Raw genomic sequence first — 212,223 nt, 5'->3', positions numbered from 1 at the left:
TCTATTTTTCAACATGCTCTGCGATTTTCCTGGTGTCCCATGTACAGTGAAGAAAATAAGTATTTGAACACCCTGCTATATTGCAAGTTCTCCCACTTAGAAATCATGGAGGGGTCTGAAATTTTCATCGTAGGTGCAGGTCCACTGTGAGAGAGATAAGCAGGAGAGGTCAAACGTTTCCTGTAGTTGTTCACCAGGTTTGGACACACTGCAGGAAGGACTTTTGGGTCATTGTCATGTTGAAAGACCTGGCCACGACCCATTTTCAATGCTCTGACTGAGGGAAAGAGGTTGTTCCCCAAAATCGTACAATACATGACCGCGGCCATCCTCCCCTTAATAGGGCGCAGCCGTCCTGTCCCATGTGCAGAGAAACACCCCCAAAGCATGATGCTACCACTCCCATGCTTCACAGTAGGGATGCTGTTCTTGGGATGGAACTCATCATTCGTCCTCCTCCGAACACAGTTAGTGGAATTATGACCAAAAAGTTACATTTTTGTCTCATCTGACCACAAAACCTTCTCCCATGACTCGTCTGTATCATCCAAATGGTCATTGGCAAACTTAAGATGGGCCTTGACACGTGCTGGTTTACGCACGGGAACCTTCCGTGCCATGCATGACATGCATTACCTACAGTCACCTTGGAAACGATGATCCCAGCTCTTTTCAGCTCATTGGCCAAGTCTCGTCGTGTAGTCCTGGGCTGATTCCTCACCTTTCTAAGGATCGTTGCGACCCCACGAGGCGATATCTTGCACGGGGCTCTACTCCGATTGAGACTGACCGTCATGTTTAGCTTCTTCAAATTTCTAATGATTGCTCCAACAGTGGACAATTTTTCACCAAGCTGCTTGGCAATTTCTCCGTAGCCCTTTCTAGCCGTGGGGAGTTGTACAATTTTGTCTCTGGTGTCTTCAGACAGCTCTTTGGTCTTGGCCATGTTACAAGTTTGAGTCTTACTGATTGTATGGGGTGGACAGGTGTCTTTGAGGGTCAGAATTCGTTCAAATACTTATTTGCAGCTGTATCACACTAATAAATCGTTCCAAAATCATACATTGCGATTTCTAGATTTTTCTTTTTAGATTATCTCTCCCACAGTGGACACGCACCTACGATGAAAATTTCCAACCCCTCCATGATTTGTGGGAGAACTTGCAATATAGCAGGGTGTTCAAATACTTAGTTTCTTCACTGCATGTCTCTTACTTCATGTCAGCTAGGATGGGCTTGAGCTTGACTGCAACTTCACGCGGACGCGCACGATAGAAAATTGATGCTTAGGTGTTTGAAAAGAGTCTAATGTGCTTATGAATCACAGCTTTCTGGCCTCATTTCTTCTTTGCCCACCATCTGTCTGTCTTCTCTCCTTACTTCAACCATATGTTGTGTTTTTTCCTGGAGCTATTCAAGGTCGCCAATACCTCTACCTATAGCAGGGGTGTCCAAACTTTTTCCTTTGAGGGTTGCATGCAGACACATTAAAGGATAAAAGCGGCATTTTGACACTATTATAACATTTCTTTGCATATTGAGGAAAAACTCTATAAAGTGGGGGTGCATGTCCTGACCTGCCCACTTTTTCCAACACTCACACCCAGCAGTGTCAAAGGTTATTTTGTGTTTCTTCCACGGTCCACTAAAAATGACCAGCGGGTGGCAAATGTCCCCCGGGCTGTAGTTTGATTATCCCCACCTGTAGTATTACTAACTATACGTCGGTTCTGACACGACCCAATTGTCCGGCATACGTCACAGTCCACTGGTTCCACACTGCGCGTTATGTGCGGTAGTTTCCCTACACCTGATGCATGCCGGGATGCCTCCCCCGAGCACCTTTTCGGGCATAATGAAGCACAAAGCGGTGGCCGTGTGCTTCATGATCCCTTCTAGTTGACGGTTATTGTCTGTCGATGCGTACACTTGGCAAGGCCGCCCCGCATGTGTGCTGTGAGAGAAGCTCGCTTTTGCAAAGATAGCCAGCTGGCCCCATGCCATTGACGCACATTTACGCTATCTTTCGCATCCCGGACATGAAATGAATGCCCCATCCTCGTCTCGCCGGTGATTTTTTTTTTTTTTTTTTTTTTTTTTAGGCAGGTAGACGACCGCTGGCTGCTTTTCTGGCTTTTATCGCCTGAATTCTGCAGGAGGATCAATTGCAGCCGGGAACATTATTAACACATGCATCACAAAGGAAGCTCAATGGGGGATCGGGAGTGTGTCTGTTGTGAACAGATAAGGGAAACACAATGAGCTCGACTAAAAAATCAACCTGCTTTCATCCTAAATAATTCCTTTCTGTCTAGGATGAAGGCAAGCAGCTTGTGCTGAGCATTTCCATTACAGTGCTACCACCACATGGTGGATAGTGGCAGCTGGCAGAGATTCACACGACAGTGTCGTGCTTTTTTTCCCATCAGGGACCATTTGAATTTTCATAAAGTCCTCCGAAGGACATCCATTTTCTACGGTGTGTGTCTTCATTAGGGTCACGGGTGACCCAAAGCCTTTTCCAGCGGCATTTCCACATATAGAGAAAAGGCCATTTCCACTCACAGTCATAGCGATAGTGATGGAAAATTATGAGTGTTGAATGAATTGAACATGCATATCTTTTGAATGTGGGAGAAAACCGGAGTACTTGGAGGAAAACAAATAAAATGAACGCCAGAGATGAGATACGAATTCTGAAAATTGTGAGGCAGATGGGCTAACCACTAATTGACATTGTTGTTCCGGGTTATTAGATATTTGTGGAAAAAAATTGAGAAAAATATTCATTTTCACCATAATGCTCATTTTTTAGTTGAATATTTTTGGTCTCTGTTTTTATTTTATTTGTTTTTTGAATTGCGACGTGGATCGGATTAAATGGCTGTACATGTCCCATGGGCTGGATGTTTCCCGCCCCTGTGAAACAGTGAATTCAATGATGAAAGCAATTTTTAAAAATATCTTTATTCATAATTTATGTAAATCTTGCAATTTAATTTTAAAAATACAGGGATGCTAAAACCGGTTCATTTTTTTATGGATGTGGAAAAATATGAATTACCTTGTTTTTACTAATGGATTTTAAATATCCCATGGAATTCGTCTTTACCCTTGATTCTTCCAAATAACTAATAATTTCAAACAGGGTACATATATTGAGATTGAACATCTTAACGAGTTTTTTTTTGTTTAATTGTCCTTGCTCATATCGTGTTGCGTGTATAACACTTTCCACTAAGAAGTGGTAGTACCACAAGCGACCTATAAGAGGCAGTGTGTAATACAGGGGATCCCAATCACAGGAAAGTACAACGAAGAAGAAAAAAAAAAAGTTAAATAGCAACTGTGGTGCGGTTCATAATCAACCACCATAAAACCCCAATACAGGTAATAAAATAACGTGATTTCTAGTTTAACCGTATTCATGATTATATTTCAACCTGTTATGTCCAAATGGAAAGAGAGGCCCCCTATAAGCGTTGTTGTTCTCCGTTTTAGTGCCAGTGTTATTATGCATTCATTGATGCAAATCTGTATTAGCACTGGTCAGTAAGATATAATACATGTTGTAGTCTACAGTGGAACATCCAAAGTCAATTCTTCTAAATTCAAGCAACATTTCTGAAAAGGGTCCTCGAAATTCAAAACAAACCTCATTAAGCACCTAGATTGTGTTTTGATAATGTAATGGTACCTACCATAAACATGTAGAATAGGAAATTTTTCGTCGTGCTAAGTACAATTAAACAGTAGTCACGGTCATATTTTAAGCAAATGCTCATGAAAATACGCTTACCATAAGTACACTGCATACCATTTCTTAATTCCTGCAGAACCTCTAAAAACCACTAGGTGACAGTATCATTCCGCAAACAGCTTCGTGTTCCCTCTCCATTGCTTTCTGTCAGTTGTCTGACGGATGAATACTGATAAGTACACAAGATGACCCCAAACTAAACTCTTCAATGTCCTTACTTGACCCCAAGATGCTATTTGATTATGTTAAAGCGTCATTACAGGTATGTAAGCGTATAGAAAATGGATGGAAGTTTTAAGCAATATTTTTTTTTTTTGCTTTGTGGCCTGAACACAAAAGCAGCCGCTAGGTTTTTCAGCAAAAAAAAAAAAAAAAAACAAAAGGGTTCTAAAAAAAAAAGTGACAACAACTTAGAAGTCAACCAGGACCACAGAACTATTTGACTTTGGAGGTTCCACTGATTGCATTGAATCGCGTCATACATTTTGGCTTTCTCATATCTCCATATTGTACAGATGGCCTGTTTAATTCACTGTGACTTGAGCATCATTTTGTAACTCCAAGCGTTCCAAGATACTTGCTATTGACTTTTTGTTGCTGTTTTTGTTGTCGGCGGCTTGAAAGCAGCGGAAAATAGCTGTAGGATAAGACCGTTTTCTAAGTTGCAAGAGCATTGGAACAGACTTTAACGTATAAAGTTCATTTCCACTTCTCTTGACTACTTCGCCACACCAGAGTTTTTCCCGGCGTGTTTCTGGGCGATGCCGTAAGGCACGTGGGCGGCAATGGTGCCCATCTCAGCCGCGCCCTCCACGTGAAACATCTGGTCGTCAAAGTAGATGTGAGGTCTGATCTTCTCCAGCATGGGGCCCTTGGGCGCCCCCGCCAGGAACAAGGCCTCGTCGATTTCCAGGCCCCAAGCCCTGAGGGTCTTCAGGGCCCGGATGCCGGAGCTGGCCGCGCTTCGGGCCGTCACTAAGTAGGTCCGGATCGGGCAGTCCAGCCGCTGGCCTTTAGCATAGAACTTCTTCTGGAGCTTCCCTAAAGCCTCCAGGAAACCTTTTAGTGGACCCTTCCAGAAAGAAAAGAACAGATAATGATTGATTTGACTTATTTCACAGTCACACTATTAATTCTATACAGTTAAGAAAGCAGATACATGATCCAACAGAGTGTCTTCATTTTCCCGCTCATGTTCGAAGAACTTGTCCAGCCCGTGGGCCTTGAAAATGCGCTCGGACTCGTCTGAGAACAGAACTGCATCGCCGTCGAATGCCACCCTCAGCTGGGACTCTGACACCTCCGTCCGCTTCTCTGCCATGAACATGGTTGCCGCGGCGATACCTGATAATGTGAAATGTTGCGACAGTAATTATAAGTGAAGTAATAATTCTTTAATATTCAGACAACAATGAAACCACATGGACAGTGTGGTGTCCTTCAAATCGAGGAAGTACTTTCAAAAGGCCTCTTGGCTAATCAAGACCTTTGAAATAAAATGTCAAGGACACTTTCTTTATGTGGATCATCAGGTCACCTTGACAGGTGTGTGGTCCTGCACAAAATCATTCCTGGAGGGTCCAAACAAAAATATAAAATACAAAAATACTCAACGAGGCGTGCGCTCACCTTCAGCCAGCGCCTCCCTGACCTTGTCTGCGTCGGCCGACAGGTAGAGGTTAGTGTGCCAAGCCTTGAGGTATCCGATCGGACTGCTCCCGCCCGTCATGCAAAACCTCTCTATGAACAGATCTGAGAAAATATGGATTTGAAAGAAAAACCGGTGCTTTTAAAACTGGACTTCGGTTTTGACAAATCTGGAGCTCAGTTACCACATTCCGAGCAGACTTTGGTACACCCTGGACTAATTGCTTATTAATCACAGGAGTCTAGGTCACGAAAAGACAAACGACCATTGAGACCCGTTCATTTTTATGGAAAATTAAGAGGCAGTTAATTAATATTCAAACCCATGACCTTTTGACTATTGGGCCCATGTTACCACCTTAGCATTGTTTGCCTAATATTAAATTATTGCCTTTGTGCAGATGATAGATTACTGTCCAAATATTACCCCAAGGCTCCAAGAGTTTCCGATGAGAAGCTGCATTGCAAACAGTAATGGAATTCTGTCTTAATCACTTTTTAATGACTGCATTATCCGAAGGTGGCCCATCACTGACCCTCTCTGCGGGAGGTTTGTTCAATATCAACATAACTCCGTAACATCACAGATGCCTTGTTTGCCTTCGCTTTTGTCAGGAAGCCCAAAGGCCTTGGAACCGTTCGAGTGTTCACGCAGGGAGCCACCAGCGAGATCTAACGGCGACTCATCTGTCCGACGTGTTTTTGTTTAGGGGCCCCGCGGATTAACCTCGGATCCCGCGGGAAGCAGTATTGAAACCGACCCAGCGTGAGGCCTGGAGGATCTTCTAACAGTTGACGAGGCAAACAGGAAGTGGTCAGTGACGGGGAGGAGGTTTGCGTGGGAATGATCCATGAAAAGTCAGCTGTTTATACAGCGTTTTTTTTATGTCTGCTTGGAGAGGTGACCATGCATGTTGCATGTTTAGTAACCAGCATAAGTAAATGCACAATTGTGTGCAAGTGTCAATTTATTGCATCGCTCTGACATCAACATGTTCCTATACTTGCAATATTATTTTTGTTGCGTGTCGAGCACAATCCGTTCCAGAAGGCCAGTTGGAAACCGAAACGTTAGAAAACCGAAGCACATTTTCCCATTACAATGAATAGAAAATGAAATAATGCGTTCAAGCCTAAAAAAAAAGTTTTTTAAAGCAAATTTTTAGCTTTTCCCTATAATAAACTTAACAGTAGAAATACATGTGTAGTTTAAATACTTTATATAATGAAATCATTGAAGAAATATATTTATTTTTTGCTTGAAATGTATGCTTTAGTAGTAGAGTATGCTAGGCTGGGAGTGCATTGCCATATCTGTAGCAGCGCATATAACAAATCGGCGTGGGTCAGCTTGTCCGGGCGACCGAATAACGATTTTCATTCGAAAACATTGAAATTTTCGTTTGAGCCGATTTGTACCAAAAGAGAGACGTTCGAAAACTGAGGTACCACTGTACTTACTGTGATGGTTGATGGTGTTGATGAGGCGGATCCCCACGTGCGCATGGTTGTACGTCACCAGCACGATGTCGAACAGCTCTTCGCTCTGCGGGTACAACTCGCGCAGACGAGCGTTTACCGCTTCCAGAGCCTGCTGACGACAAGTCGACATGTTGTCATTTTTGACATAGTTCATAAAATATTTCTCACATCCATTATGTTTTTTTTTTTATGTACAAGCCCGCTAAATACCAAACAAACTAAAATGGATTACACTCCTACCAACCACAGCAAGAACATAAAAATGTTAAATGCTAAGGTAAAAAAAGCTCAACTTTGACCCAAATGTTGTGTCTTAAAAAGATTTTTTTGACCTTAACTAAGGGGAAAGCAGGTCCAGGGGCGAAGGGTTCGTTCTCATGTTCGATTTGGTATCGCAGATATTCCTCTACGCCGTGCTGCTCAAACACCTTCTCTTCCCGCTCGGTGCGGAACAGAACCCGCGTAGAAACGGCGATCGTCACTGCGTTCTCGGGCTTGGGCTGCAAACGTAGTGGAGAAAAGCAGAGCGGCAGGAGAATGACGTTTCGAGTCAATGGATGGGATGGGAAGTGAGAGATTATGATGTGAGGGGGGCCTGAACGGAGCATTCACAAACATGCCATGCAAGGTGTACCATTCACAGTACCGTATTTTCCGCAGTATAAGGCGCACCACATTATAATGCGGACCTTCAATGAATGGCCTATTTTAAAACTTTTCGCACCGCACTATAAGGCGCATAGAATTGACGCTACAGTAGAGACTGTGGTTAAATTCCGCATCCATTAAATGGAGCTGCGCTAAAGGCTCCATATCGTTCCATATATAAGGCGCACCGGATTATAAGGTGCACCGTCGGCTTTTGAGAAAATCAAAGGCTTTTAGGTGCGCCTTGTAGTGCGGACAAGACGGTAACTTACGCCATCTTCAAGCTCGAATGGTGGCGACAGATAAACTAACACGGCCTCGCGTTGCCAACAAATGGCCGCGTGTGTCTGTGTGTTAATGCCCTGACGCCGGTGTTCAAAGATGTTGGGCTGCATTCCTAATGGGGCAGTCTGGCATTTGTGCCGGTCGTCCAGTGACTGTGCCGTAGAACCTAGGTTGTGTGAAATTATGCAGTTGCACCGAATTGGTCTTAGAAGTATATTTATAGTATTACTAATATCTTTGCTGAACTATCTATGCCAGCAATGCATAGTGATGGGCAGAAGGCAGAAAGTACAATTTTGCCATTCATAGAAACGGAATAAGAAAGTATATCAGCCTTGTGTTCATATAAATGCCATCATTATTTTAGTATAATGTATTTACATTTTTTTGCATGGGGGGGGTTCATGTGACTTGACTCCTCAGTAAAGAAAAAAAAAACTGCAGTCGGGGGGTTCAAACTGTAACTAACCAACGGCGGAAATTGACTGCACGAATACTCTGCAAAGGGCAAATGCATTAAAAAAAAATAGTCGTGGCATGCTTTGAACGTCACTCTATATCTGTGCATTAAATGTGTTGGCAGGGATGTGTACATGCCCGACATGTACAGAAGTCCATTTTTTTTTTGTTTTTGCTGTCCGTTGCAGCTTGAGTGAGTGTTGATGATAGGCCAGAGGCACAACAGCGTAGCAGACTATTTTTGCTTATTTAACAGCAGCACCTCAGAGGGCCAGTTGAATTCAAGCCGGCACACTAAACAGTTCAGAAGACCAAAAAAAAAAAAAAAAAATGTAGTTGGCGAGGGAAGTTATATAAGGTCGTAAAGCTAATGTTCAATTTATTCCAACTTAAATTCCATTTTGACTTGTTCACCTTTTAAGGAGGGGTTGGAGAAAATATTGACGAGAGTCAAATATCAATATTATGGCTGACTGAGTCTCGGTGTTGTTCATGTACTGCCAACAATGCGTTTCTGAGTGGCCGTAAAACGGGTTTCATATTATATTTATTCTGCACTGCATAGGACTGCTTGTGTAATATTGCACAGTAATGACCACCAACTATTGTGGCATTGTTTATTAGTGCTATTGTGCTTTTTTTTTTAAGTTTGATTTTGTATAATGGATTATTGATAATGAACAATTGCTGCACACTGAACCTCCCTCATTTATTACCCACAATAGGTGCAAATCCGCAATATAAAGTGTACATTAAAAAATGCTTAATTAGAGTTTACCCCGCTGTAGAAAATGGATGGATGGATGGATGGATAGTTTTTACCACTGTGACAGATAGCACTCCACGTGACCCTTGTGAGGATAAGCAGCTAAGAAAATGGATGGATGTTCAACCAAACCATCTCTTTTCATCTGACAAAAGCTGATTTGCTTAATAATGACATAATACGAAATGCCATAAACAAGCAGATGGAAATCAACATAAATGTTACCGGTATTTCTAAACTTTCCCCGAATGTGTGACACTCTAAGATCTGACTCACTCCCTACTGTACTGTTAAAAGAAAATAAAAAAATCACTCGTAAAATATGTGCTCTGAAGAACAGGGGTCAAAGAGAGGTTGACTGGGATTATTGACAAATTTTTAATGCACACACACTCCCATTGGTAAGAATAAGTTTAATATGACACGTGTGATTCGTTAGTTGAGGAGGCGCGTCCGTGGTCATGCATAAAATGGAGTGAGAGACAAATCAGTCTTTCAGTGATCCGTGTGTCGTACTCACAAAGAACACGCCGCCTTCCACCTTGCGGGCTCGTCTCACTGTCACCTTCAGCAAAATGACATTTTTCCCTTTTTTAAATTCATCACACATGAATGCGAATGAAAGCAGGGCAAAGAAGCCATTAGGTTGTTTTTTTCCGAGGCTTTTGATTGGTGACGTGATGATGAACCACATGAACTGGAAATAGAACTCAGACATGCCAAAATGTGTCATTTATGAAATATCATATGTAGTTTTACTGAGCAGAGGCTACTATCCAGCAAAAACAGCAAGACCCATAAAATGTTATGAGAATAATAAAATGCTAATACCTAGTACTGTCTTCAGGAATTTTCATTTCATTAATTTTTTTTTTTTTACTGTAGTTTTGGTCTTACTGACGACATCAGGGGTTGGATACATATTTTTTAATTGGCTCGAACGTTGAAAAAAAATAACAAAAACTTTAAAATTTCCATTCCATTTTCAATGATCATTCCCGCTTTTAAATTGTATCCTTAATTATAATTTACTCATCATTTATTTACCAAAATTCATGTTATACCTTTTGTGAGTTTTAATATTTACAATTGGAAAAAAAACATTGTTTTAATTATATAAGTGAGTACATACATTTAAAAAAGAATGAATATATTTTAATGAATCAATTTTGTTTTATGATGGCAATATATAGCTGAACGACCAGACAACAAACAGATTTCCTTTCTCTCTCTTTTATGCGTCATCTCTCTGAGTACTTTTACTATATTTTAGTTGTATTAAACAGGCGTTAACTTGTTTTGATACTTTTCTACTTTTAAAAGGATATTCAACACATTTCCAGTATTGAATGAAAAATGAGGAACAAATTATTATGATGTTTTTTTGGGGGAGGAGAACATTTAGTGGTACCTTGATTAATGGGTCTCCCACCCTGCATGTTATTTGAGGTACTAGCACTTGCTTGGTTGAGTTTATGATAATTATTTTTATTATAAGCTTTCATTGTTTTTTTTTCCTCATACAATACATTAGTAGTCTTAATGAGAAATCACATAATGAGGAACAAACAAAACTTTGAAGTCAAGGTACTGTATTAGGAATTGGATCAGTTTGGCAACAACACCAGAACACGTTGTTGGTCTTTAGTGTTACTGTTGTATTATCTTTGTTCCCTTTATTTTTCAGTAGATACTGAATGTTCGGCCCTGGTGGAGGTCCACGCTCCCCAGTTTGAATTACATCGTGCACTGCCGCTTTTCTCCGTGACGTCACAGGCAGTCTTCCGCTCGTTCGCTACGTTTGGGATGTGCCTAATCCATCAGAGTCAGTTTACGCTATGAATAACGTGTCACGCTGCCGGAGGCGGGAGGGGAGGCCGGGTGTCTTTTGCTGCGATCTGATACGGGCGGCGTTAACGGCCTGCCCTCTGCCAGCCGGACCACGCGGCGTGCTTCAACCTCCCCCTCGGTATCCGCCTTTATCGTCAACGCCCGTGCCGAGCGATAGCCCCCAAAATCGTGACTCATCTATTTGCATGTGTGAGGACGCTTGGCACCCTTTTGTTGATGCATCAAAACAAGGGAGGAAGTGGGAAGGGGTTTCCAGGTGACAGGCTCGGGGGGACGGAGCGGGTTCACAGCGGGAATAAATAAACCGTGTTTGAGGAGGATATTTATAGGCGGGTAAAAGGCCACGGATGATGTGACGTGTTGCAGCAGACATGATAGCGAGGGGGACGGCGTTGAAGTTTACTTGGAGTTCTTGAATGATGATCTATGTACTGTGGAAGGAGGACTAAATGCAGTAGCCATACAAATATGTTTAATGCTTTACATTAATCCGTTAATCCATCCATCTATAGTTTGATCCTACATGAACCTTGTTGCATATGTTCACTGCGGAAAGCCATTTTGGTATCTTTGACATGCAGCGTAAGTAGGATCTTTGTTCTCACATTAACAAGATAATCCAGTGCAGTCGTAGATTGACTGTTTCTTACTAGTATTTTTCCCTTGTTACGAGAGCCACCTTTAGCCTACTATTACACAATTAAATCTTCAACTACTATGCTGTACTAGTGACGCAACCTGGCCCAACGACTAGGCACTAGTAGCCTCCTGGACATGGGTAGTACAGTGACATTAATACATATACTGTACCTATTACATTTTTTGTAACGACGGTGTGTGCCAGTATTCCCCACGCACCCATCCGCTTTCACTTTTAAATTGTAATATTATCGACTACAGTGCCTATATTGCAGTTCATCTTTCACGCTCCTCCTGAATCACAGATTTTTAAGCAATTGTTTTTGTTTTCTGGGTTTTTACAGTACACCGGAAAGTCCAAATTTAGTCCGTGTAATAACAAGTTGGCCCGCATCCTGCAGGGCAGCACTAAAAGATGCAGGATCATTTTTAGCAAGAAAGAGAGGCAGAATACCTGCCTGTAAATATTATCGTTGTTTAAATATTTATAATTGGGTAATACCTATATCTCTATATGTTAGCATTAACCTCGTGAACTTTAAATTCAATTGTATGTTGTTCGATTGAACTTTTGATATACAATGTTTAATTCAGTTTTATGTGTCGGTTTTACAGAAAACGTCAACCAAGAAGTCATAAAAACCTTGAAGCAAGCACACTTGGGCTTTTTAGAGAAACGTCCAAGTCACAAAGTGAGTACAATACTTTAGAAAGTTACGTGTGTTTTGAGTAATGTGTACATCTGACACGGTAAACAACGATTCACTGTAGTTCAAATGTGCGGTTTAAAAAAAAAAAATTACACTTAAGGCAAGTTACTTGTTTGATGTTTAGACTCTATGATCCTCTCTATGACCTTTTATAAGCTCCATAAGCTGCTCATGTGGCACACATCAACATCAAATCAAAAGGAAAAAGAGCGGAAGAGGAGTATCCATTCGCGGAGACGAAAACAGGCGGATGCGAAAGCTGGTCAGACTTACCTGTTGAGCACTGGCGGTGATGCCCGGGTGCTTTTCTTGGAGTTCCTCCTTCTCCTCCCAGGATTGTCTCTCATCTCCGTTGGAAGAAGAGCAAATCTGGAGCTCCTTCACCTTCACGGTGTCCACGCTCATCTTCACCATAGAGAACGGGAGTGCCCCGAAGGTGCCCTTGAAGTGGCCTTAGCGAGTTGGAAATTGAACTGAAGCTAGCCGGCGTCCTGCCACTGCGGGTAGCATTTAGTACGAGTCTCCTCTAAGGTGCGTTGACAAGTGGCTGGAGTTTGCTGAGCTTGCACCTGCCCGCTGGAAGCTGCCCATGTGGAAAGAGCAAAGATCCTGAGGGAACGAAGAATCCTCTGCTAATCCCTCTTCCACATTTCAACCTAGTGAACACACTCATGTATTAAGTGTATTTGTTGGGAGTCCATCTGCTGCTCTCTCTCTATACCACACTGCTCACTTGGTCCAAACACCAGCCTCTCTCCCTCCCTTTTTTTTTTTTTTTTTTTTTGAACACGGCTCTGGTGGCTCCCTGAGTCGCAGCCAATCGCACACCGCGGCCTTCCCGCTCACCAATCGCCGTATCGCTTCCGTTGTTCCAGGCAAGCGCTGCCCTCGATCTCGTGCGTCACGTCCCTGTGCTTGTGTGGGTTTTACCCAGGTAATCCGGCTTTCTCCCACACTCCCAAAGCATGGAATAAAACTCACTCTGCAGTGAAGAAAATAAGTATTTGAACACCCTGCTATATTGCAAGTTCTCCCATTTAGAAATCATAGAGAGGTCGGAAATTTTTATCGTAGGTGGATGTCCACTGTGAGAGAGACAATCAAAGAAATCACAATGTATGATTTTTTTAATGATTTGTGTGATTGTGTGAAGTATCTGAACACCTGAGAAAAACAATGTTAATATTTGGTACAGTAGCTTTTGTTTGCAATTGCAGAGGTCAAACATTTCCTGTAGTTGTTCACCAGGTTTGCACACACTGCAGGAGGGATTTTGGCCCTCTCCTCCACACAGATCTTCTCTAGATCAGACAGGTTTCTGGGCTGTCACCGAGAAACACAGAGTTTCAGCTCCCTCCAAATATTTTCTATCGTGTTTAGGTCTGGAGACTGGTTAGGCCACGCCAGAACCTTGATATGCTTCTTAAGGAGCCACTCCTTGGTTTTCCCGGCTGTGTGCTTCGGGTCATTGTCATTTGGAAAGACCCAGCCACGACCCATCTTCAATGCTCTGACTGAGGTAAACCGGTTGTTCCCCAAAATCTCACATGGCATCTTCTTAATACAGTGCAGTTGTCCTGTCCCATGTGCAGAAAAACATCCCCAAATCATGATGCTACCACCCTCATGCTTCACAGTAGGGATGGTGTTCTTGGGATGGAACTCATCATTCGTCTTCCTCCAACACAATTCGTGGAATTATGACCAAAAAGTTAAATTTTTGTCTCATCTGACCACAAAACTTTCTCCCATGACTCCTCTTTATCATCCAAATGGTCTTATTCCTACTTACGCTGCATTTGCGCCGGTGACCAGTCTCGGATGTTAATTGCATTTTGGCCACCGTTACCTGTGAAAGGCTCCAGAATCCATATTGGCCTTAACAAGTGCCCTTAAAAAATGGATGATTATATACCGACTACCAAATGTGGCGCTTGGATGGATTAAAAGCTGTGTCTGTGTGTATTCTATATCATGTCTCTATTCTTGTGTTCCACAACACTTGAATTCAAATGGGTTGTGCGTGTGTGGACACTTAAGCGCACGTGTTTCCATGCTAAAGTACCCTAAAGGTATTTGCTAATGGATGACCCTCCGCTTGCCTAACTACGAGGCCATTAGTGTGCATGTTGATTATTTATCCCCGAGTGTCCTGGGCACAATGGATCAACACATGGAAATGCAGCTGCAGCTGTTGTGTGTTGCACACCTGCATTTGGCTGGAGTCCAGTTCAGGGTGTACCCCACCTCTACAATTACCCAGGATCAGAATGTGGGCAAGTGCTCTCACAAATGGATGGATGGATGGATGGATAATTCACATGTACTTTTTCTCATCTTTTCCAACCTAAATTTTTGCAAAGTATTCTTTTTCATCTTACCCCCAAGCCCCATGTTGCGAGTCTGAACAACGCTTCCCTCCCCAATGACCGCTGCGATATCCAGAGCGTCCTCTCTTGGACTTTTTTTTCCGCCCGCTGCTCAGCCCCAGTGCGCAAATGTGATTGTTTTATCCCGAAGCCGGAACGTGATCCAGCGAGGCTGATTATAGATTCGTATCGATCCGTGGAGGGGGGGGAAAAAACCAAAATAGTCTGAAGAGTTTCACAGAGGGTGGGTTTGAATTACAAAGCTTATAGGCATGTAATGGAGTTTTTTATATTATATATTAATTAAAAGTCAAAATATAATACTGTGCAACCCCAAATTCTGGCCCAATTTGTCCTTTGATGCTTGCTGACCCTGAAGTTGTTCTAATTTCAAAACAGTTTTAAAGTAACATTTTAATAGTCCTGACAACATACACGTTTTTTTTTTAAAAAAATGGATAATAAAGCTAAATTTAAAACTACTCCAAGCAAACAGTTATCCTTTTAGCCCCATGCTATTTAAATCTTTAAATTAATTTGTGGCTGAAACAGGTACTTAATTAATCACCTGACTCTCTCTTACATCACAACCTTGCTCCATTTCTGTGGTTATCATCACACTTTTCCTCTTTTGCTTATTATATGTTTATTCTGTAACATTAAATTTTCTCATTACGTTAATGTTGTCGGAAATATTGTAGTTTTATTAAACATTTAATACAGTACATCCATGCAATTTATGTTTTAAAAATCTAAAATCTTAGGTATGATAATTATTGGCCATTTACTTATGGATTAGTACACATTTTATCACAGGCATAATTTTTCATTATGCTCATGCTGACTCGCGGTGATCACCGTTATGCCTATGTGCGCACTGCCTTCCATGGCAAAGCTCGTGCTTATGATATCTGGCTGGCCTCTGCATGGTTGCCGTGGGAACCGCAGGGGTGACGTCACTGCAGCAAGGTGACATCATTGCGAGACGGTGACTCATTACAGAACGCGACTTTGCGCTTGTGCAATAACACAACAGGAGTTGGAGAAAACATCTCTTTTTTTTCTTACATCCACATGTTTTAATCCATGTAACAAAAATAATTACATCACCCTTGCGTTTCTAACCAATACAAATAGGAAAACATCTGACAGACATATAGACATTTACAAATGACTGAAATGTAAATGCAGTCCAAAGCATATTTCTTGAGCATTTCTGGTGATGCGAGTATTGCTTCCCGTCATTTTCGGCTCCAAGCAAAACAAGTCCATCTTTGGCACTTTGCTATTGAATTTTGAAGTAGAGGCTCCACAGAAATTATGAGAAAATCGCATATTATTTTCAGGAGGATATTGAAATGTTTTTCTCCCAAGTCCAAAGTGGTTCTGATAAGGACTGTGGCCCTTTTAATCAGAAAAGGACTCGTTCAGGGGCCACTTTATGAGACTGTTTAACATATCAGCGGAAACAAAAAGGACAGAAAATCAACTATGGATTAGTGCACTTCATTTATGCGGCTTTATTGCAATAGTTCACTCACTAACATAATAGCCAAACTTACGTTAAACGCTTTGTGAGGCCACCCTTTTAGTTAAAGTTGCACATGATTATTCATTCAATTCCAGTATTACAAACATATTGATTTAAATGAATGTAAGAAAATAAAAATTTTATCATCTGGGGCAACCAAAAAAACTTAAGGGTGACTTTTGTAATCGTTTAGCCTGACATGCCGTTTACGTCCACTGGGTGGCGTTCTGGCATACAACTCACATCTCTGCATCCCCTCACTGGCCTGTCCATAATGTCCATCACTTAGGTCTATATGACTATTTACCTCCACAGCGATTGAAGCCACACATGCACGCACACGCACACATTCCAAGTACCAGCACAAAGGGAGGATTAATACTCAGTGTTTTTACACACATACAGTACACATCTGTAAAACTAGACCGATGCGTCTTTTTGGAACACAAATGCTGCAAATACAAAACACGGGTGTGAACAGCTGCAAAAGTCCCCAACACACTCAATCACCGACACACACACACACACACACCCGCGTACACTCATACACTGTAGCTGTGTCATCTTTATGAAAGTAGATCCAAGCTACAAGTACATATACATATTACAGAGGTTTTGCGATCATAAATACCGTTGTGTGATAATGTACATATACATGTTATAATAATTACAGTATCGAACACAGGAGGGCATGGTTATGTAGAATTGAAGATAGGGAGGAGGAGAAGAAATCTAATTCCCGTAGCGTTCAAGAAACATTTAGAAAGCAAGATGTTTGCTGTACTTGCATTGAGGAATATTTTTTTTTCCATTGGGAAAGTTGCTTAAAAGTTGGCTTCCAGTCAGAACCTATGAGCTCGATTTAGCTATTACTGTATCATAATTGGCTAATAAAGGGCTAACATAAGTCATTTTAGCATCTTTGCAAAGAAAGACCAAATCCCAAATCAAGCGCCCTCATCAACATAATAGAACTGCTACATCTTTTCTTTTTTTGCATGCAAACTACATCTTTGAGCTCCTCAAAGCTAATCCGAGATACACTGACAGCGACTTCGAGTGACTTGTTTCCAGTTAGCATTGTAGCACAAAAACACCACGTCGGACTCGTATAACTCCTCGGCATAGTCAAAATGATACACGCAAAATGAGTCATCGTAATAAGCAACGCTACGTCGACCTCACAGTGATTTCAACGTCTTTATGTAGCATTTGTGTGCCAGTTACCTCAGCATCTTAACACAGATAATAGAAAATAAATAAAATCAAACTCCAGACCGGATTACTCTGTTCATCTACATCGTAAAACTGATATATTTTGTTTGTTCACACAAAAAAATTGTCTTTGTGCTGGGTTTAGATAAGCGAATTTAAGTCATTTTTAAATGGTGAATGCAAGTTCCAGTCGACGCTTTCACGTTGGCTAACAGGTGCACCCTCATCACAGGGTTCCCTTTTCAACCTTTTGCTATTTTTCCCACATTGATTTCTCTCTTTTTTTTTCCCCTCTTTCTTTCTAGATCAGAGCCGACCGAGTTCAACAAAGTTCCTCTCCCTGCGCCTGGAATCAAAGAGCTTCCTCTGTGACATTTCAGGGGGGGAAAGACGGAGACAAAACGAGCAATGACAGTATGGCGGCGGGAGGAGAGGTGAGTCTGACGCTGGCTCCGCGTTAAATTAAGGAGGCATTTAGCCCATCGTCAGTCACTCTCATGCCATTTTTGTCACTTCCAATGACAAACTTCAGTACTTAATTTAGGATTGTTGTGGTAACATGATAAAACTAAGAGTGAAAATACTCTTTGACTGTATTTATTACGAGATCGTGTTTCTCTTCTGTCTGAGGGAGGCTTTAGAACAAGTAGTAATACATGATGCTGTTTATAATCGTGTCGTTATTGTAATGAACATTCAATGATGTTTTGCTTTAAGACCAGAAGTCATGTACAGTAATCCAATTAAAAATGCACTTCCAAGTGGGAGGGGATTCACATGATTACACCCAGACACACCAGTCACGCATTAAATGGATACACTCATACTGTACAGATGTTGATGTACTGTCAAATTTCAAATCCTCTATCAGTGTATCTGTATCCCCAAATTACTAATACGTCATTTTGGATTGTTTCCGAAATATTCCGTGATTCGCAGTGAGGAAACTGGCATGATCAATGCGATTCCTTGAAACACTGGGGAAAAAAAAAAATCTCCTCCTCCTCCTCCTCCTCCTCTCAGTCTTAGATTTCCTCACTCCATCTCCTCCACTTGCCTCTCTTTACCCCGACGTCGGCACACAATCACCATCTACTTCTGCATGTCGCACTGCAACAGTAGGACAATGGAGGGGTCTGATTTGGCGGCCTCCTTGAACTCCTCCAGCGAGATCTCGTCATTGTGGTCTTTGTCCATCTTGGAGAAGATCTTGTCGACGCGTTGCTGCGGGGTCAGGCCGTCCTCGTTCATGCGCATCATGATCACTGTGCCCACCATCTTGTAAATGGCCTGCCAAAGCAAAAATATTTATATATTAATGCTGCTAGCAACATTTAAAGTAATTAAGAGTAGACCTCAAGGGCATCAAACATCTTAAATATCTTAATTCAAAATAAATACGAGTGCAGGGATGTGGAAGAAGCTGACTAAATTGCATGTTTATGCCAATAGATTGCAGCACTGTTGGTGGGCATAATGCGCATGAGCTCCCAAGATTGTTTCAGATGTTAAAGTTGAAGACATTGCATAGTTTTCTGCACTTTAGGAAGATTTGATAGTTTTCAACCTGTTCCGCACAATTTAAAGAATAGACGAGATGGAATTGGAAGTGTTAGTGGAAGATGTAAACTAACACTGGCTATTTCAGCACAACAGTTGTTCTGAGCTTTTTAGACTCTCTCACAAGGTTATAATATATAGAATATATTTGATCGCACTCCTTAATTCTTGTTTCTGACATTTCAAAAATCTTTACGTAAGCAGAAAACAGCTGCCATCCCCCACAATAATCGCAGTCATCATTATGTACGGTGGTGCCGGTTTATACCTGCCTTTCAGTATTCTGTATATAAGATGAAAAATCAGCCACCATGATTCTTCTTTCTCGTGTTAAAAAAAAAAATGACATTACATGCGCTCAATTAATGTATTCACCTCCAATCCTCACAGAATTTTGTACATTTAGGTAGAAACATGCAAAATTAATAGAAAAGCTAGTTTACCCGACTGGTCCATGGTGAACCTGATAAGTAGCTCAGCTTCCACATGTATTTCCATATGTAATGAAGTTTGAAATTTGTTTTTGGGTGTGAGAATGTTTGCAATATTAGCAAATTTCTAACCCTAACCCTATATATATATATATATATATATATATATATTTTTTTTTTTTTTTTTTACTTTAACTGCATCTTGCAGTGGTTTCAGCTAAGTAGACAGTCGATAGTTGAATCAATATTTTTCCTCATGCTTCAAGACATTTAGTCAACAGTGGTTTACGTCATTGGTACAAGTAGTCAAATAAAAACAACTCCAGGTGACAGGCAACCTTTTGGTCGCAAATCCTGACAATATGACGTAGTCGTTCTCCTTATGAACCCACCTCGATGATCTCCAGCATCTCCACGCGGGTGATCTTGCCATCGCCATCCAGGTCGTACATGTTGAAGGCCCAATTGAGCTTCTGCTCAAAGCTGCCCCTGGACGTGATGGACAGCGCGCAGATGAACTCCCTGAAGTCGATGGTCCCGTCGCCATTTTTGTCGAAGGTCCTGAAAGCGTGCTGGGCGAACTTGGACGCATCGCCATATGGAAAAAACTATGAATAAATAAACGAGTTAGCAATTGAAGTATCGGTATTTTAAGCCAAAATAATAAAAATACAGTTCAATAAACCTCCGTACATAGTGGTCGATACATTCATTCTCCATTATAGAAGAAATATCTGATATAGAGAGACATTATGATTCTTTTGTATATAGTTTTACTAGTAGGAGAAACATCCCAAAAATTTGTAGCGGGGCTGCAGTAGGTGAACAGCAATGTACTGTAGAGGATAAAACCGTATAAAATTTATTGGATTGTCCTTTGCTCCCATTATTCCAAACAAGTGATTAGTCACAGTAACCAAACAAGCTAATAATGTTCCAGCAGAGTCCTTCATATTTATAGTATGAAAGTACATTTTCACCTTTCGGCAACACTATGCTAATTAGCATGGTATCTTTCTGTAAGCGATTAAATCGAAGTTGGAGGCCAAGCTGACCTTGACGTAGAGCTGCTGAAACTCCTCCAAGTTGAGGATGCCGGAGGGACAGTCCTTGAGGAAGCCTTTGTACCACTGCTTGAGCTCGGCCTCGTTGAATTCCGTGTTCTTGGTCAGGTCGTCCAGGACCTCCGGGGCCAGCTTGCTGTTGTGTTTCCCCATGATGGCTCGCCTCTGTAGGACAAAGAGGTAAAGAGGGAGGGAGCGCGAGATGGGGGTCAGCGCAGGTTAGACGGTACTTGATGATAAACAAGAGCGGTAATACGTGGTCCCCGAGTGCTTGAACTAGCACGGCTCTCTCAGGACGGCGACAAACGAGAGAGTGCACTTGTACGGCCGCACTCCGCTGTGTACTAGCATTATGTTCTCGCTGCATACGAAAGGTGGGAAATGTATTTGCGTGCTATACTTAAGTAGCGATACTTGTGTAAAATATGTCGAGTAAAATTTGAGGTACTGATTCAACTCTTACAAAAGAAAGCAAGGACAGACTTAAATGAACTCGAGTGGCACTTGACAAAGGCCACTGGAAATGGATTTTGAGGATTGTCTTTGAGGCCGACAACAACTTTGAATGGTATTACAAATCTATGACCGTGACATGGTTTCTCCAAATGGTTGATACACCAGTACGTAGCGTTGCATTATTCGAAATGATATCACTATCATTTTTAGCTATAGCTTGTCTAACTCTCCTCGATTCCATCACAAAAAGCTCGCACTTATTTTTGGAGGCATGAACAAATGAGGAGTTAACAGAGGAATTATAAAACTCTTTTATGAGGGTGTGCATCCTCGGGCAACCATATTGTTAGTCACTTTTTCAAATATAAATATCACCCAAACCTGACATTTATAACAGGTGTGTATATGATGATGTACCGTATTTTCCACACTATAAGGTGTACCTAAAAGTCGTTAATTTTCTCAAAAACCGACGGTATGCCTTGTAATCCGGTGCGCCTTATATATGGATCAATATTGGGCCTTTAGTGCAGCTCCATCTAATGGATGCATCACATAACCCCGGCCTCTACTGTCGCGTCTATTCTATGCGCCTTATAATGCGGTGCGCCGTATACAGGTATATGAAAAAGTTTTAAAATTGGCCATTCATTGAGGGTGCGCCTTATAATGCAGTGCGCCTTATAGTGTGGAAAATACCGTAATTAAAATGATACCTGATAGGATTCACCAGTTTTTTTCACCAGTGCTATAGCTAATATCACATATCGACATAAACACATGTTGTCGTCACGTGGATGTAAAAAAAGAAAGCATGAAATTGGACTTGTGGTAACTTTATAGTTTCATCAATGCACATCCGTTAGACCAAAACGTCTGGCTTTAAAATGACCTCCAATCTGCACGCCGATACTTCTCGCGGTAATAAAACTGCCCATTAACCTCCCGTGGACCACTGCAGTCCCTTCATGACGCCATCCATGAGTCACAGCCCGCATCTGACAGCTTTTTCGCACTTCCACACCGACACACAGCGAGCGGCCGCAAATCCTTCCCCTCTAAAACTGCTCATCCAGGGGGCTTTGTGGCGAAAATATGACCAATGAGTCATGTAGAGAGAGAGAGAGAGAGAGAGAGAGAGAGAGAGAGAGAGAGAGAGAGAGAGAGAGAGAGAGAGAGAGAGAGAGAGAGAGATGAGAGAGAGAGAGAGAGAGAGATGAGAGAGAGAGAGAGAGGAGAGAGAGAGAGAGAGAGAGAGAGAGAGAGAGAGAGAGGAGAGAGAGAGAGAGAGAGACACTCAGCCAAGAGTCTCCGCAAAACTGCAGAGTGATTTTCTCAATTTTGCCATAGGAAGAGCAGTGGGAAAGCCACCAGGTTTATGAGGTGGGTATCAATAGAGGACCGTCCACCCGGCCTTTAATGTCAGCGATCGTCACGTTCACGCCGAGATGAAAAGGAATAAAAACCTTCCGCGCAAGCTAACAAATAAGGTTCATCGCTGTGGGTTTGTTTGTTGAATTTTAATACTTCTGGGCCACCCACTGAGACAGATGCGATTCTTCCCTCGGTTAGGAAGCAAACGCCTCTCATAATAGAGTTTCCTCCGCATGACGTCGAGACGCTCCATGAGCTGAGCCAGTCACCCCAAAAAAAAAAAAAATCCCATTTGACGGAATCAAAATAAACACAGCTCATGGCCGAACGGCAAGTTGATGCAAATGATTCCCTGGAAAGTTCTGCCAGAATCGTAAAGAAATAGAAATGCTTTGGGCACTATATATGGCAACCATGTTCTAGTCTTTGGTACTCGTAAGATGATTCACTGCACTAGTAGAATGGTGGAAAAAATGGCCCAAATACTTTTTGGAAAGCAATTGTGCTTCTATTTTACTTCATAACCAGCTAGAAGTCCATTTACTAGTACACTCTTTACCCTCACTAGTAAGAAAATTCAGCACACGAGTGGAACAATTAGGGAACACTAGTAAAATGACTGGGTCATACTAGTAACCTGCCTTCCACTACTGTATGATAGTTCTGCACACTAGTAGGACAACTGTGGCATCCTAGAAACTTAAATGTTAACCAGTGAGCCAGAACTGTGCACTAGTTGACATTTGCATGTCACTAGTACTACTAGGTAAGTGCTAGATGTTAGTTAATAGACTGCAGTTTTGTCTGACTAGTACTCTGTAGATATCCTAACTAGCACCCCACAAAAGACAGTCCCACTTTCCATATGCAGTATATCGTACAGTATGCTTTTCAGTCTACACTTGGTCACCAAGCCGTTTGATCATTACTTCAGTCAAATCCAGACATGAATAACTTTTCTGAGAATCAAGTTCCAAGAAACACTTGTGTAACGTGCTCTGACGTCCAAGGATATATGAATATTAAAATCGGAAAGACGCCACGGCTCGGGCTGCCAACACGTCTGCGTGCCATCAACGGGCATTCGGTTGGTGTGGCAACAAGCTGCCGTTGCGCACGATGACGTCTTTGGCGAGGCTGAAAACTGGATAGCTCTACTTTGTACTCATTATTTTGTTAAAATGGGCTTGTTACTTTTTTCAACCTCCAAGTATTATGATACAATTAAAAAGAAAAAAAAAGATGTAACTAGAGAGAGATTACGATCGTGAAAAAAGTCTGACATTTCATCTTAAGGTCATATCACCCAGCCCTGTGTTGAGCAGAACGACACAGGAAGAATAGATGAATGGACAAAGATGACTCAACGTGTTTTCCCAACTCTTAAGGGAGAAGACGAGTGCAGGGGAGAGACAGCTTGTGGATGACAAAGATAGACGGCAGGCAGGAGACATCCGAGGCTAATTTAGAGCAGCAGGCATTGGACAAGACAGACGTGTATCTTATTGGCTAACTAAGGCGTTTTCGCTCTCTTTGTTGCAGCTGTCAGAATGATAGTAAACACAAATCGGAGCCGCAGCCGTCTGCGAGGGCGAACGTGGGCCGCCTCACGCCGGAGTTGATTGTGGCGAACTCTCGTTAGGCCGATGAGGCAATTGGTGCATTGCTGATTTTTCATTTCAATTGCTTAATGCATCATAAATTGTTTCAGGCTTCCTTTTTAAAATGTAAATATTAAAAAGAGGCAAGTTCCAGGGAGTACAGTGTTTCCATGCACATTCACAATTCGCTACGTATTTTTTTTAACCTATACTTTTTTTTTTTTTTTAACTTGTTTGCTCTTGGGTCTGTATGGATTAATTTATTAGTCTTAGTTTGAGCCAGTTCACAGCTGCTAAACGGCTGATGCATACAAGTATATATATATACCTTTAGGAACGGGCATTTATTTTGACACATTGTGTATTATTTCATAACTTCCGTTTGGTGCACACCTGTAATTACCGGTATATAAATAAATATACTTTCTTTCTTTAATTACAAAAAATGCATTTTGACTCATAACAGCCACGGCAATTTTGTTCCTGCGTTCCGGTTTTGGACGAGAATTTTCCGCGCGGTGCACTGCGACTTATTAGGATACATTTTTCCGTGGGAGAAGACTCAAACGAGGTCAGAAGGCGGCGTGCCTACGCTCTCATTATTATGACAATCAGGCTCTAACTGAAAGCTGCCGGGAAAGAATAAGTGCTGCTGTGACTGAAAATGAGCTGGCTAATGTTGTAATTGAGTTGTAAAGCCGGTGAAACTTGCAGCTTTTACCCCATATACACACACATACGCACTTTTATATATATATATATATATATATATATATATATATATATATATAGTATGTATGAGTGTTGGTCATCATAACCTTTGTACAAGTGGAAAAAGTACAATGGACTGACAGAGGAACAATCAATAGATTACCAGTCAAATACCAGCCCAAGCCATGATCAGCTGCAATAGTGTGTATGCGCGTGTGTGTGTGCATGTGTTTGTGTTTGTGTGATAAATCCTCTCCCTCAGTGAATGGATGGTCTTAGGGGCAGCTCAGCGGTGTGTTGCCGTGACAACGCATTGTTGCCGCCCAAAAGCAATAGAGCAAGAAATGATGGATTAGCCAATCGAGACGGGCCCTTTCCTAACTGGAACTGCTCTAGCTGACTTTATGTCTGTCTGGCTTTTTTCTTTCTTTCTCTCTCTTTTTTTTTTTTTTATCAACAGTCTCAATCGCGGATGCTTCATCTCACACACAATGGCCCCGGTTTGATGGGCATTTGCGAAACAATGCCAACACAAGGCCGCTCAAGTGTCTGCCTGCTTTTTGTAATCAAACCAAGAGACTCCCCTCGTCACTTTGAATCCGAACACGCGTACCTCATGGAAAACGGCGCCACGCACAGTACAGCCGCCCGTATTGTTTCCGCACTGATTAGCGCCGTTTTTATCGACGCAGCCCGACAATCGCCGCACAGTGGCTGCGATCGTGCTGGTGTCGCCCCGCGCTTCGGCACTTGATGGGAAAACAACAACAGGGAATACGCTTGAGTCTAATCAATGCCGTGGCACGTCCATACAAACAAGAGTGGGGAGTTTCTCATGTTGGCCGCCCGCATTGATTGTAAAGTGGATGAGGTCAGTTGCAGCTGTTAATTGTGACATCACAGCTGTAACATTTATGAGCTATAAAAGCCTTAATAAAGCTCTTTAAAATCGATATTTAATCTTTCAGCTGGTCTTAATGCCACAAATGTAATAAACAGCATTCATAGCTACATTGTTACACTCCTACCTAACCTGAGCTCCGATATAAGTTGGAAATGTTAATGTACTACTAGTGAAGTCATAAAGTATATATATATATATATATATATATATATATATATATATATATGAGTAAGTATGAATGTAACAGAGTGTGCCTTCCAAAGCTGCATGACGCTGCTGTATAAACTAATTCACTGCGTGACTTCGACACTCATATGTTCAGCCGGCCACCCCCCTCGATCTTAGCTTTAATATCATCCTGCATCAAAACATTTACCTTCTGTTTCCATTTCAGTGCCAGCCCATGTAGGTGCCCTGAAAGAATGCGCACCCTGTGTCGGATATGTGATCACGCCAGCATGTCTATGGACATGTATCTTGCAAACATCTTAATACTACCGCTATCACATGGCAATTATGGAAACTATCAACGCTATGCTGCAGACAGCACAAAAGTGTGACATCGTCCCAAGCAGTTCAGAATCAGTATTTGCTCGTAAACATGCAAAAAGGTCATCACGCCCATCTCGGCAGGTCTTTTTTAACAGAGCAGGGTTTTCAACTACTAAATGTATGTTTCCTTTTCTCTCCAATTTTCCATCAAAATTCCCGGGAGGCATTCCTTTAGCGCGCCCCAACCACTTGTAGGCGGCCTCGGGAACACAAGAGAACACACACAAACCCACGCTTTATTCCGGCATCTGTCTTCCTGAGTAAAAAAAAAAAAAAGCACGGGACATGAGACAAGCACGTGCACGTACGCACACGCAGAACCAGGTTTTGTACATTAGACTGAAACAAACGTACAAAAAAAAAGAAACAACAGCTGATATGTGGCATGATTGTCGGCGATATTCTGCTCCGAGCAAATACAATCTATCACACGACAGAATATGGTTCAACAGGTCTTCCCAGAGCGGAGGAAATAGCCGCCGTCATGTGGTCGCCGCAGCGTCTTTCCTGTCGTCAGTGACGGGGAATGGCTGGTGTCATTGCTTTAGGAAATTACCTGCAGTCAGCCGCATCCCAATGTATGCGTTACGCTTCGGGATGCTGACGGCGAGTCAAGGGAGGGGACTGGAAATGTCAAAAATGACAACCGGTGGAGGCAAAACCGTAGTATTATCATATCTTCAACGTTATTATATTTGTGCTATATTTCAATTCATAGTGTCATCACAGAAAGCAAAAAAAAAAAAAAGCCCATTTGTTCAAATAGCTGCTCGCTCAACGGAATAAATAAATGTCATACCTCAACCATACATTTCATCACCAATTAAAATACTGACGAAAGTCACTCTGATGTTCTATCTCCGATCGTCATAATAGATGTTTTTACCACAATACGCACTGCGCGCACAGCTTATGTGGCATCTGTACAGCTGATAATTACAGTAGAGTACAAATAAAAGAGGCAATTGTGCCAAATTGTACCTGCAGCAAATATTTGCAGTATGCATATTAGAATGTCGATCAAATCAGTAGGTGGCCCCAAAAAGTTGTTCATTGTATTGCAACTCCAATAAATAGACAGCATACCGCATATCAACCTCATTTGTTCCCTTTCAGAGGGAACAAAATATGAAAAATAACTTTTACACTGACGGACACTCGCAATCCTTTTTTGAAGTTTTTTTTTTCCATGTGCCAAATGCCTGTGTAAGTGTTATGCATTATGTTGCAGATAGGGGGCGGCAGTGAGTTAACGGGAGGAGCTCAATGACAAGTTACGATCAGTAGAAGCCAAACTGAGGATTTGTAATTTTTTTTTTAAATGTTACTTTGACTATGTCCTAATTGTGCCTCCTAGGAATTATTTACTTTATTATTGATACCCCAATTGTCATAGTACACGTCTTTACTGCAAGACGTTTATAGTAGAGTTTATCGAGAAAACGTATTTGTTACATACAACGTCCGCAAATCCGTCACTGACATGGAAGAGCAGCAGCAAAGTTGTCTGCCTGACAAACATTTTGTTAGTCAGACTAAACGCTGGCGCTGACATCATCTAGTTATCTGATGCAGTGTTGTCGTGTGAAAACGCACGCAAGTATGGCAATGTCGCGCCTTTTTTGCCAGATTTTGTGCAAAACACGGAATCTTTTGTTACTTCAGTTGTGACTTGTGATGCTGCAAAATTGAAAAACAACGCAAATGAACCTTCTGTGATGAAAACGCAAAGACAGTAACGTAGTTCAACATTTATATATTTGTCGATTTGCATATCCCCTAAGGGGAAAGTCAATTACTTGCAGATTTTTGCTATTCGCATTCAGGCTCGGTTCCAATATATTATAATACACAATACTGTTTAGTACAGTGAATCCCCATTTATCGTGAGGCATACGTTCTAGACCACCCACGAATGGTCAACATTTGCACTCTCTCGAGACCGTGGAGAAATACTTTGTAAGAAAACATCTGAACTTACTAAAACCCACTTTTTAAAGTAGTTCTTGCAGCTGTTCTCATGGTTTTGCTCAGCTCAGTTCTCCAAATGAGGAGAAAAAGGTTATTTATTTATCACTAAAATTTATTGTAAAACTGAAACATTAAAAAAAGCAAAAGACAATTAGAACTCTGTATTTCAACAGTGATTACAAAGCTTCAAACAACTGCTTCTTTACCATATACAGAGCTGCAACCCATACATCAATACTCGCATGTATTTTCTGTATTCGCCTCGCTTGGTGGGAACTCTGGCGTTTAATTGGGGGCCTTCTCTGCCTTTGTTTTTCTTTTTTCTTTTCTGGTAATAAATACACTGCATCTCTTCCAGTAGAGATCAGTGGCATGGAATTTAGCGTATAATGTTGTGGAACTCCATTGAAGCCATCTGATTCTAAATTTAAAAGCATATTTAATAATAATAAAAAACAGATCCTTTATAAATGAATCTAAACTGCGATAAATCTTGTTTACTGGATCCTACAATTGTAAACACACAATTTTGTTTGTAGAGTGTATAAATCTAACACTGTATCCTGAGTTTGCTAGGCTCCCAAGCCAATAACAAGACTTCCACCGAAAGTATACCGATTTGATTGGCGATGGCGACTATGATGCGCACTCTGTGGCTGATGATGCAGTTAACGCGGACTAATCACCAGATCAATAAGCAGCATACGCACAGACCTAGTTAAGACACGCGCCGATGACGCACCACTGCACAAAGGTCCACCAGTAATGTGCGCGCATCCATACTCGTATACGGCGAAATGCAGTCTGCCGTAAAATATGGAATATTTACACTCACGGTGTTGTTTTCCCGTTCTGTTTATATGTAACAAACAGGTATGCTTGTTTCGTACAGAGCGGATGGAGGGACGATCAATGCAGAGGCAGAAATAGTACGCAACATCGGTTATATTGCACCCCGGTATTCAGTACTGCATGTCTCTTTGCACCACCGAAGTGTCCTTGAGGTATCTCCTGCTTCCATCTGTTCAACGTAGTGAGCGCCTTATTGAGAAATTATTTTGCTGAGCAGACAGAGCGAATGGATCGGTTCCCCCACAGAGCATCACTTTGAATAACAAACAGCACCCATTGACTTGAAACCACCCCCCCCCCACTTCTTGTTAAGAGTAATACGGATAATTGACCAAATGTCTTCTCCTCACCTGCTGTTCGGGGGAAATGAATATGCTCCTCGTAAGTGTGACACGAGTGTGTTCCCCTGCTCTCTCCGCGTAGCCTTTGGGTCCCAAACACTTTCTTCCCGGTGTAAAACTGAGCTTTCGTCTGTTCACACACCTCTCGGAGTGACGAAGGAAGATGAATGAACCGCTGGCGTCTCCCTTGCCAACACATAAGCACCGAGGCCCCCCCTCCCTCGCACCACTATTGGCCGGGGCGCTCCGAGGAGGCAGCGCTCCGTTGGCTGAATTGCTGAAGCGGCCTGTCAGTCACAGGCGGTCCAGAGCAGAGATGAAGGGAAGGGGAGGCTTACACGCTTAAAAAGGGAACCTGTAAATAATAATGAATACTTATTGAACCTGTAGCTAAATGGAAATTAAACTGTGATTAATAATAATAATATAGTTATAGTATTCCTTACTGTATACTTTATACATATATATCGTGGTGGGCGTTGTGAACATCCATAGCTGTTGTGTCCCCTGTATTATAAATGGAAAGCCAATGTGGTTTTTTTTTTCCTTTTTAATGGGGGGAAAAAATTTAATTAATAGCCAGCCTCAAAGGGTCGGATCGATCGCTCAAGGTCAGCCGGGGCTTTCTGGCAGGAGCGACGGCGTCCGTCACCTTTCGGGGAGCGCCGTCGTCCACGCCGAGCGTCATCTTTGCAGTTTGTCCTTGGCGCCAAGGTGAGCAGATAATCAGACGGAATCGCCGGCGTGACGGCCGCGGACGACCAAATCGGCTCCAGTTTGCACTCGTAATGCGCTGGAGTGCAAAGCTGAAAAGAGAGGATGGGGTGTATGGGGGGGTTGAATGATCAGATAATTACAAAGGACCACCAGAGCAGCAAGAGGACCCCACGTAATCATGGGACCAAACTTCCAAGAATATTATATAGGAAGTATTGTGAATAATATAAGAGTCAAGTTTACCTGTATTGCCCTTAATCACAAGAGAGTCTAAAAGGGCTTTACAGACCCATGGTTGACAAAGCTAAATACAAATATTCATAAAATAACAAAAAACAAAAATTTTTTGATCCCAACTTACTGTTTGTACAGTATTTGTTTCATAAAATAATACATTCATGAATTAGAAATAAATTCATACATGTTGGTAAAAAACAGAATATATATAGTTTTTCATTGTACCATCATCCGTGTTCTCATCTGTCCCTTTAAAGAATAAGGAAGCCCTTGAGTGCAAAAGTTTACACACCCCTACCCACTTTAAAAAAAGAATAACCTTAACCAGGGGTCACCAACCTTTGAACCATGCAAAGGGCTATCAGTTATCTACATACTACATAAATAAAAAATATGCTTAGATAACCTATAAGAATGTTATTGTTAATTATAGATATTCTTCTTTGTGAAGACACTGATCACGTTAGCGCAATAATTATGAGCAATGCCTTTACAAGGCAGGAAAAATCAACATATTAATATTCAACACTTTTTTTTAAAAGTCTACAAGTGGTTACATTTTCAAATTCTCCAAAAATCACAATGTCCCGTCACTGAGCAATTTTTAGAACAAGCCCGAGGGCTACTCGTGGTTAGTGATGGTCATCCTATTTTAAAGTATGAATGTATAAACTTTCATATCATGGCGATCACAATCATTCATTCATTTTCGCGTCCCTTCCCACCTTCTAATTGAAATATGTATAATTGAAATGTCATCATGAAAATGTGTCCGTCTAATTGAGCCATGCTTAATTGAAAATGGCATGAATATAGCATGAATCCCTCATGCCTGCCTGTTTTTTTAACCTTCTATCTATGAATATTCATGACGACAAGCGTTTGTGTCTGCGCCCGTGTGTGTTGTGTGTCTCCATCAGCAACACCGGGTTGCCACGGGAGACGAGCCATCCAATCCGCCCTTCCCCACTCTTCTCGCTCATCACGGCTTCACTCCCCATCCTCCCGTTTGGGTCCTACTTGACTTTTCTTCAACTTACATTTGAGCAATTTCACTCCCTTGCGATAATAGTCAGCAAAAATATGATCATCAGAGGTCATCTGGAGTACACCGCACAATTTAAGAGCGGTAAAAACGCACATTCTTGAATTTTATCTCATCATGTGTGATCGCTCACATTGTAAAAATCAGCTCAGAAATGAGCGCTGGTCTCTTTGAGGCAGCAACATTTATTATTAAAGACAACATTAAAGTCCTGCCCAGTCCGTTGCAATTTTGCTCTCTTGCAAATGCCACAAAATAAAGAACTTTTTCGCACAGGTGATTATTATGGAGGGGAATAAAGGGAATACGATCTTAAAGAGTTGAAGGACAGCAGGACCGTCACTGGGTCGGAGGAAAATGGGTGGAAAGTGGAGAAGGGGCATGATGGGAAGAGGTGTCCTTTGTGGAAAACCAAAGGGAAAAAAAAATGTCAATTAGACAGTTTACAGGATCCATCACACTTCATTACATATGCACACACACACAAAGACACTTCAGACGCAGGTCAGGAATCAATTGTTTTATTATTCAGCCACTGGTGCATTGTCATCCAGTCACTAAATGTCCTCACATCCACTGTCGAATAGAACAGATATATAATTGCATTGCATGCCGTTTATTTATATCCATCCATCCATTTTCTTAGCTGCTTATCCTCACGGGGGTCACAGAGCCTATCCCAGTTGTCAACAGGCAGGAGGCGGAGTACACACCGAACTGGTTGCCAGCCAATTGCAGGGCACATCGAGACAAACAGCCGCACTCACAATCACACCTAGGGGCAATTTAGAGTGTCCAATTAATGTTGCATGTTTTTGGTATCTGGGAGGAAACCCACGCAGACACGGGGAGAACATGCAAACTCCACATAGGCAGGTCTGGGATTGAACCCAAGACCTCAGAACTGTGAGGCCAACGCTTTCCAGCTGAGCTGCGATTGTACGATTTTTATAACTGCCCTGCGCTATTATGCTTGCCTTTGCAATGCACTTGCTACATTCCTTCATACATTTTCCTTTCATTTCCATGTTGTACCCTCCATGCATCTGGAACTTGAATCTCTCCTAGATGTACAAACGTCACAGCAACACGGCGCCAAAAGTCCGAACATCTCAGGCCCAAAAAAGTCCAACGAGGCTTTCTTTCTCGCGAGCTAACAAAGTCTTAGCGGTCCGCGGATAAAGTTGGCAGATGTTAATGGGCCTGTCTGTAAGCAGAGCAATGGATGAAGCACCTTGGGCAATGAGCCACTTAATCATGACAGCGGAGGGGGAGCCGGGATGGGCGGGGGGGGGGGGGGGGCTGACAGGGTGGGGAGGCGGGGCCGCGTAGGCAACCATGACGATCACCTCGAATCAGACAATGATTCCGCTCCTGTGACTGTATATAGAAAAAGAGGGAGGAAAGGGGAGCGCAGTCTGACAGATCTTTAATTAGCCACATTAACGGCAAAGAGGTGGATGGAATGAGGGAGGAGAAGAAATGGAGAGATCCTCCACACCTTTGATGCGGTGGCAAGGTTCATCGAGCGCCATGCGAGCACTTATTTTCACACCTTTAAATGTAATTCACTGGCAGCCATGATGAAATCACTGAGCTAATAGTGGAGATGTCACAATATTTTTTGTACACAATGTCCAGGGGCCCTTATTTTCCCCAACTCCTGATAGATTACAACATCAAATTTATCAATTTATATGCCAATGCCAATTCATATTTACTAATTAAAATATATTTAAAAAACATTGCCAGTATATGTTGCTACCTTGACTTTTGTACAAAAACAATACAGAATGGAAATAATATGTAAGTAAATACATTTGTTTTATAAAGTATTAATTATTACATATCAGTAGATACTACTACTACTAGGTAACCAACAGTATACTCCATCCATACAGTTACAAAAAAAAAAAAAAAAAACTTGGACAGCAGTTTACTTCTTCTACTGCACGGTCTCTTTTTAAATAGTGCCCCCTAGGGTTGGGACTGAGGCAGCACCCACATTACTGAACTGCCTTGCTTTACAGCAGGGGTGTCAAACTCATTTTTGTCACGGGCCACACTGTAGATTTCCCTCTGAGAGGCGTGATGGTGAAACCATAGAAATCCTGAATCGCCTCGTCATATTTACACATGAAATTTATGATCTAGTTTTGGAATCAAATCAAGCGTTGATGGGTTTTTCAACCATTCTTGATGTTTAGTAACACAAAAATATTTTTTTCATTTATGATATATGACAATTTAAAATGCTGGGACATATTTTCACAAGAATCACGGATTTTGACACCGATGATTTGCCTTCGCGGGCCACATAGAATCACGTGGCGGGCCAGATCTGGCCCCCGGGCCTTGAGTTTGACACCTGTGTGTTACAGGCTACTTTAAAGTTTTAAGACCGTTAGTGAAACAAGCATGTTACATTTCCAGTAGTGACAGAGTGATGCCCCAAATAGTTTGTGTTGCGTGTATTTAAATTATTTTTATTCATATTTGTGTGTTGTCATATAGTCGAAATACCCTTGAAAACAGAACTCACTCTGTTGTACGAAAGCAAATACACGCACACACACACACACACACACACACACACTCACACACTTTCTTTTCATCTTTTGGCACTATTTGCTTCCTGAAATGCACACACATCAGGCGCTCTGACAGAGTCCAAACACACCGACTTGCACATACTGTACATACCTGTCATAGGAGGACATGACAATGGCTACAACTGAGGCTGACCCTGTTTCCAAGGTGCCCAAATAGAGGGTGAGTTGCCGGGCACTGACGCCCATGTTTCTTTAACAATAACACACTAACAGAGATTGGATACCTACACTAAAATATCATGATTTTTCTTTCAAAACAACAAACTATGCATGAGGTCAAGGTATCATTTTTGTCCACTTGGGAGTCATTATCTTCACATTCCACACTGTAATATCTGTGAGTTTGAGCGTGTGTGGCTTTAAAAAGTGAGTGTGGCCCAGCCTGTTGAGTGACGTGGGAGTCAGCAAATGAGCATGCTGTTTTATTTTTAATTTTTTTGTGTGATTTAACGATAGGCGGATCAGCTGGTAAAGCGTCGGCCTCGCAGTTCTGAGGTCCCGGGTTCAATCCCGGACCTGCCTGTGTGGAGTTTGCATGTCCTCCTCGTGCCTCTGTGGGTTTTCTCCGGCAACTCCGGTTTCCTCCCACATCCCAAAAAAATATGTAACATTCATTAGACACCCTAAATTGCCCAGAGGTGTGATTGTGAGTGCGGCTGTTTGTCTCTATGTGCCCTGCGATTGGCTGGCAACCGGTTCAAGGTGTACCCCGCCTCCTGCCCGGTGACAGCTGGGATAGGCTCCAGCACTCCCCGCGACCCTTGTGAGGATAAGCGGCTAAGAAAATGGATGGACAGACTTAATGATACGAGTTATTCGCTGAATCACTTCAGCCCTAAAATGCTTGGTAGGCCATGTAATTTTATTTGGTCGCATCTTGATTATGCATTCTAAATATGTATCAATGATATTTGCCTCAGTTCTTCTTGCTGCAGGCATCTTTTACCCACGCTGCATTGAAAATTCTTTGCATTTTAAATCCAATATATGCGCATTTAACTAAATGCGGCGTAACACCTGTAACCGTGTTTGTTATGGGAAATAAATGAGCATAATTTGTATGTATATCTTAGTTTGAGAGGTTAAACTAGTGTTCTCCACCCAAACATCTCCAAGGCCTGAAACGCCCTCCCCGCCAAAAGAAATTTCTATTCCCGTCGAAGGAAATATATGAGAGGGGAACTGAAGATGATGTATGCTATCACGGCCCTGAAATAACTGCGGGGCTAAATTTAGACGCAGGTTGCCGCCGGCACAATGGAATAAAATAGAATGTATGAATGAGGGTCTGGCGTTTCTGGATGAATTTACGGTGACAAAGATAACAGATGGCGGGTCGTGTGTATGCGTGCGTGCGTGCGTGTGTATGTGTGTGTGTGGTGAGAGCGAGCGAAAATGAAAGGTAACAGGGATTTTCACTTCAAAGTGGGCAGCGGCACGGCAGATTAAAGCACACCAGGTATCAAAGAGCCTCAGGTGGTCGGGAGCACTCGGGAGCCCCCCCCCCCCCAAATATATATATATATATATCTATATCTATATATATATATATAGATATAGATATATATATATATATATATATGCATGCGTGTGTGTCGCCTCTTTACACCTTCTCCTTTAGATGGCTACATGGGTAGATCTTTTTTCACTGAAGTTGGTCCTCTGCATGAAGAGTGTACTGGAAATGGTACCGATCGGTTATTGTGTGGGGCCTCGGCACAATGTGGGTTTTCTCCAAAACTGAGCTCCGTAAGTAGTGGTGCAGGGGTGCTCAGACTTTTGTTTACCCCAAGATCTACTTTCCAAGCAGCCAGCCTCTCGTGAGCTACCGACGAGGTGGGGGGGATGATGATGATGCTCCCAAACTGTTTTAAGGTTAATGTTATGTTGCCTCCTATATTTAAAATACAGAATTAGCTTTTTGTGCACTGTATTGTCTGTGCTTTCATCCTGGATCAGGCTGTGCCATGGTGGAATTTTAAAATGACACACCATCTCATCCTGCACTTTCTACTTTGGATTCAAACCAGACCTTTCCCACTCGGAAAAGAGAAAATCTCGTCCAGTTTAACCATTTTTTTCTTCGATTATTCACATACTCAGACAGTCATTGCATCTTAAAACAACAGCATTCCTCTTTTTTTTTTTAACTTTCTCCATTAAGATCGAAAATAAACATCAGCAGCATGTCTCGCTCGTCTTTGCTCTACGTTGCCCAGACTGTCTTGCTAACTAATGTAGCGATGGTGGACACCGTCATTATAAAACAAATTGATGAGCTGCGTAAGTACTATAACATTTGTAATTATGAGTCTTTAAGAGTGCGGGGAGCGGGGGGTAAGGTAAACTCAGAAAAAGAGAGTGTGGTGGAGCAGTGGTCGTTGTTAGAGTAAGTTCCGTGTGCTGCCTAAAAGAAACCAGTGGCTTTTTCTTTTCATTTTTTACAGTACGTATGTGAATTGTGCCATTGGATGTAACAACCAGTCTTCCGTCACTCATTGAATCACATTGCAAAATGCCACAAACTGAATAGCTGTATGTTATACTTTCAATTTGCATTGGATTATTTTGTTTTTGCGTGCAATGCAGAATATCTGTGAAGAGACTGCAACAGTGGTACAATTTAAAACAAAAAAAATGGTGTGCCGTCCCGCGATCGACGCATTGAGCAACCCTGATGTAGTGGCACACATTTAAAAAAGTACAGTTCAGATGTCTTCAACTTTTTAGTGCAACGCTTTGCCATTTCATCTTTAAGAACGGTTTGCTTTTAAAGTTTTAATCAGGTACAAATGTCCGTTTTTTTATGCACCACATTATATTGAATCATTTAATTGGATCATTCGCCCCAACAAAGCAATAGTGCGGGTCTTTTCTTGAGTGGTACTCTAAAAGTGGGGAGCTGTAGAAAATAAAAATCAACAACACTGTTTTACAAGGTGAGATTTTGTGTTTTAATGTTACATGTTTTTTGTGAAATTTAACTTTTACACTTAGACGTAAATTGAGTTATGGCAGACATACAGTACAGACTGCGTGTATGGATTCCACGTGCGAATGGGAACCGCGAGGCAGGCACTTGAGACGACAAGCACATTTACATTGTACTTCAACAGCTAAGTGAATAGGGTCAAAGTATTATAAGAAAAGAGGCTGAAAGAGGCAAACACACACACATCCACACACGTCTGAAGTGCTCCCCCCAATGGGGAGCAAAGAGTGACCCATCCGACCCGGTAGAGAGGACCTGCAAGGTTGAAGCTCTCAGCCTCCCATCAACAAACACCCACTCGCCACTTCACGGTGTTGTGTACTGTTGCCGGTGTCCGTTGTGCTCACAATCCCTTCACTTCAGAACAGAAACACCCATAGACCCTGTTCAAAAAAAAAATAATAATAAAAAGAACAACTCTAGAGACTAAGCCACAGTTGTGGTTACCATAGCAACAGAGCCGACGAGCAGCATCCTGGCAGCTGTGATAGTGAGTGTTTTAGTTTTACTCTCTGAAGTACACAAACATCCGTCTGTGGACACATAAATGTACTATGTAGCTTTGATAAATACTGACATCTACAGGACACCCACTGTAACTACGCTTACCTTGACTTCACAATGGTACCTTTGGTTTATTAGCGCCCACGAGTTTTATTTTTAGTACTAACAAGCAGTCACATGGTCGATTTTTTTTTTAGATTTCTAAATTCTGAGCGAACTGCAGATACGCCACCTCTGGAGTGAAGGGGAAAACAAAAGTACTACAATGCCCTCGCACGTGGACAAGGCAAGGAACATAATTGCCGTTGTACAGTAATTTCAGCGGTTTACTGAAAAAAAAAAATGACAACACGTACAAGGAACAAATGATCACGTTGAATTTACCCATCAACCCGGATGATGACACACTCGGCCGCACCCCTGAACGGCACGCATCAGTACACAAATACTAAATGGCACTGTATAATTTTTTACATTTTCATGTTTTCATTAAAAACATTTGTACAGCGCAAATATTATTGACAGGAAGTATGGGATATACATTAATAACTTTATTGAACGGGGAAATGTAATTTGAACGCGGATGCTGAAATTAAAATTGGATTTTTCTACAAATGTGGAAAAACAAAATCAGCACCATGGACAGCGGGAAGCAAAACTGCGGCGAGCTGCTGGTACCACTAGAGGGCGCCAATGCACCAGTTTTTTTTTTTTTTAAATAGACCGTACAGCATGTTTATAAGGAAATTTATTTGCATATTTTGGCAATTTCATAAAACAAAAGGAAAGGATAACTGTTTGGGGAAAAATGATGGAACTTGCATAGATTCACCGAAGACTTCATTAGATTCATTTTCATGAATTTTTTAAAAAACTTTATTTCAGATACTGTATACAGGTGCATTTCAATAAGTTGCCTTTGGTAGTTGAATTTAAAAAGTTAATTTCATAAACAGATTGCAAAAATACTGTGTGCACAATGACTTGTAACCTACTAGTTTCCTTTTTTGAGGTGACAGGTAATTCGTACTGATTTGAATGATATATCTTTGAGTTCTATTCAAAATTCATTGGGATGCACCTGTATAACTATTTTACTTTTTATTTTTCAAAAACATTTTGAGACCGTGTGGTTCTCGTATTGCTCACCCTTAAAAAAAAAAAAAAAAAGAAGCATATCAAAGGCATTTTGTTTTAAAGTGTCAAAAGTTTGCAGTTTCAGTATCGTGCACCAAATACTGTACGTTATTCAATGATAACAAAACATTTTAAATGCTGCATAGAGGTAGTGAAGAAGTGTGTTTTTGTTTGGCATTTAATACATTTTTAGCTACATCCGTGTAGTTGTGTTCTCTTTGGGGTTTTGCGACGTGGAATCTATTGAGAGAGAAGGTCGGCCTCCTTGGAAATGGATTGATCGTCCGCGGCGGCTTGCGACATGAGCTCCGTCACGTTTTCCTCCAGACCGCTGATTCGTGTTCCCATCTCGTCTAGTGCTTTTCGTCAAGGGATCGAAACCTTCTCACTTTCTCAAAAACAAATGGAAAAATAATGCGGGGGTGGGAGGTTAAAAAGGTTGAGTTTTTATTTTGTGACGCCTGAATGAAAATTCCCAAACGCACCACCCAGATGTACAGGATTTTTTTTTAGACATGGGTCCTCAGTTTACCAACGGTTTTGGTGTACGACTTTACGAGGTAATTTGTGAACTATCACAAATACAGTGGAAGCCTCAGCATCGTGAGTTCATTCCTTTTTAACGTCAGAATGACACCAATCAGTTGGGAAATGTGCAATGACAAAATATGTTTTTTTTAAAAAAAAAAGGTTCATTTGAGAATCTTGTCGTGCAAAATTTGGAATTTTGAGAAACTTGGAAAGTGTTAGGAATGGTTCTCAAATATGCTCTTAATGGGCTAGCTACACGTTTAGTGGTAGGAACTGGATCTTGGGACAGTGGTAAACTGGTTAGAATGTTGGGCTCACAGTTCTGAGGACCAGGGTTCGAATCCCTGCTCCACCAGTGTGGCGTTTGTAGGTCCCCTTCGCCCTTAGTTGTGATTGTGAGGGCAATTGTTGTCAGTCTCTATGTGCTTTGTGATTGATGATAACTGGTATAGGCTGCAGCACTCCCGGGACCCTTGTGAGGATAAGCGGGTCAGAAAATGGATGGATGGATTGCTTTCAATTGGATTTTTATTTTGGGAAAACGACGCACGAATCAGTCGTAAAACGCAGACTTCAGCATTGCCCCAAAAGAGCAAACAAAAGCAAACTTCGAAAGGATATTTTTCACTTCCAAATGTTCGGAGATGGCTTGAAAACGTTCCTGTAATCGCCGCATAGTTTCTTCCATCTGAAGAAAAAAATAAAAACAAAAATGAAATCATACTTGTGGCCAGCCCGTCCTCAAAAAAAAAAAAAAAAGATACGACATTATAACTTACCGCTTGTGTCATCTCTTCGGCTGCTTTGCACTCCGTTTTTGACATTGTTCAGCAGGCGTTTCGCTCACCGCTCCGCGTGTTGTATACCTCCACCAAACGCCCTTTTTAATTTCATATAAATAAAGGAGAAAGTGGACCATCACTAGCGTTAGCTGCGAGCCATCGGTAACTTTGATTCAACTTCAGCTCGCGTGTCTAAAGTAGGGCTACTTCCTCTTTACGCAGTTTGTATTTCAAAATAAAAGTTTTCTAGTGAAACACCGGGTGATTACAACGTTAAACGTGTAATAGTTTTCCAAATTCACCTCTCAAGTGTGAACTTTATCCAATATATAAGCATATATACACGTTAAAATAAATCTCCAATGAGCTTCAAATATGTTTCCTGAAAATGTATTTTTTATTGTGAAGGTTGTCCACTCTTATTGGTAACGTAAATGTACTTTTTGAGCGCTTTCCCGCGGTGAGTCATTGTTTTGTTCATATTTACACAAGACAGCAAATTTCTGTTAACTCTCGACTCACTGGAATATCGAAAAATATAATTATGATAATTTGGCAGGGCTACGCAGACGCTTTAAATCTTTAGCGTGTTATATAAGAGATTATGTGCGTTGCCGTGACAGATGATAGCTGTTATATAACGATAATTCATCTTTAGCAGTGAGTTTTTTTTTTAATCTAAATGTAATCCATTCGGGAAACCTATTAAACAGAGGTTTATTTTGTACTATGAAATTTCCAGAACACACTACACAACGCTTAATACGCTGTGACACAAATCTTCATTGCTGTATTAACCTTTTCCAGTTTATTCCAAAAGTCATAGTAATATTGCAAATTTAATCACGGATAACTTTTTACTTTCAATATGTTGATTTGATTTGTACACTTAGAAATGCGTGTTTTTTTTTTTTCAATTTTATTGCGGCAAAGTGATAAAAGTGAAGCAATAACTATCTTAAATTAGTAAAACATCTTTGTTCATAAAAACGACAAATGACATGGCAACGAAATACTGCTTGCTAAAAGCGTTTTCTAGGGTTTTGTTAAAGTGTCAGTAGTCCTTAATAAATTTATGATAATAAATGAAACATGACTAATTGTTGACTTGGACTAAAAGCGTTGAATGGTTACATTTATAAACGCCTATTTCTTTTCGCGCAGCAACACAAAGAGCAGTAATTATCTTGACTGAGTCAAACATCTTCGGTCATGGAAGTGACTTATGCCGTACATTGGAAATCGCGGTCGTAAAGTCAGAATCCAAACGATCCCCGGGGCGTCGGTAGTCTTGTCAAAGTACTTCTCGCTAAAAATTACAATTTAACCAAACATATTTTCAATTCTAAAGACACCCAAACGCGACTTTAGTGATACTGGGACCACTTGACATGTGAGTCAAATGCCGCCTTTGTAAAAGTCTTACGTAGCCGACACTGGGGGCAAAACAGTGGGGTCTAAATAAATGCTAGTTTTTAGCCTCAGCAGCCCCTTTGTCCACTGCACAAATAGAAGCGATACTATTGAAACTACTGCATCGATGTTCTGACCCATTTTTTTTATAACGTAACGTGAGGTCAGTGTGTTGTCTGACGTCCTATGGAAGCTTAGTGATGGCGTGGCATTAAGGCTTCGCGGCAGACGTGTCTGCGTTTCCCGGATAAGCGGCGTCAAGCGAGCGGTTGAGCCTCAGCTCGCCATGGAAGACGAAGCGCTCGAGCAGATAGTCAGCGCCTTCAACTGGCTGGTGTCGTGGGTGGCGGCCGGGGCCATGATGTTCGGCGGGGTGGTTCCCTACATCCCCCAGTACCGGGACATCCGGCGCACGCAGAACGCCGAAGGCTTCTCAACTTACGTGTGCTTGGTCCTGCTGGTGGCCAACATCCTGCGAATCCTCTTCAGGTACAAGGCTAATACTAACAGCACATCACCCAAACTGCAGTCTCAAGACATTTAAGGATGTACCACATATTGTATAAACAATAATACACAATAACAGTGAGAAAATCCTCGTTTGGTTTGTGACTAACTATAATGCTGGTGCCCCACTTCACCAAACTACATTGACAAATAATTTATTTAACGTAATGCTTGGCAACTATAATACTGGACACAAAAACATTCTCGTGGTGATAAGTGCTATAGAAAATTGATGTATGAATGAATTATGCAAGACTAATGATCGTTCACCACAACACCAAACATATGAAAAATAAGTGTGTAATGCATATGAACAATAATAAACACTATAAAGGAGTAGCTAGAAATGGAGTTGACAAATTGATCAGATTGGATATCGACTCCTTTTCAGCTTTCACAAAATCATTCCACCTTGGATATTGAACTCTTTGTCTTTTAAATAAATCATCTTCAGACCCTCTTGATGGCATCTGGTACGCCTTGATACGCGTTCAAGCCCCGTTTGTGAAATGTTCCCGTTTCTCCCCCGTCAGATTCGGCCACTACTTTGAGACGCTGCTGCTGTGGCAGAGCATCATCATGATCGCGACCATGCTGGCCATGCTCAACCTGTGCACCAACGTCCGGGTGAACGCCGAGCTCAACACCAAAAGGCGTGCCTTCCTAGGTCAGAAATTATTATTTTCATTTTAAAATTGAGTGGCAGACTACACCAAATGCTTGCTGTAGTCCGTGTGGGAATAGTTGACATACCTAAAAAAAAAAAAAATTATTTATGTCTATTAAGCAGCAGTAGTCATGCAGAAATGTGCTTGAAGCCAAACCACTGTATTATTTGCTTTGGAGGCTTTTGTTTACATAAGCGGTTTAGTAATCGGGGGTTGAATGCATCATGTGAGTCAAGTCACATGGTGTGCGCGCGCGTGTGCATGTGTGTGTTTGTGTTGGCGTGTCTCATGACAATCAGGATTTGATGCACTCGGGATAAAATAGAGCTACAGCATACTAATAAAAAAATGGAAGCTTTGCTGTATAAAAATCATAATAACTATTATACGTATCGTCTGACAATTATCCATCCATTCATTTTCTTTTCCGGTTATCCTCACAAGGGTCGCAGGAATGCTGGAGCCTATCCCAGCTAACATCGGACGGGAGGCGGGGTACAACCTGACCCGCTTGCCAGCTAACCGCAGTGCACATAGAGACAAACAGTCGCAATGAAAATCACACCTAGGGGCGATTTAAAGTCTGTAATTTACATGTTTTTGGGATGTGTCATTCAGGCCTTAGCCTTATTGAAATAAACAATGTTGTGCTTTCCCGCCATCTAGTGGCTCGTATAGGCATTTCTAAGCTTTTTCGTGGGGGGGGGGCATCAATTCAGGCCGGAAACAATTCATCAAATAATTGAATCATTTGATGAAGGGAAAAATAGGTTGATGGAAATGTCTGTCGAAAAGCTTTGCATTGATCAGTTCTCTCCCGCTGACATGTCAACGGTCCCTCTCGTGTCAGATTCTCTTTTATTTTATTTTTTTTTCCCTCTATAGCAGCAAGTACTTCTTTGCCGCTCTCTAGCCCAACGCCCAAGTGAATAACTTGGTCAGAATTTTTGTTTGTCGGTTGGACACCTCATCCAATCCAAGCTCTTCTTCTTCTTCTTCTTCTTCCTCTTCTTTTCCTCACGTGTGTATTTATTTTCCGTCTGTAGCCTCGGACATTAAGGACGAGGAGTTCCGAATCCCTAAGAGGCTTTTTCTGGGTATGTACTCCGTTTACATATGTCCGCCATCCCATCATCAGCTCATCTGGCCCGCCTTTTCCCACGCTTTGCCATCAGCTCCGGCCATCACTAACGCTGACTAACGGCCACTGACAGCATCTTGCTCACCCACACGTCCTGTGCAGCCGTCACTTCCTTTTCATTGCACGCTGCATGCTGCCTCGCACAAAACCTGCCCCTGAATTTATGCTTCATATTTTTATTGGTTTGAATGATTTTTAATGGCTGGCATGGACTCTCTGGCCTTCAATGTGGTGCATGTTCATATCTAATCTTGTATACTCTAGTCCTCAAGTGTATCTTTATATTTGCGATCGAATGGAACTTAAAAAGTCCCGATGTTATAACAGCAAAAAACTCCATGTAATTTCACGAATGAATGTCAAAATTGCCACAAACGAAAGCCAACTGTCTGATATCAGCAGCCATCATTAAATAACATTTCAATCTTATTCTCATAAAATTACAAATGCATTTTTCAAGGGGGAAAATTAATTTATTCTCTAGAAATGACTACTGTAATTCTCATGTAATTTTTTTTTCAAGACTTGCTTCTTTTTTTCTTCCACATTATTTATGAGGTTGTTATTCTATAAGTTTTGTGTGTGTGTGTAAGATTACTTTTTCCAGGACATTTAATTTTTACTTGGTAATATTTTGATGTGATTCTCATTATTATGTAATTCTTTTCCTTGAATACTCTCTAAAAAGAAGTTTAGCTGAATCCGATTTTTAAATGCTTTTTCTCTATTTCTCTGTAACGGAAGAATGTTGAATTTGATTTCATCCGATTGCAGGAGGTACTTAATATTTTGCCCTGTGAGATGTTTCTTGTGAATGAATGGCTTTCGTTATCGGTACAGACGAAGCTGCAATTTCCCGTGTGACCACGCGATGGCGCTCATTGATCACTCGTTGGATCTCCTAAAACCCAAGCCACTTGGCCTCATGCATATTTGTTGCGTAATATATTCAAATCTTTCTTTGCCATGTCGGTGAAGGAACAGATTTGTCTATCGGACTCTTGTCGCCTGAAGGGATTTAATCAATAGAGACGTGCTCCGCGGATGGGAGTCGAACCCACAATCCCTGCCTTAGGAGGCCAGTGCCTTATCCATTAGTCCACTTGGGCAGTATGTGTGATCACTCCCAGGATACTGGCTCAGGCTTCTTTAACAGAAATGGGAGGAAAAATTCAGATGACGAACGGTGTCAGATGTAATTTTCCCGAGTCAGCGGGACGCATTCTCCGCCCGTGTCGTTGCCCTGATTGCACACCTTCTTTTCTCGTCTTGTAAGCCCTAATCACAGCGCGCTTCATATAATTGTGCTCCCCACGGCACCAGCAGCACGTTGGCATTATAACACCAGGTCCTTCTATCCAAACAGCTTGACATTTGCAAGCAAACAGCGAGGCAGACGTTTAATCACGTTACTTTCTTGCACATCTTAATAAGGATGTGCAGTATCATATTACAACGGCTGGGAGCATTTCAAACTGATTATTTGTCCAACTTTTGACTGTAGATGAGGACTGGGCAGTATGTATGATAGAAGAGTGGTGACGTCATCTGCTTCACAGCTCTGAGTTGGGGGTTCAAATCCTGGCTTTCCTGCATGCGGTTTACATGGTCTCCCTTTGGTTGCATTGTGTGCATGTGGATCCTTCTGCTTGTCCTAATTTACCCAGCGATTGGCTGGAGACCCATAATTAAAAAAAGGCAGATCCTCCATCTTACCATGTAATGTGGGCAAGTTTTGTAGAAAATGAAACAATAGGTGGCTCGACTCTTTTGTCCATACTGCCCTCCACTGTTGACTGTGTCGTTTTCACGTCGGTTTTATGCAGGGCAGGCTGCTGCCAATCATTGTGGCGATTAAAAGGGTTTTGAAGATGTATTTAGTTATTTGATAACCTTGGCAAACATTGAAAAGTCTGATACTAATGATGCAATCATATCAAGAGATTTCCATCCATCCATTTTCTTAGCCACTTATCCTCACAAGGGTGCTGGAGCTGATTCCAGCTGTCATTGGGCAGGAGGCGGGGTACACCCTGAACTGGTCGCCAGCCAATCGTAGGGCACATAGAGACAAACAGTCACAATCACACCAAGGGGCAATTCAGAGTGTCCAATTAATATTGCATGTTTTTGGGATGGGGAAGGAAACAGGAGTGCCCGGAGAAAACCCACGCAGGCACGGTGAGAGCATGCAAACTCCACACAGGCGGGGCCGGGATCGAACCCGGGACCTCAGACCTGTGCGGGCAACGCTTTACCAAGCTGATCCATCGTGCCGCTCAAGAGATTTTAATTAAAAAAAAAAAAGGGGGGGGGGTGTGTGTGTGAATGAATTTCTTCTCGTGTCAACACATTGCTATCACAAAGCCTCTTAACCGTACGTCTTCTCGCACAAACATTAAGAATTTAGGGTAAAATGCCAACTTCTAATATTTTGGCTAAATGAATTATGTAGTTGCATTGTTATTGTTTTGAAAAAAGACAGAAAATACATCTGTTAAACTATTTACGTAACACTTTGGCCATTGCCATCATTGTTACCCTTTTGTAACAGCAACAGAAAATAAAAAGTAACAACACCCCCACCACACCCCTACTCCCAATTTAAAAAAAAAAAAAAAAAAAAAAAACATAAATCCCACTAATAGATAAGTATCGTCGCAATGCAGTAATGGTCCTGTTTCTTTTTTTTTTTTTTTTTTTTTAATGGGTGTTGAAAGCCCATTAGTCACTGTCAATGGGGGGGGGGGGTGAAAGCTTTGTTTGGGGGGGGTATGGGGGGGAGCGCCCTAATCTTTTCTTATTATGGTTCTAAATGTAACAATATTGTCCCTGCTTCTCTCATAGGAGCAAGCATTGTTTAAACTTCAAGTGGAATGTCCCGCTCCGACCTCTTTCTTTTTAATATGTAATCCAGCTCGACATGATGGCAAATCTGAAATCTTTTTGGCCACCGTAGGAAGCGTTTTTTGGCGACTGTAATTTTAATCTGATGCCCCAGCTCTGAGGAAGAGAAGGAGAAAGTTTGTGTGTGTGTGTGTGTTTTTTTTTTGGCTCAACTTTGCTTGCACAACACTTTGTTTTGTTTTGTTTTGTTTTGTTTTGTGCTGGTGTTGCTTAAAGTTTAGTTGGCAGATTTGAATACATTTGGTTTTTCACAGTTGTTATTCACCAGAATTTGGCACCCTCGCCACGTAGTTTCTCAAATGGTGCCTCCCTTATGATTGTGTGCGTAGTTTAGTTTAGATATTAAGTAATTTCCTGCTGAATTTAATTGCTAACCAAAACAGCAGCACTGAAGCAGCTGTTATTCTTAAAATGGCCTTCCCCCATTTATGGTTGAGTAAATAAATGCCCCCTGCCACTATTTGTGCAAAGTGTGATGGAATATTGTAAGTAGGTGACGTTTGTTCTGTGCTTTGGGGTCAGTTTAGCTGTTTTCCACATTGCATATCACATTAGGATCACGACAGCATCAAGTGTTGCAAAGCGAGCTCGGTCTCATCGTCCCGCCGTTGGGTCATTCGGGTTTTTATCAGAGCTGCGCGGCCGGTGCCACTTGGCCCGTGCTCGCACTCTCCTCTGAGGCCGGCTGAGCTGCACAGCTAAACAAACACCAGCAGAGCTTGAAGGATGGGCTGATCCAAAAAGTCACGGAGACCAGTTAGCACCTTGTGTTTGGTTTTCCCAGTGAGTTTGGCACTGGGTACATTTTTGGACCCTCGGGTTCGCTGACTCTGGTTTGATTCAAATCACATTTATGAAATACCTTTTGACTTTTTTCATCTGGGATGAAGTGTTGCATTTTCCTTAAACAGGGCGGCTTACGCCGAGCGTATTCATTTAGAAATGTCATCTAAATGTCACGAGCGCTCTGCATTAATTGCCTGATGAAAGCGTTTTTCATTCAATAATAACCTCAAAATGTCAGAAAACGTTGCTGCCTTTCCCACTTGTGATTTTGGCTGATCAAGAGGTGAAGACAAGACAACAACTTTGACGTCTTTGTCTGTATTTCACTTCAGTGCGTACGCCCAATGGAGAGATTTTTATTATCGCCACAAAGCCACAAAGTTTATGGCTATTTGTTTCTTTCTGGAAAAAAATATTCACACTAACTGTTTTCCACCAAAAAGTGTGGAGGGTTGAGCAAATTAAGAGCCCAAACAAGGCAACTTTTTTTGTTAGCTACGATATATAATAGTACTTAGCAAGTGATTCAGCATTTTTCAAGATAAAAGCTGTTGGTGAGCTGTTTTCTTCCCCCTCATTTTTTCATTTATTTGTTTGTTGGTTGTAAGCGCTCAGCGGTGGCCTTGTGAGGACAGGCGGCGTAGAAAGTGGATGTATGGCTGTTGTTACATGCATTTGAGGTCCGAAGCGGTGCAGTGACCAATCAGATCCGGCAGATGAAGCTTGAAATGTTTAGGATTGTTCTGTTGCGGAATATCACTAAAATCTGATTGTACTTGCAACATTTATTTTTTTTTAATAACTTTCTTGTATTGGAACTCATTAGCATGTGTACCTAATGAATTCTCCAGCGGGTTTTTGTGTTTGAAAAGAACCTCACTTCTGTAATTAGATGAATCCACGTTATTGCTTTTGATCCTTGTACAAAAGAAGAAGAAAAAAATCCCGCAGGAGATATGAGTTTTGTGATAACTGTTCAATCTCTGCCGCAAAACAAATAGTCGACGGATCATTAAAACCGTGAAGTTGGCGTGCTTGCGAAACGCTATTTCCCATCATCATCAGCTTCTCATGCGGCCTCAATATAAGCACTTGATGACTGTTAATCGTTAACGGAAGCCGGCGCTGTGCTCGGAATCGCCATCGCGTCATTTGTTCCGAGTAGGAGCTCTCTCGCGAGTGACACGAAGGCACAACACGGGCGCTTTAAATCATTCATTAGTGTCCACGTTCTCACCCCAGCTAATGCGGCGCGGGCAGACCCCCTCCAACGTTATCATCAACCCCCTCGGCGTCCTCTTCATCGACTTTATTCCTCCTCACAAAGTAACAAAGTGGGAGATGCCAATGTGTGGCAGCCTCAAATACTGTAGTTCTTTTTTTATTTATTTATATCTCTTTAAATACATTGTGTGAAGATTCACAGCTCAAGTGTGGAGCCTTTTTTTGTCTGTGTTAATTCATTTGACTAAAAAAAGAAGCTTATTTTCTCACTAAGACTCACTTGTAAAGGCTTAGAAAAAAACGAATTGGGATCTTTTTCTAGAGCTCGTCCACCTACGTCATCAAATCACGTCACAGGCCGGAAGTGACGGTCAAACAAAGCATTGTTCAATGCTAAGTCGGTTGGAGACGACACGAAAATGCGTCTCCCGGAGTTTTGTCCGACACCGTTAAACATTTAGAAGGTGATAATAAACAAAGGTATGTGGAAAAATGAGAGACACTTTGCATAGTGGACCCATATTTAATGCCGAAGTCGATGTTTTCGCCAATAAGAAATTGGACTGTTAACCCGCTTCCACTTGTCTTGCACTACTGGATCTACGCATGGATCTGGTAAGTCGTCGAGATTTACACGGAAGAGTATGAAAGCGTAGAAAAGCCTGGACGTGTACAAATACTTCGTTGGTGGATCTGCTCTCAATCAAGAATAAATCCCACATAGTGATGGAGCCACTACCAATATTTAAATAAATGACCCCTGGTTTTACACAAAATCACATTCATTATGATTGGGAAAAAGTAAAAGACAGCGAGCCAGCTCTTCGTACACGGAAGCGTGGTGTGGCCACACATTGAACTTCGGTAAACTTCTCTTTTTTTTTTTTTAATATGCATTGTTCTCAAATGAGTCCAATGCGTATTTAAAAAAAAAAAAAAAGAAAATAAACCGCCGGGATAGGCTTCAACCCCCGTAAACGGAAGCGTGTTGCGGCCACAGGTTGACCTACGTAAACCTCTGTGTGACCGACGGTTTATTTTCTTTTTTTAAATATGCATTGGACTCGTTTGAGAACAATACATATTTAAAAAAATAAAATAACATCTCTCTGGGAAAGGTTTACCGAAGTTTAACGTGTGGCCGCAACACGCTTCTGTGTACGTTGGAGACGACTCCGTTGTTTTTTTTTTTGTTTGTTTTTTAAATGCATTGTTCTCAAATGACCCAACTTTGCATTTAAAATACTTCTTGGGAATTTGAGATTGAGAAGAATAGCACCGTGAAAATGGTGACGTCACGTGCACGAGCTCTATATAGCTCAACCTGGAATTGTCCAGATCATTAGTTTTTTTTGTTAGATAATTTGATTTGAATCATTTGCATTCTTCCTAATAATGCATAATTCTAATTTAACTCTTTGAGGGAAAATAGGTTCATAGGTACACTTGCACAATCCAAAAAGACAATTACAAAAAAAGTGCCCTTAAAATCTGAGAAATGATTGTGTTTTTATTCATTTCAATCAATATTTAAGATTGTTCGCAGTGACAACAACCAAAATACAAAAAGCACCCATGTGTGAGGTAGTTCCACCACAATAATAAATAGATTGTTAAATGAATAACTCTATGACGGTGTCAATCAAAAGTGAGCATTAATATCAGAATTTTCAATCATTGCATCTCATCCGATTGTGCAGGTGTGCCTAACGACGTGGCAGCCGCATCGCGTGTCAGACTTTTATCTGTCTTACTTTTAGACTTCGACTGGAGCCACTTCTGGTCGTGGAGCCGCTTTCTGGACTACGTGCAGTGCGTGGCGGCGTTCACGCTGACGGCGGCCTACATCACGTACGTGCTGCTGGACTCGGCCGTGTTCGTGGAGACGCTGGGCTTCCTGGCCGTCTTCAGCGAGGCCATGCTGGGAACGCCGCAGCTCTACTGCAACTACCAGAACAAGTCCACGGAAGGCATGAGGTGAGGGCCCCGGAAATGGACTATCGACTTTTAGCTTTTATTATGTTCACTTGGTTGAGAATGTTTCATAAACACAAGGTGAATTCGTCTTTTCTTTCCGTCCCATTTTTCTGTATGTGCCCCTCAGTAGAAAAAGTTAGGACATCCCTACTTTGTAGCTACTACAGGAAATTAAGACCTCGCCACATAAAATGTTTATTTTTCACAGCCTCGGGGTAACCGAACAGACCTCAATAGAGTTATTTCACTAGAGATTCTGTTTGATCTGTTCATCGAGGCAATAATCTCCTGATTGCTAAAAAAAAATGCTCGTTAGTTTGGCTTTTATTGCTCCACTAAACTGAACATTTCGACCTTTCCGAGCCATAAACACGTCGCCGACGGAAACGTACTCTGTTGTCGTGATGAATGGATATTGGGGTGGGAAAGCAATATGATAGAGAGCGACATTGAAGATGGAGAGGAACGAGAGGGAAGATAAGTCAATGTGGGACGTCTACGAGGCAGATGAAAAGCTTTCGCACAGTGTGTGTGTGTGTGTGTGGTGTGTGTGTGTGTGTGTGTGTGTGTGTGTGTGTGTGTGTGTGTGTGTGTGTGTGTGTGTGTGTGTCCCTCAGCCGCTGCTGGGTCCTCCTCTGCAGTCGTCAGATAAGAGCGCTCCAGCAGGGCTGCCGGGCCACCTAACCCGCCATGACAGCTCCCACGCTGGGCTGCTCCCTACACACACACACACAATACTCTCAATAGTCGCTGCTTCTCCCTTTTATTTTATTTTGTATCACACAAACTTCCTCGCCGCTCAACAACTGTTCTCAGTCCTTATTGTCAGCCAAGCGAGAGATGAACCACTCAGGTCTTAAATTGTATCTCAGAGATCATTTATAATAATATCTATAGTGTCGTTTTTGAATGTGATGAGGGAAGACTCGCAGATTGCTGGAGTTAAAGAGTGTAAGATTCGGAGGACAAGATGGAAGAGGATGATTTGAATCTGGTTAAGCTGAAAAGGGAGCGAAGAAGTCATAGTTTAGTTGCGTATTCTTCAGGATATGTTTAAATTAATAAGAACATTCCTAATTGTCATACAATTTTAAAATTCACAACTTTAATCCCTGTAGAATTAAACTGGCCATCTGTTTTCTACAGTGCTTGTTATCATTTGTGTCACGGGTGACTGAAGTGAGAGTCAGCTGGAGGGTACACTCTGGAGTGGTCTTCAATCAATCCCAGGGGACATTTAGAGTCACAACCAGTCTCCCCCCCGGATTGACACCTACGGACAATTGAGGTCTTGACTAAACTTAACATGGATGTTTTGGGGATGTGAGAGGAACCCGTAGTGGCTGGAGAAAACACACGGAGAAATGTACAAACTCAGGAAGGATCAGAGTCCAATTCGAACCCGGAAATGTGACGGAGGCCTGCTAGCCCATAGACCACCGTGTTGGTGTAATGAAATTAAATGAAACTAAATAAATTACTGAGGTTTTGAAGATGCCAAACAAAGGAAGTTTGCAGGGCAATGCTGTTACCTTGTGATTTTTTACAAGACAATTAACATTGTGTATTTAAAGTACAACATGCGAGCAACAGTAGGGTTTCATGCCTAGAAAGAGTACCGCAGATGCATTATTTGCCCTGAGAATGCTTGTGGAAAACTACAGAGAAGGTCAGAAGAAGCTACATTGTGTCTTTGTCGACAAAGAGAAAGCCTATGATAGAGTACCAAGAGAGGAACTGTGGTACTGACTGCATGCGCAAGTCTGGTGTGGCAGAGAAATATGGCGGAAGACATGTATGAGGGCAGCAGAACAGCGGTGAGATGTGACGTAGGTGTCTCAGAAGAATTTGAGGTAGAGGTTGGACTGCATCAGGGATCTGCGCTGAGCCCCTTCCTGTTTGCGGTAGTAATGGATAGGCTGACAGACGAGGTTAGACGGGAATCCCCTTGGACCATGATGTTCGCAGAGGACATTGTGATCTGCAGTGAAAGCAGGGAGCAGGCGGAGGAACTATTAGAAAGAAGGAGACACGCACTTGAAAGGAGAGGAATGAAGATTAGCCGAAGTAAAACAGAATATATGTGCATGAATGTGGTGACCCCTAATGGGACAAGCCGAAAGGAAAAGAAGAAAGAAGTACAACGTGGTCAAAGTCAACAGTTTTCTAATGACAATGTGCTAATTTATTGCTAACATATAATACGAAATGTGATAATGACTGACTAACGGAACTGTGCAAAAAACAAAATCCTGCACTACCTCATCTGATTATGCCTACAACTCCATCCAGTAGACGTCAGTGCTGCCTGTCATGTTGCAACACAACAGGGTGCGACATTGAAGATAAAAAAAATCCGATGTTCCTGTATGCATCCTAAAAACTCTTCAAAATGATCACTGAAAAACTCTCAAATTAGCTCGAAAGACAAATCGTGACTGGTTGGTTGTGCACGTAATTGTAATTTCGCAGTCTGCAGAAAATCTCTCAAAGTGTCATTTTTTTCCTCGTGTAAACATCAGCCATTGTGTTGTTGTTTCCCTTTGTCCTGCGGGCGCGACCTGTTGAGCGTCGACGGCTGTTGCTAGGCTACTCCACCTCGGCTTTTTCAAGGTCCACGTGGCGCTCTTCTGTACCTATCCAGAGTGCTATTTTCACCGCGGAACATATGTTTAGACACGCGGAATGTTCAACAGTGAATGAACGCGTGTATATGCGATTGAGTAAGCAGACAGACAGCGAGATGGAAACCATTGTGCCTTTATTCATAACAGCCTGCTCTATGTGGGAAAGCAGCTAGCGCCGGCTTGCTAATTAATCGGACTTTGTGCTGCGAGCTTGCTAATTGGTTGGATATGTCAGACTACCTCGAGTGAAGGTTTGAATGAATTATCATGACTTGTCTCTCAGTAAACACACATTTTTGAACTGTTAGAGACACGAGAGAAAGCTCTATATATTTTTTTTTTTAAATAATGAAATATGTTGGAGCGCAATGTTGAGGCAATATGTCCTGTGAGGACATCCTCGTATTTGTCTGGGGCTAAGTAGGTTTGCGTGAATACTCATGCACGTGAGTAGGATGTTACGTTCCGTAATGGAGCTTTTTTAATTTTTTTTTTTATTTTACTGCTCCATCTGTTGTAGTTTAAATTGTTCCACCTGTCAGGTTGTATAATTGCGCTGTGCTCATGTGGGCAGCTTTCAGTATATTTAAGTTTATTTAATAACTATATGCCGTGAGTAGGCTCAAGCTTGTTTTTCACAGAGATCCAGAATTATTTCAGTTTCAGAGCCAGACTTTTCTTACTTACTGCTCCTTACTTTGCCAAATTAGGAAAAGTGAGCACTTTAGCCACCTCAGCTTTAAACACAATATGCCGGGAGAAATAGGAAACGTCACACCCAACATTTTGGGGTCATTTACATGTGCCAAAAATGTGAAAAAATGCAATCCTTTACAGGTAGTCTGAAAGGGGATGCAGCCGTGGTCCCAACTTTGTTACAGGGCCGGTGCTACCTCCAATGGCAGAACTTTACCGAGTCGTCATCAGACCAGCATCGCAGAACAAAGGCATAAAAATGCCAGCTTTGACAGACAATCTAAAATTGGCCACGCGGTTGGGTGTCCTGCCATTTTTACGGCGCTGTTAGTTCCTGTGAAGACGTAATTGCCTGGTCGACTTTGTCCTGCTATCCCTCGTCGATGTCGCTCACACACACACACACACACACACACACACACACGTGCGTATCCATTCTGTGCGAGTCAGCAGAAAGACACTGTAAACAGCTTTTTGGTGTCGCATAAAAGACGACATCTAAAAAGTACGTTAATAGTTTTCAGCCTCCTGCTTATGATTATAAGGCTTGCAAAAGGCAGAGCTGCATACTGATGCCAAGTGGCCGGCCATAAAATAACTGCAAGACAAACACGAAACAAGAAGACGGGACATCCAGACGTCCAAGACGCAGCCTTATAAGGTTCGTCTCGTTGAGCCATGTCTTAGCTATGCCGGATAACATCATCGGAGCTTCATTTAGCACATAACTATGGGGTGGGGTGGGGGGGTTGTGTTCGTTTTTTTTTTTTTTTAACTCGAACATAATAGTCTGTGCTGCCAGTTTTATTCCCAATTGTTATAATAATTTCATCACAATTGTAACCTTTATTAATTAATACACAAAAGGATATAAATATTTCAGTTTTTTAAAAAATAACAACTACTGACCCACTTCCAGTTCTCACAGGGTTGAAGTCTTGCATCATATTTTGCATTCCGCCATCTTAATGCTAAGACGCAATGCAAAAACACCATAAACATCCTAAAAAAATGACCAATAATATTTCATTTTACCGAGCCACTTAAAATAGTTGTGAAAGTCTTTGTCTCTTCGTGATGATATTATCATGCAAAGTCGCATACATCAAAACGCGTCACGAAGAACTGATCATGATGGAACAAATTGTTTAGTTCTATTTAATGATCCAATTGCTCTGTTTTGGTGGCACGGTGGTTCAGCTGGAAAGTGTTGGCCTCCCAGCTCTGAGGTCCGGGTTCGATCCAGGACTAACATCTGTGGAGTTTGCATGTTCTCCCCGTGGCTGCGTGGGTTTTCTCCGGCCCCTCCGGTTTCATCCCACACCCCAAAAACATGCAACATTAATTGGACCCTCTACACTGCCCCTAGGTGTGATTGTGAGTGCAGCCGTTTGTCTCGATGTGCCCTGCGATTGGCTGGCGACCAGTTCAGGGTGTACCCTGCCTCTTGCCTGTTGACAGCTGGAATAGGCTCCAGCACTCCTGCGACCCTTGTGAGGATAAGCGGCTAATAAAATAGATGGATGGATAACATTTGTATTGAATGCTATTTTTTTTTTTTTATTATTATTAGACATTTTTGTTGGGATTTTTTGGGGGAGGCCAGAATGGATAAATCTCATTTCATTGATGAAGGACGATTTGAATTTAGTGTTTTGAGTTCAGAACGTTGTCACAGACTGCGTTCAACTCATATCTCAAGACACCATCTAGTGGGAGCTGTTGCGATCATTTATCTCCATGACTTTCTTGGTAATATTTGCTGTCTCACATGGGCCTCCTGAGTTCTTTTTTACCTACTTTGTAACTTTTTCAATTTTTAAAGCCAGTACATAGATCAGGAGACAGAGGAGTACCTAGGCGGTGTTTTTGCGACGTCCGCGGCGCCCTCTTTGTTGGCGTGCTGGGGGAGGACTCGATCATGCACAATTCCCGCCTCTCTAGCGGTTACTTGCAGGACGACGTGCTCATAACCAAGACCACAGTCGACAAGGAGTAGGTGGAGATTGACAAAGAACGTAGCTAACAAGCTTCGACTGTGAGCTGGGGCTTGCCGAGACGAAGGGAGACGAGCGGGTGCATAGACGGCGGAAAGAGGCAGATCGAAGAGAAATGAGAGCTCATATTTAAAATAAAGCAGAGCGTGTGAAACTTGAGGAAGATGCCAGCGTGCGATAAATGGCAAGGCTCACACAAACGGGTCTTCCAAATGAAAAGGGCTCAGGTGAAGCTGGAGGCATGAATAATGCAAAAGGCAGGTTTGGCAGCAAAGCTTGTGGCTGACATGGCAGATGCACACACTTTCAATTTTGGGACGCAGACACAACGAGGCACCCAGATTAGCCGTCATTCATTCTTTACAGGAAGCTAAAAAAAAAAAAAGCCGTATGGAAGGCCGGGTTTGTGCATCCCCAAATACCGCTGCAGGAGTCACTGGCTTTGCATGTTCAGTCAGAGGATCCAGCTGGCAAAGTGAATCCATAAGTCTGGCTAATGGAATTGCGGCGGTTGATCACTTTGACATCAGCGGGGAGGCACGTCGAATGGAATCCTGCTGAGCGGAGAAGCTTTTAGAAAAACAAACTATTAAGGTTCACGCATCGCCATACATACATCTGTTATTATTCTCCCGTGGGGATGTTGATCAAGTGATCCAAGCAGTCATGCGGGAGATGCACGATAGAATGTATTGACCCGTGATGGGCGCGGAGCCCGGCTATTTGTTCGTGGATTTTTCAAAATCCCAGTTGTGAATAATCAACCCATCGCAATCATTTCAGACTTGACTCGGCACGTTAACGGCAGGAATAATAACGTTTTAAAAACCAGCCATTAGTCAGCAAGATTCTGATATTCTTCTTCTGAAACCCGAAACATTGAGAGCTACTTGTTGACACAAAACTCTTTACATTCTTTCAATCTAATCGTGGAATTTATCGGCATTTCCTCTGATCGGATTCGGTTTGGGGGCACGTTTGAATAGTGGTTCGGATGTCTGCCTCCGGCATGGTGGCTCAGCTGGTTCAATCCTCGACCCTCCTGTGTGGAGTTTGCGTGTTCTCCCCATGCCTGCGTGGGTTTCCTCCGGGCACTCCGGTTTCCTCCCACATCCCAAAAACTTGCAACATTAATTAAACACTACAAATTGCCCCTAGGTGTGATTGTGAGTGCTCAATGTGCCCCGTGATTGGCTGGCAACCAGTTCAGGGTGTACCCCGCCTCCTGCACGATGACAGCTAGGATAGGCTCCAGCACTCCCCGTGACCCTAGTGAGGATAAGCGGCCAAGAAAATGGATGGATGGGTGGATGCCTCCCAGTCAAGTGGTTCTGAATTCGGAGTTTGCATGTTCTCACTGTACTCTCGTATCCAAAGTCAGCTTAGCGTATGTGATTTGGTCTATACGTCCTTTGAGATATTAATTTGGGAGGTGTGAGGGTGAGTGAGTTATGGGAAATGTCAGAGGAGGTCAGTCAAGCTCGGGATTCGCTCGAAAAGGCTGATTGATTTTGAATTAACGACGGCGGCGGGTTGTCGCTGAGATGCAGGAGCATGCGATTGGCGATTGTCTCGGCCCGCGTCTCGGACGGTTTTTGAAACGTGTCACTCACCACGTCCCCTCTCGACTTCTCCTCGCAGCATCAAGATGGTGCTGATGTGGACGAGCGGTGACACCTTCAAAACGGGCTACTTCCTGCTCACCCAGGCGCCCGTGCAGTTCTGGACTTGCGGCATGCTGCAGGTCCTGGTGGACTTTGCCATCCTGTTCCAGGTTTACTATTATAGCGTGTACCCACAGAAGCCGTGTCGCACAACGCGTCACACACCGGCAGCGCTAAAGCCCTCTGAGAAGAACTTTCACAGGAAATGGTCTTGGTGTCTTCACCATTGCCTCCAGATGTTGTTACAAGGAAAACCCAAAGTGGTTTGGAATATTTCGGAAGTTGCATAAATTCTGTTACGACCCCAGAAGTCAGATGATTCCTGGATTGATTCCTGGATCGATACATAGCAGCAACATGGGGGAAAAAAATAACAGAACAGTGGCAGCTTTTGGAGGACGTGTATTTATGCCAAGAAAAGGGTCCATTTTCAAAACTGGTCCCACGAGGCATTAGAAGCATCCAATTACACCTCAAAACCTAACCCACACTAACGCAAACCTTTACCCCCTAGCTCCATTTTATTTTTTTATGGGCGGGAGACTAATCCAATCATGTGTTTGTGTGAAAGCAGCACACACGGAAAGTCTTTGTACTCCGTTTAGTGAACTCTGCAAACCAGACTCAAAGTAACGTGGAGAGTGACTGTTGCATGCCCCCCCCTACACACACACACACACACACACACACTGCCTTAAAACGCACCCTCAGACACGGCTCGCTGCTCGCTCAATTCACTTAATATGCGTTACTGAATGTATCAAATGGCATTTGCTCTTTTTGGTTTCACCCAATGTTTTTTCTTTTTCGACACGGTGGAGAAATGCGTGTCCGTTTTACCACTTTCAACCCCCCCATCCTCCCAATGAAGTATTTCCACCGAGAGCAATGGCCGGAGGTGTGAAAGAAGAGCCACAAATGAATCGACTGCCCGGTGAGTTCTGCTCACCGCAGGTGTCAAAGACCTACAAGTCATATAAGTTTATCTTCTCAGCCATCACGCTACCAGACCATTTGATTCCCTCCTCCCCCAAGTTTCATAACTCCCCTGGTCCACATCATTTCATCTGGCTATGTTTCATTTCCTAACATGAAAATTCATTTCTTGTTCTGTGGAAGTGAGTGTGAACAGCCCACGTAAATATTAATAATTTAATTTAATTATTATTATTATTATTTCCCAATCAGCCAGATCCTGCCCGCCCCTCAGCCTCCAACCTCTGTTCACTATTAATCATGTTGGCTCCTCGCTGAACCCGCTCACATCCTCCGCAGAAATGTATTTATCTAGAAAATGTTAGCTTTTTTTTTTTTTTTTTTTTTAATTCATACGGGTGCGAATACCCGACAGGTTCTCATTTTGAACCACAGAGTCGAACTCAGTTTGATTCTGTTTGTTTTCCTCCCCATCGGAATTATGATTATTTTCTATAACCATCTGTTTAAAATAGAGATGGCAAAGTTTTGCATTCACCTTGTTCAATGCTATACCAAAAATATGCTTTTTTTTTTTTTAAACATTCTATGTTACATATATTTTCACAGACGGTCTTTTGTTTACATCTGGAACATTACCAACATTGGAGTGGGAAAAAATGAGCAAATAAAGGAGACGTGAAGATATTTTGTGGAATTGTTTGCATAGCAGGCACAAAATTAGGCACACCAATAATTATGTATTGAATTTTCTTGTATTATGCAGGTGCGCTTTGCCTCTACCTTCGAGCCAATTTTATATATATAAAAAAAAATTGTGATTAGTCATTTATGACTTTCCACCTGTAAAGATGTTACTCTGCTGCATCGTTGGTTATGAATGTATATACATTTATTGAAAGAGTATTTAAGATCCTAACAATTTGGTTTCATCATGTTTTTTTTTCTTTTTGTATGTTACAGTGGAACTATAAAGTCTACACACCCCTGTTCAAATGCCAGGTTTTTGTGATACCACATCAAGATACATCATTTGTAAACCTGTTCAGCTCAATCAAAAAAACTTTTTGAGACAGTGGGTAAAAAAATAAAATACAATTCTGAAATACTCTTATAAAGGCTTAAAGGGATATTATTTCACCTCAAATATGAAAATGAGAGCCAAAACATAGTAGAAGCGAGTGGAAATGGAGATGGAAACTCTTACATAAGTGAATTGTGCTTGAACTGTCAAATGTAAACTGGGTCGGCCGTTCTGAACACAAAGTCAGGAGCAGCAGTAGATGTCCGCCCCGAAAGTTCTCCTAGCAGCTCTTTTAAAAATCGTGCTTGTGTTGCTTCAAACGTGCTTTTCGCAGAGATCACGTTTAACCGGAGGAACGTCACAAAAGACTCTCGGCGGAAGGGGGGGAAGAAGAAGAAGAAAAAAAAAAACCCTTTACAACTCTGAAAGTAAAAGATGCAGGACATGTTTTTTTAATTATAGTGCAAGAAAATGGGCGTGAACAAATAGACTTGGCAAAAGATGGCATAACGGACCACTTTTTACCCTATGTGCCCTTATGTATGCGGCCACTGTAGAGCTCGCGCACGTGATTGTCACGGCGCCATATTGCCGGTCAAAAAGAGCTGCTCGACAGTGTGGGGGACATTGAACTGGAGCAGAATATACACAATGCCCGAGACTTGTTGTGCTGTTGGTTGCTACAACAGACGAGACAAATATTCAAAGAGGTCATTCTATAGAATACCATCTGAAAAGACTGGAACATATCGATGCATTTTGGCTGTTAAACGTGACGGATGGTGCCCAACCAAAATACGCACGACCATTATTCTTCTCAATCTCAAATTACCAAGAAGTATTTATAATGGCAAGTTGGCTCATTTGAGAATAACGTGTTTAAAAAGAAAAAAACAACAGGGAGTCGTCTCCGACGTACACGGAAGCGTGTTGCTGCCATACGTTAAACTTCGGTAAAACTCTCCCCGACAGACTTTTTTTTTTTTTAATGTGTTGTTCTCAAATGAGTCCAATGCGTATTTAAAAAAAGAAAATAAACCCTTGGTTGTCTGTAATTTACAGACGTTTACATAGGTTAATGTGTGGCCGCAGCACACTTCCGTGTACGGAGGAGCTGACTCGCTGTCTTTTTTATTTTCCAATGATAGTTAATGAATGTGAGTTTGTGTAAAACCAGGGGTCATTTATTCAAATATTGGTTTTTGTATTGAAAAAAATTTTGAGTGGCTCCATCACTATGTGGGATTTATTCTTGATTGAGAACAGATCCAGCAACGAAGTATTTGTAGGCGTCCAGACTTTTCTGCGCTTTCAAACTCTTCCGTGTAAATCTCGACGACTTACTCACCAGATATACGTGTAGATCCAGTTTTCCAAGACAAGCGGAAGCGGGTTAACAGTCCAATTTCTTATCCGCAAAAACATCAACTTTGGCATTAAATCTGGGTCCTCTATGCCAAGTGTCTCTCATTTTTCTACGTACCTTCATTTATTATCACTTTCTAAATGTTTAACGGTATCGGACAAAACTCTGGGAGACGTATTTTCGTGTCGTCTCCAAACGACTTAGCATTGAACAATGCTTTGTTTGACCGGCACTTCCGGCCAGTGACGTGATTTGATGACTTAGGCGCACGAACTCTATACTTTCATTTTCCTCATCATCTTCACAGTAGTTCCTCTTTTTTTTTTAGCTCCGTGTGGCTTGCCGGGATGCTCGTCGAAGGTGTGCTGGTGTGATGAGAGCGTCCGTGAGTTACCGGCTAAATGTATTCTGCGTGTCGGCCGTGGAGCCCGAGAAATTTTCACCTCCGAGGAGCCTCTGTCACTGTTTATCAAAGTTGCGGCGCACTGAGCCAACATCACTCGTGGAAACAGTTCCCATTTATTATTAACAGCCAACGTGGAGGGGGGAAAAGAAACACAGGAGCAAACAATTTAGGAATGTTCCGAGCGCAGTGGAAGTACAGGCACGACATGCACGCTCGCAAAGTTCACTCACTTCCTGTGCGGAAATGAATTAACAATTTCCCACTCAAGGAGTTCATCAGAATCTTTATAATTTTTTTTTTTTTTTTTTTTAAAGGAGGCTGGTGTTTCATAACCAAAAATACATTCCAGGTTGTTGCATTCCAACCGTCCATTTTGAAAAGTCAATTGATTATGAAAAAAAAAAAAAAAAACAATCGATACATTTGTTTGTGTGCAATATTTTCATGCATTGTGTCGTAGCCTAATCATGCCTGTGTAGGATTTTCAAAGAGTGCACTTTCACAGTTTAACACTGTCGGGTTTTCTCCTGACAAGGCACTCCAGTCGCGAAAAGTCACAAACCGCACTCGCCCAGACGAGGAAATCCATTATTTCTGACGGCCGGCGTGTCAGCTCTTTCGTTTCTGCTGCCCGAGGGCGGCTGAGGGTGGGGTGAATATCAAAAGGCCTTTTGTACATAATTTTTTTTTTTCTGCGTTATGCCCTTTGCACTTCATCCAAGCTCTACATATGCGACTAAAGGGTTGTCAGCGACTGATACGCACAACGCTGTTGACGTAGATGAAGGAATCGAGCACAAAATAAGAATCCAAAGTCAACATTCATTCTTGAATTCCCTGAAAGGTTTCGTAACGTGCTGTTTTTTTTTGTACACTTTTGATCGAATGAGGAATTTCAAAAGTAAATTCACCCTTCCATACGCAAATATAACTATGTACAACTCTATACTACATAATTACTATGCCATAAAAACATTTTATTAGCGAGTAAGCCAGTAAGAACTATTCTTGTAATTGTTATTGAGAATTACCATAATTTCCTGCTGACCCTGTTAGTGCTGCGCTAGCGCGTCACTGCCATGTCTCAGTGATTTTTACCGGGATGTTTTTTAACCAGCCCTGTTAGCAGGGTGCTAGCGATAGCATCAAACTCTACAAACGGGTGTGGAGTACGCTCGAAGTCGTCAACCTTCGCTTACTTTGATGAAAACGCCACTTGTCACGTGCGCTGTGACAAAAGGAAACTCGTTCGCTTCCCCGCAGCAATTACCGTAATTTCCGGCCTATAAGCCGTGACTTTTTTTCCACACGCTTCCAACCCTGCGGTTTATGTGGTGATGCAGCTAATTTGTGCATTTTTTTTCCTAACGTCCGCAAGGGGGCACTCAACCGGAAAAGGTAAGAGTGAGACCGGTGGAATATATGTGCCGAGGAGGTGACTTACCGGTCCGGCCCTGTTAGCACTGCGCTAGTGTGTTACTGCCGTGTCTCAGGGATTTTTACCGGTATGTTTTTTTTAACCGGACCTGTTAGCGGGGTGCTAGCATTAGCGCTAAACTCTCTGTGTACCGTTTTTCTTTGTAAATATCTCGTGTTTCAATGCGGGCACTAGTGGCTTTTACGCAGCTGCGGCGTATGTATGGACCAAATGTTTTTTCCTTTACAAATGTACTGGGTGAGGCAAATAACCAGGTGCGCTCTGTAGGCCGGGAATTATGATACATAAATAATAAATAAATGGACATTCAGGCTTATTTTTTTCACCAACCAAGGAAAATTTTAACAGTAAGTAAGTTTCTTTCGGCTTGTCCCTTTCGGGGTCGCCCCAGCGTGTCATCTCAGATGAACGCACCATTATCTTCCAAACACAATAAAATACTAAAAATTGGTGGTTAGCACATTTCCAACTCTATAAAGATGATGGTTTTCATCACTTTAAAGATTCTTGTCAATTTACTCATTAAACTTGTTTTAAAAAATGCATTTACTGAAGCTTATTGGTAACACTTGGACTTTAGGGGAAAATAAAATTGCAGACGGTGACTCATTTCTACTTTGTCTAGATGCATTGAACTCATCTTCCCCCCTCACGTTTTCCTCCAGACGAGTGGCGTCAATCCTTTTGTCATTTCCTTGTCAATCTAATTTCCCAACAGACTGTCAAGCATTTATTATTATTATTATTTTTTTTTTTGCTGCACTGTGGCCTATAATTAGCCTGGCACACATCGTGCATACGGAATGAGACGGTGAATGGGAAAGAAACAGCACATCAATAATTCCTGTGAACGCGACTCTCCGTCTCAATCATTCGGCTTCGCAAACAAGACTGTGTAAAATATTTAGTATGAGTACGAAGGGGGGGGGGGGCACGTAACACGTTAAACCAATTCTTTAAATGTGAGAAATGAAGAAAAAGGAAAAAAAAACGGGCATGTGTGTTGTTCTTGACAACCACGCTACGAAACTTCCACTGACAATGACGAGTCTCCTCCCTAAAACTGGATGCCCGCCGCAGTACCGAGAGTCACCCGGGGGAGGCAGCGCGGTGCCACAAGGCATACGGACTTCGTAAAAATTCAGTGACGAAGGCAGGCTAACTGGAAATTGGCTATCGTTCCGTTTCGCGTCATTATTACAAAGTTAGGACAGCAATCCAAAAAGCTGACTTTTGCTGAAAAGAAGGGGGAAAAAATGACACTTCTCATTGAGAAAATTTCGTTTTTCAACAATTTGGTATAACTTTAATTAAACGTGCAAAACCGTTCGAGCGAATTGTTACTTTTTGTTTTTTTAAACTATAGTGTTCCTCTTACAATATTAAATATTCTATTTCGGAATACGTTTACAAAACACTCTGGGCTAATAGAGTCACTGATGGTGTAGTGGTACACACGCCTGACAGTGGTGCAGGCAGCGTGGGTTCGATTCCCACTCAGTGACTGTGTCGATATCTACCTTGCCGCTCACTAGAGACCCGTTCAGGGCGTAGGCTACATGGGATAGGCTCTGGCTCTCCTGTGACCCTTGTGAGGATAAGCAGCTTGGATAATAGATGGCTGGACTTCGGCCTAGTAAAGCCAATGATGGTACTTGGAGAGTGAAGTTTTTTTTTTGGGGGGGGTGTTAATATTTTGAGAACGATTGTTTTTTTTTTATTGGACTTAGTTGACTTTGATCTTGGGGGGTTGCTCAAATCAGTTCCGATTCCCATGTGTGGACCCGTCTCACGAAGTCTTTATGGCAGTTTTTCTTTCCCAAACTCATACAACAGTACTCGATTTCAGGATACTTTTGAATCGATTCACCAGAACTGCAAAGTCAAAACGAAGTTTTACGCGGTCCATGCGGCAAGACCAACTGAGATTCCCGTGACTTGAAGACCAGACCGAAAGGACCCGCTAAGTCTGGATCTGCTCTCTGTGCAGAGCCATGGACTTCCTTCTCTGAGCGGCCGAGATGGCGGCTTCCGCCGCTCCGCGGAAGCTGTCCGTCTCTTGGGAGTCTTCGCTGTTCTGCGATTTGCTGCTGTCCTGCGAGTCGGGCTTCTGCCTGAGCGCTCGGTTCTGCTCCTCCTTCAGTTCCACGTAGGACCTGGAGAAGGTGTGAAAGATGGACGTGACGGGAAAGGCCATGAGCAGGATGCCGCTCAGGATGCTGCTGAGCGCCACCACCTGGCCGGGGATGCTCCTGGGCACCATGTCGCCGTAGCCCACCGTGGTCATGGAGATGACGGCCCACCAGTAGCTGCCGGGGATGCTGGTGAACTCCTGCTTGGCGCCGAACTCGCTCTCGGCCAGGAAGACCAAAGGAGAGAAGAGCGCCATGGCCACGCACAGGAAGAGGAGCAGTAAACCGAACTCCCGGGTGCACCTCTTCACCGTCAGTCCCAGGGTCTGCAGGCCCAGCGAATGGCGAGCCAGCCTCATGACGTAAAAGATCCTCAGCGCCCGCAGGACCCGAAGGACGAGGCCCACCTTCTCCAGGTAGTTGTTCCCGGAGCCCGCCGGCTTGCCCCCCACCGACAGCGAATCCACGATGAGCGTGACGTAGTAGGGCAAGATGGCCACCACGTCGATGACGTTGAGCGGCGTACGCAGGAAGGTGCACTTCTTCTGCGTCTGGATGAAGCGCAGCACAAACTCCAGCGAGAACCACGCCACGCACACCGTCTCCAGCACGAAGATGTTGAAACACCTCTGCGAGCACTCCCCCTGCAGGCCGAGGTGAGAATGTCACCGACGACGAGACATTATTGTTATTTTTGTTTGGGAAATTAAGGTTTGGGAACCGCTGTAATGACCGACATACCCCTAAAGGGGGCGGTGTTGCATTCCTTTGGATCTGACGTCAGCACATCTTATAAGTAGAAGATAAAGTTTAGGTTGAATGCATCAATTATGCGAGAGATTAGGAGACAGAAATGCCAGCGCGCTGGAAGTCGGACAGGTTTAGGCATCACACCCGACCGGATCGTGTCGATATAATCGGAACCGATTATCTGTGGTGCTCGGGATTCAAAAAGTGTGTCACGGTCGTGAGAAAAAGCAGGAACAGCGTATTAAAAAAAAAAAAAAAAGTGATGAAGGTGATGTCGTAAATTGAAAGCGCTTTGAGTTCATTATTCTTTAGTTATTCTTAATGAACAAGGAAAGTGCTGGAATATTCATTGAAGTGTAAAAAACAAGAAAAAGGCAACAACCGGCACCATCAAAGGTGATGTGGGGGAAAAAAATGTCTCTTTTTATCGTGAATCATCCCTGCTCATGAATATTTGAGCGTATAATTACGAGACGTTGTTTAGTAGTTAAGTCAAAGGCGGCCCTGAAGCACCACGCGAACGAGGAGCGGCTTGCGTTTCATATTTACACGTTTAACGAAGTTTTGTCAAGCATTCACTTTGTCGGCTGCGGGAAATAAGAAGCCGTTGACCCGCGTCGTTTATATTGACGCTTTGTGCCGTTAAACTGGACGTTAGCGCATGAACTAATATTTTCTATTACCTTTGCTCAGTCAAAGGAAAAAATTGTGTTAAGCGTTAAATTATCACCGTTATAAAATGTTGTTTTGTTTTTTTTTTCACGTGAAATATAACTGGCAATGGGTGAAGTAGCTTGGTTGACATAACCCACAAGTGGTTTGCACGTCTGCATGGCAGTCGGAGAGGTTCTGGGTTTGAACCGGTGTTGAGTACGATGTGCTTTTCCACCCATCATATGTTAAATTTTAAACACGCAAGTAAATCTTTTATGCATCTCGTTCTGAAACCGTGGAGTCACAAACGAGTGTGGAGTACGCTCGCAGTTGTCATCCTCCGCTTACTCTGGTGAAAACGCCTCTTGTCACGTGCGCTGTGACAAAAGGAAAGTCGTTCGATTCCTCGCAACGATTACCGTACCGTAAATAAGCCATAACTTTTTTTCCCACACGCTTGGAGCCCTGCAGTTCATGTGGTGGTGCGGCTAATTTGTGCATTTTTTTTTTTTTTTTTAACGGCCGCAAGGGGGCACTTGAGCAGAAAAGGTAAGAGTGAGACCAGTGGAATACATGTGCCGAGGAAGTGACTTTTACCGGTACTGTTAGCGCTGCGTTAGCGTGTTTCTGCCGTGTCTCAGTCATTTTTACCAGTATGTTTTTTTTTTTAACCGGCCCAGTTAGCACGGCGCTAGCGTTAGACTCTGTTTGCTGTCTGTCTTTGTGAATATCTCGTGTTTAAATGTAGGTTTCAATGTGGGCACTTGCGGTTTTACGCAGCTGCGGCGTATGTATGTACCAAATGGTATTTCCTTTACAAACGTACTCGGTGAGGCTTACAAGCAGGTGCGCTCTGTAGGCCGGGAATTATGGTCCGTGAAAATAAACAAAGCTCCAGCTTTAAGCTTAAAGTTCCCAGTCGTTATCATGATTCTTATTTGCCGGAGTGACCGAGGTCCACCGAGAGCGTAAAATCAACAATCCCGCCAGGTTCTCGCTCGGCCTGAGACTTTGGCTGCAGATTCTCTCTTATGTTCAAATGCAAAATAAAGATAACTCCATCTGGAGGTGTTCCATCCATGCGGGGTGCATAATAATTATCATTACCAAAATAAAATAAATTGTTCATGTTTAGTGTGCCAAATCCATGTAGTAATGGCTACTATATTAGAGTAATGGAATATTTATCAATGCAAATATTTGGAAGGTGTTCCCATAGTACACAGGTGTCAAACTCAAGGCTTGGGGGCCAGATCTGGCCCGCCACATGATTTTATGCGGCCCGCGAAGCCACATCTAATGTCAATTTCCATGATTCTTGTAAAAATCTGTACCAAAATTTCAAATTGTCACATATCATTAATGATAAAGTTGAGATATTACAAGCATTTTTTGTGTTACCAAACGTGAATAGTTGAAATAAACACATTACGCTTTGATTTCTGATTCCAAAGCTAGTTCATAAATTGACGACAAAAATATGGTGAGATGATGAAATATTTTTGTTCCACAGTCATAACGGCCCTCTGAGGCAAACGGGAACAACAATGTGGCCCACGAGAAAAATGAGTTTGAGTATCTCAGGTGATAAAATACGCTCGGTTTCTCTCTTCGAAAGCCATTTTGCAAATTCACAGCTAATCAAAGCGTCCCCACCGCACGCTAATCTTGATGCAAATCATCACCGAAAGCCCTCCTTTGTTACCACGTTAGCGTCCAAACAAAAAAACAAAACAAACGTGACTCTGTCGACGTGACAATTTGAGCTTTCTGCTCGCCATTTGGTAGCTGGGCAATCACAGCTGAACGCAAGCTTGGAAAAACGTTGCCTCCTCACCTCCCAATTTTCGCATCCTTTTATTCGATTTATTTACTGGCACTTTTTGACTCGCATCAACCAGGCTTCAAATTGAATTTCTGAGTGTGAGTGCTTTCTAATTAAAAAAAAAAAAAAAAAAAAGAGAGAGAGACAAATATAGAGAGAAAGCAAGGAAATTATGGTTGTTTTGTTTTCCACATTTTTTTTCCCTGAATTTGTCCTTTACTTTTCTCTCACCCCCCCCCAAAAAAAATAGTACCTTCCTGTCATGAACAAAACAAACAAATCATTTCTTTTATCCCCGTTTGAAGGTCTCCAGCGCTTCGAGTAGCAATTTGCTTAAGAGCCCAATTTGTTGCTTTTACTACTTTGACTTCAAAGCACATTTTTGACTGATTGGAGCGTCTCAAAAGTGGGGCGGGGAGGCCGACTTCCAGGAAATAGGGAAAAAAAAAAAAAAAAAAAGCTTCATACGTGATTAGTTTATGACACACCTGTGTACCCTCAAAATCCCCGTGAGAATGACCACACAGTATCTTTTTGTGCTTCCTTTGTTCGACCAAATTGAATTGGTCAGCTTCTCATTCATCGTAACCCCACTGAGACCGTTGGGGACGATGTCCGCCGTCCCTTGATCGAAGCGTAGGAAGGTAGAAGGTTAAAAAAAAAAAAAAAAAAAAAATCCAAGATGGCGTTCTTACCAGATGTCAGTTAATTTAAACGAGGCACCAGGTGCTGTTTGGACCAAATTGGATTGAGATTTGAAGGCAATGAGTACCACTAATGGGATCAAAGCAACAACGGTCAGCAAGTTACGTTTAAACCGGATGTCCCTGAACACAACATGTCACATCGCCGAACTTGTCCTGTATTATTCTAACAATGTCCATCCATGCGACATTATGTTGAAATATGTTGACCTTTCATCCCATATTCATCCGCGCAGAGTTGACGGGGAGGCGATAAAAACGCACATGTTGAAAATAAGAGCGGAAAAGAAAATGGACCGGCCATTAGATGAGTCAGACGGGCTAAGTGCTCGGCGTTGTCATCGGCTCCACGCCGGGACCGTCGGGGTCAGGTCACGTGACCGCAGCGGACGAACGCGCGCCGCTTCCTGTGTTGCATTACGAGCTTGCTCGCCCGCACGACATTTCCATTTAACTCGTTTAACCTCGCGTGATTTCATTTCGAAGTCCACGCCCGCCGAGGCCCAGCAACCCGAATTCGGATAAGAACCGAACGCAGGAGCCGAGAATTTTGTCATCGTCCTTTGAACGGAGCTACGCTTACGATACATAAAATACATAAATCTAATCCTCGAAAAGTCTATATAAATATAACTACACAGCAGATACATTTTATTACGGTCTATTTTATGCATATTCATTCAAGATTGGGATGTTTAAATAGTATTTTAGGATGATTGTTTTGAGTTTAATAACTATCATAGCCAAATATGGTCCTTGGTGTCATGAAGGGCTGTGTTTTTTTTTTTAAAAATCATGCTAACATGGTAACAAAAATATATATGTAAAAATACTCTGACCTGCACCAAGGCCAATTCAATCTAAGATGTTTGTGCACAACCTTACGAGCAGACAAATAAAGCGACATTAGACAAAGTTTTACATTTAAGTGAATCAGATAATTTGTCACAAATCCATGACTTTCCCTTCATTATCATAAGTCAGACACACTGACATTGTCCCCTTTTGCAAAAACAAAACCATGTTTTCCATGTGACGGTTTCATTAGAGCAGGGCAGATGCGCGCTAATGTAAAGGCTGCCTATCAAGCCTAATGGATGCTCTGTAATAATGGGACTGTGGGGTGGGGAGGGGGGCGAGGGGGTCCCGACCCCTCGGCGGAGGGAGACGCCGTAATTAGCACAAGCGGTTCCCTGTGCCGGGTCCTAATGCATGCAAAGTGCTTGGCTGTAATCACAAGCAATTGTGCGCATTGTGTTTTCACAAGTGCGCGCTAACATGCTAACTAAGACGGTGCTGCCCGACGCTTCAAGAATAGCATGTGGCTCCGATCGCGCCGTTCCTCGTACCTCTGTCAGAGAACATTTACTTGCGTTTAATTACGTGCGGTAGCTGCGCACGACTGTGGCAAGCACCGGCGACTGCAAGAAAAATGCTCTCGATCACTCGAAGCGCCGGTGCTTACGGTACATGTCACCTCTTTAACGGCTCGTGTGCATTCACACCGTGACAAATGCGACACGTTCTCCAGCTCAATTAGCTTGACTGGGAAAAAATGGCAAACTCACTTGTAAATTCAACATGTCTTAGATGAGTGACTGGTGCTTGGAGATACAAGATATAATTTTCATTTTCCATCTCTCCCGTAATTTCTGGCTTATAAACCGCGACTTTTTTGACACGCTTCCAACCCTGCGGTTTATGCGGTGATGCGGCTAATTTGTGCATTATTTTCTAACGGACGCAAGGGGGCACTCAAGCGGAAAAGTTAAGACTGAGACCGGTGGAATATATGTGCCGAGGAAGTGGCTTTTACCGGCCCTGTCTTAGGGATTTTTACCGGTATGTTTTTGTTTTTTTAACCAGCCCTGTTAGTGCGGCGCTAGTGTTAGCGAGGCACTAGCATTAGCGTTAGTGCGGCACCGCTAGCATTAAAATCTGTGTAATGTCTTTGTAAAAATCTGGTGTTTCAATGTGTGCACTTGCGGGTTTTACACAGCTGCGGCGTATGCATGTACTAAATGGTATTTCCCTTGCAAATGTATTGGGTGAGGCTTATAAACAGGTGCGCTCTGTAAGCCGGGAATTACGGTAGTTCCAAATTAAAATGATACATTTTTGAGAATGTGTCCTATTCATAAAATCACGAATCCAAAAAAGGTGTTAAAGAGGTGACAACGGGCCTTTAAGGAAGCCAGCGCAGATATTTTTTACAGTTCATAGTGGGTGCCAAAGTAGTCCATGTGCAGCCACGGCGCTTAATTAAATTAAAGTAAACGCTGTTTGGGCAGAGTAAAAATAAAAGTGTGATCACATTCTATTGTTGAGGTGTCAGACAGCATCCTAACTATCTCGACTGTGCCAAGTGCGCTTCACGTTGGGAAATACAACAAACTGTGCTGTTTTTTTTTTTTTTTTATAGCTTTAAGCAACACCGACGTTCTCGTCAAATTGATTGGACTCTAGATTGCCCGACCGATGATTTGTGTCTTACTAAGACCGTTTCTTCGTTGTTGTGATTTATTTCAAGTTCTCTCACTCCCACCGTAAATAGCCGTAACCTTTTGCTCTCGAAGGTGCCTTTTTTCGTCGATTGCAGTCGATTAACGTCAGTCGCAAATCAACCCCGAGTAACATCCCCGTTTTAAAGATCGACGTGCGTGTCGACACCCACAAGAGTGAATTATATGGGGGTTTTTTTTTCCCCTCGATGATTTGCCTCATCTAATCTTCACTCAACTCCCTTTTAAGAAGAAAGCCTTCATCTTCGGTGGATGAAGACACATTTGACAGAGAGGTGACGCCGCAGGCCGGTTCTTTAATCACGCTCGGCTTATGCATCATTCAAGAGGGGGAATTAGCGAGACGGAATTGAGTCTCGACGGTCTCCGAAGGGGAACGGGGGCTTTAACGTGCTTGTTAGGGTCGACGGCTCGGTGATGTCAGGGCATCGATTAGTGCTGAGGTGGTCGTGCAAGGTTGAAAAAAGTCTTGACTGCTGACACTCTTAAGAGGTCAACTTTTACAACAGTTGTAACTGCGTTAATGTTTCAACAGGAATACTTTAAAACTGGAGAGCTGAACGATAAATTAATCAATTTTTCACTGTATTTCCCGGCCTACAGAGGGCACCTGGTTATAAGCCACACCCAGTACATTTGTGAAGGAAATACCATTTGGTACATACATAGGCCGCAGCCGTGTAAAAGCCGGAAGTGCCCACATTGAAACATGAGATATTTACAAAGAAAGACGGGACACAGAGTTTAATGCTAGCGCGGTGCTAACACAAGCGTGACGCTAACGCTAGCACGGCGCTGACCGGGCTGGTTAAAAAAAAATGAAAAAATACCGGTAAAAATCACTGAGACACGCGAATAACACTGCAGCAACATGCTACCAAAGTACTAACGCTAGCGCAGCACTAACATGGCCGGTAAAACTCACTTCCTCGGCACATATATTCCGCTCGGTCTTATCTTTTTCTGCTCAAGTGCCCCCTTGCGGCCGTTAAAAAAATTGAAACACACATTGAAACGAGATATTTGCAAAGAAAAACAGTTCACAGAGAGTTTAACGCTAACACTAGCCCCGCGCTAACAGGGCCGGTTAAAAAAAAAAACATACTGGTAAAAATCACTGAGACACGGCAGTAACACGCTAGCACAGCGATAATAGGGCCAGACCAGTAAAAGTCACTTCCTCGTTACATATATTCCACCAGTCTCACTCTTACCTTTTCCACTCGAGTGCCGCCTTGCGGACGTTAGAAAAAATGCACAAATTAGCAGCATCCCCGCATAAACCGCAGGGTTGAAAGCGTGTGAAAAAAGTCGCAGCTTGTAGGCCGGAAATTACGGTATGTTACTACGACTACACTCATTTAAATAAAGCACATAATACTCACACGTACGTAGTTCCTTGGCGCCAACGTGCCACGAGATGGAATGTTAACTTTTTGGTAGACACGGGCAGGACATGGAAGTACAAGTTTGGGGAAAAAAAAAAAAAAAAAACTTCCATGCAGGCAGACTGGTTAAGAAGTACTTTGATCGGCTATTCCTCACTTGGCAAGGTCTTACCTGTATATACATAAATGAACAGACAAGTATCATCTGGTTTATGTAAGTGGCGCCCCAATCACAGTCATGAGATTACAATGTCAGAGAGGAACACGGTCCTCACACTAAAATCGGATGATACGTTCTTCTTCAGCCCCCCCACCCAAAAAATTAATTAAAATCGGTAAATATGTGAATCTAGGAACTCAGCAACATGGCGGTAAAACTATTTTGACTGCCGTTCTATCTTGCATTTTTATCCCATAAACAGCAGCTCTAAAATAATGTTCCAGTGTCAATTGGTTGGATAAGGTTTTGCCGTATAAGCATTGTGTGTATGGATCAGGATTTCGAGGCTACAATTTGCATAATCATCATGTTATATAAGAATATATTGTGTTTTTTTTTTTTTGGGGGGGGAATGCGAGAGAATCCCAAATGGAGGAAACCCTCTCCATCTTCGTGTCACGGAAGCGTCTGAATCGCAGCTGACGTTGGCGGTGCCAGGAGAAAGCGGCGAACATAAGGAGCCCCCACCGTGTCCCTGAGCTTGTGTCAAGATGACTTACACAAACATCGGGTACTGTACGTGGGCTGAAGCATCAACATAATCGGAATTGTACTGCACACATCCCTTAGGCTGCCCTGCTCGAAGAGGGATCCCACTTGTTCCTCTCATGGTGAAATATTACATGCAGGAACACGTTTATTTATGATCCTGGTTTGTTAGCCAAAAGCTAACGAAGCAAGTTTGTGGCTAAGTTCACTTATCGGAACCTCATTTGCGGAGGCAGATCAGGGCATAAAAGGAGGCTTCAAGTTTGGATTTTGACGGCAAACCCACCTCCCCCCCCCCCGGGACAAAGCTGGAGAACTCACCCTCTCCTCCTCCTCCCTGAGGTCCGGCATGGTGCTGACGCAGAGCGTCACGGCGGTGATGGCCACGAAAAGCACGGAGAGGCAGGCGAAGATCTTCCCGGGGATCCCGGAGTGCGGGTTCTCCACCATGTCCCTCAGTCTCCGCATGCATCTGCCTTCCTGGTTGTCGTCCGCAGCGTCGCCCGGCTGCTGGGTCTCCTCGCAGGACTGCAGCGTGCCCAGCTCGGTGTCCTCTTCCTCCAGCCTCCGCATCTCCTTGTACTCTTCCTGGCGCAGGCGCAGCTTCCTCAGGCAGCACCAGTCCAGCTTGTTCTCCTCCACGCCCCAGTAGAGCAGCTCCTCCTGGAAGGAAAGGGCGCACATCTCCCTGAGCAGCCGCAGTTTGCCCGCCGCCAGGAAGGTCACGATGGAGCGGAAGGCCGACGGGCTCCGGTCAAAGAAGAACTCGTTGCGGCTGCCGTCGTAGTCGTCGCACACGTCCATGATCTCGGCCTCGTTGCTGCAGCCGCGCAGCTTCCCCAGCCTGGTCATGGGGAACTCCTCCAAGGTGGACCAGGGGATGCGGTACTTGATGCCGCCCACGTTGATGATGGCCGCCCCGTCGTCGGAGTCCGGCTGCCGGGCCTGGGGCTTGAGGAGGTACTGGGCCCGCTTGTAGAAGATGCCCTTTTTGGAGGAGACCTCCTGGGGGTTCTCCACGCGCTTGAAGTGGAAAGTTGTGAACTGGTGCTCGGTGCTGCCGGCCAGGAAAGCCACCTCCTGGTACATGGCGGCCGCGTTGCTTCACGAGACGGAGGGCGGGTGGGGCGCGGCCCGTCAGCCGTTCACCAACATGCCGCCGCTCTGTCGCGCAAGCAGAAACACGACATGACAGACACAAAAGAGAAACCAGAAATGCCCTCGTCTCGACACTTCACTACCAGGCCCCGACGGAAGTGGACTGTAACATCCAACTAAAACTCAGTTTGTACTTTTATTTATTCATTATTGCGTGGATTCGTTTCACGTGACTTCGACTGGCTGGCGAAAGGTACTGCGTGTACCTCGCCTCTCGCCCAATGACAATGAAATGAAGTGAAAATGGAAGGATGTTTCAAAAGATTTGATAACCCTGAAAAGTAACAAAACAGCCACAATGCCCCATTGCGAGATAGAAAATGGCATCGAAAACAAAGAACTACGCAAGTATCTTTCGTGTGTTTCTGGCTGAAGAATAGGACAAAATGGAAGAAAATGCAATGAAACCGTAAAGGAAACATGCATTAGCTGTATTACACTCGTGCCGCACACAATAATGTAATAGACGTAGCATCGAAAGACCTTGCTTTGTGCTGCGCTAGTATACTGTTGCGTGGCGTGTGCGGCGTGCACGTCCCCCAGCTGCGCACCGTTCTCGGCATGAAAGAAGGACGGTAATGGCTCCAAATGAAGGTAAAAGAGAGAACAAGAGCAGATAACTGCTCTTCCTGGGACGTAAGATGGGGGGGGACATATAAACACTAGATCACTTTTGGGTGGGCTTTTCATCCCATTGAAAGTTGTTTTCTTTTTTTTTTTTTTTTTCCCCCCGCCTTGCGAAGGATGACGCACGCACAACTGCGTGAACAAGCCGAGGAACGCCATCTTCGATCCAAGGCTAGAATCTGAAGCCTCTGTCCTGTTTATATATACATATTTAGATCGACTGTATTTTCCGCACTCTAAGGCGCACCTAAAAGCTTTTAATTTTCACAAAAGCCGACGCTGTGCTTTATAATCCAATACGCCTAAGATATGGATCGATATTGAGCCTTTGGTGCAGCTCCATCTAATGGATGCATAACATAACCCCAGTGTCTACTGTAGTGTTTATTCTATGCACCTTGTACTGCGGTGCGCCTCATATATGAATTTTAAAAAAAAAAATAGGCCATTCATTGAAGGTGCGCCTTATGATGCGGTGCGCCTTATAGTGTGGAAAATACGGTATATAAAATATGGGTCATGCTCTCCAATAGTATTATACATAGGAACACCACGTTAGCTTTTTGGTCATAATGGGCCATTCAAACGAACTTTTAGGAAGTAGGGGTGGGAATAACTCACAATACAATATTTTGATATTAATCGCGATAATATCACATTAAATCAATTACAGTGGTGCCTTAAGGAGAGACGTTAGCTGTTCTCAAAAGCGTTATAACATGGCCACATGGATGCGATTTATGGGGTTAGCATAAAGCTAACTCACTGTAAAATATACAGTGATGTGGTTGTTTTAAATACATCGTGTAATTTTATTTGTTTGATGTTTAGTTTGACGCTAAACTTCAACCGGGAGAGGCAATAAACCCACTTGAGTATTTCTCACCATGCCGACCTTTGTGACCCTTTTTTTTGTAGGGTGGGGGTGGGGGTGGGGCAAATGAGACTCTTGCAGAATTTCGGTTTACCCGGCAAGGCTAATCTACGCTAACAGATATACATACATATAGATATATATATGTTTTGATTTTGATGCACTTCTGGTCTTCGCGTCCTTTAAATCGCGCACGTGCGCCTCGCGTCTTACATTTCAATCTCGTCTAGAGTCACCGCATTCATATTTTACCGTACACTGTACATATTTTAAACAAGACTGCTTCCCAGGTGGACTGGCATAAATCACCGCGCGTAAGTCACCTTCCCCCGACTTCTTTCGCTCCCCCGAAACTTTTTTCAAACGAGACAAACCGCCGAGTTGCGCATACAAATGGGACTCGCCAGATTGCGGTAATGCACGGTATTATCACAAAAATCAAACATATGTCAAATATTTTCTCATCAGTGAAGAAATGGCAATTTGCTACAATGTAAAAGATCAGTTGAGAGTGCGAGCGTGAATTTAACACCACTGAGACCTTGGTCACGTGACAATGGATAGTTAATATGGCCGACTGGACCCAGTTTGGTCATTTTCATTTCGGGGGGGGGGGGGGGGGTGCGCTCAATTTTGTTGCCGACGGTGTAAACATTAACGATTGTGTGTCGACTTATTTTTAGAGGCTCGTGAATATAAATTGTTAAACAGCTTGTCCGCGGACTACTTTATATTGTCGCTAAGTGTCGAGTTCTAATCAAATATTTACAGAAAAAAAAGCATGAGATGCAGGACTGTAGCCTGTCAGCGTGCGGGGGTCTTAAACCCCCCCCAAACCCCCCGTGCTCCCTTGACAACCTTCCAAAGGAGCTTGATTGGGCTCTGTCGCTTTCGGAGACCCACAGCAGCAGCAGGCAAATGAGGCAGAGCCGAAAGTGATTGATGCAAAACGGCCATCAAGTGCTGGCAAAACCACCAGAGAGACGACTGGTGCCGCTTGTTGTATTTGGGCCCGCTCGGAGGCTTCGCTCGCTTCAAAAATGTCAGAAATGATATTACGACTGAACGCTGTGTTGGAGGACTGCGAGGGACTCGTTCCTAAAATTTTGCATAGCGCGAGGCTCGGAATATTACAATCGCACTGAGGCATTAATATGAATGATTTATAATTGATAGAATTTATTGTAGCAATGATAAGGTGATTTTTTTTTTTGATTGTAGCTTTCAATAATCTGGTAAAATAATTTAAGAATATTACAATGAATCTTTATTGTAATTTTATTTTGATAACATTTATTTTATTATGAATTGTACTGGGTTATAATGGTATGAACAGTAAGACGTTTTTGAGTCAGAACACAAATAACACTAATCAGGATGACAATATATTTAAATATCGTTTGACTATTTTTAATAAACAACAGTTCAATAAGTCAGAGGGACTGCGGAAACATCAAATGCGATTATATTTCCATTATTTGATTTTATAACTCGGCAGCACAGTGGTTCAGCTGGTAAAGCATTGGCCTCACAGTTGTGAGGTCCCGGGTACAATACCGGTCCCGCCTGTGTGGAGTTTGCATGTTCTCCCCGTGCCTGTGTGGATTTCCTCCGGTTTCTTCGCATCCCAAAAACATGCGACATTAATCGGACACTCTAAATTGCCCCAAGGTGTGATTGTGAGTGTGGCTGTTTGTCTCTATTTGCAATGCGATTGGCTGGCGACAAGTTGAGGGTGTACCCCGACTCCTGCGCGTTGACAGCTGGGACAGGCTCCGGCACTCTACGCGACCCTCGTGAGGATAAGGGGCAAGGAAAATGGATGGAAGGATTTTCTAACTGATGATAAAGGTTTTAAAGGTACAAAGAAACATTAATAGGAATCGTAAAACTTCCAGGAAATGTTGACTAAAGTTGATTCAAGTGGACAGCCCGACGTCACATGACTTCACCTTTTACCTTTGAACTCCTGGCGTCCTCCCGTCTGAGATCATGCACGCGCGCGCGCATAGCCACTTCCAGCGCAGACTTATGTTATTAAATTCATCGTCCCCCCCCTCGCCCCTTAAAAGTCTCCATTTGTCTTTATTTATGTTGTCAGCGGCGCGACGGTGTGACAAATAACGGCGTCGCGATGAAGTCTCACGGGACAAATTTAACCCCCCCCCCCACCCCCCCCTGAGAGCCATAACAGCCGAAAGTAGCATTCGACGGGCCACCGTTAACCCCCGGAGACCCGCATATACATTCCGGGTATTACACAATTTCAAACACGTCACACTCGGGCAAAGCCACGATCCATTATTTGATTTGCTACCAATAAAACAATAGTAAAAAAAAAAAACAAAAGAAGGGAGAAGAAGAAGACTCACCCAGCTCGCCGAGTCTGCGTCCATCTGCTTCAGCGCGTTCCACGCGTCCGCGCAGCCGTCGAGGCGCAGCATGCCGACAAGTTTCCCACGCACGCGTCGCGGGACGACGCGGGGAGAAGGACGGGAACGAGCGCCGGAGAGTCCACCCGGAGGCGCATTTTACGCGCACGAAGCACACGAGGGGGAGAAAAGCATGGGGGTGGGGTGGCGGGAGGGTGGGGGGTGTACACAAAACCTGCGCGCGCACACACAAAAAGCAAAAGAGTTCTTCAGTTCTTATCTGTCACGTTCCTCTTAGTTTGGTCAAATGTACAAAAAAAACCAAACTGGTGATGCTCCTCTCTTGCACCTGCCTGTGTGCTCCATACAAAGGAGAGTGACAGCAGCTCCTGCTGGGCATTGTTTGCCGTCCACTTCCTCCCCTCGGCGCGCCCTCTTCACTCCAATTAACTGCCGTTTAAAAAGACTCCACTGTGCGTTAAGACGGCCACTGGCTTACTGTGGACGACAATACAGTACACTAAATTACGCCCCGGGGGGGACTTAAATGGGCTCTCACACTGGCATGCATTTCTTGGAGTGTACAAGCGACGCGTTCGAAATGTGGTAATCGAGCGGTGTTCCTCATGGAAGCGTACTCGGTACCCTTTGGTGTTTTTATTTCCTCTTTGACTGCAGTTTTTCTTTTCTTTTAATGAATAGCAGTTCATTTTCACATAGTATATATATATATATATATATATATATATATATATTAGCATTGTTGTTTCTTCCGTCTCCATTTGTTGCTTCTGCTTGTGTTCAAGTACAAGTCGTTTAAAATTTTACAACTGCAACTTTCATTAGCTTCGATGGTTAAATAACACATTGATGACTCCATTCAGCCAAATACCAACAAAATCCGAGCTCGATAAAAGGGACAACCTCCATTCAAATCAAAAATTCATAAATAGTGAAGAAACATTTTCATATAGCTCAAATTGGACTCCCACCCGAAAACGATTTCGTACAGTGCAGAGTTTGCGTTTTCCCCATGTTTACGGTTGAATGCCGGAGCCTGAAACCACAACACCAGGACAAAGCACCTTTCTATGGAAGGTTTCCTAAAATATATATATATATGTAATAAGGAATAATTGTAACCTAAATGTGTAAATCTGTAGCCTAACAGTACGCATGACTTCTTTCGCATTTTGACTGCCGCTTCACAAAACAGTTTAACGATGACGACAACAACTTGAACATCTCCGCCGGCGCTGTGACTTATTCATCTCAAAGTTACTTTATTAGGCGCGCTTCATAAATAAACGAGTACAACTGAGATCCAGCGCAAACGTGGAGCCGGCCTCAAATGCGGTAAAGTGGAATTGGATTTTTTTTTTTTTTATCCCATGTGTCCCCTGGAGGAGCCATGAAGCTGACATTCACTCTGATTGGGTGGACCAAGCCAGCCGCGAGTCCGCCAAGTCCCAAATTCAAGGAGTTCTTGGCAGCTGATGGCAGCCATGTTGCCATGTAAATGCGCATCGTGTTAATTTTTAAGCGCCGCCGCACACGAGAATGACCGCCACGTGAAAACATGGCCGCCAATCCGAATTCAGCAGAACGTCCGGCATGCAGGCTGAGCTGCCGACGCCTCGTTTGTGCTACGTTCGGGGAATTTCCTCGACGATCCTGACATTCCGACCTTGCTGTGGGATTTACAGCATCCTTGTGGAATTAAGCACTGCTGCTGTGTTCATATCGATCTTATGTATTTATTTATTTTTTGTTTATTGTAAACATATAGCTTGTTTCTCAAGGGTACCGCACTTTGACCCATTAATGCAGTAACTCACCACGGGGTTGGATCTCGGCCTAATTGCAGGACGGCACGAGAGATTGACTTGAGATGTTCACGAGCAGCTACAAAACATACAAAATACATGAATTAAAAAAAAAAAAAAAAACAACTGTAAACAATTCTTCAAAGATGCCAAAAGGTACATTTAAAATGCTGTGAAGGGCACACGCGCTCCAAATTTGCAGCCCAATTTTAACGTGAAATCTGCGTCTTGCTGCTCCATTCGAAGGATAATGATGTAATAACGCTCGTTTGATGTTACTTTTGAAAGGATAAACTGCAAATACCGACTGTGGCTTTTCTTATTACAGAGATTCCTAACTGTGAATTTTCTTTTAATACGCCAAGGAAGCTCCATTTGGTGAATCGAGCGGACCCGGCAGCACTCGGCGGTTGAGCCACATCATTTCCCCCGGCCAATCATCTTTCAATTATTGAGAAATAAAAGCTATTACATTTTGAAAGTCACTAACTGCTCTTGCAGTGTACTTTATATTAATTATAGTCTGAGATAATCAGTTTAAAAATATGAAAACGTCACAACAGTGCTCATTCTAACGATTAAATTCCTAGACAATTAGCTAAAAGCATACAAATAAAATTTTCAATTCAATTTCACTCAGGCAAAACTGGACACGGTTAAATCGCTCACTAGCGACGCTAACATGTAGCCACCTAGCATGGCGACGCTAGGCTACGTTGCTAGGTGACGCAGACAGGAAGTCGCTGAAAGACTATCCAACAAGATGGCTGACGACGATCGCCACTAATTGTGCTTATTAGGTGAAAGTTTACAACAATAACAAGAACAAAAATCATTTTCAAATCGGTCAGTCGCGATGCTAACATGTAGTCACCTAGTATGGCGACGTTAGGTCTCCGTGGCTATGTGACGCAGACAGGAAGTCGCCGAAAGACTATCCCACTAGATGGCTGACAACGATGGCCACTAATTGCGCTTATTCGGTCGAGGGTTACAAAAACAACAGAAATCCTTTTCAAATCGGTCAGCAGTGATGCTAACATGTAGCCACCTAGCATCATTCCAAATGTCAAATTGTCGCACAAAATCACTGACAGCAGAGACCTCTCATTCCGCTTATTAGAAACATAGAAGAAGAAAAATGTGCCAAACTGCAAAGCAAAATAAAAGCGTTCTCCGCTGGAATCTTTAGACGACGGCACAGCAAGACAAAGCAACAAATCAAGCGTCGCAGAACCCGGCTGCCTCGCCGCTATTCTATTTGCCAAAGCTGCGTGAGACGGGAAGCTTGTATAATAAATGTTGATCGAACATGAAGCCAAGTTGGGTTGGGGGGGGGGGCAACGTTGTGCCCGCATCTCCAAAGTTGTCGACTTCAGAGATAATGACTCATAATGGCCGAATCACTTTGGAACGAAAGCACTTGAAAAAATGACATCCACTGTGCGCTCCATTTTCCCGTCTTGCCTCAAATGTCAGCAGGCGGCACGGAGCGGCGAGCGGGCACGCAGAGGTGTCGCCCGGGCCTTGATTGACGCGCTCCCGTACGGTACGCGCATTTATTCCGCCGGCGCCCACGTGAAGCAGAAACTGTGAGGGGGGAAAAAAATAAGGTACGGCGCTGTCATCTCAACCGCTGTGTAGAGGCAACATTTCCCCTCCTCGTTTTATCAGTCTCATCAGGTGGCAAAGTGCTTGCTTGGCTTTTACTGCGAGAAATGTGAGCAACAAAGATGACAGGACCCCCCCCCCTCCCCCAAGTCACTTCTCTTTCCTCCCAATACAGCCCCAATTTTCTGCACTCTTCCTCAGAGAGGCAAAGAAGACTTGTTAGATAGTACATTGAGTGCTGAGTGCTGTTCTTAATGTTTTGACCGAGAGGAGCTATGACGCACTGTACCCCCGCCCCCCCCCCCACCCACCCAACAGCGGCCAACTTCCTCACTGGGGCGACTTCAACAAGCGATCAGCCCCGTAATTGGCGATCAAAAAGGCCGGCAAAAGTTGCGCCGGCCGCTAAAGTTCCATTAGAACCGAGCGGGAATCTCCAAGGCAATCAGCGCCGGAGCGCCGGTCCACTTCCTACTGCGGCCAGAAGCCACTTCCTGATTAATTAAAGCATTTTCCAAAAGACACGAGAGCGCGAGGGGAGGCGCCCGCTTTAGCCCGCGGCCTCGGTATCGGCCTTTACGAGGGCTGCAAATCAACAGCGGCGCAGACGTGTAATTTTTACAACGTTAAAAAGCTTTTGTGTTTTTCATTACTGGAGACGATGAAGAATGAACAAGGCCTGCTGGTGCACTTCCAGCTCGCCTAAATGAATACAATCATCTCGGTCCAGCTGCGGGGGGAAATAATATCCTTTTGTGCTAATCTGCTAAACATCAGCTGGCTAATTGAGTTGCGCTCGCATCGCCGATCCGTGAACGCTGCTCGAGCACACAAAGTGCCCGCTTGTGCGCTGTGAACGCACCGCCGCCTTACATCCTACACGTTTTCAGCAAATTTGACGCAAACATGATGCAACACGAGAGCAAAAAAAAAAAAAAAAAAAAAGACACAGCGGGCTGGATTTCCTCATATGCTGCAGCTGGGTGTTTATGTTTATTTACTCAAACGCAGAAAGAAGTCAGTACCAAATTTTAGTAGCAGGCATTTACTTGAAATGAAATATAACTTTGATGTGTAAATAAAATATGCCGTAATTCCCGGCCTACACCTGGTTACAAGCCTCACTCAGTCCATTTGTAAAAGAAATACCTTTTGGTACCGCACCTGTGTAAAAGCCACAAGTGCCCACATTGAAACACGAGATATTTAGAAAGAAAAAAAACAGTACACGGATTTTAATGCTAGGGCTAACACTAGTGCCGCGCTAACAGGGTCGGTAAAAAAAAAAAAAAAACATAAATAAATAAATCACTGAGACACGGGAGTAACACCGCTAGCGCAGCACCGACAGGGCCGGACCGGTAAAAGTCACTCCCTCGGCACATATATTACACCGGTCTCACTCCCATATTGAAACCCACGTTGAAAACACGAGATATTTACAAAGAAAAACGAAACACAGAAAGAGTTAAACGCTAGTGTTAGCACTAGCGCCACGCTAAAGCTAGTGCTAATGCTAACAGGGTTGCTTAAAATAAAACTTACCGGTAAATATCAGTGAGACATGTCTGTAACACAGCAGCAACATACTAGCACAGTGCTAATGCTAGCACAGCACTAACAAGGCCAAAAGTCACTTCCTCGGCACATATAATCCACTGGTCTCATTCTTACCTTTTCCGCTCGAGTGCTTCCTTGCGACCCTTAGAAAAAAAATGCACAAATTAGCTGCATCGCTGCATAAACCGCAGGGTTGAAAGCGTGTGAAAAAAGTTGCGGCTTATGGGCCGGAAATTACAGTAATTACATTTATAATATCATACACTGTGAATGGCAAATAAAATTATGGTAAATGGTAAAAAAAAATTCTAAGTAAAATCTATTGTGAGCAATATTTAATAATACAATGATCCAATTGTCTCGAGGGTTAGCTACTGGACCACGCCCACAATAGCTGAAAACCAACGAAAATAGACAAAAATCCCCAAAAGTAGTGACCACCCATTTACTTTAGTATTGGTTTTTTTTTATAAAGCTTGATGCATAATGCCAAAACAAAATATGCATGCGAGGAGCAAGTCTTATTCGTGAGCCGGTGATAACAGTCCGTGGGGGCAAAATCCTGCGGAAAATTCACGAGACGAAATCAATAAATACATAAAAATCTGCAATACACTACCTGGTGTTGAATTACTCAACGGAGAGGACATCGGTACAGCTTTCGCAAATATCAGCTTTACAGACACCAACTCGGCAAGATGTGTGTGTATGCATCTACGTTGCAATACACACTGATATCAGTCACGGTATTTACCGCCACCTAACGGCGCCACCTGTTGTTTTTTTTTCCTGAGGGCAAAAAATGTTTGTCCACATTTTTTTTTTTAATTTCTACTCATCATAATCTCGCTTCCCGCTTCCTTTAGGATGAAGAAAATCCCTCTTATGTAAACAGCGCACGGAGGCTGCCGCACACAAAAATCCTAACGTGAAAAGACTTTGATGTTCCGAATGAAATAAATGCATTTGTATATATGGCCACGGACGAGGAGAAGAAGGAGGAGGAGCGACGCGAGTCATATTTCAGGACGAGCGGAAATTAACTGTGGGATGATTAATATTCTCAGCGGTTAATGAAGCTAGTAAATGTCACACTTATGGTGATGAACGCAACTTGTGAGCTTTATATAAGATCACACGATATATATAAAATGTTAAAATGACGCGAATCTTGAATTCCCATGGAAATTTACCAGAACTTTGACACCCTTTTGGTACAGTCTCACGGACTCACCCGAGACCGCATCCCTCACCGCGCTTCGAGGACCACGCTATTGACTAAAGGTCCATCCATCCGTGTAAACGTCTATTTGAAATAGCCTTGCGTGCAATGTTCCTTCTAATTTTTGACGTGTCTGAGCAAACACGATAAGGCCGTGAGCGCCCCCTTTTGACCGCTGTGAGCAACATCAGACATAGACACTGTGGTCAGTGTCATCCATTGAAGTTACATCGTTCAGTTCCACCATTTTTTTTCCATTATTCACATACATTTATTATTATTCACATATGTTTGTAATTATGAGTGTACCCCTTTAAGAGCGGAGGGGGGTGGTGTCAGGTAAAGTAGTAGCAGCAGCAGCTCTTTGTGAAAGGCAGTGTGCAAAAACAAAACAAAACAAAACACATCAGGCTGTAGTTCACGGCGCTGGATCGGTTTTCCTCGGCGCTGAGACCGTGCGACAAGTGCGCAAATGCGCAGTTGCGCAGCTTTAGAGGGAACATTGCTTGCGAGTCCCGCTGGGCGATGATAATCAACCCTGGCACCTGACGAGCCATTACGCCGTCTGACGAGATGATAGCGCCACGGAGCAGATGTCGGGCACTTTAGGCCACACCTCGCACACAACAACGTTTCGGTTCGGGCCAGGAAAAGTGCGGAAAACACGGCATTTAAAAGAGGAAACAACATGTTGTCTCTTCCATAAACGGATGACTAGTGCCCATCTAACGACCTCCCGCTTGTCTCGAGCCGAGCGGCGAGATGGAACGCGGCCCGAATGGCTCGCCGGCGGTTTCCATGACAAAGGAGCCGTTAAGTGGCGGACCGGAGTCTTGCGGCGCGGCGCGCCATGATTACGGCGTTGAAGGCCCAGCTGGCACACGTGGTGGGGGGGGGGGGGGGGGGGGGATACCGCCGTCAGTCGGAAAGAAAAGCTACGGCGCCGTTTTTCGTTTCAAACATCTTTATTTCGTCAAAAGTATCTTCTCTGTCGGCGCCGAGTAGGAAAATCTAACATCTAAGTAGAATGATGATTAAAAAGCACAAATACAAAGGACCAGTGGGATTACTGGAGGTGAAATGGTTGAGATTTACCGATCCAGGAGCCGGGAGGTGGTTAATATAAAAAAAAAAAAATAGAGATTAATGTACACATCTTGACCACAATATAATGTTTATAATCTATATCCACAAGAATGATCGGTCATTAATTACAAAGCGGGCCTAAAACACCCCTGAAACTTCAATTTAACCCGCATGGTGGCTCAGGTGACGCACCACTTCCTGTTAGAACCGACAAAAATAATAATTTTCATTTTGGGCCAAGTTCACGTTTTCTTAATAAACACGGCAAACCTCCGATATTCACGCCAGCAAAGAGGAAAAAAAACTGCAAGTAATGGACACCCACCCGAAAAGATAAATTGCCTAGAGATGCCACAAGATGGCGGCAAAGCACTTTTTATATATATAAAACAAGTGAAAAATACCAGTAATATAATGCACATATTAAAAAAAAAAAAAAATGTACAAGCTGCATGAGATGACAACAAATGTGTGTTTCTATGACAACATATGTACAATTGGCTCCGGTGTAAAATAGTCGGAAAAGGCCGTCGCGACAACATGAACGTGATATGGGGTCAAAGTGCACGAGAAGAGCTCAAACATCACATATCTCATCATCATCCTATGTACAAATAAAAGGGATGACCAGTGTTGCCGTGTTGACACAAATAAAATATCAATATCCATAATGTTTAGCTGCACGACGTTTACAAACCTACTGAATTCTTTGGCATAAGCGACCACAACATATCGCCACTTTTTTTCCCCCAACAATATAAAAATCGAAATAGAAAAAAAAAAAAAAAAAAAAAGTATCAAATTTTTTTTCTACATTTTATTTTTCTTCATAATAAAACAATGTCAAATAGTTTGGTACCCAGCAAAGGGGAGAAAAAAAACTATCAGCAATATTAATGCTACAAAAACTTTCTGTACAGGACATTCATTGTTTTGTTTACAGCGTGTGTGTGTGTGTGTGTGTGTGGTGTGTGTGTGTGTGTGTGTGTGTGTGTGTGCGTGTGTCCCACTTCACATAAAGTCATTGAGCTCCGCCTCCAAAGCGGCGGCCATCTCGTCCGCCTCTGAGGAACTTCCCTCCTCCTCGTCCTCCTCCTCCTCGTCCTCTTCGTCGTCGGACTCTTTGGAGGACTCGCCGTCCTTGTCCTCTTCCTTGGCGACCTCGTCGCGCTTTCGTTTCCTGCAGACGAAAAACGACGTTTTAGATGGGCCGCTGGCAATATTCGCCCACGTGCCTCAGTTATGGCAGCGTGAGTAAAAAGAACGATAACCTCTTCCAAATAAATAATAATAATAATAGCATCAGCTATTAATAGCAAATATCCTCCAATATGACTGCAGCATGAATGGAAAAATTGGATATACCTTGCCAATATAAGCCGAACACAAATCCCGCCTTGTGTTTTGCTGAGTTCAGATGCTGTGGAAAATTATAGTACCGGTTTTTAAACAGATTTGAACGTATCAAAACACAATCTCATAAAAACAAACTTTTGAAAGTGTTTATTAGCGCGTGTTCGCACACGCTCACTTGCGCAATTCTCTAAAAAAAGAGGCACAGTATGCTTGCTTCAAGCTGTGTAAGTGTGACGACCAGTTGAAGTTTGTTGTAAAAACAAACACAAAACAGAATTAAATATTGCATATTTAAATGCCAAACTGTTCAACCAAACAAAAAAAATGTCATCAAAAGTGTATTTCATAGCTTTATGTTAAATATATAAGTGAAAGGCCATGGATGACCTTAATGGAAATTAGCAAATGCGCTACAGTAATTCAAAGCGCGATTGAACTTTGTTGATCTCCCGTAATTTCCGACCGATTAGCCGCGACTTTTTCAACCGTGCGGTTTGTGCGGTGATGCGGCCAATTTGTGCATTTCTTTCTAACGGCCGCAAGGGAGCACTTGAGCGGAAAACGTATGAGTGACACCGGTCGAATATATGTGCCGAGGAAGTGACTTTTACCAGTAACCCTGTTAGCGCTGCACTAGCGTGTTACTGCCGTGTCTCAGTGATTTTTTACCAATATGTATTTTTTTTTAACCGGCCCTGTTAGCGTGGCGCTAGTGTTAGCACTAGCATGGCGCTAGCGTTAAACTCTGTGTGGAATATATGTGCTGAGGAATTGACTTTTACTGGTATTACCGGCTAACCCTGTCAGCGCTGCGGTAGCCTGTTGCTGCTGCGTTAATGCCGCGTCTCAGTAATTTTTACCGTTATATATTTTTCTAACTGGCCCTGTTAGCGCCGCGCTAGCATGAGCGCGTTGCTGCTGTGTTACTGCCGCGTCTCAGTGATTTAGGCATGTTGGTTTTTAACCGGCCCTGCTAGCGTTGTCCTACCGTGTTGCTACTGTGTAGCTGCCGCGGCTCGTTTTTTTATTCGTGCTACCGTGTTGTTGCTATGTTAAGCTAAGCTAAGGTATTAAAACTTTGAAAAGTCTTTCTTTGTAAACATCTTGTGTTTCAATGTGGGACTTGCGTCTTTTACACAGGTGCGGCTTATGTATGTACCAAATGGTATTTCCTTTACAAATGTACTGATTGAGGCTTATAATCATGGGCGCTTTGTAGGCTGGAAATTATGGTCATTTGATCTACTCTTATCTGAATTCATTTTCACTCACGTCGGACGGTAAAATGAGGTCCTGAAATGTGGTCAGCAAACGAAGCGGGTGAAAAGCAACGGCGCTGCGACATTTGTTCTCATTAAACATGAAAGCCATTCACAATAAAAGGGAAAAACAAAACAAAAACAACAACAACAACAACAACAAAGACGTAGAAAACAAAAATAATTTGCAGCTCCGAGAACGCGGGGCGGCCCCTCGAGAGTTACTCGGCGCAATTAATCAGCGTTTGTTCTCCGCGTGGACTGTTGTTCACGTAGCAGCCCTAAGAAGACGCTCCTCGGTGCCATGAGCGAGCGAGGAATTACCAATGCCGTGATCAAGGGGATGGCGACGGCGTGACAGCGGAAGGAACAACAACAAAGATGTACGATAACAGCAGCACATGCACGTCAGGTGCAAGTCCAACTGATTCCAAGCAGACAAAAAGAAACACACCCCGAGAGACTTTTTGTGTGCTTTTCTGCCCTGGTTCACAGTTCCAACTAAGTTGACTACGTCTCAGACTCGGGGTTCCAACCCGTCTTATTCCAAACGGACCGTTCTCAGCTTCCCGATGGAAGCGGCAGGACCGAGTGTCCGCGTCTAAGCGGCTCTTGAAGGCCTCGCCGAGGCTGTAAACACATTTGAGGTTCTCGGTGACACACGCACACCCCGCAGAAGGACTGTGCATGATGCTAATGAGGAGCGCACCGGTCGTCTACTTATTGTGGGGGTGGGGCTGACACCGACTCTGCTGAGAAGACCCCCCCCCCCTCATTAGACCACAGCGCTGTCAGACAGCCTCCCACAACAGCGAGACTGCGGTTTTGTGTTCATTAAAGGTTAGATGTCAGCCGACATCAGCCCGGAGGGCCGTCGGCGTGACAGGCCGGGCGGACCCCTGCGGACCCTAACGGTGCGCGCCGAGGGTGGGTGGAGGTCTGGAGCGGCGTCACGACAACAGACTGGCGCCGACGAAGGAACACGAAGCGTTAATATCCAGAGCCACAAGTTCAAGAGCGGGCAGTCAGGGGTTAACCCGAGGGTCCGCCACCGGTGAAAGAAGGGATTAATGATTATTTATTGGGCCCAAGAGCGAAGAAAATGAGGCAAATCCCAGCCGACTGCATTCGGTCATGGGATTTTTCTTATCCTGGCTACTTAATGGACCGTTTTAGTAAAGTATTGCATATCTGAAGAAACACATTTAAATACAAATGCCGTACATAACTTTAATTTTTCTCCCATTTCCGACAATATTGTTCTCAAGTTCGTGTTAATTGGCCATGGCTGGAAGGTGAAGCACAAGGAAAACGTAGAAAAGCGATGCAAACTGTGTAGTCACCGAGCAAGCGCAATAGCCCGCACATCAAAAGTAATTAAATGCATCGGATGGCTTGAGATTGAATACTTTTGTCCAAACACTACAGAAGTGATACGAGATGAGTTTGACAGCATCGGGGAGGAGATGCGCGAAAACCAAAGAACTCAAATTAAGAATTGACTTGACAGCACAAAGTGGCCAACTTTTCAAAAAGGATTTCCGATAGTTGAGCCTGTTTTAAGCAAACTTTTGAACCAAAACGGCTTAATCCACTTTCCAAAAAAAAAAAAAAAAAAAAAGAAAAGGCACAGCAAACTACACCCTCAGAATATTTTAGTAAAATTCCGTTTTTTTTTTTTTTGTTGTTGCTTCAGTTATGCAACCAACCAAGCACTCACCCCTGATCTGATGCCCCTTATTTTATCTTTATTAGCTCAGAAATAATGAGCCTACTAAGGGAAAGTGTCAAGGCGGAGGCTTAAATCCAAATTAATTGAATAAAGAGCTCTTTAGTACATGGGAATGCTGCAGCTATTCAGGAAGGCATTTTTTTTGCTAATTTTATACAAATCCATCCATTTTTTTGCCGCTTATGCTCACGAGGGTCACTGGAATGCTGGAGCCTATCCCAGCTGTCAACAGGCAGGAGGTGAGGTACACCCTGAACTGGTTGCCAGCCAATCGCAGGGCACATCGGACTCACAATCACAATTTAGAGGGTCCAATTAATGTTGCACGTTTTTGGGATGTGGGAGGAAACCGGAGTGCCCGGAGAAAAGCCACGCAGGCACGGTGAGAACATGCAAACTCCACATGGGCGGGGCCGGGATCGAACCCGGGTCCTCAGAACTGTGAGCCCGACCCTTTACCAGCTGAGCAAAATGTATCCTCCAAAAAAAATGTTGCAACTTTTGTAAATGTACTCCTGAGCTGTAGCACGCATTTGGAAGTTGAAGTACAGAAGTACAAGTACAAGAAGTACAAGATGGACTTAATTAAGGAGGAAAATTAGACCATTTATTTAATATGCGCTATGAACCCCTCAACCAGGGTTATCGCTTCAGCTGGAAATTATTAAAAAAAAAAGAAATGAGTTTTTGAACACAGTTCCCAACATGAAATATTAAAAACAAAGACCAATTTTGCCACCCTGTCCTACCCACTGCTCGTCCCCTCCTCGTCAGCCACTTGAGTGGGCGGAGAGCGCCGAGCTAAAAGCGTAGCCTCCGCATCGCGCTAATTGCCCCGCCGCGAAAAGGTGGCCGCTAATGAGGAGCTCCTAACGAGGAGTGTCCATTCCAGGTTGCAGTTCTCCTGACGTCCTGTGAGTAAGACTCGCACGAGTCCCGACGGAGGGCGGCGAGCGCCGGAAGCTTCCGATCAATCGCGTTTTAAGGTGGGATTTGGTTAATTAAAAAAAGCGATGGCATCTCTTTTAGCATCGCTGTTGATTAATAGTCAATATAATGAGTCGCAGTTGGCCAAAGGAGGAGAAGATATACACTTCCAACAAATGTTCAAAGTTGGAGCAACGGACAGTACTCCACAAACTCAAATAATTCAAATACAAAAAATAAATAAATTAAAGCGACAAGCAAAATCTCTACTGCGAGGCTTTACGGGATTGTTTTTTTCAAATGAATGTCACCGCAGGCAAGAAATGAGACGCTGTGATGGTGGGAAGACAAGGAGGAAAGAAAGTTTGGGGATCATCTCACACTTGAAGCCATGCACACCCAAAGTCACAGATACTACAGAAGAATGTGATTCTGCCAGTGCACAAGAATAATACCTCACATGTAATTGAGTTTGAACACACAAAATCAACTTTTCTCTGAAGTCTTGGATAATCCCAGATGACTTTGTGTGCACCCTGGACTGGCTGCTCGCAAGCGACCATTTAGCCTCACATTACCACCTATGGACAATTACCCATTACATCTTTTGCACTTTTCCGTGTAGGAGCCTTGTGCATTTTGGATGTGTAGCCATAAACAAAAGTTCTGAATAGGCCGTCGTTCCCCTGGGAGTCATTTTGAACTATAACCTCACAATAAACATAAAAAAATAAATTGCTTAGGCCAGCAGCTTGGAAGCGCAGACCGGGACAAAGAAGAAGAAGAAAAAAAATGGGTCAGATTCCTTGCGGTGTTGGTACCGCTGTTCACTTATTCCTCTTTTCATGCATCAAAAGCCCGTGTAAGCGTTCCCATTCCTCGCTCGCACGCCTGAGCTACGTCAGGGGGGGTTGGAGGGGCAGGTTTGATTGCGCCGTTTCACACTCCCGCTACTTGAGTAAGAATTGGTTGTCCAAGGCTAAAATCCGGATCACACCCAGCACTTGAATTTATGAAACCGCCACCCAATGCAATGCTTCAGCACAGTTGCCCGATATCATTCATGTATGATTGCGTAACTATTGATACACCAGCATGCGCGAGCGTTTTAAACAAATATCCTCACGATAGAGGCACCCGAAGGCAAATCTTTGCTAAAATTTTTCAGTGTGTTATCAAACAATGACAGAATCTAAAATGTTATTTAACACATGACATCTTTTAAAGTCTCTGGAATGGATTCGTTCGAATCCCATTATTTCTTGTAAGCAAGGTGTCTTTGAAAGGCAAACAAGCTGAAGGTCTGACGTTCAAGTTCCAATTATTTGATTTGACTTCAGAGAAAGGTGACAACACTCCAGATTGCCCCCCCCACTCAGCATTTACCAGTCACAGCTATAACATTCGCTCGGGTGAAACACTGGCCGCACTCACATTAACATTATTCCCATAATCCATCTGACAGGCAACCTTTAAAAGACAAACAAAGTTCAAATTCTCCCTCCGAGCGGCAGCCGGGCCAAATGGAACCTTGCTTTGCACACTTTGTTCCTTGCTCAGTCTTACGTCTGACATATTTGATAATTACGGAGCGCAGTCGAACAGACACAATCGCTGCAGCCGGATGTGTTGATGTAGGTTTTATGTGCTGTTTAGCTTCTCACGCGAGCTGCATGACAGGAGTATTTTTTTATTTTTACGCTTAACATTTAATTTAGTTGCACTGGGAGGGTCTTATAGTAGAGAACATGCATGAATGTTCGGCATTCAAACAGAACAACAAAGGCCTGTCACTCAGCCGACATGAATCTAATGCAATCTTTTGAACAAATACTAAAGGAAGCGGGGCACCAATAGAGGAGACTTAAGAGCGCCCAAAAAAAATCCATAAAACCAATTAGTCACAAAAGGGCCTTCGAGCGTATCCATTTAGAAAAATCTGAGCGCGTCCAACTTTTGGAGGCAATGCCTTCATTTGCCAATCCACAAATGAACGAGACGTCGCAGCGGAAGGTCCAATGTGTTCAAATTCAGGAGGTGACGGAAAAAAAAAAACAAAAGAAAACTATAAAATCACACAAATATCCACTTGAGGAGATCTCAGCTCAGTGAGTGAAAGATTAACACCACAAAGTTGTTTTTTTTCTGGCCTTTTTACATAATCCCCCCCCCCCCCCCCCCAAAAAAAAATGTAATGACGCTCATAGAACCAGCAGAGAGAGGCATTTTCATAAGAACGCGTCATCCAAATCGGGAAAAGAATAAAAGCAGGGCGAAAAATTAAAAAGGGAGAAAATGGGAACGTAAGAGGGTCTAATTTACGTCGCGAGGGGGACATAAGTTTTATTTTCACATCTTTCATGCGCGTCAAAGCAAACAGTGATTAAAAAGGGGTCGCAAATGCCGAGGCGACCGGGAGTGTTTGTGCTCTGCTGCCTTCAGACGAGTCGGATAAGCCACCAAGATTTGAATAATTGAATTTTTCCAGGGAGGCGCAGCATTCTATGCGAAATGGGGTAATCAAGCGTGTTTTAATATGATGATGATGCTTATTTTCGCCCTCTATAAATCGAGACCGTGTATGGAAATATGACAGCGCAGTCGCAGCTATGTTTCTATCGAAACACGCAATGTTATGTAATCCGAGGCAGGGCTGAGCTGTTTCCACAAGGAGAACAATATCTCGGCAGAGTACTTTGATGCGTGTATTTTACTCCTAAATGCAAGCAAACTCAAAACTTGTATGATGGATTTTCCTCAGTCTGCTGGATGAAAATAATACACAGCCCAACCAACTCATTTGAGGTCACCCTAGCGACTGTGCCAGGGCCTGATGAGCTGATCAATGCAGAATACGGTGATTTATTACATTTGCAATATTGATTGAGATGCGGGAAATTCATAGAAGGCGGAAGCATATTATTCTATTCAAGAAAAACAACGATAAGCAATTTCCAATCAAGCTGCTGCTTGGGGTTGCTACTGAAACAGGGCTGGTTTTTTTTTTTCTTTCCAGTTATAGATTTACAATCTTGGGAATCTAATTGTATCCAAATTGCCCATTAAAGTAAATGAGTAACCAACCCCTCCCGGAACATTAATATCCTCAAGAAAAGATGATTTATTCGCCGAGTTAATATCACCCAACAACTGCACCGAAACACCGACTGCAGCGAATCAACTCGGCTGGAGAGGATTCATCATGTAAAATGCGCTGATGGCTGATGATGGAGGAGAGGAGGACACGCGGGGAAGTTGACTGTACAATAAAGTACATCATCATCGCAATAATAATAAAAGAAAGGAACGTGATCGACGTTTTATTTCACGCTCATCTTGCCGAAGACTTGATTCGGTTACAGATGCGGTTTGTAAATCAAAACAAAACCAGATGAATGGCTCCGATTTGTTCTTACGGGTTGTTTGGGTTATTATTCTGCACCTCCGTTTGATCCTTTATGTAATTATCAGCGACAATTTGCAAAGAATTTAAACATGAACATGATTTTTGACAGCTTTGAATAATATTGGACAAGATGCATTTTTTTTAATGTGTACATCATGTTGTTTCCAGTGGACACTAAATACAGGATGAAGTCCTACAGTCCATTCACGGGGGATCCCGTAATTGCTGAGCCTGAACGACGTTTCACAAAACAATGTAACATTCTGAAAATCCTCCGTTTAGGAGCCCAAAGTTTAAGGATATTTGCAGTCTGCCTTCACACAAAGTTTAGTACCGAACACCAAGCCGGAAAATGCTTTCTCAGAACCTTTTAAACTAAATCGATTTTTTTTTTTCCTGGGACCGCTGCAGCGATGACCTGATGAGAAATTGGTACCAGTTTCATCAGCAACCAAGGACTAAATTGCTACCAAGGTGGTATATTAGAACTACAAGGGACCAGTCTGGGAATACAGATGTGAAACGCTTATTTTTCTTTTTTTTTTTTTTTTTAATACGAACAAAACAACTCGGTGCCCTGGGGAGTCGGCAGAATGGATCGGACTTCTCTCGCCATGGGGAGGTCAAGGAACAGCAGCGTGGAGAGGAGAAAAAGCAGTTTGGGATTCAAAAGACCTCACAAAGACGAGCGCTGGCAAAAAAAGAAGTTGCTCACAAGCACATAAAATTCATAACGACAACTTCCCGGGTGGTTTGTTGTGTGAATTCAAACTCTTGGAATATTATGACTATACGTGAATGCATAAAATGTAATTCTGTGGGGGGCTTTAATAATTCATCAAACTCGTGCTGATGCTGAATCAGCAATCACGACAATACTGCTCACAAATGATGCCCAGCAAGGGTGGAATTAATCGCATACTGGGATGTTTTTGTGTACTTTAAAAACAGTGGAACATCCATTAGCAATGTCAAAGTGGACAAGGACTACAGTATGATGCGAAAATTGTCAGTCTTTGGTCCCGCGGAATTACAAAATAAATGACAATGCAAGGAACTGGTACATCAGGGCCCCTCGAGAAGACGGCGTCCCCGTTTAAAACCTCGTCTGAAACAGAAAAGGCAAGAAGACGACAACCGATCATCGCTTACGCAAAGGGTCAATCATCTGTCCAAGGCAGAGAAAAAAAAAAAAAAAGTCAAATTGAGTTCGCATACATCACGTGTGGCCGACTTCGCAGACGCAAATCAGCCATAACGAGGCCTAAATGAGGACTCCACAGAGGAGCGAGGAAAGCGCGGAGAGACCCAACCGTCTCTTTAACCGGAGTAATTCATGCAAAGAAATGCAGTCGGCGGCTGTACGCCAGCCACAGCATTATGTAAAACTGCTCTATCGTATGAGGTACACAAGAAAAGTGCTATAATCTTGCTTTGGGATGAAAAATAACATTTATACTACACTTTCTTGCATAAGTATTCACACCCCTTCCATTTCCCCCATTATTGTGTTACAATTTTTTTCCCTCCCTCAAAATTCAGATTTTCCTCGGCTATCATGTGTACAGGTTCCTCAAGGGACAAACATTATTTTGTTCACACAAACGTGAGGAAAAGCTAATGGGTGAATACCGTAATTTCTCGAGTTTAATGCGTCCTGAATATAAAGCGCACCCCCAAAGTTGACCTAAAAAAAAAAAAAAAAAGGAAAACCCTTCTACCAATGTACAATGCGCATCACCAATTTTATTAATAATGTTGATAACACGTATTACAGTCTTAAATAAATATTTAACACAGTTTGACTTAAAAAAATTTTGCTTTAAATATTTGTGCATAAAACGTTTGTGCATAGTGCAGTTTATCCTCGACATTACACATCCTTGGCCAACATCTGGCTCATCTCCAATCTGAAAAATATCCATCGTAGCCACCTCTGGTGACATTGTTCAGTTCTTGTTTCGGACTGCCGTGCTACTTCCGTGTTGACGCTGTCATCGGCAGGAATGATGACACATTTCTTTTAAAAGCAGCTGCACGACTAGCCCTTGTAGTCGACATTTTTTGTCTTGGTGTAAGTCAATACAAACTCACGGGCAGTCGTTTCTGATCTATGTTGCAGTGGCAACAAACATGCTACGCTAACGATCGTAAAATGCAAGCTCCCTGGGGAGGTCATAGAGTTCAAGTCGGGGGAGCACATTAACATAATAAATATAAATGTGTAACATAGGACATCGAATATCAAATGTAAATGGATATGTATATCTTTTTTTTTTTTTTTTAACCACTCTATGTGTCTGTATACCACTATACAATGTGATTGTATTTTTGTATACCTAAATATAATGCGCTCTAGTAACTTTTTGAAAATATTCTTGGAAAAATTTGCGCATTATTTTCGAGAAACTACGGTACTTGCTAGTCACTAAAGACGTGCCGAGGTGAAGGTAAATAAAAGCCACAGGAGCTGAAAGGATCCTGAATGCATCCTACAAGACATCTTGTGGGTGTTTAAAGCAAACGCACGTCTGATGCGAGGGACTGCATTAGTTCATTTTACACTTCATGTTAAAACATGTATTCATCTATGCATTTGCTTCAGTGCTTATTCCTCCAGCAAAGCCATAGTCAGCCTTGGTTACACCGGAGTGGTATCGTGTAAAAAATACATTAGTCAAGCTCAAAACCAATATTGGTAGAGAGAACATATGTATAATGCAAGCGCTGGCTGTTTATCTTCCTTCAAATTCATCAGAGAGCTCAGCGACAGCTGAGGTAGCCTTAGGTGACCTGGGGGCAAACATCCCCACACACACACAATTCCATCGTTTTTTCCTTATTTATTTCATTTTTTTTTTTTTAAATAAACGAAGATGCCGTGGAAAGATGAAACACATTTCTGAATTTCACACTTGCCCGTCTGACAACCTGAGCGCAGACCCTGACGAACCACTGCCCACCTTCATCGCCTTCGTGCTCGCGAGAGGTTAGGACAGCGCGATCGCTCGGAGTTTCACACCTCGCGCCGGTACTAAGATGCACTCGAGACAGCCGTGGTGACGGGAGCGGGGGCGAGCGGGCATCTGAATGAGTGCGTAGCCACAGAGACAGGAAATTAAACGAGACGGCGCCTGACAACAGTAAGGAGAGGATCCAATTATGTTTGTGGATCCAACAAGGAATTGTTTCAGCGTCACCTCACATTTTCTCTGCCTCATCAGTCGTGCCATTTGGGAATTAAGCACATTTCAGAGGGAAAGAACGACTCCCATGGGTGCAAAAAAACCCACGTCAGGTCAGCCGACGACATGTCATCACTTCCAATAATGTTATTGCGATGAGGCAGCGTAGGGGTGTCAAATTCATTTTTCTTGAGTGCCACATTTCAGTTACAGTTTCCCGTAGAGGCCCGTTATGATGGAAAACCATGTAAATGTTAAGTCACCTCATCATAGTACACGCATCCCATTTATAGCTGTTCGGCATTCATACATTTTTCTATTTGCAGATTTTTGGAGGAACCTATCTTCTGAAGTCACCCACTCGCTGTTTAGTGCTCAGGTCAAAGTCATGTCTGAAATAAAAAATATTGCTTGGTTGCCAGCTGCTCAAATATTGGCGCCAAACAACTATGTTGAAATGAGATGAGGAACTTCATTTTTTTTTTAGAATTAATTAATTTCAAAATTAAGACATTTATTTAGTTTTGTGTTGAAATGTTATCTAATGTTTTATGATGGCAGCAGCAGTTTGGTTTGAATACTGTAATTCCCGGCCGACAGAGCGCACCTGGTGATAAGCCTCACCGAGTACATTTGTAAAGGAAATACCATTTGGTACATACATACGCCGCAGCTGTGTAAAAGCCGCAAGTGCCCACATTGATACCCACATCCAAACATGAGATATTTGCAAAGAAAGATGGTACAGAGAAAGAGTTAATGCTAACTAAATATCACTCAGACACAGCAGAAACAGAGCAGCACCACGCTAGCACACACTAACGCTAGCGCACCGCTAAAAGCTCCGGTAAAAGTCACTTCCTCGGCACATATATTCCACCGGTCTCATTCTTACCTTTTCTGCTCGATGGCCACCTTGCGGCCCTTAGAAAAAAAATGCACAAATTAGCTGCATCACCGCATAAACCGCACGGTTGAAAGCGTGTGAAAAAAGTTGCGGCTTGTAGGCCGGAAATTACAGTAATTCAATTCTCATTCTTTCCTATGGGGAAACCCAGTACCTGAAAATGTATTGTGCTCCATCTTATTTTCCAGTGTAGTCGAGAAACATGTATTTAAAAAAAAAAATTAATGGATTTTTTTTAGAGTAAAGTTATTGGAAGGTGTGGGCTAAGATGGACGCTTTGCATCTAACTGGAGGCGACAGTAATGGAGGAATTCACCCTCAGAATCTATTAGAGAAGATTGGACATCATACCGAGCTCTCGAGCATACTCGCTTGTTTTTATTTGCCTGTCAGCACAGTCAAATTGGTCCGCTTGATCGTGCCGGGCCAACTACTTCAGCTTGTTTTTTTAGAGACAACAATTAGTCCCGGCCCAAACTGGTTGCTTCATTGCCAAGTCCCTCGAGTCACACTTTTTCGCCTAATATGCTTAAAAACAAAAAAAAAAAAAAAAAGAAATGTAATATGCTTCAAAGGTAAGCAGATTGAAACTGCTGCCTGCCAGATGGATTTTAATTCTTTTAAAATGAACTGGCTTGCTTGATAGCTACACGAGGGGAATCGAGGAATTTATGCTGAAAATAAATCACTGGTCGGAATCATCTCAGAGGTCATTTGCTGATGGACTATCTCATTAAGATCATTATAAAAAAAAAACTACTTAAAACGGAAGGTGAGGATTGTGTACAATAATTGTCACTGAAAACGGACAGCAAAAGTGGGCAAAGTGCAGAGACTGACAGCTAAATTATTGCAATCATCAAGAGCGGGCAGACAGTCTGGTAAAAACATGCATTACTCCTGTATCTTAGCAACAGATGCATGTCTGTATTGGTGCACAGAACCGAAGTAGATAGACAGAACCACTCCGCACAATGTTAAGGAGTACCATCTAAATTAATGGCTGACAATGAAAGAAGATTTTATGGTCTACTAGAAAAAGGAATGCCTGTAAATATCACACGATGTCATAAGAATAGAAAAGCAAACAACACAAGATTCAGGAGGATTATTATGCATATGTAAATTTGAAAATGTTAAAAATAAAAACAGTTGGAAGTTGCATATTGTTTGATCTATGAACACATTGAGAATGAAATGTATTCGCCGGATGACAGTCGAGATGCGCAAGGGTGAATAAATGAGATCAGAAAGACACTGCATTCCTGCAGACTGAAAATGAACCTAAACGTCCTTCAGCAATAAAAGACTTGTTTGCTCAGAGCTTTGGATGTGTCACCATGGCAGCGGACCACTCGGTCGGGTTCCAGCCTCGGCTCGCTGATGAAGTGGCGGGCTCATCTATGTGTGCGAGTGTGCTTTAAGAGTAGTCACGGCAGATTGTAGAACCAAGGATGTACACAAACCCTCAGAACACTTTTTTTTTTTTTTTTAAAGCAGCAGGTCCACCTGTGGACAAACTACGGTGTCTTCAGCACAAATGTAAAAATTGGTTATGTGACTGATGAATAATATTTGCGAGCAGTGGAAGGAACTGATTAGAAGCAATATGATCCTTCTGTGACGTCGTATCATCATAATAGCGTTACAGTGAATACTTGACACCTCATGCTCGAAATTATTTTTGACACAAAGTAGGATTCGTGCCAGCGAGTGACGTTCTCACAAATGCAAATTGGACATAAAAAGTAGAAGAAAGAAAGCTGAAAAATGCTTTTGACAACGCCAGGCTATCTGTTTTGAATTTTAACATAACCAAGCACAAGTGCGCGTGTTTGACGCTCAGCATCAGTGTGTGAAAGTGACTGTTGGCAAAAAAAAAAAAAAATGAAAAATATCTATAGGATTGACTTAAAACAGTGGGATTGTGGGTCTCACCTGGACACATCAGCAAGCAGACAGGCCTTGCCAGATGTCGACTGGACCGGGTCCTCCGCTCTTAGCATTTGAGGACCCAGCGCCCCTCCCGTCAGTGGTCCAGCTCCTTGTTGGTTCTGCGGCTCTTCTTTCCGCTGCTGTTCCTCCTCGTCCTCCGCCTCCTCGTGGCTAGCTTTCTCCTTCCCTCGCCCTTCGCTCTCATTGTCGCTCTCCTCTCCGAGGATGTCGTCCACCTGTCGAACGAGACGACGGTGTGCCAGTGCTCCGACATTATGGCCAGAAACATTCATGTTTTTATTTGTAGCACAAATACCTCTACTCTATTTGAAGCTTCTAATGGGATACATTGGTCACTTATTACTAAAGTGAAATGTTTAAGTGCTACAGGGTGAGCCGCCATGCAATCAATTCCCACTCAGCCCATCAAAATGTGATTGGCTGGCGATAACTTTCATCCAAAATCAGCCGGGAAAAGCTCCAGCTACTTCCTGTGAGTCTGAACATCATTTAAGGAATGGATGGCTTGGAATTAAGTGTTGCAGACACGTGGCGGTGTAAAAACAAGCCGTTACACAGTGGAGGATTAGGTTTAGCTCATTTCGCTTCAAAATGTAATATTGTATTATTTTTATGGTGAGAAAGTCATTTCAAATTCCCATTAGGAAGTGGGCAAATCTGCTGCTACATAATTCCAAATGGCTTATCATGAAAGAGAAAAGCATTTCTCCACTCATACAAATGTCATTCTGGACCTTTATGAGACTTTAAGGTGCTCCAGTCAAACACCAGATTTAAAAAAATATATAAAATACAGAATCGTGACTCTGCCACTATGGTTTGTATTTTGTTCCAAGCTTCACGAAGGAAAGTATGAACACACACACACACAAAAAAAAAGCCAGAACCGTGGCATTCAACTGGCTTGACATCTCATCCCGGTCGAAGCACACCACTGTCCTGACGTGTGATTCATAACCGTTCAGCTCTCCGATAGTGCAGCAAAGCCGCATATTAGAGCAGTCGATGTAGGATGCAGTCATGTGCTCCGGATCACCACTTTTTTTTTTTTTTTTTTTAAACCTGCCACGGCTCATTTGACCTTCGCTGGAAATGGAAGTGCTAACAATTGCGAGATATAGCGCAGCGAAGTTCCAACAACATCCATTTCCTGGATGTAATCAAAAAGGCCAATCAAAGTGCACAGAAGGCTTTTCAAAGCAACCGCTCCCCTCCCCCTAAAGCCAGTTCAGAGTGAGGGGGTCCCTGGCTGTAAATCTACTGCAGTCAAAGTGTGATTCCAAGGCAGTAGATTTATTTTGTTGAATTGGTTGGAAGGTGAAAATGCTCTGATTTCCTACCGTGCTCTCGCTCGCTCTCACAGGAAATTGAAAAGGGGCCTGCCCGAGATTAATCCGGAGTAATGTGAAATCTACTTGGGGGGTTTCTTGAGGCAACTTTTCCAGTCAGTCAGTTTCCTTGGTGTGAGTTAATTTTACTTTATTGTCGGGAAAGGATTTTAGAGGGGGCATACAATGGAGAATTGGCTTTTTATGGTTTGTATACAACAAGTTGTGTGTCTAAATTGGCTCCACACCAATCAAGTGTGAAATTTGTTATGAAACAGTGGACAGTGGATACCACCAGTGGCAACCCAATGGAATCTTCACGGGAGCTCGCTTAATGCCCTGAGTGTACACTTAACAGCCACATCCGCATCCTGCATCCCTTTAATACATTATTGTTTTCATTGCTTCCACACAAACAAAATCATTGCTTTCAGAAAATGTTTACTTTGAGACCCATTTTCAAATGTTCAGTTTTCAGGCTCTGAAAGTCTTTTGCCATTCAAAGCCATTTCCAGTTAGATGAATGCAAGAAGCTCAAGAAGGTTTCCAGAAAGCAGACCGATCGCGGCGCATTCGTCTTTGCCAATTTTGCTACGCCAGGTGGCTACGGAACAAAACAAGCCCGTCTTTACACACGCCCGCTGAGGGGGGATTATCTGGGCTTTATTCCCGTCTGAAATACTGATTTAATTTGCGAAGAGGTACGAAGAGGTTGTAATGGGTCAGCCAGTGAGCTGTAAAATTGCAAGGAGTCGTTTAATCCTGCAGAGGAAGCTTTTTTTGCATTTACACAGGAAGGCTCATCTGACGCCCAGAGGGATGTCGGATGAACCAAATGTACAAGTGGAGAGGCAGAGAGGGAAACACACCTTAGTTGTTCATTAGCTCGGGGTGAACTCAAGGTCGTGATTCTACCTTGTGTAGGGCTCGGCGAGATGTTAACACAACAACTGCCTGTAACTACATCAAGGACGACCCGAGAAGGGAAATATTTGAGAGCAGTGATGTTTGAGCACAAGAACTCCGCAGAGACTGAGAATGTTACTTCTCGTTTCCATTGTCTAAGAATCACTGCACCGCAATATGCAGAGTCAAAGGTAATAAAAAGTATTGAGACTATTTGATCAATCAGAGATCGGCTAGACTCTTTTATTCCTCCGGAATCAAGACATTTTGGACTTGCTTCTTTAAAGTATTAAAGATCCAGCAAAACCAACAGGTCCCCAGCTATAAAAGAAAGGCACGTCATATTTCCAGAATATTGTAGACATTACAGTAATTGCTTTGTTGGGCAAAAGCTAGACGTCACATCTGCGTCAATGGCACGTAACCACTGGCGACATTTACCAGACGCCGGTTTGGACTTTAGCGTCAATTAAATATTTTCAGGATTCTTTTTCCTTGTGCCCTCAAGTTGGAAAACGTTTATGAATGTCACAGACTGCCCTTTAAGATGTGATCACATTTGAAATGCAGTGCTTCTGCAAAAGGGCCTTTCATCTGGGTCACTCTTGAAAATGTTCCGACCAGATGTTCAACAACGATTAGTCCAGTGAGGAAGAGCGCGACAGATATCGGATGGATGGCTCGATTATTCGAAATATGCATCTGTACAAACCCCAATTTGGTGATTCTAACAATGTCGGATTTGAAATTATAGTAAAACACATTTACATTCAATCTTTAACTGTTGCAAAAAAAAAATTAAAAAATTGTGCTATTTTTTACCATTCATGTGGAATGCATTTTATGTGAAGCATTATTTTTCACAGTGTTATTGTCCACGTTCAGGTACAGTGGCTTATAATAATACTAGATGTACTTTTTAACGATAAAATGTCTGCCTCGTTTTAGATCAGGGGTGTCAAACTCATTTTTCTCACGGGCCACATTGTAGTTCGGGTTTCCCTCAGAGGGCCATTATGACTGCGGAAGAAAAGTATTTACTCATCTTATCATATTTACATCATCAATTTATGAAGTAGTTTTGGAATCAGAAATCAAGGGTAATGTGTTTATCATCTATTCACATTTGGTAACACAAAAATCCTTGGAATATCTCAACTTCATCATTTATGATATATGACAATTTGAAATTTTGGTCCAAATTTTACAAGAATCATGGAAATTGACACTCTAGACTTGGCTTGGCGGGCCAAATAAAATCACGTGGCGGGCCGGATCTGGTCCCCGGGCCTGGGGTTGGACATCGGTGTTTTAGATGAACCACCCTAATAGACGTCTTAAAATATGCACTACAATAAAAAAGCATCTCCTCGCCACTGGATGAGCAAATATATGATAAAGTGTCTAAGACTTTAATGTGTCATTAAATAACTGTAGAGGAGACAAATAATATCATGAACACTTCTCGATGAACTACACTGGTTTTATGGTTATGTAAAAAGTCACATTTAGACGGTCACGACGTGGCGTTTCAGTAACAATGCACCGTGTGAACACTGAACACCTCATTAACCAGCTCGATCTCCGACTTGTGCTACATTTAAATTAGGATGGCGTTTAATTATGGTGCAGATTAATTATGTCCATCGCACTGTGGCAATGTACACAATGGTGCTAATTAATAACGGCTGAGACAAAAAAAAAAGAAAAAAAAGAAAGGACAGCTCTTTGGGGCTCAAAGATAAATAAAAATGAAAGGGCATGTACTTCCAGCTGCTGTGGCAACGATCTGAGCTCGCAATTTTCGTGTACACGGAGCGACAATTATTGGACAGATTATCCAGCAGATATCTCAGTGGAAAGACATAATGGAACAACATTAGTGACATCATTTTCACAGTCGGGCCGAGTCTCGCCATAGCAACATCCTCAGAGGCTATAATAGTTAGACTTTCATTACAGGATGGGGGGGGACAGCAACACAAACACACTTTGAGTCTCACTGGCATTCATCTTAATATCAGATGCAATAAAGACAGGTTTCCAGATTAATAATCAGAGAAAAACAATTCAAACAGCGTCTTGTCATTTTTAAAGCGAGGGCGCGATTTCGATATGATACTTTCAACCTTATTGCCTGCAGGAAAGTCAACGTAAACGGTGACATAAAGTGGCAGTTGTAATGTTATTTTACCCAAGCCTGCAAAACGTTTGAGATTTATGGATATACATATACAGAAAAATCCATTTTGTTTTCATTTGCTTGATGCAAAATTATGTTAAGTGCACTCTTGCCAATGACAATATTTTTTGGTCATATAAAAAAGTAGAGAAATAGTGGAAACAAATTTATATTTAATTACAAAACTACCTTTAATAAAGTGTCACTATGAATGTCAGATTTGAAAAAGGATCCAAAACATATTGAATTTGGCTACAGTCACACACTTTATGCATTTCAGGAGCATGCGTGTTGAAATACTTACAAGTCACAGAAAACGAAAAGATGAATCAAAAAAATGAGATGTGTGGAAAAGGCACGGCACAGCAGTTTCCAAACTGAATTCCCGAGTAACTTTAAATGAGTTATTAACTGCACCGGCTGTTTGGTATTCACTCAAAGCATGACCAATTACAATGACGTCCAAATCCTTGGGGGCGCATCAAATTGAACCAAGTCTCATTCCTGTGTCGGAAGTGCAACCTCTCACTGAGCTCAAGCCTCAAGGATAAACATACTTTGGATAGAAAATGTCTACGTTGCACACCCCAAATAACATGTTTTTGTGATATAGAATGATTTGCACAGATATTTAGAAACAGTGTCTTTTGTTTTTTTGGACTGTTTCTCCAGTAAAACCCATTATCATGTTGTTAGATAAGATCAACACGAGTAAATCAGTACTGTTTCGTGACCGGACTGGACGCGACCTTTACCTCTTTATCCATGCTCTCGAGGTCCTCCTTGCAAAGCGTGTACAACGGCATCGTTTCGGACATGCTCAGCTGACGCTTCCGGCGCGACGGCTCGAGCGACTCGTTGTCCTGGCTGGGCCCTGCTGTCGCATCTTGCTGATTATTTGGCACTCCCCTGAAAAATAATGAAGTTAGTACAGTACACAGTATACAGTAAATACTGGATGAAAGTAAAAGTCACTTCCTCGGTACGTGTATTCCACCGGTCTCACTCTTACCTTTTCCGCTAGAGTGCCCCCTTGCGGCTGTTAGAAAAAAATGCACAAACTATCCGCATCACTGCATAACCCGCAGGATTGAAAGCGTGTGAAAAAAGTTGCATCTTATAGGACAAAAATTACTGTACTTAATTACTTTTTTTTCCCCCTAATGATAGCCCATTATCATGTAATGTCACAGAAATGTACCACTTCAGAATATGTTACACAAGTATCCGCCACAGTAAAGCCTCATGCATTTACAAGATGCAATATTGACGTACCTTTAACTACGGTAGTGTTTACATTGTATAAATCCAACAAATAATCATTAAAGTGTGAGTTTTTACTGTTCTACTCAGCAGCTAAGGAAAGCTCAAGTGGGAGTCGTCTGGAAAGTACAGTATCTGCACAGTAAGCTACTTGAAGGAGAAGAGGATGGAAATAAATGGGGCCCACTGGACAAAACCATATACAGTATTTAAGAAGTGTGATGGAGTCTTTTGTCTATACAAATAAAGACAAACACCGACAGTATGACCGTGGTTTCGAACACCCACGAGGTACCTTTTACTAAAGCCATTATTTTTGCGCGCATACAGATTAGTGGTAGGACATCCACTAACCATATCCATTGTTGCCAATCCGGAGAAAATCTTGGAATGTTACTGCGTCAGTACATTATGAAATTGTCTCAGCTCAGTACCTGAGACACGACTGCTCTTGTTGATCAGACGCCTGGAGGTAAGGGACTGCCTGAGGGGCCTTGCGAATCAGCTTCCCGGTGACAGGGTCGTAGGTTCGAACCTCAGGTGCCGCCGGTGGAGCTCTGTGCTGGATCGGGGGCGGGTTTCGGAAAATAGACTTCTGCCGGGAGCCCTGCTTGTCAAGGAAAGCCGCCGGGCTGTTGCTCCTACGAAAGGGAAATAATAATTATCAGCCAAAATGCTTTTAAGCGGTGTAAGAATTGTACTGCATTACCAATCATCAGGCCAAACGACAGCAGTTCATTCTTTCTTCCTATCAAAGTTAGCAAAGGCCTGACTGTCCATTGTCTCTAAATGATTATCCTGGGTAATTATAATATGATGTGGGCGTGTTAAGAATGTCTAACGAACTAGACAGCTGATATCACTATGTCTCTCAGCTCAACAAACGCACCACGCCTGCTTGGAGTAGTCTTCTTTTAGCGGGAAGAGCTGCTCCTCCACCCTCTCCCAGCGCTCCAGGCAAGTCCACAGCCAGTCGGGGTTGACCACGTGGAGGTGCTTGCAGCCCAGGGCCTGACGGACCTTCTCCGTACCTGGGGGAAGAAAAGGACAAAAAGCACGACAACCGCCGGGCGACATCAACCCTTCAGATCAAAACCTGTGCGTAAATACACACATTTTCTGTCTAATTCAGAGCAATGGTTAGACTTTAGGGGAGAGAAAAAGAGAAAATTCAGAATACATTCTAGTTCAGAATGTAAAATTCAAATATCTCAGTCAGATATTGACTGCCACTGCTGATCACATAAAAGGAACCATCTTGAAAATATTTCACTGTGATTTGCATGCGTCATTGTGCAGAAAACTTGAACTGAGAAAGCAAATGATCCTCTAAAACATATAAAAGGTAAGATGGGCATACAAATAAAAAAAAAATTGCGTGAATATAACTGGTATCATGAGGTAAACTGGCAAGAGAATGCAGTTTTTGATTAAATAGACTCTATTAATCCCTGTCCAACCACTGCAGTGTCATTCCAACTACACAAAAACAAGTTTTCAGGGGTTTTATCCAATTGAAGAGAACTTTGCAAAGTCCTGATTTCGTCTGTGCTGCCCCCAAACCTCACTTGTTCTTCTTCTTAGGCTGTTGTAGAATGTAACTGATTGCCAAGTGCGTCTCCGAGTGCGCCCTGCCGGCTCCCAAGGCAACGCCGCCACTTCCTGTGCTCGCTTGTTTTCAGAGGGTAAATTGAATTGGTGGCACATACAGACACGAGTCTCATTTTGAATTCACTGAGATTTGTATGCCAACAGTAGGCATTTTGCTCACGCACGCAGAGAAAATGCCACGCTATTGGCACTCTTTATAAAACCACCGCCCAACGCGATCCTCCATTTTCTCTCAAGAACAATTTTGACAAAGCTCGGACAGACGCCGCTGCCAATTTGTGAAAAGGTTTGACATTTAAACAAGCCTTGGATAACCCCATCTTGGATTAGGGCCTCATTATGCAAAGAAAAAGCTTTCATCACTTCAGAATGGTTCCAGCTCGCTGCTAATCGACATGTCCCAATAGACTTAATGGACTGCATCAAATTAGAGATGCCAGGGATACATTTTTTTTAAAAAGAAATCCACAAAAAAAGGTGCTTAATTTCAGTCTCGGTATAGCTGGACTCATCTTTAAAAATGATCAAAATGACTTCTAGTGTTGTGTGGCAAAACATACTTATGCTACAGCAATAAATTATTTCATAATCTTGAAATCTCGTACAGTGAACCCCCTCTTATCTCCCTTGCTGACAACAGTGAAAATCCACAAGTAAATGACACCCACGTCTGGGACTCACTCCCTATCGCTGGCAATATTGGGGGGGGGATTACTCTATGCTAATTCTTGATAAAAGTGAACACATCTTGGACAGTAATAGGAGAAACTAAAATTAATTTAGCATATTACATAGCTTGTACGTACCAGATTTTGCCGCAATGAGATGTGTGGTCACATTGGGTTCTTGCGAGTTCAGTATCAAATTCTTGCCAATCTTTGCTCCCAATGCCTTGGCGTGGTAGTACTCACGAGTCCTCTCTATTGGGTAGTTAGTCGGGTACAAGCCGCTGAAAACTATCGTCGTGCCGTCCAAGGTCTTGCTTTTCAGCTCGGGGACGATCTTGCGAATGTCCGGCGTGTCGGGCGCCTCCGTTTTCAGGAAAGCCTCGTAGCGCGCGTAGTATTCGCCGTGGATCCGTTCGAGAACCTCCTCCAGATAAATGAGGTGATCGTCCCGGTCGTTATCCACTTCCTCTTCTTCCTCATCCTCCATGCTCTGGTCCAGGAGCTCCTCCCCCACAGTCACCCCGGATTGTTCGCTATTCTGCGACTCTGTTTCGGGTTCTCTCCTGTCCGGGCAGCCGTTCCCCAACTCGGGGAGGAGAACGTCCGAAGGTGCTGTCGATTCAGAATTGTGGACTTTAGTACTCCCGTCTTTTGTCTCATTGTCATTGTCTTGTGAGGCCGCTTCGTGCTCTGACTTCTTTACGTCGCTGTCACCGTCCACTGACGGCGCCTTTTCTCTCACGGAATCACTGTCGCTGTCACTAGAAAGGTCAAAGTCTAAATTATTGGACTCCTTGTTTGGCGTTAAAGAGTTTGCACTGTCCTGTACATCGCCTGTCCTGCTAATAATACTTTCTTCTTTACTATTTTCCTGATTATCAACCCCGGGAGTTTTTCTCGCTGCGGCCTCCTCATCAGCCTCTGAACATTTATCCGTCAACGCCTCATCCGGCACAGACGCGGCGGGTTGTGTCCGTTCGTTTGTCGGGACGCCCTGAGAACAGCATGATGCCGCCGTCCCGTCTTTTACCGGCTTTTTCCTGAGGCCGTTGTTTTGCTCATCCCCGCCGAGCGTCTCGGACGTTTCTGCGCTGTCTGAAGGACAACCTGGAAGGTTTCCTGCGGGGAAACAAGGCACAGAAATCAATTTGTATTCAAGAACTATAAATGTGTGTCACACTCAAAAGAAAAAAAAACAAACGTGACTTTAGTTATGAAAAATTTGACTGCTGAGAATATGCCCTTTGTAGAAATTCAGTGACTGCTTCATTCTGGTTTGTGGGAGAATTTTGACATTTATCTGTAAGGTCACATTTTTTACACTGTCTTTTGTCACTGACTATTTCCTCATGATTTCGGTACTTTTTTTTTTTTTTTTACAGTGGCTCTAACACTCGCTTGCTTCTTCCATTAAAACGATCCCAGCACAAATTTGGTTTCTTCACAGACTCCAAATGTTTTTACATTGGCGTATCTAGGGGCTGTGTTGTGTCCACTTCCTTTTTCATTTTGTTTCTCTTTCCCAAAAAGAAACAGCTGAGCAATTCTTCAATTCAGATTTCAGTGGGGGACAATTGTCATTGAATTTGGTCTTTGTGTAGACCTTTGCCAAAATGAATCATAGGTCAAAAAAGGAGGCTGCACTTTGCGGCCTCATTTAAATCTGAGGACTGTATTCAAACAACGACCTCACAAGAACTTTGCCAGAAAACTTGCTTGTTATCTTGCAAAGTGCTCGTCGAGGGGACTGTGCAAGGAACTGGAAAGAAAGCCTTGAACATTACATTGATTTGGATGCGCGCTACTTTGGATGTGCGTCACAAGGACATTTTCCTGGGAGAGGATGAAAATATATACTGTATTTCGCCTCTGTACCTTTCTTGGCCATCAAAGCTTCTTGCGAGCCTGGCGGGGCGCTAATGTCCCCGATGCCCTCGAAATAGACGTATTTCTTCACAGTGACGAGGTTTGGCGCGAACTTCCACACGTCTTCGCGGTCGTCGATGATGCACACCATCGAGTCCCCACAGGGGAAAAGATACCTGTTAGGACAATAAAAGACAGCAAGCTTGTTGACAGGGCAACGTTTCATCTAACGATGGGAGATTTAAAGGAGGTATTCTGGATTTTCTTTTGAAATTTTATAAACAGAGACCCCACTATATCACATTCAATGCCCCCTTTAAATGGTTAACTAACTATCAGATTTATGAATTTGGCATCCGTAGCAGATATTGATTCCCACCTAAGATTCCCCGTCTTGGAGAACGGGTCGATGCATTCATCTCTGGACAGGATGCGATGGGAGAACAGCTTGGTTTCTGGGTCCAGAAAGCCTAGAAAAAGCAAAGAACATAGGAGCGGATTTTTGGCCCTTTGAATCAAGGATTCTAGTCAAGCAATTTCATATCCTCTCTTGCTTTCCGTAGAGGAAATACACAGCACCCGGAGACCCGGGCTGACCTCAACTCATCAGAGGTACTAAATTTCAATTTCAAATGCATTAAACATTCATCACATGGCTCCAAAACATTGCTTTGCTGCACACAATGTGATGGAAAAACTGCCGCCTCAATAAAGGATGGCTTATCTCAGGCTACCTCAATTTAAGCCAACACTGAATCAAAATTCTGCTGAGGGGACAGAAAACATTTCTTTTTGGTCAGAAGCCATTCAAGTGTAAGTATTTTATTTTACACTGGTCGGGGAAAATGAAAAAAAAACACATATCTGATGTACTTTATACTCTCTGGTACTCTTAATTTTAACTCTAAATAAATCCATCACTCAAGAGTACACCTAATTACACTTTGAACACAATACACGATATATTAGTAGACAGTGCCACCTTATGGACTCCAACAGAAAGTACAACTGGTATTATTTCCTGCACAATCAAAATGAATCATCGATGAGAGAAAAGGAAGTCAAGTGCACGAATTACCCGCAATGGTGTGTGCGTAAAGGCGGCTCCCGAACGTGAAGACGTGCAACTCGTACAGTTTGGCGATTTTCTCCAGGAACTCCTTGCAATGTGGCCGCAGTCGCGTGTGAAGCATCGGCTCTCCTCGTCCCAGCTGGAAGTGAAAAATGCCCTGGAGAGAGAGGAGGAAAAAAAAGGAAAGGAAAAGGGTTTACATATTTGTTCTTATAAAAGTAACTTGATAGTCAAATTGAACGGTGTATTTTTTTTATATTTATGCCAATTCCAACTTCCATCTGCTGTCCAATATAGGAGATATAACATCAACACGTGACAATATTCCTACATCAAAACCAGCAGAGTAACAGTGACAAGAATTTTAATCTCCTGACCAATTAAGTAAAAAGTAAGTAAGTTTCTTTCGGCTTGTCCCTTGTGAATTTTAATAATTTCTCGTGGCAGGCCTGATGATGTCTCATAGAAGAATTACTGGAGGTACTATATACTTTGTAGGCAGGTAGGTATCTGTAAGAAAAAAAAAGACCTTATTGGACATCTGATGGCAGTGTTGATCGGTGGTGTGGATTAGCGTCTGGTCCAGGTCCACCATCAGGACCAGCTTTTTGTTGCGGTGAAGCCGTTGCTGGTCCTCTCGGCCCAGCTGCTCTGCTTGCTGATTGGATGAATGAGGACAAGAAATTTATAATACAAAAAAAAAAAAAAAAAAACACAACAAGCCTACAATTGTGTGCTTTTTCTGGGCAACTTTTTTCTTCTTCGAGGCTTCAAATATTAACCAGAGGAACCTCAGAAAAAAAGTGACATTTATTATTCTCCTGATTTTATCAAACTTGAATGTATTTTTTTTATTGGCTCTAAAATATTAAAGATGTCAAAATGTTAAATAATATGTCAAAATGTGACTTCACAAAATATTACTTGGACAATTCCAAATGTTCTGTTGTTGTGACAGTTTGGTTGAACAGCATCCTAGAAAAGATTCGGTTCGACTTTGGAGGTTCCACTGAATCAGACTGAACTGCACGAGTTATATTCACATGCATACAGTTGAAAAACATCAAGCAGCTTTTAGTTGATGTCATTGGGGAAAACTCTGATGCATGGATGTACTTAAAGAGGGCAGGAAGCGACATCTCCGCCACAGGACTCACTTCAGAGCTGACCATCAACTCGGGAACACTGTGCACCATGGAGACAGTTGCCGTAGAGATGGGAGTTTGCTGGTTTCCATTTGTACTCTGCAGCCTGAGTGAGAGAGACAGAGAAAAGACAGAATGTGATTAATAAAGAGTGTGCGTTCTGCTGCCAACTTGAGCATAGGTGACTCCTAACAAAGCGGCTTTAAAGAAGATGCTGTTGAATCCGAAGTGGGCTTGAAACTAGGACGTCTACAATGGGTTGGTTTCACTGAAACTGGCAAAGGGTGGCAGTAGCACAAATGATGTATCACAATAGTCGCTGCTAACTCGAAATACACTGCCTTGGTGCCATCTGAGGAAAATATATCAAAAGGTGTCACAATTACTTTTAACAGTTTTAACTACTTGTGTTTTTTGCACTATGTGAAAAGGCATCAAACATCTCAAGTACATAGATACGGTTGACATCTGATAAATAAGTTAAGGTGGTTTGTGAGCCATCTTGAAAAATACGTGCACTTACTGTGTCAGGTCCTGGCCGCATTCGGCACACAAGCCTTTCATCACAATTGGGTGGCTGCATCCTGCTATTCTGACAATGACGCCCCTGGGAATAAAAATTATAAAGACAGTCAAGTGTCATTTTTTTCCACACGGATAAATCATTATTTGTGAAGTTATATTAAATAAGCAAGGCTTGTATTTTATTAGTGGGACAGAAATCTAAAAGCAGTGGCTAGCTCGAAATCACGGGCATGTTACATTTATTTGAATTACCCAACCTCTACTTATCCAAGTAAGGCAACTTTGCGACAGAAATGAGCGTAAACCTAATCAAAATAAAAGCTAATGTAAATAAAGAAATACACAACAAACTGTAGAATGCGATAAAATGAAATTTACATACAGATTTGATTACATTGCAACATGGCAAATGATGAATAAAAGTTCCATAGGTTGAAACAAGGTGCAGCGATGCCTCACTCGTTTTTAATCAATGATTTTGGGATAAATGAGGTGTGTTATTTGAGTCACGATTTTCTTTCTTTCAATGAAAAAGTCTTGGTAGTGCCATAAAAACACAGCACCCATGAGGTTGTCAAGGTCACGTCACGCAACGGCGCTTAACTTCCGCTTTCAAAATAAAAGCGTACACGCGACATTTAATCACACGTTGGTAAATGTTACCACTCAACGAAAGTCTATTTTAGGCCTCGTGGAATGTTAAGACACTAATGTGCTTTATTAAAATAAACCCACTTTTCTGTGAGTGTCTACTTCCAAACCAAAACATTGTAATTTGGCTACCTCGGACGCTACCAAACAAGCTAGCCTTGACGTTAGCGCCCATGCTTTGAGTTAGCTCGTTAGCCAGTTAGCATAACAACTGATGGGATTCAGATCGTATACAACGATAAACACGGTCGCGAGTGAACCATAACGGGCTTCAAAGAAGTCACTCACCCAGGGCTTATGACTTGTCCGGGTTGACAGCACAGCTCCTTGACGACCCCCGCGCGGTCCGACTTCACCTTCCTCTCGGGCAGCCTGGGTGTCTCTGCCCCCTTCTCCGCGGGTATGGGGACGCAGAGCGCTAATACGGAGTCCACGTTGACGCGAGATCCCGGTTTGACTTTCCACTCCAGGAGGCGGCAGGGGAGAGTCCCTATCGTGCAGCACATATCCGACACTTGCACCGCGGGGCCCACCGTTGACGCACCGTCGCCGCCGCCAGAATCAGCGGCAGGACCCTCCATCGGCAAAATTAAAAATCCGTTCGTAATGTTTCGTTTGAAGCGTGTCCGCTACAGACGCAACGTTCGAATCATTAAAAGGCTGCCGAGCGCTCGCTCTCTGATGAATTAAAAGTGCACTGGTGGAATTTAAAGTCGCTAGCTACGGCGGCCAGCTCCGTTCACTCTTCCCGCCCGTAAACAGGAAGTGGCAACACTGCAGACACGCAGGTCATCATGACAAGTTCCGGTTACAGTTATTCACGTAAATACAAAACAAAACAAATCAAAAAACACTACTATAAACACACTTTGCCTGTACTGTTGTGGTAATGAAGTAATGCAATTATTTCACTTAGTTGCGTGCGGTTTGTATTTCAAATCCAAACAAATTTGTCATCAACGTTTGCAGAATGGTCTAGTGACAAAGACGTAAAAACATGCGTGACAACTATTAAAAAAAAATGCACATACGTGTTTTGGAAAAAATCGTGGACTCTGCTTTATTGTCTAAAAACAGTAAATATGGTCAAAGAAATGTGATTCATAATTATTCGTTGATGTTTCTCGATATGCAATCGATTTAATTTATTTAAATATATGCAATGTTAATTCCTTAGCGGAAAAAAATATGAAAAGGTAAGCAATATAAAAAAATGGATGAAAAACGTGACGAACTTCGGCTCAAAATAACAAAAGAAAGCATATTTGAAAATACTATGTCGGTTAGTGTCTGCGTTCTCTCATGCTTTCTAACGCTGCAGGTGTCGGAGAAAAGCGGAAGTAGGTGGAAGTGAACCATCTAAAATTCTACGCCCTCTTTGTCCGTATTAACCAAAAGCAGGCGTGCTGTGGAAAAATGAGTTAAAGGTTGCCCACACTGCCCAAGCGGACGTCACGAGTACGCTTATTTGATGTAAAGAAAGTCATTTTGGAGACAATTCATCCGGGCGCCGAGCTGTATTTACTCAGGAATCATGACGAGGAAGATCCAGGGAGCTGTAGGTTGCTCATATTTCATTTCGAAACCAGTCGTAGCTGAGTAGTTCAACATTATTAGCTAAAATAGCCGCTGTACTAGACGTAGCCGATCAGAAATGAAGTGTCATGCTGGTTGCTTTAGCAACTAAATACTCGAATTTGCTAGTTCGCCGAATAAAAGACGAGTCTAATTTTTGTGCACGTCGCAGTGGTAATCCAAAATGTACGGTTGAGACCGCGCTTAATGTGATTCATTGAGTCACAAAAAGTAGTCGACTCGTTTTCATTGAGCTGTCAGATACTTGACAAGCCTGCATAAAAGTGAGACACCGTGTCCCTCACATGCAGACATCCAAAACAAAAACAACACTCAACGTGTCCTGGGCTGAACACATTGGCCTTGGGTTACACTCACACCTACTCCATCCCCTCCTTTTCCTCACCCAACACACACATACCAAACATTTGGATGTTTTACGAATGTGGAGGGGGTACGATTGGCTTTGCCATAATGGTCAGTCTGTCACAAAAGTGAGTACACGCCTCACATTTTATTCCAGCATTTTTTTTTTTTTTTTACATCATCTCATTGGAGAACTGAAGAAATTATACATTGCCACATTGGAAAGTAGTGTGCAGTTTGTATAAAAGTGTAGAAGATGAAAAATAATGGTGGTCACACCAAATATTGACATAAGACACAAGTTGGACATTTTCACAGAGGGGTGTACTCACATTTGTCTCCAGTGCCATGGACATGGTTTTGAGGGGACACTAGACTGTTTTCAAGGCTGTACAGTAATTGATTGCAAAAAAAAAAAAAAAGATTCAGCTATCATATGAAAAGATGGGAAATACTCTTGTACCTGTTATACGAAAATGTGAGTGGTGTACTCTTTGGTGGGATACTTTAACTCATTCAGTTTAGCACACGCGTCTGAACAAAACCAAAACAAAACACCCAACAATGTCAGCCTGGGCTGCTCTGTCTAAAGTCCACACTTGACTGTCTTTTAAGCCCTGCTTCCCGGTCACGTGGTAATTATGAGTCTTATTTCTTTTTTTTTTTTGTGCTTCCTTTCCACCCACTAGTGTAGGTTATGTCTGCATCATGTTGCTCTTCCCCAAAGAAATGCCGGACCATCGCTGCAGCGCTCCAGAAGCTTTAGTGCACTCAGGTGGAAAATATGAGCCACACACTCGCGTAAACTTTGACTACACAATATGAAAATGTCATCCCTTCATCGTCCTCCCAGGGAAGGAAGACGCAGGGGTTTGCTGTGGAAGACGCTTGCCGCCGTCGCCGTGGGTGCGCCCGTGGCGGCGGGCGTGCGCTACGCCGTGTCGGACCAGAGAGAGCGCCGGAAAATGCGGATAGTGACTGAAGGATTTGGCCGATTCTGCAGGTTTGGGAATGTCTTTGTGTACAAAGAGTCAGGAGAAAGTTTCCTTTTGCGAAACTGGTACCAATTTACCATGACAATTTCGCTTTTATTATTGTGCTCGTGGTGTATTCATGAGACCATACCAAGAGCTGCTTTTAATATTTTGTCACTGTTATGTACTAGCTAAAAAGACAAGAAAATCAATGTAGATGAGGATTATCATTGGATTAGGTTGGATTGGATTAGATAATATAGGAGCACCTAAAGAGGGTTGGGCAAATGTGGTCCTTGATCTTACAGTTGGTCAACTGCGCTAAAGATGGTGTCTTCAGGATTTACATCCTTATAACATTTAAACAAAATATTGTCCCTATTCCTGTTTTAGGTCACTGTCTGTGGGATTTGTGATATCGGTCGACTACTGGTGGACCACCAATGTGGCTCTTCGGGGTCTGGATGAGGTAAGTGTCATGTCGTAAAATAAGGTATGGTCTAAATATTATTATTATTAAAGATGACTACTACAAATAGAACTGTCAGCAGCTAAAAGTATCAAGACACGAGTGATATTTTTGTGATTAGCGTGGGATCGGTTCAGAGTCGGCCAATGTTAGCTGGGGTAGGCTCCGGCACTCCCACAACCCTTGTGAGGATAAGAATCTTGGATAAAGTGACTTGGACTAACAAACCAAACTATTACCTTGCAGCACTATGCCAAAAGTCCTTTCCTCTGACTGTCACGTCTTACTTGTTAGAGCAGCCCATCCTACGCGTCGGCGATGTCTGCTTGTCACCAGAGAGCAGCGGAGAGCATGGTGGAGGCCGCCATCAAGAACGGCGGCATATACATCAAACTGGGTCAAGGGCTGTGCTCCTTCAACCACCTCCTGCCGCCCGAGTACATCCGCACGCTGCAGGTCCTGGAGGACAGGGCGTTAAATCGGAGATACAAAGAGGCGAGGACAGCGAGCAAAGCAAAGAGTCCGACAAAAGAGGGCATGATGGGATTCCTCAGGCTTCTTTTGTTGTTGTTGTCGGAACAGGTGGACGCTCTTTTCCAAGAAGACTTCAACAAAACCCCGCAGGAGATTTTTAAAACCTTCGACTATGAGCCCATAGCTGCCGCCAGCCTGGCTCAGGTTCACAAGGCCAAACTGCAGGACGGGACCTCCGTCGCTGTGAAGGTAAGCCGCCGCTTCGGAAAAGACAGATCCGGTCTGACTATGTCCGCCGTCTCAGGTGCAGTACATTGACCTCAGGGACCGCTTCGACGGCGACATCAGGACGTTGGAGATCCTGCTGGACATGGTCAAGTTCATGCACCCGAGCTTTGGATTCCGATGGGTCCTCAAGGTCAGAAAGCTTATCATCAATCCTTAACTACTGGGTTTGCCGAATTTTAACCGGTTCTCGTGTTTTTTAACCAAAAATATTAATATGAAGCTATTAAAAAAAATTAATTCTCCATGTCTATTTTAAAGGTATATGCTGTTATTTGTGTTTTCGATTGTCATTTAGGACCTGAAGGGGACTCTGGCTCAAGAGCTGGACTTCGAGAACGAGGCCAGGAACTCGGAGAGGTGCGCTGAGGAGCTGAAACACTTCAAGTTCATCGTGGTGCCCAAAGTGTTTTGGGAGCAAACCAGTAAGGTGAGGTTCTGAACTCCGAAGGCGTCGACGCTTCATTATTAAAATGCTCCTTTCGATCCTCTTTTTTTTTTTACTTCAAGAGAGTGCTGACCGCAGAGTTTTGCACCGGTTGTAAGATCAACAATGTGGAAGAAATCAAAAGACAAGGACTGAGCTTGAAAGACGTAAGATGTCCACTTCAGATCTTGGAAGTTTCAGACGCACTTCGGTATATGCGTACTGTACTTCACAGACTGCAGACAAGCTGATCCGAGCGTTTGCCGAGCAAATATTCTACACGGGTTTCATCCATGCTGATCCGCATCCTGGGAACGGTGAGTCCCTCACTGAACTAATTTACAGGGGTTCCTTGGTTTACCAGTCTCCACGCGTACATTTTGAGGTTCTACGGGCATGAAAGATGCGCTCAGTTACCACCGTACGGTTTTCATGTTACAATACACGCCCTTGCAAAGGAATACAATCGTTAAAGGACCATTGTATCCCAAAACTGAGAACAAAATGCATCCGTACAAATATTCCTCTAATAAAAACTTAGCAGGCAAGTTTTGATTTCTTTCTTGATTCAGTTCTAGTGCGGCGTGGGCCAGACAACAAGGCGGAGTTGGTGCTTTTGGATCACGGCTTGTACGAATACCTCAGCCAGCAGTGAGCATCTCATTGTTCAGAAAGTTAGAAACAAAAATATTTTCTAATCTTTCTGCTTGTCTTTAAGTGATCGTGTGGCTTTGTGTAAGCTATGGAGGTCCATAGTCCTACGAGATGAGGCAGCAATGGAACTCTACTCTAACGCCTTAGGGGTCAAAGGTAAGGGTGAATTCAACGAAGCCTTAAAAAAAAAAAAAAAAAATGTAACAAGGTCATCCGTGCAGAGTACTTCCTATTCTGCGAGATGCTGCTGCAGCGGCCCATCAATATGCGGGAGTTGCGGCTGTCCAACATCCTGAGTCGAGAGGAGACGGCTTACATGCGCCAAATGGCTATCAACCGCTTTAACAGCGTCATGCAGGTGCTCAAGTCCATGCCCCGGCCCATGCTGCTGGTCTTCCGCAACATCAACACGGTCCGGAGCATCAACATCACTCTAGGAGCGCCCGTCGACCGCTACTTCGTCATGGCCAAGAGGTCGGTAAATTTGAGTGCCGCTACACTCTCCGGGCACTCCATTTGGAACATCAGCACCATCGATTAAGATCCAATAAAGGGGATGTATAAAAAAATGTGAGGAAAAATTCTGGGCATAAAACTTTGTATTGAATGTCATTAGATTGCACTGGGGTACCGCATAAAGAGTGTAAAGAACCTTTGAATAATTAGATGAATATTACCACCGTTTTACAATGTTGATAATCTTTTGACTTCAGCGCTGTGCGATGCTGGGGGAAGATCCAGGCAGAGAAGACCAGCGTGCTGCATAGATTCTGGGTTGTCCGCTGGCTGTGGACGAGATGGGAAGGCCTCAAGTTCGAGCTCGCTCTGAGGTCTGTCTGCACATTCTTTTTTTTTTTTTTTTTTTTTAAGGTTACTGACAATTTCTCCGTTTCAGATCAGAGATGGCGATGATGGGAGTGACCCGCTCCTTGGTTAACCTGCTGAGCTACTTGGGTCTCATCTCGCTGGATTCTGACATGTACGAGTACCTGACATAGTGCTCGGCTCTCCTACCTCACGGCCTGGACCTCCCACCCGGCAATCGGGACCTCGCAGCTCACTAATCAAAACGAACTGGGTGGAAGAGTGGGACAACATGTTGCAGTTTCTAATGTCTGCTTACATTACCCGTACCACTCTCAACGCTTTAAAGTAACTATTTTGCGAGATTTTAAAAGCCTACTGCAATGGCTGTATTTAAGGAAATTACACCTAGGTTTTTAAATATTAATTTTAAGCTGCTGCTATTTAAAAGCAAAAAAAAAAAATTGTCATACATTGAGATGAATGCCATTGCCGAAGTTAGTTTCACGAATTATGCCAGTTTGTGATTTCACGTGTGTGCGAGGGGGTTTTTCCTGTTTGCAATTCGGGTCCATTTTCTATTGAAGAAAATCTCAGAAGGTTAAAGCAACAACCAAAATGTTAAACAAATTATTCTACCTCCTCTTTTCAGCCTTTGTCACAATTTAAGATGATGAACAAATGAGAATTAAAACATTTTTTTGGTATGAATTTTACTGACTTTTTTTTTTTTTTTTTTAACAAAAATCATATGAAATAGCTAGAAAAACAAAACTGAAATTTTCAAAATTGGGGGTAGTCAAGGATTTTCTCCATTGGGTAGAAAATGTCACGCAGCGGATAAAATCTGGCTCTTAAAAATGAGCTGTTACTCGGTCGATTTCCAGAAGGTCATCCAAAATCTGGAGGGAAAAAAAAGAGGAAACAAATAACTACAGTAAATTCTATATTGATGGTATAGAATTTAGATGTATTTCTGTGTCGGTTCCTCACAATGTCTTGAGTGGTACCGATCTTTTTGGCCAGCTCACTGCGCTCCATCATGCTGAGATATAAGAACTTGTTGAGGAGTTCTCCATCCAGGATGTTTCGCACAGCGTTCTGCAGGCCTCGTCGTTCAAAGTGCATCATCCTGCGGGTCGGGGAGTGAAAGGGATTTTAATACCTAAGGGAATATCTCATCTTTGAATTAAAAAGTACAAAAATGGCCTGGAGAGAACCTGAAAGCTTTTGGGTTTAGACCGGCGTGATGAGGCAATAAGGTGTTGAGAGCATTCTGTAACATGAGAAGTCGTCGGTACGTCTTCTCCTGCATGGGCAGCAGCAACCCGATCCCGCCGTCCAGTGTTGCTACATACGCAGACAAGTATTAGACAACCGTGCATTTACCTCCGACAAAACAACACGAGTTCAACTTACCAAACCAAGTAATGTGCTTGTTGTCCCACGTCAAAGACTTTTTGCTGCTTGTGTCCATGGCCCCTCTGCACGGCATACGCCAGAATGTGTTGATGTGGGCGCCCACGTTGAAGTCGGCTCGCCTCAGCAGACGCATTCCTCCGAAGCTCTCCTTAGCTGCACGCACGACTAACATCAGAGGGTGCTTTTGTGCACGATGCCGTGTACCCTCTACAACACGACTTACCCTCAGGTAAATACATGTAGACGTAAAGGTTCTTGTCACGATCCGACACTGGAATGACATATAAATGAGAATATAATATCGGTGTCATTTTCTCCCCCGAAATGCATCGTTTTATTTACCAAGGAAGCCAAGCTGGTTGTTATCCACCATAAACTCAATGCTGTACACCTCCAAGGGCTTTGCATCCTGTTCCCAAAACAAGATGAAAAGAACTCAATGTCAAAAAAAATAGGGTAGCATTTCCGGGAATGCTCTTCCGCAACGAAACATTAAGTCAATGGAAGACGGCAATGTTTTTCACTGGACTATTTAAAAATAAAACTAATTTTGTGTAAACCCTTCACTATAGTATCAACAGTTTCAGCGGTCCACAGCTATTTGGACAGTGATAAGATTATGCTTTGGCCTTGATAAAAACACCATTACAATGGATTTGTAATACTACAAAACGTAAAGTGTAGTGTAGTGGCTAAGGTTTTATTCAAACGTTTTCCCAAGAATCTTGCATTTACCATGTAGTAGTTGAATTTGTTCCGTGGCCAAATTCAATTTTCTTCTGACGATAAGTAGCACAAAGAAGGGATGGATGAAATTAATATTCTCCCTTGAAAATACAGTGTAATTCCATTCATTTTCTCTAGCTTACCCCAAACCGCCGCCATTCTTCTTTTGTTCCGAGTTTTTATGTATGAAAAAGAGCGCTCGCTATTGTATATAGAAAGAACTAAACAATTTTAAAAAAGTAAGTCACAACAACTGGGCACCTAAGTGGTGGCACAGTGGAAGAGTGAGTGTCGTCAGCTCGATGCTAATTTACTTCTGGGCGCTTGTGGCTCACCCTGCTGACGAGCGACAGCGTCTTGCTCGTCTCCTGGTAGCGCAGCAGCGAGACGCTCTTCATTAGGTCGGCAGCCAGGATAAAGTTCTTGATGCTGAACATCTGGTGGATGTAGAGCTGCGTGTCGATGAAGGCCATACCGGTCAGGTCGTTGTCCTTCAGAACCCACAGGAAGATCTGCGGGAACAGGAGACCTATGAATTCGTTTTACAGAATCTACAATAAAATGTAAAACTCTTTAATTCAAGGAGACCTTCTGTCCAATGGCTGACACCAAGTATCCATTGCAGTGACACAGTGCTGTCACGGGTCCTTTCTGCTCTTTCTCGTAGAGCATTTTGAACTTGTTCTTCGTGAGGGGTTGACCAGGCTCGGGCACCACTTCGATCACATCCAGGATCAAAATCTTCCAGATCGGAAAATACGTTGCATTGTTTGCCAAGAAATCAAACAAGACACACTTTTTTTGTCACGCGTCGCTCACTCTCCCCCTGCAGGTGACCTCCTCCCCCTGCAGGACGCAGGTCCCAGCGGCGATGTAACCCTTCAGGCCCGACACCGTCTCCTGACTCCTCAGTGCCACCGTTTTCATGCAGGTCACGTGCTCCCACTCCTCCAGGTCGATCCTTCAGTGGAGAAAGGACACCATTCGAACAGAAGACGATGAGTAAGTATACACGCAATTAATTCTGACTAAACAGCCCAAAAGTCAAGCAATCCCTTTTGTCCACTATTACCGTGTGTTGGGAATGGTCTCCCAGCTGACTGGTGAGATGAGCTGAATGGAAAACCTCTCCTGCTGCGGGTTAATGTAGCGCTCGTCTGCAAGGTGGAAAGAATGACACTTGATGCAAATACGACGCAAACGGGTTAAAAGAGGTCCGTTTGTTTATATGTGAACCTCGTTCGATGATTTCAAACTCCTTCTCCTCTCCGGTCATCCTGGGGATGCGCGTGCACGGCTCTTTCACGCTGGTGCACACCGCATACACCTGAACCAGATATAATCTCACAATCAGACATAAATGCCCAAAATATTTCTGACAGCGAGGAGGAGGAGCCTTACCTTGGTTTCCACGTGGTAGGAGACGTAGTGGACGGTGCACCTCAGTGGAATCTTTCTCACCGGCCACGGGGCATCGTAGGACAAATAGGTGGGCAGGACGCTGATCCTTAACTCCCCCTGTCGGGACCCATAAACAGACGTTGAAGAGGTGCCTTTGTCTTCTTTCCGTAATTATGACCGTGTGTCTCATGCGGACCTGCTTATTGAAGTAGAGGAAACCTTTCGGGCAGTTGATGTTGTGGAAGGGGGAGAAAGACTCAATGGCACCGTCGATGGACATGGGGTGCAGCCTCAAGGCACCCCGAGAGGTGACTAGCATCCAGTGAGGGGAGGGTCCGCAGATGAACACCTGGAAGTCGAGCAAGCATATATAAATCACAAAAAAATATTTCCAAGCTCTCAATTTCATGTATTTATTTTATTTTTTAATTTCTTTATTAAGATTATATATATATATCTATATATATATATATAGATATATATATATTTTTTTTTTTTTAATTTTTTTTTTTTTTTACCCCTGAGTATCCAGAGATGTCTTCAAAGTATCTAAACCTCGCAATCCGACTTTTGGCCACATTGTCATCGCTGATGGCTCCTTCTGCCTTTTTATCTCTCCTAATTTTTGATTTCTTCTCTCTGAAGTTGATGTTGTGGGGAACCTAATGCAGCATAAAAATTTACTACTCAAGACCAACGTCCTCCAGAAAGGAGACAATCCCCCTCGGATCCATTTTACCTTTTTGAAGCGCACTTTGAGGTTATTTTGTGGTTGCTGCTGATCATAGTGGAAGGCTTCATAGATGAGAAGCTCCTGTTCAACATGGACCTTGGATACAAGAATATTACAGAATGGAATAACTCAAACGAAATCTCCAGCAAATGCACAAGACGCATCGTTGGGAAAGCCACTTACTAGTAAATATGGCCGGGTTCGATTGTTTCCAAGGGAAACCAAAGTCACCTCCTTCACCAAGGGCATATCTCCTTGACGTGTCACTTCCTCCTTCTTCCCTTCTCCCTGAGCTGCTGATTGTCCCGACGAGCTGTCCACTAGCACCCTCTGACCGACGGGGAAGTTCTTCACCAAGAAGACCAATCTCCAGTCCGGGAGCTGGTAAATCTTTCAATAAAATGAAAGATGACTCAATGTGTAAACGACGTAAATGTCATATTGTCAAGAAGTCTGATCCGGCGTAGTTCTATACCTCCATGACGCCATTTTCCCGGACGATCATACACCAATGGGTGGGCTCTGCTTTGACCGCGCTCCCCTCGCTTCCAGAGGGCCCCGCTTCTACTGTAATGGGATTCATTTCCTCCTTCTGGGGGGGCGCATTGGTACCCGAGTCTCCGTACAGCATTTCCTCCTCATCATCCACTGCATTACTACACAAACATTTATTAATGTAATGCGAATCCATTTGAAAAAAGGAAGAAAAAAGGTGTAAACTCTCACCTGAGGTCTTGGATGACTGTCTCCGCCTCAGATACACCCCGTATGTTTGTGTCTTCCACGACGGGACAGCTCACTCTGTTCTCTGTGGTGAACATTCCGCTCACATCTCGGTAGGCACAAAGCGCTATCACCCGCGATTGCTTGATAGGAGACACATTGAAACTGTGAAACTCAATGCTGCATAAACACTCACTGGACTCTTCATCAGATATGACATCCCCTGAACCAAATAACATTAAAAATTCTACCTTTACATGGCTTATTGTCTTTTGACATTGCATCATGCTGAGAGGTGTTTCTAGTTTAACTAAATGAGACGGGCAACCAGAATTAAACACATTGTTAACCTAATCGCTGGGTTGCAATCACGTGCTAATCGCCGCCATTTCTACAGACAAGCGAGTCGTTGCAGACGACATCACCACGGCAACGTCCACAGACCCACGTGTAAGCGGCGAGCGGCTGATGTTTTCTGCCTATTTTAATTCAATCGATGATGTCGCCAACCTAGATATGTACAGAAGATCACACTCTGTGAAGATATCGATCCGTATACTCTCCACAACGACGCACTTTCAAAGGATCTGAAAGACTTCCCTGAAGTAGAATACCCGGACACAAGAAATACACATGCTTACCGCTTACAAAATGATCAGAACAGACTTTAAATAACCATTGGCCTTAGGTACTCGAGCTCCATTCAGATCTGCACGTTGTATATTTGCAAGCCACTTTTGTTGCCGTTTCTCCATAACTTCATTGTATCTTCTCCTTCATGCAATCTAATCTTTTGAACATGGAAAAAAAATCGCTTCCCAATGTCTGCAACAAAAATTTGGCTTAATGACAGTGGACAGCTGAATGCTTGTCTGCAACAATGGCGGTCAAGTACCCGGATGAACAAGCGTGATGTCACGTGCAATCCTGCCATAGATCTCAAAAAGTGTCATTCAAAATTGACATCAGCATACCTTGACTACAGTAGTGGCGGACAATATAAATGAGTACAATGTCTTGGGCAATACTGCAAATAACTGATTCTCATTACAATTCCCGTGAGAGGTTCCCAACTAAGGTGCAACTAAGTGGATTTGCAAATACCAAACTGTGAATCTCTGGTGGCCTGCTGTACTCTGAAAAGCTCTCAATTTCTAAAATGAGTGGAGGGAGGGAGAGGTCACTCACGGTGGAGATCTGTGGTTTTCGCAGGGAGAGCCGCTGCGTCTTCCCCATGTACGAGTCGGTCTTCAGCACAAACATGGTGACCTGCCCATCTGCGGTCATGATGACCACGTAGGGGTCCGCCACAGAGCAGTACACTATGGGGGTGCCCAGATCAACTGGGATGAAGTGGAGTTGAGTCACTGAAGAAAAGAGTTGGGAAAACAAAATGTTATTTCATATTTATTCTAGGGTTTTTTTTTGTTTGTTTTTTACCTCCTTCCAGCAGCCTGATGCCCATGGGGGAGACCTGGATGATGTATTTGTTGTCACCGATGTTCCCCGCAAACACGGTGGTGCCCTGAGTAGCAAAACCACTGGTGTCTAGCTCCATGATTTCTTGGCCTGTCTGCAGAATCTACAGTGGCAGACAGATCAAATTATAAATATCATAAAAGTCAATGCAGTGAGTTGAGAAATGTGCTCCAACCATGGTGGAATCCTCTCGGCTCAAGATGAGGAAACCATGCTTCTTCGCATCATCCTCCAGGGGTGACTCCTTTTTCTGCTCTTCTTCTTTCTTCCCTTCGTCTTTCTCCTTGTCTCCCTCTTCCTTATCTTCAGCCACCTCCTTCTCACCCACATAATCCGACTCCTCACTTTTCCCTGCCTGGATTCAGAACAAACTTGCCATAAAACAAACCCCCCATCCAAAATAAACGGACTGAAATCCGAGTTAGGGCGAAACAAAATGTACTTTTTCCTTCACTTCATTCGAGATGACCGTCCACATGTCGTGGCAACCGGGCAACTCGAACGTGGTGACAACTTGGGGTCTGATGCTCCTCTGGTAATACAACAGGAACGAGTTGGAAGGTTATGTACATATGACCAAATATTGCAGACATGCACACAAATCTGCAAACATGCGACAGTATCTCTGAGTTGTTTATAGGCCACTACGTCCATCTGCGAGGCAGCCCTGGTAAACCCAGATTTCAATGTAGCACCATCACTGGACCTGTGATTGACTTTACGACCACAGGTCTTTAAGACGGTGCAGAGGCCATAAGCATGCATATTCACGCACGCGAGGGATCAGGAATAAATCGGTTCACCTGAAGTACCGACAGCGCCCCGTTCTTCCCGAAACCGGAGCACACCACCACTTCGAGGTCAGGCTCTGTGTTGGCCTGAAACTACGAGATGAAAAATATATGTTGAAAGCACCGAACGCCGACACGCCTAAATGGGATTTCAGAAGTCTGTACCTCTTCTGATAGGAATGCAGGTTCACCCATGGATGCGTTAGCACACGGACCAATGTTCAGGATGCTGTCACACACCTGCACGGACAAGGAAGATGAGACCCTTCAGTAAAACTTTCACAGATTTAATTGTGATGCTTTTAAAGTGGAAGGAGTAAAACTGAACAGTTGTTCAAAAAAAAAAAAAAAAATGCACAAATACTTGAAATGTAATCTCACATTGGAATTTGCAATAACTCAATTGACCTCACAGGAGAGATCAAGCAACGCCAATGAAATTACTGGAGGTGCCTGCGTTTGGCTTTTTATTTAACTTTTCATGATGGTGACCATTTGAATCTAAAGCATATTTATTCGCTTCACATGATTTCTTTCTTTCTGAAAAATCACTTTTAAAATCCCAACAAAATAGAAGTCAATCAGTGTACCACAACGTTACAGGTTCAACTCTGCGATGTTACTAATTTATCGATTTATTTATTTTACCTCAAAAGTGTACGTGGCCAGCCGGGTGCCCGACTGAGCCTCGCTTCCATACACTTCAATCTCATCCACTTCGTCTGTAAAACCAAACGTGGTGCACGGCAATGAGACCAACGTAACAGCGAGCCCATTTCCAAACAGAATTCAAAACATACATACCCGTCCAGTTGGTGGAAGACTCCACTCTTTTCTTTTTGTTTGGCGGTTCCTCCTGGAATTCAATTAGCCTTTATCAGGTCAAAAGACTGCAAAAGCACATCGCTTACAAGGACAATCACACTCACGTTCACCTTGTCTTTTTCTTTCTCATTTTCCTGCTTTTCATTGACCTCATCTAGTGGCGCCTCCTGGAGTTTCTCTGTGTACTTCAGCAGCAGCGAGTTCCCCAGGCGGGAGCCCAAGAAGAGGTAGCCGGGGTCCATGGTGACCATCTGAGGAGGCAGCCAACATAAAGGCGCACACTGTTTTTGTGACCTCTGACTTTTCCCGCCTGACGTACAGTGATTAATTTATAAAACCGGATCACTTCTTTACATTGTGTTCCATTTTATAGGATTTTCAAATTAAATTAAATTAAACTCACGAGTCCGAGTATCACTGTAGTTCTAATACTTACACAGGTTGTCAGGACGCTGGCTGCTGCTTTGTCAAAATGGAAGTCCCGCACGCTCCTCATGCCATCAGTGATCAGTGTCAACACATAACTGCAGTGAGTCAAGAGACCGCAAGTGTCAGACCACATTTACCACCTTAATATAGGTACAATATCATCCTGGAAAATACAATAGCTTCATCAACAGTGTCGATCAAAACAGAGCACTGTTATCTTTGAAGAGATAAAGATCTTGTATTGGACGTCATCAGCTGTCCAGTAAATGCAGACTTTAGGAATTTCATCAGACTGACTCACATTTCTCCCCCTTTCAAAGAGATGACCATCTTGTCATGGGCAATAAAGTCAGACTGGGAGCAGTCCAGGGTGATCCTTACTTCCTCTTGAATGCCTAAAGACCAAAAATGTTTATCGAGTGTAAGACCGTGAGAAGAGAGTTAAAGGGTGTGGGTTTGTGTTTTGTTTGAAACTCACGCAAGGGGAACGCCGTGGTCCCGTTTGTCTGGGAATTGAGGGAAACTCCATATGGTGGAACACTCTGGTTCAGATATAGAAGTGAATTCACAGCAAAAACCACAACGCCACCTAAAAGCAGTGGGAGTGGGATTAGAAATGTGTCAAAACATTTTCGTATCATGCTTAGGGAAGGCCAAAGATAGTCTGAACTCACCGATGGGCTTGGGGACTGCCATGACCTGCGTGCAGTCAAACGGCAGATTGATGAGGGACCAGATGACCGGGTGGACCTTCTGCATGATGTTGAGAGAGATGGCGACAATGCTGCATGTGTCCTGACGTACGGCTACACGCCTGGATAAACAGCACAGAGTTTAATAGCTCATCTATTATATTTGATTGCTATTTTTGTCAATGAAGAGCCGGTTGTGGGACTCACCCGGGCCACGTTTGGTTGGGCTCGAACAGGATGAGCAAGGTGGGCTCGTAGTAGCCGTGGAGGAACTTCATGTCAATGATATTGAGCAGCTTCTCATCCAGTTCACGCACGTCGATGATGTAACTCGGTAGAAAACTCGATTTGGGTCTGCAGGGAACACGGGCAGAAAGTACTTTTTGTCCAACAATCACTGCCTGTAAACGTTGGCCTTTCTTCAAAGGCTGCTTACTGCAGGGCTCTGAGGGTTTTTTTTTTCATTAAACTTTTTCACTGGGACTTTGTTGGTGAGGTGAGAGGGCGTGCATTTTTATTCATTTCTCACCAAAAGTCAGCCCTAGTTTGCTGCGGTTGTCATGGTAGCCAAAGCCATACTCCACATTTACATGAGAAAGAACCGCAGAATGGCAGAGACCACTTATTAGGTGAACTTGTAAGTTTTAAATTGTGGGGAAAATGCACAAAAAGACCCCTTTAAATACACGCGTGTACACATGGGCAATTATCTGTCGAGACGGCACACTCACCCATCTCCAACGCCGCCCTCCTGCTCATCAGTCAACGTGTCTTTCCGGAAGGGCAGCACCACCAGTTTTGTGCCGTAGATGAGCATCACGGCGCAGCGGTTCTCCGGATCCACACGGACAATGGGAGCGTGGACATTCTGGACGAATCCATCCTGAAATTTGAAAAAGAGGAAGCTTGGTTTTATTGTTTATTTATGAAGCATTTCCTAACTTTACACGCAAGGGTGGGGAACCAATACACAGTGGCCCATATATGATATAAAGTGAACCCCAGATTTTCCAGGTGATCGCACCTACCACAAATAGCGAAAATCTTCAACAAATTGACATCCACCCATCAAAGGTTTTGTAAAAAGAACAGCGTAAAATGCCACAACATGGTGGCAAAAGGCTGCTTTTTTTTCCCTGAAACTATTCAACTCATTTCACATTGTTACTTTAGCACCAGGATCTCACTAAATAGCAAAAAAACAATACTGATATACTTAATACAGTTTATTAACATGTAAAATAATGAAGAAAAATAAGAATAGGTACATTTTCAACTCCCAAATTGCAAAAATGTACTCCTTGTCTATTTATTGAAATCAAAATAGCCCTGGGTGTACTTGAAGACGAGTTTCTTTTACATACTCTGAGCTCTGGCTCCTCAAAATAGTGCAGAGACAAGGTCTTCAGGTCATGTGTCCCCGGGTCATACTCCACAACAGACAACTAGTAAGAGAAAACAGGAAAGAAATGTTAGGAAATGCTTTCCCCCTCTTATTACTTTAGACTATATACTACTTGGACCTTGGCATCTTTAAAACTGAGGAGTAACGCATCCCTACTGGATCCTATAAGCTGCACGCTGGCCATGGACATGATGTTGCCAAAGAGTGAAAAACAGGCCACCTGCTCCAGCTTCTCCTTGCGAGCTTTCGCATCTAATGATATCAATAATTATTGCCATGAATTACTTTACAATAAGGCAAGACTGATACTTAAAAAAATATCACTGGACATACCTGAGGGCTTGTCAGATTTCGACGTACTCTGAAACAAAAACATGTTGACACATCAGAGGAATGGCTCCGTTTATTTTTGACAAACTTGACGACACGGCGCAGCACAAATACCTCGACATCGTGAATAATCCTGTAGACAAAAAGCTGGGACGTCCCCCCGACTACGAGATTCTTCTCCTGGCTGGAAATGAAGTTGCAGTAGACAGAGAACTCCACGGCGGTGGGCGTGTGGGCCTGCCTGTGTACTGCGTACATGGCGGCAGGCTGCCCTCAGCGTCTGGCAACAGTCAAGTCCAAACATTAAAAACAAAACATTAGCCATCACCTACACATTGAAACAGTTTCTCACCACTGACTGATTAAATGAATGTGATATCTAAGTAGCTTGATATAACTGAACACATTATGATCAGAAATATTTCAAAATACAAACATTTAACCAGCAACGCACTACACTAACATCATAATAACACCTGAGGCTAGCAAATGACTGCCAATCCTTTTAATGCATCCTTGTGTTCAGGATGCTACAGCTCGCGAAAAATGAATGAACCATGACTCGTTGAACACGTTGTTCCAAGGGGGCACCGCGTAGTGGTGATGAGAATGAGCGCGATTGTGGAAACGTGTACCCCTAAGAAAATTGACGTAATTTAAACTTAGCAGTGGAACCTAGCGGCGCATTTACCCATGTTAGCAAGCTAGCATGCGGTTGCGTCTGCCGCAGTCGAATTATTTTCGTTTGTGTGGCAATAAAAGCTGTGAACGTACCTTATTGGAAAACACTATCAGAACGGAGAAGACCCGCTGTTCCTTTTTTCATTTGGCATATCTCCTCTAAAAACGTTACAAAAATTTGGGGGCCAAATAAGCTTAATTCATGGATATCATCTAATGCTGCGGCTTTCGTCTTCTTTGTTTGCGTTTCTGGTCCAAAAAAAAAAAACGTGCGCCTCCAAGCGTTCATCTCCATAACTACAAATACGATCATCTAGCCATCCATCAATTTTCGTAGCCACTTATCCTCACAAGGGTTGCGGGGAGTGCAGGAGCCTTTTCCCAGCTGTCAGCGGGCAGGAGACGGGCCACACCCTCAACTGGTCGCCAGCCAATCGTAGGGCACATGGAGACAAACAGCCACACTCACAATCACACCTTGGGGCAATTTAGCGTGTCCAATTAATGTTGCATGTGTTTGGGATGTGGGAGGAAAGCGGATTGCCCCCGGAGGAAACCCACGCAGGCACGGGGAGAACGTGCAAATTCCGCACAGGTGGGTCTGGGATTGAACCCGTGACCTCAGAACTGTGAGGCCAACGCTTTTCCAGATGAACTACCGTGCCGCCAATATTAGTTGGAATAATCGTAATCATAACAAAAGTACCTCACAATATCCATCAATACATGTGTAATGTGGAATATTTTGACATTTTTTAAAGCAGTACTATTATCTTTTTGTATGAACATGAAATAGGTACCGCCCCCCCCCACACACACACACATTATATTTAAATCAAACATTTTCACGAGGAACCTTTTGCTAATTGGACGGTAGAGGTCACATGGTACAGTCCATGCAACTTACCAACTCTGCTTCCTAATTTCCATATTCATAACTGCGATGGGCTGGGAACCAATTTCTGGGTGCTAGCCCGCCTCCTGCCCGTTGACAGCTGGGATAGGTTCCAGCACTCCGCGCGGCCCTTGTGAGGATAAGCGGCTAAGGAAATGGGCGGATGGGCTCCAAGAATCAATCGTTCCTCGGTTTTCCTTGAGCAAAAATACCGATGCTGTGTCACCGCTGTGCGAAGGAGCCTGCATCGTCATTGTGTTAATGAGGCAGCCTGGTAAAAGGCACTAATGAAGCAAGAAAATGTAAAAGTTTATCAGGTTATGTTCCGTGGTGTGTAATTAATAACTAATTTACTCACTTAAATGCTTTATTACCAGTCTGGCGACGTCGTTGCGGCTCACACAACACTTTTGCATTTTTGTGATAAGAAGGAAGCGATTTCACTGATGAAGAGCATTGTGCGTGTATGTATTGTCATTATCTCATGCTGAATAATAATAGGACTGAAGTAATAATAATCTATAGTTTCATTGAACAAATACTATTGATTGTAGTATTACACTTTTTTCAGTCACCAACAGGAAAAAAAAAGTTCATTTTATTTGATTTTGAGATTATATCACACATCAGTCATCAGCACAATCTAGCATTGAATAAAACCGTTATCAAATAATAATAATAATACAATAATCCATAAATAGGTGAAAGTTGCTGTCCACTTGGTGGCACTGATGTCCCGTTTGGCAGCAGCACACGGAGCAGATGACATTTATACATTTTTTTTTTTTTTTTTTAAATCTGCTTTCTTGGAATTAGTCTGCTCTCTTTGCGGTGGGGAAAAAATATATCATAAAACGTTTGAAGGCACAGGAAGCAAAACATAAAATCACACAATTATCTGACATCGGTACTATTGATTTTAAGACAGGGTTGAATGTTATCACTTTGAAACTTCACAAGCTTCCAAGTTCTCGTCATATCAGTAATGGACCGTCCACGTGACTCTCTGGAATGTGTCAATATTTTACAAAACAATGGTTGGAGCTTGAGGAATAACATAACAATAATACAAACTAAACTCAGTCAAGGCACTGGAAACTTTTCCTTCAGCTGTGTCACACGAATGCAAATAAATGGATTTACAGATAAGGCACCACAGTGCAGATTATATTGCACTTCTTTTGAGATTATTTTTATATTTCACAAAAATGTTGAGTCCCTTCAATAAAGAGCTGCAATATGTCTCATATCATATATGCCCCTTTTTTTTTTTTTTTGGAGTGGCACAACAACACATTATACAAACAGCCTGTCGTGAGACATTCTTTTTAAGGAGAAATATTGTGAAAATGTTGACTTTTTATTGTTTGAACCCAAATTGTATGAAATCAAACAACCACTGAAATCTGATGAAATTTGCCGAAAACTCATCAGTGTGCGAGCTATGATTAAAACACACTCACTGGCGTTGACGGTTTTGATGGTCAAATGTCCACGTGCACTGGAATTTCATTTGCAGCCTGGCAGCAGACAGGTGAAACCATCCACCGAAGCCTTCAGGTAAGCAGAGCTGCATTGAGTTCTGTTGGGCACACAGCTTCGCGTCGACTGCTCGAAGATTTAAAGTGACTTAAGTAAAAAATTTTGGGCGTGGTGATGAAGCGGTGCCTCCACGAGGGAAAATAGAATCCATGCTGTCTTGGAAAGGCTCGCATGTTATTTTTCCAGATTCGGGGTTTTTAATTGTTACCCCCCCCTTGTTGTCATGGCAACAAAACCCATACTTGCCATTGGACAAAATAACAGGCCCAATTCCCCCACTACTCCACCGGAAATCAAAATCCAATTCTAGATCAATGATTGAAATTGTGAACATAACAATATTGTAGAAAGCTAAAGATAGAACCAAAAATTCTTCTCACAGGTTCATTTGTTGATGTTGGTCCAACGGCACACATGTCCTGCCGTCTGCCGGCATCATCTACCTTTAAACATTCGGATTTTGTGTTTGTCCGCCAAAAGATTCGTCACGTTATATTCAAAATCCCCGTCGTGGACTCCCGTGTATCGAAAAGCGCCGGCCAGAAGGTTCTCCTCCCAGTAGTGGTGCCAGTTCCCGTACGGGTCCGCGCCAAATCCAAACACGCTCACCTGCAACGTGAGCGCAAACCGTCTCGGAAAAAAAACAACAACAACAACATAGAATTATGAATCGGGGGTAGAAATTGCATCGGCGGTGGTACCTCGTCACATATGTGGATAGCGAAGAGCAAGCTGAGGAAGCCGGTGGAGGGATAGCGTCCGTGCCCCTCCAGCCAAGACTCATACACGTACTTGAAGAATGTTGGGTTGTAAATCAACACCTGCCGAAGACAGAAAGGGGAATCGTTTATAATAGCGTCACAACATTTGTCGTGTTGCAGGTTGAGAGTGTTCATAATTGCACGGCTGGCCAAATTAAAAGCTCGCGGCGAGCCTCGTAGCTGCTATGCAAATTACAATAAAGATGTTCGGGGAAGTGTGCATGGAGACTTTTTGCGGTTTATTAAATAAAAGCACATTATGTTAAGTAGACAATATTGGTAATACACAAATGACTAAATTAAATGAATCTGCATAATGTTGCACTGGCTAAAAGTTGATTTTAATCCAGTAAAGTACATTAGCACAGTTGTATCCAGTTTGACTTGAATTACACTAAACCACATCCATCCATTTTCTTTGCAGCTTATCCTCACAAGGGTCACATCCTCCCACTCAGTGTGTTTGGTTCCATAGTTTTGAAATGAAGAGAGCACCCCGTTTAAAGCGACGTGGCTACATAGTGGCTATGTTAGTAGGGGCAACGCTCCAATCAAAAGCATCCATCTATCCATCCATCCATTTTCTTAGCCGCTTATCCTCACGAGGGTCGTGGGGAGTGCTGGAGCCTATCCCAGCTGTCAACGGGCAGGAGGCGGGGGACACCCTGAACTGGTTGCCAGCCGATCGCAGGGCACATAGAGAGAGACAACAGTCGGACTTGCAATCACACCTACGGGGAATTTAGAGTGTCCGATTAATGTTGCATGTTTTTGGGATGTGGGAGGAAAGCGGCGTTCTTGGAGGAAACCCACACGGGGACGGGGAGAACATGCAAATTCCACACAGATGGGGCCGGGATCGAACCGGGGTCCTCAGAACTGTGAGGGCAACGCTTTACAAGCTGATCCACTGTGTCATTTTATTCCAAGACATTTGCATTTAATCTTTGATTAGTGTTTGTTATTAACATTTATTTAGGTACGAGTTATTTTCCAATATTTAAGCACACGGTAAAAGTGTTCAAAATGTGCATGTTTTAGAGACTTACAATAATATTAAATATACTATTTCTGAATAAAACCACTGCCTTGTTTTACACTAACACTTGGGCCCACTATACCGCTGTATTTCAATATTAGTCATTATGGGTTGTATCTAGAGAGCAAAGAATTTTGAAGGTGGTACTTGATGTAAAAAGTTTGAGAACTACTGCTCCAGACTTGAATAACCACAAACACACCGTGCTTCCCTAAAATACACGTCATTCGAACAAAATGTAATGTAATCTTTGAAACACGTGGGTATTAATTTAAAAGGAATTAGCCTCCCATTTGTCGTATTTTCATATCATAGTAGGAGCTCCTGCATTGCAAAATGGGGGTGAACATTCGTTGCATTGTTCTAACAACAGACAAATTAATCACTGAATGCAAAACATAAAATGTTCTTGGAAAGGTAATAAATAAAAAAAAGAAAAAATACCTTGTCCTTGTTTGCCTTAATCCTGGGCATAACTGGAACATAAGTGCTGTAAAAACAAAGAGCAGGTTAGTGCGTTTTGTCGCTACCTTGAAAAGCGCCATCAATTCCATTTTCCGGCGTGTTTGCGCCGTCGCCGGTGTGACACAAACATGATGCAGTAGTCTATGAACGCCTTCTATCTCATTTAGGCGATGATGGCCCGGTGTCACGGTCGTTACGCCTGTTTGAACAAAGCTGATTAAATGTCACGGGAGGAAAATTTCTTATTCACGCGCGCTCGGCTTATATTAAGCGTTCGGATCATTGTGTCAAATGAAGGGAGGTGTTTGTCAGCCCGGCGCTGCGACAAAACCTGAAAACTTGGGCTAAAAATATACCAGATAATGTGTGAAATTGTACAGCGTGCGCGATGTGGGATGGGACGCAGTGCTTATTATAATTAATACGATGCGCAAAATCAAGCCAAGTGTGTTGTCCTCAAAGCGCCTGATTAAAATTCAGGTTGTGCAGGTGCCGGCATGTTAAAGCAATCACTATACTTTAGCGGAATGAGTATTACACCCGCTGTCGTGCTTTTTGCCGTTAATTAGGAAACGAATATGCACATTCCCACATATAAAGCCGCCGAAGCTCAGGACGGCCATCTTGAAATGAAGAGTGTCGCTTTAAAGTTTATTCACACTTGCACATTTCACGATGCTTGTGAAATGACATTTAATGATGCAGAATGATTGCTCGGGCAACAACTGCACTTTTATTAGACACATTTGTTTGGGTCTACCTCTGGTGCAGAGTTTTAGGCAGAAGTATACATTTGTCTTTTTTTTTTTTTTTATTTAAGAGGAAGGCTCAGTTATTAACCCACAGGCTGTTGAGGATTTAGCAGGCGGGGGAGTAAGTTATTGGAGGATTATTTTTATTTTGGCAAATATCAGTGTTGTTTTTTTTTTCTTAAAGAATCTTAGGACCTTGGTGTCACAAACTGCCTTTAAGCCACATTTTACTTTTAGTACTGAATTCGCCTCTTTCATTCTCGTAGGTGTTTACATTCCGCCTCAAGCTAGCATGAAGGCTGCACCGCTAACGCTCGCCAGATGCTCAGGAACGCGTCTTTGAGAATACATTCTTGAACTCCAAACTCTTTTTGTGGTTGGACTTGGACTAAAATATCCATCCATCCATCCATCCATCCATCCATCCATCCATCCATTTTATTTGCCGCTTATCCTCACAAGGGTCGTGGGGAGTGCTGGAGCCTATCCCAACTGTCAACAGGCAGGAGGCAGGATTCACCCTGAGCTGGTTGCCAGCCAAACGCAGGGCACATCGAGACAAACAGTCGCACTCACAATCACACCTAGGGGCAATTTAGAGTGTCCAATTAATGTTGCAAAAAGGAGTCACTGATGGTGTAGTGGTACACACACCAGGCTTTGGTACAGGCACCGTGGGATCGATTCCTGCTCAGTGATGGTGTCGATATCTGCCCTCCGACTGACTGGCGACCAGTTCAGGGTGGAGGCTGCCATTTGCCTGAAGGTAGCTGGGATAGGCTGCAGCTTTCCTGCAACCTTTGTGAGGATAAGCAGCTTAGAAAATGACATGACAATTAATGTTGCATGTTTTTGGGATGTTGGAGGAAACCCACACAGGCATGGGGAAAACATACAAACTCCACAGGGGGAAAGTCCGGGATTGAACCGATTGAACTGTGAGGCCAACACTTTACCAGCTGATCCACCGTGCCAACCAAAATAAATATGTAATTCATATTTTATTTTTCCGCGTCATTGTCTCCTTAAAATAAAAATTTGGCATGCGCACGTACTGTTTAATGGTGCCTGTGGTCAAGGCGCTAATGATCCACTGCAGGTCCAGAGTCTTGAAGGGGATGAGCACCAGGCTGGTGGCGTTGTCCAGGTCCACGGCGCTTTCCGGATACATCAAGTGATGCGTGGTCCTGGCGCCCACGTCCTCTTCAAACCCAGCCGTGGGAGCTTGGTTCATTCTGGGCGGAAGCAGACATTCATGCGATTAACACCGCGGAATACATCAAAACTGCTTTCTCGGTTATTTTGAGAACAATAATAAGCAGACAAAGGGAAGCACATTGTGTCCCATTTTGGCAACGTCTGGCCTCCCAAACTGCAATTTAGAACAATCCGGCGTCTATTTCCAGCACAACGCTCGGCTCCCTGTTATTACACCTCGCAGTACTCTCTCCTGCAGCGGAGGTAATTGCCGAGAAGTAACGAGGCGGTTGGATGCTGTCGGTGCCACGTAGGACACAAATCATTAGGATGACCCCCGCCACCACCTTTGAGTAACGTCGCCTGTCATGTGGGCAATATCATTTTGCTCATAACTCACTCTGATGACGACGGCAATGCGACAGCCTGTCCGACGCCGAGCGGACTCCTTTAGCAAAAGTCATCAACTTTCCATCAACTGTGGGAAAGATGTATAGTTTTGTCTTTAAACAATACTACATAGCCAAGAAAAAAAAAAACAAATCAACACAATCCCAATTTTTTTCATCCCTTTTAACAGGTTGAGAAGATTATAACAGTATACATTAGCAATATGCAGTTCTGCCTTCATAATGTCTAATATTCATTGAAGGATCTCGGTGCTGGTTCCCGTCAAATGTTGCATTAGGTAATTAACACCTGTTCGAGAGTGATAATTAAAACGGAGTATTTCTGTCTTTGTAAACAGGGGTGTTGCGCCCGCGAGGAGGCGTTTCGACAGCCGCGCTTTCCCGGGGTGAAAGGGTTCAACGCGTACAACTCTTCCTGCCATTCAACCCACAAACTTTTTATTTTCACATTATACAAAACACCCTCTTGCGCGCCACTCATTTTTGGGCAGGATTTTATTTTTAGTCAGTGGGTTCATTTGGAAACTTTGAAAGAACACACATATATATATATATATTACTAATACTATTACTGAATGTTTTTTATTCTAACTAATCTCACATGATTGTATTTTTCAAAAAATATTAACAATTTTGCATACTAAACAATCATAATGTATTATAGTTAATTATTATAGTTATAGAAGTTTTTTTATATACAACTATTGAAAGTACATAAAATCGAATTATTACTGAATGTTTTTTATTCTAACTAATCTCACATGATTGCTATTTTTGAAAAAATATTAACAATTTTGCAATCATATATAATGTATTATAGTTCTATAAGTTTTTTATATACAACTATTGAAACTATACTTCCATATATATATATATATGTATTACTGAATGTTTTTTATTCTAACTAATCTTACATGATTAATATTTTTGAAAAAATATTAACAATTTTGCATAGTAAACACAAATAATGTATTTTAGTTATAGAAGTTTGTTATATACAACTATTGAAAGTATTCTTCCATATATATATATATATATATAAAATATCATTATTACTGAATGTTTTTTTATTCTAACTAATGTCACATGATTGCTATTTTTGAAAAAAACATGAACAATTTTGCATAGTAAACAATCATAAATAATGTATTATATTTATAGAGGTTTTTTTTATATATAACTATTGAAAGTATACATCCATATATACAGTATATATCCATCCATCAATCCATTTTCTTAGCGCTTATCCTCATGAGGGTCGCTGGAGTGCTGGAGCCTGTCCCAGCTGTCAACGAGCAGGAGGCAGCGTATACCCTGAACTGGTCACCCCCAATCACAGGGCACATCGAGAAAAACAGCCGCACTCACAATCACACCTAGGGGCAATTTAGAGTGTCCAATTAATGTTGCATGTTTTTCGGGATGTGGGAGGAAACCGGAGCGCTGGGAGAAAACCTAGAGCCGGGTTCGAACCTGTGTCCTCAGAACTGCGAGTCCGACGCTTTACCAGTTGAGCCGAAGCCTATCCCAGCTAATTTCGGTTGAAGGCAGACTACACCCCGAACTGGTCGCCAGGCGTGTGTACCACTACACCATCAGTGACTATTACATTAATACTAATACATTTGGCATACAAAAATGTAAAACAAACTCCAATACAGTTACATCAGATCAGTTGAAAAAAATGTAACTGTTTTTGTGCCACGTTTTGTTTGTTCCAGAATTTCTCACGGTATCTAAAACGATGTGCTCGTGCTTGGGGGGCAGCGTGAGCTCACACAGCATGTAATAAGCAAGTAACACTCTAAAGGTCAGTGGTATTTTCACTACTGTCTCATTTCACACGCCGACTGCTGCTGCTGTTGCCGCTGCTCCGTCCGTCTTCTTTTTTTCTTCTTCTTAAGGTTAACTCCTCGCAACACTTCTGTCTTCTGGCTGGCTAATCCCCGAGAGGAACGCCGAGCACATTTTTATGAGGTGAGCGGCGACGTCTGATCAAGACGCATAAAAGACTTCAGGGTTTAATAGAAACTTCTATTTTAACGCGGCTCGTAAAGGGTCGGCGGATCCCGTGTTTATTCGTTTACAATGGCCACGTATTAAAAAAAGAGAAACTCTGCCGAGCTGCAAAAAATAAAGAAAGGTTCGTACCAGTGCAGAGATCAAAGGTGAAATCATGAGCAAGACAGCGATGATGTCACGGCGTTGCTGGAGGAGTACAGGACTGACTAAACCGGTTTAAAAAATAATTTAAAAAAATGTTTTTGCGTGTAAATACGCAGGGACAACCAGTCATACTGACGCTGCAGTTTGCCAAAAAGGATGACATTCATAACAATTTAAATGGGTCATGACATTACCTTACATTATCTTTTTCAAAACATGTTGCAAAGAATGCAGTAGCGAAGCATACTCTGTGTGTACTTTAAAGGTTTCATTTACATATTTATCAAAAAGTATAATATTTGTATTCATATTTCCATCCATTTTCTGTAGCGCTTGTCGTCATTAGCATCCTGGATGAGGTGGAGCATATCCTAGCTGACTTTGGGTCAAGGGTCATTCCAGGGCACATAGAGACAAAAAAAAAAAACTTTCCACGCAGACCTTGAGCATGCTGTGCGTTCCAAATTTGACATATTTTTTACTTCATTTCAATGGACATTGTGCTGGATATTATAGCTTCTCAAAATTGAAATCCACAAATAAGCGAATTTACGAATGCACATCTAATATTTCATCTTTATCTGCATTTGGTGCTAGCGGCATTTTTTGGACTCAAGCGTTTGTTTTGTGAACGGCTGCGCGCACGCCATTGTTCCGCAGCTTGTTGTGTTGCTGCTGCGTGTGACCTTTTGGCTCAGCACCACTGCGCCCCGCAACCAGGCGTGACTGCAAATGTCACGCTGGGAAGAATGAAAAAGAATATTTGCTGCGCTACGCAACAAGGCGCTAATGGGCGGGATCGGGAACGCGCGCCCCGGCGCCGGTGACGTGCTATAATTGAATCGGTGAGACAACAGTGGAGCGCTGTCGCAGCCCCGGCTGGGCCGGATGATAAGCGGCGCTGCTGTTTAGTAGTGACGCCGTGCATCACAGCAGCCATTTTTTTAGTAGAATGAAAAGAAAGAATGAAAAACAGTGGAAGAAAGATTGATAATAACAATGCTGCTAGGGTTATAATGATGCTTTTTGTCTTTTTTTATTTCACTATCAGCAGGATGTAGATCACATTTTTAGTTCAATCATTTCATTTAAAGAGAAAAATGATTTTTTTTTCCCTCTGTGTCTTCTACTTCCACTGTTAATCGAAAAGACTCACGTTCCAAAAGTTGATTCCATTCATAGTATATAACTTATACATATTTGATTTTGTTACAACACCTTTATAACAACTTGACGCTTCCGTAAAAATAAAAGTGAAAATAGCTTTACTGACCTTATGATGAAATGACAAGAGTCGATGAGGCCTCCGTAGCGGGACCCCTTCAGGTTACCAGAGTTCCCCACCACGGCGCAGGTCCGGCAGCGCTCCGGCCCGGCGTCGGCGTACAGCACGTTGTCGGGAATGACTCGGAAAAGCTCCTCCACCACCTCGTTGAAGTTGGCCGGCCGCTTCTCTGACTGCAGCCACTGCAGGTGGGGGGTGTGGGGGTGGGAAGAGACAAACAGAAGCCTCACCGTGTGCACCTCGCTGTGGGCTAACTTTAAGTGGAAGCGATTGAACGAGGGCAAAGGAGCTTCGGGAGGCCAACACATTACTGACATGTCCTCAGGGGCAGGGGGGGGCTTTTGGCCTGGTCGTCTTCTGGTGACTTTCAACTCGCTGAGACAGCAGATAAAAGAAATGCGGCAGCGGGTGTGCGAGTGCACTCTGCAGTTTGTGCTAAGCGGGCTGGAAACAAAGGATGCAGACTTTTGGGCAAAACAACTCATTTAGAGCGCTTTTTATTTTCTCCCGACAGACATTAAATTGTGTACGTGTTCTAATGAGGGGTTTTGAATCATAAGACTTAAACGGCCAGATATTGCCAAACAAATAAATAAGCCACATCGCCCCGAGCGACATAAACACGGGCGCACAAAACACTGTGGACTCATTCACGACAAGAAAAAAGTCCACAGACTCTGTTTTTGTTCTTCAACAAGAGCTGCTGTTTTGGTTAGCAACACAGCGCAACTGGCGTCAAAAAGATCTTTTGGGAACAGCCTCGACCATTTGAGGCGTTTGCATGCTTTCCGTCCCGTTTAGCTTTGGTGTGCATTTTAAATAAAGCGGCTGAAGATCATCCAAAGGTCTTGCCCTTGACGTCATCGCCAGTCTGCTGTTGACACGCGTGACATTTGCCTCATGAGGCTTCGCCTGAGAGGTGTTTGCTCAAATCACTTGTGACAGGAGGCAAACCTGCACTCTTTTCGACTCTGGGCTCTAATTGGACACAGTTTGAGGGGAATGCGGGAAGGGGTAGAGGCTGTCTTTCGTTGCCATTCCCATAAATGTGGAAAGATAGCTGCATGGTTGCGATTATGGAAAAAAATCGGAAAGGTAAAAAGCACGTTATTATTGGAATAAGTGGTAAGCCAATTAAAAAATAAAACTTGTGAGAGGCTTGAAATAGGACTTCGGTCTAAACCAAGGGTGCTCAATACGTGTCTTGGTCGATCTCGGGACAGTGTGCCCAAAAAATAAAAATACATAAATAATCAAATGCAAATTGAAAGTATAACACAGCTACTCACATACGTACTGTAAAAAAAAAAGAAGAAGAAGAAGAAGCCACTGGTTTTTTTTAGGCAGCACACGGAACTTTCTCAAACAACGACCACTGCTCCACCACACTCTCTTTTTACTAGTTTACCTTACACCAGCCCCTCACCCGCTCTTAAAGGCATACACTCATAATTATAAATGTTACACTACTTATGCAGCCCATCAATGTCTATCATAATGACCGCGTTCACCACTGCTGCTTTAGTTAGCAACACAGTCTGGTCAAACGAAGAGCAAAGACGAGCTAGACATGCGGCTTATGTTTACTTTTGATATTATTGGAGAAAGTTAAAAAAGAAATGCTGTTGTTTTAAGATGCAATGACTGTTGGAGTGTGTGAATAATCGAACAAAAAGTGATTAAACTGGACGAGATTTTCTCTTTTCAGAGTGGAAAAGGTCTGGTATGAAGCCAAAGTAGAAAGTACAGGATGAGAAGGTGTGCAATTTTAAAATTACACCTTGGCACAGCCTGGTCCAGGATGAAAGCACAGACAATAGAGTGCACAAAAAGCTAATTCTGTATTTTAAATATAGGAGGCAAAAAAACGTTAACCTTAACCCATCGTCGGTAGCTCACAAGAGGCTGGCTGCTTGAAAAGTAGATCTTGGGGTCAAAATGTCTGGGCACCCCTGGTCTAAACTGTTCCTCCTTTATGTGTGAATTTAAATGTGAAAGTCTGAATGTGTCCTGATTGATTGATTGACCTCTGACCTGTATGTTCCAACTCACCCCTGTGACCAGTAGTGGTCCTGTCATAAATGGCCCCCTATGTGATCCCCCCAACACTCAAATACATCGATGAGAAACACACTGGCTGCACATTATGCGCATGCTAGAAAATGCCGATGAGTCTAATTAGCACAAGCGCTAATAAACATGGATGGATGGATGAATGGAAAATGGCTCCAGGTACCTGCCACCATTTAAAAGTTTCATCGGACAGGGCGCTGTTGTCCCTGGTCATGAGCGGGTGGACGGACTGGTTGAAGCGCTCCGCGAACCAAGGGTCGTCCTCCGCCTCGGTCATGCACTGCCGACAGGCGCACGGGCCCTTGGCGGGGGCCGCCAAGCGGAAGGCGTACTTGAAGAAGTAGCTGGAGGGCTCCCGGAAGGTGTAGCTGAACAGCAAGGTGGTAAATGCGGCGCACAACAGCAGCGCCAAAGTCTTCAGCTTCCTGCGTTTGGGGAGCGTCATGCTGTCACGACTGCAGTCAGTTGGTTGAGAACCCGGAGCGCGCCGAGGATAAAAATAGTATCGGGTTCATTCAAAAGTGCACAAGATGCTTGGAAATGGTGCAGTTCCTCGCTCGGCTGACACGTTCTCCAGGCTCTCGATTGTCACATCTCGCTTTTCCTAAACGTCTTTGCTCAAATCCATGGATGCGACGCTCTGTGGTTGATACGCTCCGGCTAATGATGTTCACCAAACTCTCTCCGCTCCCACGTCGACTCGCCAAGGTCAGCGGCTGACGGGTCATCTGTTCGTTTAATCATCTACCTAAAATGCAAACAAAAGAACATTCAGTTTCGGGGAGGAAAACACACGCAGGGATAAGTACATTTTTTTTAGTTTTGCTTCTGCCAAGAAGACTTCATTACTTTGCTTTTGTTTGGACTTTATTTTTACAGCAGGATTACTGGAATACTCCAAGTTTTTTTGCAGGTTCAAGTTCAAATTAGAAATATGTTCTTTATTGGGGTATACAGAATGCCATTCCGATTAAAAATTCCATGTTACCTTTTCCACATAATCCATCTGACAATTGCGATCAACACAATACCTGGAGGTCAATTGACGATAGGCGTTGAACATTGACATTGAAAAATAGATCATGTGGCCGTTCTGGAGTCTATAATCCCTCCAATGGCAGAATTCCCAAAATAAAACGGGGAAAGGACAAAGATTCCCCAGCTGCACAGCGCCTGGGGTCTTCATTTCGCCCTCTGCATTCAAACGGGATCTTTCACCCAGACGTTTCGGCTTTCATAAATGTTATACATCTATTTTTTGCTGACAGCAGATTCCCAGTGAAGATATGGCGCGATCAACGCAGCGCAATACGTGGCAAAGTGAACCCTAGAAACATTCCACCTGCCCCCTCGTCGTGAAGATTTGTGGCGAAATATATTATGGGGCGGGAAAGCCTCCTGTTCTTTCTTGATTAGAAATTGATCAGCTCATTCAAATGGTAACCACTGGATGGAAGCAAAGAGGATTGGCTTTAGAGGCCAGCGCGGCACGGCGGGCTCGACGCTTTCCCAATCAGAGCAGGAAGCAGATGGGCGATTATTACCAGAAGGAAGGACGAGCAGACCAGGAAAGATTTGACCTATCCGGACGCTTGTATATATTCTATCAATATTACAATAAATACTCTCATTTAATAAATAAAAATAAATCCGATTTTATCTTACACAGTATATTTTCATGTAATCTATGTAAAAGTTTTTACGATAGATTTTTTTCAGACGCAGGCATGGGGAGAACATGCAAACTCCACACAATCGGGATTCGAACCCTGTCCTCAGAACTGTGGCCAATGCTCGAACCAGTTGCTTCACCGTGTCGCTTCATGTAGTATTTTTAATTTGTTATTCTATTTAAAATAATTGTCAAATTAGAGTTTTATGTGCTGAAATGAAAGCACTGTAATTTTGCTTGTATTGAGTCATTATTTTATAAAAACACATTTGAACGACCATTTCATAGTAGTATATAAAAAATACAAGGAGTACATCTTCATAAATCAGTGTAAGGTAGAAAAGTTCATTTCTTTCAGTACATATTTTATAGCTTCATTGGGAAAATACTTTTCAGAGGGCAAACTCATGTCTAATTTCTACATTTAAGATCATTTTTACAGATTTTTTTTAATATAATATTCTAGTTTCCAGTGGGGGTATTTGTTGTAAGCCAAAAAAAAAAAAAAAAAAGAAATCATTCACTCTGAGTGTGTGTAGTGCATAATATGAGTTAGACTTTTTGAATGGAACAACCTAATTGAATTAAGGTTGTGACACTGTACTTTCCATAAGTCAAATTTTGATTAAAATTTCATTTCTTGAAAAACTCACAACCCGGGTGACTCGTACTCCAAGGCATCAATTTTATTATTTTTTTCCCCGAGACTTATTATCAGCAGCAAGGACATAAGCTGTTGCACACGAAGGCAGCGTCTGCTTCTAGAAGTCGCAGCGGACCGCAAATTTGCATACAAGCCGAGTTGGGTTTTTGTCTGCTGGGCTCAGCTTTGACAACCTTGGGACACTCCAATGAACCGAGCCGCTTCGTTCCCATAAACGAGGTCGTTGTTTGACTCGTAGCACTTTGAAGCCCCTCCCCCCGCCCCCCGCCGTATCTTGGGGATTCTCCGACAGCCGGCGACGTTTTCAGACATCACTTTCGGTTGGCCTGACCTTGTTTGACTAAAAGATGGCAGACTTAACGCTGATCAAAGTTTGCCGAGCTGAGACAGCAAAGGCTGCACTGAAAAGGGAAGCAGAGGGGAAAGGAACAAGTGGAGGGGGGGGGGGGGGTTGTGCGGCTAATCTTCCATTTTGAAAAGTCATCACCTTTGCAGGATGTCGTTACAAGAAAGCACTTTCGGCTTCTGTTCTCCGGAAATTGTTCGGCTCTTCTGCGGCGACGGGAGACGTTTGAGACCGCAAAAAGATTTGGCTTCGTCGCGAAAGAAACGTGTCGACCCACAACCTGGTCACGTCTCAGACGAAAACCTGACGGGATGGACGAAACTAAGTGATAGAAAGTCAGCGTATTCATCAAGAGGTGCAAAATATTCACCTTGTCGACCAAGATTCATCTTCTGCGGGAAGAAATTAATCAGCTGACTTATGGGACGCTCATTTGTGGCCCACGAAATGAATGCACTTCGCGTTCTGACAGAGTAGGAATTTATTTCCATTAACCTTTTACGTCCGGTTATTTGCAGCCTGGGGACACACAAGTATCAGGCCCATGTTGAATAAAAAAAAAGTTGAATAAGAATAATGTCATAATATCGTAGGAAGGTGAAAAAAATCAGAACATCTTTCTACGACATACATAACGTTCTAATAGTTATGTGAGAAAGTTAACTTTTACAATAATAAAGTCGGGATGAGGCCAACTTGATGTTTTGTCCTATTTTCACTTACTGTAAGTGGAATATTTCTTTTTTTTAAGATTTGCAGGTCATTCTCGTCTGCGTCTGTTTACTGGTTGTGACGTTGGCTGTCTCGTCTGGATGCGGCGAACGATTAGACGAGTCGGCCCGAAAAGGAAAAAGCTTTTGTTTTGCGGGATGTCGACGTCGCGATTTTTGGCAGGTCGGAGCTGGAGGCCTGACAAGACTCAGTGGCAATCAGTGGAAACAAGGGAGACCAGAACAAAACAAAGGAACAAAGACTGGATAAATAAATCAAATGCAGAAATGCAGCAGCACGATTGTAAAGATGCGGAGGAATGCAAGGAGCGCGTTGCCTGGGAGATGAGAAATGACAAACCGATGCTGAATAATTAAAAATGACACAAAACCACAAAAGTTACATGTCAAAATAAGATTTTCTTTTTTTAAGGACACTACCATTATAATGACTTTATAAAACACAATATTGTCATAATTAAATAGAATGTGGAGTATGAAACAGGATTTGTAGCTTGGTCAATGAAGGGCAGGTTAATGCAGTCAAGAAGAACTTTATACTTTTATACTACTTACAAAAGAAGTTTGTAAGTCACTCCATAAACTAATTAGCATTAATAGCATAAACTAATAATAGCAATAGCAATAGCATAAACTAATCATAGCAATAGCAATAGCATAAACTAATAGCATTGCTTACTCTTTGCAGGGAATCTATAATTAATGGCTGTGAGTATTGTTACACTCTCTGTCTACTTGTGCTGTTGCACAGTTTGTATTCCAATCGCCTTTGCTTAAAAGGATTATAACAGCGACTATTGATGATATGCATTAGCCCATCTATGGCGTTTTGCAGTATTCGGTAGGATGAAGCTAAGCGGACTTTCCCAAGGTAAAGTGGTTGTATTGAATACACATCATGTAATTCCTCTTTGATTTATGTTGAGCTTGACAGTAAAGATCGCGATTCAAATGAGTAAAAAGTGTAAAAAGGCGTCTGGGTGCGGGACATCTGCTTCTGAGCAAAAGAAAATACATCCAGAAGGATATTTCCCAGTCCGAAACTAAATACTGTTACTGTGAGAATTTGAGCTAAAAAGACTTTTTTCATTTGATGGCATCATATCTGCAAATCCGCAGAGGCTTTACGTTTGGCGCTTTACTTAGGAGAGTTTTATTCTCACACACCGGCTTTCAGGCAACGTTTTATCTTCATATAAAGAAGAAAAAAAAAAAAGACACCCGTTTCCTACCCGAGTGCGCGAGGAGGCTTTCGGAGTGCATTGAAGTCTGTTCACATGATTAAAGTAAGTGAAGAAGTTCAGCGTTGAAAGCTCGCCAGTGTGAAGGTAGATCTGCTGTCGGATTAAAAACAAACACAAGATAAGCACTCTTTTTTTTTTTAAGGGTAAAAATAAAGCTTGGCTGTGAGGAATTCAAAGTTCAACCTTTTTAAGACATTGATAGGTTTAGCTGATGCTTTATTCCCGCATGGAAACCTCGTGTGGCAACGGATTTTGAGATAGCGCACAAAAGTCAGCGCTCGAGTGCGTCTTATCGTGCTCCTCACATTTTGGAAGGTGAGACCATTCAAGCCCGACAATGAATTGTATTTTTGGGGTACTGGTATTGATTTGGAACATCTTGTTACACCCTGTTTGTGCAGAATCGTACACAATATATAATTTATTTCTGAAAAAAAAAAAAAAAACAAAAAAAAAAAACAATCCTTGCACCTCTTTGCTGAATTGTTTTGTAGGCCATAAAATAAAATTATTTAAAAAAATGCTTGTTTCTGGATCTTATACCATGTTACTCTGACAAAAGACAAATCCACTTATTATAAATAATATCGTTTGAAAATGCATTCCATTTTTGTCAGTAGAAGTTTGCATCTTCCAGAGCATTGAGACGTGAAAATATTGATGTCACCTCTGTACACACAATGATGAAAACCAAGCAACTATGTCTAAGTCAGTTGAGGAGCTTTGTTTTGACTAAATTAGGGATTTGCTGCATTTACTAGAAATTATAAAGGTTTTTTGGGGGGGAGGAATCAATAACACATTTATTGCTATTTGCAGAATATAGAAAAACTTAAAATACACAATAACGACATTATGGCTGAAATAAAGCCTTTTGGTCTCGGTTTTATTACTGTTTTGTCGGGGTAGGGGGGTACATAGCTTAGGGAGCCATACGTAAATTAATTGTTTGGAATTTTCCTTCGTTCAGTTATTTTATTAGTATTTATATACTGTGTATACTGTATATAAAAACGAGGCTTAAAAAATGAAAGTGTTCTCTGAATGGGCCCATTTCAAATGTCAATCAAAAAACATGACTGGAAAAACTTATGCAATAAGTATGTCACGCTTAGAGGGTTTGGTTGCTGGTGTACATCCCATCGGGTCGTGATAGTGCTCATCCATGCGGTGACAACGAGGCGCTCTCAAGCAGCCACGCCAGCGTGAAGCCCCTCTCCACATGCTGGCTGTCAAGTCAGAAAAAGTTTTCCCCTTCCTTGCGTTTTTGTGTTACACTCCATCACATGCGCTCACTCATGGGTGACAATGAGGCGCTCTTAAGCGGCCAGGACAGCGGACTAAATGAAGGGAAATTGCATTTTCGGGGTGTAGGTACAGCTAGCTAGCAATAGAAACTGCACATCGCAGTTGCGTTGGATAATTGCTGATGCGAAAAAGGCGCTTATGTTCTTATATACTGGGGAAACGGTGACTCATGACGTGGCCCAAGTGTGTCACTGGGACCCATCTTAGCTTTGTAGATTTTCAAACATGTATCCAGCATTTAGAAACAATTTGCTGAACACACTTTTCTGGGTCTTTAACTTATTCCTAGTTTCTTCTTTTTTTGTGAAATGCACTGCAGCAGCAAAGTTTCCGCCACACTCTCTGGTGTTATTCACACACTCATCCGTGCAGCAGCCCGGAGCGCTGCCGATTTCCCCCGGAGAGTTACCACCTTCTCGACTGGTGTCCCTGAATGGAGGCGCCGAGCAGTTCAGCTCGAGATGAGCCGTCACAACGTGAATTGTTCCCCCAGCTCTACTTTCCCATTTTGGAACACTCACACAGCACTTTGCTCTTGACTTGAAGCAGAGATAACGTCTGTTGATACAGGTTGAATGGGTGCAACAGGGGTGTGGCTAAGCATTTTAAATTATCATAAGCATTATATATTGTATATTACTAAGAGTACAAGCATGTCATGGGCATGGTTTGGCCACTGCTGTGAGCGGCGCTTCCTCTGAGGGGTGTGGCCAGGCCACTGACCCGGGCAGTGCCACCTCTGACAGATGGGATAAAACCACTCTGAAAATTATGCCTTTGCCTGGGAGTCCTGCATTTGGGTCCGCCGCCCCCCGTGCCGGTGGTTCATGAATGGCCAGTTCGTTCTGTCATGAACCACCGGCACGGGGGGCGGCGGACCTAAATGCAGCAGAGCTGTGACAGCCCATGACACAAGCATGCTCGTACACACATGAACAAAGTTAAAAGTCAGCTATCCTCCCCTCCACCATGCATAACAAGGTCAGACTATGTCTAAACAGCGGTGCAAGATAGACTGTTAGTCTAATGCAATTTTGGTGAATTCGACCTTAATGTAAACAATTCTGTCATTCACATATCCACAATGTCACCATTTGTCTATCCATCAACACATGCAAATTAAAAGTACATATCTGTCTGGTTATTCACATTGATTGACGATGGTCATGTATTTTTAATGGTCGTCCATACTTGGAGACAACCAGTTGCTCCTCCATTTGTGGTGATTTATTGACTGATCAATAGTCAGTCGCAACGGCTTTGCTCTCCCCTGAAAGTTGGATTGCCCTCAAATAGAAACTGTCCAACGCTTGTGCAAGCAGCCAATTTGTTGCTGCTGCTGGTGTTGTTTTTCCAGGAATTGATACCAAGGTGAGCAGAATCTAGTGCGACCGAGTGCATTGATGTGCATTGTCCAGCCTGTCCTTCATCTGAAGCAGGACATCTGTTTTAGTTTTTAACAAAATAGAATTGTCAAATTAATTTGCATGTCATTTTCTTTCAAAACACATCTGTCACGTTTTCGCACCATTTTTTACGAGTCTTCTTGCACTTTCACTGATAGGATAAAGCAGCGACGAGAATGTAAAGCAGCCTGGTTATTAATGTGCTTTGTCAATGAAGTTCTCCATCTCAAAGCCAGACGCTCCCATTAATCATTAGCAGTGGGGGAACAACGCTGAAATAATCGCATTTATTTGCATTTTTCTCATCGTGAGCCTGTTTATTTTGTTCACAGCGTTAATTACATTACACGGGCAGAAATAACTTTTATTACACGCAACGCTGACATGTGAGCGAGATTAAAGCACAAGGCGGCGTGTCGTCAAAAAGAATTTCCACTCGTGGCAGGCGACCAGTTTACAATGTGGGAATAGACTGGGAGGATTTTTTGGCCGACAATTTGGCAGGACGCGTCGAAAGGAACCAGTCGCCAAGCACGTCTGGTCCGACAACTGCATCTTTTGTTCGACAGCCGACAAGCTTTAATTAGGCCGGATTTGCGGTTCACGCCACGTAACGGCAAATGGTTGACTTCTCTTCCCTTTGCAACTATTTCTCTCCCGCCGTGTCAATCAGGTCGGGTTTGCGTTTGATCCCGTTCCACCCCAACCTCTGCTTTTTGGAAGGAACAAAATCCCGCCATCAAATGAGCTGCTACTCTCCGGAGAACCGGAGCGTGGCTTGTTTGTTCAAAATGGAGAGAAGCAGCGAAGTGATTACCATAAGTGGGCTAATGTCATTATTTTCCTCAGAAGTCATTATTTTTAATTAACCAGTTAAATTTCTGGTTGTTCCCAAGTTTGCAACAAATCCCATCAAGGCCACCAATTATTCCAATATCCAGCCAAAACCCATCAACTCAATTAATTACCGTGCCGGATGATTCATAGGAGCCAAAAATAGAAAGCCATAGCCGTACTTCCAAAATCAAGAACCACAAAGACACTTTTGGAACTTCCAAAGCATGTGATGAAAGTCAAGTGACCCCCCACCACCACCACCACCACCACCACCACCTAAAACCAACTCAGTTACAGCATGTGTGAGGCCGGGATTAAGACGGGAAGTAATAAATCACCTGGATGTCTTCAGGAAGAAGCGTTAGCCCCACCTTCTTTAATCTACACGGCCGCAGCGTTATCTGAACACTGCAGGTTTTTTCGCACTTAGAACTCCCGTTAGACCGGGCCGGGCCACCTTATGGAGACGCCGTAGCGAAGACTTTTCCCATCGAATATTATCAACCCGACATGCGTGCCCAAGCTATCCCCTTTAAAGGTAAATCTGGTCCGATGCGTGACAGCGTTTCATTTGTAGATTTAGATGCACTCGAATAATCAATGTTAATTAAATAAAAGGACAATCTCAGAGTGCCCACATTATCTTGTAGATTCCATTAACTGATTCACTTGATTAGAGGGAACGTGCAATTAAGAATATGATTAGATTCCTGATTCACTTCCTTTCGTGGACACACACACACACCTGAAAACATTCACAATGTAAAAGTCTGTCCGTTCTCCCACAAAATATACAATGTCTTTGCAATCTATATAGGTTTCCCTTCACATATATCCATCCATCCATTTTCTTCACCGCTTATCCTCACGAGGGTCACGGGGAGTGTTGGAGCCAATCCCAGCTGTCATGGGGCAGTACACAATGAACTGGTTGCCAGCCAATTGCAGGCCACGTGGAGACAGACAGTCGCACTCACAATCACACTTAGGGGCAATTTAGAGTGTCCAATTAATGTTGCATGTTTTTTTTTTTTTGGGATGTGGGAGGAAACCGGAGTGCCCGGAGGAAACTTACGGAGGCACGGGGAGAACATGCAAACGCCACACAGGCGGGTCTGGGATTGAACCCTGGACCTCAGAACTGTGAGGCCAACACTTTACCAGCTGATCCACTGTGCCGCCTCCTTCACAGATACATAAAGTAAATATCTCTGTCCAATCATATACACACAAACATAATAAATGTAAAATCTGTCCATTCACGTACGCTTGCAAATATGTGTGTGCCCATATTCAACTCTCCATTCACATATACACAAACATGAATGAATTAAAATGGGGTATTCAGTAAATATTGCAACATTTTAGAAATCCTAAAGTCATATATGTTATATATTGTTACATAGTGAAGGAAGTGTAGACAGAGAATACAACAATAGTAATTTGTATATATTCTTTATCCTCTGCAACAAACAACCTTTTTTTTATTTTTTATGATTTTGGAGATACTGTATATATGATTACTTTGAGAATGTAACCATATTTTCAACAGGATGCTGGGATAGACTCCAGTACTCCTGCGACCACGAGGACAAGCAGAATGGAAGATGAATGAATGAATGAATGAATGAATGAATGAATGAATGTAACCAACTGCATTTCTAAAGAAAAATGTTTCTAACGGTGCCGATTGCGAATCATATTTCGTCTACCTATGCTTCATGATCTCGCGCCTTTCGCACGGCGGACATATGAGTGTCCACATAATAACGGCAACACAGCCTCCATCAAAACAGGTGGCGTTGTATTAAATCTCACCCCTCGAGCCAGTAATAAAAGGTGATGATTTGAATTTGCCGAGAGTCACGTTCAACGTTTGCCCACAGGAGATGAGTGGCCGGTGGAGAGAAAGCAAAACTCAATAATGGCGGTATTATCCTTTAAGCTGATTATGAGCCTGTGTCAAAGTGCTGAGTCTAATCTGACGGGGAGATTGTGTGTGTGTAGTGTGCGTGTGTGTTTGTGCGACAAAGATCCAGGTGGGACCGTCTGCAATCTGCACCGGGCTCAAGAGTGGCAAAACTTTTCCTCATCCCTCTTGGCAGCTCCTTTGATTAAGCGAAGGTGAGGCTCTGTCTGTTTCACTGCACACGCTCGCCACTCCTTCTTTGATAGCGACACGCGCGGCGCAGGCCTCGCCGGCAAAACGAACCTTTTGATCAGCCCAAATGGAAGCGACACGCTCTTGAAGGCCCCCGTCGTCGCTCGCGCCAAATGAGAGGAAGCGAGTCCTGGCCGCCGCGAGGCGTCCGCGGGAGGCTCCGACGTGACGGACCATCAAAAGGCCCCCGCCCCCACCTGCTTTGCGTCCTCACACCTGAATGTCAAACCCCAATGAAGTGGAATAAACCACTTTGAATTCAACTAGTAAGCATCAGATGTAGCAACCACTTCCACTTCAACCACGCCAAATACCAAGTACTGATACTGTATTATGCCATTACATCTTGTATTGATGATGAAAATGTGTATCGCGTTCAAATATTTTGTGTTAAATATCCATTGCTGGGCGGCACGGTGACTCCCCATGCCTGCGTGGGTTTCCTCCGGGCACTCCGGTTTCCTCCCACATTCCAAAAACATGCAACATTAATTGGACACTCTAAATTGCCCCTAGGTGTGATTGTGAGTGCGGCTGTCCCAATGTGCCCTGCGATTGGCTGGCAACTAGTTCAGGGTGTGCCCCGCCTCCTGCCTGTTGACAGCTGGGATAGGCTCCAGCACTCCCCGTGACCCTCGTGAGGATAAGCGGCGAAGAAAATGGATGGATGGATATCCATTGCTTCTAATGCGGTGGTGTTAGAATGTCAATATCCAATGGCCAATTAAATTGTCAGCATTATGATCAACCCACTTTTCGGGTGACACAATATCAGTCTCAACGTATCATATCATTTTTACAAGCACAAGTATGAATACAGACATATTGCATCAGCACCGATACCAGTACTGTCATGGCATGACAAGCATTCTGCGATTTTAGACTCCAGAGTTTACAAAAACTGACTATAATTCCCGGACCAAGCTACAGTAAAATGCTCTAAAATACGTACTAAAATCTACACGGAAAAATAATTTTACCTTCACTCGGCTTCTCACTGCTTTTTTCCGCAACTTGCTGCGGAGTAAGAAAGAGTTTCACGGCCCGCCTTGCACCATGAATAGAGCAATATATTTCCTGCTTCAGTTAGAATTGCGATTTGAACAGTCCCATTCATCATTCTGTTCACATGTTGACATCACGAGACCGAGCCAACAGCTTACAATTTATTAACAGTACCACGCCACTGTGAGACTTTCACTCAGCAAAGTCGGACGCAAACATAGACAATTGTACCCAAGATATCCAGGGGCACCCATAAGTTTAATAAAAACTGATGATCTTTTTTAAAACATAATTTAGATGGTTAAAAAAATGTTTAATTTATCATGATTGTTATGATTTGTCCCCCTCCCATGTCCTCCCTCTCATGCAATGGAGTATTCCACCTTCTTCCCGCACACGTGAAGATCTAAGAGGCGTAATATAAATGAAGTCAAAGGTAGGACACGGTGTAACTTTTAATCCCATTTTGAAAATCTTCAGTATTTAAAGATGTACAAGATTGAAGTTTATCGATTGAGCGCCGCGCTCGATGAGGTAGAAGGTCGGAAACGCTTCAACTTGGCTCCTTCCGTGGACAATTTCATTATGCTAAGTAAATAAATCAATTGATTTTTAAACAAGGAGACGCAAGAGGGTTTTTTTCCATTTTTTTTTAGAAGATTCAAGGTCAGATCTAAACACCTTGTCATGAAATATTTCTCATCTTGTTACAGCTATAGTGAATTTATGAGGTCTAACAGGAAGCGTATGGATTTTTCGGAGGAGATCGAAGCGAGTTGAAAGTGAGGTCAGGGGTCACATTTGTTGTCAGTCGAGCCATTTTCCCCTTTCCACTGGTTAATCAAAGTCAGAGCAAGAATCCTATAAACGCCCATCCACCCATCCATCCATTATCCAAGCTACTTATCCTCACAAGGGTCACGGGAGAGCCGGAGGCTATCCCAGCTAGCTTCGGGCGAAAGGCGGACTACACCCTGAACTGGTCGCCAGTCAGTCGCAGGGCAGATATCGACGCCATCACTGAGCGGGAATCGATCCCACGCTGCCTGCACCAAAGTCAGGCGTATGTACCACCACACCATCAGAGACTCTCCCTATTAATGTTTAGAAATGAAAAGTCCTATTCATTTAGCTTTTTTTTTTTGTTATCCGAGCCAAGAAGCTTGCGGGAACTGGGATAAACAAAAGATGCTGGTAAATAACACAAACATTTAACATTCACGAAAGGCTGCACACTGTATAATTTAAATTAATAAAGCAATATTCTGGTCTTCATCTTCTGGTCCATTATCATTTCACACTACAAATCATGTCCATGCTATGTATAACGCGACTTCCTTTGAGAGCAGCTCCTCAGAAGTCGCGCTGATATTTAACGACGAGTCTGCGGACGCGGGATTTTTTTTTCCCCAATTGCGAGGATGTTAACACCTCATTTGCATATTCACAAGGTTTCCGGGCTGCGTGGTCGCAGCGGCAAGGCCGACGCCACTTTACCCTAAAAATAACTAACCGCCATCCGGTTAATTATGCAAGAAAGTGCACTCCAAAAAAAAAAAAAAAAAAAAAAATCGTGATGAGAAAAGAGGCATCTTGGGGTCGTAGCTCTGTAAAAATTTAAATTGGCAGCATTATTTCAGCTTTTTAAAATTCGGGCAAACTAAGCGCATTCAGCCCCGCCAATAAAAGGAAATGAGTGTGCAAACGTGTGAGAGTCTGCCTTACCAGGGGCAGAATTCAGGATCACGTTCATCACTTTCTCAAACACACAACTGAAATCCTGTAATACACGTGACTGAAATGCTCTCATACACACCACTGAAGTACTCTCAGAGTATTTATTTTTAATCACATTGCTACTGTAAGGCTCTCCAACTCACAAACACCCTCTCACACACTCCTGCATTTTTTTTCATTCACATACACAAATTGAGATATCTAATCACACTATTGAACTCAAATGCTCTCACACAAAATTATTAATTGCTACAGAAATGCATGTAAACGAAACTGACTTACAGACTTCTTAGCCTCTCACACTATTAAAATGCTTTCACACTCACTGTGTTTCAGTTATTTATGTGAGAGCATGACAGTATTATGTGTGGGAGTGTTTGCTGTAGTGCGTATGAGTGCATTTTGGTCATGAGTGTGAGAGTTTGAGCGCCATGTGAGAGCATTTCAGGAGTGAATGTGAGACTTATTCAAAATTTCAATTTCAGTTGTGTGTGTGAGAGCATATTAGTTGTGTAAGTGTGTGAGAGGATATCAGTATTTTAATGTGAGAGCATTTTAGTCAGTTCTGCGAGTGTTTCGTTAATGAGAGTTCTCATACACCAATGAAACGCTCTCACCCACGTAACCAGTGTTTCTAGGCAGTTTCATGCCTGAAAGGCTCTCACAAATATCTCCGAAATGTCCTCTCACTGTCATTCTCGTTCATACAGACTGTTTTCTCTCATATACACTACTATAACACCATCGCACACGCTACTGAATCACCAACACGTGACTGCAGCACTTGGCTATTTTCCCAATTAAACTCACTGTCACCATTTGTACCTTGTTCCGCTGCTCTTGAACATATCCACAAAACACGGAGATAGAATGGGTGGGAAAAAAAAAGAAAAAGAAAAATGAAAAAAAAAAAACCTCCAGTGTGATTAATAGGTTTTTCCGTTTTAGCGCTCAAAGCAATAAAAAAGCTGGAAATGAGAAAGCGCCTGTGGACGTGTGATACGCGCACGAGCCGGAGCCAAAGCCTGATGTACTTGCAATGCTGATTACAGAATTAGCAAAGACAGCAATTATTCATAATCATCGCAAGAAGCTCAGCGGCATACGTGTGCTGTTATGGATTCCATTTGCATGCGGAGCGAGGAAACTCTTCGAGAGCAAACATTCTTCAGAAAAACTTTTTTTTGGTCATATACCATAGATTTACCAGAGTGATACAAGTATTCAATACTATTTTGTTGTCTATAGCGAATGGTTTCAAAGCTAGCATAATCAAATTCTTAGATATTTGTACTTTTATCCGAGTATCGCCTTCAGGTACTTTATATAAGACTGCTGGTTAATCATCAAAAGACATTTAACTTTTGATGTGAAATGTCAAATTCTCAATTTTCATCTCACTATTTGTCTGGAACGCAGAACGAGCCTGTCTCAGGTCCTCCTGGTTACGCATATTTACATTTGTTCTGCTCATTATTCCCGAGATGACCTCAGAAGTGCAATTAATCTCCATTCCCATTCAAGAAGGCGTCCATTTCTTCATCAAAACAGGCTGTTTTCCCAAAGTATGTTAATGAGCAGCTATTAAACACTGATAGCAGTTGAAGCATGAGAGGAACTAATGATTTTTTGTCAGTAATTACAGCAGCAATAGGCCCATTTATTAGGATTAGCCCGTGTAATGCCGTGAACCGTTATTCCTTTGTCGCCTTTATGTATGTTTTCATTCATTTTCTCCCACAGCCGTACAACTCCGGTCAAAGTCGACCCCGAGGCTGCAACGCGCCGCGCGCGGTTGCGAAGCCTTTCACAGAGTCTGTTGCAAATTCACATCATGAGTGGGGAACAAAGGGACGGCGCGCTTGGATATTAGTGTAAACTTGCTGGTGGAGCGAGACACAATAAGCCTTTTTTGATTGCGCGGTGTCATACCACAAAAGACTGTTGTCAGGGTTACAGCGCGCAATTTGATTGGCTATCGCTATGGATTCGCTGAGCATCACGTTGTGTACACATGAACTGTTTCATCACATCCACAAATTAAAAAAAAAACTTAAAAAAAAATTGTTGCTGACATTTCTTTGGATACCCGCTAAAATCGAATTTGTCCTTCAGTAGTTTTACATTATATCACTCACCAAACAATGTAGAAACAGATGTAGAAAGAATGCCTAAATATGAATGTACTATATGTTAATTTTGTTATCATGTTGTAGTAGTGTAGAACTGAACTAATAACATATTTTGAAGGAGTTTCACCACACTGGTCCCCAATGCGCCGTTTTTTTTTTATTTATTTTTTTTCCAAAGACCCTTTATACTTTGTCCTGTTTGGCAAACTCGGGGCACTGTTTGATGTGCTTCCACCACCCCCGAAGCCACACGCCCAACCCCCTCTTTTTTTTTTGTACCTTTTTATTTTGTTGTTGCTGGGAGCGCCTGGCCACGGGTAAAGGTGGTTTACAGCTTTCCCCGCCAATTATCACGGCGACCAGGCGGAAGGCGTCCGACAGTGGAGCCACGAGGCCCGACTGTCAGTTTTGTCCTTCAAACAGGACGGCACGTAGGAAGTCCGTCCAGCGGTCTTGAAGAGTGACGCCTTTCAGATTGTAGGAGGGAATCAGGATGAGTTTTTCATGACAAAAGGTCATTAATGCTCAAAGAATATAATTATATGCTCTAAGTCTAAGAATAAAGACATACTTTTGCTTTGTGTGTGTGTTTTTTGTAGTTGCCAGAAGATGATGGCAAAGCAGTAAAAACAAAGAGGACCATACATCTAGCATGTACACAACCATGTACTCATGTTACATAAGAAACCACCTCGACATGCATATCGTTATATATATATATATATATATATATATATATATATATATATATATCTTTACACATCCATTTCCTTTGCTGCTTATCCTCACAAGGGTCGCGGGAAGTGCTGGAGCCTATCCCAGCTGTCAACCGGCAGGAGAACTGGTTGCCAGGCAATCGCAGGGCAGATCGAGACAGACATCACTCGCACTCACAATCACACCTTGGGGCAATTTTGAGTGTCCAATTAATGTTGCATGTTTTTGGGATCTGGGAGGAAACCGGAGTGCCCGGAGAAAATCTACGCAGGCATGGGGAGAGCATGCAAACTCCACACAGGTGGGTCTGGGATTGAACCCAACACCTCAGAAAGATGACACACTGTGGCGAACCCTAACGGGACAAGCCAAAAGGAAGAGAAGAATGTAATTTCTTTCTTAGCACGATCATCAGAATATTAGAAATACCTCCAAATGTGACCCAGCGGTGTTGTAGACCACTGCAAACTACAAACACAAAAATAAACATCCAAAAGATGATTCTGGTGATGGATGATTCCATATTGCAGCCGTCACGGTCCGGTTACAGCTTTGAAAGTCACCTGCCAGCACGCATTAAACTTCAGCGCAAAGCCAAATTGCAGGAGGCTCCTAAGTGCACTTCTATCTGCAGGACGGCTGTTAGCGCGGCGCCTTTAAATCATCGTCTGGGAACCATTTACGAGGAATCCGGGCGAAGAGCGCGTGTTATCCAAATAGTAGGGTCTGGTTTATTCTCCGCACGTGTGCGAGTGTATGAGTACAGTGCTCCTGCGTGAAAAAAAGAAGAACGGAGAAAAATAAATGTTGCTGAGGTGTCGTCTGGATAACAGCCAGAACAGTTAAGTGGAAACAGAGGGCAAAACTGAAAAGCCGCAGAGAATACGGTACAGCGGAGGAAAAACACAACAGAGCTGTTTGGCACGGTTCCCTGGTGGCCTAATAGCGATCCTGCCCAAACCTCGACATCCAACAACTTGGGAACATAACTGTACCTTTCTGGCTCTGAAACAGCTTCAGTCACAGTGGAGTCCATTAATTAGACCTAAGGGACGGAAATGAGTCACTCCTCGCTTGCTACTTCCCATATTGTGTCCTTATATTAAAAAAAAAAAAAAAAAAAAAAAAAGAACCCCTCTCCCCAACTTTTTGTTGAGCAAAATGAGCAAAAATTCATAGCCGGTCAAGTGCGTGCCAAAGCAACAGGTGGCACAATAACCATCGACTGTAACAACCATTCTGTTCAGTCAGACGCATTTGGGGCTCTTTGGAAGGCCTCCGCTACGCCAGAATTGTAAATAATCCTAGTTATTGTCCACTTGTGTGCTTTTGAAGATAACAGGCTGCTGCCAGACAGTGGTTCTTAAACAGTTTCATAACAAGTACCACTTGAAAAAGTGCGTAACTCTCCAGGTACCATCATCATGACCCACATCAAAACACTGCAGCATCGTAGACCCGAGACCAAGAGTCTTAAAATGCATATTTAACTCAAAAACCACCATAGTCATCAACTGAAATCTAATCGCTCACTGCCATTGACGCTTATTCACGTCAAAGTACGTTTTTACAAGTGGAAGGGTCTGACTCAGCTGGTCTGTAATTATCGAGCTTGTAATGTAATGTAATGACAAACAGATCCCTGCAGGTGGCGATAGGGAAGCTTGACTGATAAAGATTCATGGGTGATATTCAGTTGTCTGTTGATTTTGATGCTCAAAAGGTGAAAACAAATTTGTGGTATATTTGAGGCAGGCTACAAGAAATTGATGGCAATATTAATAATAATGACGTGATTAAAAAAAATAAGCATGTTTACTGGGAAGACATCCGTGTGAAGACTCCAAGAAAAATGATACTGCCAGACACACGGAGACCACCACCCGGGGGAGTGCAAACACCACCGCCTCTTACGCTCTCGGTCCCTGACCTTGCTCGGAAAGCCTGAGCTTAAAAAAAAAAAAAAAAAAAAAAGTCTGATATTTGGCTGACCCGCTGGGATTCTGTTGAATTGATTCTTCCGGAGGGAAGAAGAATTTGAAAGGTAGTACCGCCCACACGCCATTGAAGCGAATAAAACGCTGAATCACCGGAGAAACTTTCGCCAACTTTGATAGCGGTAGCGGAAAAGTGCACTTTCATCCCACTTTCTCATCTCGTTTGCTCACCCGTGTGCTAATTTAGATGATCGCTAATGAACAGCAAGGATGAGTGACAAGGTTTAAAACCGTTCCCTTTGGCAGCTTTGACTTTTAATTGCTTCCTTTGTTAATAATTGCCACCCCAAATCGCCACGTGTGCCCCTCTGCGCTCGAAATGCAGCATTGCGGTCTCCCAAGGTCACACTCGCTAATGTATTCTGTCTTGGTTATTATTTATAACAGTGAGGTGGATGGGGGGGAGGGTGGGGCTGGTGAGGGGTGTGGGGGAGGCGGAGGGTGGTGGTGGGGTGTCTACTTTTGGGAAATAACGCAGCATTCTATGGACAGCTTCATTAGTTAAATGAGGTGACATCTGCTGCACAATGCAGGCAGGGGATAATGTCAACACTCATCCACCTGAATTTGGCAGGCTAACAGACAAGAGAAAGTCACCTTTTGCACCACTAATATGTGAGTTCATTTTTAAAATTAAACATTATTTCCTTTAGCAATTTGACTACAATCTGGACTGGTCGCAATTCAATCACACAACACACTTTCACACCATCATTGAGTGGGAATAGTGCAGAAGTAAATCACTACACAATGACTGATTTATCGAAATATAAACATTTGAGCTTTACAGTACATCCATCCATCCATCCATTTTCTTTGCCACTTATCCTCACAAGGGCCGCGGTTAGTGCTAGAGCCTATCCCAGCTGTCAACGGGCAGGAGCCAGTGTACACCTTAAACTGCTTGCCAGCCAATCGCAGGGCACTTCGAGACAAATAGCCGGACTCACAATCACACCTAGGGGCAATTTAGAGTGTCCGATTAATGTTGCATGTTTTTGAGATGTGGGAGGAAACCGGAGTGGCCGGACAAAACCCTCGCAGGCACGGGGAGAACATGCAAACTCCACACAACCGGGTCCGGGATTGAACCCGGGACCTCAGAACTGTGAGGCCAACACTTTACTAGCTGATCCACCGTGCCACCCCAGCTGTAGAAAACAGTACGTGCAAATATATGATGAAACATGCTGTAAAATTTTGTCCAAAACCCCCCCAAAAACAAAAAACAAATCAAAAATTAAATCCCAACTTTTTTCATATATGTTTTATTTTTGTTGTTCATGGAAATAACTGCTGGCAATTGGTGTCAATCAAAACATATTTTTGTTTTATTTTATATATTTTTTCTTCCACTAAAGGGAAAAATAATACTTTTGTTTTCTTCATTTTTAATATGTTATATATGGAGAAAAAGAAAAAAAATGCCCCTCTTTATCCGGATGAAAATGAAAGATGTTTTTTGTTGGGGGGGGGTAGTAACCATACTGTATAGGCTATATGCAAAAATATAGTGACAGAACAATAAAAACCATCCACATATCTCAAAATTTTGGGAGTTTCCCGTACAGAATTATGTATACAGTAGACCACGGTGCTTGGTATTTTTGGATAAACACTGCAAACTGGCCAAAATTTCAGATAAAGCATGACCATGATATGCATATGTTTATTTCTGGGGAAAGATAACGTACTGTAAATCATGCAACAGTTGTTGGACTACATTTTTTTTTTTTTTTAAGCAGCGTAATGCACGAGCCAGAAGCCTTAAAACCGCGCAATCTAAAGCCCAGATGTTGGTCGTAAAGGCAACTTTTCCGACAAGGGAATCCAAAGCATGCATGCAAGTAATGTACAGTACAGCCCAAATAGTGGAAAGTTGCAAGCGCCTTTTTCTTCTCCTCCCCCCCCACCCCTCAAAGAACTCACATCCCCTCAAGGCAAGGCACCACGACTATAGGCATAAAATGAGCTTGTAGGTGTTTGAGTGAAAAAAACAAAAAACAAACAAAAAAAAAAAGAGTGGACACGTACTCACTTGACACTTGAGCCCGGGAGGGTTCCAGCGCGTGTGGTCCAGTTATTCCAACGCGGCAGCTCGCAGATGCGAATGGAGCAGAAAGCATGCTGAGAGGAACACTGAGCCGAAAAGCACGCTGCAAACTGGCTCCCTCGCTCCCTCCTTCCCTTTCTTCCCTTTTCGCTGCGCACAAAGCAGGTTGCTCCTGTTGGCCACCGACGTCCACGCGTTCTGGAGGAGGAGGAGGAGGAGGATGAGGAGGAGGAGGAGGAAGAAGAGGAGGAGGATGCATGTGTCGCCTTCAGGCAACCAGAGAAGCGTGAGGCTGACACGCCCCTCAGCATCCTCACACACGCTTACGAGTGTGTTCTGTCTTTTTATGCTCATGCAACAAAAAGTCATTTCCTTAAATGCAACCACAAACAAGTACCTGTTAAGTAAATGACATCCGCTCCAAGACAGACACACCCGGATAAAACAAACACTCTTAAGTCCTCAAAGTCAAGATAAATCAAACCAAAGCTCTGCAAGGACTCCAATCTGAGATTTGCTCAACTTTAAGTGTGTTAATAAAAGCTGTGTGTTAATAAAAATACATTGGTATGTTTCAATGTATTTTGTCCTTATCTTGGAACTCACATTGCATTCATTTGTATTTAGTTTTCAAAGTGTTAGAACTCTCGTAAACATCTGGCCTGTCATTGAGCTTGGGGACATCTATAAATAATTCAAGTTCATTTGTTTTTAAATTGACTATAAATAAATAAATAGACTCTAGCAATACTATACGACATATACTTCTTATTTATAAAGCAAAGCAATTTCATTTGTATTGCGCATTTCACACACAAGGTAAATCACCCTTCTTTCCATGAATAAGGCATTCTGAAAACAAAGAGATAAAACATTTAAAACGGCAAACAAACAAGCAAACAAACAAAATATTAAAAAAAAGACAATTACAACTGTATACAGTGCAAGTAATATTATCAAAAAGAGGACACTTGGGGCTGACCTCACCTCTGTTGGCAACTTATTCCATTTGTGTCCAGCGTAATAGCTTAATGCTGCTTCACCATGTTTGCTTTGGACTCTGCGCTCCACTATTTGACCTGAGTCGGTCGATCTCAGAACTCTCCTGGGTTTGTATTCCGTAAGCATTTCTTTCATGTATTCGGGACCTAAATCATTTAGTGATTTATAGACCAGTAACAAAACTTTAAAATCTATTCTAAAGCTGACTGGAAGCCAGTGCGAGGACTTTAGGATTGGAGTTATATGCTCTGAGCGCTTTGTTTTGGTCAGAACGCGAGCTGCAGCATTCTGAATGAGCTGCAGCTGTTTAATGTTATTTGTTTGGGAGTCCAGTCAGAAGACCATTACAATAGTCAAGTCAACTTGAGATAAAAGCATGGATGAGCTTATAGAGTACATAATCATTTTTTCACTCACCCCGGCAGGAGTATCTCCTTCGAGCACGGGTCCTGAGGCCTGGGAGCTTAAGGTTTTTGCGCTTAGCTGTTCCCAGTCTTGCTCTCTTCTCGACAGAGATGTCTGATGTTGTTCCTGGCATCTGCTGAAATCAAAGCTTGGAGGTTACGGGGGTTACTGGAGGAACTTACCAAACGGCCTGCCGGGAGCGGCTGAGTATAATTTGCAGTCGGCTCGACTGTCGTTATCCGTGTTTACATGAAAATTCGACGGCTGACATTGACATCGATCGACTGACATGCGGTGGAAAAACTGCCAGACGGCAGATACCAGGGACATGTTTTTCGCCACATGGCCGAGGTCGACGTTCTCGGCGGAGTTATGAAACACATTAACTGATTTGGATAGACGTGCCGTGGGAGGGAGCCAAGGTCAAATTATGTACGCCGTCTTTGCCAAAAGTAAAACCTGCCAAGGGATCTTCAAAAATGTCTGCTTTCTTTCTTTCTTTTTTTTTTTTTGTCAACACAAGACATCTGACACCCTGCCTCCATTGAGATGGCCTCGAACGCATCGGCGATTCTAATGAGGACGTAATTGGATCATGGAAAACCATTTTTGCCAACCAATGCTTGATATAAAATATCCCACAGTAGAAATAATTTTTTAAAAAAAGGAATAGTATTTAACAGCTAACAAAGGAGGCCGAGTGTGTTGTCATTGCAAACAAACAAAACAAAGGCCAATCCCAATTCCCAGAACGTTTTCAAAGAAGCAGCGCAGTCGCATAAAATCAAAATAGAGTGGGGCTATTTACTTTAAGACGCAGAGATTGTATCTTATTTCAATACAACTTTGATTTGTCAGCGGCGTGCCTCTGAGCAAGTGCTTGTTTACACAAAAGATAAGAACCCGCGCATGTTGCTGTCGCCGGGCGACATTTGCATTCCATCTTAGACTTAACAGATGGGCGAGCGCCGCTTGCGACGGCCGCTTGACAGGCCAGCTGAGCGTGGCGCCTGCCGCGGCGGCGGCGCGCGGGCATCTCCTCTGGACGGTTTCGCGCCATTTGACGGCCGCTGTCAGGTGTGCAACGACCATTTTAAGGCTTTAATGCAAGAATGACGCGGGAAGCTCGGCTTGACTTATGACCACTTTCGGATTGCGGGCGGAATTTCAAGGACTTAAATTTGACCTTATCTGGGCTTTGGAATATCAGACTTTTCATTTATTCAGTACTTTTTGCACAAGCTGTTCTCTGAAGCGGTGCTGAATATCAAAATTCACAAGTTTCAGTATTTCTTATTTCCAAGGAATGTTTGCAAGTTCAACGAGGAACCTCACTAAGGTGGAAAACGACTGAGGCGTCAGCGCAGGAAAATGCAGGTCCTTGGGGACCGAGTAAAGTCATGGTACATGAAACATGGAATAATGCTTCTAAAATCGCAAACACGTCAAGATGTGCATGTTTTGGAACCGAAAAAAACATGACCTCAATTCAAAATTCCTCAAATGGTAAAACATTGCAAGTTTACTGAAACAAACAGTCCACACTAAAGCAAATCATGAAAACAAATACTGTAGTCTCTTATTGTTATTGTGACGATTGATGATGATAATAATTTGACTTTTGACTTTGTAAGTTTCACCGCATGGTACATTTTGCTACTAATCTAAATTCCGCTACATCAGAAACGATTTGTCAGACATGACAATTTCAGTTGGCTATTGCTATCGGATACAAAAGCGGGTACCCTTTGTGCATAGAAACACTTTTTGACGTACACCCCCCCCCCCTCTTTTTTGAAAGGCTAATTCTTTGTGTGCGGCGCATCGCTCCAACCAAACTCTGCACTGCTCATCTTTGTGAGGAATCCCAAAGCGCTTTGAGGAAGTTTAGCGAACTGCCAGTCAAAGCCACATTTGTATGGGAAACTGATGCTGAAGGTTACCCCCCACCCCCCCCCCCCCAAAAAAGACCCTTTTGAAATTGTGATCAACTGGTTGATTCATGCCCTGACAGTCCCCACTGGTCCCGAGTTTATGAAATTTTAATGTCATCTTGTAATTACTAAATGAAGTAAAGAAAAGGCTTACAAGGAGATTGGTGCACTTTCTGCTGACGTTGGCTGATCGATATGAACTCCACCCACCCCACCCCACCCACCCAATGCAAACGCTCACGCGCTGATGCTCAATTAGCAAAGAATGGAAGATGGATTCAGCTCATTGCAAGTCCTCTCTGGAATTCCCACCTTCTCAAGGATTTTGAAACATTTTTGACTCAGGGCCTATATTTTTTTATTATACATTACGAGTGCTCTTTTAGTCAATAATGACAACCAGAGTGTCCTCAGTTGCATGAATATTTCACAACATGCGCCTCATTTGGTAGTTTGAGCGCGCGCCAGAACATTGTGTGACCCATCTGGACTCAAGCTGGATGAAGGCTGCGGTGCACGTCGGCGTCCCTGGATGTGTACATTATACAAACGTTGAAAATCTGGGCCTGAACTTTGGCCTCAAATGTGCTTTCGATCAACAATGGCTTTGTAACAGATGGAAAAAAAAATGTGATTTCACCGACAGAAGTGAGTACAAAGAACGGGACTGCACTGAGCGCAGCGATGAGCGCGAGATTGTGACGTGCGCCGGAGTTCAAAGCTGTTATCCGGGGAGCAAATAATGATGTTGCACACATTTTCAGGAAAAAAAAGTGCATCACTTTATCTTTCGGGATACAATAACAGTGTCCATAATGTTCGGATGGTACCGTCTGCCTCTCTGCCTTTTGACTTTTGGATCCGGAAAAGTGTAGTTACCTCAGAATCTGATAAGTAGCCCGCAAGGGAAGGGACGGAAAATCCATCCATCCAGCCATTTTCTTTGCCGCTTATCCTCGCAAGGGGAGTGGTGGAGCGTATCCCAGCTGTCAACGGGCAGGAGGCGGGGTACACCCTGAACCGGTTGCCGGCCAATCGCAGGGGACATCGAGACAAACAGCCACACTCACAATCACACCTAGGGGCAATTTAGAGTGTCCAATTAATGTTGGGTGGTTTGTGGTTTGGGATGTGGGAGGAAACCGGGGTGCCCGGAGAAAACCCACGCAGGAACATGCACACTCCACACAGGGATTGAACCCGGGACCTCAGAAATGTGAGGCCAACATTTTTCCATCTGATCCACTGTGCCGATACTGGGAATGGAGATTAAGGATAGGACTCCTACGGATTAACGGCAAGGTGGAATCAAGTTGTTGTCATGGCAGCGCAACAGCACATCAATGAGCTCCACAAAACTTTTGCTCTCTGCCAGCCAAATAGTAAAGACGCGCGGCCATAAATCAAAGACGGAGGTCCAAGCAATTGAAGGGCTACCGTTTTAACGTCTCGGGGCCATCAATATGACGCCGTGTGAGTCACGGACCATTGAGCGCCGCGGCTCCCCGTGCCGCGGCGGCGGCTCCGCCCGAGAGCCGAGACCCCTCCGGTGCTGTGCTCGCTACACGATCAATTGGCTGCAGCCGACGGGGGGGAAAGTAGCTGGTTCTCTGCGGGGTGCCATTATTTCAAATCTTTGTCCAATTATATTACGCTTGCAGGGCCAGGGTGTGTGTGTAAGACATGCAGATTGATTAGACAGGGTTGAGAGCAGGACCGGGGGTGTAATCAAAAGTCCTCACCGTCGATAAATACAGTTGGTTTTCTGAGGACGGCTGGGACTCACCAAGGAGATGGCGCCAAGACTCGACTCGATTCTTTGGATTGAAACTCGTATTTATTTCTGACTTGGAACAGCCAAGCTGGGTGCCGGTTTAATGAGGTCTGAAGGATGAAACCGAGTGTCTTCAACTTTGATTTGAGTGCAGTAGTTCTCAGCGGAATCACAGCCGCTTTCTCCACCTCTCCCGAGAGGATCCCGTCCCTGAAAGGTCAATTCAAAGTTCTGTTGTCAACCCGTGACGCGTTTGAAGATCATTTTTGAAAATGTGCAAAGACCGAGAGCCAGGTAGCACTTTAATCGCGGGGATACGACGTCCAATAGTTTTTGAACATTCCAGGTTGCCTTGGCGCCCCCCACCATGAGTCGTCCTTCTCGTCATTCTCTGGGCTGCTTATCCTCACAAGTGTCGCAGGAGTGCTGGAGCCAATCCCAGCCATCTTCGGGGAGGAGGTGGGGTTCACCCAGAACTGGTTGCAAGCCAATCGCAGGGAACATGTAATCAGGGACTTGAACTTCTTGATTTGCATCTGCGGTTGACCGGTGTAATTGTGATGTACGGTTCACTTTCTCGCTATGGCTACACCCCAGAATTGCACCTTCCACGTGGATAGTTTGCTGACATGGCTGCTTTAGCGTGCCTTGTTGTCGGCCACGAGTGTGCGCACGGGATACAGACAACTGTGTAGCAGAGAGGAGAATGCAGCTTGTGGACAGGGGCTTTGCCCTGGTATGGCCACTTTAGAGTGCCCCGTTGTTGGCTGTGAGTGCACGCATGCCACGCAGACAGAAGAGTGAAGAGAATTATTTTCAGGGAAAGGAATTAAAATCCCGCATTCGTGTCAAACAGGTGTCATCCAGGATTAAAGACAAACGATAGTTTATTAAGTGAGCGAGTGTCGCAGCAGTGCCTGCACACACACACACACACACACACACACACACAAACACACAAACACCTGAGGATCAAAACAACTGTGGGGATTTGGAGGATGCAACTCCCATGCGCTATCCACCACAGGCTTTTATTCTCCTCCTTCTTCTTCTTCCTCTTTCCATTCTTTTTCTCTTTCAGCCTCTCCACTTGTAAGCTGGAGAGTTGCCGGCGTGCTAAACAGCCGCTTTTGCCACATTTCCAAGAACTTCAAAGCCTTCTCGGCGCGAACGCTCAGGAGGGAGCTGGGGAGGGGGCTCCCTGCGCTGGGAGCCCCGCGTTTCTCACGCTGGATCCCGAGGTGGATGTGATCCATTGACATTCTCGAGAGCCCCCACTCCCCCACCCCACCCTTCAGCCGCTTTGACTTCCAATTTTTTGTCATCCTCGGGTTCAATAATAAACCGCGGATGTCAGTCTGAAGAGGACACAAAAGGTCGACATATTAATTAAAGTCTTTACCTGCTTTCCGTTTGACATTTAACACCGCGCCGGCGCCCTTTTGTCACGCCTGCCATGTTTGTGTCTGTCCTTTACAAAACGAGAAGGACTTTTCCTCACCTTGAGAGGGTCCGGGTAATGACAAATTCTCTCCCGGAAAGCGACGAGAACACATTTTGTCAAGAGACACTGGGATTTTCTCTGCTTTATGTCTGCAGCCACCACATCAGCGAGGGCTCAAATTACAAGGGTGCTCAAGAGGCCTTTAAACGCACCGTGTAGCATGCATGAATGAGTAATGAGGTCGTAAAAAAAAAGGAGGTGAAGCAAAATCTTGGATAATTTCAATTTTCCCCACTGTGACTAAGTGTCACAGCTTCAACCTTTCTTACTCAGTGTTTTCTTTTTTTTAATCATAGATTAAAAAAAAAAAAAAAGCACCCCGAGACGCAATTAAATAGTTTCGTAACTGGCGACTGCAACCTCTTCACGCCAAGGTGAAAAACGTTATCATTGCTGGATGTGAAAGCCGTTTGCGCTTTCTTCATTTTATCCCCCCGCCATGATCACATAAGAGTTCGAAATGTGTTCCTACTCTAATCACAGGCTACTGCAGTTCTCGCAGCGTGACCAGCTGACCTGCGGCAAGTTTTGGCTCATACGCAAGAGTCGTATTCTTGAGCTTCTGATTGACAATCCAGCCAAATATTTGATTCTCCCTAAAGTTACCGTATAGGTCTTGTGTACCGTCCTGCATGACTGGAGCTCAAAGCTGCCACGTAGCGCCGGTATCTTAAATTTTTACTCTTAAATCAAAACAAAAAACAAAACAAAAAAAACCTCAATCTATCTCAACGCACCAACGTAATGCTGTGCTGTGTCTTGCATTTCGTCCAATCTTTTGATTAAATGGGAGAATGGAATTCGGACAGCGATCACAGGCTGTACCCAAACAAAGCTTCACTTAGGAAAACATCAGTGAAAAAAATCCCGATAAAGATTTCTCGCCGTTGCCAAGTTGAGAGTGGAGAGCTTGCCTCCTCGCTCAACATTTTTCTTTAATAAGTGACCTTGGAGAGAGAGAGAGAGAGAGAGAGAGAGAGAGAGAGCGAGAAAGGAAAATGCCTTTGTGTAAACATCACTGCAGCTCTTCAGTAATTACAGTAGACTTTGCAGTTCTGATTCCTCCTATTCCCCCTGACCATACACTAATTGGATTATTCCCACATTGTTTATCCCTTAATTTCCTCATACCTGCGCTTGAAGGCCTGTGGGAGTTTTCCCACAGCGGAGGCTCCTCCCCTGCGAAAGGGGAAACAACATTGATCCGTCATATATTATCGGCTAAACGAAAGCATCTTTGCTTTTCCATTGATCCCTTCCAAACAAAACTGGGAGCTGAACTCATTACCGAGCGCTAAATATGCTTTTCTTCCATATCCCAAGCAGAAGATCAATACAAAGTCGGATTTGTCAGACATGCATTGATTCTACACTGGCAGGAAATCTATTTCTCTCATCAGTATACTTGTTTTAATATAATATACAGTATATATTATCATCAATAAAATAATACCTCAAGTTTTTGTCAATTGTATTGCATTTTTATCAATATCTTTTTTAACTGCATATTAGTCGCAGATTTTGAAACCAACACTGAAAAACATGTCATCCAGATCACAATGATCGTACTCAAAGGCACAAAACTTTGTCACATTTGTAACTGAAATGTGTATTCCACTATAAATTCAAATATTTGAGAGGATCTACAAATCATTCTCACTCCATTTTCTACATTACGATAATAATACTTTAAAAAATAAAATCGAATTCTCCCCAATGCCAAATGTATTTTCTCCACTTTTAAATTCACCCTACGGACCAGGTTGAACCCCTTTGCGGGGGCTGTTTTGGCCCGCAGACCTTATATTTGACACCGCTGGACTGGAAACCTTTTTCATACAAATATTAACTATGATGATGACTTTACTGGTGTTTGACGATGCCTACAAAGCCAAGATACATGCAGGCTGCTCCATTTTCCCATGGCTCGTCAATTGACCGGTCAAGAATTTTTTCTGTCCCCGACGCTACAATTCAGAATATTTATGGTAAAATAGACTTTGCTACTGTGTGACTTCTTTTATAAGTCTTGAGTAAGCATGTCAACACTTCTAATGAATTTTATATTCAGACACAACAACAAATGCATCTTGTGGATGGTTATAATGAATTAGTCATTTTTCATTGCACGCGACCTATATTCTTTTTTTAAATTATTTGTATGTTGCATAGGATGTGTGGCTTGCGCTTTGACATTAAGGTTCACTAGTGCTTAAAGGAGAGAAATACCGCACAGCCCGCCTTTCCACCCATTCCATCCTACAGCGTGATGTCATTGTCACTTGTGATAAAAGTCCACATGCCACTGCGCCATGCTGTCCTTTACCCCAAGCAAGCTGGCAAATTCAGATCTGCCCTTTTGCGTCGGAGGAATAAAATCCCCCCCGCGTGAGGTTAAACGAGCTGTCAAGAGGCGTGTGGGGCGACGTCTTCTTGGCACAATCACCCCCGCCCTCACCCCACACAAGAGTGACAGCAAGAAACCAAGTGGCAGGGTCCGCTGCAGGCCTTGCATGACAATACAAGGTGAAATGAAAGCATATCGTCCATTCACGAGGTGCTACGAGCACTCATGTGAGCACACAATGGAAAATTAAAGAACCTGTAAATGCATATTCCTTTTAGATAATCTGCTGGTCTGGCCACTTCAGAGCGCCTCATTGTTGGCCACGAGTGTGTGCATATCTCGGAGGGAAAGCAGAAGAGAGAGCTCATTGTAGTTCTTCTCGAGACTGACATGACAGTCACCGTATGGACAAGGGCTTCGTGATGGCACAGTCGCTTTAGAGTGCCTCGTCGTTGTTGCGTGGGGAAACACGCTACGACTTGGTGGGATACATTCCAGTTTCTGGGGATTTAAGTTGATCTATTTGTAACTCAAATGTAGCTCTGCATATTGACAGAAAAGATACACTAGACAAAGTAGCATCGATTGTATTTTTCCAGGTCGTCAAAGTGGGATTTGATTGGTTGGTGCTTGGCTCCAGCACATTTCGCGAACACGCCCACAACATCTGACACAATGGCTTGATTTTTCATGATTTAGAAGCCTCATTTTATCTACTTGAATCACGTTCAAACAGAAATAGGATCTGCAATATGTGGTCTGAGTCGTGTTTTTGCACGTGGACTCCCCGACGAAGAAGACGGCGACACCACGCCCTTCTTCAAAGCGTCTCCAGATGTCGTGGAGCCTCATGTTTATTAATTACAGACTATATATCCCGGAGCTTGGAAGGGGAAAAATACAATTTGCCGCCACCGCAGGAATTCATCCCTGTGGTGTGCTTCTGGCCCGTTTGCGAATTCTACGGGTCTCTTTCATTTTCGTAGGGAGAATGGAGGGGGGGGGGGGGCGTTGATCTAGATCCAATTTACAGACAAGATGGAAAGCAGACACACACGTCGGAGGGGGCGGGGGGCTAGTTGCAATGGACAAGTCAAAAGATGTCAGCGGTTCGGAGATTGATGGCTGACAGAACCAATACACAAAGTATACTTTGCCATGAAACTAGCGGAATGATGCAAAGGAGAAGAGTTACAATCTAAAAACTTTTTTTTTCAAACTATATTCAATTTCTTATCATCATTAATAATATTAGAACAGCGGTACTCTTAAGAAATAAGTGTTAGCGTTATGAGAATATTTTATAACATTCTATATTAAAAACCCAAGCTCCTAATATATTAAAATAAAACAAAATTTCAAACATTTATTTTGCAATAATAATAATAATAATAATAATAGAAATAACAATGGGAATAATTAAGAGTGCTCAATGAAAAATAAGTGAGAGGAAAAAAAATGGAGCATCACAATATAGGTGCAGTATTATTATTGTTTTTTTAAATTGGTGAATGACAAAACTCCAAACCTCTTGAGGGAGAATCAACAGGTAATTTCATGAAATGTGAAAAAAAAAACATATCCCTCGCATAAAAAAAATATAGCTATTGACAATGATAATCTGATGTTGCCGTCCGGGCGACTCGTTTTTTACGTTACAATGGACTCAAAAGTTGTTTGTGGGGATTATTTTTTCATTCTACTATGTTTGGGGATTTTTGGGGAACAACAGGTCGGAGGTACATGAAAAGTGCGCAGCACGTGCATTATTCATTTCCAGGCTGGAGTGATCAAAGCAACGACGCCGGGAGTTTTCTCTGCCACCAGACCCGCCGACGCTCTGCCTACCGAGCCCGACTGACACCGCCCGTGTAAATCCACCGTGCTGGAAAAATTCCAATTCTCCCATTCACAGATATCGCATAATCAGAGCCGGTTCATTGGGAAATGAATAATAAGACAATCAAAAAGAAAAACAAACATCATCAGGCATGCCTTCTGCATCCTTCTAAAACAACAATAACCAAAAAAAAAATATTAATCCTGAATTCCACTGCACCAGACTCAAAGGTGCGCTTATCCTTAATCTCCTTTGATAGCCCCCATTTTCAAAAATCCCCTCTATCAAGGAGAGGTGGGAAATATTTTCCTGACTTAATGCACTCACGGGAAAACAGCGCAGAGGTAGCGAGTCGTGTGGACTAATACATAAAGATGAAGGCAGGCTTTTGAAGACAAAACCAATTACTTTGGCAATTTCCGAGTCAGGGAGTGGACAACGGGTCACTTCATGCAGATTGGCCAGGAAAGATTACTATTAATAATATATATATATTTTTTTTTTGCTTAAACAGCAGAAGCAAAGGAGAACCAAAGTACGGAGGCGCCTTGAGATACAAGCAACCCGGGATATGAACTGTGGTTTGGACAATTGTTCTGCTATGACTATCATTTTTCCATTCCCCAAAAGCGCCATTAAGACTTTGAAACCAATTAAAGTGGTCATCATAGTTTTGAAATCATTTTAAAATCAGAAGTGTAAAGTAGATTATTTCCAATAAAATACTTCCAAACTGTCAATGGTATTCAAAGTCAAGCCAATTTGCAATTTTAGAACGGACTACAGCTAGAAACATGAATCAGAAGCACATGATTTGCTTGATAAAACATGTCGCGCTGGATCTGGCATAGGTGTACACATATAGTGACAAAAAACACCCGTCAGATTAGCAGAAATGTTGCCAGGAGTTTGATCAAAACTAGGCGTTTATTTCCAAGCCGTTGCTATATTTTCTTCTGGTAAACGGATTAATTAGTTCACGTGCTATTTCGCAATAGTCACACCAACACTGGCTGACTATTGAATAATAATAATAAAAAAAAAATAAAATCCTAAAAACAGCAACATATGCTTTCACAACTCATTCCAACATTTTAATACTATTCAACAGTCCGGAACATTTCCTGTTGGATTGCGGACCGTTATGCACAGACTGCATGTGTGTTTAACCCAACTGTGCACTCTGATAAGCCACCTGCCAGGTCTATTTAAAAAAAAAAAAAAAAAAAAAAAACCTGCGGGCAGAATTTCAAAAGCTCGAACTGAAACATTCAAACGCAGAGCAGACGTGGTAAATTTCAGACTCGGGTGGCTATTTCCAGCGACCTCTTTCGTACTCATTTGATCCATTGGCAGTAAAGATCAATGAATCGCTCCAGATTTAATTTCTTGTTACAATAAATGACCAGATAAAGTACCCACGGAGAGTATTAAGAAAGTATCAATTTGCAACACAAGCAGTGTTATTGGGCTTTGCCCTTCGCTGTCTGGAGTGATGGAGTCATCGGCGGAAGATGACCCCATTCTGGCGCAGCGAGCTACCGGATCATGAATCATCTTTCACTGGGGGGACTTGGCTGCTGGAGAAGGTTCTGAAACCCAGCTTCGGTGTCCAAAAAGGAGGATAAAAATCCAGACTCTCTCGAAAAGATGCTTTTGCTCACCTAGTGTACTTGTGGATGTGATAGAGGAGAAAAACAAAAATGAAAAAAACAATGCAGCTTACCTCCAGAGATGAAAATATTCAATTAAACACTTCACAGTCTGGAGGATTTTGCCTCTCTGCAAATGGCCATGAGGGCTATAATCTTGCAAAATGGATGGATGGTTATTTCCTTCGGCGAGTGCTGAACTTTTTTGGGGGGGGAAAACAATGGCAGCTGTTTCTTTCCAAGGTTGCAGCAGAATTAATCCTCCATTACAGCCAGGATAAACAAATCAAGCCGCGACGGGCTTAATGAACAACTTGTGTCATTCTTTTAAAACATGATTGGGTACGTTATGTCGAGAAATAATGTCGGTAATGATGACTTGGGAGAGCAGGGGTGTATAATAAGCAAGTATACGCTCAATGTATTAACCTTGTGATAAACAGAAAGAATATGACAGAGTACCAAGAGAGGAACTGTGGTACTGCATGCGCAAGTCTGGTGTGGCGGAGAAATGTGCTAGAATAGTACAGGACATGTTTGAGGGCAGCAGAACAGCGGTGAGATGTGCCGTAGGTGTGTCAGAAGAATTTAAGGTGGAAGTGGGACTGCATCAGGGATCCGTGCTGAGCCCCTTCCTGTTTGTGGTAGTAAAGGATAGGCTGACAGATGAGGTTAGACTGGAATCCCCTTGGACTATGATGTTCGCAGATGATATTGTGATCTGCAGTGAAAGCAGGGAGCAGGCAGAGGAACAATTAGAAAGATGGAGGCACGCACTGGAAAGGAGAGGAATGAAGATCAGCCAAAGTAAAACAGAATATATGTGTGTGAATGAGAGGGGCGGAGGAGGATGAGTGAAGCTCCAGGGAGAAGAGATGGCGAGGGTGGATGACTTCAAATACTTGGGGTCAACAATACCGAGCAATGGAGAGTGTGGTAAGGAAGTGAAGAAACGGGTCCAAGCGGCGTGGAACAGTTGGCAGAAGGAGTCTGGTGTTTTATGTGAGAGAAGAGTCTCCGCTAGGATGAAGGGTAAAGTGTATAAAACAGTGGTGAGGCTGGCCATGATGTACGGATTAGAGACGGTGGCACTGAAGAGACAACAGGAAGTAGCATAAATGAAGATACTGAGGTTCTCGCTTGGAGTGAAAAGGTTGGATAGGATTAGAATGAGCTCATTCGAGGGACAGCCAAAGTTGGATGTTTTGGAGACAAGGTTTGAGAGAGGTTTGGACATGTTCAGAGGCGAGAGAGTGAGTATGTTGGTGGAAGGGTGTTGAGGATGGAGCTGCCAGGCAAAAGAGCGAGAGGAAGACCAAAGAAAAGGTTGATGGATGTTGCGAGGGAGGACATGAGGGCAGTTGGTTTTAGAGAGGAAGATGCACGAGATAGGCTTGGATGGAAAAAGACGGGACAAGCCGAAAGGAAAAGAAGAAGAAGTAGTAACCTTGTGATAAACGTCTTCTTAAGGTTCTTCGCACCCTTTGGTTGTCACATCCCAAATTAGCTTGAGCGTATGTGGCAGACGATGCAGCAAAATTAGCTTCAGAGCCAAAGTTGAAAAGGTTACTTGTGTAAGTTCATTTCAATTCACATCCATTCTGACCTTCCGAGGCGCACCGTGCACGCCCCTGTCATCGCCGCGGCCCGAGGAGGCGCAGCCCGTCTACCTTCATTCCCTCCTAATCGGATGAGACAGTGACGTTAAAGTGGCAGTATTGTCCGGGGTCGCGCTCGCACACGGCAGCCGGCGTTCTCCGCGAGCTCCTATAATGTGCTAATGGGACCTCAGCCTGCGTCACGAGCGAGCGCGCATCTGAGGAGGAACGGTTTCAAGTTGGATTGCCGGGAACGTTCCAGCAACACATTCAAGATTGCATTCCACCGGGCTTCCTCTACGTTGGAAAGGATAAACTTTTGAGCGAGCACCTGGTGCATTCGAGGACAACAAAACAGGGCATCTCAAACACAAGCGAAAAAAAAATATATATTATTATTGTCATCAACCCACTATTTACTTTTTCCTACTGGATTCTCAAGAACTAACATAGCTTGTTAGCAATGATTTGGCTACTTACTCCAAAAGTAAAGGTCACGGCGCCATGCTGGCAAGCTAACCCAGCAATTTGACAGCAGAACAATAACGTTGAAATTCCTTCGCTGGAAGGAACATTGGTGCTGAACATGATCTCCAATTACAAGTTCCTCAAAATAAACGTGCAGAACGGCAACACGCCTCGCAAGGGATGTAAGTCAAGGACCCGAAACATGCCGCACGAGAATCTTGATGATAGGTAGGAAGTTCAGATGAGAAGACGCGCAAGGCCGTAATTAAAAGTTTTATAAAGCAGGACTAGCTGGAAGGTTTGCATATTTTACAGACCGCTGTGCTTTTAGCATATTTTTCAAAAATGAGGATTAACTAAATCTCCTTGGATTTATCTCTGCGAAAGTCAGCAAATACATTGCTTTAGAGAGAGAGAGAGAGAGAAAAAAAGGAGAAGGCCTCATTTTGAAAAATTAATATGATGAGCCTTTCAGGGAGTACGGACGTGTCAGTTAAATGAAGCAAATGTTCAATGAGAGATGAAATCACTGCGGGACGCATGAATAAAACACCTACTTTGAAAGTTCTCCCTCTTGATACCTTAAAAGTTTCTTAATAAGACATAAGGGAGGTGGAAAGAACAGCTCATTTAAAAATCCCTCCCACCTCCCCCCGCATTCGTGTTTGTCATCACTTTGACTTCATACAAAAAAACATGAAATATTTGTGGGATGACTTCCTGTCTGGTGTTTAGTGAACAAACTTGCACTATGAATCAGAAACATTCAATGCCTTGCACACATTTATGATACAGTAACCGCTTTAATTACTACCTTTAAATATCAGATAGGCCAACCTATTAATTAAAGGCATCGATCATGCTGTCATAAATGCAATTTTTTATTGGCAATATTTATCTTGTCATTTGCAAATGTCAACACTTGTTTTTTGACGTGACGATGATACATTTGAGTCAACAGTAATGTGTCATGTAACATCTGCTACAGCGATGATGTATTAGCAACGTTTTGCTCGCAAACTAACTAGAAAATTTTTGCATTTAATATCTTTTACAAGGTATCAATGAGAAAAATAGATCTCCTATAATACATGATAAATACTTCCCAAAACCAATCGCGGATTGTCAATTGTCTTTGTTTTTTCATGTTCACAACTTTCCATGATGTTTTTTTTTTTCTTGCAAAGTATTGAGAAGTCACACACCCCCCCAGCCCCGCCTCCAAGCCCTCCCCTAGGTCTTCTCCTTCCTGACTTCCCCTCAGGGTCTTATCAAATCCACTTCTGCATTTTTGTCTCCATTTTTATGTCCATTAAAATTACACTTGGGCCAAATCTTTTAGTAAGGCGTTACGTCAACACCTTCTGTTGTCTATGGCGTAAAAAAAACATAAATGACGCAGATGTACGTCATTGGGATCATACGAATGTTTTATTAAATGACGTAGAATTTCATCATTGTAAGTTAAAGATATGTGAAGCAATTACATTAATATATGCTTTTCAATGTAGAGTATCTAACATGAACACTGTATATATATAGATATAAAACAATAAAAACTCAAGTATTTTTCACTTTTTGCCACTTTACTTGAGCAGTAGCACATCTCCACATTCAGAAGCAAAACAAGAGGAATCTGTGCTAAAATGACCTTGACACTGAGCAGAAATTGGAAAACAAAACAAATGAGATTTCAAGGCATGTCTTGCCTAAATTATGATCGGTGGAAAGTTAGAAAGAAAACAAAACACCCACATAACCAGTAGCAGCATTTCAAATTCTGATTTAATCCATTGTCAAGTGTTGTTTTTGCTAAAAACACATCCATTGTGTTAACAGACTTACATTCTTCCCCCCCTCAGGGAGGCTATTAAATTGTCAAATTGAAAATCGGGAACAATCGACGAGGTGAGAGTGCAGCAAGGACGTTATTGGCGCAAAATAATGCCCGTGGGATTTGAGAAGAATTAGCCAGGACTTCCCTTGACCAGATGCCGTCGCCATCCAAGTCCATCAAACCTACCCGAGGACAAAACCGGTTGAGCGCCTGAACTGGAAAAGCATTCACTGGATCCTGGTATAAGAAGGGCGCTCGCTCTTCATTAGCATATCGTTACTCCTCAACAGCTGAAGCAACGGCTTAATTGGAGCTCATTTTTTTAATTTATTCATGGCACAGTGATCGTAGCCGAGAATGTGGGGGAATTGGCTCCGTTGTTGATTTACAGTTGAGAAGCCGGACTAATTCTTTTGTCATCTATTAGAAAGTTAACTTACTGGAACTCCCCATCACAAAAGAAGTTATTTCAATTTACACTCTATATCACTTCAGAATTAGGGTCCACATTTAGAAATAGGCTAGTTATAGACTACTGGCAGTTTTCAGTTATGTATGTTAATCTGTATCAAAAGCTTATACAGTATTTATCTTATCATACAGTTTATTCAAAAAAACACTTCCAGTGAATACAATTTCAATAAATTATTATGCGTAATATTAATACAAGTGCCCTAAGGCTTAGAACACAACCTGGAAGGGCACCTCACTGACATACTGACCAGTTTTTATCTTAATATGGGCTCACTATATATTATTATCTTGCAATAATATTAACCGTTTATTAATGATGAGCTACTGCTGTGTATGACTGACAAAAATTAAGTCTTTTTGTAACAGAGAAGGCAGCAATAAAGCCAAATGCGGGCTCACGATTTGCAATCAGTAACTTCAGGTTTGGTAAAGGTGTAGTAGACTTGTAATAGCTCATTTATAAACAATTTAATAGCCCTCATCTTGCAGTGTGATTAATATATCAATTTTGGACAATCAAAGTCAGCAATACTGCAGAATTTTTAAGGTGCAGTTGCGAAGCAAAACCACAAGAGAGAGTACTTATCAAGGTGACTTGTAAATGATGAGTAGAGCGTGTATGGCCTGGTAACTCAGCACAATGGTCATCTCTCATCTCTGCCTCTTGTGCTGAACTCAGCGACCGGGGTGGCAAAAATCTGATGAATTTAGTTTTAATAGTGGAGTCGTGCAGCAAGGTCAACATAAAGATATAATTCAATTGCATCAAGGTTTGGCTCGCTCACCTCTGGATTGTCTCTCCCAAGGACGGCACGCACTCATTTTGACTAAACAAACATTTTTCCCCCATCTTCTCCTCATGTGCCGCACCGATGCACTCGCAGCGAGCTGCAAACGAAACGGCGACGCTCGGCCCGTCGTAAATCAGACCCAACCAATCGAGTCCTCCCTACTTAAACGGACGAGCCTCTGCTGCCGCCAAACGCGCTAAAGCAAGTCATCACTCACCGACTTTAAAGGATGTCGTAAATGTACGCCGAAACAAAATAATGGAGTTCTTTCAATTGGAGGGGCTCGTTTATATGGGTGATGACATCCTGGCAGCCATTGAATGAAAATTGAAATGAAGCCTGACACCAGAATGTTTAACGAGAACATTAGTGGCCTTCGGATCGAACCCTGAGAGGTGCCACACAATTATTCATCAATAAGTATTATTTTAATAAGAGTACATAGTCAGCCAGAACTGTCTTAAATGTACCAAATATATGTATAAAAATCAGAATGTAATGGAGTGTTCATGAATCTGAATCAGATAATCCTTAATGCTTTTAAATTAAGACAAAATATTACACTTTTGTAGCAAAATATGGCATCTTCACTCTCACGTAGCAGCAATATTTTGCAAATGTGTTGCTGAGGAATTCATTCATTAAATTATTAATTGACAGTACAGGTCTCAAATGTACTGCAATTAGAAGCTAAACATTGGAAATATATATTAATGAACACATTGTTATTTTCTAGAAATACACCATTCACCCATATCATCGCTCCCAATACATTGTTAATGGTGTTGCCATTTCACTGCTTTTTTCTTTTTAACCAATCATTTTTTTTTTTTGGTATACATAATTACGGTGGATCAGCTGGTAAAGCATTCGCCTCACAGTTCTGAGGTCCAGGGTTCAATCCCGGACCTGCCTATGTGGAGTTTGCATGTTTTCCCCATCCCTGCGTGGCTTTTCTCCGGGCACTCCGGTTTCCTCCCACATCCCAAAAAATATGCAACATTAATTAGACACTCTGAATTTCCCCCAGGTGTGATTGCGAGTGCGACTGTTTGTCAAGATGTGCCCTGCGATTGGCTGGCAACCAGTTCAGGGTGTACCCCGCCTCCTGCCCGTTGACAGCTGGGATAGGCTCCAGCACTCCCCGCGACCCTTGTGAGGATAAGTGATTGAGAAAATGGACGAATTGATAATTATTACAATGCCTCGAAGATGTGGGAAAGGAGATCCACCGTCACGGATGCACTTTTCAACTATTTAACACTAGAACACATATACTGTACACAATGAGCACACAAATGGGTTTTAACACATTAAACCATGTTTAAATACGCTAAATGTATTTTGACGGCCTATTGCAGGTGGATGTGGACCGTATCCCCCCGATAAATCAGACTGGTCTTTGATTTTTAAGGCAGTAATAAGGGAACACAAGCAACACCCCGCCTAACCTGTGGGAACGCTGTCGCATCCATGGCAACTGAAGTCCCTGAACAGATACAAATACAATTCCTGTTAACAAACCGCACTGATACCCGCAGTATCTTGTCGGCCGCACTCGAGTGTACACCGCACTGTTGCCGTGAAATATATTGCATGTTCACCATTTTATTTATCTGCTTCTTCTTCTGAATTTCTATCACGTTTCCTGTGGGGTTTTCTGACACGGACGCCAAGGTGTCTGCGGCATCAACAAAACGGTTTCTTAGATACTCCTGATACACGAGTTAACGTACACCTGGAGTTGCGCCTGGAGACCGTCTAGCTTTTTCCGTGGGCATTGAGGCAAATTAATAAATAACAAGCATGAAATCTGACTCCCAACCGCACCCCTACACCCCATATTTTAAAGAATATATATGGATATGATTTTAAGGTACAAAATACACCGAATTGTGTGTGCAATTTGAAAAGGTAAAGGCACAAAAATCAAAAGTATTTACTCGAAGGGAATATTTTGTTAACATTTAGGGTGTCGGATAAATGATTTAAAATTCCATGTGTGGACAAAGAAGTTGTAAAAGATGGAAATGATGAAGTATAAAGTAAAAAGGAAAACAAAACAATGACTAGCTCGAGGGCGCACATCCAATGAAAAACAAAAAGATCCGCGACGCCGCGCAAGCAGCAGCCGCGCAATAAAGTGCTTCAAAATTGATGACACTTTGTTTCTGATAAGATCGCGCAAATCCCCCTCCCCTGGAAGATTTTGTCACCCATCTCGCCGGAGCGGCATATCAAATGACGATTGGTAACATGAGCGAAGCCGAAAGCAAAAACAAACGCAACCCGATTAGCCCCTGACTCAGCTTTTGTGTCGTCAACAATTTGCATTCGCTTCTTTGCTTTGGTTTCAGGACGGCACTAACGTGGCAAGTTGGGGAAACAATTGCTGCATTTAGCCACTCCCTTATTTGGTATTTATCATTATGTTCGCTGGTTGTAATACCGTATTAGCGACAACAGCTCATTTGGTGTTGAACTACAAAAAATGGCTTACTGTTACTTGTTAATTTGTACAAGCAGGGTGGTAAAAAGGATGAAAAGGAGGAAAACAAACATATATTGACGGCTTGCTCTGATGTCGCATTGTTTTAATCCTGCTGTTACGTTGCGGGTCAAGTTGACCCAGTGAGAATTTTAAACATCCATCCATTTTCTTAGTTGGTTTTCCTCACAAGGGTCACGGGGTGTGCTGGAGCCTATCTCAGCTGTCAACGGGTACACCCTGAACTGTATTTTTTTTTTTTTTTTACTTAATTTTAAACATATAAGTAAAACAAACAAAAAAAATCTCTCTTTTCTGAATATAACTCGGTGTTGTTTTACACAATTTTTTAAAGTCATTTTGACAAAGCATGCAGAGGGTCACAATTACCCATGAATGTTTTTGGTATGCCAAACAGAAAAAGGAAGGTAAAAAATGCATTCGTCAAAGACATGATCGTGATGTCTGACTGAGGCTAATCGCTTATTCTTACTCGACCAAATAAAGTCCGGGTCATCAAATGCACGGCAGTACTTCTTGTACTCCACGCTCCTAAATTCCCGAGTAAACACACGGGTCTTCTGACAGGATCCTCCTAACCATAAAGTTAACTGCCGAGCGCTCCGCCCGACTCACATCATGACGGCCAGTGACACTTTTAATGTTTGTACAGCGCAGCGAGAGCAGGCGACTTACGGAGAACGTTTGAAAAACTAAACGTCGTCAGCCGGGCTAACAGTTTTGGATATTTTTTAAATGTAGAACCCTACGCAAGAGCAACAATGACGTGTGTAGAAGTATGTCAACACATACACGTGCACAAGACTAGCTAGCCACCACTGCTTGACTGGTTTATAGATCCATGATGGGATGGTCACTTCGTTCCGGGTGCAGGAATTTGACATTAGCAATAGGTTTTTTAAATAATAATAAATAATATTAATAATAAAATAATAAGAGCCAAAAAGTCAACCACCCAAACTGGAGATTACGTTATGAAATGAGACAAGATCGATTAAATAAAGAAAAAATAAAGAACTCATTATGGGCAGCTTGGTGGTCTCAGCAGGAAAGCGCTGGCCTTATAGTTCTGAGGTCCCGGGATTTGATCCCGCCCCCACCTGTGTGGAGTTTGCATGTTCTCTTCGTGCCTGTGTGGCTTTTCTCCGGGCACTCCGGTTTCCTCCCACATTCCAAAAACATGCAGCATTAATTGGACACTATAAATTGCCCCTAGGTGTGATTGTGAGTGCGGCTATTTGTCTCAATGTGCCCTGCGATTGGCCGGCAACCAGTTCAGGGTGTACCCCGCATCCTGCCCGTTGACAGCTATGGTAGGCTCCAGCACTACCCGTGGCCCTTGTGAGGATAGGCAGCTAAGAAAATGGATGGATGGATGGATGGATGGATGGATGGATGGATGGATGGATGGATGGTTGCTTTTGATGGGAACGTTGCCCCTACAAAGATGGCTACTATGTAGACACGTCGCTTAACCAAGGTGCTCCTTTCATTTCAAAACTATGAAATCAAACACAATGAGTGGGAGGATATTCAAAAAAGGGGTCATTGTCTCTCTCTTGCCGTCTTTGTTAAACAAATGCCATAAAGTTACTTCTTGTCGCTTCCTGGAACAGCTCCAGGATTCAAGCAGGAGAACGAGAGGTGATTTCACCCCTCAACCTGTAAGTTTCATTTTTTTTTGTGGGGGTTTAAAAAATAGTTTATGAATGAAAAATACATATTAAACTGGGAAGTATGTTTTTTATGTGTTATTTTTTTAGAATTTGATTTGTCATTATTTAAATATTTTTTGGGAGACCAGCTTGACAAGATTTCTGTTTGTAGTTTTTTTTTGTTTTCCCAGTAAGCAGAATAATACTATAAACGCACAATAATAATGTTTAAGACAAAGATATTGGTGACTCTTAACCATGTTGGGGGTACTGAAGTTCACGGAAAAATAAAATGACTTTCAAATTAAAAACATAGGCACATAATCTTCAAGTCCACATCATATACCATGCTCATATATAAAATCACTGCATTAAAAAAATAAGAAAACTGACATATCATGACCTCCCCCCATCCAGAAAAAAAAATTACATTAGCCTTGATCTTTTTTCATTTTCAATGCCTGGCACATTTGAAGGTACATTTATTTGGACAAACATAACGACACCCACAAAATAGCTCATAAGAGTTTAAATTAAGCGGGGATATCTACCCATTTTCCATGACCTGTCAAAGTCATTGTCTTGGAAACTTCCTTGTTTGCAGGCTTCAGTGGCTTCATCCGTGACTATGAGGATATTGTACGTGAAAATCTTCCACAACTCCATCATCATAATTGCAATGGAAATACAGAGACATGGGGAGAGCTATAAAAAGTTCAACAGATGTAAATTGTTGTTTAAGAACAGCATGTATAGAAAAATCATTGTCCTTGTCAGCATCCCAATTTGTCGCTTCTTTGTTCTTATTTGACTTTGTGATCTTTTTCAGTTCTTACTTCGTACAGATTCCAACAGCAGACCACAAGATGTTTCCCCTGAAAACGAAACTATTTGTCCTGCTACTTGCCATTGGGGTAGGCGTTTTTTTGATTGGAAATGTGCGGGAATACTTTCGGACCTGGGACGGGATATACTTCGGTGCATCTCCTGGTCACTCGTTGTTTAAGCAACGCGTCAACAGAAGCGTCGATCTGTTTTTGTCTGCCAAATGTAAACTCTCAAAGCATGCTTTTGACTGGTGGAAGGTAAACTCTCACGTCACCGTAAAAACACAAGTGAAGCTTCTCTTATCTGTGTTATTCCTAACCAATTATAGTTTGGTTTGTGTATCAGCAATTACAGCCTGAAAAGCGGGACTACATTTATTACCAAAAAACAGTGGACAACCTGGCCAAGGTCTTTCCGTCTGTCTCAAATGGTGTAGAGCCCTGTCTGGACCACTGCAGGACCTGCGCAGTGGTGGGAAATTCAGTGAATTTGAAGGGCTCACTTTATGGATCTGTAATAGATGCCAATGATGTGGTTTTCAGGTAAGTCTTCAGTGGGCTTCTACCCTAAAACCAACTAAATATTTATCCATTACGTTTGAGCATTAAAGATTATCCTTTAGCCGCAGTCCTCCAACCTGGTTCTTCCAAGGTGACCTCCATGTTGAATTTTCTGGTCTAATGCACATCTATCCTGGGCATGGAGGAATCCACAGCCAATGGAAGTCGTCTAGCCTGGTTCCTTCAAGGAGTTGCCGGCCTGGAATGTTTCCATCTAAGGCCCGCTTTTCCCTGGCATATAGGAAGACTTATGGCTCCATCCTAGAATTTGGCCGTCTAATGCACAACTATCCTGAGCGTGGACAAAGAGCTCTAACTATAGAAAAGGACTTAGTTCTAAACTCCAGAACTTTCGTGAGAATGAGGCTTGATACTGTTGTGTTGGAGGAAAAACCAAGGTGGGTTGGTGGGTAGTTTGGGTGAACCGGAGGACAAGGGGTTCCCGGTCTCGTCCTTGGTGTCTGACACCACCTTCATTCAAACATCTGAGGTTGATGAGAAGTCTGTTTGGTACTTTTCTTGCTTTAATTTGTTATTCAATTGAAAAAACAATTGTCATAGTTCATAGAGGCTTGGGGGAAATCAGTCCAAACAGATCAAGAATCAAGGCTGGAATCAGAAAAACATCCCATCTACTCCAAATTTACAGGAAGAAGACCACATTTCTCTGGAAGGGGGGACCTCTTCTTTGGTTAAGACCAGAGAAAAGTGTTGAAGACTGGTTATGTGTGAGTTTAAGAAGATTTAAAAAGATTTTGCTTCATCAACACCTAGCTTGTGATTATGTCATCGTATGCCACATTTCCTCATATGAGTGACCCTTTCGACGTCAATACACTACGAGTCGCATTTTAGGAAGATTTTTTCTGCACTCAAATAGTGTGACCAGAGTTTGTCCGCTCTAACGTCAATTTTTTTTTTCTTCCTATTTTTAAGACCCAGTTACGAGACCAAGCAATTAAAGAATTAAATGAAATAAAATACATTAGTCGATACTCTCACATCACATCTAGGAAGATCAGCATGGTGGAACAACCAGATTGGAAGTCTAGGGACTCAATGCCCAATTTAGGTGCTCATTGGACTGAAAAATACCAAGCCAAAGTCCCCAAGAATAAGCAGGCTCTCATTCAGAAATTACACAATGTTTGACGCCATTTCACTCTTTTAGCATGAACACAAGGATGACACCCTATCTAACACATTCTTTTGAATTGGATAGAATGAACAGAAGTCCCACTAAAGGCTATGAAAAAGACGTGGGGACCAAAACGACGCATCGCATCATGTATCCAGAAAGCGCCGTAGACTTGGACAACGCCACTCGCTTTATACTCTTACCCTTCAAGATTATGGACTTGGAGTGGCTTCAGCAAGCCTTCACCACAGGATTCTTCGGAAAGTGAGTCTTTTCATCATAGTATCGCATTCTTCGTTTGGCATAAAATGTCAGATGTTTTGAATGGATGTGACGGTTTTTGGGGTGATGCATATTGTTGTCGTACACAAATTGACCAGATACTTTTTGTCCTTTTGTGTGAAGTGCAGTATAGCATGCATGGATGTAACCTAGATCTCTTCTAGTTGTGGGGAATTCCAAATGCCGACACCAGAATTTCATGTCTTCTTAAGAACACAGGAGCCATTCAGTCCAGACACTCCTGAAGCACAAGTTGACCGCAAACAAAAGGAAGTCCCTCCCTGCATCTCTCCAAACAATTCATAACCACTGACTGTGACCAGTCATAGTTTTGAAGAATGTAGCCGAACGACGTTACACAAGTTTTTTGTGTACACACACACGGGTCAGCAGTTGCGACTCAACCCCCCTTTGGACGCGGAAAATGGACAATGGTTGGGTAGCTCGTGTGGAAGTTTGAGCGTTCAGCCAAAATGACTCAAAAACTGTAATTGTAAATAGAGATAGATACCTGAAAAATCCATCTCAGTACAGTAATCACGTTTTTGGACATACTGTACTTAATTGCCTTCCACTGCTGATGCTAGAAGTTATGCTGCAGTTACAAAAAACAGTTTTCCTGTTAACTTTTAGTTAGAAACCACTGCCATGTTGCTCTTGTTTACTCCACCAGGTCATATGCCCCAGTAAAGTCCACCATCAGAGCGAACGAAGACTTGGTGAGTATCGCAAAACCGATCAAAGCAAGAACCCTTGATTTTCATTGGTTATCAGGCATGTCAGTTTTGAGTCAAACGATCAGCAATTACTGTTCTGCCATACATTGTCGATTCATTTTTTGCTCCTTTTGAACTTTTTGCTCTTGGGATTTTTATTTTTTCAACGGTACCTGATAGGAGCTGCCGGGTTGGATTTCATTTTCAACGGAAAGACTGAAGGGCTGATTTTGCTACTTAAGGTGATGGTGGTCAGTCCAGTTTTCATGATGTATGTTCATCACGTGTGGTTGGAGAGTGAACGCGGATATCCTTCTACGGGCTTCATGGCGTTGATTCTGGCCCTGCACATTTGTGATGAGGTGAGTTCTACTGATTTGGACCACTACATTTTGCCGTTGACCAATATTACACTTAAATGATACTGCTGTTCCTGCAGGTACGGGTTTTTGGTTTTGGAGGGGACAAGCATGGCAGCTGGACGCACTACTGGGAAAAACCCAAAGACAAAAACTTTAAAACCGGACTTCATCCCGGAAACCTCGAATACTATATTCTGGAGCAACTAGCTAAAGAGCAAGCGCTTCAACTTTTTAATGGCTCGAGATCATAAAACAGACGTGACTATTGTTTTATACTTCATACAAAAAAAATATATATATATCAGAATTTACTGGGATGTATGTACAATACTGATAAAACATCTAGCATGTACACAGTCGTGAAGCCATGTTACATATGCAAATGGTTTCATTCAGTACTGAAATTATCCAACAAATCACCTTCATGAGAGGCTCATTCATGTCATTAGCTAGCACATTAGCCTAAATAAAGCACTAGTACAAAGTGAGGTGACGACATACATGGGGATCACAAATATGTGAACTAGCACTTTACACAAACACCATTAAGCCATAAAACTTTTTATTTAACGTTTTATTATTAACTCAGGCTGTCTATCAATTATTCTATCAATGACTGTTAATCAAACAATCAGACAAAAACATTTTTAGATCAATGCAAAATCTCTCTTTATCACTATTGATTTATGATCATTTAGTTTTATGTAATGACCAAACAAATAATTCAACAATATCTCATGACCAGGAGTGATGATGTACTCTCGGGTACTGAGTAATACTGAAGCCAGCTAGTCTGATGTATTGGTACATTTCTGTGGCTGTTTCAGGTTCAACTACGTGTACATTATGGGTTTTTCACACTACGACTACAAATGCAATATTTTATTTTACATACAAATTATGATTCAGAGGTTTGGTCTCTGTAACTTATCAGAAAACAGGCACAGACTTTGAACATTGTTCTCCAAAGTCAAAACAGATGTTTGCAAATGTTATTGTGATCAACCACAGAGATAATCAGGATGTACCCCGCCTCCTGCCCAGTGATAGCTGGGACAGGATCCAGCACTCCTGTGACCCTTGTGAGGATAAGCAGCTCAGACAATAGCTGGACAGATGGGCTAATTGTCAATTCATCAATCAATAGTTGCAGCTGTAATATTTACTGACAATAATAAATAGCAGTGAGAACAAAAAAGGCAAAGTGAACGACACCCGTCTATTCATAGCTGGATCGATAGGGAAGCAGAAATCCAGTTTTAGTTTCACTTTTGATGGGTCATCAGTCTTTGTTAATTGTGGGCCCTGTGAAGCCCTTTGAAACTATTTTGTGATTGTGGGTTATACAAATAAAGGTGACGGCGCACAAGGTGAACTCAAGGGCTGCCAGAAAAACTGAACATCAAGTGGACTAAAAAAAAAAAAAAAAAAAACCTGTCAATGAAATAAACCTAAACGAGACTCTTAACAGATGCCACCAAAGTAAAACTTGAATTGCTTTGTAGAAGCCAAGATTTTCTGTCAATGAGTGAGGATAGGTTCCAAAGAAAATCCACGTACTGCAATTTGTAAATGCAAAACTCGAAATACCTCAGGTGACGCTTAGTGGTGGAGCACTTGCTTCGCATGTGTGAAGTCACGGGTTGATTTTTTGCCCGGCGTCTGTTTTCTGGAAAAAGAATATGGGTCTGTCTTATTAGTGAGTACAGGAAATGAATCGCTCATCTACATGACATGTCATGTCATTATCCAAGCCGCTCATCCTCACGAGGGTCACAGGAGAGCTGGAGGCTATTCCAGCTATCTTCAGGCAAAAGGCAAACTACAGCCTGAACTGGTCGCCAGTCAGTCGCAGGGCACACAGACACCACCGTTGAGCGGGAATCGATCCCACGCTGCATGCGTATGTACCACTACATCATTAGTGACCCGCCCCCCAATTTAAAGCCAATTCAAAATTTGGCAGGCAATTTATTTTTAGTAACTGCAAAGCACAAATTCCCAAACTACTGCCGACCAGGCGAGAAAAGCATACCAAGAGTAGCTGTGTGCCGTTTCAGTTGAAGTTTGTGATTGACACTTGTGCAAAAACCACATTATTTCATTTGGAATATGTCCACACGCCATTCAAAACAGACGCTCACATTTGCATTGCTATTTGATCCTTTCGCATGGGTCCAACTTCAGTATCTGGTTCGGTCTTTTCCCGTGCAACTGCTTTCGCGACATTATGCCAGGTGTCGCTTCACAATTGAAATTCGAGACTGCAACGGCTCTTCAGTTTTGCGATGTCAGCTTGAATAACCTCGTTTGTAAAACTGCTTGAGTTTCTTCTCACAACCAGGTAAATGTTTCCATCATATGTTGCTTGCTGTTTTAATGCCCGTTAGGATACGTACTATATATGGAATCTACTGTCAGATAGATGACATCATCTGCTTTTATTTTGAAAGGGATCATTTCCCCAATGCTTTAAACCCACTTGGTCAGACACCTGGAGTCTACCATTATTGGTGTAGGGATTAAGATTTGTAAAATGAACCCACGGTGCTGCATTTCTCCTGGTAATGGCATCCTTGGCACATTTGTGAGCAATAAACAAGTCCAAAACCATATTGGTGTACTGCAGTATTTTGTTTGATGCATTTTCCAACCTTGGCTGAAGGCACCACCTCCCCGATCCTCCCCTTCACCCCAGATACCTGCCACCTGCTCCTGTCCCTCCCTGCTTCAGTCATCATTGACCAAACCGACTCACACCTTATCCGACAGGTAAGTCCACGATTTTGAATAAAGCCTGATTCTAATTGTTAATTGCAAGGAACATGAGAGGGGTTTTGATTGGCATCTGATCCGACAAGTGCAGTGATGTACAAAATGATACAGCCGTGTAGCAAAGTTACAAAATAAATCTTGATTGAATTTGAACAATCTTAACAAACTCTCTTAATTTACACGGGTTTCAACAACGACTGCTTTACTTTTGTTCGCGTCTACCAAAGGAAAGTCAATCTGAAACTTATTTGCAATTGCATTTGGTGGCGAACTGGCCGTGTGAATGTTTTCCGGGCAATCCAGAAAAAAAAAAAAAAGTTCATTTTCAGGACACATTGTTATGCAATAAAAATAATATTAAAAAAAAAACTCAAACAAAAGAAGAATGAGCTTTTTGAGGATATGATCTTTATCAACTCACAACAGGTGAGGACGGACAGGTGGAGTTCATTACAATAATTAATAAATATTGGCCGTAGAAAATATTATTAAATTTAAAATATACCTTTAAAACAAACACCAGCACCTCAGCTTTCTGTTAAAGATGACCAGGCCAAGAGTTATAATTTTTTTTTTTTTTTTTAAGAATTTGGTATGGCTAGTCGTCCTATATCCCACTAGATCCGGATCTAGCCCTGTATCCGAATAATCCTCTCTCTCAACACTCAGAACCCAAACAAAAGGAACCTGTTGTAAGGTGACCACTTTTGAAGCTGCTATTTGAGAATCGTCAATCTTGACATACAGGTAGTCACTAACCGGACCTATCCACGGAGCAGCAAGTGGAGGAAACCACTTTTATGAAAATGAATTTGTCTTTATTCATCTCAATGCTTTGAAAAAAAAAAACAAAACAAAAAAAACAAAAAAGCTCATTTATTTAGTTCTTGAAAAGTTGAAAAGTCCATTTGCATTGTAGCATAAGTAGGAAAATTTAATAGTTGTGATAGTCAAACAAACACATTGGATGTGGGTATCACAGCAATCTTGTCTCCCCCCCCTGCCAATTTTTTAACACCCACGCTTCTCACAATGCCTGCCTCCACCTATTTTTTTTTTTCTGAAATTAGCATTGTGGGTCATGTCAATATTTCTGTATACGCTGTGGGCTGCTGGAAAACGGGTCACGAATGGCACCCGGAAAATAGTTTGGGAACCCCCCCCCCGGTGTTTGCAGTTGTGATCAGACTCCCCGGAGAACGAAAGGAAGAAGAACTCCCTTCACGTTAGCATCTGCCGTAACAACAGAATAACAGATGTCTTTTTACTCACAGTCTTCCATTGTCTTTAAAACAACATTTCACACGACTGCTGCAAAAATCTAGTCGTGCAGCTTGGGATTTGAATGGCCATGTTGTTTTTCTTCGTTTTGTGCTTATCTAAATTTAATCTGACTCAGGTGGTGCAGATCTCAAAGAACAGGTTTTGAAGGTTATGGCCATGGTAAATGTGAATCGAAATGCCGGGTGTGGCTGCCCAGTGGACAGACATCATAGCATTTTTTTTTGGGACCAGTTGCTTGGACCTAAAAAAAAAAAAAAAAAAAAAATTCTTCATGAAAATACACAATATTTTCATCATCTCTAACTTTATTTACACGGTCAACAACCTGATTTAACAAGTAATCCAAATGGTCCAATTCAATCAAAGAATAATGGGCCAATAATCCCCCAAATACTGAAAAGCATCACCTTTGTTTTTATCAGCATTTGTTAGCGTTATTGTCATCTTTGGCTGTGAGAGTTAGCTCTGCAAAAGTGTCTGAAATGGAGGGATGGGCAAAATAAGGTATTGTACCATCTGCGTAAAAAGGAAATTTGTCTCGATCCACATTGTAACCCAAATTATTAATTTACATAGAGAACAATAGCGGGGCGAAGATTGAGCCCAGAGGCACACTATTAAGACTATTGACCCATTTAGATGTGAGCCCATCAAACAAAAACACATTGAAATCTTTCTGATAAACATTCAAAATAAAACTAGTTGTGTGAAAATGTGGAGGGTATATATACGTGACGCATAAATACTCTTTATATCAAAAGCCAAGAGCATTCAGATGGTGGGATGTCTTGGTTTGTACCATGTAATTGTCGGATCCCATTTTTTTTTTTTCCCACTCCACTTATTGTGTCCCACAGAATGTTGTCCACAGTGTGGAAGACGAGGGTACTGCTTCCCATCCTGTGTTTGGCGGCCACCGGCCTGTTCTATAAATCCAAATGGAGTGTGCAGCCCTTATTTTCCCGCTGGCTGGACGAGTTGCACGTTTGCAACTGTCAGCAGTGCTTGACTGAGGGCGAGCACGAGTTTAAAGCGATAATGGATGAATCGCCAAAGCCGTTTTTGTCCACGCAAACCTTAACGTCGGAGGACGACTTCAACTGGTGGAAGGTAGACGCGCATTTGACTGTGACTGATCCTTGTCATGTACCACTATTTTTCATATTTATTTTAAAACCTATTTGCATGTTATTGAAATTCACATGAAACTACGAGAGTACACATTTTTTTTTAAATTGAAAATTCCCTCTAAAAGGAAAATAAGTCTTCTAAATTTGACAGACCACAGAGAAGTTTTCCCAACAAAGCTGTCAAGTCTGAATGATTTAAAAAAAAAAAAAAAGTATGCAAAATGAATCTTTTGAGCCTTTGCTGAAAAATCAAATGCTTCTCTCCACTCCCAAAGCGGTGGGCGTCTATTGATGCGCCGAAAACATGCCGCGCTCAATTGTCAACTGTCAATCAAACACCAGAATTGGTTTTACTTTGGTTTGCATCTTTCCTCAAACTACACATATTAAAATGTTTGAGGCATGAAATGACCGCAATGAGTGATGTGCAGACTCACAGCTGTCAACCAGCTAAATACACTGCAGTAATCTACTATTTAATGGTCTATGCTTTTGCTCTACTTTAGTTTTGATTTTACCACAGGGGCATCGTTTGTATTTCTCTCCAATAGTATTTGGACGTTGGCTCGACACAGTGTCTGTTTCACATTGCCAGTTATCCGAAAATCTCAATTGACTGGAACCTAAACAGAAATATGTTGAAATATGAATCTTCAGAATTTGGTTTTTAAAAAAAATGGCAAGTTGAAGTACTGATGTAACTCCTCCAAGTTTAAAAAAAAAAAAACAAACTTTGAAATGTGATTAATATTCATCACATCTGTTTATCCCAGATTGGAGGATTTAAAAAAAATTTAATTTAATTTTTTTTTTTAAGTACCAGAAGCTCATGTTTACTTAGACTGAAGACACAATGTATTCGTCGCAACTCATTCTAAATATGTGCCACCAGGATTTGAATTAAAAATGCCACTGAAAATGTTAAAATTCACGTTATTTCAAAATGATCACATTTCCAATAGCTGTATTTCAGTTTCACTTTTCAATGTTAACAAATTTGCCATATAAAAAAAAAAAAATCCACACTTTCAAATTCAAACGCAATATTTTCAGTCTCCTGAGATTCAACTGGCTACAATTCGCTGTCTGAAATTCACCGTCTCACAATCAGCCAATCCAGTTGCGCTTTCTTAGTCACGTGGGCTCACGTACTAAGAAAGCGATATTGGATTGGCTGGTTTAAGAAGGCAGGGTTACCTCAGGTCAGACCCCAACACTCAGCCAATCCAGTTGCTGTCAAATTGATTTTTTCTTTTTTTTAACATTATGTCATCACCCATGGAAGTTTTAAAAAGTAAAAATCCTGTTTTGACAAAGGAATGGAATGGAAAATACCGAATACCAGGTACCTAAAAATATATATACTTGTGTACAGTAACCAAATACCATGTGTACTTGGTTACTGTCCTTTTAGTAGATTAAGAAGTAATGAAATATTTGCAATTTATCTTCCACCAGGGTTAACCTTTAACAACTGAACTTTAGTGTTAAAACGTCACCTCACTGTTGTCATTTTGGTCACAGACAGATGAATAGTATTAAATTATGAATCCTTGAGTGGGTTACCTCAGAGAAATGAAGGTTCTTTCTTTATTGTTCATTTCAGAAATTGCAGACGGAACAGCGCCCCTTCAGTTTCTTCAATGAAACTGTAAAGAAACTATTGGCAATCTTTCCACCCATCCCCGAAGTTGAGCCTCCGTCACCCGACCGTTGCCGGACTTGCGCGGTCGTGGGCAACTCGGTCAATCTAAGGGGATCGCACTACGGGCCTCTGATTGATCACCATAACATCATAATAAGGTAAATCCACCGCCCCTCTGTATCTGTAAAACAGGGGCGCCCACACTTTTTCAAACAGCAAGACTCTCACGATCTACCGACGCCCACAAAACCACACAGAAGAATAACAAGGAAGGACAAAACAGTGTAATTATTGTGTGGTTACATTTTTGTTATTTTATGCGGAGTTCAAATGGTGTTACTACAATACTGCTGAGTCCACTTTTTCCTCCTGGAAAAACACCCGTGAAAAATTAATGACTGTTTTTTTTTTTTTTTTTGGGGGGGGGGGGGCTTAGAATTCCTTACATTTCAAAGTAGAAAGATGATTTTAGAGTCGAGTGATTTGATTTACAAGCAGGCTCACGGAACGGGTGTGGATTTTAGAATGAACTACGGGCTTACAAAGGGCTTCGAGTCGGACGTCGGCACCAGGACAACTCATCGCGTCATGTACCCCGAGAGCGCCACCTATTTGGACAACAGCACTCGTCTCGTCTTCTTTCCGTTCAAGATAAACGACATGCTGTGGCTCCTCAAGAACTTCAACCCGCAGTAGGTGTTGCTACCGAAACCCAACACACACAAAGACGATTCTGTAACAGTTATTGTCAAAAAATTATGATTTACCACACAATCCTAACACTTTTTCTGCCTCGGCAACCGAAAAGTCTGCATTCCGCTTGGCCTGCCTGCACCCATCAACTGCGATCAGAGTCCCGCTGACAAAAAAAAAAAGGCTCAATAGTGTTGCTTCTTCAGCTTGACAGCGGGACCGCTTTACCAAATTTGTGGGAATTGGCGCCATGACTGGCATCGCTTACGACCGCAGCTGCGGTCGGTTGGCCGCCTCAACAATTGCGGCACAGAATGTAGCCTGCTCGAACTCGCTGTCCCCCGCCTCTGATGGGAAATGGTTGAGATTCTGTCGGGGGTGAGCGTTAATACTCCTATTGACAGAGTCCAAACCCTCCCCCAACAAGACTGACACCAGAGCCCAAGCTGTGTGTTGAGGAGAGTCCAACAGTACTTAGTCAAAACTTCCAAACCTCAGGCTCTTTCCCTGCCAGGGGGGTGACATTCCACATCCCTGAGAGCCAGCGTTTGTAGCCAAGATCAGACCACCAAGGTTGCTCTGGCCACAACCCAGCTCTCAATGCACCCGGGCCCCTTTGCGACTCCCACAAGTGGTAAAACTATGTTAACACGGTTCCACATTGTCTCCTCGGAGTGTGCCAAGCCGGGTCCTAATGTGTCCAGGCCTGGCCACCAGGTGCTCCCCATCATGCTTGTCCTCCAAAGGGAATCCCAGTGGCTGAAGGGAAAATGAGGTCCAGAATTGTATCTGTAGAGTTCCTGAGCTATGCTTTATCTGGTCTGTCACCTAGAACCAGTTTTCCTTTTGTGACCCCACCAGGGGGGATAAACTGACCAGATCACTTAGCTCCGAAGATCCCTGCCGGACACAAAGCCGTCCCCAAAGATGTGACGGATGCAGTCACTGACATATATTTGAACACATCTCAGATTAATAAATTAACCATTCATGGGCAGGGTGGCAATATTTTTTTTTTTTTTTGCCTTATTGAGATAAGTCTCCTAACAGGCCACAATCAAGTAAATAACACTTTTTTTTTGTTTAACGCATAAAACCAAGGGTAAAAAAGATGTACCCTCTCACGGGCAGCGTCCCAAAGTATGTTATCAGTTCTGTGAAGTGATACATACTAGAGATATGTTTATTAATTATTATAGAACAACACTTACACATTAATAATTCTGATGAATTAGCGTTTTAAAGGCAAACCTGGTTGAATACTGACCTTTCTCCCTTTCTTCTCTTGGAAAAAGCTCCATGTGTACTTGAGGCAGCCATGTTGGGTCAGGAAGGAAAGGGAAATAACTCTGTGCTAACTTTGACTGAGTTATCCTCTCTTGATACCACATTCTGGCTTCAGATGAAAACACTTAAATATTTTGATATACTGATGGATGTAATGCTTGAAAATCATGACGTCCTAAAAATGGGACGCTGCCCACGAATGGGTTAAATACATGAAAAAAGATGAATCAGGCAAAATCAGTCGCTGCAACTCTTCCAGTCAACTTTGTATGTTTTACGACTCGTGATGTAGTAATGATATCCATTAGCAGACGGGTAACGCTGAGTTTAAGGTGTTGCCCCCCCCCCCCTCATTTTTATCAACAAAAAAAAAAAAAAACACATTTGTTGCTGTATTTGACCTTTGACAGAGATAACGTTGAGAAACCAAAGATGCGAGGCAACAAGGACTTGGTAAGTATTATAAATACCCTACCGTTCTCCTTTTATTTTAACTCGAGTGTCTGTAAAAGTCTTGACTTTCAACAGGTGATGATCCTCAACCCCGGCTTCATGAAATATACACATGAAAGGTGGCTGGGGAAAAAAGGCAGGTACCCGTCCACTGGCTTCATGACTCTGTTGCTGACCTTGCAGATGTGTGACGAGGTAGGCGGCTCTTTTGTTTCTCACGTTAGGAAGTGTGTGGACGCTTATTGACATGGCTTTTGATTAAATAAAATATCGTTGCAGTGCAGTCAAAGGGTAATAGCTGCGAAATGTGAGAGAAATGCGCTCGAGTGACAACCAAAATATCAATTTGTCATTCCAGGTCAGCGTCTTTGGGTTTGGCGCCGACTCGGACGGAAACTGGAGCCATTATTTTGAAAGGCTGGCATACAAAAAATTGAGAACTGGTCCTCACCCTGGTATGCAGGAATATGAAGTCATTCAGAAGTTGCATCAGAAGAAGATAGTCCATTTTTTTAAAGGAATGTAATAAGTACTGGAATTCTTGCCATATTTTTCATTTTTTTTTTTTTTCGTCTGGCTTAGGACACCATTTTTCTACCAATTTAGTTGTAAATAGACAATTTGATATACACCATATTCCAGTGTGTGTGTATATATATATATATTATATATATATATATATATATTATATATATATATATATATATATATATAAAAGCCATTTTTTTGGTTTGCTTTTAAATATCTAAATGATTTTTGGGGAGATAATACAGTGCAAGCGGACACCTCAGCCTCAAAGCAAGATCAAACTTTTTATGGATTCACAACCAAAACATACACAAAATATGACAGATAAACATTTATAGCAGTAATTTATTAAGTTAATTTTCTCATAACACCAGAGGTTGCTTTCTACAGTTAAAAATGAACAAAGTTTCCCTTAAATGCACGAATGAATAAATTTTAACTGTTTTTGAGACATTTCCACAGGGAAAAAAAAAAAAAAATCTCTTATCGCAAATGTAGTATAAATCAACCGTTTACACTGTGAAAACAAGGGTATGTGCCAATAAATATCAAAAGGAGGAATGTGGAATTAATCCGGACGCAATACGACACGCGCCACCACATTTGATATCAAAAAACACAAAATAGCGCGTTATCAATATTGACAAGGGCGGAATTGTCCACGCTCCGGAATGCATTGCTGCGCCTCGTCAAGTGAGCTTGAGAGTTCACAAGATGGAGAGTGCTGCCATCTAGGAGGCCTTCTGTGGTAAGTGCAACTAAATATTTAAATAAGTTCTCACCAAGTTGGGTACTGTTTCTTTTTATGAGAAAAATAACTGAATGTTTACCTCCTTAGTCTACGATTCAGGAAAACAATAAAGCTGTTGGGAATGTTTAAAGGCAGCATGCTAAACTATATTGGTTAGCATGTCTCAGGGTTTTTTTTTTTTTTTCTTCTTCTTAGATCTGGCCTTAGAGCAGTTTTAGATATATATCTATCCACGTCAACTTTGTCAGGTCTCGCCGAATCCTGTCCTCGTGTTGAATTCTGAAACTCTGGTTCGTACATATATGGTTGAATTACACCTGCACGGGATGTTTTTTTGAAGTTTGAATCGCTCTTGCCGGTTCTTCTGGTCTTATTTCCAAGACAGCGCACGTAAACACCCTTCCCTCAGCCACTTCTGCAGTGGATTCCAGCTGAGTGTAGGATGTTTACACGAACTGAGCCCGGATTCGGGATGCAAAGTCGTCGTCGACGCCGGTACTGGAAGTAGCTGGTGGCGGCAAACATCGGACTGAAAGCTCTGCTGGGAAGACAACTTCCAGTCGGGGATGTTTACAACCTCACAACTACCTGGTGTCAATGAACAGTCCCCCCCCCCCCAAAAAAAAAAAAAAAACCCTTGCAAGAACAAAAACCTGTAATGAAGTCATAATAATACAAGAAAGGAAATTTAATCAGTGTAACAAGAAAAAGTAACATAAGGCAAATCTTTAATTAGGAAAAAAAGTGATGTAAATTCATGAGGAAAAAAGCTGTAACATTACAAACGTATTTTTCCCTCCTAAATCATAACATGGCATTTGTCGTATTAAAATAAAACAGTTGCAATACATTTTTTTACAAAGCTGGAATTTGTCAGCTGCAGGACTGCGCTGACCTGTGTGAGGATAAAATTGGAATTGGGTGGATGGAATTTGGGAAGTTTGAATTTAACAAGAATAATGCAATTTACCCAAAAAAGTCATCATAAGTAGCAAAAAAAGTGAAAATTTAATAGAAATCATTCAGAAAAAGTTAGTGATCATAATTTTAGAAAAAAAATCTATATTGCAGTAAACAATTGCAATGTTAGGCAAATATTTTTAGAAAGTCTGAAGCATATAAGTTCTGAGAAAAGTCATTTTAAATACAGTTTATATGTGTGAATGATATTTTTTAACGTGGAAAAAAATACAGTGAAAAGCAAGAATAAAGTTATGTTAGTTAAGTTGTAAGAATTTCTTTTCCTTTCGGCTTGTCCCGTTAGGGGTTGCCACGGCGTGTCATGTTTTTCCATCTGATCCTATCTCGTGCATCTTCCTCTCTAACACCCACAGTCTTCATGTCCTCCCTCACAACATCCATCAACCTTTTCATCATCTATCAATCATGGCCGGCCTCACCGCTTTTAAAGTTATAAGAATATGTCGTCATGACGTGAGAAAGTCATGCAAATAGAAGTCAAAATGTTACAAAAAAATACAATTTAATGCTCTGCAAGTACTTTAAAACAGATCACAAGGTATTCTGTTATAGTTATATAAGTCATGACAAGTGAAGGAAAGGGTGCAAAGTTACAGTAGTTATTTTCGGAGATGTAAATTTGAGTTATAACAAAAACAATAACACAGATGTGTTCAGCAGTGGGTTTTTTTTTCCTGCAGATAAATTCTTATTTCATAATCTTGGGGAAAAACAACAACATAAAGAGATGCTATTCGAACAAAAAGTAAGAATGAAGTCCAGAAAGTTACAAGATACAAAAATGAAGTTATTTGAAATAGGGGGGGGGGTGGGAGAAAGAGTTAAATGTTCAAAAAATTAAAAAGGTATTTTTTTTCCTTGAACAAATTTGATAGTAATGCATGTGAAAATTCCATGAAAACACAAGAGCTGTATTTGAAATCTATTATTTTGTATTGGTTGCACAATTTAGATTTTTTTTTATTTTTACTATTGGGAAATTATCCATCCATCCATCCATCCTTGCTTCTTTTGGGTCGGAGGAGTCGACAACGCACTCACAATGACACCTATGAGCAATTTAGTGTGCCCAATGACTGCATATTTTTAGGATGTGGGAGGGAACCGGAGTGCCCGGAGAAAACCCACGCAGGCACGGGGAGAACATGTAAACTCCACACAGGCGGGGCCGGGATTTGAACCCCGATCCTGAGAACTGTGAGGCCAATAAATGTAAATGCTCTTCAGCTGCCCTACCGTTATATTACATTAATTTTATAATACTAAACAATTAAAAACTGATGAAACTCGTACAATGGCATGATCCTGTCCTAATACTACACCTTTATTCTTCGACTTGAATTTCTGTCGCTTTTGAAAAAAAAAAAAAAACCAAAACCTGCCCCCCCCCTCCAAACAAAAACTATTCTGACGTCACTGGCGTCGTTTCAAGCCTTTCTCTGTCACCTTGGCAGCTGTGACTGCGTGACCTCTGCTTGTTTGCATGCGTTTATTTTCAACGCTTCTGTTCGCCTCGATCAACGTTCGCACGGGCACGGAGAAGGTGACGTGACGTCATCGCATGTACACCGCTAGGAAGCACTTGATGGAAGGCCAAAAAGCCACTGTCAAAGGCTTGACCCAAAACAGCCCAAAAAGACCACTTAAACGCTCGCGCTCTCGCTATTTAAAGGCGTCGGTTGGTGGGAATACCCACCTCGTAGCCGACAAACAGTCGAAAGTAACTTTATGAAGCCAAGCGGCCGCTTAAAGACACAAAGTCAAAGTGTTAGCTCATGCTAGGCTAACGGCTAGCACGTTGACTTAGCCAGCTTCGGCTAGCTTTCCGTGACCCGAACCTCCTGCTGTCGGACGTCTCCTTACCGAGCCGAGTCAAAAACCTCGTTCCGCCGAGTCGACGTCCATCCGAGACCGATGCCAGGTCGTAGAGGATACGTCGGGTCCACTTCGGGGCAACCTGTTGTTTATTTGCCCCCCACCGCCACCACGCGCACGCACTTCCCATCTTCATTCACTTGCCTTTATTTTGACCTTATAGTTACTCGACACCAACATTGACGTCATTGTCATGGCAACGTAGCCCCGCCCACCGACGTGGTGATTGGATGAGACAAATTTGCGTCTATATTTTGACACCTGACGACATTTGCATACAAATATCAATATCAACAAAACTAAAACTATCCCGTGCATACGTGGTTTTATAAAAAAAAATTTAGAATTATGACATTTTAGTTGTAGAAAAAAATGTACAAATATCCATACATCCATTTTCCGAATTAAAAGATGTACAGTAATTATAATATACAATCGCATTAGATAATAGTAAGCATTACTCGTTAATAATTGTTGACTCATATACAACAAACCAAAATAAAAGAAATACAATCCCACAATAAAATTTTTTTCATTAAATTTCAACCAAATCTAAATTTGAACATGTAAAAAAGTGTTGAATCGTCTAAAAAAAAAATAAAAAATATAGAATTTAAATTGTGATTAATCCCATGCAAAATTAAATATTGTGTTAATACGCAAATGTGTTTAAAATGAAGGTTGATAAAAATAAATTTCTCGGACACTTAACAATGTTATTAATGTGGAAACACCACATTATGTTTCAAATGAACAGTTGTGCACGTTAATTGTGTTGCTACTGTGCAAAATGATTAGAACTTGAATCAATAAATGAATGCAATTAGTTAGCAAGTGAGCCATTCAGAATAGAATACACATGATTTATGTCACCAAAAATGTGCTCTGCTCGATACGGGTCGATACAATCCACCTCCATTATGAAATGTCACTCAGCAGATGCCCATTATTTGTCATTAGCGTCACTTTGACATTGTCACCTGAGTCCAAAAAGCAGACTTTCCTCAAGGTGATTTTAAGGCTGTGTGTTTTACGATGGTAATCATTTTTGACATATTTCTACGTCCATTATTTTAATTCAGATCTTAATTAGAATATCTTGTCCGTTTTGACAGGTTTGACCCCCTTTTTACCTTTGCCTTACCGCGTTGGTTATTTGCGGAGTCTTGACATGCCATTGTTCATGCCGCTGGCTGCAAATGTGGAGCGTGCTGCCTTGCCCAAGGACATATTGATTGACAAATAGGGTGTTTGAAGGCAGAGGGTAAACTTCATTGCATCAGGTAAATAGACATGGCCTCACTTGAACCATTTGTGCTCTGTGCTAAATTCCTCCACAAGGGAGCAGACTGGAGCTGATCTCCTCATCACGTGGACTGCATGGCATCTACTGTACTGTAATTTTATAGTCAATATGAACTTGATTACTTTTCAACAATCATGTAGATTTAAAGCGAGATGAACAAACGGCGTCCAATTATCTTCAAATCGGCATCCACTGGGATCCGCGGGAGCGCAATGCGCGCTCCGGAGCTCTGCTTTCTCCTTAGATTTCTTAATATTTCACATGACATACGGCATCTTCACTCGTATTCATGAAAAACCCTCGTGTAGAAAATCCATCTATAACCTAACCAGGAAAATTGATTCCCTTGTCGTTCTGTGTGGTCTGAAATTGCCCAGAGCTATTATAAGAGAGACTGATTTTCTCGGTGCGCTGGAGCGGAACATGCGCTCCTTGTAAGGGTTTTTTTTTTTTTTTGCCACATGTGAACAGATTTACTAGCAATGGGAATGTTAAGGACTTCTGCTGTCTTACTTCAAAATAGAAGCAATGGTCTGTTTAAGCCAATTAGATCACAGACAAAGGGGCATCATTTAGAAACCTTTCCAACCTTTCTGAAACAAAGATCCACTTCTGGCGTTCCAATAAATCTGAAGTGCTGCGAGTTTGATACACTTCTGAAAAAAAAAAAAAAAAATCTCAAATGACCTATAATTATCTTTTATTGTTAATTCTTGTAAGTGAAGAAACTGATCATGTTCATGATTTTGCACAGTAATTATACAAAGGGGAGTTAGCGCATTGGGCTACTGATTAGCGCTTCAGCGTCACAATTTTGAGGTGTTTGGTTCAAACCTGGACCTTCCTGTGTGGAGTTAGCATGTTCTCTCCTTGTGTGCGTGGGTTTTCTTCTGATATTCTGTTTTTCTCCCGCATTAAATCAAGAAGCAATGAACAATAAACCAAGAAGCAGGAAAAGCATGTTAGCTAATTCCTGGAGCCTATCCCAGCTGTCAACGGGCAGGAGGCGAGGTACACCCTGAACTGGTTGCCAGCCAATCGCAGGGCACATTGGAGACAAACAGGTGCACTCACAATCACACCTAGGGACAATTTAGAGCGTTCAATTAATGTTGCATGTTTTTGGAATGTGTGAGTAAATCAGAGTGCCCGGAGCAAACCCAGGCAGGAACGGGGATAACATGTAAACTCCACACATGCGGGTCCAGGATTTAACCGGGGACCTCAGAACTGTGAGGCCAACACTTTACCAGCTGATCCACCGTGCCGCCCTGTAGACATTATAAAAAGATGAAAAAAAAAAGAAGAAGAAGAAGCATTGATCTCATGTGACTACCCAATATCCCAGCCAGGAAGCCCTAACAACTCACTTCCCGTTTGCCTCGAGCCTCATTGGTCTTGTAGGATTTATGTATTGTGTTAAGTAAGTCTGAAGCAACTGATGTTATTTCACTCCATCAATAGCAAATACATTAACAATATCTAGTCGCTGCAAGCACACTATTAATTTACCGTGATCTGTCCCTACAGGGGCCACACGATTGTTGGAGGCAATGAGGTGTATCTCCTTACCCCTCCACGGGACACAGTGTCGCTGCTGGGCCAATCGATGACCACTGAGCCCGAAGAGGCAAACGGGAAGGAAGGCACGCGGCCAGGAAAGCATCTGGCCGCATTAGAGGAAGACCACCTCCAACCTCAGCTCGAGTGACGGCGTCACCTTAGCCTAAAGAAGAATACGTCTCCGAACACTGGAGCCCCCCATCTCGTGTGGAGACACAGGACATCATCCCTAAAAGGGTGAAGAGATGGAAATAAAGACAGGAAACACTCCCTCCCCACTGAAGAGTCGATACCGGTCTGTTATTTATACATCTAATATGTTCAAAAGTCAAGTGTCATTCATTCCAATGAAGGGGATGCCGCCCCATTCCTTCACTAAAAATTGTTACTATATCGGTGCAACTATTGTGATAGATCACACGTTGACCGGACCGTCCACCCGCTGCCTTCAGAATCTTGAGTCATTGCTGAACATCACCTTCTAACCTCGGAATGTATGTTGAATTCACTTGTATGTCAATACAAGATGGAGCCTTTGTTTGCTACCTCCAATGTCAGCCAGAGGTCAGCGTGCAAAGATTATCTAACAGTTTAAACCAGGGGTGTCAAACTCCATTTTGTCACAGGCCACATTGTCATTAAAGTTTCCCTCAGAGGGCTGCTATGACTGTGAAACCATAAAATTCTTTAATCGCCTGATCATATTTACGCACGAAATTTATGAACTAGTTTTGAAATTAGAAATCCGAGTTTTCCAACCATTGTTCAGGTTAGGTAACACAAAGATGCTTATAACACCTTGACGTTATCATTTATGATATATGACAATTTGAAATTTTGGTACAGATTTTCACAAGAATCATGGAAGTTGATACACATGATTTGCCTTTACGGGCCACATAAAATCATGTGGCGGGCCAGATCTGGCCCCTGGGCCTTGAGTTTGACATCTTGGGTTAAACTATGAAAAGTCAGAAAGACAGAAAATTGGGTTTTCATTGGTTTCACCATGAGGCAACACTCTGTTGTATTGTAAGAATCGAGTCAAAAATGGTTAATAGATTAATAATTGCTATTAAATGTTACGAATTTTGCAGCATTATTTGTCACATATTATGTGTGTGTGTTTAATGCAAGGTCATTTGACACACATTGGTGTGTAAAATAATATTTGAAGTGATTAAAGGCTATCGTTGAGTGGAGCTGACAGGTCAAATGGAGAGTAGAAATAACTGGTCCAGAATGTGTTTTAGTCCTGGCCCCACTAAAAGCGATCTTCAGTACCCCTAAATTAATACTACTCTCTGCACAATGTCTCCTAAAAAAATTCCATTTAGGGAAAAAATAATTTTCAATCAGTACCGCATAATATTATTATGGAAGACCAGTTTGAAGGTGCACCTCATAAACTGTCATGTTTAAGTATGTTTATCCAGTCATCCAATGAATGAATAGTACAGAGAAGGTCAGAACGAGCTACATTGTGTCTTTGTGGATCTAGAGGAAGTCTATGACAGAGTACCCAGAGAGGAAGTCTGGTACTGCATGCGGAGGTCTGGTGTGGTGGAGAAATATGTTACAATAGTACAGGACGTGTATGAGGCAGCAAAAAATCGGTGAGATGTGCCGTAGGTGTGTCAGAAGAATTTAAGGTGGAAGTGGGACTGCATCAGGGATCCGTGCTGAGCCCCTTCCTGTTTGTGGTAGTAAAGGATAGGCTGAGAGATGAGGTTAGACTGGAATCCCCTTGAACTATGATGTTCGCAGATGATATTGTGATATGCACTGAAAGCAAGGAGCAGGTGGAGGAACAATTAGAAAAATGGAGGCACGCACTGGAAAGTAGAGGAATGAAGATTAGCCGAAGTAAAACAAAATATCTGTGTGTGAATGAGAGGGATGGAGGGGGAAGAGATAGCGAGGGTGGATGAGTTCAAATACTTGGGATCAACAATCCAGAGGAATGGTGAGTGTGGTAAGGAAGTGAAGAAACGGGTCCAGCTGACGGAAGGTCTCTGTTGTGTTATGTGACAGAAGAGTCTCTGCGAGGTTGAAGGGAAAAGTTTATAAAAAAAAAAAAAAAAACAGTGGTGACAGTGGGTGAATACTCACTCTCTCGCCTCTGGACATGTCCAAACCATCGAAGTCTGCACTTCGAACCTTGTCTCCGAAACATCCAACTGTGGCAGTGTTCGAGAGGAAGATGAGCTGAAAGTAAAAGAAGAAGATCCAGTCATCCAATGAGTGGGGAAAGACTGCATCATAAACGTTTTTTTTTTTTTTAAGTTCCAATATTTTTTGTTTCACTGCTAAAATTCTAATCTTGGTTATGCGCTTGACTCCGCCGTAAACGACTCACCCACACTTTGAACTCCAAATTTGTTTGGTCTTGTTGCGGCGTGTGTTTGTATATGTGTGCGATGACCTTGGTAGAACCGCTGGGTGCCATTGATTTGTTTACTTGTGCGCTGCTGACAGTTTCTCATTAGGTTTCTTTTGCACAACATTTCCAGGGCAGGAGACGAGTGTGTGCACGTCAAAGGCGACCACGCGTGATCAATGTCACTGATGGATGGGCCCTGGCAGTATAATTGCGCTGAATAGCTGCTTAATGGCGGCGTTTAGTAGCCGCAGCATGCGGTCGGTGACTTTTGTAAGGCGAGCGGGATTTTGATTGTTGAGGAAAATGACAGATTCAAAAGAAGGCTTTGTTTAAAGTTTTTCGTCTAAATAGAAGCTTTGGTTTCATTTTTTTTTTCAGAATCATTCACATCAACGGCACACCTCATCACAGTCCTGCTGCCCTCATACATGTCCTGTAATTTTAACATACTTCTCTGCCATTCCAGACTTCCACATTGCAGTATCAGACCTCCTCTCTGGGTACTCTGTCTCAGACTTCCTCTCGATCCACAAAGACACAATGTCGCTCCTTCTGACATTCTCTGCACTTCTTTGTAAACACCCTCAAGGCAAATAACGAATCTGTGGTACTCTTTCTAGTCACGACACCGTACAGTTCCTTGCAAACACTCACATCTGTCCTGTGTCTAGACGTTAACACGAACCACGACCGTTCAGTGTTAGCGTTAGGTCTAGCATTTTGACATTTATTGAGGTGCAGCTATAAATATCTATCCATTTTCTGAGCTGCTTATCCTCACAAGGTTCACGGGAGAGCTGGAGCATGTCCCAGCTGTCATCGGGAAGGAGCCAAGGTACACCCTGAAGTATTTTCCAGCCAATCCAGCTATAAACATGTTCTCATTATTATTGCGGGTAGCAATCACTGCAACTACGCAATAAATGCAAATGAAGACTACAACACATAAATGCACTTTTTTCATTTAGAAAATGAACCTAAAATATTTTTTGGTACCACACTACAAAAAAAGGGAAATTGGTGAAGGGCGAACAAATGATTCATGTTGATGTCGATTATGCTTCATAATGCATAATAAATTGCTATAAGTCAGGATCAGTAGCTACTAGTGACCTAGCACCTATTTTTCAAAACTGTAGTAGTTGATAATTTTACTTTATGAACCCATACAATTACTAAGTAGGGCGGCATGGCGGATAAGTTAGAAAGCATTCGATCCTGGCCCCGCCTGTATGGAGTTTGCATGTTCTCCCCATCCCTGGGTGAGTTTTCTCCGGGCACTCACACATCCCACATCCCAAAAACACGCAACATTAATTGGACACTCTAAATTGCCGCTTGGTGTGATTGTGAGTGTGGCTGTTGTCTGTCTCTATGTGCCCCGCGATTGGCTGACAACCAGTTCAGCTGGGATGGGCTCCATCACTCCTGTGACCCTCGTTAGGATAAGCGGCAAAGAAAATGGATGAATTACTAAGCACTGCATTTTCCTCCAGAATCTTTCCAGGATTTGACATGGCCACTAAGAGGCAGTGTTGCCACTCTGCCTTCACTGTTGCTCAGTCAAGCATTCAAAACCACTTAAAAGTGTTTAAAGCATCCCCGATCAGCTGCTGTACACTTATTTTGTGTTTCAGAATTCAACACAAAGTGCGTGCGCATCATTTGCACCCCTTTGTGTTGCTTCCGCAATACAAAGGGGGGCACTGCGGGTCAGCGTCTAATGATTCCACACGTGACAGCAATTTGAAGCGAAACGAGGCTCTGTTGAAAAACTGCCGAGACAAGTGAGTCCGTTCTCATCATGCAAGGATCCCGAACACGTTAAAGTGAAATTGAAGCTTTTGACATCTTCTTGTGGCATGCAGCAGGCTGCGGTCATTAGACTAAAACATCTGTTTTCCATGGTTAAAAATAACACGTTGGCGTTAAAGCCCACTATTCCTCTTCCCCAGCATCCATCTGACAGGACATTCCTCATCGATTGGTTCTGTTTGCACCGCTGCTCCCGACCTTGTAGGACTTAAATAAAAATATCCCGGGGGGGGGCTTTGATCAGCGTCTCAGACGGTGACGACGGCGCAAAGGGTTTTTGTTTATGAAGACAGGGAGCAACAGATGGCGAGCATATCTATAAATAAAGTGGTCCCCTGCACGGGAGATTAGTGCATTTGAGCTAGTTTTTAATGGTCTCCGGGAGAGATTAAAAAGTAAGCTGATTCATAATGCGCTTCTCTTTGCAGTGAATCACTCACGTACCCAAGAGGGAACCGAGGAGAGAGTGGGAGAAATAGTCCAAGACAAGAAGTTACATGGATAAAGAGGAGCGTGTTGTCTCCTGGTGGCTGCAGTTTCATTAATCACGCACTGTTAGCACCTGAACGTATTCATTAAAGCCGTTGAACAGCTTTTATTAGTTCCATTCAGACTGCTACCTCCGATATCTAACAAGCTAAATAAAATCCATCAGCCTTCTCCCACATCGCAATTTAGAAATAGAGTACCGGTACATATTTGCAGCTTGGTTTAAGCCTCTGTGTCATATATTCTCCACATACTGTAATTGAGTTTTATGAGAAAAAAAAAAAAATTAAATAAATAAAGGAAACAAGTTCCAATTATGTAACCGGTGTTGATCAGCCTACAGATATACTGTATCCGCCCACCTGAAGCTGCCTCTGCGTCCTCCACAAATATTGACAGGATTCTTATCTTTTTCACACTCTCTAACAAATAGCTATCTCGTGTATGCATTTCCAACAAAAGACATGAATATATTTTCCAAAAAAGAAAAGTTGAATGGTGTTGTATCTTAACGTATCGCACATATCTTATCATATTGCTCTGCCATCATTAGAAAACAAACCCTTCTTTAAACAAGCTTATACTTCTGTCTTCTTGTTTCATTAATTCATAAACACGGGCGTGGGTAAAGCACGCATGACCCGCGAGAAGGTGATTGGATTCCCTGAGAAATATTGACAGCGTGTCCTTACAATTACAAACAATCAATGGTTTCAACAAGCTAAGAGGACAATCACCGTGCGCACAAAGATTCTGCTTGCGAATTCACAATTTTCCACGTCGACTGCTTCCTGATGTTTTTGCATATGCGAAACGTAGACAGTCATCTCGAAAGCAATTCATCTCGCAAAATAGGACTACATTGAGCTAAACCTGATTTATGGCTCTTAATCACAGAGGCGGGATTATCGGCCGACCAAAGCTGTCCCAGAGGTTCCGATCCGCTGTGTGACCTGCGCGTTTTGGCACTCCAATAACATCGTGTACAATATGTTAACCGCCAAACAAGTATCTGCCGTAACTGAGTGAGGTCATTAGTCAGATGCAAAAGAGCTCTGATAATAATTACAGTGTGTCATAATAATTATAACCTTCCATGATAAATATCTGTTCATCTATCCATTCATTTTCTGTAACGTGTATCCTCATAGGTGCATATCGTTATCCCACTATGCTTCCCTACGTATATAATAAAACAAACAAATATTGAACATCCCCGCTACAAGTTCTTTCTTGGACTCTAGTGTGTTCCTAGCCTTCCTTATCAAATGGACGTCACACTCAGACGTTTCCGTCACAATGCGTGAAATTGGCTCAAGAGACGGCAATGTGGATTGCACAATGAAGGCTTTTGTTAACAAGTCAAGGCAATAAGAAGCATCTTGTTCTGCTGAGGAACACCTGACAAGTTGGGGCAACATTAGCGGAACATGCCGTCAAAAGTCCAGCCTTCAAAATGACATCATAGCATATATTCTATAAAAGATTCATCACACTTTCTTCGATCCCATGGGGGCTTTATTTAGTATTTTTTTTGTTTGTTTATCTAGTACTTTCTTTCTTTCTTTTTTTTTTTTACCAGCCACATGTCATTTATTTTGTTGTTGTTTATTGATTTATTACTGCTAAATATGCGATCAAAGAAAGTGTAGTCAAACTGTGTTACTATCTGTGTTCATTTTATTTTAAAGGTTGGGAATTGTTACACCACCGTCTGTTATCCGTTGAACTGTTTTCACTCAAAACATATGAAATTCTTTGTATAAACGCGCATTGACTGAATGGCAGAGTCACACGTTTTTTGAAAAGTCAGCTGATTTATACAAAACTGGAACAAAATTTACACAGTCT

At 42.6% G+C, this 212,223-nt stretch overlaps 11 protein-coding genes and 1 long non-coding RNA gene across 35 annotated transcripts; 5 read left to right on the top strand and 7 right to left on the bottom strand.

Moving 5' to 3' along the window:
* Positions 1-3,312: 3,312 nt before the first annotated feature.
* On the top strand, positions 3,313-19,932 carry LOC133498604 (uncharacterized). Of its 3 annotated transcripts, none has more exons than XR_009794366.1 (5): positions 3,313-3,390; positions 6,118-6,221; positions 12,153-12,229; positions 17,668-17,796; positions 19,797-19,932. It is a non-coding gene; the product is annotated as an uncharacterized LOC133498604 (long non-coding RNA). The 3 variants fall into 3 exon arrangements; XR_009794364.1 differs by having other exon boundaries at positions 19,761-19,886; XR_009794365.1 differs by lacking the exon at positions 19,797-19,932 and adding an exon at positions 18,386-18,521.
* On the bottom strand, positions 4,479-12,661 carry nt5c1aa (5'-nucleotidase, cytosolic IAa). The gene is made up of 7 exons (XM_061815599.1): positions 12,521-12,661; positions 9,568-9,612; positions 7,222-7,389; positions 6,869-6,998; positions 5,390-5,512; positions 4,920-5,104; positions 4,479-4,832 (listed from the first exon to the last, which is right to left on the bottom strand). Exons 1-7 carry the CDS (start codon positions 12,659-12,661, stop codon positions 4,479-4,481), a joined length of 1,146 nt encoding a protein of 381 aa, XP_061671583.1.
* LOC133498599 (hippocalcin-like protein 4) lies at positions 18,455-20,570 on the bottom strand. Of its 2 annotated transcripts, XM_061815657.1 has the most exons (3): positions 20,409-20,570; positions 19,746-19,961; positions 18,455-18,652 (listed from the first exon to the last, which is right to left on the bottom strand). In XM_061815657.1, the coding sequence occupies exons 1-3, from the start codon at positions 20,568-20,570 to the stop codon at positions 18,455-18,457; spliced, it is 576 nt and encodes a 191-aa protein (XP_061671641.1). The 2 variants fall into 2 exon arrangements, with proteins under 2 accessions (XP_061671641.1, XP_061671649.1); XM_061815665.1 differs by lacking the exon at positions 19,746-19,961.
* Positions 20,571-36,417: 15,847 nt separating this feature from the next.
* On the bottom strand, positions 36,418-39,987 carry LOC133498573 (heat shock factor-binding protein 1-like protein 1). The gene is made up of 3 exons (XM_061815591.1): positions 39,734-39,987; positions 39,576-39,642; positions 36,418-38,779 (listed from the first exon to the last, which is right to left on the bottom strand). The coding sequence occupies exons 1-3, from the start codon at positions 39,776-39,778 to the stop codon at positions 38,664-38,666; spliced, it is 228 nt and encodes a 75-aa protein (XP_061671575.1). The 5' UTR covers positions 39,779-39,987; the 3' UTR covers positions 36,418-38,663.
* A 160-nt stretch (positions 39,988-40,147) lies between these two features.
* LOC133498568 (solute carrier family 66 member 2) lies at positions 40,148-60,487 on the top strand. Its single transcript, XM_061815578.1, is given in 6 exon segments — positions 40,148-41,638; positions 42,190-42,323; positions 43,371-43,421; positions 50,143-50,359; positions 57,321-57,484; positions 57,487-60,487. Coding segments are annotated over 6 exon segments (813 nt in total). The 5' UTR covers positions 40,148-41,435; the 3' UTR covers positions 57,531-60,487.
* Positions 60,488-61,069: 582 nt separating this feature from the next.
* kcng2 (potassium voltage-gated channel, subfamily G, member 2) lies at positions 61,070-78,391 on the bottom strand. 4 transcript variants are annotated; one of them, XM_061815556.1, is made up of 4 exons: positions 78,229-78,391; positions 73,519-74,361; positions 64,792-65,289; positions 61,070-64,669 (listed from the first exon to the last, which is right to left on the bottom strand). In XM_061815556.1, the coding sequence occupies exons 2-4, from the start codon at positions 74,284-74,286 to the stop codon at positions 64,397-64,399; spliced, it is 1,539 nt and encodes a 512-aa protein (XP_061671540.1). In that variant the 5' UTR covers positions 74,287-74,361; positions 78,229-78,391; the 3' UTR covers positions 61,070-64,396. The 4 variants fall into 4 exon arrangements, with proteins under 4 accessions (XP_061671540.1, XP_061671548.1, XP_061671526.1 ...); XM_061815564.1 differs by having other exon boundaries at positions 61,070-64,971; positions 65,053-65,289; XM_061815542.1 differs by having other exon boundaries at positions 61,070-65,289.
* A 7,011-nt stretch (positions 78,392-85,402) lies between these two features.
* On the bottom strand, positions 85,403-114,247 carry ctdp1 (CTD (carboxy-terminal domain, RNA polymerase II, polypeptide A) phosphatase, subunit 1). Its single transcript, XM_061815503.1, has 13 exons — positions 113,767-114,247; positions 112,826-112,909; positions 112,315-112,408; positions 111,687-111,815; positions 111,164-111,314; positions 110,465-110,555; positions 110,095-110,261; positions 108,358-109,338; positions 106,830-106,971; positions 106,375-106,581; positions 105,433-105,586; positions 100,244-100,476; positions 85,403-86,713 (listed from the first exon to the last, which is right to left on the bottom strand). The coding sequence occupies exons 1-13, from the start codon at positions 114,057-114,059 to the stop codon at positions 86,545-86,547; spliced, it is 2,895 nt and encodes a 964-aa protein (XP_061671487.1). The 5' UTR covers positions 114,060-114,247; the 3' UTR covers positions 85,403-86,544.
* Positions 114,248-114,870: 623 nt separating this feature from the next.
* adck5 (aarF domain containing kinase 5) lies at positions 114,871-120,197 on the top strand. Of its 3 annotated transcripts, none has more exons than XM_061815523.1 (15): positions 114,871-115,036; positions 116,109-116,194; positions 116,273-116,422; positions 116,787-116,862; positions 117,199-117,357; positions 117,445-117,585; positions 117,641-117,754; positions 117,920-118,051; positions 118,132-118,215; positions 118,284-118,365; positions 118,621-118,699; positions 118,767-118,858; positions 118,924-119,176; positions 119,416-119,532; positions 119,598-120,196. In XM_061815523.1, exons 1-15 carry the CDS (start codon positions 115,013-115,015, stop codon positions 119,698-119,700), a joined length of 1,692 nt encoding a protein of 563 aa, XP_061671507.1. In that variant the 5' UTR covers positions 114,871-115,012; the 3' UTR covers positions 119,701-120,196. The 3 variants fall into 3 exon arrangements, with proteins under 3 accessions (XP_061671507.1, XP_061671498.1, XP_061671514.1); XM_061815514.1 differs by having other exon boundaries at positions 117,157-117,357; positions 119,598-120,195; XM_061815530.1 differs by lacking the exons at positions 114,871-115,036; positions 116,109-116,194 and having other exon boundaries at positions 116,284-116,422; positions 117,162-117,357; positions 119,598-120,197.
* A 27-nt stretch (positions 120,198-120,224) lies between these two features.
* On the bottom strand, positions 120,225-131,414 carry cpsf1 (cleavage and polyadenylation specific factor 1). 2 transcript variants are annotated; one of them, XM_061815481.1, is made up of 38 exons: positions 131,237-131,414; positions 130,577-130,742; positions 130,466-130,493; positions 130,251-130,384; positions 130,092-130,172; positions 129,459-129,610; positions 128,935-129,081; positions 128,710-128,849; positions 128,514-128,624; positions 128,337-128,430; positions 128,043-128,130; positions 127,711-127,857; positions 127,586-127,637; positions 127,430-127,503; positions 126,947-127,021; positions 126,794-126,874; positions 126,433-126,522; positions 126,166-126,345; positions 125,952-126,093; positions 125,700-125,878; positions 124,515-124,654; positions 124,264-124,444; positions 123,972-124,178; positions 123,795-123,884; positions 123,574-123,717; positions 123,252-123,404; positions 123,056-123,172; positions 122,891-122,981; positions 122,727-122,811; positions 122,474-122,615; positions 122,243-122,395; positions 121,990-122,166; positions 121,271-121,337; positions 121,152-121,199; positions 120,926-121,081; positions 120,727-120,856; positions 120,500-120,638; positions 120,225-120,408 (listed from the first exon to the last, which is right to left on the bottom strand). In XM_061815481.1, exons 2-38 carry the CDS (start codon positions 130,718-130,720, stop codon positions 120,361-120,363), a joined length of 4,407 nt encoding a protein of 1,468 aa, XP_061671465.1. In that variant the 5' UTR covers positions 130,721-130,742; positions 131,237-131,414; the 3' UTR covers positions 120,225-120,360. The 2 variants fall into 2 exon arrangements, with proteins under 2 accessions (XP_061671465.1, XP_061671474.1); XM_061815490.1 differs by having other exon boundaries at positions 127,717-127,857.
* Positions 131,415-132,620: 1,206 nt separating this feature from the next.
* Positions 132,621-202,977, bottom strand: LOC133498469 (CMP-N-acetylneuraminate-beta-galactosamide-alpha-2,3-sialyltransferase 1-like). Of its 15 annotated transcripts, none has more exons than XM_061815392.1 (12): positions 202,805-202,977; positions 191,005-191,083; positions 171,489-171,536; positions 165,158-165,278; positions 163,724-163,936; positions 148,374-148,478; positions 143,892-144,476; positions 141,644-141,837; positions 137,653-137,832; positions 135,825-135,870; positions 134,282-134,401; positions 132,621-134,189 (listed from the first exon to the last, which is right to left on the bottom strand). In XM_061815392.1, exons 7-12 carry the CDS (start codon positions 144,171-144,173, stop codon positions 134,016-134,018), a joined length of 996 nt encoding a protein of 331 aa, XP_061671376.1. In that variant the 5' UTR covers positions 144,174-144,476; positions 148,374-148,478; positions 163,724-163,936; positions 165,158-165,278; positions 171,489-171,536; positions 191,005-191,083; positions 202,805-202,977; the 3' UTR covers positions 132,621-134,015. The 15 variants fall into 15 exon arrangements, with proteins under 15 accessions (XP_061671376.1, XP_061671411.1, XP_061671328.1 ...); XM_061815427.1 differs by lacking the exon at positions 202,805-202,977 and adding an exon at positions 191,559-191,815; XM_061815344.1 differs by lacking the exon at positions 171,489-171,536 and having other exon boundaries at positions 165,158-165,293.
* Positions 178,381-190,995, top strand: LOC133504111 (CMP-N-acetylneuraminate-beta-galactosamide-alpha-2,3-sialyltransferase 1-like). The gene is made up of 8 exons (XM_061826316.1): positions 178,381-178,490; positions 186,358-186,442; positions 186,536-186,613; positions 186,702-186,898; positions 188,139-188,318; positions 189,010-189,055; positions 189,295-189,414; positions 189,492-190,995. The coding sequence occupies exons 1-8, from the start codon at positions 178,381-178,383 to the stop codon at positions 189,663-189,665; spliced, it is 990 nt and encodes a 329-aa protein (XP_061682300.1). The 3' UTR covers positions 189,666-190,995.
* Positions 192,042-199,321, top strand: LOC133498510 (CMP-N-acetylneuraminate-beta-galactosamide-alpha-2,3-sialyltransferase 1-like). The gene is made up of 7 exons (XM_061815466.1): positions 192,042-192,186; positions 194,331-194,583; positions 196,210-196,406; positions 196,773-196,940; positions 198,639-198,681; positions 198,757-198,876; positions 199,040-199,321. Exons 2-7 carry the CDS (start codon positions 194,332-194,334, stop codon positions 199,205-199,207), a joined length of 948 nt encoding a protein of 315 aa, XP_061671450.1. The 5' UTR covers positions 192,042-192,186; position 194,331; the 3' UTR covers positions 199,208-199,321.
* Positions 202,978-212,223: the final 9,246 nt, after the last annotated feature.

This window comes from Syngnathoides biaculeatus, chromosome 1 (genome assembly GCF_019802595.1).
Source record: "Syngnathoides biaculeatus isolate LvHL_M chromosome 1, ASM1980259v1, whole genome shotgun sequence".
NCBI classification, from domain to species: Eukaryota; Metazoa; Chordata; class Actinopteri; order Syngnathiformes; family Syngnathidae; genus Syngnathoides; species Syngnathoides biaculeatus.
Note: the sequence above shows the minus strand (reverse complement) of the source record. Positions and strands in the feature narration are given on the sequence as shown.

Bases quoted from the DNA above. Each gene is read 5' to 3' on its own strand.
- LOC133504111 (XM_061826316.1), top strand. From the start codon at position 178,381: ATGATCTCCAATTACAAGTTCCTCAAAATAAACGTGCAGAACGGCAAC. The intron at 189,056-189,294 runs GTGAGTATCGCA...TTGCTACTTAAG, and splicing joins TCAGAGCGAACGAAGACTTG to GTGATGGTGGTCAGTCCAGT. The intron at 189,415-189,491 runs GTGAGTTCTACT...CTGTTCCTGCAG, and splicing joins CCCTGCACATTTGTGATGAG to GTACGGGTTTTTGGTTTTGG.
- adck5 (XM_061815514.1), top strand. From the start codon at position 115,013: ATGACGAGGAAGATCCAGGGAGCT. The intron at 117,755-117,919 runs GTCAGAAAGCTT...ATTGTCATTTAG, and splicing joins GATTCCGATGGGTCCTCAAG to GACCTGAAGGGGACTCTGGC. The intron at 118,216-118,283 runs GTAAGATGTCCA...TGTACTTCACAG, and splicing joins AAGGACTGAGCTTGAAAGAC to ACTGCAGACAAGCTGATCCG.
- LOC133498573 (XM_061815591.1), bottom strand. From the start codon at position 39,778: ATGTCAAAAACGGAGTGCAAAGCAGCCGAAGAGATGACACAAGCG. The intron at 39,643-39,733 runs GTAAGTTATAAT...TTTTTTCTTCAG, and splicing joins CCGAAGAGATGACACAAGCG to ATGGAAGAAACTATGCGGCG. The intron at 38,780-39,575 runs ATATCCTTTCGA...GACGAAAAGCAC, and splicing joins CGAACATTTGGAAGTGAAAA to TAGACGAGATGGGAACACGA.
- LOC133498599 (XM_061815657.1), bottom strand. From the start codon at position 20,570: ATGGGGAAACACAACAGCAAGCTGGCCCCGGAGGTCCTGGACGACCTG. The intron at 19,962-20,408 runs GTCAGCTTGGCC...ATTTATTCATAG, and splicing joins TTCAGCAGCTCTACGTCAAG to TTTTTTCCATATGGCGATGC. The intron at 18,653-19,745 runs GTGGGTTCATAA...TTGCTTTGGCAG, and splicing joins AGATGCTGGAGATCATCGAG to GCCATTTACAAGATGGTGGG.
- nt5c1aa (XM_061815599.1), bottom strand. From the start codon at position 12,661: ATGGTGAAGATGAGCGTGGACACCGTGAAGGTGAAGGAGCTCCAGATT. The intron at 7,390-9,567 runs GTGAGTACGACA...CTACGTTTGCAG, and splicing joins TGGAAGGCGGCGTGTTCTTT to CCCAAGCCCGAGAACGCAGT. The intron at 6,999-7,221 runs GTCAAAAAAATC...TGTCGTCAGCAG, and splicing joins CTGCTTTCCCCTTAGTTAAG to GCTCTGGAAGCGGTAAACGC.
- ctdp1 (XM_061815503.1), bottom strand. From the start codon at position 114,059: ATGGAGGGTCCTGCCGCTGATTCTGGCGGCGGCGACGGTGCGTCAACG. The intron at 112,910-113,766 runs GTGAGTGACTTC...TTTTATTCCCAG, and splicing joins GGACAAGTCATAAGCCCTGG to GGGCGTCATTGTCAGAATAG. The intron at 111,315-111,686 runs GTCTTTTTTTTT...CTCTCTCTCCAG, and splicing joins GCCATCAGATGTCCAATAAG to GGCATTTTTCACTTCCAGCT.
- LOC133498469 (XM_061815392.1), bottom strand. From the start codon at position 144,173: ATGACGCTCCCCAAACGCAGGAAGCTGAAGACTTTGGCGCTGCTGTTG. The intron at 135,871-137,652 runs GTACGTGCGCAT...TTGTTTTTACAG, and splicing joins ACCACAGGCACCATTAAACA to CACTTATGTTCCAGTTATGC. The intron at 134,190-134,281 runs GTACCACCGCCG...CTCACGTTGCAG, and splicing joins CTATCCACATATGTGACGAG to GTGAGCGTGTTTGGATTTGG.
- kcng2 (XM_061815542.1), bottom strand. From the start codon at position 74,286: ATGTACCAGGAGGTGGCTTTCCTGGCCGGCAGCACCGAGCACCAGTTC. The intron at 65,290-73,518 runs GTGAGTTCTCCA...CTCGGCCTGCAG, and splicing joins TCAGGGAGGAGGAGGAGAGG to GGGGAGTGCTCGCAGAGGTG.
- LOC133498510 (XM_061815466.1), top strand. From the start codon at position 194,332: ATGTTGTCCACAGTGTGGAAGACGAGGGTACTGCTTCCCATCCTGTGT. The intron at 194,584-196,209 runs GTAGACGCGCAT...TGTTCATTTCAG, and splicing joins ACGACTTCAACTGGTGGAAG to AAATTGCAGACGGAACAGCG. The intron at 198,682-198,756 runs GTAAGTATTATA...GACTTTCAACAG, and splicing joins TGCGAGGCAACAAGGACTTG to GTGATGATCCTCAACCCCGG.
- cpsf1 (XM_061815481.1), bottom strand. From the start codon at position 130,720: ATGTACGCAGTACACAGGCAGGCCCACACGCCCACCGCCGTGGAGTTC. The intron at 125,879-125,951 runs GTAAAAAACAAA...TCTTTTCTTCAG, and splicing joins CATCAGGCTGCTGGAAGGAG to TGACTCAACTCCACTTCATC. The intron at 122,616-122,726 runs GTAATAGTGGAC...TCTCCACTGAAG, and splicing joins GAGACCATTCCCAACACACG to GATCGACCTGGAGGAGTGGG.